Source organism: Lissotriton helveticus, chromosome 6, assembly GCF_964261635.1.
Source record: "Lissotriton helveticus chromosome 6, aLisHel1.1, whole genome shotgun sequence".
In the NCBI taxonomy this organism is placed as follows: domain Eukaryota; kingdom Metazoa; phylum Chordata; class Amphibia; order Caudata; family Salamandridae; genus Lissotriton; species Lissotriton helveticus.
The window spans coordinates 1,871,908,573-1,872,196,930 of NC_136067.1; positions in this window are offsets into that span (position 1 = coordinate 1,871,908,573).

Below are 288,358 nucleotides of genomic sequence, written 5' to 3' on the forward strand. Positions count from 1 at the left end.
CTTTTCCAGATCACTTTGCTGTCCTTCAACTTCAATAAAACAACTTGAAAGTTGTCAAAAAAGACTAACCAGACCTACCAGAGGCAGGCATGCATGTCATGATGAGGTCCTAAATCTTCTGGTGAGAGTAAGCAGCACTGGCTGCCACATTCCTGTAGTAAGTCAAAATTATGCTAGATCAGCTTATAGCCAATGTTATGTATAAATCCACAGCGTATATTATATTTAAGTTGAGTTTATTCACAAAAGAAGAAGCACTCTAGCATACATCCGGAGGCTCCAGTCGTTGGCAGTAACTGACCTCGGTAACAGTTTATACATGCATTATATTTAATACAAACAGTTATCTGTAGCGAGGCATGCATATTTAATTCATAACATGACACGTGAAGTATTCAAAAGGAAATACACGCGCGGGTCGCGCACAATGGGCATGTATTAGAATGGTGTAATGTGTGCGCGAGACATTGGAATGTAAACACAAGTGTGAGCGCGTGTATGGTTGTATATATAACACACCTTCCTCCCTTATAAAATGATGAAAAAGAAAAAAAAACAATAAAACACATAAAAACAATTTAACTTTTGCCAGATATGTAAGCAACAAAATCTGACAACCATTTGGGTTTTTTAGTTGTTCTTTTTGATACAGAGATATCATTTTGGGTATCATTTTTTTGAGTGTTGATGTCATTCATTTGACTATCAGGATCTGTAGTTGAATTTTGTTCAGTGTGATCACTGTTTGAACAACAAGGTGTGATATCTTCATTTGATTCTCTATCTAAAAATGACATATCAGGATGACTAGAATTTGGTTCTTTATGATAGATATCTTTATCTGCTTTGAGAATGGCAATTCTACTGAGATTCCAAACTTTATTGTCTGATAATCTCACTGAATTCTTTAGAAGTTCCGTTACTTCAAAAGGACCCATGAATGAGCTTTCTCCTTTTTTGACTTTCCATGGTTTTTTTACTTTTACTAACATACCAATTTCTACTATAGGGTCTATTTTTGAGCCAAATTTTCCATCAAAGTATTCCTTATTTGTACAATGAGTGCGAATGAGATTTTCTTTAACTACACTTAGATCAACTTTTGAAGAAGTAGAACTAATCAACCATGATGGATTTACAATAGTTCTGGGAATCCTTCCTCTCATTATTTCAAAAGGAGAATACCCAGTCATTGTATTTACATTTGTTCTGTACATCCATACTTTTTTAAATATTTCTATTTCCCATCTTTTTTCATCACCATTGGTAAATTGTATGGCACTCTTGAGGACCCTATTGAATCTCTCTATTGTACCATTTCCACTGGGATTATATAAGGAAGTGGTGGAATGAATAATCCCAAGTCTGGTAAAATAATCATTGGCTTTCTTAGAACAAAATTGTACACCATTATCAGAAATAATTCTGATTGGTAATCCTTCTTCAATGAAAACTCTATCTAGGAAACTTAATACAGAGTCAGTGTCTATTTTCTGAACAATTTTGATGATGGGCCATTTTGAAAAAATGTCAATTGCTGCAATGACGTATTTGGATTCCTGACCAATGGGACCCATGATGTCTATAGCAATAGTTTCCCATGGATTGTTTGGAATGTTGTGTGTACTCATATTAGGTTTAAGAGTCACTAATGATTTATCAGAATTTGCGCACACAATACAATTTCTGATCAATCGTTCAACGAACATGTCCATACCTGGCCACCAAAATAAATTTTTAACTTGTTGTTTGGTTCTGACCATACCACTATGTCCTTCGTGGCTTTGTAACACTATATCTTTTCTTATACCTATGGGTGGAATAATGCGCTCCCCTCTTTTAATGATGTCTTTACAACATGAAAGTTCTGTTCTTACTTCCCAGAAGCTTTTTAAATTAGAATCTAAACACTTCTTATCAGGCCAATCAGTGTTGACGTATGTAGCTACATGCTTCAAAACTCTATCTTCTTCAAATTTCTTTTTCCACAGAGATTGATCAATTGAAATGGGACCTTCATCATGAATTAAAGCAATCTGGAAATCATCCCATTCATTATGTAAATCTTCTTGTATGGGTAGGGGCATTCTAGACAAGAAATCTGCTGAAACATTTTCCTTACCAGGTACATATTGTATATCATAAATGAAGTCTTGTAAACGCATGGACATGCGTGCAATGCGAGCTGAGGCTCTCAACATACCTTCTGTAGTGAGAAGTTTTACTAAAGGTTTGTGATCACTCCTTAGAACACATTCTTTACCCCAAACAAAAACTCTGAAATGTTCTAAGGCCCAGATACATGCTAATGTTTCTCTTTCTATTGTGGAATATTTTTCCTCAGCTGGTGTAAGTGCTCTGGAAGCATGTGCAATGACAACCTCTTTTCCTTTTTCAGTTTTCTGAGTAAACACAGCACCTAAACCTTTTGAGCTGGCATCAGTAGTAATGATATTTTGTAGAGAAGGATCAAAGCAGGAAAGTGCATTAGCGGAACAAATAGCATTTTTTACATCACAAAACTCTTTTTCGCATTCATTTGTCCAGTCAAAAGTAACTCTGTTTTTGATTAATTGTCTAATATTATACGTTCTACATGAAAATTCAGGGACATACCTGGCGTAGAATTCGACTAAACCTAAAAAAGATCTTACATCATCTTTAGACTGAGGATGAGGAGCGGATTCAATAGCTTCTAAAAGTGAAGGCTTTGGTTTGATACCATCTTCACATAGTTCGTGGCCTAAGTAATTTACAGAATGAACACCAAATTTACATTTCTCATGTTTGATGGTAAGACCATGCGTATTGAGTGCACCCAAAACTTCTTCTAAAGCAGCGATGTGTTTATCTTTGTCATCATTGAACACCAAGATATCATCTTGAAAACAGATGGTATTCTTGCAATCCTTCAAAATGTCTTGCATAACTCTCTGAAATATTGCTGCTGCAGATGCTAAACCAAATGGCATTCTGTTGAATCTGAAGCATCCAAAAGGTGTAATAAATGCAGTCAGGTCTTTACTTTTATCCTTTAACTCAACCTGATGATACGCTGCTGATAAATCAATTGTTGAAAAAAACTTTGATCCTCCCACAACAGACAACATTTCTGAAATGCGGGGAAGTGGAAATTGATCAACAATAATATTATTGTTGAGGTGGCGAAGGTCAATGCAAAATCTTACCTTGCCATTGGTTCGTCTGGCAACAACTATGGGCGAAACCCATTCAGATGATTCTATCTTCTCTATTATGCCTGCTTTGACTAGGATGTCTAATTCACTTTTAACTTCATCTCTAACGGCAAACGGAATATTCCTGGCTTTGTGTATTTTTGGACAAGCATTTCCTTTTAAGCGGATTTCGTGTTTAAAGTTATTTAACTTCCCAATGTCTTTTGAAAAAACTTTTGGAAACTTATTTAACATTAAAGAAGATATTCCATTTTGTTCATCAATCAACATGACGGGGTTGGGGCTATTAGGATCAAGTACAATGTCGAGTTTACCACAATCAAACCAGCTAAGAACTGAAGGACCCTTTTTTGAAACATATAATTTTGCAATGCATTTCCTATTCTTAAATCTGAAAACTAAAGTTCTGAAACCTAAAATGTCTATTCTCCCTCCAGAATATCCTTCAGGATTGATGTCACTTTTCTCTAAGTGATTACTTAATCTCGGTACAAACAGTTTTTTCCAAACTGATTCACATACAATAGAATAGGGTGAACCAGAATCAGCATACATGTTGATCTTTACTCCTCCAATAATCATATCACACAATGGCTTTTTCTTAATGGTTGTGTCACTTACATTTAAGATTGTGGACTCCTTTATGTTTAGTACATAAGAACAGTTGTTGGAATCATTTGTAAAATTTTCATCATCACTATTGTCACTCAATTCAATACATTTCACTTTTTGGTTGGTTTTGTTTCTTCTGCATGCAGAGGTAAAGTGTCCTATTAAACCACAGTTTGTACATTTTTGTTTTAAACCTGGACAATTTTTGCTATTTGCTAAATGTGATTTGCTGTTGCATCTATAACATTTTAAGTTATTTTTAAAATCTTCAGAATTTCCTTTGGAGGAAATTGTTTGTTTCTTTTTAGAGAAATCTTTATTTTTGTTATCATATTTATGATTGATTTTGGAAACAATTTCTCTACTAATGGAAACGTCCTTATGTTTAACCTGTTGTGCACTCCTACAAGAAAGTTCAGCTTTTCTAACAATGGATATTATGAAATCTAAATTTTCATCACCGTTTATCCACAATCTTTCTTGTATTGTGTCATTACTGGAATGCATAACCACTTGATCTCTGATGAGATCTTCTTGTAAGTTACCAAATTTACAATCTAATGCTAATGTTTTAAGAGAAGAAACAAAATTATCAACAGATTCTTCTTTTAACTGTTTTCTCTGAAAGAATTTATACCTCGAAATCCCTATGCATACTTTAGGGGAGCAGTATTTATCAAAGTCATATATAGCTTTATCAAAAATATTCATATCACCGCTTGCTTGTGAAGTAGGTAATTGATTGAAGGCTTTTAATCCTTCTGGTCCCAAGCAGTGTAAGAAGATGCCTTTCTTTTCTGGGGCCTTCATTTTTCCATTGGTATCTAATGTCTCAATATAATTTAAAAAATAAGCTTTCCATTCGATCCAGGGCATACAAGGAGAGCTACCAGCTGTCCAATAACTTTGTGGTGGTGATAGCGTGTAACCTTGAGCACACATACTGGTGAGAATTCAATTTAAGTTATGTAAAGTATTTATAAAATATACTTATTGCAATTAAATTAATTAATGTTTGTTTTCTAATAAAAATAAAATCAAATAATAAGAGTTACTTGTAAGTAGAAGAGTTAATCCAACGATGTAGTAAATAAATGAAAGTTTTCCTGTTTCAGAATATGTAGTTTCCCAATTGTGTCATGGATTTCAGTCTTTTTATCTGTGACTGGAGAATCGTCGTTGAAATCTGTGTAAATGGTGAAAACGAAGTCACCTCTTTAGTGTTCGTCAAACTGACGGTGAGTAGCGTCTTGAAAGGAAGTGTAGTTCTCACTTCCGCCTGCTCCGCTGTTCAAACGCAGGGCGGATGAGAAACTTCCCTCGGCGCTGGGAGAAAGCCGCCGCGCTGACGCTCCGTTATAAGTAAGAAGTATTAAAACGGTATTCCAGACCAGGGGTTGAATGTTTCTGTTGTAGATGTCAGGAATAGCTTTCGTTGTGAAGGAGATGGTCCGACGACCATTTAAAATGAAAGTGATTTTCAATTCCAAGATCGGTCGTGAAATGCTCAGAAATGCTTCTTCCGAAGGGTTTAAAATGCTCCGTCCATCGTCGCCAATTTGTTATGTATAAATCCACAGCGTATATTATATTTAAGTTGAGTTTATTCACAAAAGAAGAAGCACTCTAGCATACATCCGGAGGCTCCAGTCGTTGGCAGTAACTGACCTCGGTAACAGTTTATACATGCATTATATTTAATACAAACAGTTATCTGTAGCGAGGCATGCATATTTAATTCATAACATGACACGTGAAGTATTCAAAAGGAAATACACGCGCGGGTCGCGCACAATGGGCATGTATTAGAATGGTGTAATGTGTGCGCGAGACATTGGAATGTAAACACAAGTGTGAGCGCGTGTATGGTTGTATATATAACAGCCAAGCATAGTACCCAATCTTCAAAGCTACCCAAACGAATGAAATACCTGCAGTGTCGAAGAATCATAGGCGTTCGAAGTTAGGGTGCTGAGGGCACCTCTGCACCCCAAATATAACCATGTTTTGGTTCAGAGGGTGAATGAGCAATAAAGATGTCTTTAGATTTTTGTTTATCTTGTAACATTTGCTGTGCGTTCAAAGACAAAGGTCAAATGTTATGCTATACCTTCTCGCAAAATGCTGTTTATTCGTAAAGTGGTGTTTAGTTTTATTTCTCTGAAAGGATGTTGTAAACGTGACTTATGTGACAATCGTGCTGGGTACAGGAAGTGACTGTAGAATGTCAGTTGTCTCCAACACACAACATTTAAATACCTGTACACGAAATGTACATTTAAAAAAAAACAACAGCAAATTGGAGAGAACAAATGAAGCACATTGTCTTTAGTGTGATGGAAATATAAAGGTTTAAAACAAATCAAGATACTTTATTTGGTGATGCACAAATAATAAATATTGGTTGAAACCCGAGTTTCACACATTATCGTTTGTGTGCTATAAAGTGTTATTAGTAAAACGGCATGTCTATGCAAATTTAGTGGCTATTTCAATGGTAAATGTGCTGTCTGTGACTGACAGTGTACAACCAGAACATTGCTCCAAAATGCACCACCAGCTACATACCAAGACCCTACCAATCTCCTGCGGGAATGGCATGGTACATTTGTTACACTTGTTTTTTGGTTACGCTTGGATTTTTCACATTTGCTATTGTATTGTATTGTAATTGCATTTATATAGCTCTTACTGCCCCTGACGAGGCGTCAAAGCGCTTTTTCGGCGAGTAGCACGCTACTCCGGGAATTAATCCGTTAGCCACTCAATATTATAATGCATGCGTCACCACATTAGCCAAAGGTTATTTTTGTAGTTCACAAAGCATAATAATTATTACTCTTTAGATTACCTAGGATTTTGCATTTTAACACATACAGAAAATAGAGGAAAAGGAAACAATCACTTGAAAATACAATGATTATAAGTTATCAATTTAGATTTTAGAGGGGCACTGACCAGAAATGTCTGTAGAACCTTGTCCCAGAAGCAAAACTTTGATTATCATTAATGATATATCTGTGTTAAGTGTCAGGCAACGACATATGCAGAGATTCAATTGTATATAATTTTTTAGTAATTGTGTTTTGTATTGGAACCATCATTTGTTTATTATTAGTATGCTTATTTAAGTGCAAGTAGCACTAGCATGTGTCTGGGCACACAGGTGAACCAATAGCAATGAAATCATTGGAGGAACAGGTAGGTGGGGCTGGATAAAGAACACACTAGGCACCCATGAATTTGCTATTAATCATCAAACAGCTATATAGTGAGAATTATGGTGTGGGATTTGTGTTGTCCCCAAACTTTTTGCCTTCACCCTCCGGTTTTCCGGACCCGTTTCTGTCGAATTTCAAGACTCTGCATACTTTTAAGTTGCTAAGCAGTGCTAAAGTGCTCATGCTGGCTCCTTTTAAACATGGTAAACTTGGTTTACAAGATACAAAACATTATGGGAGGTCTCAGGGAATTATTTAAAGACCCGCAAGGTGTATATCCCCTATCGAACATACGAGTAACACAAAACACCTTGGGTCTGAACAACTAGGTGAAACGTGAGAGGTGGAAAAAATGAACATATGTCCACAGGTAAAGGTACCAGCCACCTCAGTTAGAGAGGAGAAAGTCTCTTGTCAGTACCCATCATTCACAGTTTGTGAGATTTCATCATTTGGGACTGGCCTCCTCTCGCTCAGACATTCAGTCTTGATGATTGACTGAGATATCTTGAGCTAGTTGAAGGACTAGAGGATGGCTGTTGACTCAACAGAGTCTACCAAAAAGCCCATAGGCACAAATTCATGCTATGTGAAGAGGGTCCCTAACAAAGAAATCAAAAATGTGCAGCGCTAAATTATACGAACAAAGGGGACTCAATTCCCATTTTATTCTTAGAGAGCCCTTGTCTTATTTAAAAAGCAGTCTATTAACACTCGAAGTTGTCAAATGTTAAACAGTGTTGTAGGTTGACATGTTTCTGCCCTCACAAGGATCTAAACGTATCAGGGCATTCATCAGGACCAGAAAGGCAATAATTTAAAGAGCTGCTGCCAATAACAAAATTTGTGAAAAATTACAATACAGGGAAAGTTGTCAAAAGTAACAATTCTTATACTCCACCCGTAATATCCAATCTAAGTAGTAGTAGAGGAGATTATCGGTTACCCATAGTGATTGGGTGTCGCCCTCACCTCAACCTGGTAATTACTCAGCGAAGGGGGCCCCGCTCTGTCCGTCGGTACCCCGGGCGACTGTTGAGTAATGACCGGACCTGTGGACAAATTTTCATTTTTTCCACCTGTCACGTTTCACCTAGTTGTTCAGACCCATGGTGTTTTGTGTTACTCGTAAACTTGGTTTACACCCAATTGGCACATGGAATTTAATTGTAAGTCCCTAGGAAAGTGGTACAGCATGTGCCCAAAGGCTGTAAATTAAATGCTACTAGTAGGTCTGCAGCACTAATTGTGCCACCCACTTAGGTATCTTTTTTAATATGTCTCAGGCCTGCCATTTCAGTCTGTGGGTGCAGTTTAAACTGCCATTTTGAAATGGCGAAATAAACCTTTCACCTGGGGTAAATCTCCTTTTTTTAATACATATAAGTCACCCCTAGGGTAGGCCATAAACAGCCCACAGGGCAGGGTGCAGTGTATTTAAAATGTTGGACATGTACTTTTAAGTTTTACAAGGTCCTGGTAGTGGTAAACTCATAAATTCGTTTTTCACTACTGTGAGGCCTACCTCTTCCACAGGATTACGTTTGTTTGACTTATTACATTTAATAATTGATAACTTTCAATTGGGAACAGATAGGAATGTTGAATTTGATGTCTACAAATTGTATTTTTAAGCCCTTCTTAATAGTAAAGTCGCATTTTAAGTCACAATTCTAAAAATGCTACTTTTATAAATTTGGCGTTTTCTTGTCCTAACCATTTGATGTCTACGGCCTGTATCCTGGGTCACAGGACTAGCCGTAGCTTGCAGTTGGTCTTTCCGAGTTGCCCCAGACAATTCGTCAAAGGAGCACAGGTGTTGGCAGGACTGGCCATCTCTGACTTGATGAGGAATAGGAGCTGTGAACTATCACACATGCACATCACAAATACTCTAATTGAGCACACTCACAAAAGGTTCGACAATAGTCTATTGTGATTCCAGACAAATTGGAGCCAGGGCAGGGAGGCAGGAAATTCCAAGCACCTCTGGTGGTGGAAACCTTGAAAACGTTCTTCTACTTCAAAGTGGGTACCAAATATAAATGTTGGACCCTCAGACCCAATTCTTCAGGGCACATCTGGACCTGTGGGAGACTCAGATGAAGGACTGCTGTGCTTCTTTGCTGTAAGAAGGACTGTCCCTCTGCTTCCCTGCTGCCTGAGTGAATGATTGGACCTGCATTTTGAATCAAGGACCACCGGAATGACTCCAATGGCCAATTGTCTGGCCTCCTAATCAGAGCCTCAGAGATTGAACAGGCTCCAACAACCTTGAACCCAGCACCTGGACTCTGCCAGCTGTGAGTCCTGTCCTCCCCAAGAGATGCCATCCGGTCCTGGACTCGTGGAAGTGGGCATGAAGGTGCTCTTCCAGCGCATCTATAGTCACAGTATAACCAACACAGCACTAGGCATCACCTCGCAAGAGTCTGCATTGGAACTGCTGTGCCACACATCCCTGGCACAGGTCTTCACATCGCAGCCCACCGGCCACAGCCCCTCAGAACTGCTGCTGCACAACACATCTCCACAAAGAACATTGCATTGCCACTGCAGCTCCTTGGAATCCTCACTGTGGAACACATGTCCATGCATTGAACAACGCATCACCACCACAATTCTGTCAGAACAGCCACTGCGTGACGCATCTCCATGCAAGGACCTCGTTACACATCGTCAACTCTGGACTTCACATCATTCCAAAACCAGGAATTAAGGAACTTTTATTCAGTAGGCCTAATTTGGTCCATGTAGCTGGCGCTTACTCCATCACGGTCAGCCTGAACTTAAGACTTTGTCCCGGTCCTGCGCGACCAGATAACCACAGTTGGCACTATGTGCTTCTAGGCACTGTTTTTACCTAAAAGTTTGATATTGCATGTCTCCAGTTCTAATGATTCGATTTTTGTAGTTTTAGTCTAAAATAATTTATTAAACTTTACTCTAGTTTTCTAAATTGATGTGGGATTTTGTTTTGTGTTGTGTTTTCACTTTATAACTGTTCGAAGTGCTGCATAAATACTTTACACATTTCCTTCAAATTAAGCCACAACTCCTTTTGTGCCACACAATAGAAGGTTAAGCACAGTTTAATATGTGGATTGTGTGTGTTTCACCCAATCAGGGATTATGTTTTTTGTTTCAGTAGTGTTCCACCACCCTCATCCAGTAACCCAGTTTCCAACACATGGCAGTCACATATCACCATATCAAAGATCTTCCGTCAGAGAATATAGTAGTAAAATACATTTACTACTGCTGGGACAAAACCCTTTAATGCAATAGCATAGGCACACCCAACTGCAGTGATCCTTCACTCACAAACTATAGTTGCTTTTTTATTGAAAGTGAAAATACATACATAATTAGAAAGTTGTTAAAATTCTTATCATGTCTCAAAATCAATCTTTTAATCAAGGGAAATATGAAAAACTTACTATAATCACAGTAGCTGATTGTTCTTTTGTCCCTTAATAGACAATCTGTTCTTGCCCAGTCATTCAGGGGTCCCCAAATCTCTAAAATCTTCTCTGCCTGAATGTCCCTTTCAGCCTGAAGGTTTGTGTCTCCAATTGGTAATTATCAAAATATTTTGTCCACCATTCCCAAATGGTCTGAGGATTTAATTTAGCCAAATCATAGCAATATATAATCACCAGTAAATGATACATATTTAGGAGGGTTTATTTTACAATATTAGCATATTGTACTAAATCCTGTGAATTGTTTGCTGCAAGGATAATTGACAATTTTGATTTCATCCTGACACCAGTGATAGCTCAGATATAAAAGGCTCGTCAGAAATGTTGGCAATGGGGCACCTGTGATAGCTGAACCTAGAAACACCAGTTTCAAGAATAGGGGTAGGAGGCAACCCCTATGGCTGCAAGTCGAGAACTGGTCAGGATGTTGGCAGTGGCAACCGGTGAGGGCTGGTAAGGAGGCACCAGCTTCACTGGCTGTGTGCCTACCAAGAAACATCATCAGGGCATATGGGCTGCTAGCAGAAGATGTGATGGCTGTCTGTGAGTGAACAAAAGAACCATGAGGCTGGCTCGGGTGTGACATGGATAGTCAGCAGCAATGAGGCACCAGCAGCGGTTAAAACAGTTGATGATAAGATCAAGAAGACCCAGGTGGACCAGCAGCAAGTTCTGGGCGAGAAGGTAATAGCAGCCAGCCCGGGGTGGGCCCAGATACTGGCAGCAGCCACAAGTGAGCAATGGCTCATTCAAAGGGTCCACTCTTAGCTGTTGCTCTCGCTTTGCTAGGGAGTGGCTTTCAGGACTCACATGGAGGAAAAGGGAACAGCAGGTGTGAGGTGGAATTAAAACAAACAAAACAAATTAAAAATAGACATACATTCCCACGAAATACCAAACTGCCCTGTGTATGATGTGCAGAGCTTACATTAAGCCAGTTGTAGGGCTTCCATGCTCTGAATGCCACCCCAAACATGTGCACATAAAAGGTGTCACTTCAGCCCAGCCCTCTCCTTCCAACGGGCCCCCTTTTCCTTAAGTGGGAACAGTGTGTGAACACTCATATAGCTTTAAAATCCAGGGAAATGTGGTAATGGCGCTTGTTCACACTGTTATAGGCTCCACACTTTGCAGAGTAATGGGTTGCAGACAATGCATTGGAGCCAGTGTGCTAGAACAAGGTATACTAAGACAGATGATGAGCCAAAGTGACGACCATATACAGAATTAGTACCTGGTGCTCATTTTCGCAGATTTACCCAAACATAAAGCTGTGAAGCTAGTTAAGTTTGAATAAGGCTACTCTGAGGTGTGAGTATATACAAGAAAGCTTTTTGGACGACGTAGGGTATAGTATGGTGCACTAGGGATAGTACACTCAAAATAGCGTTATTTAACACTTCACCAACTACTAGGGCATCGTCCCAACCCCAGATTAGACTACACAAATACAAAAAAAGAGCTGGGAGTGCTTGTTTATCTCAGAAACAATTAGATAATTTAATCTTCAAAAGAAACACAAGTAAATCAATGGTCCAAAAGTATGAATTGTAAACATATACACAATCAAAATTCTTGTTTTTCTTGATGTTCAGCAGCCGACGCGTTTCGTCCTATAGGCAGGACGTCATCAGGGCTCGTACTCTTATAATAAGGCTCCTCTGTTTTTATGTCTCAAAATTTTGAACCTTTGGTCTAGGCCGATGTGCTACAAGAGGTCAGATTCTTCATCTATGTACCGGTAATAATCATAAACTGATGAAACCCTAGATCAATGCTTCTCTCAAATCGATTTATCCTTTGTTCTTTAAATCGAGAGTCCTTTAAAAACTGATCTGCCAGTACCATTCATACCGCATTCCAATATAATGTAACCCAAAGAAGAAATGACATCTATTCTGCAGTGATCCTATCAATTCGTTCTGTAACGATCCATTCATTCACAACGTGACCTCCTGTTCCTCCACACCATCCGGGTACGATAAATCCCGAATCCAGGGAAATGTGGGTACGAAAAGGGATTTATCGTACCCGGATGGTGTGGAGGAACAGGAGGTCACGTTGTGAATGAATGGATCGTTACAGAACGAATTGATAGGATCACTGCAGAATAGATGTCATTTCTTCTTTGGGTTACATTATATTGGAATGCGGTATGAATGGTACTGGCAGATCAGTTTTTAAAGGACTCTCGATTTAAAGAACAAAGGATAAATCGATTTGAGAGAAGCATTGATCTAGGGTTTCATCAGTTTATGATTATTACCGGTACATAGATGAAGAATCTGACCTCTTGTAGCACATCGGCCTAGACCAAAGGTTCAAAATTTTGAGACATAAAAACAGAGGAGCCTTATTATAAGAGTACGAGCCCTGATGACGTCCTGCCTATAGGACGAAACGCGTCGGCTGCTGAACATCAAGAAAAACAAGAATTTTGATTGTGTATATGTTTACAATTCATACTTTTGGACCATTGATTTACTTGTGTTTCTTTTGAAGATTAAATTATCTAATTGTTTCTGAGATAAACAAGCACTCCCAGCTCTTTTTTTGTATTTCTGAGGTGTGAGTGTTTGGCAGCAGTGAATGACCGGCACTGGCATAGCCACATGATCTGGCTTTTGGCATTATCAATGCATGTTTTGTTTTGTCATGGTTTTTGTAAAACCTTGTTGTTTGGGCAGCTCTCGGGCCCTCACTAATATAAAATGAAAACATTAGCTAAAAGAAAAAATGTTTTTAGGGGCACAAAAAGCACACAGTCATAGTAGTACCTGTCACTGAAGTATAGTACCTGGAGGATGGATGTGCTCGTTGTGAAAGAGCAGAATGACGTCACTCACAGTGACGTCAGCACTGTGCCTAACATAAATGTGTGCACCACAGTCTGCAAAGAATTAAGTGCCTGTGCCACAATTCCCCAGCCAAAGATATCAGTGAAATATTTTCTCTGAACGTTTGAAAGTTTGGAGCTGGGTAAACATCCTGTAGGATATTTCTTAGTGGGCCACATATATGATGAATCCAATATACCATACCTAGAATTGTGGAGCGGGTGGTCTATCATTTCTACTTGACCAGGCCAGGCTGCAGCCACTGATTTCTAAATCACCCCACCCCCCCTCCCAGTTTGAATGTATGCTGTTGTCACATGGCTGTGGGGGTGGCTATCCACCAAGTGCGCATGGTATTGCCAAGCTACAAAGGGGATTAGGACACTTTTAAAATTGATCAAGTACAGTGAACTGTAGTGACATTGTTGTTAGGTACTAAATGTTGGCAGACCATTGAAATGGAGCTCGTGAACAATATTAACTCAGACACGGAATGTACACAATGCCTACATTGCTCCCAGGTGTTACATTAATTGATACAAATCAGCAACTTTTTTTTACAGCTGTGCATAAACTTTCTGTACGGTGACCATATTTGAATTCGTTACTGATAAAAAAAAACTCTGGAGAAATTTTAGTGCTTTATGTATAGTCTTGCTTACTGAAAACAACACGGGCTTCAATGGGAACAGATATGGGGTTATTTGGAGCTAACATCAAGCATTGCAAGTTTAACTCTGACCATTTAAACACAGCTAATACAAATGTTTTATACCATTAGGCCCTTGACAATGGCAAATTCAAATTCAGCAGCAGACACAAAACAGTGCACTGTGACTTTTACCCCTGATGTTTCTGAAAAGGCTGGTAAAAATTTCGGTATTCTAGACCTGCTTGTCCAACTTTAAATAACGTTTTCAAACATGTCTTCTTTGGTAAAGAAGAGCAAGAGGGTAGTCTTGGCCAATAATTCTGTAGGTCTCCAAGTTTCTTGACAATAAGAATGGAGACTGCCTTTTAAAGGTAGCCTTTGGTCATGGATGCAGCTATCGCAACATGACAAGGGTAGAAGAGGAGTTAACTCACACACTTCGATCACAGAGAGCATCACAACATTGACACTTCTTCCCAGCCGCAGTCCCTTAATGGCCTCTTGTTTGCACCTAGAGGGCTTGGAGATGGTGTAGAGGCTCAATGAAGCTAGAGCCTTCTTCACTTTCCATTCTTGCTGCTGCCTTCATTATCTCTGAGACCAGGGAAAACAAGGGCAGTGCCAAAGACTCTCAACTCCGACCCAGTGGTAGCAGCCCCCAACCCTGGCTATCCCTAACTGTTTTGTAGTTCCCACAAATCTGTAGGATCTGCACATTTGTTAGACAACATACACTTTTGTTGAGGTGCCTAGACTGATTCTGTACCGCTTTAGACTGATTCTGGGCACCCTGCAGGATATGTTAGCCTGGAGACCAGTATCTCAATGTCCAATGGTGATTTGAGACAGAAATCCAATGCCCATTCATGGCTGTCAAGAAGGCAGCGGGAATACAGGTTGTATGCAGTAAAGCCACACAGTCCAGAACTATACAAACCATTGCTCTATCAGTTCTCGAAGCTGAGGTGTGCATAAGAATGGTATCATGCGCTCACAGCATTCCAGTACAGTCAGAGCTGTCTCCATTCCGTTAGGAACTGGGACATCCATTGCGGAGTAAGACAATTAAAATCAGAATTCCCGCTATGAGTAGCAAGACAAGCAGGAGACCTCCAAAAACGTTTCCCAACACAGAGTGTCTGAAAAATGGTATAACTCCAAAAATCGTATGAAAGGTGCTAGCCAGTCCAGAGCCAACACATTCAGAAAAGTGCACTATTCCCTTCGTATCAGACATATTAAAGATACAGTGGACTATCTCCCCAAAATGCAGTGAGAAGTTAGCATGAAATAGCATCTGTATCTCAGACGAGGACCTCTCAACCTGGAGCTCAAACGTCTCTCTGGCGGTTGTTAAGGCCACATCCTTTTGAAAAAGCATTGCTTTCATTTTGCTCAGAGAATCAAAGAATATGTTTGAAACATTTATCGAAGGCCATAGCGTTGCCTCCCTAACTGTGCGGGCAGGTGAAAACAGTACTTGTGTGCAACAAGTAACTATGGAATTAACCGTCACCAGATACGCGATGCCTGGTTCGATTCCGCAACAGCCTTGATCGTTCAGCATCAAGTAACTTCCATTAGAGAGCAGCCTGGCTGATCACGGCACCCGAAGAACCCTTCAGATAACAGGACACATTCACAACAGAAGCATTACAAGCACCATGAAGTGAAATGTCCTTGTATACTAAGGACCCGCTCAAAGCAGTCTGGCAGTCTGAACCACTTAGAAAGACTTCCATGACCCCATTCCTGCATCTAAACCTGAAAGGCAATTACCAGTATCCACACACATAATCTTCCCCTAGTGCTTCAAATCTGCTAACTTGGTGGTATTGTAGACAATTATGGAATTGGAAAGTCGTGACCCGGAGGGCAATGTAACCATGGATTATCCAGTCTGTGGAGCGAGTCTTAGCCATGATGAAAGGTAATTTATCTAATTTTTCAATGTGAAACATGGTATACTTTGCATCTCTTCGTACCATCAATATCTATCTTTCTGTTAGGTCATTGCAGAAAACAGATTGGTGCTGTTGATATAACATCACAGCAAATGGTCAGAAATAATGTTTGAAGTGTCCAGCTTAATAACACAATGGGCCGCAGTTGTGATTGTCATGCTGTAAAATATACATATCCTGCTGTATTATATCAATTGCAGAAGATACTATGTTATCCAGTGAATATATTATGGAGGATAATGTGGTCATACCATTGTGAACCACATCCAAATACTTTTCTAAATTAACCCTATCAATCTTGTGAAGTCTCTCAGCAGCTTCCTGTTGAGAAACCTTCCACTGCTCATTTTATATTGCATACAAAAAGCGCTTTTGACGTGGATTCCGGGGACCTAACAAGAAATTCCTGAGATCCATGTCATTAGAAAGAAGGGATCAAGTGTTTTTTCACCTGAGAAAGTGTTGAGGTTTTTAGGCAATCAAGGCACAACTTCCCAACAATATATGATGTCACCACCCGAGTGTTCAGATCGTAGATATCACTGGTTAGGCCTATTTATTTTAAACCCTTTGGCATTGCCCAGGAATCTAGACTGACACGCGTTAGTGTCCATAGGCCAAATCAACCATTTCTTCCATGATATCCTTACGGGATCTTGTTGGCGCTATATAAAACCTTATAAATAAATAAATAAATACATTGGGGTCTAATGATTTGTAAGAGCCATTGCGCAGCATGGAATCAAGTGTATCCTCACTCTGTTGTGTGAACTGCTATAAAACTCACAAAGAAGTCCGTCTGTTATATTTGATAAAAGAAGACAAGAATGTCAAAATGTGAAAATGTGACAGGACTGGGGAGAAGATCCTTTTGGGACAAGAGCTCTCACTTACCTGAGGGTGACATGCTTCATCATTTGGGTTCCCTCCTCACACCCGGACTGCAAGGTCCATGTTGTAGGCCAAATGGAGAGGAGCTGAGGTGTTTTTTGATGAGTGATAGTATTCAGGTAAATGAGGGACAGAGTGCAAAAAGTCATACAATAGTGATTAAAACTACATCCAGGGTACCTAATGAACTTTATTCTGTGGTGCGCTGGGGAAAGGGTTAAAAAAGGACTGGGGTTATGAAAAAAGTATATATAACCCTTTTCAATGGTCATAGGTCAACATGTTTCTGCTTTTAGTGGTCCCCAAACAGGGATCCTAGACATTCATCTGGTCCAAACAGTGATGTTCTTATAGTCACTCTGTATATATGTGAAAGAAAAAAGATATCTAAATCAAATTATATACTGCCAATCAAGATGGCCAGACCGGCAATGGCCCATGTATACTCAGAGTCCACAGTTGTTCGGAAAGTAATGACAAACAAACAAGGAAAAGTGAGTGGTGTCACATTTCACAAAAAATTGTTGTAGGTTTATAGTGGCAATGCGGTAGCACACTGTATGCATTATATTGGTCGGACAAAGGCACTCCGTAAATCATAACTAGGTTGTTAGCATTATTTATCTTACCTAGTTTAGTGGATGCTGTTGTCCACCTTCATGCCACTGGATACATCCAGAGACACCCACCTACACAGCAAAAAAACTAAAAACAAAAACAACACATAGGACCATGGAAGAGTAACTTCCCTATTTGAATGTCAAAGGGTAAAAATTGTCTGATGAAGTTCTTCTGTGCTGGGCAACAGTCATATATTCTGACTTTGTTAATATACTCAAATGTATTCAAGGAAAACCATACTTTTTTCATAGTGGTATGCGAAAAACATACAAGCGTATCTATGTGATCAGTGGCCCAAACAAGTGATGTTGTATGAATAAGATTAAAGCAAATTTAAGTTATTCACTGCCCTCACTCCTGAAATGGAGGTGTTCTGAAAAGCAGCCTGAAGCTGCGACGGTGCCCTCACTCGTGTGAAATGCTGCCAGGTTTCAAAGCGTGCAATTGTGGTAACTCAATTGTGGTAACTCGCGTAATGTTCAAGTCTTTTATCTTGGCTGTTCCAAGACATGAAGTTTGTTGCACTGTTTTACTCAGGAAAATTATTTGATGCAGTATTTTGTCTCTCAGACAGCTGGGAAAGAAAGGAAGCAGAATATATCAGCTTGGTGTTTGTTAGCATATTTTCTTTGCAGATGTAGGTGCAAGCCTATAATAATAAGAGGCTGGGTCTGATGTGCCAAAATCAGAAAAATAGACAAACTTCTATGCAAATGTCTTTGAACTACCTTATGGTGGTGTTGGGCAGTATTCCTATTAATTATAAACAACATGTGGGATACTTGCTTAATGTAAAAAGTGGTGACCATAATGTTGTAAGAAGAACATATCACCGTAATTATATGTACCATCATACAACTCATCCCAAGAAAACACAGTTGACTGCTCGAGATCTTCTAGCATATTATGGACTGTATCAATATCCCAATAATCAGATAAAGTACTAGAGTTGATGATATAATGTAATGAAATTTTAAACAAATATGGTATTTGTAAATGCTCAGTAGGACCATACACATCAGATGATACCCTCTCCCACACTATTCTTTCCGGAGCTGGAACTACTGTAATGTTCACCAGGGACGGTCCCTTTATTCACGGTGTGATGATGGATTTGGTTTCAATACCAAGTTCACAAGTTATACTGCAGAGTGTTCTTGGAGATAATGTCTGTTCAAAAGCAGGAAAAAGACAGCCACCAAACTAATCCAGATGACCAGAAATAGTAATCCGATTGGAATCCAGAGGTGTAACCAAAGAGTAACAAACTATATTTTTTCAGCCAAAAATAGAGAGCACACATTCGTAGCTTGAAAGAAAGAGGCGACGGCGATAGTATTTCAGGTTCAGTTGAATCCGATGAAAAGTCATCATAGTCCACGAAATAGCCTGATGCCTTTTGGACTATTTTTGGCAGCTCAGCAGGTTTTGAAGAACTGGGAGACAACTCCCTCTGTGGCATATTCACGTTCATGTCGTAAGATTTTCGAATTGAAATTTGTATTTATGTACTAGTTGACTGTACAGTTGTAGTTGTTTCAACAGGAAGGAAAAATACTTTATTGTTGTTTACTGTTTTTCATTGGAGAGGGAAATCTTCTTTAGTTATTAAAGCTTCCATCTGAACTTCCTGAATAGTAGCAAGAGGAGTACAGTGGCTACCCACGAGTCCAGGTGTCCTGCTGTTGAGAATCGGCCACAAACTGTGGTGTGATCAGATCAATGGAGACAGACCTTTTGTCTTGTTGGACAGAAGAAGTACAGTTCTGGTAACTTTGACAGCTAAGATGTCCCATATTTTTTTTGTCAACATTGTAATCCCTGACCAAAACCCTAATCTTCGGGACCCAGCTGGGTCTTGCCGGTACAACCTTCACTTCTCAAGTTTATTTTTATTTATTTATGTCAGTTTTATATAGCGCTGGCTAGACCCGGAGGTATCAGAGCGCTTTACATGAGGTTCCATATTGTTACGAAGATACATCAGTTACAAATTACATCTGTTGCAAGCATTTAAAGAACATAGAAGACAAGATAAAAGAAGTGTGGAAGGGTATGGTAAAAGGGTAGGAGGGAGATATAGCAGAGAGACAAAGGAAAGTCTTCCCAAAGTCTGGCTGGGTAGAAGACGGCCGGGGGGGGGGGTAGTCCACAGTCCATCTCCTCTGTAGCTATCAAGGTAGCTCCACTGGGCATCAGTCAAAAAGCTCTGGAAGTGGAAGTGGTGGTGCATTTACTTGGACACTGATTTGTGTTACCTGGAATTCCTTTAGTTCCTGTAAAAGAGCCATTGATGTCAAATTATGTTTTTTGCTGCCACTGTGCCACCAGTGTCGAGGTCTAGGACCCACATTCGTCCCCCAAACAGGATTTCATATGGAGTGCTACCACCCAAGGACTTTGTTGACACGTTATTGAGTGCCCTTTGGACCCCATATAGGTGATCAACCCAACTGCGACCTGAACCTGGTACCCTTGCTGATAAGGGTTACTTTAAGTCCTGTTTTTTCCTCTCAAACAACTGAATTTCCCTTAGGATATTAGGGGGAGGAGTACAGCAAGGCCACACCCAAATTTCCCATGGCTTCTCTGTAAGCCCGAGAGCTATACGTCTGACCCTGGTCGAAATGTAGTGTGTGTATATCCTGATAAAGATTGACATATCCTTGATAACAGTTCGGGTGTCAGCTGACAGCTGTGGCCATACCCAGAGGAATCTGGAGCATGAATCTACTGCCACCAAGATGTCCTTGTAAGCCACCACAGATTGTAAGGGGCCACAGTGATCCAAATAGACACAGGCCAAAGGCTTGTTAGAAATCAAAAGAGGTGTCTGTGGTGGGCATACTAGGGTGAAGCCCTTCATCTGCTGGCAGATGTCACATTTGAGGACAAAGTGCTTGGTCAATTTAGTAAGACCTGGCCACCAATAGCGCTGCTTCAGTAATGAAACTGAAGCAGTCCAGTCCAACATGTGTGTGTTGCACTCAGAGCCTCATATACAGCTAATATTAACCTTATTCTGCGATCAGTGTTTGGTATAACTCTATCCTCTGCTCCTGGAATCTGAGCATATGATATGTTCTGTGCCTCTAACTTGCAGGAGCACTTGAGTGGAAAGCCTTTCGGCAGGTGTGTGTCGTCGCGAGCAGCATTGACAGCGACCATGATGTGTCTGTCTAATTACCAGAACGAGTGATTGCAGCAATAGCAGCAGTGCGAGCTGTTGCCTCAGTGGCTTCATCAGCCATGGAATTCCCTGCAATGTGAATGCCAACACGTTGATGACTCAATGCATGAATAACATGAGCCTGTGGCAAGCATTCTTTCAGCTTTACCACCTGTTCCCAAAGCATCTTGTGCTTGATTGTGCAACCCTTGAAATCTCAAAATCTATTCTGGCCCTAGTAGTGAAGGTATTCATTATGTAACTGGACACAGTAATACTAATCACACACTATACATGTGGGGAATCCATTTGTAAGGCCAGTATCAGGGCTTTGAGTTCTGCCACCTGCGTTTTACATTCCCCCAGGGACCACGTGTGTGTTTATTCAGGACGGAACTTGCCATCATACATGCGCCCCTTTACAATTGCCCATGCCGCAGAATATATATGTCTTGTCCATACGGCAGGTTGATCAGACCTATCGATGTATTTGATGTAATCATATCTATCTAGAGGTATTATTTCATTCAGCAGAGGATATTCTTGTTCAGAATGCAAAAATTCTTGTGTTTGTAATTTAGAATCAAATCTGTAGTGTACAACTGTTGTAGTCAGAGAGTTAGCCCATTGTATTCATTGTGGATGTAATGATATGGCATTTGGAACACTCGCTTTGGTAACAGCCTCTATGGTCGGTACCAAGGTTATGACAATTATGCGTTTACCCTGAGCTAGTGCTCGATCTCTTTGACTGGGTGTGAGTGTTTGATTGGTTCAGATGCTCCGTCCATCACCACCCCCTTTTGTACCGCTTTGGCCGCCATAAGTGTGGGAGGGTATGCTCAGACGTGAGCCCCTTGCTCACTTTGCCACTGGATTCAAGCAAGCCAGGCTGAAGACAGCTGGAATGCCAGAAACCGGTCCTCGGAAGCTTTTTTCCGGTCCAGGGAAGGCATGGCTTGGCAGTTCGAGCTGGACTGTTCCCATGAGGCACAGGGTCAGACTGATTTGCATATAGCCATGTCTGAACTGGGGTGGCAGAGTGGGCTAAAGAACGGTGATGGATCAAACCCAGATCTTTTGACTGGGTGTGAGTGTTTGATTGGTTCAGATGCTCCGTCCATCACCACCCCCTTTTGTACCGCTTTGGCCACCATAAGTGTGGCAGGGTATGCTCAGACGTGAGTCCCTTGCTCACTTTGCCACTGGATTCAAGCAAGCCGGGCTGAAGACGGCTGGAATGCCAGAAACCGGTCCTCGGAAGCTTGTTTCCAGGCCAGGGAAGGCATGGCTTGGCAGTTCGGGCTGGACTGTTCCCATGAGGCACAGGGTCAGACTGATTTGCATATAGCCATGTCTGAACTGGGGTGGCAGAGTGGGCTAAAGAACGGTGATGGATCAAACCCAGATCTTTTGACTGGGTGTGAGTGTTTGATTGGTTCAGATGCTCCGTCCATCACCACCCCCTTTTGTACCGCTTTGGCCGCCATAAGTGTGGCAGGGTATGCTCAGACGTGAGTCCCTTGCTCACTTTGCCACTGGATTCAAGCAAGCCGGGCTGAAGAAGGCTGGAATGCCAGAAACCGGTCCTCGGAAGCTTGTTTCCGGTCCAGGGAAGGCATGGCTTGGCAGTTCGGGCTGGACTGTTCCCATGAGGCACAGGGTCAGACTGATTTGCATATGGCCATGTCTGAACTGGGGTGGCAGAGTGGGCTAAAGAACGGTGATGGATCAAACCCAGATCTTTTGACTGGGTGTGAGTGTTTGATTGGTTCAGATGCTCCGTCCATCACCACCCCCTTTTGTACCGCTTTGGCCGCCATAAGTGTGGCAGGGTATGCTCAGTAAGCCTGGGCGTCCGAATCGGCTACGCCCACGGAGTAGGCGTAGTGTTGCCTCCTACGCATTTTGCGTAGACAGCGTAGCCGGCAACACTACGCCCACTCCGTGTGCGTAGCCGAGTCGGCCGCCACCCGCCTCCCACCCGCCCTCCCCTACATACATTATTTAAGCAAACTACCCTTAATAAAACAATTTTAAAGCACTTACCGTGTCCGGGGCTCGTCCGGGGCTCCCTCTTGGAATAGCGTCCCTTCCTAGATACCAATGCGCATGCGCGGCCGCCCGCGCATGCGCATTGGTATCCATGACGACGCGATTCCAAGAGGGAGCCCCGGACGAGCCCCGGACACGGTAAGTGCTTTAAAATTGTTTTATTAAGGTTGGTTTGCTTAAATAATGTATGTAGAGGAGAGCGGGAGGGAGGTGCGTAGTGGGGCTACGCGGAGTGCGGGAGTGGGCGTAGCTTCTCGCCCACTCCGCGTAGCTCCGCGGAGCCCCACTACGCCCACTACACCCAGGGTTAATGCTCAGACGTGAGTCCCTTGCTCACTTTGCCACTGGATTCAAGCAAGCCGGGCTGAAGAAGGCTGGAATGCCAGAAACCGGTCCTCGGAAGCTTGTTTCCGGTCCAGGGAAGGCATGGCTTGGCAGTTCGGGCTGGACTGTTCCCATGAGGCACAGGGTCAGATTGATTTGCATATAGCCATGTCTGAACTGGGGTGGCAGAGTGGGCTAAAGAACGGTGATGGATCAAACCCAGATCTTTTGACTGGGTGTGAGTGTTTGATTGGTTCAGATGCTCCGTCCATCACCACCCCATTTTGTACCGCTTTGGCCGCCATAAGTGTGGCAGGGTATGCTCAGACGTGAGTCCCTTGCTCACTTTGCCACTGGATTCAAGCAAGCCGGGCTGAAGACAGCTGGAATGCCAGAAACCGGTGCCTCGGAAGCTTGTTTCCGGTCCAGGGAAGGCATGGCTTGGCAGGTCGGGCTGGACTGTTCCCATGAGGCACAGGGTCAGATTGATTTGCATATAGCCATGTCTGATCTGGGGTGGCAGAGTGTGCTAAAGAACGGTGATGGATCAACCCCAGATCTTTTGACTGGGTGTGAGTGTTTGATTGGTTCAGATGCTCCGTCCATCACCGCCCCCTTTTGTACAGATCTCTTACTACAGCAGTCTGTACCGCTGTATTTTTCCTGTAGGTGCAAAATGCATTTCAGCGATTATGTACAAATGTGATTTGTATGCAATGGGTATTGTATCACCTTTGTTGAATGTGATGTATGTATACCCGGTACATCCAGCAACTACCCGGGTCACCAGGTTGGTCGTGTTTACTTGTGTGTGTAAATGTTTGGAAGCTATCATATCAGCTTGTACAGAACGTAAAATGTTTGTATATTCCTGTGTCCAATGTGTTATTAAAAAGTCTAATCAAATCGTAGAATGGTTTTAACCGTTTCTGTGTAATCCAAAATGTATGTTCTGCAAAAAAATGAAAAATCCCAAAATGGATTGTAGTTCAGAGTCGTTGGAGATTGGAGCAATGCACATTTTTTTTAAAAATGTCTCACCAGGCTCTTGACTTCACTTGACACCTCATATCCTAAAAATAAGACATTGAGATGTGCAATTTTCTATTTTTTTAAATTAAATGTATAGCCCTAGAGAGCAAACACTAGAATTATGAGATCTACTTTGTCCAAGTGTTCCATTAATTGATCATCCATCAGGCATATATCATTGACAATGCCTCTTCATCAAAATATTGAAGTAACTCTGTCACTCTGACTGAAAACAGACCAGGACTACTTTTATACCCTTGAAGCAAACAACAAAATTGCCTATGTGAACCTAGCTCTGAAAATGCTGTCAAATACAGACTTTCAGGCACTATGATCTGGCAGAAAAATGCATTTGAGATATCTAGCATTGTTTTGTATTTCTTCCTCACAATGTTATTCATAGTGCTGCACTTTGTGCATTTTGTACAACGAATGTGTGAGTAGATGTGTTCAAATGTCTGTGGTCTAATACTAGATAGTATGATTTATCTGGTTTCATTATAGGAAACGGGGTGTTATTCATTGATGAGGTGCAATTTTCTATAATACCCGGGTATTCAAGTTGTTCTATGATTTCCCTAACTTGTTTTTTAGCTTCATGCTTTATTGGGTGCTGTCTCTGGGGTTGAGGAGTTGATTTTAATGGGATCTCATTATAAAGGTGACTCATCATCCCACCCAACATGATTTCGGCATAGTGCAGGAGCTATAGTTAACACCCACTCCTTGACATAAGAATGTTTAACCGATTCCGGAACAAGGTTGGAGGAAGCTGGTAAAATTACTGTTTCCCTGTTTGGGCAGTCCATTACAAACTCAAGTGGCCAGTCTTTTTCAGCCAAAAGAATATCATAACCATATGTCATGTTCTCCCAAAAGAGAGCCTTGATGTTCCTGGGGATGTTCCCCTCCAACTGGAGTGTTATTTTGTATATGAAGTAGGGGACACTTATCCTAGAATCAGGTGTTTCCACAGTGATATGCTCAGTCAGTGCTACTGCAGCCAGATAATCCATCAGGTTTCAGTGAGCTATAATGACATGTGCTGTGCTGTCCAGCATTGTCACTGCCCTTTCCCATTCAGAAGCAGAGCCCCCAGCAGCCTGGGCATGCCTTATTTTAAGCCCAGCACCTTTCTTCTTTTTTAATTGAGGTTTAGTATTCTTTGGTTTGTCTTCTTTTTTAATTATGTAGTCTGATGAGCGTTGTTATTCCATCTTCGGTTTCACCTGCTCTTCTGATCTGTGCTCTGCCCATCCACCTCTCTCCGAAAGTGTAGTGGGTGACTCCTGAAAGGAACAAGAGGAATGTGTATCAGTATCCTGATACCTGTCAGGCTTTCTAATGTTATCACGGTTTCTAAAATTATATTTTGTCTCTGTAGTTTTCTGTTGAGGACACCCACCCTGTGACTGTGTCTTGTTTTAATTTTTTTGTTTATTGTCCCATTTCGTCTTTGAAGAATTGAATGCTTGATTAGAGTTATCCATCTCAGGATTACCATTATTTTGTGATTTTACAGATCTGGCTCCCAAATTATCTCTACCTAGCATAGCATAGGTTTTCTTCGATAATTTTCGGCAATTCCTGCTCATTCTGTGCAGGATTGAATTCCCTCAGGCGTTGGTGTATGGCCAATGCTGCTGCAAATTCCCTCAGGTGTTGGTGTATGGCCAATGCTGCTGCCTCCTCTTTCATGTTTCTCAACATAATGGCTGATATGGCGGCAAAATTGCCCATCCATTTAATTTGCAAGTCCAGGGCAGGTGTTGCCCCATACTGGTTCTGTACCTGTTTCAGGCAAGACAGCCAGTGAAGGGGTACCATGTGTTCTGGTGTAAATGTCAGTGAAGACTGTACACCAATTTGCGCAGTATTCCACCGGGGAAGCCATCCCCATAGGCAAGGTAATAGTCGGTATTCTGTGCTTTTCCTGTGGGCCTGTGTGGGGAAAAACTGCTTCAGGCTGGCTTGTTTTTGTGCTATCAAGAACAGAATTTGCTCCCAACTAGTGGGAATCTTTCCCATAATGGCATTCAGTGTTTGTGGGCTGATACCAGTGGTAGCCAATTGTGGTTGTGCAGCCTGAATAGTCCATGCAGGATTAACTGTGAGTGTTCGCTTTATGATCGGTGTAGGATTTCTGTACATTTTTACTAAATCTCTGTATAGCGTATGCATTTTTTGCTGCAGTTAAATTAGCTGTGTAAGAATGCGGTGTTTATGCAGCTAAGACTGGCCATGTCACTCCTTCTTTACTGAGGGGATCAAGTCTTACATTTTCTTTAGTATGTGGGAGGGTACCTTTAAACCAATTTATATGCTCTTGTTAAGAGAGAGGAATCTCTAGTTCTTCATATGGAGTCTATTCCTCTGGTGTTTCATTCTCAGGGTCGGTATGAAACATTTGTGTACAAGCATTTGCAGCTGGGAATTTAACGCATAAATAGAATACCTCTGTCCTGAATGCGTAGTGTGCCTCAACCACAAAGATAACGTCTCCACCCTTAGCCGCAAGACCATAATTTAGTCATTTAAGGGTAACTGCATGTCTGCTATATTTAATTCCCCTAAACGTTTTCTCCATTTGCCAACACTATTTTGAAGAAAAAGGAAATTAGTAAATGAATTTATGGAGATACTGTATACATAATGTGGGTAGTTTTATCCCACAAGCTTGAATAAACTACAGCCAATACATAGGTTATACCTACTCAGCTGAGGCGGATTTCCCTACCACCATGGACATCTCCGGTTTGAAGGTGAATAGGAGTCTCTGAGAAGGCACGATTGAACTACTCAGGTTCATCCATAAAATATGAACCCAAACAACGTTGTCTGTGCCTTGTCATGTAGTTCCAAATAATCAGTAGGATCGGCGCACTGGGACAGCATAAATGTTGGGCAAAGTGCCTAGACTGATCCCGGACACTCTTGCAGGATATGTTGGGCTAGAGACCAGCTAGCTCACAGTGCCACCACCAGCCCCCTAACCTGAACAGGGAGCGAATGGTTTCTGGCAACCTCTGAACATGACAACCCTTACCTCTCAGTTTTTTGTGGTGACAGATTAAGAACATTTTTGCTCAGTCACTTGTACTTACTTGTTCTCAGAGAAATATACAGAGAATACACAGTGAGAGGTTTTCAATATATTTATTGAACCAACATTACTCTTGTATAGAATACATGTGCTGTGATAATCAGTAGACAGAAGCAAATGAAAGTGATTAATAGCACCAAAAGAGTAAATAGCAGATATAGTTCCACCATGGTGCTAAAACAGTGTATAAATGCAGGCATAAAATACAAGGTAGTAATCAGGCGTGCTCCTACTATGCAAACCCTGTAAGTGTGTCTAAAGTGTATGTGGGTGTAGAGCAAGAATTCTCCAACGGGATGATCCAACACAATTATCTGGCAGGAGAGAATGTAGGACCCAGTTCTGGTCACAAACTGGACAGCTGTCATGGAGATGTCAGGTAGCTGTCCTGCAAAGCCACAGCATACAGGGACCCTTGGTGTCAGCTGAAGTGCTTTCTCACCTAATCCTCTGAGGCTTATTATTTATAATAAAAAGAATCCATGCAATGTATGTATATATTAGCAATGTCATGTATATCTAGATAGCCCTACCACCCCTTAGGTGAAGATAAAATGACATTTGTACATTGTGCGTAAAGGTCTTGCACTCTGTGTTCGAGGCATCATGATAATGTTGTGTGAAGCCAGATGTGTAAACAGAACTCGTTTCAGAGAAACTAATCCAACACGCACATATGTGCAAAAGGTCACAGAAATAATGTTATTGTTCAGATAAGAGGACAATGTAAGAAAATGTGCTGCAGCAACAAATGGTGGACGGAATGCTCAATGAATCAAACATTCACCTCCAGTCAAGAGATCTGGGTTAAATCCATCGTTCCTTTGCTCACTACACCACCCCCAGATGGGTATGACTAGTCGTGGGTCCCTTGCTCAGTGTACCACTGGATTCAAGCTAGCCTGGCTGATGAGGGGTGTTACCCCAGAACCGGTCCCAGGATGCTTGTTTCCGGTACAGGGAAGACCCAGCTTGCCAGTTCAGGCCGGATTGTTCCTATGGATGGCAGGGTCAAGACTGATTTGCATATGGCTGGGTTTAAACTGGAATTTCAAGGGTAGCAAAACACGGATGGATTTAGGCCCAGATCTCTGTACTGGGGTGAATGTTTGACATTTTTCAGTATTCTGTCCATCAATTGTTCTTTTTGCATTTGTCACCCTGAATGTGACGGGTATGCCCAGAGGTGACTCCCGAGCTTATGCCAATGGAGTCAAGCCACCCTTGCTGACGTGGGGTGAAACCCTGAAATGGGTCCCAGGATGCTTGTTTACAGTCCAGGGAGGACCTGGGCTGGCAGTTGGAGCTGGACTATTCCCATGGGAAGCAAGGTCAAGACTGATTTGCATATGGCTGGGTTTAAACTGGAATGGCATGGGGAGCAAAAAATGATGGATCTTGGCTGAGATCTCTGTAATTGGGTGAATGTTTGTCATTGTTTGGCATTCTGTCCATCAATTGTTCGTATGCATTTGTCACTCCGAGTGGGATGGGTATTCCCAGACCTGGCTCCCGTGCTCTCCATGCCACTGGAGTTGAGCTAACCTGCCTGATGATGGGTGAAACCCCAGAACCCATCCCTGGATACTTGTTTTGGGTCCAAGGAGGGCCTAGACTGGCAGTTTGGGCTGGACTGTTACCATGGGGAGCATGGTCCAGACTGATTTGCATATGGCTGGGTTTGAACTGGAATGGCATAGGATGCAAATTTAGGCTGAAATGTTTGGATTGGGGTGAATGTTTGACATTGTTCAGCATTCTGTCCACCAATTGTTCTTTTTGCATATGTCACGCCAAGTGGTACAGATAAGCCCATGCGTGGGCCCATTATCTCCCAGCTACTGGAGTCAAGGTAGCCTGGCTGATGATGAGGGGTGAAACCTTGAAACTGGTCCCAGGATGCTTGTTTCTGGTGCAGGGAGGACCTAGCTTGGCAGTTCGGGCTGGACTGTTCCCATGGGGAGCAGGGTCAAGACTGATTTGCAAATGGCTGGGTTTAAACTCGAATGGCATGGGGAGCAAAAAAAACGATTGATTTAGGCCCTGATCTTTGTATTGGGGTAAATATTAGACATTGTTCAGCATTCCGTCCATCAATTGTTCTTTTTGTAAATGTAAGAAAATGTGCAGCCTTTTTTTACATGGACTTAACTTGGCACAAAACATGGCAGGCTAAAACCTGATTATTTTGTACACTGTTTAAGAACTTGCGGCTGCTGTTCATAAAGGAATGAATGGTCCACGTTTCAGGCAAAAGACAAACGTATTTCAGAGACAAATGATCTTCTTGTCAGAGAGATGAATGTTCAGGTGGATTTGCGGTTTCCTCATATATTAGATCATTTCCTTCTTAATGGGTTTACGGTAGTGATTTGTCGGGCAGTGTCCAGGTCACGGTTGCCACGGGAGCCAGGACAAACATTAGCTGTGCAGGGCTATGGCTTTTTGTGAATTCTGGCCTTTCACATGGTTTTCAATGATTTTTGCACATTATTTCTTTTTCTTGGAATTTTGAATCATGTGCCCTGCTAGATACATCCACTACCCCCCTGAAGTGAACATCACTTGTTGCAAAACATGTTCGGCTTTCTCTCAACATTACAATAAACTATTTTACATGTATCATCATTTTCTATCTCTACACTTGCAACACATTTCAGCCAATTATTACAGTAGATTTCTTATATCCTTTGTTTTAATATTGCTTAAGCGCGATTACATTTCAAAATATACACTCCAAAGCTACATTAGACCAGTAAGTTAGAATGCCAAAACACTAGCCCATCTGACGCTTTCTTGAGAAGTCTTTCACAACGTGTCCATTTTTTAATTCTATTTTTTCTTGATCTGTCAGCTTCTTAGTTTACTGTATACGTTTTCATTCATTTGTCTCTGTCTGTTGTTCTGCTTACCAAATCATATCTCCCCTTACATTAGTATGTGTGGGTGAGTATATTTGTGTCAGTGAATCTGAACATTTGTTTATCGTTTTCATGTTTTTTCCTTCCTGTATATGTCTATGTTTGCAGTGTAACCTCACGCTTTCCTGAGTTGTCTTTCTCAATGTGTTAATGTTATCCTATCTCTCTGTTTGTGTGTCATCCTCTTTGTTTGCTGTATACACATTCTCTCACTTATCTTTGTCTGTTTTTCTTCTCATCAGGACGTGTCTCTCTTTATTTCTGTATGTGTAGTTTAGTTTATTTAAATCTGTCAGTGAATCTTATCATTTGTTGATCTTTATTCCTTTTTTTGCCTTCCTGTAAATGTTAAAGTTTGTCAGTATAATGGTGAGGAATAAGACCCATCATACCTGTAGACAGACAGCACATAACATACATCCTCCTCAGACATTATCTTTTCAGAAGGAAAGTGGGTCAGGGATGGAAATTATGGAGAACAGAAGGATGGCCGCTATCAAGGTATACCAAATTGTTTGGATTGCAAGCCCACTGGAGTAATGGCTTCGGTTGTGACTTGAGAGGCTAGTCACTTCTGGGCTATGACAGGCAAATGCATTATAAAAGATCAACATGCCTTTGGTCGCCCACATGGCAAGGGGTTGCTTATTTGCATTGTTTGCTGCCACTCGTTCGGAGCATGCTCTTTTTTGTTCCTGCAACTTCTTTTGTTTGGCAATCCTCTCAGGAGGGCCAAACAAAAAAGCATTCTCTTTTTCCTCAGTTCTCTGTGCTTCATCCTCACAGCTTACTGCTTGTATTCCGGGCCGGACTGGGAACAACAACTGGCCATGGCAAAGGGTCGGTTTTCGGCCGCTTTTTGGTACAGGGCCGATTTTGCATCTATGCGGTAAAAACGGCCCTGCAACAAAAACGGCCCCCCGGGGCCCAAAACCGGCACCCACCGGTGCGGCGCACCGGGGGATTGCCCGATGCCCGCTACGGCCAGTCCGGCCCTGCTTGTATTTCTCATGTTCCTTCAGACTGTGGATTATTTGCATGTCTTCCATGCGTTTGTCATACCTGGGATTGTAAATTGAAACTGATAAGCACTGGTCACTTTTTGTTTGTATTGAGTGTATGGATATTCCAGGCTGGTCCCTACTATTTTGCATTAGTGTTAAGATCCAAGAACAACTGGGACAGGTGCGGCTCCTCCGTAATGGTGGAGGAGTGTCGCTCCACTGCCATCAGACGATAAATAAAACGATAATAAAACATTGTTATTATTGTTTTCTTTATCTCTGAGTATGTGCGCTGCCTATGTGGGAGTGGAAGGGGCAGGCCGGGCCATGGCATGGAGGAGGAGTGGTAGGTGCACTTATAAGTGCGCATGTCAGTTTGGCCACCCTAGTTAGGCCGGCCAATCTGACATGCTAACTCATGTTTCTCCAACCCAGCTGTGCTCACAGCCTGGTGAGAGCTATACCTTAGGCGCAAGTGCACTGTCTGAGCAGCAGACAAGGCCACTCAGACCAATCCTGGCGCTCCTCTCATCGCATGAGAGCAGCGCCTGGATTAGGTGGGGGCTTGTGCTTTCAGGCCCATCCACTTCCAGAGTAGGAGAGGAGCAGGAGCAACGAGGCGGCTGCAGCAGAAGTGGAGTGGAACGGCAGGTAAATGATTTGTATTTATTTTTTATTTCCCAACCCCTCCAACCCCACCCATACCACCCTACCAGCTTGATTGCCAACAGCTGCCACAGGACTGGAAGTTTGGACGCTCGGCTAGGAGAAGCTTCTTTTTGTACTCTGGCACCTCAACAGAATTCAGTCTTTCGTCTCCCCAATTTTCCCGTCACCAGTTTTCCCACAATGAACCCAGATGCAAATCCCCTGTGAGCAATGGCACAGACTCAAGACTAAATGCAAGTAGATTTAGATAGTTCTCATCAAGCATGGGTATTTCTCGTCAGTTTAGATTCTCAATGTAAGCCTATTTTATCAATAGGGACCGGTCGTTCCAACACAAAAGGGTCTCAGTCGACATTTCGATGTAGCACAAATAGAACTGGAAATGGAGCCCTTCTGGCAGAATCAGTTAGGAGGCTCTGCCCGTGTTTAGCTGTTTCTGATAAGTATTTAGTGATCCTTTATCTTTTCAATCATTTTACCCAAGTGCCATCAACATTACCTTTCCAGACCCAACATTTTCTAAATAAATCTTTGAAGGTGACGTTTCTTTTATGATATCAACAAAAGAATTCATGCCCTGCATACCCCATTCAAACTGAGTCAAAGCCCCTGACTTTCAGACCAAAATCCATTTCTATCTCAATTTAGCCATATACTGGTAAGTGCTGGACAACCAAGGCATCCAACATTGGTACCCTGACTTTGAGACGAAAAAATAATGAATTACCAGCATCCAGAAGTTATTTCCAGCAATTGGTAGTGGATCCCTCTTCGGCTGAAGGAGAGGTTTAATCCAGGATGCTTTAGCTTCAGTGGTAAATAGACCTATGGCCACTGCTACATGTATTTATCATACTTTATAACACAACACACAGCAGCAACATTGTAGGATGCAACAGCAAGACTGTAGGACGCAACAGCATCAGCTGGGCCAGTTTACTCCATGGAGATACTCATGCAAATCAGTGCAATTCAAAAGAAACGCACGGCAGGGGAGAAGGAATTAGACAGTGGAGAATGATCTCATTTTGACCTCCTGTTACACCTATACCCGGTGACCTACGTATCTTTACACTGAAGTGCAAGGTGTAATCAATGTTTTCAAATGCAAAATGGCAACTATACTTTTTCATGCACCCTATAGAGTGAAGGAATGTAGCTACTCTTGCCATCTCAGTAAAGTGCTCTTACAACCTTTTGGATTATTGTTGGTGCGAAATCAAGCAAAATAAATAAATACAAATGTATGTGTCTGTCTGTTGTGATGTCTCACACCAACATTCCACCCAGAATCCTCACACTGGCTGAGCAGCTTGGAGCCAACATAACAGAGGAGATGCATGAATGTTTAAGCAAGATATAATACGGTTTCTGTTAGTCCGTCTATCTAGCCGTTGTTTGGTTGTTAGTCCAGTTGGTCTATCTGTCTATGAACTCCGTCCAAAACATGTGACTATTACTATGTCCCATATTCGAATGGGGGTGGTAATTAGCAAATCACTGTTAAAACAATTATTTTTTTCTGCTATTTACCAGGCTCCTAGTAAAGCTGAGACATTGTGTCCTAGTTGCACAGCAACTAAATAAATACCTGAAATGATGTCCTATTTGTCCAGTGGGTGAATGAATAGCCACTTCCCTTCAAATTGTTTGATAAGAGTATTGAATGTATTTGTTGTGCCTCATGATGGCTGAAAGAGTAGTTACCCGTTTACTTTATGTCCTATCACAGACCTTTCCAATTATTCAATATATGTAATGCTAATTGCCCTACGGTTCTTACATTGGACATGCATTACCATGCGTTTACCACTACCCCAATCTCACTACCCTGAAACACTTTGCCATTAGAAGTGCTATGGATAGACTTTATTGCATTCCCACTGTGAACAATGTATACTTCTTTGTCTATAATTACCCTTCTCCAGAAGCATTGAAGTTTGATAACTATTACTGCCCTGGCTATGATTTTGCTTGACAACAATTTGTGCATTGAGAAAGTGCCTAAATGGGTGGAAATGTGTTGACCGTTTAACTGAAAACAAAACTTTCTTCGCAACCTAATAAACATATAGCTACGTATAGAATTGCAGATGAGTAATTATGGGGAGGTTTTTCACAGAGGGGTTTGGCGTGAAATCAAATAGTAAACAAGAGTGGAGTTCAAGTTGTCCATTATGTCATTGAGGACCCCTAGGTGAAAAACATCAGTTCACTTTTTACCCACATAGCTTTTTGTTATGTATGGCACACCAACTCATTTGCCCATGCATTCAACTGCAAAGCAGGGGAAGAGGAGTAATGTGGGAGCCATACATAACACAGCCTCTCCTCCTAGTTCATAATATAAGAATTATTTTTCCTTGCTACCCTCTCCCTCCCAAAGCTATGCTAAAGCCAGCACCACACTGACAGGTTCGCAGAGAGCCCTGACAGAGCAGCTGGAAATTCCTTAATGATGCAGCAACAGTGGGAGACATCTTTTGTTTCCCACTGTTCCTACATCATAGCAGTGAATAACCAATTTAGAATCAAGTATTCTTGATAGAAGTTATCAATGAGAAACAAAAATACCAGTGTAATTATTATATATAAATTGAGGGACTATAGTAATCTAGAATAGATTACACATTTTCTTTAAAGGCACTAACCATTGCATACTTAACATTTAATTACTGTGCCGTCCCTATACTCTATAACTATGATACGTGTGTTCTAATAGAGCTGCACTGTACCCGTTATAAGCCTTCTCGTTCAACAGAATGAAGTGCTGTCAGATTTATGCACCAGCTGCCATCTATTAAAACCTTAGTGGCTCTGTTGACAAGTAGGTCGCTCACCTTAAGTATTAACTTGTACCAGCTGCATGCAATCTAAAATTGTTCTATTTCTTTATTATCAATTGTGGCCCTACGAACACAGTAGGCCTGTAATCATTTTAATGGGACCATTTTCAATAAATCTCCCAAGTGCCCCCTTGTTCCATTGGTTAGCCAGTCATTTTAACCCTGAATTCCCTTGTTGTGTTCTGTTCCCAGTCCCCTTCATGTCCATCAGTTGTAAATGTATGGATGCTGTTAGAAATGGGAGTCTCTAGTTGGCAGAGGTAGGTACCGTTGTCCAAGTAGGGACCCTTCTTCCTAGTCAGAGTAAGGGGGATACACTTCTAAAATAAGTAGCTTGGCACAAGCAGACAGGCTTATCTCAGAGGCATAAAACATTTGTGCACATATACAGTAATGTAGTGAAAACACTACAAATGGACCCCACACCAGTTTAGAAAAATAAGTAATCTTTATCTAAACCAAACAAGACCAAGACAACAAAAATACACAGTACAGTAATCACAATATGACTTTCAAAAAGGTAGAAACAGTTCTGTTCAAAGCAAATTGTAGATGCAAAACTTTTCACACATAGTACCTTGGATGCATCACATGCACAAACAAAAAAGGGGCACAAAGAAGGTGATGCATTGGTTCCTTACACACAGGGGAGGTGATGCGTTGGTTCCTTACTGCTGTGAAGGGGAGGTGATGCGTCAGTTCCTTACCAGAGAGGAGGAGATGCGTCGGTTTCTTATTGCGTGAGAAGGTCATGCGTTGGTTTCTTACTGCGTCCCCCAGTGATGCAACAGACCTACTAAGGGACCAGCTCAAGCAGATAGGGACCAGCACGCGAAGGCAGGCTGTGCTTGCATGCTTGAACCCTGAGAACACAAAACTGAATTGTAGATACGTCAAGTTTTTGACTACTATAGAGCAAAGACTACCAAATCTACAACTTGCAGCAACCACTGGTTCTGGAACCTAACGGACGAACTTTGGGCTACAAATGCCGAGCCCGCCCCGGCTCAGGGAACACTGCTAGATAACTACCCTCGGTCTCTCACCGTATGGTCTTCGGTAAGGACGATTACACAGACTACCCTTTTACCACATTTTAAGAAATTGTTTTAAATGTAACGATTGTACTGGTTTTAATTAACTATACATCATAAAATTTACTTACTTACTTACTTACTTACAATATGACTTTTCAAAAGGTAGAAACAGTTCTGTTCAAAGCAAATTGTAGATGCAACACTTTTCACACATAGTACCTTGGATGCATCACATGCACAAACCAAAAAGGGGCACAAAGAAGGTGATGCATTGGTTCCTTACACACAGGGGAGGTGATGCGTTGGTTCCTTACTGCTGTGCAGGGGAGGTGATGCGTCAGTTCCTTACCAGAGAGGAGGAGATGTGTCTGTTTCTTATTGTGTGAGAAGGTCATGCGTTGGTTTCTTACTGCGTCCCCCAGCGATGCAACAGACCTGGTGACTCGATGCGATGCGTGACTTTTCAGGATGATGCGATGGTTCTTGCAGCCGCACAGCAGGGCCTGCGTCGGAATCGGTGCCGTGATCTCGGCCTTCGTGGATCGGTGCACTCACTGCAGCGATTTCTCAAGCCAAAGGCAGGCGCTATGTTGGTTTCTTCGGCGATGCGTCGGAAACAGGTGCGGATGCATCGCGTTTCTCTTAGTTGCATCGCTTTTCCAGGTCCCACCAGCAGAAACAACCTCAAGGGGCCCAGAACAGCAGCAGGCACCTCCTGGCAGGCCAGAACTCCCAGCAAGGAAGTTTAGGGGAGCTGGGGGTGAAGTCTTTACATCCAAGAGATTTAAAAAAACAGGAGGCAAGCTCTACTTTAAGCCCTTGGAGACCCAAGTCCTAGGCAGAAACAGCCACTGCAGGCGAACCCCAGACAGCACACAGCAAAGGGGCAGTACTTCTCCTCAGTTTCTCCAGCTCTTCTCCAGCTCTTCTCCTTGGCAAAGGTTCCCCTTGAATCCCAGAAGTAATCTTTGAAGTCTTTTCTATACCTGAGACTTCCAACAGGAAGTAAGCTCTACCTTACGCAGGATGATGAAAGCACAGTCCAGTCCTTTCCCTACCCAAGACAGAAGCAACCACTCCAGGCCATCCCCAACAGCACAGGGGCAGTACTCCTCTTCCAGGTTTCCCGGTCCTTCTTCCTAGCAGGTTCCTTAGTTCAGAACGGATCTAAAGTTCAGGGGTCTGGGTTCCACTTTTTATAGAACAAATTCCTTTGTTCTCTGGTAGCAGAAAAGCTCTTTGCCTAGCCAAAAGCAGTTCTGTCCTCTATGGTGCATCTGCCCAGCAGGAGGTGGAAACAGCATTGTCCAAGGTAGACCAGGCCCAATCAAGTGTTAAAGAAATCTCCTTCCCCTACTCTAATTACAGGCCAGGTCTATTCAGCCTGCCCTGACTCATGCAGGAAAGGCAGGACACACATCAACCTCCCCCGTGGCCTTCTGAGATAATACACATCCCCAGCGCCTGTCATTCAAAAGCCAGACAGTCAATCCCCAAACCAGCAGAGGCACACAGGATGGCTAAGCAAGAAAATACCCACTTTCTAAATGTGGTATTTTCAAACACACAGTATAAAAATCATCTTTACTAAAAGACACATTTTTATGGTCTGAGTTCAGACATACTAAACTCCTCCTTTTTATCTTGTCCCAATGGGAAGTCATATTTATAAGATGTTATAAATCAACTCCCATTCTATCCTATGGGACAGATAGCCTTTCAATAGTGAAAAACAAAATTGGCAGTTTTTCACTATCAGGACAAGCCCCACACATCAGGACATGTCCTAGCTTTCACAAACACTGCACACTGCCCACAGGGGCTACCTTTGGCCTATATTAGGGGTGTCTTACATGTAAGAAAAGGGAAGGTTAGGGACTGGCAAGTGGGTGCACTTGCCAGTTCACCATGGCAGTACCAAACTCAGCACAAACACTGCTGTGGCAGGGCTGAGTGACATTTACAGGCTGATCATGTTCGTGGCACAATCCGTGCTGCAAGCCCACTAGCAGCATTTGGTTTACAGGCACTGGTCACCCACAGTGCACTGTACTAGGGACTTAACAGTAAACCAAATAAGCCAATCATGGAAACACCAATCCATAATAATAATTTACACAGAGAGCATACGCACTTTGGCACTTATCAGCAGTGGTAAAGTGCCCAGAGTTATAAAACTAACAGAAACAGGTCAGAAACAGGAGGCCAAAAAGCAAAAAGTCTGGGGATAAACCAGCTGAAAAAGCCAGGTCTAACAGACACCATTAGGAGTTGCTAGTGGTCACAGCTGCAACCACTGCCTTGCCTCTTGCAACCGCTGAAACTGCCTTTGTGACCCTTTGCCTTCGAAGTGTCAAAATCAGTAGCAGGAACACAGAGGCAGCAGACGTTTGTTGGGGTTCAACTTCCATTATTTTCTATCAATGTTTTATTACCCTAATAGTGAATTATACATTATTCACTATTAGTATAATAAAGAATGCAGTACAATTAACTGAAATATGGCCCTCACTGGCAGCTAAAATAAGTAAACAATGCGTGTGTTTGTGTAATCATGTGAGGGTGAGTGAAAGTAAAGGTCAATTGACATGTGAAGTCACTTCCGCTACCCATGTGATTTTGGTGAATTTGCCTTAAGTTGTCACGGGCTGCTGCATGCATCACGTCACTATTTTCTACTGTTCTGTGATGGAACCTGCGGCAGCAATGATCTCAGAGCGCGCGCTCTTAATAAGCATCCCATTTCATTTGGAATCAACTAAAGCAAGTAATCGCAGCAACTTAGAGGTGAAACGGGGAAAGAGGCCCCTGATGCAGGGCTGTTCCGAGCCAGAACAGTAGTGCCAATTATGATTTCAGTGTCTTTTATACGTTGCCTTGCAAAGACGCCATGCGGCAATTTTCTGTGTGATTTACTGGTGTTTTTGGACATACAACGATAACTAACGCTCGCAGTAAATCACTTTCTGTTGTTTGTCCAATCAATCTGCCGTAGTTGTCTTCCCCGGTCCCAGGCGAGATGCTTGTGGCGCCCTTTAAGAATCGCACACTCCAATCTTGCTGTTTTTGTGCCTGGGAAGAGGGAAGGGAATCGAGGTTAAGCAAGCAGTTCTGGGCGGACTGTCCACTTAGATGGATCAAACCTGCCATGTGAAATCCTTTACTGAGAGTTTGGAGACAAACTGGCAAGTGAGTTAACCAACTAAAACACTACAAGGCATGGGAGCAAAATATGATCCTTTGCACTGCCCTGAGCTAACAGAATCAGCTGGGGGTGGTGGCGTTATAGGTCTTAAAATGACCTTGCTTTATTATGTCTCCTCAAAGAGTGGTACACGGTGGAGTTTTTCGCATTAAAACATTTTTCAATGAAAGCCTTATTAAGAATGTTTCTCTTGGGCTGCTAAAGGGAACTACTAGCCCCATTGGAATTAAGAGATATGCTAGATTACGTCATGTTCGTTGTATGTCACCTGGATTTTGCGGATGCTGGAAGCAGCTGAGATGTCTGGGTGAAATGTAATTTGTGAAACTGCAATGTTTAGCACGTCACTGCATTTTAGGTAGGTTTATGCAATAACATACACCTGCAGGGCCGGAATGGCCATGTCGGGTATCAGGCGTTTCCCCAGGAGCTGGAAGCGTAAAGGGTTGGCTTTGTTACTGGGCACCGTTTTTTTCATAGTGCTGCAATATCGGCCCCCAAGTAACAAAAGCAGCAGTGCACATTTGTGCACCCCCCACTGCTAAAATTACCAGGGCTGCTTTGGGTTCCCAGTCCGGCCCTGTACACCTGCATATATACACCCACAAAGGAATAAGGGATTACCGGCGGGATCAGTTGCGGTATTCCCAATTCCGTCAATGATCCCTAATTTCTGAAAATATCCTTGTCGGGCCAGGAACGTCTCCTGCATGGCAAAAGCTTTTTTAACCCATGTGCAGCGCCACCAAACTCCATGTGATATCAGGGCCCAGATTTACTATGCACCTGCGTTTACATTGCATCAAATGAGTAGATACAAAACAATGCAAGTGCTGAAGTGACATCTACAAAGCTACACAAAGCAAGATTTGCATGGTATTGCGTCACGTTTCAGCTGCAGAATAGTGCAACACAGCACCTTGCACTACTTTTGCAACAGAGAGGCATTACATGGTTAGAGCATGGCCATGCATCTACCCATAATTTTTACACAAACCCAGATTCCACTAAAGGCAGTAAACCTGTGTTTGCACTAAGGGTTACGCCTACCTGAGAGAGGTGTACGCCCACCTGAGAGAGGTGTAACAAAGAGAAGTATCTGCGGCACACAAAAGAGGATTATCCCTTCCTGCAGAGGAACCATCCTGACTGTAATGCAGGAACCTTGGCACTATGGCGCAAGTGTACCTGCATTAGCCCTATGGAGACCAAGGTGGTAATATCCTGTGTGCATGTTGAGGTTGCGTTGTGTAAAACGTGCCTGGTAGTAAGACTCCATGTGGATGTGAGTGTAAGGTTGCTGAGGCAGCAAGATCCATTTTAGATTGGCCTAGTTTTACATGGAATAAGATGGAGGTTAAAGTACAGCCTCTCCAGACAGCAGAAGCATTCCTGAGCTAAAGGATGTAACCCTGAACACCGGACTGTGGGTGGACTGCAGCAGGGCTACATTTAGAAATTCTGTGGTAACCTTTTTAGCACTGGATTGCTGATTAGTCTTGTGTGAGCACTGCCATTTGTGTTAAAGGTGAGGGAATTAAGAGAGTCAGAAGATTCTGTTGTTAGAAGGATGTAACCTTCTAGGTACGGCTCGACTTTTTGTCTCTCACTGAGTGCTACTTCAGGAAGGCTGTTGAGAGCCTGGTGCAGAGGTTTCACAGACCATTGCACTGAGGTGTGGGTACTCCCGTGTAGGACAAGCGTCATCACTACCTGCTATGAGAGCTATCACATTTTACAAAGCCTGTGTCTGCACTGCAGAAAGAACATACAATATAGAATGGAACATCTCAAAAGTAGTTCCTGGGCATGGAGTGGGCTTGCCATCCCCTCTCTTTGAAGTGAGTATAAAAGTGCGACCCAAACCACCCCAGTTGGTTTCAATTCAAAGTTCTTTAAGACCAAGGAAAGGAGTGCTCCTTAGAGTACTCAAAGAAATGTTGAGGACCATGTCTTGTGTCTGTCAGATAGTCAGTCTCCCAGAGGTGAGGGGACGTTGCCTGAAGATTGTGCATCTTGAAGGATGAGCTGTGGGAAATCCTGTGACTTGGGAGTTTACTTGACCTGCTGAGAAAGTGGAAAACAGTGTCTGACTTCACTGGAGCAGACTGCTTGGGAAAGGAGAAGCAAAACTGCCAAGCCTGGAAGTGAGTTACAGCAAAGAAATTATGGACGGAATGCTGACAATGCAAACATTCTCCCCCAGTCAAAAGATCTGGGTTAAATCCATTTTTCTTTTGCCCACTACGACACCCCAGTTCGGACCCAGCCATTTGCAAATCAGTCTTGACCCTGTGGCCCATGGGAAATGAGGCAGACCAGAAGAGTAGACTGTTTGAAAGAGAGTAAATGGAGTTAACCTGAATGTGCCTGAATGTCACCCGGCCTCCCCAAATGTTTTTGTGTTTAAGCAACATGAGATGAAACAGTGCATCCACCTCCATAGAGTGCCCACTGCAGCAATCGCCACCAGGGAAGCACAATGGAATTCAGGAGTGCCTGTATTTGCCTTTTTGGAGACGACTCTGCTGCCCTGCACTAGGCACAAAGAGAAAACAGTGTTGTCTGGATTATTCACTGTACTGGTGAGTGAGTGTGCTTGTTTGTGTCATTTGTGGCCTGCATATTTGTAAATAAGCCAAGCAAGTGCCCAACATCTCAGGATAAATATGCCTGAACATTGACTTTGAACTTACTACATGCTTATGTGAGATCCATGCTTTACAAATAGACCTGCTTAAAGAGAACTGTGCAGTAAAGGAAATACAGACTGACCTACTAGTCACAGAAACTAGGGAACGCACTGATATTGAGTCCACACACAATGTGTAATCTAGTCTACTGGTTTCTGTGTAGATAATCCCAGTAGCAAGCATAATATGTAAACTGTGGTAATTAACAATTCCTGCATGTAGTATCTCATTTTGTTGTGATTAAAGTATTTCTCATTTTACTAAAGAAAAGCTCTGGGCTGGAACATTATTGTGCCTGTTGTTTGACTGTAGAGTTCTAACTTCTCCCCACACTACCTCCCTGAGATGCCTTTGACTGCTCACCCTTGCTATCCTAATAGTCAAGTGGGGAAAGAGTGTACTTGGCCCAGTTTGCAAAGCCATGGTATAATGGACACCAGGTCTGTGGAGGCATATTTCCCCAACCACCACAGTGGTGGCCCAGAAGCACCTGCTTTCCCTGTGGCCCCCTGAACGAGGTCTGACAGTTCTCATGGTGAACCTTATAATCCTCTGTAATTACTTCTTCACCCAAATATACTGATATTGAAACACATAATTGTCCTAACTTCCTTACTTTAGGCTCAGCTTGGATTTGGTTCCCTCTCATGATATCTGGTGGCTTGCATGTGGACAGATATGATGTGGTTGACGTAAGATGGTAATAGGCGATCATCAAAACAATTTAACTGGTTAAGCAAGGATATCATGTCAGTAATTTCAGTAATCATGACTGGAAAAGCCATTGTTAAAACACTCTGAGACTGTCTAAAGGCTTCTGCTGAAACGTCCGGGATGTCAATAGCTGAGCACAATAGTTGCACCTTCTTCTCTCTGTAAAGCTGCCAAAAGTAAGGGTGAATTCCAACAGCAATTGTCTTGCTTAATACTAGGCGTGGGCGTAACTTGTGTAATTTCATGTACCGCAATCATGTGGAATTACCTAAGAATCCAGCAAGATTACGCTTGAACTAAGCAATAAGAGTCATTCTGCTTTTTGCGCTATTTCTTAGTGCAAAAGTGCCCCTTGCGTCGGAAATGGACTGAAGATGCATTTTGTGCTAAGAAATAGCACTGAAGGCAAGAGAACACAAATAGAGAGAATGACCAGCCACTCATGATCACTAAATGTGCTCTTGGGGTAGGATTTTTCCTCAAATGATTCTTAATTATGTAAGGAGGAGTAATTGCATAATTGCCAGTAACTCCACATCAAAGAGTAGTGCGGAATTACTAAAATACTCTAATTACTCTAGCTTAGGCAAAATTCTGCCTAGGCCTACTTAATACTTAGGAATAACACATGGAAACCAGAGGTGTCTATTTGAATGGTGTAGTGGCAAGGGCCAAAAACCCAGGTGACCCCCCTTGCAAAACCAGGTCGTTTTGTGATAGGCAATTGTGATGTTGCCTCAATACGTTTTGGGCCCTTGCCTGTCACGGCTACTTGGGCCTCCTACACGAGTGAGGCACATTTTTATCGGGAGACCTGGGGGAATGCTGGGAGGTAGGACATTTGGTTCAACTCGATGATGCCACAACTTTCCCACACAAAAATGTGTGAAAAAAGTGATTTTTTCAGCTAAATATGCGGTTTGTAGGGGATTCTGGGTAAGAAAACATAGGGGGATCCACGCAAGCCATACCTCCCTGGAATCCCCGGGGTCTAGTATTTAGAAAAGTTCGTGTTTGATAGGTTTCCCTAGATGGCCGCCGAGCACGGGCCAAAAACCCAGGTGACCCCCCCCTAGCAAATCCAGGTTGTTTTGTGATAGGCAATTTTGATGTTGCGTCAATATGTTTTGGGCCCTTGCCTGTCGCGTGTACTTGGGCCTCCTACACGAGTGAGGCACCATTTTTATTGGGAGACCCGGGGGAACGCTGGGTGATAAGAAATTTGTGTCAGCCTGGTGATGCCACAACTTTCCCACAGGAAAATGTGTGAAAAAAGTGATTTTTTCCAGCTAAATTTGAGGTTTACAGGGAATTTTGGGTAAGAAAACGTTGAGGGATCCACGCAAGCTATACCTCCTTGGAATTGCTGGGGTGTCTAGTTTTCATAAATGTGTGGGTTTGGTAGGTTTCCCTCGATGGCCACCGAGCGCGGGGCCAAAAACCCAGGTGACCCCCCTTGAAAAACCAGGTAGTTTTGTGATAGGTAATTGTGATGTTGCCTCAATATGTTTTGGGCCCTTGCCTGTCACAGGTACTTGGGCCTCCTACATGAGTGAGGGACCATTTTTATTGAGAGACCCGGGGGTATGTTGGGTGGTAGGAAATGTGTGTCATCCCGGTGATGCCACAACATTCCCACACAAAAATGTGTGAAAAAAGTGATTTTTTCAGATAAATTTGAGGTTTGCAGGGGATTTTGGGTAAGAAAACTTTAGGGGATCCATGCAAGCTATACCTCCCTAGAATCCTCCGGGTGTCTAGTTTTCAGAAATGTGTAGGTTTGGTAGGTTTCCCTTGATGGCCACCGAGCACGGGGCCAAAAACCCAGGTGACCCCCCTTGCAAAACCAGGTCGTTTTGTGATAGGCAATTGTGATGTTGCCTCAATACGTTTTGGGACCTTGCCTGTCGCGGGTACTTGGGCCTCCTACATGAGTGAGGTACCACCTTTTATAGGGAGACCCAGGGGAATGCTGGGTGGTAGGAAATTTGTATCAGCCTGGTGATGCCATAACTTTCCCACACAAAAATGTGTGGAAAAAGTGATTTTTTTCAGCTAAATTTGAGTTTTGCAAGGGATTTTGGGTAAGAAAACATTGGGGGATCCACGCAAGCCATACCTCCCTAGAATCCCCTGGGTACCTAGTTTTCAAAACTGTTTAGGTTTGCTAGGTTTTCTTAGGTGCTGGTAGAGCTAGGGTTCACTAGGCCTACCCACACAAGTGAGGTACCATTTTTCTCGGAAGACTTTAGGGAATGCAGGGTGGGTAGAATTTTGTGTATCCACGCAGATTCCAGAACTTCTCTCCCAGAAATGTGAGGAAAATGTCGTTTTTTAAATGTTTTTTTAGGTTTGCAAGGGATTCTGGGTAACAGAAACTGGTGAGATCCAGTCAAGTCACCCCATCCTGGATTTCCCTGGGTGTCTAGCTTTCAGAAATGTATAGGTATGCTAGGTTTCCCTAGGAGCTAGGGTTAAACAACTACAGCTAGGCACTTTGCAAAAAAAGGGTCATTTTTCACTGTGAAAATGTGGTGTTTCCACGTTGCGTTTTGGGCCATTTCCTGTTGCAGGCACTAGGCCTACCCACACAAGTGAGGTACCATTTCTCTCGGAAGACTTTGGGAAATGCGGGGTCGGTGGAATTTTGTGGATCCACGCAGATTCCAGTGCTTTCCACCACAGAAATGTGAAGAAAATGTGTTTTTTCGGACAATTTTTTATGTTTGCAAGGGAATCTGGGTAACAGAACCTGGTGAGAGCCAGTTGTCAAGTCACCCCATCCTGGATTCCCCTGAGTGTCTAGTTTTCAAAAATGTATAGGTTTGCTAGGGTTCCCTAGGTGCAGGCAGAGCTAGGGTTAAAAAACTACAGCTAGGCACTTTGCAAAAAAAGGGTCATTTTTCATCGTGAAAATGTGGTGTGTCCACATTGTGTTTTGAGCCATTTCCTGTCATGGGCACAAGGCCTACCCACACAAGTGTGGTACCATTTTTATCGGGAGACTTAGGGAAACACAGAATTGTAGAACAACTGTTATTACCTATTGACTTTCGATGCATTTCTACCTTCCAAATGAAAGACAATGTGTAAAAAAGAAGTCATTTTGAAAAAAGACCTATAATTCTCATGCTAGTATGGGTACTCCGAATTTCGGAAATGTGCAAATATCTACTGTTTCTAAACTCTATATTTTGTTTCCATTTCAGAAATACAAAGGTGTCTTTCTTACCGATTTTTCCATGTATACATTTTCCCAAACTAATTGCTATATATCCAGTCCATAATAAAAAAACATTGCATGACGCTGCTAAGTTATTGGCTCTGAGTTCGTAGGGTTCTTGGTGAACCTACAAGTCCTATATATTCCCACAAACAGAACCGTCTAACAAATGTAATGGTATATTGCTTTCAAACAGCTGTCATAATTAGAAGAAGTTACAGGTGAAAACGTTGACGCAAAAGGCTGTTTTTTTCAACGAATTTTCAATTTTTCCTATATTTAGTTTCTATTGTTAGTTTCTATGAAGAAACCTTGAAGGATCTACACAAACGATCCCTTGATGAATTCAGAATTGTGTCTACTTTTCTAAAATGTATAGGCTTCCAGGCTCCATTATTGCATTCATACCCATTTCTACCATTAACTGGAAGGAGTTTGAAAGCTCAAAAAGTAGCAAAAATAGGCTATGTCTGAGAAAAATGCCAAAACTGTGTAAAAAAAGTTGGATTTCTGACAAAAGTCTGCTTGTCCCTGAAAGGTGGGAAGATGGTGATGTCAGAACCACAACCTCTTTTTTGATACCTTTTGCAGGGGAAAAAACAGACGCTTTCATCTGGAGCCCTTTTTCCCATTTTTCCAAAAACCAAACACAATGTAGCTGTATTTTGGCTAATTTCTGGGTCCCCTCCAAGGGAATCCATAATCCCTGGGTACCTTTAGAATCCCCATAATGATGGGAAAAATGGATGCAAATTTGGCGTGGATGCCTTATGTGGTCACAAGGTTACAGGGGTCTAAGCGCGAACTACCCCAAATAGCCCAAAAAAGGCTTAGCACGGAGGGGGAAGGCCTAGCAGCGAAGGGGTTAACTTAAGAGGCAATGTATAAAGTACTTGTGCAAAACTTATTAAAGTAAAACAGAACAAAACACCACCCAAAATAATCCACACATGGTTAGAAACATAGAGCCTGATTTATTGAACAAAACAAGACCAATATAACCAAAATCCAATAGATAGAACCAGAGTTATGAATTTTTGAAGGTTAAATCCAAAAACAGTGCTTATAAGTCAACAGCGTCAATAGGTAACTTGCAGGTGCTGTGTACTGGGTGAAATCTATATTGTCAAGCCAACTGCAATTGAGCGTTGGTCGGATTCAATAGCCAGCTATGCCCCGCTTAAACAGTACCTTAGTATGGCGCAAGCATCTAGGACTCCCAGAGTTGTTTCTGAGTCACAGAGTCGGGTCGGTGAGTCTGGAGTGAACACAGGTCATCCATTTCCTGTGCAGGCTCCAGACACACAACAGGGGCGTATGCAACTCTTTGTGTGGGGACAGGCACAGCCCTCTTTAGATGCGAGTGCCAACTCCCCCTACCATCTAGCTCAGGAAGGCCCATCAGCCTGGTGATGGCCAACAGGATGTGAATGATACACTGTGGTAATGTGCTTTTGTTGTCTGCCTATTATGCACCTTATGTCATTTGTATTAATATGTATTACTTTGCTCTTTGTTTGTGTCTACTTAATTCTCTGCTTCTGCAGTGTTCCATTTAGAATGTATATTGTTGATTTGTGAGAAGGTTGGTGACAGTTGGGAGAAGTCTCTACAAGCTGGTGGCTGGGTTTTCTTTGGATTCAATAAGCCTATGTTTTCATCCATTTAACTCTCTGGATTGATCGGGAACAAGGATACTTCACACAAAACTCCCATTGTGTGTGACTGTCTAGAGGGACTGCACAAAGCCCAGCTGTCACCCACCACAGATGTGAATTGGAGGCAGGCAGAGGTTCACAGTGCTTAAGACCAGAAAAATGCAAATTTTCTAAAAGTGTCCTTTTTAATGTTGTAATCATAAAACCAACTTTACCATTAAAGAGGATTTATCTGCCACTACAGGCCCATAGGTTCCAAACATAATAATAATCCTATGGCTTCTTAATCAGGAATTACCCAGTGTTAACCCATGAGAGGGACAGGCCTCACAGTGGTGAAAAAAAATGAATTTGGGAGTTTTTAACTACCAGGACATGTAAAACCAAATATTATATGTCTTCGCTTTTACTTACAAAGCACCCTGCCCTGTGGGCTACATAGGGCCTACCATAGGGGTGACATATATGTAATAAAAGGGGAGTTTAAGGCTTGGCAAGGGGTTTAAATCCCTAGTTGGCATGGCAGTGAAACTGCACATACAGGCTCTGCAGTGGCAGGCCTGAGAAATGTTTGAGGGTTACTTCTGTGGGTGGCACAGTAGGTGCTGCAGGCCCATTAGTAACATATCATTTACAGGCCCTGGGCCTATATTGTGCACTTTACTAGGGGGTCTTATCACTAAATTAAATATGGCAATTGTGGATACACCAATGTAACCATGTTTTAGGGGGGTGAGCACATGCACTTTAACACTGCTGAGCAGTGGTAAGGTACCAAGAGTCCTAAGGCAAACAAAACTGAAATGCAAAAAGTGAGAGAAAGCTGGCAGAAAGTGTACGGGAAGACCACCCTAAGGCTGACAGGTCTAACACCTGCCCCCCCCCCCCCCAGCTGAAAGTGGGGAGAGCTCCACAGCCTCCTGAGAGATCTCATCACTAAGGCCGAAGAATCTAGAGAGATAATCAACATTGGTGTGATCTGACCCAGGTCTGTGTATCACCATAAAGTCCATTCACTGTGGGGAGATGGACCACCCCAATAATTATGGATTCTCAGCCCTCATTTGCATTAGCCACCTGAGGTGCCTGTGGTCGGTCTAAGTCCAAAAGTGAGTCCCAAACAGGTATGGTCTCAGCTACTTCAGAGCCCAGACCACAGCAAAAGCTTCCCACTCAATAGCACTCCACCTCCCTTCCCGGTGTAGTAACCTCCTGGAGATGAAGGCTACAGCTTGGTCCAGGCCCTCCTCATTAAGCTGTGACAGTACTGCGCCACACATGGCTTGCTTCAGGTAGTCAAATGCTCTTGAGCATGCCTGTGTCCAAATCACATTTCTGAGTTGTTTCTTTGATGTCAGTTCAGTCAAGGGAGCCACAATGGAGCTATACCCTTTGACAAACCTCCTGTAGTAACCGGTAAGGCCTAAAAAGGCTCTCACCTCTGCCTGAGTTTATGGGTTCTATATTGGTCTCGAGGCTTTGCACCTTAGACCCTCCCACAAGGTGACCCATGTATACCACTGTCTTTTGCCTATCTGGCATTTGCTTGCCTTGGTACTCAGACCTTCATCCTGCAGGGCATAAAGCACTTTCTGGTGGTGAAAGAGATGGTCCTTCCAGCTGCTGCTGAAGACAGCTATGTCATCCAGGTATGCAGTGCTGACGGCTTCCATCCCCACAGGACATGGTTTACCAACCTCTCAAAGGTGGAAGGAGCATTTTTGAGCCCAATGGGCATTACTCTGAACTGTTAGTGCCCCTCTGGGGCAGAGAAGGGTGACCTCTTCTTTGTTCCTTCAGTTAGGGTGATCTGCCAGTATCCTGATGTGATGTCAAAAGTACTCAGGAATTGGTCAGCTGCTAATCTGTCAATCAGCTAATCTTCCGACTAATTGGATGAGCATCAGTTTTGGTGACTGAATTTAGCCCCCTACAGTCTACACAGAGCCTGAGTTCTGGTGTATTGCCCTTTGGGGCTGCTTGAGGTACCAGCCACACAGTGCTGCACCAGGGGATGCTGGAACGTGCAATCACCCCCAACTCCAGCATTTTGGAAAACCTCTTCCTTAAAGCTGGCCCTCACTTTGTTCTACAGCCAGTAGATTTCATTTTTGATAGGGAGCTGTCTCCTGTGTCAATGTCGTGGATACACAAGTGTGTAATCTCAGGAGTGAGGGAAAATAGAGAGGCAAGCTGTCCCAGTAACTGGTAACAGTCCCTATGCTGCTCAGAAGTCTTGGTAGGGGAAAAGTTTAAACCTTCCACTGACCCATTCTTCTCTTTGGAGGCTAAGAGGTCAGGGAGAGATTCACTCTCATCTTCCCCGTTCCATTTACCACCAACAGCTTGTTAACCTCAGACCTCTCATAATGGGGCTTGAGACGGCTGAGGTGGATAATCCTTAAGGGTTGTCCGGGGGTATTGCGGTCCACCAAGTAGGTGGCCTCCCCCTTTATCTCAACAATCTCGTGGGGTCCAGTCCAATGGTCTTGGAGGGTCCAAGGCTCCACAGGTTCAATGACCACACCTTCAGTCCAGGTTATAAGTCCGCAGGGGCTGCTGTCTAGTCCTGCCACTTATTTATCACTTCCGGGCTGGCCTCTGTTATCTTAACCAAGCTTTCACAACTTGGCCATCTAGCTCCGGAAGCAGCAGTGGGCAGTGAACTCCACTCCGCCAGTGGAGTTTTCGAAGTTTTTAGCACTTCGCACTTGGAGCGCAAGGTTTGGCAAAAACTCCGGCCCCCAACAGCGGAGCAGTGGGACAGGATTGTTCTTCACGCAGTGTGACATTCGCACTGCAGTTCTCCTGCTATCCTTGGAGTTGGCAGTTAGAAGTTCCTACAGCCAATCCAAGATGGAACATCAGATGCTTCTTCCCAGCGCAGTGTGCACTGTATACAGAGCAGTAGTCAGATGGCAGAGAGGAGGCTATTGTAAAACATCACCTACGTGGTAGCCTTTTAACCTCAATCATGCTAATAGCTATCAATTATCTGTCCATAAAAAAGTGGATGACAATACAGACCTTCCAGCTTTCATGTGGCATGACAGGGCTGATGGAAAGTGGATTTTGCAAGATCTAATCTCCACAACCTCCTCCCCGATTTGCAAAGTGAAAGACGACTGCCAAATAGTACCCGGTATTCCAGACGCATTTTTAACTCAATTGCGCCATCTACTGGCAACATGTAGTACTAGTGTAGTCAATATTTTACGAGTAAGCAAGGACTGCAGCAATTCATTGAAGGTTGACACTACTATAAGCTTGGTTCAAGTTACTCTGTCAGGGCACGGAACTCCGCAGAATTTCAGAATTTTTCAGTAACTCAGTGGAATTCTACATAGTAAAACTCTGTGAGTTCTGCCCAGGCCTAGATGTAGTTCACCACATCCTGGGGAGGTTTCCTAGGAGATTGCTCCCACTCTTGCTTTACCAGGCTGAGAGGTCCTCTGGCAGGGTGGCTGTACAGATGTTCAAAGGGGTTAAACCCAACTCACTTCTGGGGTACCTCACTGTAAGTAGAAAGCAGGCATGGCAGCAAGATGTCCCACGTATGCCTTAGAACCTCAGGCAGGCTCCTAATCATGCCTTTTAGGGTCTTATTGAACATCTCAACGTGCCCATTGGTTTGTGGATGATGTAGAGTGGAGAACGTATAATTAACCCCACACCCCTTCCACATTGACTGCATGTATGCCGACATAAAGTTGGTGCCCCTGTCAGACACCACCTCTTCAGGAAACCAACTCTGGTGAAAGGGACCTAGCCACTGTGGGTGCAGTGGTAGTCCTTAGTGGTATAGGTAGTGGTATAGACACTGGGTACCTAGTGGTGTGATTCACCAGAACCAGGATTTACCTGTAACCTGAAGTAGTCTGGGGATCCATAGGCCCTACAATGTTGATGCCCACCCTCTCAAAGGGTGTGCCAATGACAGGTGAGGGAGAGAGGGGAGCCTTTAGCTTTAGTCCTCTCTTCCCACTGGCATGGCAGGTAAGACATGTCCTACAGAATGCAATCTAAGATCTACTCATCCGGGGTCAGTAAAAGTGGGGGACAAGCCATGCAAAGGTCTTATGCTGGCCCAGATGTCTTGCCATGGGAATTTCATGAGCCAGCCTCACTAGGAAGGAATGGTAGAATTGAGGGACCACCAGGGCCCTTATCATCCCATGCACCAGTTCATTAGAAACCAAAGTTTTGCTCACCAAAAGTGGAAGGAAACAAAAGACTCTTCATAGCAGACGCATCATATGAAAGCAGGTGCCAGTGGTATCTTACCAGTCATACTGGCACCAGTGTCCCCCTGATCCACCACATCTCGCTCATTGATGGTAACCCACTGCCTATACTTGGTAGCATTGGGTGGCACAAGGGTCTTTGGGACCATCTCCAAATCACCGAGGGACACTAGGGTCACCCTGCTAGTCTCCCCCACAACTAGCTGAGACAAACTCCTCCTCAAGCACTACACTAGGTACACCTGGTGTCACCTCCAGTGAGAGGCTATGCTCTCTTAGTGCATTCGGGAACTCCCTTTACATGCCCATATTCAAAGCACTCATAGCACTTAGGGGGTTTGTAGTGACTCTTGTCTCAGAAGCTCTTTTTTTTGGTGGGCATATTGGGAATGTGACCCTTTCCCCATAGAATTGTTTTGGGGGTCTTGAGAAATCTCCTTCTATTAATCACCCCTACCTTCTTCTGGTGGGAACCCTGACAAACCTTTTGGGAGTCAACCCCCGATACCTTCATACTGGACACTCTGATGCTGACCCAGAGGTCAACCTTCTCAGTAAGCTTCCTGGAAACAGTCAGCTTGATTTCTGCTAGCCACTATGTGCTGGCACAGCTCGGGAAAACAGATATCCATCATGTGCGCTCTCAAAATTAGATTGTAAAGCCTAGTGAAATCATCTACCTTACTGCCACTCATACAGCCTTTTAGTGTCTTGCTGGAGTAGTCCAGGAAATCTACCCAGGTATGTGAAGGGAGTTTGAGGGTATTCCTTAACGTTTGCCTATATCTTTCAGGATTTAACCTACATTTCTTGACTGAAATGGCCAAAGGCACAGTCGGTGAGTGAGGTTCTTTTAAAAGAACCTAAGGGTTCCTTTTTTCAGAAGGACTAAGGGACAAAGAACACCTAATGTGGAGTTGGTACTGGGTTCATTCTTCATGTTTTGAAATAATCAGTACAGGCAAGACATATGAACTTCCCCTTCTCTCTCAATTTGTTTCACTGATCACGAGCATAGCCGTGACCAATTAAATTCTTACTCATGTGCACCAGTTGAAAGCATGGAGTATCCATCCACCTAGAACCTCTAAGAACTGAACCCTATACGCGGATCTCTCTAGAATAACCAAAATCAAATATGCTAGCTATGAATTGCCTGTAGACCTTTGACAGTTTTAATTAGTAGCAACGTCGAAATCAATGTTCTTAATTTGCACTAATATTCCCAAATGATCACATCATATGATTTATATATAATACATTGCTAATGCTGAATATCTGCTGAGACATTTTTCTCATTTACGAGGGAGAATCCAAAGTGCACTGAGTAATACACATAAAAGTATCTTAACAAACAAGATATATGCACTGTGTAATAAGTTCAAATGACTTCACTCTCGAGTAATGGTATTTACCTACTAGTCCCATTTTAGTTTTATCTTTTTCCAACTAGGACGGTGCTCTCATGTTCTAAAATTAAATCTCTAGCGAAAGTTATCTGGAATTTCTCAGCCATTTGTAAAAAGGGTTTAGTTTATTTTCTTCATCATGGGTCATGCCTGAAGAATCTGAAGGAATTCCGCCTGGAAACTAATAATCAGTGGAAACTGGCAGCCCAACCTAATTTGTATTGCTCTTCCAGATAGAAATTCCTTCTGTCTGAGACCTGCGTTTCAGAAAAGATTATTATCACTCTGCACAGACCACACCAGTGAACAGTGACCGCAGGCTGTATTTGAGCTTAAGCGGCATCCGTAGATGGATTTTTCAAACAGTGCTCAGTGTATCCAAAGAACAAGATGTCCGACCCTGCTTGGAGGGATAACGTCATTTTCGACCAGGGTCATATAAAAACTTGGAATGAACGGTACATGTTGAAGTCATAACTAGAGGGCATGCCAGGCTTTCCTGGCCAATAGGAATCTCTTAATAAAAATGTGACCTGCTACCTTCTAGCAAGGTGTTTGTTAGGAAGTGACATTAAGGTTTACATTTACAAAGTGCTCAGCATGTACAAGTTAAGCTGCAACAGGCAGAGTGCAGCTTGTTAATGATCCTTTGCAAATGCCGGAGTACCACTTCTCTACCACCAACCACCAGTCGAGTAAAACGCTGTTTCCCTCCAGCCACACACTACAGCACTCCTCATCGACTAGAGGCCAGATGTAGGTGGCCCAATACCGGTCTGTAACGGCCGAAATTACCGAATTTCGGTCGTTACCGACCGGTATTGGGCATTTGGGATGTAGGTGGCCTAAATTGCAAATTTGGTAATTTACCGATTCGGTATTTTAAATAATCGGTAAATTACCGATTCCTTAAAATACCGAATCGTAAATTACCGAATTCGCAATGTAGGGAGCACTCAAATGAATTCTATTCCCATTTTAGGATTCGTTATTTACCACCAACTATAAGTAGGTGGTACATAAGGAATACCTTTGAAAATGCAAATCTGTGCATTTTCAACTGTGCCATGTGACAGACATACATGCCCTTAGAGCATGTATGTGTGACACATCTGCACACAAGCAAGATTCAGGGGTGCAACAGGGTGTCAAAGTGACACCCTGGCACTCTTGAATGTGTCCCCCATTTTACCGAATCGGTATTTGCCGATTTGGTAATTGCCATTCATTCCTATGGGCCTCCAGGCCCATAGGAATGAATGGCAATTACCGAATCGGTAAATACCGATTCGGTAACTACCGAATCTTACCGATTTGGTAATTTTTACCGATTTATTTGCTTCATAGCATTTACCGATTTTAAAATACCGTATAGGTAAAATTCAGTGTTTTAGAATCGGTAAATGTACTTTACCTATATCTGGCCCCTAGATGCCTAAAAAACTACTGAGGCAGCCACTGGTGTGTAACATCACAAACAGACATTTTCGTACCTCCCACCCAAAACAACTCATCCTCAACTGATCTATTCTCACAGGAACCACCTTTGGTGTTGCGTCATGACAGCTTGTTCCGCTGCGTCGGGTGGCACTGTCTATTTATTTATATAGCACCTGAATCACCCCCGCAGGGGCATCTCTGCGCTTGCGGACGTATGAGAAAGTGCAGATACTATATGAAGCATCTAAAACAAGAATGTTTTCAGGGACTTTCCAAAGTGAAGATGGTCCGTGCACTGCCTCAGCATAATAGAGAGCGAATCATAGGAGTTAGTCGTCCATGTTGTGTGTCTTTGCAGGGCGTGTCCATGAAGTCATCTGTATTGAAGGTGTCACATTGACAGACTGTCCTCAGAGAGAACTGAATCTTGAGCAAGTAATGGAGCAAAGTGTCGAAACTGCAGTGCTTGAGGTCATGGTGGGAGGACTTCCCTCCAGCAGTGGGCAGCAGCCCGGGGATTGCAACACCACAGCGAAGCACCTCACCATATTCAGCTAGAATAGTCGTTGGTTGTATTAGATGGCCTGGTCCTAATACTTAATTTGTCAAAGAATAATTGCCGGTGCCCAGTGCCTGCAGCTGGTGCAATTAACTATTTGTGCACCGAACACCAAGGCTGCATAGTCTTAACCTACTACCAGACACTCCCTGCCCCTTTATCTCAAGCAGTTTCCTACTTTCTTCTTTTCTTACAGTTTTTCGGTCATGCAGACCTCTTTTTGTTTTCTTTAGTCGCAATACAGTATTACGTTATTTGAACATGGGGAAGTGAGTGCTTCTTTTCATAAGGGAAGGTTCAATACTGATATGTATTCCATATGCTGCAGCTGATGAACTGATTACATTAAGATTCATTCAGAGCACAGACTTAATTTGCAAAACATATAAGGTAGTTAGTGATATATCTAGAAATGTTTTAACTCAAGAATTCCCTTGCACCTATAAGAGAGATTACATTTGAGTTTCAGCTCCAGGAAGTCACAGAGGTTCAATCTCCTAGATTCAGAAATCCTGATACTAACATAAGGTATGGTATATGTCATGATAAGGTTAGTGTATTGAAACTTCAAAGGTAAAATACTTAAAGAAATATTTTTCCTTTTAGATATCAGTGCTTCTGCAGTGAAGAGACCCAGTGTCTCAAGTTCTTTCTTATCTCGCTCCCTTACTTACAGCTCTACTGCTGACCATCATATTGCTCTTCATCATCAGCATTTGGTTTATTGAAGTGATGAGACTGACATAGATCTGTTAGATATGGATTACGAAGTACAAATAAAGCAATATATGTGCAGGTTTGTCCACGGTAGGGAATTTGACTTTTTCTTTAATTTGAACTAGGCCTGGGTGGAGTATGCAGAGATTTACTCTACAAAATCTGCAAAATGCCGGAAAAACTCTGCAGCACTCTGCGAGTCTGTTAAGTTGCACTGCTCACACTGATTTTTAGCACCAGAAGTTTGTCCCGTGCTGTAAAATCAGCACGAACGTCACTAGGCGTCGTGCCAAATGGTGCAGCTGCTTTCTGCCGGCGAGTAGACATTCTACTCGAGCAGCAGCTTCCTCAACGCGAGTTAAGGGTATCTCGCCGGGAGGATGTCTTGTGCTCAATCTTTTCTCGCAAGCTCTTGCCAACTTAATGGTGGCGAGCCGCTCAAAAGGAAAAACTCAGCTCTGCGTGACTTCATGGAGTTTTGGGGAATTCTGCACAGAGCGTGAAGATTGCAAAACTCCACGAACTCCACCAACGGAGCGGAGCGGAGCGGAATTCTTCGCCCACTCCTTCTTAGAACACAAATAACTCAGTAGCACTGTCTGAACTCCAGGGCCTCAAAAGGCCTCAAAACAGGTAGATCATGGTCAGCTTAATGGAACTTAATTTCACTTTTTTATAATTTTTCCTAATTCTGACTTTGCTGTTGAGTCTCGAAACCATTATTTTCCATTGTTATTGTTAATGTGATGACCATTAACTTTTAGAGTATCAGTTTACTATTTATTTTTCACTGATGAGGCTTTTGATTTTTTTTATCATTTCCTTTAACTTGAGTGACTCACTTTTTAACGATTATTTTTTCTGCTTATGAACTTCAATATATTTTTGATTCACTTTGAATATGATGTGCCGATATTGGTTTAATTTTTATTTTTGCTATAACCTTAGATCCTTTACCTCAATGTAATTTAATTCGAAGACTATTTCTCAGATATTTTACATCACTGGAGAGATCAAAGTTCCTGACCAATGATAGGTATTACAGTGTTGTTTAATGATCTCTATTTTCTGGGACAATTTCTACTGACAAGGGATCGCCAGTACGTTTAAATGCATATGCACCCCCCTTCAATCACCTGCCTGTGGTTCTCAAAGCTTTCCAAAAGTCTTTCCCCAAAGGAACTCTTACAGATGAGAGGAACAATATGGGAACTTACTTGATAATTCAGGCGCCCTATGACTCCAACCCCAACCTGAAAGAGAGAAAAGTGATGCCAAAAAAAGGAAAGGCAAACAGAAGAGGGGAAAACACAGAAGCAAAATAAGGATTTCCAGATGGGATGAGCCAGGGGAAAAGCTCCATCAGGAGCGAAGCAGATAAACCACCATGTTTCTCAGCAGAAGAGCGCCTTTACCCAGGAGCCTGGGACCGTTGGAAAGATAGTGGTCAGAGGAAGCAGCAGAGTGAGAGGAGACCTCAAGCAGAGCTGCTGGTTCTCCTCACTGCTACACTATGTGGACTGGAGAGGTGTCAGGCCCCTGCAACGCTCCCGGAGGAGTGTGGCTTACCTAAGTGGGTGCAAAGTTGCGGGGCTGTCAATGAGATGGGGAAGGGAAGACCAGTAGGAGGGTGTCTGATCGTGCTGGACAGGGACAAAGTCACAAGTTCAGGCCGACCACCATGGAAAGCAGGATGGGCACAGGACTAAGTTGAGCCTACTGAGGATTGTACTTTATGTCCTTGGTGCCTAGTCTGCACAGCGTTTGTCTGGATTGCTGCGATGCGAGATTTTGAGTCGAGTTGTGTTGTGTTTCACTGGTTCAGATGCGGAGCCGCAAGGTGCTGCAAGGTGAGGTGCTGCACCAAGTTGCATTGCACGGCATCAGTTTTAATGAGGTGAGACTTTGCTGGGCTTTGTATCGCTTGGTGTCAATTCCAATGCGGCTAGCAGCTCTGTGTCGAGGCTTTGCATTGCTTTGTGATGCATTTGGTGGAACCTACAGTCAGGCCAGGAGGATCTCTCTCTGATACCAGCTACGGGCCCGGACCTGGGGAGGCACCACTTGGGGATCAGGAACTCGCAGCAGCAGAAGTGAGCAGGGCTCAGGCAGATCCAGTTGCAGGTCCAGGCAGGTCAAGTACAGCAGTTCAGCTGTGCTGCTCTCTGGAGCTTTTTATATCCCTGTAGCTCAGAACAGGAGGTCAGTCAGCTGACTCTTTGTGTCACTTTAGGGCGCCTGGGATAAACGGAGCAGGTTCAGTCTTCCTTCTCAGCAAGCAAGGCAGGCCCCAGACCGCAGCGTAGTCTTTCTGTCAGCAGGAAAGTTTTTCTACTGTAGTATCCACAGTTCCAGGAGAGTACTGAATAGTGGGTCTGCGGATCCTAGTTTTATACCTTGTGCCAGCCTTGCCAGCTTTGAAGTGGAAGAAGCATCTGGAGTTCCCCCGCCCCACAGAAGTCTCTAGAATTTCCTGCCTCCCTGCCCTTGTCGCAAGATGTCTGGTGACACAAAAAGCTAGTGTGCAGAACTTTGTGGGTGAAAATGAGCAGGAGGGTGAGGACAATAAGTTTGTGGATGACCCAGAAGAGAGGGCCAAGGCCATCAACAGGAAAGCCGCAAGGTGAGAAACTAATATCCCTAATTAAATTCAAGAACCAATTATGGTTTAGTTTAGAGATGGAGAAACTTTAAGAAGGGGAATACCTCAGAAACCACTTACGAGAGAGTGAGAGTGTGTTTTGGGGCATACAAAAAGGGAGTGAATGATCTGAGAGACGGAAAAGAAACACAGGATGTCCTAAAGGGGATAAAACAGAATGGTTAATAAGAAGTATCTGTGGGAATAGGAAGCTGACCACTTACCTGTACCCAGGGTTTTAAGTGGGTCAGGTCCTGTTGGTGCTCTGCATTGCAGTTCTAATAATCAAGTGCTGAGATGAGTTCTTATCGAGCTCTTCATTTTTGTCCTTAACTTCATAGTGAAAAAAAATCTTACGTTAGCAGCAGTAACAAACATCACTGGCCTCCAATATATAGTTATTTCATAACACTTTTCATCTCTTCTCTTTTCATCTCATCTCATAATTTCATAATTTAAACATTTTTAATATTATATACAACAAAGTCATTGTTGTTACTTATTTACCTTATGCAACTAAGAACCATTTCCAAAGTCTTGGCTTGTTTTAAGTGTAATGTTAGTTGTTGTATTATATATCTGGATGCAATAACAGAAAGAGGCAGCAAAATACCCATCAGGCAGCCCCCTTTACTAAGCTCAGGTTTTTGGCTTATGTGTTTAAGCCACACCCCTTTGAGAGACCTCCTAGTTGTTTCATCCCACTCTTATGTGCCTGTTCTTTTCACAAGAGTCTCCTGCCCGACAACACCTGTGCCTGTGAAGAGAAGCAGAAAACACAGTCAAGTATCTGTGAAACAGAGGGGCATATTTACTAGAAACTGGCATAGCACGGTGTTATGCCAAAATTGGTATTTTTCAAGAATGTGGCACATCTCTGCGTTTCCCCTAGGAGCGGCGCTCAAGAAGCTGCCTAGGGCCAGTGCAGGCACCCTTACATCATGTTGCAAGGGTGCCTGTGCTGCAGGGATGATTGCTTATTTGCCGGCAGGGACCATTCCTGCACATAAATAATCTTTCCAGGTGATTTGCTGTTTCTGTGTACACATGGAAAGAGCAAAATAGGAGGAGAAATTAAACATTTCCCCTGGTATCGCCTGCTTAAGAGCAGGTATTCTTTGGCGATATTTTTGGCGCTGACCCATACCTTATAAATATAGGGCAGCAATGGGTGTTGCAGCAGAACGCCCACTGCAACACCCATTGCACGTCCCTTTCATGCTAAGTACTGCATGAAGATGGGCCACTATTTACAAAGCGACATGAAGCCACGTTAAGTGGCTTAACGCTGCCTTGCAAATAAGGTGACGGACTTAACGCCACCAAAACATCAGAAAAAGTGACATTCTGGTTGCGTTAACTCCTTGTAAATATGCCCCAGAGTGTGAGGGATTCACAAAGTGACTTAATCAAACTGCATTAAATAAGCAACTTTAGATAGAATAAACGGAAATCAAGGTAAAACGGTACACCCTTCTCTGGACTGTGTATTGGTAATTCTTGTCAACATCATTCCTTAAACAAAACTAAAATGATTTCGCTGGAGAGTGGATAAGAGGTGAAACTCTTGGACCCTGGAACACTTGCTGCAGGTCGCTATACCTAGTAAAATAAGCTGAACTGCTGCTGCAACCATGAGGTGGAAGCCTGACAGGTTTAACCTAGAGTCTCCAACCGGTGTGTAGGGGTGGCCAGATTCCAGTCTACGTCACCCCTCTGACTTACATTACACAAATACTTGTTTAACACCTCGCACTCTGCTGGTGATTCAGGCCTGTTTAACAAATTCCTTTTCAATGAACATCGTTTACCAAATTCATAAAGATCTAATTATACTTTATCATCGATATGATGAAGTACTCTTGTATATTTGCATGCCTAAAGTTTGGAAAGAGATATTTCAAATTTTAGATTGCGATGACCGACTGCTGTATTTTGTTTCTCCTTTAACGCAAATGAATTACTGAAGTTTCCAAATTTAAGAGCCTGTCACTTTTCCTGACTCGTCATTCTGGCACAAAGCAATTAAACAAGAGACTGCCATGAAAATGGGAACACATGGAAACCATATTTTGGGTGCACTTGGGCCAGATGGCAGGATGGTCAGGGCCAGTTTCAAATAGTAGTTGCTGATATTGAACGATGGAGTAAAATGTGACAATTCCAGTGTCTACTCGTTGGCCTGTGCTCTGCACTATGGTCCATCACTATTGTGCTCAGAGGTGTGGTGATCGATCTCTTGGGGATGGGTGTGTGCCTCCTTACCTGGAAAGGCAAAAGGAACAAATGATGGATAGAATGCTGAACAATGCAAACATTCACCTCCAGTCGCAAAGATTTGGGTTTAATCCATAGTTCTTTTGCACACCACGCCACCCCAGTTGGGACTCAGTCATATGCAAATCAGACTTGACCGTGCTCCTCATGAGAACAGTCCAGCCCGAATTGTCAAGCCATGTCCTCCTTTGACCGGAAGCTTGCATCCTGGGACCGGTTTCGGGGCATTACCCCTCATCAGCCAGGCTAGCTTGAATCCAGTGGCGCAGTCAGCACGGGACCCAGTGGCGGTCGGTGCAGGAAAGAGTGGTAGGCGGGGGCAGTGCAGGGGGGGGGGAAGTGACAGACGATGGACTAGGTAAAATGAATAAATAAATAAAACCACTTACCTTGCGCTCGTCACATTGCCGACTCTGGGATGCGGCGAACGCAAGGTAAGTGGTTTTATTTATTTAGGTATTTTATTTAACCTATTATTTCTTCTGTCACTCCCACCCCTTCCCGCCTCACCACACTTACCTGCTCCAGCTGCCACTGATGGAGTCTACATCTGGGCATACCCTTCTGTTAGAACTGGGGGTCTCTAGTTGGCAGAGGTAGGTACCACTGTCCAAATAGGGACCCTTGCTACTAGTAAGGGTAAGGAGGAAACACTCTTAGATAACCCCTGCTCACACCCCTGGTAGCTTGGCATGAGCAGTCAGGCTTATCAAAGGCAATGTGTAAAGTATTTGTACCAACACTCACAGTAACACAGTGAAAACACCACAAACTGACTCCACAACAGTTTAGAAAAATAAAGGTATTTAATCTAAACTACACAAGACCAAAACGACAAAAATCCAACATACACAGTTCAAGAATATGGTTTCAAAAGATTTCTTAAGGTTGTGTTAAAATAATCCACAGTTGCGTCATGTTTTAGCCAACAGTACCTTTATTTGCGACAAAAGTTCCAAGCAAAAGCTGTAGCGGTGAAAAGCAAGCGATGCGTCACTTCGGAGACCGTCGGGAGGCGATGCCACAGGCCGCTGGACGCAGCAGGCGTGTTGCGGTGACTCTGGTCTGTATGGGGAGGAATGCAATACCTTGCGTGGATTCCGGTGCACATGTTTCGGTGGAAGCGGCTCCCAAAAGGTACGATGCGACGATCTTCGGGGCGGCGACGATCTTCAGTGCGACGACGATGTGCGGCTCAGCGTCGATCTTCTCCTCTCGCAGCCCCTCGATGTGATGGCTCTGCGACGACTCTCGCAGCGGCTTGATGCGGTCCGCAAGCAAGCGGTGCGACGATCTCACCCAGTGACAACAGGCTCTGCGACGATACTCGCAGCGATGGTAATCTTCCCGCACCGGACTGGTGCGTCCCGCAAACGAAGGATGCGATGACTCTGGCAGTGGCAACAGGCGCTGCGACAATCTCGGTCTTTGTAGCGGCGGGAATTTCCTCGCACTGACGGGGATGCTCTCTGCAAGCGAGCAATGCTTTAAAACTTGCAGAAAGTCTTTCAAATCTTGGTTTCCAGCTTCCCAACACAGGTACAACTTCCAGAGGCACCACAACTGGCCCAAGCACTCTAGGAAGGACAGAACTCTCTCAGCAGAGTTTAGGGAAGCTGGGGGTGAAGTCCTTTTGTTCCTGGGACTTCTTAACAGGGAGCCAGCTCTTCTTCAGGCCCTTGGAGATTCCTTCAAACAAGGGGACAGAGCACAAAGCAAAGTCCTTCCCCTCTCCTTGGCAGAAAAGCCACTGCAGGTCAGTCCAGCAAATCAACAGCAGGACAGTCTTCCTTCTTCAGTTTTCCAGCTTTCTCCTTGGCAGAGGTTCATTCTTGATTCCAGGATGATCTAATCTTCTGTAGTCAGGGGTCCTGTACTTATACCCCTAAAAGTCTTTGTTCCCTTTGTGCAGGAGGGCTCTGAGCCCGGTCTGAACCAGTTCTGGGTGTTCCCTGAGCCCTTTGTTCTCCTGGCTTCTCTTTTCCTTTCAGAGAGAGGGTCAGGGTCGTCAGCCGCCCAGCAGGAGGTGGAGCCAGCATTGTGGGAGGCAGGCACAGCCCTATTCAGGCCCAGGTGCTATACCCTCCCACCACTCAAGATGCAGATGCAGTCATTCAGCCTAGGGCTGACCCAGCCATCCTCCTGGGGGCTCCCCAGCCCCTGTCACTCTCAAACCAGACAGTCAATTCACAAACAGGCCAAGGCACACAGAACGGTCAGACAAGAGAACAGCAGCTTTCTAAATTCTGAGTTCAGGGATACCAGACTTTTATGTCCTACCTTGTTCCTATGGGAAGATATGCTGGTAGGCACTGTAGCCAGCATTCCCCATGATAGCCTATGGGGAAGGTAGCCTTACAATAGTGAAAAACGAAAATGGCTGTCATTCACTACCAGAGCATGTCACCTGCACTAGTACATGCTCTACCTTTCACATACACTGCACCCTGCCCAAGGGGGTACCTTGGGCCTTCCAAAGGGGTGACCAATGTGCACAGAAAGGTAAGGGTTAGGCCTGGTCAGTCGGGACACTGACCAGGAGGACATGGCAGTTCACAGACTACACACAGGCACTGCGGGGGCAGTCCTGAGACACCATTTTAGGGCTACTCATGTGGGTGGCACAATCAGTGCTGCAGGCCCACTAGTAGCATTTGGATAACCAGCCCTGGCAAACTCAGTGTACTTTACTAGGGACTTCTTGGTGATACAAATATGCCAATCATGGATAACCAATTACAATAACAATTTACACAGGGAGCACTTGCACTTTGACACTGAACAGCAGTGGCAAAGTGCCCAAAGTATCTAAACCAGCAAAAACAAAATCCAGCACAGCGTCAAAAAAAATACAGGAGGTAGAGGCAAAAAGATAGGGGGAAACCACGCCAAGGATGCCAGGTCTAACACCTTCCCACAAAGGCAATAGGAACACATGATGGACGACATTTTGTTGATGAAGCATTACCCCATTAACCTGAGGTAGCTCCTCGATATGATTATAGGTCCAGCTGCACAACTACAGTTACTTATTTAACACAGAAAATGTATTCTGCACCAGTTCACAGACCACAGCCTTCCTGGGCTTCTCATCTGCCACAGTCTTGTGCATTTTAGACGTCTCTCTCAAGAAAACTTCCCTCGCCAGGACAGAACTGAAGCTGGCTCTCATGCATAATGCTCCCCATTCGGGTTTGCAGTATACAAGAAAGTGATGGATTGAATTCTTGAATGAATCTCAGCCACTGGTAACTACTCTGGCTATATCCCAATCCATCGTTTTTTGCACACCATGTCACCTCAATTTGGGCCCAGCTATATGCAAATCAGTCTTGACCCTGCTCCAATCGGAACAGTCTTACCTGAACTGCCAGGTCAGGGCGTCCCTGAACCGGAACACCAGCAACCCAGGACCCGTTTCACCCTAGTTATGGGCTCACAGCTTTCCTGGGCTTCTCATCTGCCACCGTCTTTTACATCTTAAAAGTCTCTCTCAAGAAGTGTGCCCTCACCATGAAAAAGCTGAACCTGTCTCTCATGGAAAATCCTCCCCCTTCGTGCCTGGTCTGACTGATTGGCTCCTGGCTTTTTGGATCTAAGAAACAACATGTTTTAAAAACATAGGGCTTGACAATGTGTACTTTAGGTCGGATGGAATAATAGTTACTGTATTCGATGACATCTGACACTTGGATGGTTTGTATTTATTAAGTGCAATAATTATTGCCTATATGAGTTTTGCCCTCAAAATGGGCCAAAACATGCATTTTGGTGATTACTAAAACAAAATCCAAAAGCTCAAGTCTTTTCAAAGTCCTTTGCACTTTTTATATTATAGCAGGCTTGATCTGCTGAAATGTAACAAGGGGTTTATATCACCAGTTGTGTGCTTGTAAAAGAGATACCTATGCAAACAGGGGCTTGTGCAGGGATTGCAATTTACTGGGGCACTTATAGTCAGACCCATAGTGTATTAAAAATAAGTATATACATTTATAAAACTATCTTGAGCCCTACATCTTATCATTTTCATGAAAGGTTTCTCAATGTTTTCAGATTTTTAAGTGCAATTCCTAGAAGTTGCTTGTTAGCGGAGTTGAAACAACAGGGTTGCTTTCCTCTGTGTGAAATTCTCTCCTCTGTGGGAAACTTCACAATATCCAGTTTACTGAATTGTTCTACATTCCTTCCACTCACTGAACATTCAAACAACTGTCACCATAGATGTCCTTCAGTCTCATGAACCTGTGTGATAATTCACAGGGACATCAGTATTATATATGTTGAATGAGTCTGCTCTTTCCCATTTGTTAAAAACACGGTCACATTTTGCCATGCTCATGTGAGCATTGCTACATCACATAATGAGATCTAGTCTAAACATTCCAAATCTTTTCAAGCAGTTTTTTTAAATGTTTGTGTCTTGCTAACATTTTTCTGTCTTTCACAAACTCTTGATATCTTCTGCCTTCCTGACATGTTCAATGAGTTTTAGTTTCTTAAAAGTTTGCTTTTATCTAGTGTGCACTCCAAGATTGTTACTTTACTAATAACTTGTTTTTATGCAGTACGCACAGTCATTAATTGTCAGTTTTATGTTTCAGACTGGCGCTGAGTCCTTTAGATGTTGACCTTTTCTTCCCACAATATCAAGGCCATAGGAAGAGATGAAATCTTCCAGGTCCTGGTCTTTGGTGTGATGGAGCACTGGGCTCTAAAACGTAATGTTTTAGTCAAGTCATCAAAGATTTTTTCCCCATTGGTCGTAAGGATCTTTATTAGGTGACATGAGACATTGAAAGAGAGTGATAATCAACAATACATTTCTAACCTGTGAAGCCAGTGCGACTCCTCAATAAGGACCAGGAATGACTGAATATAGTTAAACGGCTGTATTTTAGATTACCAATCAATCCAGTATATATGCTGACCAGAAATAAGCTCAGTAAGTGTAGCAATACAAAAGGTAAGCTGACGTATATCAGCAGGTTAAGACACAACAAAATAATATATTGAATTGCAACCATCACAATTGTATAAATATAGATTAAAGCAAACAGATGTTCCATAACAAACTCCGAAATGCGAAGTTTCTCTCTTCTGACATAGAACAAATATAAGGTCTTCTAGCAAATGTCTCTAAATCGGGAGAATAGGCCAAGAAGAGGTAGGTGTCAGCATGATCAGACTTCAGTAGAAGTCCAAAAAAAGAGAAATACGTGTTTAGCATAAGGCGGTACACATGCAAGAATAAGACAATCATAGAGGTATGAGAACACCAAAATAAAAGTAACAAGAAATTCTGAACATTCTTATCTCTCTCATACCACCAGGGATCAATTAGTTCACTACTTGAGTGTATCTGTAACATTATTTCAGATTCACATTGCATCAAACTACAGCTTCAGTTCTCAACCTTGAACTTCTTGCAAGCCTGGTGCATGTGAACAGAAGGCATCTTTCGACCATTGTTTTTTCATGTTTACTGCCACGTTTCCCTTCAGGCCTCTCTATCAGCCATCTACTACAGACAATATAACTTTCCCTAGCTAATGAATATCACGATAAACCTGCAAGGGAAAGAGAAAACATGATGGCAAAGCAAAAGTATTTCAACTGTGGCCTGTTGTTAGGCTAACTTTAGTCAAGCATTTAATGTACATTTTTGAACTGGGATTCCTAGTTGGCTTAGGTATGCACCAAGGCCAGGCAGGATCAACCACTCTAGTCAGGGTAAGATAAGTACACACTAAAAGATAGCCTGTGCACACCTTCTAGTAGCTTGGCACAGAGCAGTCAGGCTTATCTAAAGAGGAAATGTGGAAAGTATTTATGCAACACACACATAGTAACAAAATAAATACACCGGAAAAGACTCCACACATGTTTAGTAAAACAGATGATTATATTCTGAACAAAACAAGACCAAAATGACAAACATCCAATGTATAGAAGTTGAATTATTTAATTTCAAGAGAATAATATTTAAAAATAGCACTTAGAAGCAATTAGCGCCAGCTGCCTACAGGACCCATGTAGGCCCCGGTGAACACAGTTCAACTGCGGGATGCGTCAGGAGATGTGTCGATGTTGATCCAGCAGGTTGAGGATGCATGAATTCTTCTCCACTCAGGGATGGCTATGCATCGGCTCTGAAGGGGAGACGCTGGGCCAAGATGCATTGGTTCCATGGAGCAATGCACCGGGTTTCTCCCCTCATTCAAGGGATATGTCGATCTCTCCGAGCTGCTGCGATGGCAATGCACAGTTCCGATGAGTTGGGCTCTTGTGGCGCTGCGTTGGTTCCAAGAGTGAAGCGCCAATGTTAATCCCACAACCGGGTCGACGCATAGGCTCTGCTACATGCAGACAGGAGACGAGTCGATGTCCATGTGCAAGTATCTAGGACCACTTCCGGTGAACCAGGCACAGGAGCTGGGGTAGAGGCTGAAATCTCTGACACTCAAACAACAGGAGGCAGGCCAATAATCTCTTGTAGCACAGTTGGAGAAAAGGATGAGTCGAGCTCTCCTTCAGAAAAGTCAGAGAGCAGCAGGCAGGATGGCCACAAACAGAAAAGCAGGTCAGTAGTGTCTGATTTTAGGGATCAGAGACGCAGTACTTTTACACAAAAGTGCCTCTGAAGTTCACAAGTATCCTTTCAATCCAGCCCTGTCTGCCAGAGTGTCTCTGGGGCTAAATCAACCCTTTTTGTGAGGACAGGACACTACCTATTCAGTGAAGTGTTAGCCCCTCCCTTCCATCCTGCCCAGACAGAGCCATCAGAATGCAGATGCATGTAGATGGGTACTCAGACACGTCTTGCCTTCCTGTGTTTGTGGCTGTCTAGATGGAATGCACAAAGTGTAGCTGTTGCCCACCTAAGACGTGAATTGGAAACAGGCTGACAGGCACACAGAGCATTAAGTGCAGAGAAAGTCCACTTTCTAAAAGTGGCATTTCCAAAACAGGACTGTTAAATCCAACTTCACCAGTAAAGAGGATTTATCATCACCATTCCAAATTATATAAAACATGCACTGGCTACTCTTCTCTGATCAGGTATTACAGCTTAACAGTCTATTGAGGAATTCCCAGTGTTAACCTATGGGAGGGGTGGGCCTCACAGTAGTGAAAAATGAATGTAGCTGTTTACCACTACCAGGACATGCAAAACATAAAAGTACATAGCCTACCTTTTACTTACACAGCACCCTGCCCTTAGGGCTACGTAGGGCCTATCTTATGTGTGAGAAAAGGAGAATTTCAGGCTTGATAAGTAGTTTTAAATTCCAAGTCAAAGTGGCAGTAAATAAAACACACAAGCACTGCGTTGCAGGCTTGAGACAGGTTTGAAAGGCTACTTCCAGGGGTGGGACAATCAGTGCTGCAAACCCACTAGTAGCATTTAACTCACAGCCCCTGGGTACATGGTATACCACTTTACAAGGGACCTATTGGAAAATGAAATATGCCGGTCATGTATACACCAATTGCACACATTTAGAGAAGGTGCACATGCACTTTAGCACTGGTCAGCGGTGGTAAAGTGGTCAGAGTCCTAGGGCCAAGAAAAAGATTTAGCCTAAAATGTGGAGGCAAAAAGCAAAAGGTTTGGGGGAATACCACCCTAAGGATGACCGGTCTAACAGTGCACTTTGAATACATGGTTATACATGGACGTGTAGCTTTAAGAATAAATGTACAATGTAATTACAAAGAATACATGTTTACATGTGCAAATATAACTTTCAAAATAAATGCAATATAACTTGAAGTCCCAGTGTCAAACATGAATAAGAAATACATGCTTTCAGGTTTAAATTGAACATTAGTGCATACATGTCTAAATCTCTAGTCCCTACTGTGACTACATTTCAGTAATGTGTTTAAATGATTCACACACCTTAATAAGGTTAATGCAGACAGTGGGTGTAATTTCAAGTGCACATATATAATTTTCACTTTCATGACGTGTGAAGGTGGAGTCTAAATTACGCTGCTCCAGTTGCTTACCATAGATGACTAGGATCAGGTGTGGCATTTATTCTATGAACAGGTAATATGGCTGCCAGAATTTGGTGTTCTCTGGAAACGTCCGAAACCCTGTGTGTATCTTATGAGAATACCAACCTCACTATGCATGGCAGCTTGGGAATTGAAGTCCCAACTGCGACCGGAAACCCTTGTGCACCTTCTAAGGTCCAATGGTCATAAGGGTAGTTACCCTCCTCCAAATCCGCACTGTTTTTACCCATAATCCTCTAAAGAGTCCTCATATCTATTATGAAGAAAATCTTTATTTGGTTTTTTACAGCCATAAAATGTAACACTTTAAAATTTACTACAAGGTATATTGAAAAACAATTTCACAATAAAATATATATCATTAAATCTTAATAAATACAAAAGGAAAAAATGATTCCACTCATCTAGTAACCGTATTCACGATAAAGTGCATCATGGTGTCTGGATAAATACGAGATTGTACAATTCATTAGTACCGTATTTCCTGATTCAATGTCCGCTTTTTTTTAAAGTGAGTCAATCATGTTTAAAAGCTTTACCCCTCTACAGATTAAGATATTTGATGACCCCCCTGCCCAACAGGTAATGGTCTGCCTGCAGGTACGTATATTAAGTTCTGTTAAGATGGTTTTTAAGAGCATTTTTCTTGCTTCACCAACTGCTGGACAGACACACATCATGTGACAAAGGGACTCCTTGTGATATCCACATAATCTGCAAGTTGCATTATCGTATTTCACTTTCCAGCTTGGTTGCAAATCCTTTGTTTCGTATACCCCAAACCGATACAGCATAAACTTCTTTTTCAGGAATAAATTAAAATGAGCTGCTAGATAGGCTTGAAGTTTTAAATTTACATATGAATTTATCACTGTCCAGGAATGTCACCTTTTTACCATAGTGTTTTTGTCTTCCAAAAAAGATAGTTGTTTTGCGGAGCCATTGCACACTTTGTTGAACGCCACCTTCTCCATCTTGCTATCCCATGCCTCTTGAATGCCCAGTTCTTCGAGAGCTATTCTTAGGTATTCACCCCATGAACCCGGGATTTTTTCATCAAACTGGGCCTTTATTACTAACCAGTATAGATTATTCAGGGGCCGTGTTCCGAAGAGCGACATTTCCAACATAATTTCACAAAGACAGATTGCCTCTGGAATTTCTGATTTTGGAGTCCAAATTCCAGGCGAATCTGTGCTGGTGACGCTGCTCTTGGGAGATGAAAGACAGCTTTGTACACTTTTGTTTGTAATTCGTTTAAAATTCCGGATTCCCGACCATGCCATATTTCAAGTCCGTAAGCCAATGCAGGAAGTAATTGCGCTGCCATTGTTTTTAAAAGATGACTGTAAGATGGGCACCTCAATTTTAATTGGAGCTGTTTATAGGCACAAATTAAAGTTTGGTTTTTGCTCTTATTGGACTTTTTTGATCTTTGAAGGACATGCAGCGCCCTAAATTGATACCCAGATAGTTATAGCTACCAACTTCCTCTATTTCTTTACAATTGGCGAACCACTTGAATTTTCTTTTAGGGCTTGGGCCGACTAAATGCACCACCTTAGTTTTTTTCCTGTTTAGCTCCAGCCCCTGTTGGTCTAGGTAGATAATCAGATGGTCGATGACTCTTTGCAAACCAATAGGGGTTTGGCTTAAGACCACTATATCATCTGCATATTGCAGATACTTTATGTGATTCTCTGCCAATTTCGGAGCATGGCCATTTACTTTTGACAAGTGCTTATCTAGGTCTGCAAGGTACAAATTAAATAGGCCTGGGGCCAGGACACACCCCTGTTTCAGCCCATTTGTTATATTTATCTTGGCTGATGCTATGCTACCATCTCCCAGCTTCACCCGGGCCCAGGTTTCACTATGGAGGGATATTATAGAGTTTATTAGTTGTTGCGGTATCCCCCATCCTTTCAATTTTGACCATAGTCGTTCTCGTGAAACCCTGTCAAAAGCCGATTCTAAATCTATATAACATACAAATAGACCCAATTTCCTTAAAATTGCTTTCTCTGTAAGGAGTGCAATCGCTAACAGGCTGACAAATGTGTTTGATATTTGGGATTTAAACCTTTCCCCTCCATCCAGTCCTGTAGATGTAATAATAAGCATGAGGCATAAAGTTTTGCGTCAACATCCGTTAAAGCAATGAGCCTATAATTACTAGGCTCATTGCGATTACTGTTTTTATATATAGGATATCTATTATGGTGCCTTCGTTTATAAAATGAGCATTAATGGGTCTAAAAATAAGAGAGTGATGGACATTTTTGTATAAGTATCTGAGAGCTCTTCATAATAGTTGAACTCTTCTGTTTGAGGTCTGTGTACAATTTGCAGGTTAGAGCCTAACTGTCCTGCAGGGTTGGCTCAGTCTTCCATCTTTCAGAAGTAGAAACAAGCATATAATTGAGTTGTGTAGCAGTTACTTCAGTATTTACACCTTAAATGGGCAAACGTAGTGCAAAAGTTGTGTAAAACTTATATTATGAATCTCTACAGTAGAGCGTGATTTTGTTGCGGTCATGGTGCCGTGTGTTTGACTCACATTTCGATGACTTTCTCTTTTTCAAAATATTCAACTAACGTGTTTCTGAAAGCGCAGAGCTTTAATGACATATGAAGCCCATTTATAAAGGAACCTTATTCAAGTATAATTCATATTTGTGTTTGTGAAGACCTCACTCCGTTTACTGCTGTTATGTGTTGCGAAAAAGTACAACTCCTCAGGGTTGTTAATACATGATGTAGCCGTAAATCAACCCCAGGACATGTGAAAATAATTAGCCGTGATCGTGTTTGTTAGACCTGTCTGCTTCTGGGAAGACTCTAACCACCATGATTTATTTTTGTCCCCCTTAGCCTCCCAGACTTTCTATTTTTATTTTTACATATGTCCATCAGGAATTTTTTTAATGCTGTCAGGAGGCTAGGTGCTCCTTGGCGATGACGCCATTTTTCCCTCATAACCTGTGAGGCCTAGTCAGCCCCCTTGAAAATCTAGGGATCTCAAGAAACCTAAGATGGTGTCCACCAACTGCCATAACGGACACCACTGGAGGACAGGTCCATAGGTTAACATTAGGGAACTTTCTAGAATACCCTAGAGAATTCTGCAGGTCTCAGGCCACCCTATATAAGGCCAGTGACCAGCAGCCATTTTGTGCTGACCCCAGAGTAGAGGAGTGAGGCAGTGGTGAGAGGAGGTGGACACACTGAGAGCAGCTAGTTGTCATTTGAGGCTGACAGTTACTTCAGAGGATTGTTCCCCCTTTAGCCCTTGACCGATCCCTCTCTCAAGACAACAGTTATTGACCAAGAAAACAAGCTTCGTGAGAAGAAAAACCCTTCTGGATCAGCATTCCTGTAGAAACTGACAGGATCTGCTTTCTGAAACTCAGTCTTATATGCCCTGCCCAGCGCTGCACCTACCAGGGTAGCGAGTCATTTGTGGTCCCCTTGGAGCGCCTTGAGGTGGTTGGGGAACTGTGGAGCCTGGAGCACCTGGAGGAGCGAGTGCCCGATCTGTGAGGTACTTCTTCTGGAGCCGGGGGAGGAAAGCAGCAGCGTGTGAGGAGCGGCGCAGTGTGGTCCGTCTGCGGGACCCCGGGGGCACCAGGCGCGTCAGGAGAAGCGAGGAAACGCTTCCGCGCAAGCCAGTAGCGCGACCGCTTCTTTCAGCAGGAGGGGCCTAGGGTCGAGCAGGCCCAGGGGTGCAGTGTTCCCTGCGTGACGAGGTCCGGGGAGGAACACGCAGGCGCCGACGAGCAGCGCGACCTGAGAGGTGGAGCCATTGCGAGGAACGCGCATGCCCCAGAGATCAGCGCGTCCATCGGGTTGCCTGAGGTGGCGCCAGACGACTTTCCGGAGCGCCGCGTTGACAGCGGAACCCCCTACTTGTGAGCGCTTGCTGGAGGAACTAGCGCTTGGGCAACCGACCGCCCATCTAACCCCTGGTGATCCGCAGACGCAGGAAATCACCGCGTTAAGCCTGAAACGAGGCCCCCTAGCCAGCGCTGACAGGAGAACGCGCGCTTGGGCTGAGGAGGCCGGCAAGGCTCTTCCCACGTCAGTGCAGGGAAGCAGCTGATCGGGGGAGCTTGAGAGGCGGGTACCAGCTGAAGGCCTATGGACTGTGGCATATCTGCCACCCAGACAGTAAGGAGAGTGGGAGTGTGAAGAGGGAAGTGTTGGGTAAAAAGGGATAAAAGGTTGACAGCTATTTTAAACAGGTCCATAAGCAGAGAAAAGGGCCTTGACCTTTCTACTTCCCTGGAGATTCATTCTGTGACAAAGGAGAGAAGGGGTTAGGCAACGTAACCCTAGATATGTTAACATAACCAATGAATTGGTAGGCTGTAGTAAAGAGTTATTGATGTCATTGTGTATTAATGCAAAATACCCCTGTAGAGTGTGAAGTCTAGGAGCTTCAATTAATTATCCAAGAAGTTCTTTGAATGTACTGCTGAATTCTGATAAAAGTATATGATTTACTGCTTTTTCCACAGCTGGAGGAGTGAAAACTATTTTCTCTAGTAAAAGTGCAATGTTTATTCCTAAAAGCAATTGATGTGATAACCTGTATGCTTTCAAATCCAAAGAGCCATATTATTTTTATAAAAGGTAACGGTATTTTTGCAAACAAAGGTGTTGTGTCTTTATTTTAGTGGTTCATCAATGTGTCACTGTGGGTAAGCTGTGTAAGTACTTAGCCAACGCCTGGAGTTAGCTGTAGACCACTACTGTGCCAAGCTACCATATGTAGGCTTGGGTAATCTAGGTCCAACATAATTGGTGTTTCAGCGGTGGGATCACGGATTTGTACTTACACTCACTTATTAGTAACACAGTGACAACCACGAGACCCCACCTGGAGTTTTCTCCCTGCGGCCCTCCTAATTTATATTTTTGATTTTTCTAAATTTACTTCTGGTGGTGGGTGGAGGTTAACCTCAAGTCACTTCGTGGGTTTCTCCTGTGAGTAATTTTATACCATGGCAAAGCTGGAGGTGAATCTTAAAGAGTTGGAAGCCAATACTGTGGCCCAACTCAGGGATTGGTGTCAGCAGAACGGGGTATTTTTCAATAAAGGTGCCAAGAAAGGAGAGTTGCTGACAAGCATAAGGGCATGGTTAGAAGCTCGCCTAAGGGAGGAACCAGAAATGGAAGTGGGTGATGGGGACACTGTTACTGAGGCTGCATTGCTGAACCAAATGGGGAGAGGGAATCTTCTGACAGGTCCCAGGTTACCTTCAAGGGCAAGCAGCAGTGTTTCAGACAGGGGCTTAACCGAAGCCGAGCTGGAAGATAGGAGGGAGGAGAGGAGGTTGAAAATAGAACTAGCCAGGATGGACATGGAAAGGGAGGATAGGAGGTTGGCACATGAGCGAACCATCAAAGAGATGGATTTACAAGCCCTAAACCGAGGATCCCCCAAATCAGAGAATGGTGGCAGCGATACCCAGACCAACATCAAAGAACCTAGACCGTACCTACCAAAAGATATTATGGCTTGTTATGTACCCAGTGACGACATTGCTAAATGGCTAGCCGCCTACGAGGTCTCGCTAAGGGCCCATGGGATTCTGGAAGTCCACTGGGGAGGTGGGTTATACAAATACATGCCCCCCACTGGCAGGGATACTTTGTTGGCTCTTGACCAGAGTGAACAGACCTACTATCCGGCTATGAAATCAGCGCTGCTCAAGAAGTTTGGGTTGACCCCTGAGAAATATAGGCAAAAGTTCCGGGGCAGCTACAAGCTGGGCACGCAAAACTGGGTAGATTTCTTGGACTACTCCAGGAAGGCCCTGGAGGGTTGGGTAAGAGGCAGCGATGTAGGGGACTATGAGGGACTATATGACCTCATACTCAAGGAACACCTACTCGAGAAGTGTCTTCCCGAGCTAAGACAGCATCTGGTGGACAGCAAGCTGACCAGCCCCAGGAAGCTTGCTGAGGAGGCGGACATCTGGGTTAGTACCCGGGTGTCGACTAAGGGGACTGGAGGGAATTCCCAGAAGCAAGGACAGGGCGCCCCCCAGAGGAAAGAGGGAGGGGAAACTAAGAGGGAGTTCTCAAAAGGGCCACAAAATACTTCGCAAGGAAGGGGCAGAGGATTCATCCCCAAGAGTAACCCCCCTCGCAACCCTACCCCTGGCCAAAGCCAGCAGCCAAGGGTTGTTCATTGTTTTGAGTGTGGTGGTGTGGGACACTATAAAGGAGATGTGAGGTGCCCAAAAAGACCACCCCCTCCCACTGGAGGAAAAGCCCCGGGAATCACTAGTGTAGTGCTCGGGGAGGAGATACCTTTGGTTAATGGAGGGGAGCGGGCGGGTGTCACCTTAGTGTCCCTGGGAGACAAAGAGATGGTTCCCAAGACCCAGCTGCCCTCTAATACTACTAAGTATGAGCAGTGGGTCACCATCAATGGCCGAAGAGGGGAGGCTCTGAGAGACACAGGAGCCAGCATGACTATGGTAAGGAGTCAGCTGGTGTCTCCAGAGCAGGTCATCCCAGATGTACTCCATCCCGCCGTAATGGCTGACGGCAGATTGGGCCACTATCCTGTGGCTCAGGTTCCCTTTGAGTGGGGAGGGGTTGCAGGTCCACTTCGAGTTGCCGTAAGCCCTGCCGTGCCTGTTGACTGCCTGTTAGGGAATGATATGGAGCACAATGCTTGGAGGAGGGTGGAGTACCAGACTCACTCTGAGATGCTGGGACCCCCTGACTGGACTTGTGTCAGCACAAGGTCCGCGACTGCCCGAAGGGGGAGTTCATTGACGCTGGAGCCTGGAACAATGGCCCAGCCGGCTGCCAGAGAGGAGAAGGACAGGAGGCCGGAGGACCCTGCCTCGACATCTCCACCTCGTGAGACAACTGGACCACCTGCGGAGGTGGATCTGGAGTCCACCGGGGAGAATGTTGCTTCCCTGGAAAACCTACCCATCCCCACTGAATGGCATGTGGAGGGAGGTCCTTCCCGGGAAGAGTTCTGCAAAGCTCAGAAAGAGTGTCCTACTCTCGAGGGGCTGCGGCAACAGGCCAACGCCCAGGCAGCGGGAAACATTGAGGGGAGCTACCAGATTTACTGGGAGGATGGACTCCTCTACAGTGAGCCCAAGACACCTGGCCACGGTTCAGCCAGAGCCTTGGTGGTCCCTCAATGCTTTAGAGCCTTTCTACTGGAACTGGCTCATGAGATACCATTGGCAGGACACCTAGGACAGGACAAGACCTTTGCCCGGCTTGTCCCCCATTTCTACTGGCCTCGAATGAAAGTGGCGTCGGATACATATTGTCGGACGTGTGTGTCTTGCCAAGCCAGTGGGAAAACTGGGGTGAAGCTAAAAGCTCCCCTGGAACCACTACCCGTCGTTAGCACCCCCTTTGAGAGGGTGGGCATCGACATTGTAGGGCCATTGGATCCACCAACTTCAGCTGGACATCGGTTCATACTGGTTTTGGTGGATCATGCCACCCGGTACCCAGAGGCAATACCTCTGAGGACCATCACTGCACCTGCAGTGGCAAGGGCCCTGATGGGGATTTTCACCAGAGTGGGTTTCCCCAAGGAGGTCATTTCCGACAGGGGGACTAACTTCCTTTCAGCATACATGCGGGCCATGTGGAAGGAGTGCGGTGTTACCTATCGGTTTACTACTCCCTATCACCCACAAACCAATGGTCTTGTGGAAAGGTTTAACAAAACCTTGAAAGGTATGATACGGAGTCTTCCTGAGAGCCTACGAAAGAAATGGGACATCCTCCTACCCTGTCTCTTGTTTTCCTACAGGGAAGTGCCACAGAAGGGAGTGGGCTTCAGCCCCTTCGAACTTTTGTATGGGCACCCTGTAAGGGGACCTCTCAGCCTGGTGAAAGACGGATGGGAACAGACTCCCAGGAAGCTTCCCCAGGACGTGGTGAGCTACATGCTGGCCTTCCGGAGCCAAATGGCTAAGTTGTGGAAGCAGGCTTCAGACAACTTGGAGGCCAGCCAAACAGTTATGAAAGAGTGGTATGACCACAACGCTCACCCAGTGGAACTGGAGCCTGGACAGAAAGTGTGGGTAATGGAACCTGGAGAGCTGAATGCCCTCCAGGACCGTTGGACAGGCCCCTTTGAGGTTTTAGAGAAAAAGGGGAAGTCTACCTATTTGGTGGATCTTAAGACCCCAAGGCAGCCCCTCAGGGTGCTGCATGCCAATCGTCTCAAGCCACATCATGAGAGGCCCGAGGTTGTCTTAATGCTGGTGACCGATGGAGCAGAGGAAGAAGAAAGTGAACCTCTCCCTGATCTTCTCTCGTACAAAGAAAAAGATGGATCAGTGGAGGGAGTGATTCTCTCGCCATCCCTGACTTCTGAACAGCAAAGTGATTGCCGCCAGATCCTGGAGCAATTTTCTCCCCTGTTCTCCCTTGTCCCAGGTAGGACCCACCTGTGTACCCATGACGTGGACACAGGAGACAGCCCACCTGTGAAATCTAAAATCTACCGGCTGTCGGACAAGGTGAAGGCCAACATCAAAAGTGAAGTCGCCAAGATGCTGGAGCTAGGGGTGATTGAACCTTCTGGTAGCCCTTGGTCTAGCCCGGTGGTTTTGGTACCAAAAGCTGCCCCACCAGGCACCACACCTGAATTGAGATTCTGTGTGGACTACCGAGGCTTGAACTCAGTGACTAAAACTGATGCACATCCTATCCCACGGGCGGATGAGCTTATTGACCGGCTGGGAGCTGCCCAATACTTAAGTACCTTTGACCTAACTTCAGGATACTGGCAGATTTCCCTTACTGAGGAGGCGAAGGAAAGGTCAGCCTTCTCTACACCTGAGGGACACTACCAATTTCGTGTGATGCCCTTTGGGCTCAAGAATGCCCCTGCCACTTTTCAGAGGCTGGTGAACAGGGTCCTTTCGGGAATGGAAGCTTTTTCTGCTGCATACCTGGACGACATTGCTGTCTTCAGCAGCAGCTGGGAGGACCATTTGCAGCACCTGCAAGCTGTTCTTCATGCCCTGCAACAGGCTGGCTTGACCATCAAGGCCAGCAAGTGTCAGATCGGACAAGGGTCGGTGGTGTACCTAGGTCACTTGGTGGGCAGAGGGACGGTGCAGCCCCTCCAGGCAAAGATTGAGGCTATCATCGCCTGGGAGCCCCCCAAGACTCAAACAGAGGTCCGAGCCTTCCTGGGCCTCACTGGATATTACCGTCGCTTCGTGAAGGGGTATGGCACTATTGTGGCCCCTCTCACTGAGCTTACTTCCAAGAAGCAACCCCGACGGGTAGTCTGGACGGAGGCTTGCCAGCGAGCCTTCCTGACCTTGAAACAAGCATTGTGTTCCGCTCCCATTCTCAAGGCCCCTAATTTTGCTAGAGAATTCATTGTCCAAACAGATGCGTCAGAACATGGCATTGGGGCAGTGTTATCGCAGCTAAATGATGAGGGCTTGGATCAACCCGTGGTCTTCCTGTCCAGGAGACTACTCCCCAGGGAAAGGAGGTGGAGTACAATTGAGAGAGAAGCCTTTGCGGTGGTTTGGGCTCTGAAGAAGCTGCGACCATACCTGTTTGGTTCGCACTTCCTAGTTCAGACTGACCATCGCCCCCTTCGTTGGCTGATGCAAATGAAGGGGGAGAATCCCAAGTTGCTAAGGTGGTCCATCTCCCTACAGGGAATGGACTTCAGGGTGGAACATCGACCTGGGGCAGACCATGCCAATGCTGACGGTCTATCCAGGTATTTCCGCCTTAGTGATGAGGACTCCCAAGGGGTTGGGTAGTTCTCCCCACTTTCAGCTGGGGGGGACGCGTGTTAGACCTGTCTGCTTCTGGGAAGACTCTAACCACCATGATTTATTTTTGTCCCCCTTAGCCTCCCAGACTTTCTATTTTTATTTTTACATATGTCCATCAGGAATTTTTTTAATGCTGTCAGGAGGCTAGGTGCTCCTTGGCGATGACGCCATTTTTCTCTCATAACCTGTGAGGCCTAGTCAGCCCCCTTGAAAATCTAGGGATCTCAAGAAACCTAAGATGGTGTCCACCAACTGCCATAACGGACACCACTGGAGGACAGGTCCATAGGTTAACATTAGGGAACTTTCTAGAATACCCTAGAGAATTCTGCAGGTCTCAGGCCACCCTATATAAGGCCAGTGACCAGCAGCCATTTTGTGCTGACCCCAGAGTAGAGGAGTGAGGCAGTGGTGAGAGGAGGTGGACACACTGAGAGCAGCTAGTTGTCATTTGAGGCTGACAGTTACTTCAGAGGATTGTTCCCCCTTTAGCCCTTGACCGATCCCTCTCTCAAGACAACAGTTATTGACCAAGAAAACAAGCTTCGTGAGAAGAAAAACCCTTCTGGATCAGCATTCCTGTAGAAACTGACAGGATCTGCTTTCTGAAACTCAGTCTTATATGCCCTGCCCAGCGCTGCACCTACCAGGGTAGCGAGTCATTTGTGGTCCCCTTGGAGCGCCTTGAGGTGGTTGGGGAACTGTGGAGCCTGGAGCACCTGGAGGAGCGAGTGCCCGATCTGTGAGGTACTTCTTCTGGAGCCGGGGGAGGAAAGCAGCAGCGTGTGAGGAGCGGCGCAGTGTGGTCCGTCTGCGGGACCCCGGGGGCACCAGGCGCGTCAGGAGAAGCGAGGAAACGCTTCCGCGCAAGCCAGTAGCGCGACCGCTTCTTTCAGCAGGAGGGGCCTAGGGTCGAGCAGGCCCAGGGGTGCAGTGTTCCCTGCGTGACGAGGTCCGGGGAGGAACACGCAGGCGCCGACGAGCAGCGCGACCTGAGAGGTGGAGCCATTGCGAGGAACGCGCATGCCCCAGAGATCAGCGCGTCCATCGGGTTGCCTGAGGTGGCGCCAGACGACTTTCCGGAGCGCCGCGTTGACAGCGGAACCCCCTACTTGTGAGCGCTTGCTGGAGGAACTAGCGCTTGGGCAACCGACCGCCCATCTAACCCCTGGTGATCCGCAGACGCAGGAAATCACCGCGTTAAGCCTGAAACGAGGCCCCCTAGCCAGCGCTGACAGGAGAACGCGCGCTTGGGCTGAGGAGGCCGGCAAGGCTCTTCCCACGTCAGTGCAGGGAAGCAGCTGATCGGGGGAGCTTGAGAGGCGGGTACCAGCTGAAGGCCTATGGACTGTGGCATATCTGCCACCCAGACAGTAAGGAGAGTGGGAGTGTGAAGAGGGAAGTGTTGGGTAAAAAGGGATAAAAGGTTGACAGCTATTTTAAACAGGTCCATAAGCAGAGAAAAGGGCCTTGACCTTTCTACTTCCCTGGAGATTCATTCTGTGACAAAGGAGAGAAGGGGTTAGGCAACGTAACCCTAGATATGTTAACATAACCAATGAATTGGTAGGCTGTAGTAAAGAGTTATTGATGTCATTGTGTATTAATGCAAAATACCCCTGTAGAGTGTGAAGTCTAGGAGCTTCAATTAATTATCCAAGAAGTTCTTTGAATGTACTGCTGAATTCTGATAAAAGTATATGATTTACTGCTTTTTCCACAGCTGGAGGAGTGAAAACTATTTTCTCTAGTAAAAGTGCAATGTTTATTCCTAAAAGCAATTGATGTGATAACCTGTATGCTTTCAAATCCAAAGAGCCATATTATTTTTATAAAAGGTAACGGTATTTTTGCAAACAAAGGTGTTGTGTCTTTATTTTAGTGGTTCATCAATGTGTCACTGTGGGTAAGCTGTGTAAGTACTTAGCCAACGCCTGGAGTTAGCTGTAGACCACTACTGTGCCAAGCTACCATATGTAGGCTTGGGTAATCTAGGTCCAACAGTGTTCATTGTTAAAATGCACAGTCGTGTTACTTGTCAAAATTGTGTTCAGAAATTACGAACAAGTGGCTGAACAACATGCTGGCTGAAGAGATGACGTCATGTGCTGCGAAGCAAACAGAATATCTTTTAGTGGCTTTTTGATATGTGGCTGTTGAAACTTTTATAAACTTTCCCTAGATCTGCTAGAGGCATTAGTGTACTAAACCGTATCCCTGCATACACACAAACAGTAATTACAAACACACATGTAATGAGAACATCATATTCTCGCTAATGCTTAATCCGCTTTAGCAGAAGGCAGAGAGGCGAAAATGTAATGTGTCCCTAATTCATTTCTGAAGTAAAGAGACAAACTGTTTTTTTGTGCATTATTAGGTCGTTCTAGATAATTGTATAGCAAACGTAAATAAGGATGTTCATTTCTTATTTAAGGGCACGATGCGAGCTGTGTACATTCTCCTCTCTTCTTGTTATTGTTAGCAGCCATGTAACCGTTAGCATAGACACACAAAAACATCCTATACGTCCAAAAGACTCCAATACACACAACACTCATATAAAAAAAACTACAAACTGCAATTCCTACGAGACCTAAAATGTCAATAGCCCATCACAGCTTCAATGTACATATAAACATTAGAGATTACATGAGAGCTGCCAATTCTTTCTGCAAGGAACAACTGCAGTGCTGCATAATTACATCAAGGATCATTCTTGCTTTTGATATGAAACTGAACGAAAACATCATGCTAAATATAGAGGGGCCGATTCCGATTTCGGTCGGAAGGGCTCCGTTCCGACCGAACCGGAATGTGTGGGCCGGATTCCTTTCCGACCAAGCCATTCTGATGGGCTCGGTCGGAAAGGAATCCGACTTGGATTTCCGGATTGCGGACGACAGGCTCGGAGTACAGTAGAGCAAGGATGAATTCAGTTTCCATTTGCTGGAATCTCTTAGAAGATAGGAGTTCCAATCTGCCTCACTGTTCTTATTGCCTGAGAGAAGAATTGTCAATACTAAAAATTGGTGAGTCAGACAGTAGTGCCTATGGCACTTCTCTATAGCACTTCTTTCTGGAATGGTTTCCGAAGTCTGCCTTGAACATATGCAACTCTTCATATTTATGGAGTCTATTCAGACAAACGGGTCAATGGAATCTCAAAGCAGGGAGAAGGAAAGCTGGAACTTTGATGACTCGGTACCTGCTTCAGGGGTTTTGTGGCACCTTTCTTTGGAATTGGAAGCCAAGAGCTTACATTATCCTCACCCAAGGCATCCAAATCTATACCACCACCGGTTGACTGGATAGAAACTACACTAGCTGACCTCTGCCCTATCACCTTCCTCTTCCTCCTGTGGGACAGTAGGCCTTCTGTCCAAGTATATCCTCTTCAGGTTTTCCAGAGCACCTGGTTTAGACTTTCGTTTATTGCCCCTACGAGGATTTTTTTCAGACTTTCCAGTAGGCAACTGGGTGAAAGAAAAAGAAAGGAATGATAAGAAAGTTTACATTATTGGGCCAAAGAAGCAGAGAAGGTATTTAGACATAATTGTTTAGTATTTGGTCTAAAGCTGAACGATCAGAGCCAATCACAAATTCAGCAGCATTTTCGGCGGGCAAATCGACGGAATGTGTGAGGGATTACCATGTGACATTGTGTTTGTAGTAATCACGTATTTTGGTAGTACCACTTAAAGTCCCCAAGTGAGTTAATATAATTATCTCTCTGTTTTATATATATATATATATATATATATATGACTTGCCACAGAAAGAACTGTCTAAAGAAGGGGAGCACCCTTTGGTGAGGTAAAAAAGCTGGTACAGGTCAAGTAACCACTGGTCCTGCAGCCAAAACAGTATTTCAATACATTTGTACATTCCTGGTTTCTATTAATCAGGGTGTCTCAATGTTGAGCAGTGGGGCGCTGTGGAACGGGTTAGTGTGGAATAAGAGGAGAGAATTCCCAAGGCCTCTCACAAAAGGTTGGGTTATCTGTAATAAAGGCAGGCAAAAGAGGGACAGTTATCTTCTCTTTGGGTGTGGAGAAAGAGGTCAGAGAGTGGAAAGAAGGAGGTGACCTAGGAACCTTGGGATGTGGCTCCCCTAGGCCCAAGCATCACTCTCAGTGCACTAGCAAATGGAGTTTACTGGGATGGTGCGGGTGAACCAAGTTAGATCCTGGGTGGACCAACACAAGCTTCTGCAGAGACACACTACTGGTGAGGATAGACGTCCTTAACCCCTTGCATGAGGAGAAGTTAAAAGGTCATAACAGAAAGACCTGAACAGTGGGGACAAAATAACTGAAATAACATTTGTGGCACCCTTGACCTAGGTTTTGTGTGGCTCCTAATGAGTCCACAAAATCCTACAAGGACAATTCTGCAGAAAAACATGTAATAATAATCAAAGTAATAATGCAATAGAAAAAAGTGTACTTGAAATGGCTGGCAAGCGGCAAAGAAGAGGTGGTTCTTATCTTATCTCTGATGTTCATGTGTACATCCCATCAAAGCTGTGATTTACCAATAACCTGTTAGGTCTCATGTGGCTTGTAGCTTTTTCTTATGTGTTATGGGTATTGTAGTAATTTGGAACTAAAAAAAATAATCTATGTGTTTATCATTCTGTTCCATGGTTGTTAATAATAAAATGCAGAGAAGAGAATATATAATCCGAAGCCTACACTCTTTTCATAGAGTTATAAGACCCCAGGGTAAAATGGTAGATTTTATTTGTAGTTTACTAACAAGTCAAACACCACATTTGTCATTGGTATTCGCAGAAAAAGGGAAGAACGTCCATAGAGTTTATATAAGAAGTAATTAGCTGTTGTTGTATCATAGAAGAACATAACATGTTAGTGTATTCCATGCTATGTTTCGTTATGTTATATTGTGCTATACTACGTAATGTTATGTTAGCCTCTTCTTTGTTATGTTATGCTATATTATTCTATGGTACATTATGCCATGTTCTACTATGTTATGGTTTAATTTGTCAAGTTATGGTCTCATTATTGTTAAGTTATGTTATGTGGTATGGTTTTTGCATAGTGTGCCACCACTGTTACTACTGGTTTATAAAGGTTTTACCTGGATAGGGTACGCCCAAGATAGGTTAAAATACTCTTGGGTGTAAGGTGTAGCACCAGAGCTGTCCATTGCCAAGTTCTTTGTTTTTGATTGATCCTTATTTTAAGTTTGCATGTTGGCAGATAACAGCTTACCAACTCATTGGCTATAAGGATTGTTGTTGACATCGGGTTGACATCGGGTGAGACTCCATTAAAGTCAGTGGGTTCACTAAGATGACCTGGAGGATGTTATACCTTTAAAGGAAGTGGTGCCATTGATTTATTCAGTAATGTCATTGCATTAAAATTTGTTGTCCAGTGAGTTGACCAGGAAAGTGACTCCATTGCAGTGAGTGGGGTAATTGAAAGGACATTTACTCCATTATTGACAGTGGGGTCTGTCATTTCACATGTAAAGTGGATCCATTACCCCTTGCATGATGATGACGGCCCCCATCCGTCATGCACTATGGCGCTCGTGTGCTGATGACGGCTGGGGGCCGTCATAAACCCGCCCACTCGCGAATTAGACGCACAGGCGCAGAATTGCGGCAGCATTCAAGGGGTTAATGTAAGTGGGACCGGTGGGTTGAGCTGAAATATGATTCCAGTAAATTACAAAAAACACTCTTTCTGGACCAAGATCTAGCTTATTGCCAAATTTGATGTAATTCTGTTCATCCTGTAGTCGTGGTCAACATTTGGATTACATGCTGAAATTGTAAATCTCAGGTTGGTAATCTTGCCCACATGCTCTTCCAATGCCCTATCTTACAAACATATTGGGATAAGATCTACGAATGAATAAACAATACTTTCAACATTGTCCCCTCATGAAAATTTTCCCATATTCTTCTAGGTGGTCTGGACCCTAAGATCAAAGATGTGAATGACCGATGATTATTAGATCTCATGCTTACTTTAGCCGGTAAAATTGTTTTGAATAAGTGGAAAAATTCCAAAAAAAGTCTCCTTTAGGATGTGGCAAGAATGGTTAACCTTCCTCAGAGGAGCTGACAACGGTGCACTTCACGCCTCTCCCGGGCGCAAGTCACACAGGAAGCTTTGGAAATCCCTTGACGCCTTTTTCTTATCATACGACCACCGTGAGAATTGTCTCACACTTTCCATAAGGCAATGCATACCGAACGCCATATCAACTGTACATCATCTGTAATGAATTCTATAATGTATTCTATTTTTACTTCTGTGTAACTGTACTTACAAAACACCCCTGTACTGTATTGTATTTTACACTAATATTCAGCTTGTTTGCCCACCTGTGGTGTACAGTCATAATATCGAGTCATTTATTTCGACTGGACAGAATATCGAGTAAAAAATATAGAATGGACATAATATCGACTAGACATAATATAGACAACAAAAATATCGACTAGAGAAAATTAATATCGAATAGAATGGACATAATATCGAATCAAAAATATAGAATGGACATAATATCGACTAGACATAATATAGACAACAAAAATATCGAATTTAAGGTAAGTTAATAATTTTTATTTTTTGTGTAATATAAGTCTGTAGCGGGTTGTGGGTTTATAGGGGAATAGGGTGGGAAGTAATTTAATTCTAATTAATTAAATATGTTAATTTATTTATTAATATCTATTTAGAATTAATTGTTAATTAATTATTATTTGGTAATTAATTAAAATATAATTGGTAATTAATTATAATTGATTAATTGATAAATATTTTAATTTTAGTAATTTATTTTCTGTAGCGGGTTGTGGGTTTATAGGGGAATAGGGTGGGAAGTAATTTAATTATAATTAATTAAATATGTTAATTTATGTATTGATATTTATTTAGAATTAATTGTTAATTAATTATTAATTGGTAATTAATTAAAATATAATTGGTAATTAATTATAATTGATTAATTGATAAATATTTTAATTTTAGTAATTTATTTTCTGTAGCGGGTTGTGGGTTTATAGGGGAATAGGGTGGGAAGTAATTTAATTATAATTAATTAAATATGTTAATTTATGTATTGATATTTATTTAGAATTAATTGTTAATTAATTATTAATTGGTAATTAATTAAAATATAATTGGTAATTAATTATAATTGATTAATTGATATATATTTTAATTTTAGTAATTTATTTTCTGTAGCGGGTTGTGGGTTTATAGGGGAATAGGGTGGGAAGTAATTTAATTATAATTAATTAAATATGTTAATTTATTTATTGATATTTATTTAGAATTAATTGTTAATTAATTATTAATTGGTAATTAATTAAAATATAATTGGTAATTAATTATAATTGATTAATTGATAAATATTTTAATTTTAGTAATTTATTTTCTGTTGCGGGTTGTGTGTTTATAGGGGAATAGGGTGGGAAGTAATTTAATTATAATTTATTAAATATGTTAATTTATTTATTGATATTTATTTAGAATTAATTGTTAATTAATTATTAATTGGTTATTAATTAAAATATAATTGGTAATTGAAAATAATTTATTAATTTTTAAATTGTAAATTAATTTATTGTTAATAGGTAATTAATTAGTATGAGTAGGCAATTTTTATAATTAAATATTTTTATTTTGTTTTTATAAATAAATATTTAATATTTTTATACACTTTTTTAATATTTTAATTATTTGTAATTGGTATTACTATTTATGTTATTTATATATATTTGTGAAGTATTTACTTTCCCTACTATTGCACTCTCTGAAGTTGGAATAGTAATTTTAACCCCTACGCTATCCAACACTTTCCCTACTGTTGCACCCACTGGAGTGGGTATGCAACGTTTACAACGCTACTTTTACTATGCACTACCATTACAACAAAACTTTTAAATTGCAAAAAATTTTACAACGCATACATTTACAAAGCATGTTTTTAAAACGCAGATACTGTTATAATGCATACTATTACAATGTAAGTATTAGTAAGTATATAATTATTTTTAAAATGTTATATGTTTGGGATTTTGGGTAAAGGGGTATTTTTAGGGTTCAGGGTCAGTTTTCAGTTTTTGGGTAAAGGGGTATTTTTAGGGTTCAGGGTCAGTTTTCAGTTTTTGGGTAAAGGGGTATTTTTAGGGTTCAGGGTCAGTTTTCAGTTTTTAGGTAAAGGGGTATTTTTAGGGTTCAGGGTCAGTTTTCAGTTTTTGGGTAAAGGGGTATTTTTAGGGTTCAGGGTCAGTTTTCAGTTTTTAGGTAAAGGGGTATTTTTAGGGTTCTGGGTCAGTTTTCAGTTTTTGGGTAAAGGGGTATTTTTAGGGTTCAGGGTCAGTTTTCAGTTTTTGGGGTAAAGGGGTATTTTTAGGGTCCAGGGTCAGTTTTCAGTTTTTGGGTAAAGGGGTATTTTTAGGGTTCAGGGTCAGTTTTCAGTTTTTGGGTAAAGGGGTATTTTTAGGGTTCAGGGTCAGTTTTCAGTTTTTAGGTAAAGGGGTATTTTTAGGGTTCAGGGTCAGTTTTCAGTTTTTGGGGTAAAGGGGTATTTTTAGGGTTCAGGGTCAGTTTTCAGTTTTTGGGGTAAAGGGGTATTTTTAGGGATGAGGGTCAGTTTTCAGTTTTTAGGTAAAGGGGTATTTTTAGGGTTCAGGGTCAGTTTTCAGTTTATGGGTAAAGGGGTATTTTTAGGGTTCAGGGTCAGTTTTCAGTTTTTGGGTAAAGGGGTATTTTTAGGGTTCAGGGTCAGTTTTCAGTTTATGGGTAAAGGGGTATTTTTAGGGTTCAGGGTCAGTTTTGGGTTTTTGGGGTACAGGGGTACTTTGTAAAAATAAAGTAAAATTACATTTAAATTAAATTTATTTAATAAAATTAAATTATATTAAATTATATTTTTTATTAATTTATATTCAAAAAATTATTATATACTTACCAATACTTACGTTGTAATGGTATGCGTTGTACAGGTATATGCGTTGTAAAATCTTGCGTTGTAAATGTATGCGTTGTAAAAGTTTTTGCGTTGTAAAAGTTTTGTTGTAATGGTAGGCGTTGTAAAAGTATGCGTTGTAACGTCATACATCCCTGGAGTGGGAATAGTAATTTTAACCTCTACGCTATCCAGCGCTTTCCCTACTGTTGCACCCACTGGAGTGGGAGTAGTAAATTTGACCTCTACGCTATCCAACACTTTTGCTAATGTTGAACTCACTATAGTTGTAACAATAAATTTTAAACATTTTCTAAAATGTTATATATGTTTATTTAATAATATGTTTATATATATATATATATATATATATATATATATATATATATATATATATTACCTACTGGCGGTCGCCAGTAGGTATATATAGTTAGGATTTTTTCTCTATGGGTTTTTTGAAAATTCTATGTCTAATAACTTTGGCGTTTGTGGACGGAATCGGCTGAAATTTTCAGGAAAATGGCACATTTTGTTTCTGAGCAGCCCTTGAAAATTTGGGGGGGGTTCGTCCAGTGGGGGCCGAGAAAAAAGGGGGGTCCCAAAACGTGTTTTTAACATTGAGTTTTCCATAGGGCGGTTGGCCTCACTTTTAGCCCGAACGGCTGAATGGATTTGCACGAAACTTGGCAAAATTGTAGGGACTGGTAGCCCGATGTGCCTTTTGTAGGTCTCAATATATGTGCTCCAGTGGATTTTGAGAAATTAACGTTTAAAAAAAGATATATATCTGTAACAGCGGACCGGTTAGCGCTCTGGTTCGCGGACTTTTCGCGCAACGGAGCTTTGTGAAGCGAAGCTGATTGGTTCTCCGGCGTCTGTCAACATTCCAAACAGTCCGTAGCGGCCGCCATCTTGTCTCTCGGTAGGATCGAGAGACAAGAGGAGGTCAAAACAAAGGGGGAAATAACTATAAGGGGGCATAGTAGATCCTCGCTGACCCCCTAGGTTTGATGTGGAGGTTTTAAAAGGGCCCCGCGGGGCAAAAAAAAAAAAAAAAAATAATAATTGAACGGCTGAATGGATTTGCACGAAACTTGGCAAAATATTAGGGACTGGTAGCCCGATGTGCCTTTGCTAGGTCTCAATATATGTGCTCCAGTGGATTTTGAGAAATTAACGTTCAAAAAAAGATATATATCTGTAACAGCGCTCCGCTTCGCGTAACGGAGGTTTGCGAAGCTGATTGGTCATTCTGTCACTGGGCTATAGTTGGGCTACATCTGGCTGATATTTGGGCTACATTTGTTTTTTTGTGTGTCTGGCGGCCATCTTTGGGCTACATTGGGCTACATTGGGCTTCATTGGGCTACATTCGGCTAATTAGCAAATAGCTCATCGCAAACTAGGAATGGTAAAGAATCGCTATTTATTCCTTAAAGTTCGCTATTTAGGAAATGCAAATAACTTTGATGATACATATGGCGGTTCATCTCTAACAAGATAAGAAGCATAGGGATAGATTTATGATGACTGGCGCATCACCAGGGATGTGTTAGTCATTCTGTGCCGCTGTTCCGTCACCTATGGTGTGCTGCATTTACAATGCGGCGCATCATGGGGCAAAAACAGCACAGATGCGTGATGTATCTGTGCCGTAAAGGTGGCGCATTGCTGGAGTTGTATCGCAAGTGTGATGAAGCTCCAGCAAGGGTCGGGGGTGCCCCTGTCGCAGGGTTTCTGTTTTCACACAGAACTGTGGACAGAGGATTGGAACCTCGGCGAATTAGGGTGTCCCAAAACTCACGTTAGTAATCAAAAACTATTTAGCAAGCTAGGTACAGTGTCACATTGGATATAACAAACTCTCAATGTTTAGACAATCCAGAATATGAACTTATAGTACCTCAGGATACGTGGAACTCATGAACAGTCGGTCGTTATATATTTCTTAGAAACCAGAACATGGAGTTAAGAAGAACACATGTGTATTTGAAATGTTTATTTACTAATGCCGTCTTCTCAGGCGTAGTACCTTAGATAATAAAAGTACACATATTATCAGTAGCAAAATTACCAGCATAGTTACTAGTACATAAAAAGTGAATGGTGATAGTATGTTAACATGCTGTAAATGAATAAGAGTTAGCAACACTTATAAGCAGCCGCGGGCCGTGGAGGGAGTTACGGTGAGGCAGGGAGGCGGGGAGGGGGAGAAGCAGGGTGGAGAATACAAGTACACATATTATCAGTAGCAAAATTACCAGCATAGTTACTAGTACATAAAAAGCGAATGGTGACAGTATGTTAACATGCTGTAAATGAATAAGAGTTAGCAACACTTATAAGCAGCCGCGGGCCGTGGAGGGAGTTACGGTGGGGCAGGGAGGCGGGGAGGGGGAGGGGCAAGGTAGAGAGGGCTCCACCCTGCTTCTCCCCCTCCCCGCCTCCCTGCCCCATCGTAACTCCCTCCACGGCCCGCGGCTGCTTATATCTCACCCTCCCTAATACACATATTATATTATTTGCTAAGAAGGTCTCTTTGTGTTGGTTTAGGGCGTGTCCATACTTTAGTGTCTTAGATTTGAAGGAATCACATCAGCATACACCAGCTCTCTCTTCATGTGAACCGCATCAACTGTTGTGTATGTGTGTTCGGCAAAGCAATATAAAACCCGCCTCATGCCCAGAATTGGCAGAAGTTGCACTTATGTTATGAGTATGAAGTCGTGGAGATCAGACCTCATAACAATTCTGTATCGTGTTGTTCTTGAAACTTTAGCACTCGCTGTACAGATATAGTTTAACAAGTAAAGCAGATAGTAGACCAATAACATATTATTCTCATGTAAACCACGATGAACTACTAGGTGGAAAGCTAAAGCAACAACTAAGTGTCGTGTGCAGAAGTTGCAAAAAAGGAAAAATGGCGTTTAAACCGGTAATGAGCCCATGCTAACTTAACACGGTGTAAAGATATCCAGGACCTAGATGACACCTCCTCATGATCCGGAAACGAACTGAATAAGATAATAGAAGTGCCATCTCATGAGAGCAGATTGCAAGTTTATATGTGGACGGTCCGCAAGGTAAAGCATTAAAAACTAGGAAAATTCAATGCTAAAGAAAAATAAAACAGCCAAGTACTTTATCGAGTCTTAAGCCAATAGGCAAGGTAAATAATAAAAACTTGACAAATAAGTCAATGAATTGTCAATGAAATGCTAGTACTCAGCATATCAAACATGAAAAAGGTCTATGACATAACTGTGTATGCAAAATAAGCTGCAACAGCCTCCAATAGGAAGTCACCGTCTTCATCCGAAAACAGTTCAGCCATCCAATTTAAAAGCGGAAAAGAACATACGTGCTCTCCCAGCACCGGATCCTCTATCACCATCAGAGGACAGCTCGGTGGGTTTTCAAGAAAGCTGTGTTCCAAGAAAGACTGTGCTGCCGCCAGTAAATTCCAGGGACCAAGTAGTCCATGCATCAATGCCACAGCCATAATCCTTTCGCCAGGACAAATCAACTCGTGAGTAATGATAGGAGTCATCAGCTGATTAAAGTCGACGTCAGGAGAAACCGGTCCGCAGAGACACAAATCAATGGCCCAATCGAAATCACAGGTCAGGCAGTGAAATACAGGCTGGACACAGGTGAAGTAGGAGAACCGAAAAGATAATCCATATGCCGTGCTTAATATCGCCAACGGCATTGTGCCATAATATTCTAGCATGCGATTGCGGAACAGTGTCAGCAGCTGCAGGGTCGGAGGTTGCATAGGAGGGACATCCATATTTAAAAATGTAAAAAAGCACAAGAGCGTCCGCTGGTAATGCAAGTAAAAATGCAATCCACGAACCAGAGTGGAGAAAATGGAATGAAAGGGAGCAGGGATGACTCCAAAGATTTTCTCAAATGAAGTCACGAGACCACTGGTAACAACTTTAAAAAAGTGTGCCAGGGATTTTGTGGAGGATGCGTTAAAGATAGTCGGAAACATGTTGCTGAAATTGAAAGGCAAACCTGTGTACGGGTGTTCGCTATGTGAAGTACGAAAGTTTCACGGGCCGAACTCAAGGCCACCTCTCTCTGAGACAAAAGAGCTCTTATTCTTGTCATGCCGTTGAAACGTGTCCCAAGGTTGGTATTTGTGGCCAGATTGAAAACTCCCTATGTTCATGTGTGGGAGGAAATAGAACATTTCTGCAGCAAATAACCCGTTCACTTACTGTTACGATAAAAGGAATACTTTTTAATTAACTCAGAACAATCTTCATTATTGAGCATCAAATAACTACCATTTTCCAACAACTTGAACGTGGGGATGATAGCAGGAACTGGCGTGCCTTGCAACACGCAAGCCATATTTGGTCGGTGTTTGTTGCATGAATCGTGTAACTGTATGTGCCTACACATTAGTGAATGATCTGGCGTCTCAGTGCATTCCTCTCCATTCAGATAAACTTCTTGATCATTTTTGAAACATCTGTATGTGTATGGAAGCGACCAGACCTCATGAACAAAAGCACTACCTAAAGGTTCATAAAGACCTATTGGTATATATTTCATACAATTTGAAAACTTATATAAAGCAAAAGGCAGCGTTATTAAACCGTGGATAAGGCATGTTGCCAAAAAACCCGCAATCCTCTGCTGATGATGTCACTGAGCATGTCATGAATGATGTAATATGTGACATCATCAGTAGTGGATTATGGGTAATAGTATCTCTAGTTTACTCCCCTATAGCTGTCTTTCTTTTAACATAAGTGTGTGTTTCCTTCCCTTATACTTACTGTTTTTGGTTCGCTTCCAGTTCGCGTACCAGCGAGCGAACTAGGAAGCGAACTAAGAGAAATAGAGGTTGGCACAGTTCCAAATATTGTACCAATTTTTTAATAACGGGGAGGTAGTTCTGAAAAGAACTTTTTTTTTTATTTTTCTGAACATTTTTTTACTGTTTTTGAATTTTTCGGAACAGTTTTATATTTTTTTGGGTTTTTCTTGGAGGGGGCAATGAAAACGATTCATTGTAAAGGGCTCAACAGGAGCAACAAAACAAAAAAAAGAAGTATTTATTATTTTGGGCGTTTCGGACAAACTTGCATATGATAGTCAATAGCTCTGTTGATCAGAGTGATGCTTCTTTCTCCGTAGGAAATGAATCCATCGCAAAATACGCAGGTGTGTTTTACTTCACCAAATCTCATTTGTATATTTGGCACCATCTCCCTGCCCTCTGGTCCCGTTACTTCCGGTACAACAGATCTTCTGGCCATAATAGGGAGATTATCTAGGTCGTTCCGAAACTGTGCAGCACTGTAGTTGTTAGGATGCCACCTAGTCATATGGCGATGCATTGTGTAGTTTCCGAAACTGTATTTTTTGTCGGTCCCTCTGGACAGTCTATCTTGACATATAAGGCAAGTTACGTATCTTGCATTTACTTTTTTCTGACCTTTGGGAATTTTAAAAAATTGCCAAATGAAGTTTTCTTTCCGGTGAGACGTCTTGGGCTGCTCAGGCAAAAACTGCCTCTCTTCGTGCTCGTCCTCCTGTTCCTCTTCTTCTTCTTCTTGTTGAATTACAACTTGAGCAGGTGGTCCACTCTTCCTTGGATGTGGTGGAGGTGGTGGGGAAGCACCAGCTGAAGCTACTAAAGAAGCCATTGCTCAGTGATCACAAAGGGTCTTTCTCTCACAATGATGAAAGTCAGAGTGAGGAAAGAAGGAGGGATTTTCATCATTTGGGAAAAACAAGAGTTCTCAACCAATCAAAAGTGTTCATTTTAGATTATATGACCTAGTCTTACATCATTAGGAAACCAAAAGTGAAATGAACCAATGAAAAGTGTTATTACCAAGTCACATGACTTGCTGTGTTTACGTTAAGCGCTTTGCAGGGCCTCCCGGTTTGCTTCCAGAAACCTGCGCTTTGGCACTCGCTTCGCGTACCAGTTTGCTAACGTAGCACGTCATATGACGTATCAAGCGACAACGTGGAACGTCATGCGGACGGGAGGCGTCACGATGTTGTTTTCTAACGCGGCACTTGCGGTAAAGAAACGTTTACCGGCTCGCGGTCTATTTCGCGGCATCAAGGTCAGCTAACGGGAAGCTTCCCGATTCGCGAAGCGGGAACGAAGAAAAAAAAATATTTAAAAAAAAAATTATTCATAAACATATAAAATATATTTTTGGATTTAAAGAAGAATACATTTTACAGCTACAGATATTAGCTGTTAAAAAACCAATGAAATTCACAGAAAAAACCATAGGTTATAGACCATATATAGTTAGGAATTAGCATTTACAAAACCTTGAAAATTCACTGAAAAAACCATAGGTTATAGACCATATATAGTTAGGAAATAGCATTTAGAAAACCTTATTTTACTCACACAAAACCATTGAAATTCCATATATAGTTAGTTGCACTAACTATATATCGCGCACCTGCAATCCACTGCTGATGATGTCACATATTACATCATTCATGACATGGTCAGTGACATCACTGATGACATCACTGATGACATCTCAAATGACATCACTGATGACATCACTGATGACAACATCCAGTGACTGTATGCTTCTGTAAAGTTAAAATATGTCTTACATATTGAAGAATGAGTGGATGTATAAGTGTCTGGATGAAGGATTTAGTAGGTGCATGACTGACTGTATAAGTGAGTGATTAAATGTGTCTCACTGAGTGCATGGGTTAGTGACTAAACTGTTTTAAATTGTGCATCATTGTGTCTGTTGTTTTGTAATCTGATGCATGTGTTGATCATTAGCTATATGACTAACTATATGGGTTATTGATTAGTTGCCCAAGTATTTGTATGGGAGACTGAGTGTGTGTGTGGGTGTCTGGGAGGTGTATGACTCTGTGCATAGATGTGTGAGCAGTTGATTCACTAGATGTATGGGTTCAAAAGTGCATGTGGAAACATCTGTATGGGCGGTTGACTGTGTGCATGAGTGTATTGGTGAGTGAATGGATATCTCAGTGCTACATGTCAAAGTAAGTACATATGTAAAACACAGTACATGTGATAGTTGACATATATAAATAACTGTGCATAAGAGCCAGTGAATGTGTGAGTGGCTGTATGGATTATTGTGAACTTGTATCAGGGATTGTATAACAGAGTAAATATGTGTTATTATATGTTCCAATAAGTAAGGTGTGTATAACTATATAGTTGAGGAAATCGAGGTGTGATTGATTCTTTGCAAGACTGACTAGGTGTGTGAGTAACTCCATGGATGAGTGACAGTCTGTGAGTGTCTGTTTACACTGAGTGTATCTAAGGTTATATTAGAGTCTGAAGAGGTTCATTGTATCATCACATGAATGATGTCATCAGTGATGTGATCAGTAATGTCAAATGAGATGTCATCAGTGATGTCATCAGTGATGTCATTTGAGATGTCATCAGTGATGTCATCAGTGATGTCACTGACCATGTCATGAATGATGTAATATGTGACATCATCAGCAGTGGATTGCAGGTGCGCGATATATAGTTAGTGCAACTAACTATATATGGAATTTCAATGGTTTTGTGTGAGTAAAATAAGGTTTTCTAAATGCTATTTCCTAACTATATATGGTCTATAACCTATGGTTTTTTCAGTGAATTTTCAAGGTTTTGTAAATGCTAATTCCTAACTATATATGGTCTATAACCTATGGTTTTTTCTGTGAATATATATATATATATATATATATATATATATATGTGTGTGTGTGTGTGTAATTTTTGGTGATATAATTTTTTTAATTATATAAATTATTTATTAAAATTACATTTTTTTATTAATTATTTCTAAGTTTATATTAAATATATTTATTACTATATTAGTTTTAACTTAATTTTAAGACATTTTTAAAAAAATCGCTATTTTGACAGTCTATATTTTTGTAAGTCGATATTTTGGAGTCGATATTTTGGTACTTACCTGTTTGAAGATAGGGAGTCGATATTTTGTCAATCGATATTTTTGACTCGATATTTGTGTATCTCGATATTTGTGTCGTCGATATTATGTCAGTGATCCCCCACCTGTATGTCACTACAGCTTCACTGTGAGTCCTACCGTAAGGCACTTGAGTAATCTGTTGTTTGTGTATTTCTATTTCTATTTACTTTGCATTTCTTATTGTTTATATCATTATCGGTGTGTTTTCCTATTGTTTATATAATTATCATGGTGTTTATTTACTTATTTGTTCATCATTTGGCAATTCAATAAAAATTACTTGAATTAAAAAACATTTGCATGGCGAGGGCGCTAGGTGGCGCATCTGCGGAATGGTGATGCTTAGCGAGGCTCCCGCGGTCCGGTAGATTATAATTCATTTATCCTGTCAGTACAGCACTGAAATGTACTAGAATTGGTGGGCGAAGCTGGCAGAACTGCAGTGGTTGCCAATGATGAGGAGTTGAAGTGAGGTGATCGCGACTGAAGCTCTGCTCTGCGGCTGGGACTGCGGCCGCGGTGATAACCTTCAGGCTGCCTGGAACCAAGCACGTGAGGAGGCGGCTACGAGAGCACCGGGGTGACCACGTAGTGTGCAGGCCGCAAAAAGTCCGGCGGAGCCCACAGCGTGATCCAGACCGTGCACGGTGGCGGAGCGGCACGGATCTGGAAACGGGACCCTGTCCTGGCCTGTCAGATGTCTGGTGCCTAACATCTGAGGTGAGGCGAATGAGCATTGCAACCTCGGCGGGGGACAGGGCGCAACAGCGGCGGCCATACTGCCACTGTAATTGTGGAGCTCCATAGGCGGAACATTCTCAATGTGGGCTGTGACTTTGATTGCCACCACAGCCCATTGACAAGGATATGGTGATAACAGAGTGTGCTGGGCTGAGTGCGGACCCTGAATCGAATGCTTGCCGATAGCCCTTTCCCTACACCACAAGGGTGCACTTCAGGGCGGCCATGTTGCAGGAGTAGAGAGGCTCGGATGTGCGGAGGCTAAAGGAATTGATCCCTGCGCTAGGAGGGATTGGCGATATTAGAAGGAGCTGGGGGTGCTCAAGGCTACACTGGAGCTATTTCAGAACCGCTTATCTCTGCGGCAGGTAGAGCTGTGCATTTGGGCTCCGGACGGCCTGCGGCGACAAGAGGCCTGCACACCCGTAAATGCTTATTTGAAGGCAGCAGGGCGGTTGATATCCTGGCTGCCATTTCAGGACAATCACGCGGACCCAACAGGAAACGCACCCAATTGTACTCACCCGCACGGACGGAGTGCCAGCCTCAGAGACCGGTGGCTAGGCACGACTGACACTATTCCTATTTGTGACCCCTCGCTTGGCGGGGTTGGATGAGATGTAGGGAGGGTGCCACGCTACCGGCAGTAACAAAGCTCCAGAGATTGGGCCGAGGCGTTTGAAAACATTTCTTCGCCGGAGTGCGGTACATACCCCAGCAGTTGCTGTGCGTTCCATGTTCAGTATAAGCAGCTGCCTGCTCCGGATATTTGGTTGCGCTGTTGGTGCATATTTTTCAACAAAAGGGAGGGGTGTTAAGGTAAGGGCAATCACCACTCCTACTGAGTGGTCGGTCCAGCCACAGTGGTGCCCTCAACAAGCAAGTGAATACAAGGATTGCTAGGCTGTTCCTAATTATTTATTCAGGGAGGAACGTGTCGCTGTAGTGTGTCGGATGTCGTAGGGTCTCAAGGAGTCCTACCATTGGGCATCCATTTTGTTGGATGTAATGCCCTCACACATCCTTTCAGGTGTCATGCTTCATCATCTGGGCTGCTCCTCCTTGGGTCGGCGGTGCAATACCCAATGGGTGTCACCTCAAAGAGGGGCTCTTTGGCGGAGATCTTCTGTCCAACTTCCGTTAAGATGAAGTGCGGGTGTGGGGCCAGGAAAGCGTAGACGTGTAAATGTGAGTTTAAAATAAAGCTAGGGGTGCCATGAAGGAATTTATTCTGGGGGTCCCCTGCTCTAAATAAAATAAACCTGAAAGGTACTCCCTGTAATGTTATGCTTCCAGTAGCGAGTTCCGTTCCACTTGGTGTTTATTACTAGGTCGACATGTTTCTCGCTTATGTCAATTTAACTAGCGATTCTTCAGGACCAAAAGTATATATAAAGCAAATATCTAGAGTAATGACTGTCTATGTGAAAGTGTTATCACTAGTGTCTATTTCAAGTGTACAGACTAGTGGAGATTCTAACAGAAAAAAGTATTCCCTGTAATTATACCTGCGTTGAGCTGCATCTACCTGGTTAGGGAGAAAAAAGGAGCAAATCATAACAGGTAGACAATAAAACATCCGGTGACTGCGGGTAGAACTACTACAAGAAGTAGGATTTCAGAAAATGTGCCAAAAACTTAACATAGTTACATGGGGAGACTTGTTTATTAGAGGTGAATTCCGCTCTTCAGAATGTTTCTTTGGCGAATACGCCCCTAACCCTCTAGAGGTTTTTTACTATATACGACTGAGAGAAAGTATGAAGATTCTACTCCCAGAGTACCCGAAGGAGCCGATCTGCGTTGCCCCCTTAAGTGCTGTTTTATGCAACACTGATGGCGCACACCTGGTCTCACACATTTATGGTAGTCTTCGCACCCATACCCAGGAAGTGACAGGCACGGGTAGGGGTCACTGGAATGAGGATCTTGAAAGGGAGGTGATAGATGAGCAATGGGAATATTGCTTTGGTGTTACGGGGAACTTAACATCCAGCTGTCGATTCAAAATCATTCACTATAAGTTCCTGCATAGAATATACTACACCCTTCACCCCTGCACGTAAATACAGTTTTCACCTAGCTGACAGGGACTGTCGTGAGCGCTGTAGGCAACCTGGAGCTGGCTTCTTGCACCTTGCGTGGGAATGCCCTAAGTGGGACAGTACTGGGAACAGGTGCACAGTGCACTAGAACTAATGCTTAATACTAGTATTGCCAAAGACCCACTGATATTATTATTAGGCTACACGGCACAGATGCCGAAAAGCAGCAGGAAATTCTTGGATGTGTCGTTACTGTTGGCCAAACGACGTCTCGCCTGTAGATGGGGGAGAGGACATGCTCCTAAATTCAAGGAATGGGTTCAGGATATGGTATACTGCCAAGAACAAAGTAGGATATATGCAGAAACTCATCCCATGACCTCTAGGCCGAAAGATATCTGGGGCCCATTACAGACCTACATGATACAACAGGGGACAACGTCAGTAGAAGTTCACACCCCTGTAACGAGAGGGCAAGAGGAGGCTACTGAGGGCAATATCTCCTGTTAAAGATACCATGGGTGGACATTACTGTACTAATAAAAGGCTACGGACATAGCACGGAAAAGGGGTAACATCCACATGATACGTTATGCTATGACTAAATTATGTTGGCTATGGTATTGTTGAGAGATGGTGTTTCTTCTGTCTACATCACCCCGAAGAATGTGTTTCTATCTATATAATATGTCTTTGTGGGCATTACATTTGTATTACCCGTAACACACTGGCTACTGACCCATTTGCTGTAACTCAATCTCGTGCTGGACGACTTGTACGAATGTATGGTATTTATACATTTCTAAATATAAAGTTTAAAAAAAAAAAAATTAGCATGGCAGAATTGCCTTTTGAGACCCCCCGCCCCTTTTTCTTGGCCCCTGCTTGAAGAATCACCCGAAAACTTTCCAGACAGTAGCTGAAGTGATTGGTGTACTACTTTTGTCAATTCAGTGATTGTCAAACGGCAGCAAAGTTATTAGCAAACAAAAAATGCTTTGTCTATAGAATCTAGGTCCTTACTAGAGCTATCTACTGGCAAGTGCCAGTAGGTTTTACTTATATATATATATATATATATATATATATATATATATATATATATAAAGCGTGATCTGCGAATCAGACTCTACCATTTTGCCAAATTTCTTGTAATTCCGTTCTGCCGTTCAGGCTGTAGCCGTGTCTAAACGTCCTATGGAAAATAACATGGGGAAAACACGTTTTGGGACCCCCCTTTTTTCTCAGACCCCACTTGACGAATCCCCGCAAAACTTTCAGGGAAAGAGCGGAGCGGAGCGGGCCATCTTCTATGAGAAATTCGCGAAGATTCGTCCACCGGCGCCAAAGATATTCCCAATAGAATGTTGCAGATTTCCTATGGAAACTAGGTCCTAACTTTATCTATATATATATACAGTGAATACATTTGTGTTTCTATGTATGAATTAAGTATGACTACATTCACATCAAATACATATAACAACGTTTAAAATGAGTGATATAATTGATCAAATGGTCATAGAAAAGGTAAGTATAGCCTAGGTTAGTTAAAATAATGTTGTTTTGTACACCACTATAGGACGTCGAGTACATGGAAAGCTACATGACTGAAGCTTTGAATAATTGAGTTCAGAGTGAGGCATTACAACGCTAAATTGCATTAGTTGGAAATATATTCTGAAGACAGAAAACACTTTAACTAGTAACGGCATCCAGAGTAATTCAGACAAATACTGCTTTCAACTTTAAACTCAAGCTCCTCTGTTAAAAACATTGTGCTCAGAGCAAGAACATTCTGCCAGGTTAGTTTAGAACTCTGATTTAAGCTTGAGTTTCAGGTAGGTTAAGCCAAAACATGTTTTACACCTAAGCACAGTTCACATGTTTCACTCCTTTTCTGATGATTGATTCATTCGAACTCACCCCTAGTACACTGTGAACAAGACACATCTTTGGAAATCCAGTAAAGCTGACGTGAGGTGTTTTTATATTCTGATGGATTAACCAGAAAGTCGTGCTAAGAGGAATTAGCACTTGGCTTTGTTAACAGTAATTGGTAAATTATGTTAAATGTCAACAACCTTGAAATCTGTGATGTATTATATGTAAGAATATCCTGCTAAGGCTTTCAATTGCGTCATAGTTTTATAGAACAATCACTAATTTCTCTGTGGATGTTTTACTTCATAATTGCTAGCCTTATTGGAGGAACCAAGGCCTTTGGTGAGTATTTGTAATGTGCAAATGAGTTAAATAGGCCACGAACATTGCAATTCTTTGAAGAGCAACTATCCATTTTACCACAGTAAAACTACAGCTCACTGAGACCAACATTCACAGAGTGAAAATGGCCTTTGTGCTTCTGATAGAGGCCCTCCCTATCATTCTTTCTGCAGGGTCACACCCAAACTTTTTGCCTTTCCCTTCTTTTTTGCTGAATTAATTTTGTTGGCTTTAGGACCATGTGCACTTTACCACTGCTAACCAGTGCTAAAGAAACATGGCAAATGTGGCTTACACCTGCTTTGCATGTTTAATTTACTTCCAAGTCCCTACTAAAGTGGTATACAAGATACCCAGGGCTGGCACCAGGTATGAAACTAGGATCCCCAGCCCCCTCGTCAGTACTCTCCTGGACCTTGGGATACAGCAGAAGAGGGACTGCTCTTCTGCTTAGGGCCTGTCCTGCTGTCTGAGAAGGAAGGCTGGACCTGCAACCTTCATCCCAGACTACCTTGGTGACTCTAAAGGCTAGTTAGCTGGCCTCCTGTTCTGAGTTACAGGTCATTCTGCAACTGGCCAGTTGAACTGCTGCACTGGACCTCCTGCTGAACCTGCCTGAGCACTGCAGGCCTCTGCTGGAGTGAGTTCCTGATCGCCAAGAGTTGCCTCCCGGGTCCTAAACCCTTGGTATGGCATCAGGTGAGCTTCTCCTGGAGAAAGGAGAAATACTGAAGTTTTGGGCTCTACACAACTGTGAACAAGCCTGTTTATGCCAAGATCTTGCTGCCTGCGCTGACCACCAATACGAAGCTTCAGTGAGCTTGACTCTTTGTGTTTCAGTGACTGCCTGTGACTACGGGCAACACGACATCTTTCCTTCGCTCTACAACATCAACAGCCCTCGGTGACCGTCAGTGAGAATCTCTAGAAAAGACTGTTTGCGACGCCTGACAGGATCTTCGCACTACAGCGACGGCTGTTCATAATGCCTGGCCTGCCCTTTGCACTACAACAATGATCATCCACAACACTCTCCCTGCTCCTCGCTGCCTCCTCCAACGAGAACAGGACTCTTTGTGCTGAACTTTGAGAAGGTAATTTTTTCAGTGGATCTAACCTGATTTTTGTTTCCGGATCGGCCTAAACTTGTGACTTTCACCTGGTCTCTCACAACCATATAACAGCTTGTGGCACTTTGTGATTTGAGGCATTCTACTTACCTTGAATATTTGAAAGTGCATATCTCCAGTTCTACTGACTGGATTTTTGTCATGTTGGTGTCAAATCATTTAGTAACTTTTACTCTATATTTCTAAATTGATGTGGGATTTTTCTTGTGTTGTGTTTTTACTTTACTACTGTTTGAGGGTTGCATGAATACTTTACACATTGAATTTAAGTTAAGCCTGACTACTTTTGTGCCAAGCTACCAGCGGATTAAGCACAGGTTAATTTAGAGACTCTTTGTGGTTCATCCTGACAAGGATTATGGCTGTTTCTAGTGAAGGGCTCACACCCTCCTCAACCAACAACCCAATGTCTCACAATCGGCATCCCATTTCAGTTATTTATCTTTTATGTATAGATTTGCTCACTTTTCTATTTCTGTATACATACATCTCTTCATTTAAACTGGTTGCTTTGTCTCAGCAGAAATGTGCACTTATTTGACTTATGTGCGTGCATGGGAGACCACACTATCCTTTTGATGATTCACAGCATTGGTTTCCTCTTTGCGCTGCAGTATAAGTTTGCGCTCACTGGAATTGTACGTTGGCTTTTGATAATAAAGCTCTAGTTGTCCCTTGAGGCTGTTATTCTTTAAAGATCACTTTTCCTGTAGGAAATGGAATATCACTTCACGTCCAGAAAAAAACTAAACAAATTCTATTGGCTGTTTATTCAATGCTGTTGAACTGATTCTACTCTACCATATGATAGATACGTGGATCAGGCATATGGTGATATTAGCCTTAAGCTCCTGTTTTTCCACATCGAAAGGAAATTGTCATCTACATACAGTTCAAATGGTACTGTCCTAACAACAGCACCACTAGGCAAATGTAACCATTTAAAGGCGGGCATGACAGGCATGTTCCTTTTGCCTCTCCACATTATATAGGATGTATGACATTACAACGCATGCTTTTACCACGCATGCCTTTACAACGCTGTGTTTACAACGCATGCCTTTACAATGCATAGTGCTTTGGGGCGCTGTATAGTGAATAGTTAAATTTACAATTCCAACTCCAGTCCCCGTGGATAGTAGGGAAGGTGTTGGATAGTAAATTAAACCTATTCCCTATCCTAGAGCGCCCCCCAGCGCAATGTGTTGTAATGGTTTGCGTTGTAAAAGTTGCGTTGTAAAGGCACTGCGTGGTAAAAGTTGCGTTGTAAAGGATGTTTCCCCATTATATATTATGGGCTTATGATTCTACTGACCGAAGCAATACTTGCATGAGTTAAGGAGGACCAGGAGCCCCTCCACTCAAGGGAGGTGCAAACACTCCCAGACTGTCCAGCAGTGTGATGTGGCCTGGAGTCACAGGCTGGGGTAATGGGACAACAAGACTGCTTTATTGTCTCCATTTAGTGAAAGAAGGAGCTCCGGTCTGATGTTAACCCGTTTACCGCGGTGGACATTTCGCTGTGGTGCGGGCGTTCTACAGAGTGAGCAGGGCTGCGTCGGCCAACGGTCGTTCGCAGCACCCGCGAGGTAGAGCTTGCGTCGGCCGTTGGCCGATGCGAGCACAGAAAGGGTTAATCATGACAGACTCACCATCCTTGGATGGTCTGAACCATGGCTTATATCACGAAAGAAGCGATTCAATTCCACATACCCTCTGTTATTAAACGTTTGATGGAAGAGGGACAGTTGGAGAGTGCCTTGTTTTTGGCAGTAGTAGTAGTAATATACTAGTGGTTACTATAGTAGTAGCTATTCTATGTACTTTTGTGTAAACTTTCAACAATAAAGTGTACTACGACTACTTCTAAGACTTGTAGTGGTGTGGTATTTTTCAGGTGGGAAGTGCTGATGTGTTTTTAGAGGGTGGAACATTGCTTTGTGGAAGGGAGGCATGTTTTGATATTGGTGCTGAGTGAGGGGGGACTGCTTCACGCACAGGACATAAAGTGGCATATTATCAAGAAGGGCGTTAAAACTATCACCGCTTTAGCGACAGGAAACTGCCGCTAAAGCGGCAATACTGGGCTTGATAATATGCCCTTGTGAATTCCCATAGAAGCCCATGTTCTGGTGTGAACATGGGCTTGTATTGGAATTCTCAAGGGATTATATTATCAAGCCCATTATCGCCGCTTTAGCGGCAGTTTCCTGCCGCTAAAGCGGCGATCATTTTAACGCCTTTCTTGATAATATGCCCCGGAGTCTTTCCACATGCAAGCTGTATGGTGTTATTTTAAGAACCAGACTTCCAGGGGTTCAAATATGGCGAATGCAGACTGCAGCAGAGACAACGTGATATTGTATTGTAATGTGGCCTTTGCGGTAAGTGATGCTTGTATTGAATGAAGTTTGAAAACAAGCGTAAAACATGTTGCAACAAACATGTGGCTGCCTTAAGAATTTGTTGGCGAGGATAGGTGTGAGAACATACACTTTCACCCAAGCAGATGCCTGCTTATCTCCTTTGTGAAGCTATATCTCAGACATTACTCTTTTTCCCCCGAAAATTAAAGGTTTTCGTCAATTTTTCTTTTCCTTGCAGGAATCACATTCCAGAACGTGGCTAAATGAAGGGGGAAAATCCATATTAATGCTAGACGTTTGGAGGAAAGAGATGGTTTGAGTGTTAGCTAGAAATATGTGTTGTCAAAGATGGAGTCAGGAATTGTGGTTATTATGAGCTCGGAAGGCATCACGAGGTTCCTCGCGGTGATGTCTGGTTGCAAAGGCACGCGCTTTAGTGCTCCAGTGTCAGACAACTTCTGGGATGTGTTCAGCATTATCTTTGTTTTGTTAGGAACCTCACTTGTGCATTTTGCATAATTGGCCTTTTTGACTCTGTGTCTTTTGAGTTGAGAACCCTTTCTTTCTTTCTTACAGTCATTATGGTTTCTTCACTCCTCACCTTGCACCACTGATGTTCCATCTATATACCTTTTCACCTTAGCCTGGCCAGCGTAATGATGCACCACTTGATCAATTTGATTTCCACCTTTGTCTTTCATGTCATAAGTGCAGCCAGATGGACACTTGAGCTCAGTATTTTGTCACAAAGTTGATTCACCAAGAAATCAGAGCTGACGGCATTCAAGGTTAATTCGAATTACTATATATCCTATCGGCAACTATTTTTGCTTATATGTTTGAAGTGCCTAACTGGGACCCATGTGTAACTCGTGCTCCAGAGATCTAGGCGGTAGAGCAAACCTGAGATGAGGAGAGAGGTAAGCGAATAGTCGAACAAGTTTATGATTCCACCAACTTGCTAAACTAGTCACCTAGCGTACAAGCCCCTTACCATGTATGATGGATATTTTTATAACAACATATAGGTGCGGAGGGAGTGAGCCTCCAGGGGGTCCTTAGAGAAAGCACAGCTCATCTACACTGACAGAATATCTCGATCAATCAATCAATCAATCAATCTGGTGTTTGTATAGCACGGATACTCAGTTGTGAGGGTCTCAAGGTGCTGTGGGGGGAGGCTGCTGGTCGGTCTAGGTGTGGAGGTTCAGTCGAAGAGTCGGGTCTTGAGTTCCTTCCTGAAGTATCTAACTATGTAATTTTACGGTTCAAATGAACTCACAAATGTATATTTTTTGGTCATCACATCTAGTTTTGACAAAATGGAAATAGCAATGAGAACAGGAATGGCACTACCAGATACAAAGTCATGCATTTATGGGGGAAATTGAAAACTACATTGCTACCCGTCACATCAAAAACTATTATTTACCTATGATACATCAATGAAGTATAACTATTTGTAACTGGCCCCATACAGTTTCAGAATAACTTTGATTAATCCATTGAACCATCAAGTTTAAACCTATGCACTCGCACAGAGACAGTTAACACACTACTATCAGCATTAATGAAAATAAATGAAAGACAAATATAGAAAGTACAATCATTCAAAACGCAGCCCACCCCAGCTACCTACCTAAAGAAAGCAATATTTTCGAACTGAAAAAGCTCTGAAACAGCACACACATAAAATAGTAAACATTAGCAAAAACCCAAATTCTCGCCTTTATAACTATTGCCTTTATCAATGTTTTTAGCCATGTTGCACCATAGTTACGCTGCCATGCAGTGTGGCTGAAAGTTTAACAAAAAGCACTATGACGACACAACTGTTCTACTAAAACCAAGCTATACCTGACTGTTGAACCCTAATAAGGACAAAATCAGTATTGGGCTGCTTTTGTTCCGGTACCGGGACGGCGAAGCCTGCCCGTTTGGTCTGGACTATTCCCATTGGCGCAGGATCAAGAATGATTTACAAATGGCCGGTCCAAACCTAAGTGGCATGGTGTGCAAAATATCTATAGACAGGGATGCAGCCCGAGAAATTCCCTGAGGCTGAAATCTATTCAAGCATTTCATCAATTTTTATTATAGAATTTATGATTATGGTAGAGAGCATTACATCATGCTTAAAAAGGAGATACAACACAACAGTCCCTTGCACACCCTGACAGTAAACATTATGTATCATTGACAATAATAAAACACACTCTTGTTCCTCCGTTGAATGAGTCACCTCAGTTTAATCTTGAGATCCTCAGCCAACATGTGTTTCGTCACGCTTAATTGTTGTGCGCAGCGACTTCTTCAGGGCTCTAATCTCTTTGTATGGATCCTCAGTTCCAGTTGTATTTCCGACCCGGAATCGGTTCTAGTACTCCAGTGATATTTGCACAGTAAAGGGCAACAGTGATTGCTGTGTCCAAAGTGCAGTCGCGCACACACAGGGACACAGACTCAGGATATAGCTGGTACCAAAAATAATACTTTTATTTGATTTGAAGGGTGCTGCCTCTATATATATATATATATATATATATATATATATACATATATATTCACTGAAAAAACCATAGGTTTCACACCAGTTATAGTTAGCTGAACATTTTACTCATACACAACCACTGAAATTCCCACGTTATAGTTAGTTGGACTCACTATAACTTGCGCGCCGGCAATCCACTGATGATGATGACACATATTACATCATTCATGACATGGTCAGTGACATCACTGATGACATCACTGATGACATCTCAAATGACATCACTGATGACATCACTGATGATATCTCAAATGACATCACTGATGACATCATCCAGTGTCTGTGTGTTTCTTTAAAGTTTAAATATGTTTTACATATTGAAGAATGAGTAGATGTATAAGTGTCTGGATGAAGGATTTAGTAGGTGCGTGACTGACTGTATGAGTGAGTGATTAAATGTGTCTTACTGAATGCATGGGTTAGTGACTAAACTGTCTGAATGTGTGCATCATTATGTCTGTTGTTGTGTAAGCTGCTGCATGTGTTGATCAGTAGCTATATGAGTGGCTATATGAGTTATTGATTGGTTGCCCAAGTATTTGTTTGTGAGATTGCGTGTGTGTGTGTGGGTGGTTAGAAGGTGTATGACTGTGCATACATGTGTGAGCATTTGATTCACTTGGTGTATGGGTTCAAGAGTGCATGTGAAAACAACTGTATGGGCGGTTGACTGTGCATGGGTGTGTTGGTGAGTGAATGGATATCTCAGTGCTACATGTCCAAGTAAGTACATATGTAAAATACAGTGCATATGAGAGTTGGCATGTATAAATGACTATACATGAGAGCCTGCGATTGCATAAGTGACTGTATGGATCAATGTGTACTTGTATCAGTGATTGTAAAAGAGAGTAAGTATGTGTTAGTCTATGTTTGAATAAGTAAGGTTTTGTGTTTATAACTGTATAGATGAGGAAATGGGAGTGTGATTGATTCTTTGCATGACTGACTAGGTGTGTGAGTAACTCCATGGATGCTTGGCTGTGTGTGAGTGTCTGTACAGGTGTATGAGTGCATATGATAGTGTTGTATTGATGAGTGACTGTATGTATGAGTGAGTGTATGGGTGAATGAGTGGATGTGTGTGTAGACTTAGGAATCAGTGAGTGTGTATGTAGTAACTGGTATTGGTGTGTCAATGGTTTCAGGAATGGTAGTCTGTATTCAACACTGGATGTATCAAAGGTTAGATTAGAGTGTGAGGAGGTGCATCATATTATCACATGGATGATGTCATCAGTGATGTCATTTGAAATGGCATCAGTGATGTCATCAGTGATGTCATTTGAGATGTCATCAGTGATGTCATCAGTGATGTCACTGACCATGTCATGAATGATGTAATATGTGACATCATCAGCAGTGGAATGCGGGCGCTCAAGTTATAGTGAGTCCAACTAACTATAACGTGGGAATTCCAATGGTTTTGTATCAGTAAAATGTTCAGCTAACTATAACTGGTGTGAAACCTGTGGTTTTTTCAGTGAATTTCAAAGGTTTTTTAAATGCTAATTCCTAACTATTACGAGTGTTAAACCTATGGTTTTTTCAGTGAATTTCAAAGGTGTTTTAAAAGCTAATTCCTTACTATAACGAGTTTGTAACATACGATTTTTAAAGTGAATTATTAAGTTTTTTTAATAGCTGTTTTTTATAACTATTAATTATTATATATTTTTAAAAAATATTTAAATAATGTATATTTTTCTAAAATTAATTTTTCAATTAATTTTTCCTGTGTTTTTTAAAAAATAATTTTACCTCGGAGCGCTCTGGGTACGCGCACCCGTAAACGCACCCGTAAACGTAGCGTAAGCGCTATTCCCGCGTGCGAAAAAAAATATAAGTATGTATTTAAAGTAAATAATAATGCAAGACATTCAGTGGCATACTTATAAAAGTAGTATTTTTGATTTTAAATAACTGTATTTTAACTTTAAACGCATTTCCGAAAATCTAGCAAAACGTCATTCAGACGCGCCGCGTAAGCGCCCCCGGAAGCGCCTACGTATGTGACACGTAAGCGCACCCGGAAGCGCTCCGGAGCGCATAGCGTAAGCGCGTCAAGTCATGTTACCTTAAAATAACACTTTTCATTGGTTGTTAACAGTTTTTTTACAACTAATGAAAACCCCACCCATTTCCTTCACTACCTCTTTCACTTTGGAGAGAGCAAGACCTGTTCCCTGTTTCTCCTCTTGAATTCTTTGAAAAGAATGGCTGGAAGACACCAAGCAGCAGAGACTCTGATGAGTTTTTACATGAGGACCCTCCTCAGCCAAAAATGAAGGAGCACTTCATCTGGAAGTTTTTCACCATTCCAGAAGGTGAGAAAAAAGTCAATGCACCAAAGATGGAATGCAAAATATGTCACACAATTCTATCACGTGGTAACTCAAGAAATAAATACAGTTTTGGCAACGCCACTATGATTCGACATGTACAAAGTAGGCAACCCCCGAACTATGCCCGGGAGAGTGTCAGGGACCTGGCACGGAATCCCCCAAGAGATGGCGGCAGTACCTCGACTGGTGGTCTAACACCTTCTGGAAGTCAAGCTGGAAGATTAATACCTGTTGTGCAGCAGGACTTTGCAGATCTGAAATTTGTCTGCAAGTACTGTGATGAATTGCTTTGTTATGGGGAGCAAAGCATAGAATTAATTATTAGGAAGAAAAAGGATCACCGCTATGCCCCTCATCCCTAATTTTTCCCTTTTTTTGCTCCTGTTGAGCAATTTTCCATTCCCTAGTTTTGTTTTTGCTCTGTAAAAAAAACAAAAAAATATAAAAACGTTCAGAAAATTTACAAAAAAAATTAAAAACAAAAAAAGAGTTCTTTTCAGAATTACCTCCAATTCTCCAAAAAGACCTATATTCCTTACATATTGTGTCGTTCTTTTTTTCAACGAATGTGTACTGCATAATTGTTTGGATCAAATGACTAAATGAAGGGGAGAAAGTGAATCATGGAACAAATGAAAGAAGGGGAGTGAGTAAAGGTGAGTTGATGACAGTGAGGAATACAAGGTGAGTGAGGGTGAGTGAAGGGGGAGTGAGAGAGTGAGGGGATGGAGAGAGTGAGGGTAAGACAGAGGGAGTGAGGGAAGGGGAGTGAAGAAGTGAAAGGACAGAGAGAGTGAGAGAAGGAGTGAGTGAAGTGGAGTAAGGTGAGTAAGGTAAGGGGAATTACTGATGGAGCAAAAGATAGAAAGAAGGGGAAGGGGACTGAAGTCGAGTGACTGAGAGCTGGTAAGTGGTGGAGGGAGAGAGCGGAAGGGGAGTGAAGGAATGGGGAATGAGAGGTAGTGAGGGAAGTGGAGTAAGGAAACGGGGGTGAAGGAGAGTGAGAGAAGGGCAGTGATGGTGAGTAAAGAGGGGTGATAGAGGGTGGATAAAGGCAAGTGAGCATGGGACAAGGGGAGCGAGGGAGTGAGGAGACAGAGGGACTGAAGGAAAGAGTAAGAGAAGGGGACTGAGTGAGGGAGCATAGAAAGGTAAGTGAGGGAGTGTAGGAGAGTTATAGGGAGTGAGCGTGATGGAAGAGGAGTGACAGAGTGAGGGGACGGAGGTAGTAAAGCTAAGAGAGGGGGAGTGAGGTAAGGAGAATGAGGATGTGACAGGACATAGGGAGTGAGAGAAAGAGTGAGTAAAGTGGAGTAAGGTGAGTGAGGGAAGGGGAATGAGTGAGTGAGCAAAGGAAGAGAATAGAGGGGAAGAGGACTGAAGCATAGGTACTGAGAGAAGGTGAGTGGGGGATGAAAGTAAAGTGAAAGGGAGAGAAAGATAGGGAATGAGGGATAGTGAGGGAACCAGACTAAGAAAACGGTGGTAAAAGAACGGCAGAGAGTATGAGTAAAGAGGGATGAAAGAGGGTGGATAAAAGTGAGTGAGGGTAAGGCAAGGGGAGTGAGGAAGTGAGGGGATAGAGGTAGTGAAGGAAAGAGTGACAGAAAGGGACTGAGTGAGGGAGCAAAGAAAGATAAGTGAGGGGTGTGGCTGAGTTGTAGGAAGTGAGCGTGACAGAAGAGGAGTGAGAGACTAAGAGGACGGAGAGAATGGGGGTAAGAGAGAGAGAGTGAGGGAAGGGGAGTGAGGAAGTAAGAGGACAGAGGGAGTGAGAGAAGGAGTTAGTGAAGTGGAGTAAGGAGAGTAAGGTAAGGGAAAAGAGTGAAGGAGCGAAGGAAGGAAAGAGAGAGGAAGGAAAGTAAAGCAGGAGGTCTGAAAGAAGGTGAGTGTGGGAGGGGAGTGAGGGAAAGGGGAGTAAACATGGGGATTGAGAATAAGTGAGGGAAGCGCAGTAAGGGAACGGGGGTGTGGGTGGGTGAGAGAAGAGTAGTGAGGTTAAGGAAAAGTGTGATGAGAAAGTAAATTTTGTATGTCAAACTTACTTTATAAGTAATGTAAACTTAATTACATATTTTTACTAAATTTAATATCTGTGGAAGAGAAAAAAAAAGTAAGTTATAATATTTACAATATATATTTCACAATACAAGAGACAAGGCAGGCGATTAAAAGTCATAAAAGGGTAGTAATAGATAAAGTAGGAGTGAAGGGCACAGAAAGGAAAACAAAGGAATGGTGAAGGTTAGAGAGAGTGAAAAAGAAATAGAGGGAGAGCAAATTACTAAGAGGATAATCAGATGGATACATTCAGTAACAGAGAGGAAGAGAAGGAGAGAGAAATGAAGTAAAGGTGACTAAGATACTATAGGAATGTGAGTTAGGAAAACTAAAGGAAGAAAGGGGACTAAGGAAAGGGGAGTGAGTGACAGGGAAGGAGGAGTGAGTGAGGGTGGATTCATGACAATGAGGGATGGAAGGTGATTGAGGGTGAATGTAGGGGCGTAAGACAGTGAGGGACAATGGGAGTGAGGGTAACAGAGAGGGAGTGAGGGAAGAGGAGTGAGAATATGAGAGAATAGAGGGAGTGAGAGAAGGAGTGAGTAAAGGGGAGTAAGGTGAGTGAGGGAAGGGGAATGACTGAGGGAGCAAAGGAAGGAAAGAAGGGGAATGGGAGTGAAGCAAAGGGACTGGGAAAAGGTGAGTGCATGAGGAGAGAAAGGGGAAGAGGAGTTAAGGATGGGGAATGAGGATAAGTGAGGAAACCGGAGTAAGGGAACAGGACTAAAGGAGGGTGATAGAAGGGCAGTGATGTTGAGGAAAGAGGGATGATAGAGGGTGGATAAAGGCGAGTGAGTGTAAGACAAGGGGACTGAAGGAATGAGGACATAGAGGTAGTGAAGGAAAGAGTGAGAGAAAAGGACTGAATAAGAGAGCAAAGAAAGGTATGTGAAAGAGTGTGGGTGAGTTATAGGGAGTGAGCGTGACAGAAGAGGAGTGAGAAACTGAAGGGACGGAGAGAGTAAGGCTAAGAGAAAAGGAGTGAGGGAAGGGGAGTGACAAAGTAAGAGGACAGAGGGAGTGAGAGAAGGAGTTAGTGAAGTGGAGTAAGGTGAGTAAAGGAAGGGAAAAGAGTGAAGGAGCAAAGGAAGGGAAGAGAGAGGAAGGGAAGTAAAACAGGAGGTCTGAAAGAAGGTGAGTGTGGGAAGGGAGTGAGGGAAAGGGGAGTAAACATGCGGATTGAGAATAAGTGAGGGAAGCGCAGTAAAGGAACATGGGTGTGGGTGGGTGAGAGAAGAGTAGTGAGGATAAGGAAAAGAGTGATGAGAAAGTAAATTTTGCATGTCAAACTTACCCCATAAATAATGTAAACTTAATTACATATTTTTACTAAATGTATTATCTGTGGAAGAGAAAAAAAAGTAAGTTATAATATTTACAATATATATTTCACAATACAAGAGACAAGGCAGGAGATTAAAAGTCATAAAAGGGTAGTAAGAGATAAAGTAGGAGTGAAGGACACAGAAAGGGAAACAAAGGAATGGTGAAGGTTAGAGAGAGTGAAAAAGAAATAGAGGGAGAGCAAAGTACTAAGAGGATAATGAGATGGTACATTCAGTGACAGAGAGGAAGAGAAGGAGAGATAAATGAAGTGAAGGTGACTAAAGGAATGTGAGTTAGGACAACTAAAGGAAGAAAGGGGAGTAAGGAAAGGGGAGTGAGTGACAGGGAAGGAGGAGTGAGTGAGGGTGGATTCATGACAATGAGGGATGGAAGGTGAGCGAGGGTGAATGTAGGGGTGTAAGACAGTGAGGGGACAATGGGAGTGAGGGTAACAGAGAGGGAGTTAGGGAAGAGGAGTGAGAATATGAGAGAACAGAGGGAGTGAGAGAAGAAGTGAGTAAAGAGGAGTAAGGTGAGTGAGGGAAGGGGAATGACTGAGGGAGCAAAGGAAGTAAAGAAGGGGAAGGGGAGTGAAGCAGAGGGACTGTGAAAAGGTGACTGCGGGAGCAGAGTGAGGGGAAGGGCAGTTTAGGATGGGGAATGAGGATACGTGAGGGAAGTGGAGTAACGGAACGGCGGTGAGGGAGGATGAGAGAAGGGCATTGAGGGTGAGTTAAGAGGGGTGATAGAGGGTGGAAAAAGGTGAGTGAGCATGAGACAAGGGGAGTATAATATATATTTCATAATACAAAAAACAAAATAACTTGTACAACATGTTATATGGTTTATTTTTGCTGTTCTCAGAATATATTGAATTTCACTTAAAACAGTGAGTTCAATACTACTCATCATATGACAGCGGGCAAAAAAAACACAATCAAAAAGATTGTGTTTAAAAAACCCATACAACGTTTCAATAAATAATGTAAAATTTAGAAAAAACATATCTTAACTCACTTTTGATCCACGTACTTTTCCACGAGGCCAAATAGTATATGGAAAGTCCTTTCTTTGGAAATTACTCAATAGTATTCTTAAACTTCCATTAACCCGAGTTTCTGAAAGAAAAGCTTCAACATCTTTTACATCATGAAACAATAGTTATATTTCCACCTCTGACTCACTCATGATTAACATTTCCTATAATACTGATATCACTTACTATGTCATACACTTACACTACCTCTATGACAACTACAAGTTTTTTAATATCTTAATCAATCTCACTTACAAAGTAATTTTGAACAGCAGACTAAGTTTTATTAACTGCTCCAATCTTCATAGGCCAATTACCTTTCCTAAAATTTCGGTTGTAAGAATACTAGGTAAGAATTTGGTAAGTCAAAAGGCAAACGTTGTTTGAAAGTCAATTGAGTATCATTACAATTAGTCCAGCCTTTTTGACATTTTAAATAACCTGTGTAATGTCCTGATGTTGTCGAAGGACCATCATGGAAAGTAATTGCTGCCGTTGCAGGGTTCGTCCTGAAATTGATAATTGAGAAGCCACAACATTTTTAATTAAAGTTGTCAATTTAGTTCCATCAGGTCTACATCATTGGAACATTAAAATTACATACTGTCCATATCTTTGTATAAATAATGTTGATAGCATTGCAGATTTATATTGAGTACAGACCATGTTTTGATTTGCTTCTCTAACTAGATTATTAAAAGACACTGATTTGCAGTCTGGTAAAGTCAAATATATAAATCTTTCAGTGTCAATTGTAGTAGTACTTGAAAAGGAGCAATTGTCGCAGTTATGCTGCCATTTATAAGAAACGCCAAAAAGATTTTCTACATCTACACCTTCATCTTGCAATACAACAAGCATATACATTAGAAATTCCTGACAATCTTGCTGAATATTCTGTGAAAATTGATTTAGACCAGAACATATGTCTAAAACATTTCGAATTTCAGAAACACTTTGTATGTTTGTTCTATCACTGCTAAATTTTTCAAACACAGAATGCAACAAACAACAAAATCTTTGAACACGATTTTCAACAATCTGTTCTTGTACAGTTTGGAGAAAAAAAAACATTAACCACTACATTAGCATAGCAGTTGACACCAGAACTGTTTTCAAACTGAAATCCAACATCTTTAACTGAATCCTTTTCCTTTCTGCTTACAATTACTGGTTCATCTACTTTTTTTCTTTTTGCTACAACTTCACTACAATTTTTCTCATTTCTTCTTTTTCGGCCTACTACACGCTTTTCAAATAGAGGATATTGAGGTAAATTTGGAGCATACTCTCTTCTTAACCTATTATATTCTTTTACACAATTTAGATCTGCACTAATCTTTGTCTCATCAAAATCAATTAAGTACAATCCAGATAAAGTTCTGACTCGAGATAAAGCAACATATACCATACCCTCCTTGAACACAGAACTTCCAATATTTACCAAAGCACTATCTACACTTAAACCTAGAGATTTATGAATAGTCACTGCATATGCCAAAGAAACAGGAAACTGTTTTCGGCGGACATATAAATCTTTCACAAGCAAAAATCGAGCAGAACAACGACTGATTCGTTGTACTTCTTCAATGCCATCAAAATAAGAAATTCAATTCCATCTCTATTTCGGTAATTCACAAAATCAAGAACATGACCCATTGCTCCATTTACTAAACCTCTTTCCACATGTAAATTACGTCGTAAAATTATACGACAATTTAAAGATGCATACAGAGTCTTTTCCAAACCAGCAGTTTTAGATATTGTCTTCTCTAAAGAATCCAATTTTGATTTCAACTTTTCTGACAAAATAATAGTTGCTCCTTCATGCTCTATTTTATCAATAGCTTCCAGTTTCACAATCTCTTGATTTTCTAACTTTAACATTTTGTTGTTGAAGTTTGAACATTCTTGCAGAGTAGGCATCAAGCATATGACAGATTTGTTTTCAGGAATTTTCTTAAAAATATTCTCTGGGAGAATGTTTTCGTTTGGAAACAAATTTGAAATTAATCGTGCATGTAAAGCTTCATTGTCAAGCTCACTTACTTTTCCAATTCTTATATCTTGTAGAATATTTTTATAATCTTCATCCTTTGCCTGTCGCATATTTTGAAGCAGTTCTGCATATTTGAAATTTAACCATATGTTAACATTTCCAATGCTTCCTAGGCACTTCCTGGTATCTTCATGTGTAAGCATTTTAAACACTGGTTGTCCTTTCACTGGAGTTAGCTGCAGTAGATCTCCAAAAACAATGATGTGTTTGCCTCCAAATAACACATCATACTCTGTTTTAAGAATTTCTTGCATTCTTAAATGCACAAAAGCAAGCATTACATTTGATACCATGCCTACCTCATCAATGATAAGAAGTTTCATTTTCGTTAGGACTCTTGAAACTTCAGAACAAGCTTCTCCAGATAGCTTGTGGTATTGTAATTTATTATCATGCTCTACTGGCAGCATCAATAAGCGATGTAAAGTAATCCCTTTAAAGTTATGTGCTGCCAAAACAGTTGGAGCGGTAACAACACAAGACAGCGATTACTCCGTTGTTTTCTGTAGATAAGTTGCAATTGCTTTAATCAGAAAACTTTTTCCAGTTCCTGCTTCTCCACTCACGTACAGTCGGACAGGTATAAATGATGTACATGAGCACTCTTTTTTCTCATGAGATAAACCATGCTCAATCCGTTCTGTGACTTCGTCATATATTTGTCTCTGCTCAACGTTTAGTTCTTTTTCCAAATCTTCTAAGTTAACTACATCCTCCTGAGCTTGTTCCATGGCTCTTTCCACTTCATTCATGGCAGTGGCAGCTTCATTTTGGATAATTGGTCCTCCTAGTGGATCCTGATTCAATGAAGCAGAACTCTGACTGTCATGAGAACTGTCTCTAGCAATCTCTGCTGCAATTGTAGCTTCTTGCTGTATTTCCTCGTTCAACATTTGCAGATAATTTGAAAAAACAGGCCATTCTATGGTATACTTGGTTGCATTGAATGAATCTTCATAACTGAGAAAATCTCCAAGTAGTTCCTCTTCTGTACGCCATGGCTTAAAGAGTTGCAAAAGAGCTAAATAGTAATATTCCCTTTTGTCTGGAGATTCACAACTCAATTTTCGATGATTAATCAAATGGCCTTTTCTTTGTTTCACCAGATAGCCTTCACATCCAATTACAGCATATACACCTTTATTGATATCTTCTGTGATGTTCCTCTTAAAAGTATAGGTTTGCAGAACTTCATAGAGACAAACGTTCTCAAGATGACTACTTTTATTTAGATAGTATGTATCCAACATGCTTGTCTTCAAAATATCTGTACTGTTTGGTTCTTTCTCCGCCAAATACTCTACTTCTTGTACAGATTTCAAAACTCGGTTTCGTCTTGCAGCAAGACCTAGACTCACCCAAATGATTGTTCTAGATTTGGCATATAGATTTGCTGATGATAACCGATCAGAACATTCATATGCTCCAATTTCTCGATGCGACAACATCTTCCGACTGTAATTGTATAATTTCTTACTTAGACTCTTTTCATGTGAAATTTCCTCCCACATTTCCTTCAGTTCCGTCTTTTCTGATTTTGTGATGTAAGACGTCACATAGCGAGCCACAGAAGAAGAGAAGTGTGGCTCAATGGTTAGAGCGGCAGACCCTGATGCAGAGGTCTAGCCCAGGACCAGGGTTCAACTCCCCGCCTCGGCGGGTCTTGGGCTCAAAATTCCACGGACCTGATAATTCTCGCCTCGGTGCCTATTCCAATCATGGAGTCCCACTCTGCAACTCTGGGCAATAGCTTGCTTAATCTCCACAACGGCCCCCACAACGCTAAGGATGCCTGGCCTTCACCTTGGGGGTGCCCAGGAGTGGACACCTCACAGGGAAAGCCAGGATGGGTTCCACTTCGGTATTCGTACAAGCGCCTTGAGACCCTTGCGGGTGAGTAGTGCGCTATACAAATATCAATTTACAATTTTACAATTTACAATTTACAATAGAGTTGTCAGCAACATATTGAATATCCATGTTAGCATTCCACATGGACAAAATGACAGGGTTGTAGTCATTTATGTATTTGGACTCTTCATTTCTTCTTAGGTTGTATGTATTGTTCGGTGATTTTGAGGTGAGACACAAGCACAGAGTGTCCTCTAAGCTAAGAGAGGCAAACTGTCAGCAGACACAGATGACATTATTGAAAATGTTGAAAATATAATTTCTTCTTTCACACAGACACTCAGTGTGATCCTTGACCAAAATTTAAAAGCCAGACATTTTACCAGAAAACATTTACCAGAGTGACATGAGACACAGGCACAGAGTACCCTTTAAGCTAAGAGAGGCAAACTGTCAGCAAACACAGGTGACATCATTGAAAAATGTGAAAATATAATTCCTTTTTTCACACAGACACTCGGTGTGATCCATGACCAAAATTTAAAAGCCAGACATTTTACCAGAAAACATTTACCACAGTGACATGAGACACAGGCACAGAGTACCCTTTAAGTTAAGAGAGGCAAACTGTCAGCAGACACAGGTGACAATATTGAAAAATGTGAAAATATAATTCCTTATTTCACACAGACACTCAGTGTGATCCTTGACCAAAATTTAAAAGCCAGACATTTTACCAGAAAACATTTACCACAGTGACATGAGACACAGGCACAGAGTACCCTTTAATCTAAGAGAGGCAAACTGTCAGCAGATACAGGTGACATTATTGAAAAATGTGAATATATAATTCCTTATTTCACACAGACACTCAGTGTGATCCTTGACCAAAATTTAAAAGCCACACATTTTACCAGAAAACATTTACCAGAGTGACATGAGACACAGGCACAGAGTACCCTTTAAGCTAAGAGAGGCAAACTGTCAGCAGACACAGGTAACATCATTTACCAATGTGAAAATATAATTTCTTCTTTCACACATATACTCAGTGTGATCCTTGTCCATAATTTTAAAGGCAGACATTTTACCAAAAACATTTTCCATAGTAAATCGTTTTTGACACAGAGCACAGCCCTTTTAAATGACCACTACATAACAAGGCAGGAACCTACCGTATTTTCCGGCGTATAAGACGACTTTTTAACCCTTTAAAATGTTCCCGAAAGTCGGGGGTCGTCTTATACGCCGGGTGCCAAATTTTACGGTATTTATTCAAGCGTTTTTATATAGAGCGGACTTTACCCGAAGGTGTCAGACCGCTTCACAATAGGAAATGGTGCATTACAGGAGGAAAAAGTGACATGTGTGCAGGTTATAAAAGCGTATAAAGTACAAGTAGAGATATAATATTGCAATAAATGGAGGACACTCAAACACAAGAACTAATGTTACGTAGGCAATGGTGGCACTGTGCAAGTATCAAAAGCAAACAAAAAGTAAGAGGTAGCAAACAGAACAAATGGCGCCGTGAATCCAACCTAGACTGCAGCTGCACACGCGCCTCCAACCGCTTGCGATGCATACTTCCCCAATTAAGTGCTGGCTCTTGCTACTTCCTGAGGTGGCCACCCTCAGGATAGTAAGAGAGGAGGCGACTTTGATGGGGAGAGTATTCGGAATTGCCTTGGGGCTGTTTTTCATTGGTTCCATCTAAACAGCCTTAAGTGCAATTCCGACAAGTCCGAAGTACTTTTCTTTGGGTGCGATACAGAGCCTGATTGGCAGACCTGGTGGCCACTGGATATGTTCCCTCCGTCCTGCTCCTCTCAGGTTGCTAAGAATCTGGGGGTGAAGATGGATAACAGGCTTACCTTGAAATCCCAGATCTTGGGGGTGTCGGGCATTTGCTTTGGCATCCTTAGGATGTTGCGGAGGTTCCTTCCTCTGTTATCTGTGGAACATAGGACGCTGACAGTCCAGGCTCTGATTGGGTCCAGGTTGGATTATTCCAACGTCCTTTACCTGGGCCTTCCAGAGTACTTGCTGCAGCGGCTTCAAGTGGTACAGAACGCCGCTGCCAGGGCAATCTTTGGCCTTAGTAGGCGCTCCAGGGCCTCGGGCTTGCTGGCAACTTTACATTGGCTTCCTATCCGCAAGAGGATCGCCTTTAAGGCGCTGACCTTGGCCTACAAAGCTCTTCACAAGGAGGGAGCCAAGTACCTCCAAAAGAGGCTGGTCTTTTATCATCCGGCCAGGTCTCTGAGGTCGGAAGCCCTGCATCTTGCTGTTGTCCCCCGGGTAAAGAAAGCGCGCCTCGGAGGCCGCTCTTTTGGACTGTTGGCATCCCAGTTATGGAACTCTTTACCACTGGCCCTGCGGGGAGCCACTAGCCTACTGGCCTTTAGGAAAGGCCTTAAAACTTGGCTTTTCACTCAGTAGCCGGTTTTTCTGTGAATTCTTTGGCCCACTTTTCTGTTAGTTTTTTTATCTGGTGTTATGTTAGTATGTTGCAGTTTTGTCTCTTTCTCCAATAAAGCGCCGGGACACTCTTTTTGAGTAGCCGTGCGCTATAGAAATAAACAATTAACATAACATAACATAACACATAGTGGTTTGCTTTTGCGACTCCCGGCAAGCAAAAACAAACATAACTCCGCTTTTAAACCTTGCCAGACCTAAGATCTGTTGTTCAAAGAAGGAAAGAATCATGATCCCAATCCTTGAATTACTCACTAGATCCAGTGTATCAAAACATTTTGACCTTGGTGTCTTGTTCTGGCTAAGTGCGACACTACTATTGTGCACCAAGACCTTTATGCCTGCAAGACAATGGCCACTATGTCATACAGATTGGGGAACAAATGAAAAAGTGACCATACTCCGGTTGGTTAGGCATATTATGGCGCCGTGACCCAACACTGAGCCGCAAAACGTTACCAGTACCGTACGGTACATTACATGAGGCAAAAGTGACAATTGAACAAATGGCGCCGTAGAGGTATAATATTGCAATAAATCGAGGGCACTCAAACACAAGAACAAACGTTACGTAGGCAATGGTGGCACTGTGCAAGTATCGAAAGCAAACAAAAAGTAAGAGGTAGCAAACAGAACAAATGGCGCCGTGAATCCTATCTAGACTGCAGCTGCACACGCGCCTCCAACCGCTTGCGATGCATACTTCCCCAATTAAGGCAGACGAGGCAGCAGGACGTTCGAAAACATAACGGGCAGCGCTGAAGCACCTAAGATGTCGGCCCCCACTGTGTTGCGCGTCTGACACACGCTCCTCCACATGTGCTGATCTGGCGTCTCTCTCTCCTTCCATAAATCTCACGTTCATCGGACGGAGAGGAGCGTCAGTACCACATGATCTCCTCAGTCCATGGCCTTATAAAGGGGACTGCAGGATGTAAATGGCTATGCAGGACTGCGTTGGACGGCGTTGGAAGTGGGGGTAGTCTTATACGGCGAGTATAGCACAAAACCTACATTTTATCAAGAAAAGTAGGGTGTCGTCTTATACGCCAGAAAATACGGTAACTCATTTCCAAAATACATTTCCAATATGCACCTTTAAATTTTTTACCAGCATTACCAAAAAAACATGACACACAATGCAAGAATAAAGATGCACAATATGCTTCTTAATCTTCCCCATAGTGCATACAGCAGTCTACCTTTATTAAATGAATCATTACTCACCTTTAAAAATGCTTTAGAAGATTTAGAACAGTGTCAGTCACACACACCAGATTTTATTAAGCAGAATCTCTGAAATGCTCCTCCAACACTACAACCACAAATGGCCCTGATTCCCTGTAATCCTTCACATATATCCCTGGACTTAACCAATAACAATTCTTCCCACACTATTTCAAAAACAAACTGACATTTTAATTTCAACACTTTCAAACTCACATAATATTCACCCATCCCCCCGTGCTCATTCACCCTGTTACCATGGTAACTCCCACCTAACTCAGCACACAGTTGAAAAGTTCATCATACTATGTGGCAAATGAATCTAGCAAGGGTGTTTGACCTCTCAATGTACTAGCTAATCATGTGCAATGTTTCTTTCAATGACTTTTTCTCAACCATTAGAATTCCTTCCTTGAAAAAACAAAAGCATGCACCCTAATTTTCAGTGGAGAATTTTAAAAATCACCAATCATTTCTTCTCTTTCAAGGGCACTGAATCTCAACCACTTTTTTTTTAATTAAGTCCTACTTTCAAACTGCCATTTCATTTCCACAACTCATCTGAATACAACCACATCTACCTTGAAGATGCCAAAAGTCTGGATTGTGGGTCATAGCTTTGTTCACTGGAGTGAAAAATATGCAAGTAACAGAGGTATTTCCAACCTTGATTTACCAAATGTGGACATTATGTGGATTGGCCAGAGAGGATTGAGATGTCACCAATTGATACCATTGGTAAAATCCTTTATGCATCTACCACACCCTGACCTCATAATTGTGCACTGTGGTGGAAATGACCTGGGCACTTTGACTGGGGTAGGTCTGGAAATGCTTTTAAAGGACATCTTTGGGCAATTGATGACACTTTTTCCAAAAACTGCCTTTGTATATTCTAATATATGCCAAAGGCAAAAATGGAACTGGTACAACCAATTTTGTCCACAAATTGAGAAAGCAAGGAAACATGTGAATAAATCTGTTTCTGCTTTCGTCAGAGACTATGGTAAGGGTTCCATTTACCACAACAACTTGCGTAACAACATGCAAAGCATCTATAGGAGAGATGGTGTACATTTTACAGATGAGGGGAATAGAGTCTTCCTTTTTGAATTTTAGACTCTGCATCGGTACCTACTTGTAGGTACAAAGAACACCCACATAACACAACAGCTCTTTTCAGAGCTACCCTACCTCTAAGCACTCTAAATTCTTATTTTGCTCTAATTTTTTACTCTGTTTTTCCCCGTGGTGCGCTCAGGATACGGGTACCGGGAAGCGTACATGGGAACGCACCCAGCGCTTACCCCGCGAAAATTTCAAAAAATTGTTTTAACTTTTTTTGCCCTTCAGGGTCTTTCTAGGCCCCCCTCAGGAAACCTAGGGGGTCAGGGGATGTATACCCTGCCCCCTTTTAAACATTTCTCCCTTTTTTTAACACCTCTTGTGTCTCGATTCTACCGAGACACAAGATGGCGGACTCTCCGGACTGTTTGGAATGTTGACAGACATCCGAGAGCCAATAAACTTTCCGCTTGCGCACTCCTGTGGCGTGCCGGGTGCGCTCCTCGGTACGCGTACCGGTAAGCGCTCGAAGCGCGCTTAATGATATATATGTGTTTTTGAAGTTGCTTTTCATAAAAAACACTGGAGCAATTTTAAACAAATATGGAAAAGGACCTACTACCTACCAGTCCCTACCATTTTGCCAAGTTTGGTGTAATTCTGTTCAGCCATTCAGGCTATAGCCGTGTATAAATATCCTATGGAAAATTGCATGGGGAAAACACATTTGAAAGTGTTGAAATTTAGAACCAATTAAAATGTTACTTTGGTTTTGTATTTGTGTGTGATGAAGTTTGATTGGTTATGTATATATCTAAAATGAGAGGAAAACACAGCCATTTTGTGATACTACTGTCTGAGGTACATTTGTGAGGAATTTTTGGTGCTTAATTTCTGGTGTTTGATTTACACAGTACTAACGCTTCTCCTACTTTCAAAAAGGTGAGTTGTTAATTTGTAAGGGGACTATGTTGTACACTTTAAGATAATTTGAAAAATGTGTTCTGTTAGTTATTTACAGTCCTTCTGTTATAGTTATGGATTAAGATAGGCTTCATCACATTCAGTGCTTTATATTTCTAGTTCCTGCCTGATTCTATACACTGCCCAATTAATTTTAAAGAACTAAATACTTGATAAAGTTAGTTTTATATTATGTATTACTATAAACGATAAATGAAAGTGATTATTTTTTTCTGCAATTTACAGCAAGAAATTTCAAAATAAAATGGATCACATTGATGAGACCGTGGAAATTTCTTTTGAATTATCCACTACATTTATTGAAATTGACAGCACCAATAATGAAATATTTTCACAAGGAGGAGATGACTTGAATGATTTTTTTGATCAATCTCTTGACGGCGAATTTATCGAATGTTTGGAGACCATAGATTTACAAGAATCATCATTGCAGACTTTTCATGAGGAGATTCCTGATGATATGATTGAAGATGAAATTCCTGATGAGGACACGTTATTAGTTTTTTAAATTATGAAAATTCAGAAGAATACATTTATATTTAGAAATTAAAAATTGTTTGAGACCTTATTCATTTTTATTTTTAATTTATGAGGTTGTAGCGAAGTGATTGTAGTATAAAATGAGACTATAAATGAGTCGTCCACTTCCGAACGACTTTTGGCCTACATCTATTCCTGGCACGGTAGAGGCTGCTGAGTAGGCTCGTAATCTGGGAGTTCTGTTTGAATCCAACTTGCAGCTTGATGCTTCTGTGAACAGAACTATAGCGGCGTGTATGGGCTTACTTCGTGCCCTACGCAAGATATTACCGCTTCTTCCTAAAGAGGCAAGGACAGAAGTAGTGCGCAGCTCTATTCTTAGTCGTTTAGATTACTGCAATGCACTACTTCTGGGGGCCCCAAAAACCTTAATCTTAAAACTTCAGAGGATCCAAAATATGGCGGCTAAATTGGCCCTATCTCGCCCTCGCTCTGCTTCCTCCTCCAGAGCACTGGCCGATCTTCATTGGCTACCTGTCCAGCAGAGAATCTCATTCAAGGCAGCATGTCTTGTTTTTAAGGCCCTGCATGGACAGGGGCCGATACCGATCCAAAATCTCTTCTCCTGGTACTGTGCTACCAGATCTTTAAGATCCTCCTCCGCGTTTCGAGTGACGGTCCCGAGGATCAATAGAGTGAGGATGGGGGGCCTTGCGTTCAGTTTCACGGCCGCTACTCTTTGGAACACCGTCCCGCTGACGTTGAGGAGCATACAAGATTTTATTTCTTTCAAAAGGGACCTTAAGACCTTCTTGTTCCCGAGAATAATGTAATGGTAGTCCTGCCTGTAGCACAGATGTAGTCTCAGCGCCAGGATACCCTTTGGGTGGCAGCCGCGCTTAACAAATACATAAATACATACATTATAGTATAGAGTGCAACATTTTTATGTTACATAGTAAGTTTACTCATATTTACTTCCCTTCTCCCACTATATTATCTCCAATGTGTATTTGACATCTCTTCTTCATCTCCGGCCTCCTTTCACTGTCTGTCTCTGATGCAGCCTATCGCCGCCATTTTGTGTCGTTACAGAAGAGAGTGAAATATAATAGTTCAGAACGTGAAAAGGGGGCAGGGTAGAGTGCCCCTGACCCCCTAGGCCTTCTCAGGCGGTCCCAAAAGGATCTGTTCCTGCTTTCCTGAGAGACTATGGTATGAGTTCCATATACCACAATAACTTGCATTACAACATGCAAGATATCTACAGAGGAGACGGTGTACATTTCTCAGATGAGCAGAACAGAGTCTTTCTCTTGAATTTTAGACTCTGAATCGGTACCTACTTATAAGTACCTAAATCACCCACATAACACAACAGCTCATTTTAGAGCTATCCTACCTCTAAGCACTCCAAATTCTTATTTTACACTATTTTCTAACACTGTTTTTCCATGTGCTACGCTCAGGGCACGCGTACCGGCAAGCGTACATGAGAACGCACCCAGCGCTTACCCCGCGAAAATTTCAACAAAAAAAATAGGTTTTTTTGCCCTTCAGGGTCCTTCTAGGCCCCCCTCAGAAGACCTAGGGGGTCAAGGGGGGTCTACTCTGCCCCCTTTTAATCATTTTCCCCTTTTTATTTTCGCCTCTTGTGTCTCGATTCTACCGAGACACAAGATGGCGGTCTCTCCGGACTGTTTAAAATGTTAACAGACACCCAAGAGCCAATCAGCTTTCTGCTCGCGCACTCCCGTAGTGCGCCGGGTGCGCTCCCCGGTACGCGTACCTGTAAGCGCTTGAAGCGCGCATATGGATATATACATTTTTTCACCAAATATAGAAAAGGCACTTCTGCGTACCAGTCCCTACAATTTTGCAAAGTTTGGTGTAATTCCGTTCAGCGATTCGGGCTGTAGCCTTGTCTATTCGTGCTATGGAAATTAACATGGGGAAAACACGTTTTGGGACCCCCCTTTTTTCTCGGCCCCCACTTCACGAATCCCCCCGAAACATTCAGGGAAGGAGCGCAGCGGAGATGGCCTAAATTTTGGAAAATTGCACGCAAATTCCTCTACCGGCGCCAAAGTTATTCCCAATAGAATGTTGCGAATTTCCTATGGTAGCCAGGTCCTAACTATAACTACCTACTGACGACCGCCAGTAGGTAATATATATATATATATATATATCTTTTTTTTTACTTTGTGACTTCCTAATTGGCTCAATACATAGTTTAAGAATTACAAATTTCTAAGGTTTTATACTTAATCAGAACCAAGGGAGCAGTGAGAAGTTTATATCACACACGCCCCATGTCAGACAACAAGATCAGCTGGTGGCCACAACCTTATTGGAATGACTTCTGTCGAGTGTTTTATGAGAAATGCTAAGTGAATTTAAAGCTGAACTCGGAGCTCTTTCGGGTGAGATCAGCGTGACTTGATATTGATTCTGATGAAGTGGGCTGGGATTGCTGTAAATCGTTTCCTGTAGTCATCGTATGTACTAGAAAAATAAGTTGTTAAGTTATTTCATTCTCGTATTAAAACCTCCTTTCTACAGTGATGAACCCAAGGACACATCCCAAGGTCACATTGCTTAAAGAATGCAGCCACTCAGGCCTATATGCACTACACAAGGCCCCTAGCCTTGCTCTCATTTTCCCAAGATATGCATATTTTTGGGAAATTAATAAGTGTGAGATAAAATATTATTCGCTGGTTAACATTAAAAATAAATTGCAGATGTTTTTTGTACGTACTCAAAGCTGTGTTCCTTGAGTACTGTTGCCTCCTCCCTTGCAATCACAGGTCGGCTCTAATGCAAGTGGTGAGGGGGGGGCTGGGCTCTGCAGTCAAACATGGCTACAGCCCCTTGTATTACTACTCCCGCAGAAGCCTTGAGCGACTTCCCGCCCATTTATTTATACTCTTGGCTGCGCCCGGCCGGGAGGTATGTGCTCACGTCACCAGGTGGCAACGTGGCAACGGCCAGAGTGGTTCACCACACCTCTCCCCACGTTAGTGGGCAGGTATGACCACATTGCACTGAAACTGTCACAACCATGTCATTTCCACAATAAGAGTAAATCAAACCAACAAGAAACTGTGTGTCCTCCCTTTGTCTCCCTCCCTTTGTCTGAGACAACCCTACCAAAGTCATGGAGTCGAGTGTTGTGCCTCCAGTGGAGGGATGGTTGGAAAAACACACTTTTACCCTGCTTCCCTTCTCAGCCTGTCCATCAGGTAACTCTCCCAGTCCTTGTGGGCCCCTCTTGTCGGACACAATAGCATCCAGGCATAGCAGATTGAATAACTCACAGGTCCTTGTATAACAATCAGCTTGGTATTCTTCCTCAGACACGTTGCTGAGCTGTCGGTCCACTCACAGGTGAAACTCTCTTGAAACAGGAGGCATTACGAGTGACCACCTCTCGCCCATGAGCAGCAGTGACCATGGTGTCCTTCCGTTCCATGACTCGCCGCTGTCCTCTCTTAAAGGGGGTCCTGAATTTCCACCCAGGGCCCCCGTCTCTTAGTACAACTGTGTCCCCAACTTGCATCATGCGATCTCTAGCTTACTGGGCTTTGTTGGATTAGTCATTGGCGGGTTTTCTTTTGTCTTGTATGGCTGCATCATCCATGGGCTCAGGTTTCCACCCTGGCACACATTGTATGCTGTCTCTCACCAGTCGCCCAAACAGTAACGCCACAGTCGACCTGGGTGTAGTGGTATGTGACGTGTTACAGTAGTTCCTCAGAAACCAATGAAAACAGCGATCTAGTTTTCCTGCTCGGACACTCCAATTCGGAGAGCTTTGTTCATGGTTCTCATGAATCACTTCGCATCCCCATTTGCCAGGGGCCACTGGGGTTTTATTCGCCGATGAGTCACCCCAGGGACTGAAGATACTCTACAAATTCCTGCCTTTGGAATGGGGCCCCATTGTCCATCATGATGATGTGTGGTAGCCCAAATATGGCAAATACCTTTTCAGCATGGGCCAGATGGCGGAAAAAGTGGTAGATGTGACTGGTATTTTAAGCACCTGTCTATAATCACCACCATCTCCTGGCCATCTGGGAAGCTGGTAAAGTCCATGCTCAGTATACTCCACAGAAAAGTGCTGACTTCTTAAGTCTGGATCGATGCCTAGTGATCTGACACAGGTGGCACGCCCTAACTTTGTCTCCACCATCGTTTTATGCAAGGGAACCACACCTTTTCACTGAGTCTTGCTTTCATCTCCACCCTTCCTTGGTGGCATTGTTGAGCCAGGGGCACAGTCCTTTCCCAGAGGGTTTTGAGTACAATTGATGCGTTGCCTCTTCATGACGATGTCCGCTGCGGAAGTGCTGAGATCATCCTTCACCCTCCAGAGCTAAAACATTATGGCCCGGTCCCCCGGGCTCCAGTGCTTGGCTCTCTCTAGAAATGTTTTCCATTGATATCTCTCAAGGGCCTGGGTTACGCCTCCCCGATCTCTTCAATGGATAGGGACTTTGAGCAGACGGATCTCAGGGCCATCTTAATAAACCCTTCTGCCGCATCAGCATCTTGGTCCTTTACCGGTTGCCCGGATGGGGGATGCCTGGAGAGGTAATCCACCAGGTTGACCACACTGGACTGATAGATCACACTAGAGTCATTAGCTTGCAAGTGTACTGCCCACCACTTGATTTGCGGGCGTGGGTTCCCCGATGTTCCCGCAAACAGGGCCACTAAAGGCTTTTCATCAGTTACAATGTAGTATTCCCCCTCACACAGGTATAGATGAAAGTGCTTGGACTCCCACCGGATAGCAAGGGCTTCCTGTTCAATTTGGGCATATATGGTCTTGGTCACTTTCAGCAACTGGCTGGCATATGCAAAAGGAACCCACTTCCCTGTGGCCTGTTCTTGTGTAAGTACCACCCCGAGGCCTAATGGACTGGCACACACCAATAACTCAGTGGGGTGTTGTGGGTCAAAATAGAACATGGTGGCATCTCTGAACAGCGCTTTCATTAACTCTTCAGAAGCCTTTCTCGCCCTTTCATTCCATGTACATACTGACTTCGCCTTCATTAGCGCCCTTAGAGGCTCTGAGATGGTCAACAGGTTTGGAGGAAACCTCCCACAGTTTGTCGTCATACCAAGGAAGCTCTCCACCTCCGTTATTGTCTGAAGTCTGGGGGCGTTTTGAATGGCACCCGCTTTGTGAGGATCCACTTGCAGCCCTTCGAATGAAAAGACATAGCCGAAAAACTCAATGGTGGACTCAAAAAATGAACATTTGCTTTTGTGGAAGGTCAGTCTGAGTTCGGCTAGCCTCTGGAGGGTCGCCCTGATGGGTGCGATGCTCTGCAAAGGTCGGGAAATAGATTAGAAAATCATTGCTTATGTTGACGACTCCCTCCAGCCCAAACAGCGCCTCGCTGATGGCATTTACATTTTTTATGCCACTGATGAAATATCAAAGTTAAGGCATAGATACCTCTGCAGCCTGATGTGTGCAGAGAAGGTTGTAACATACTTACTCTCCAGGTCGAGCCCCAGCTGGTGGTACCTGGTGTTCAGGTCAATCTTCGAAAACCAACGGGCACAACTGAGATCTGCGATGATGTCGGCCATGGTGGGTGTTATATGGTGCTCCCGCTGGATTACCTTTTTGGGGAGGCTCATGTCAACACACAGCCAGGTGGCCCCTGGTTGCTTTGTCTTGGGTGTGACCACTAGAGCTGAGAGCCACAGGATAGACCCCAATATCATCTCAGTGACTCCTTGTTTCACTAGCTTGTTTAGCTCAGCTTCCTTTAGTTGGCGGAGGTGGAATGGTGCTCCCCTGTGCCGCATGGCAGTCTGGTCAATGTGGAGCGTAACTTTGGTGCCCTTTAGGCACTGCAGGCCATGAAACAGCTGCTGGAAGTCCTTCAGGATGTCGTGGCTTGTGCCTCGTGGATGCTGCTCGCAAATTACACCAACTCCAGTTCTTCTGCTGACTGGCAGCCTAGCAGGGATCCACTCTCTTCTTTGGTTGCATGGAACTGGTAAACAACGTTTATGATGAAACTTTTTCCCCGCATGTAATCACAACGCGGTCGTTACAACAACAGCGTTGTGATTCTGCATACCATTACTCCGCCAGTCGGAACAACGACGAGGGGGGAGGTGTTAGATTTAAAATCCAACACCTTCCCTAGTGTCCGCACAGACTGGAGTTGGAATAGTAAATTATACTATTCCAACATCCAGCGTCCCACCTCCGCAAGTCACTGTTCCGACTTGCGGAGTAATGGAAAGCGGAATCACAACACAGTCATTGTAACAACCGCGTTGTGAATCCCTGCGAGGAAAAAGACTGCGGGACAAAGACATATATTCCATGGAACTTCATCATTCTCCAGACTGCCCATTATTCACTTTCAATAGGAATGCGCCAACAGCGCCATTAGCTGCTGTCCTCCATAGTTACCCAACTAGGTGCGAGTGATGGCAGGGGTGTTAGTGATAAGTACTGCTGCCTATCCATTACATTAACAGACGCCCCTGTGTCTATCAGAGAGCTGACTTTACACCCTGCGATGATGATGCTGCATATGGGTGGATGTTATTGGTGAAGGGGTTGGGCCCTCTTACCGATGACTAGGTAGGGCCTATTAAATTCAAAACAACAAAATACCTAGCTGTCACTTGGATTGCTGCTTTCTACTTAAACAGACTCAGGCCATTCTATCATTTAAATGGTCTGTAGTATTTATTTATTTATCATTTTATCAATGGGTGGAGGGTGCATGTTTTTCTGTGCACCACCCCCGTATGAGATCATGAATGCTTCTTCGACATCACTTGCAAAGTCCTCATCTGGCATGTGGGGTGGCGGGTGTCCCTGGCTGATCCTCCAGCAATAGCTGTATCACTGCGGACGTAGTCTTGGAACCACCCAGCATTCTCCTACCCCACTGCTGGCAGACCATGGCAAAGTGGTTCGGCTTGCCGTCAGCAGGTCACATGTCAGAGGTGTGCTGATCGTGGCTGCAGTTGTTGCATTTGGTTGGTGCTGGCACAGGCAGTTTCTGTGCCTGAGGTCACCTCTGGCACTGAAAAACTGCATCAACCACCTCCTTCTTGACTTTTAGGGTCTTGCCCACCATCGGGGTGCAGAGTACTGGGCCAGCACATATCCAATTGCATCCACCTGACTGTTGGATAGTACGTGGGAGTGGGCCAGTTTCAAAATGTCCTCCAGCTTGATCACCAGTTGGGAAAGAATGAGGCGGCATAGTACAGCTCAATGGCACCCCTAGTTGAGCTGCGCAAGAACCTCCTTGTCATGGTCGTCATCAATACAGGTGCTAGCCAGGGCCCTGAGGCATGAGTGGAACCCATCAATAGTTTTATCTTCTCGCTGGCGGGCCCGGTGTAGCTTGAAGCATTCACAGTCGGGGTTAAGTTGGGTATCAAAGTAGGTATTTAGCGCTGCCACAACTGCATCATAATCCTGATCATCACCCATGTTCAAGAGATTCTGAAGTGGAGGAGCAGAGACCTTTTCACTGCTCTGCTGGTCTCAGCTGGTCTTGCCTGTGGCATAAAAGTAGTTATTGAGTCTACCGACCCACATCTTCCACTGTGGCACCACCAGGCCGGATTAAATAGTTCCCTGAATTATTACAGCATTAAGTGAAGTAAAAAGTACCCTTCACAAGGAATTGTGGAGGAAATTATTGAAAGTGAATTATTTTGCTAGTGCACTCCATCTGCTCCAAGTAACCCAGCTACTCATGAAAAATATAGAATGCATAGTTTAATGGATCGATTAAGACTTTCAGTTTGGCCATTTGTTTGATGGTGGTAGCTGATGGTAGCTCTATTCATGAGTTCCTTCCAAAATCTGTATTGAACAGTGCATTTAATCAGTGAAAGTTATTTCCAGATATCCATGTTAATGATAAACCTGATCCACAAATATACCTATATATCTGCTAGTTCTACTGTTTTATACAATTATTTGAGAGGTCTAAAGTGCACTACCTTTGTGAAATAGTCTGTGAATATTAAGAGAGTTGGAAAGCCATGGTGGTTGATGGCGTGTAGGCATTGGCTGTCACTGTTTTATATGGGGGACATAATAAAACCTGTCTTAAGTGCACACCAAACATTTGGGAATCATTATATTTAGTGGAATGATGAATCTGTGGCGACCAAAAGCACCTGGTTATTAAGTCCTGCATTCTTCTTTGCCTTGGATGTTTCGCTGCCAGAGTATCATGACACCACTGAAAGACTTGTTTTTCTGATGTATAACATCCCATTTTCTATTCTGTCTTCTTGTGGTTACTGATTGATTTGTTGTTGTTTATTGATGTTTTGAGTGCAAAGCTAAGCAAAATATGTGTTTGGTGATTCAAAAGGCGATGGCCATGACAATATATTTAGGAAAATGTAATGAAATGGACTCCATAGTCTCACCTTCCCTAAAATGGTGAGAAAGGAAGTCTTCATCTATGAGCTAAAACTGAATCTGTTTGACAGCTCACTGTAGCTATCATTACGTGCAGATTTTCTACATAAATCGCCTAAGAACAATGTAGTACCATCTAAGGACTGTTTACACATGTAGATGGAGATTCTGATCCATGTGTGAACCCCTGTTTGGCCAGTGATAATCATTTTGAGTCTTGCACAGCTCCTAACATTAGCTTATTACTAGGTATAATAAATAAAGCACATAAGTTCACCCAGGTCAATTTTGGCAGATCCAAGTGATCTGGGGAAAGATCTTGTGATGACAAACACATACGGTATTCAGGGGCACATGCATCAACAGGCCGATTTGCAGAATCTGAGCTTTTGTGAATGGAAAAAGGCCTTTTCCTAAGCATGTAGGTTTTGGCATTCGCAATTTAGGGAATTGCAATTTTCTTTGATTACTAAATTGCGAATGCATTTAGGGAATCGCAACTTGCGATTGATCTTTAGTATGAGAGCTGTTAAAGTCCCCTTAGAGAATCACCAAGGACATAACATACTTTATTTCCTCCTTCAAATCTTGAAAGAATGCTGAAGTATCCCTGGATTCCACGATAGTCCTAGTGGGAGTGACATCTATTTTTCTTGATGTACTAACAGCTGTAGAAGGTAATCATGATATCTGATTTTTGCAGGCAACAAGAAAATCCTCTCCTCGTGGACAGTGAAAAAATCTTCTTGGATGATTGTTCTTGGTTGGGCATTAGCTTGTAAAGGATTCTCAGATGGTTTCTCAGATGGTTTCTAAACATGGAAAAGGCAAGTAGGAAAAGAGTAGGAAACACATTCAAAATTAGAGTACACTGTACATTGCACTGAACTCCTCTACTAAGAGTCAGCTCTAACCCGTACATTAATTCTCACTAGGGTGAACAACTGAAAAAAGGAAATAAAAACATGTGTAGCAATGCTTAGACAATATTCTTTACATTATTGTGTTCAAATCATGGCTTACCAATATCTTGGCACTAGGATTCTGTCTCAAGCACAGAAATCCAGTCCAAAGTCCAAGTCTACAAGACAACAAAACAGATCAGTAGAAGCTGGTAACAAGCTTCAGTTAAGCAAGTGAATGATGTAGAAGGGAGCAACGTTAGCTAAAGGGTAAATGGTTAGTAGAGTCTTAAATGTTGGGAACTGGTAAGTAAAACAAAAGAAAGGAGAAGGATCACAAAACCGCAATGCAACCTACATTGGGGCTCATCTATATTTGTATATATCTAAAATCTGGACTACTGAACTGTCAACTGCACTAGTCTCCCTAAGAAACTGATTGTCAAACTTTAAAACCCACAGAAATAGGTAGCTAGACTGTGACTTAACCGTAACAAATATGACCAAATCAAGCCCACACTAAATGCTCATAACTGGCTTCTAGTGGTGTTATAATTTGACGGCGATCAGGGTTAGCATTTAGCTGAAGCCATCTTGTTTTCGGTAGCCATTTTGTTTGCCACATGCTCACCATGTGCTCTGTCCTTCCTTGCTATTGTTTGCTCTTGTGCTTTACTTATGGACAGACTATATTTAGGCTCTGCTACGCTGCACTTGCGCAGAAGACACTGTAACTGTTCGCATATGTTTTAGTCTGTAACTGTAAGGGTATTTGTACCATAATTAGTATACTGCTAAGCTCCTCCCTTCTGTTGACTGTGCATTTCTGTATGACCTTTTATATATGTAAGCTCTTCTCATCTGTACTTGTACCGCCTTCTTTTGAGCCCCTGTGTGGGTATAAAAGGTCCATATTCCTTCTATTCAGTGTGCTACTTCATACACTACCAAAGGGTGCTGTGTGATGGTGGTTCCACCTCATGAGGTTTAATAAAGAGCTTTGTTTTAAATTTCAGTTTCCGTGCCAACTTCTATTCGATTGGTCTGAGGACTTGTGCAGAGAAGGGTGAACCCCTAGCACTGGTAGGCCTAGCTGAGGCTCACCACGACAAATTGGCACCCAACCAGTGGGGCTCATCGGCGACTCGGATGCCCGAAGGAGTTGTCAAAACGAAGGATTGGAATCTTGCTACGGACGATCGATGCCTTTGGACACCCGTGTCTTGGCACCCATGGCATTTTTCCTCTCTTTCTGATCTGACCCTGCAGGTGGTGCCGGTCCTCGACTGAGATCTCTTCTGTTGATTCGCCGTGCAGTGACCATTTGGTCGATTCAAGAACTTGGCAGTTGGAATCTGGACATTTGGGATTGGTAAGGTCGTTGATGCGACGCTTGCTGTTTGGTTTGGAATTTGTATTGGCCAATTTTGGACTTTGGATTTAGTAATATATAAATTGCAATTTATATAGGCAGGTAATGAGGAGATTTTTCTCAACTCTGTATAAGATTTGAACGGCACAACGTGATTTAAGTGCTACTTTGCGTATAATACTGAATATTTTGCACTATTTTTGGCATGCCTGGTTTTAGCACACTTTGTAGAATGTGTTGCTTTTGTAGTGTTATCAATTTGAGACTTGATGAAGTACAACCGCCCCCCCACGGAGGGGACACCTATTAGGGATATGTATGTTAAGCATGATATTTCTTCTATTATGTACAGCACGTTATGGAATAAATATACTAGTAAGGATCCTGAGTTACGTTGGCCTATGCATAGATCATTTGATTTACGAAAGATTCAGTATGTGGAACAATGTATGTTTAAGCGAAAGACTAGGCACTAGTAGGCAGGATATGTTTGATTGTGCACGAATCTGGGAGAAAGAAGTACGCGAACGAATCAAGCGAGAGTAAGCCTTGATCGAAAAAGAACAGTGAAAAAATATTCATGCGAAAGCATTAGAATTGAAGAATAAAGAAATAAAAAAAATGAAAAAGAGAGAAGATAGGGAGCGTGAGTTGCAGGTAACTGGCCAATACACTGTTTGGTGACCCCTTTATCCTATCCTTAACAAACCACTAGATGATTCCTTTTTACCTGATCGTTCTCAACCTCCGCATACTTTTCCTTCTGCTCCTCATGATTTAGATGGGGACTCTTCTGCAGAGCAAGAGAAGGTAAGGGAAACTCATTCCATGTTGATTGTGCGGCTTACCTTAGATCCGTTGCTCGCAAAGCCCTTCGTAGTACTATGCCTGCTTCAGAAATTGTAGATGACGTACAAAATCGTCAAAATAGAGAGCAATTATATTTTACTGAAGAATTTGCCACAGAGATAATTGAAAGGTTTCAGAAATATTCTGAGGAATTAGAACCTAGCGATATAGCTGCAGATTCTAAACAATTGCGTGATGGTCTTTTTCTCCCCTCTAAAGTGCCTGACTTAATCAGATGTTTGGTTAAACTACGCAATGAAGCAGCCAGTTTGCGGGAAGAGAAAAAGGGAGCAGCCGCAGCTGTACAAACATCTCAGACTGGTGTGACACAGGCCTCTACCTCTGAAATAGATCAAAATATGGTTGTTCATGCGAAACCCATGCGGGAAGCTGCACCGTTGTATGTCCCTCCTAGAGGTACGGGAACGAGTGATAGTAGTGATTCCCCTGATGCAAAGGGTTATTTTATTTATAATTGGGTTTACACTCCTTGGAATAGAGCGGATGTTATGGCCCTTAAAACTGCATTGCCCGATCCGCGGAAAAATCCAGCCGCATTTTATGAGGAAGTTGAGGGAGCTATTAGTTCTTGTACTATGACTTTGCCTGATATTGATATGTTTTTTAGATTGATATTACCCCCTGATATGTGGAGAACTATTCGTAAAGTTGATGATCGTGCGACTTTTGGAGCGATATGGAAAGATTTAGAAGAATGGGACCAAGAAGGGGAGCCCGCACGGAAACCATGTCAGTAGCTATATTAGATAAGTTAAAAACGATTATTCCTCCTAAAAAGATAGATCGGACTGTACTAGCATCTTGCAAGCAAAAGATGGATGAATCGGTTTCTGACTTCTTCACACGTTTTGAGGAGGCATTCCATGACTTTAGTGGCTAGTCATTGACAGATGGGCAGGCATCTGTTTGTTTATAAATACATCGCAAACCTGTTGTCAGAAATAGCTAGTTGCCTAAAGGCCAGTCAGAGTTCATGGACTACTACTTCTCCGGTTTCTCTTTCGACTATGGCTCAGTATTATGAACGACAGGAATTGGAAGCCAAGGGTAGTGAGAATAAGAAAACTAAAGACTTAAAAACAAAGGTTATGTTAGCTCAGGCTTATGGTCCGCCTTCTAAAGGTAGTGACAGAGGTGGACGTGCGTCTTATGGTCCGTCTTTTCCTCCTTATGCTCGTCCGACTTTGTCTCCTGACCAGTGTGCGTACTGTAGGAAATCTGGACATTGGATTGCTGATTATCCGGAATTGCGTGCTCAGCAGTGTCCGTGGGGATGGGGTCAGATGAGAAATCGTTCAGGATATTCAGGGCCTAGAGGAAACACTTCCGATCGTGCTAGATTTGATACTAATACACGTGTACAGAATGGGTTCAATGCTTTCGATAGACGAAACCAATATCAAATGTCTGATTATGCGCCATCTGATTTGAAAGATTCTGCTTATGCATAGGATTGCCTGGGATGGCGTAAGGAATCAGTTGAAGTTCCAGAAGATCAGAAAAGTCCCTATGTTACAGCACATGTTTTGGGTTCTACTGATCAGTTTTTGGTTGACTTAGGAGCTACTCGTAGCACCTTATCTAAACAATTGGTTACAAGGGCTTCCCTGTCTGGCTTAACCATTACATCGATAGGTTTCGATGGAACACCTTCCCTAAGCCCACTGTCACAACCACTTGCATTTCATATTGACAAATTTACTGCTCCATGTCCGTTTTTGCTTTCTCCAAACACACCAGATAATATTGTGGGTCTTGATATGCTCAAGTATTTTAGGGCTATGATACAATGTACTCCAGAATGTGTGCGTGTTATTCTGAAGGATCTTATCTTCCTAAAGAGGACATTGCATTAGCTTCACTTCCTAGTACTTTGTGGGCTACTTCAGACACCGATGGAGGACAAATGGTTATTCCACCAGTACATATTAGTGCCAAGGAAGGCGCTTCATTGCCACACTTGCCTCAATACAAAATTTCTCAAGAAGGCGAAGAGGCTCTTGTATGCATTGTTCATGATCTAATTGAAGTGGGGGTTGTGGAAGAAGTTCATTACAATGGGGCCGATTATGATATCGGTTTTCCCGCATCCTCCGGGCCGGCGGAAGCCACCGCCGGCCCGGAGGATGCGGGAAAACCGCTGCGGACTGAAAAAAGACCCCCCACCAGATTAGGATGGCTGGGGGATCTTTTTTCCGTCCTCAGCTTTTCCGCCGCGGTCGCCTCCCGTCTGCGGCGGAAAAGCACTAACATGGCTGGCGGTGTCTATCAGACACCGCCAGCCATATTAGGATAATTTCAAAAAGGGGGTGGTGATGGACAGAGTATCTGAGTTAATCAGAACACTCCTACCCAGTCAACAGATCAGGGCTTGATCCATCACCGTTTTTTAGCTCACTGCACCATCCCAGTTCAGAACCTGGCTATATGCAAATTAGTCTGTCCCTGGCCCAGTGCATCATGGGAACAGGGCAGACCAAACTACCAAGCCAATTCTTCACTGGAAAGGAAACAAGCTTCCGGGGACCGGTTTCTGGCATTACAGCCATCTTCGGCCCGGCTTGCTTGAATCCTGATGGTGCAGTGAGCAAGGGACTCATGTCTGAGCATACCCTTCCACACTCATGGCGGCCAAAATAATTTCAAAAAGGGGGTGGTGATGGACAGAGTATCTGAGTTAATCAGAACACTCCTACCCAGTCAACAGATCAGGGCTTGATCCATCACCGTTTTTTAGCTCACTGCACCATCCCAGTTCAGAACCTGCCTATATGCAAATTAGTCTGTCCCTGGCCCAGTGCATCATGGGAACATGGCAGACCAAACTACCAAGCCAATTCTTCACTGGAAAGGAAACAAGCTTCCGGGGACCGGTTTCTGGCATTACAGCCGTCTTCGGCCCGGCTTGCTTGAATCCTGATGGTGCAGTGAGCAAGGGACTCATGTCTGAGCATACCCTTCCACATTCATGGTGACCAAAATAATTTCAAAAAGGGGGTGGTGATGGACAGAGTATCTGAGTTAATCAGAACACTCCTACCCATTCAACAGATCAGGGCTTGATCCATCACTGTTTTTTAGCTCACTGCACCATCCCAGTTCAGAACCTGGCTATATGCAAATTAGTCTGTCCCTGGCCCAGTGCATCATGGGAACAGGGCAGACCAAACTACCAAGCCAATTCTTCACTGGAAAGGAAACAAGCTTCCGGGGACCGGTTTCTGGCATTACAGCCGTCTTCGGCCCGGCTTGCTTGAATCCTGATGGTGCAGTGAGCAAGGGACTCATGTCTGAGCATACACTTCCACACTCATGGTGGCCAAAATAATTTCAAAAAGGGGGTGGTGATGGACAGAGTATCTGAGTTAATCAGAACACTCCTACCCAGTCAACAGATCAGGGCTTGATCCATCACCGTTTTTTAGCTCACTGCACCATCCCAGTTCAGAACCTGGCTATATGCAAATTAGTCTGTCCCAGGCCCAGTGCATCATGGGAACAGGGCAGACCAAACTACCAAGCCAATTCTTCACTGGAAAGGAAACAAGCTTCCGGGGACTGGTTTCTGGCATTACAGCCATCTTCGGCCCGGCTTGCTTGAATCCTGATGGTGCAGTGAGCAAGGGACTCATGTCTGAGCATACCCTTCCACACTCATGGTGGCCAAAATAATTTCAAAAAGGGGGTGGTGATGGACAGAGTATCTGAGTTAATCAGAACACTCCTACCCAGTCAACAGATCAGGGCTTGATCCATCACCGTTTTTTAGCTCACTGCACCATCCCAGTTCTGAACCTGGCTATATGCAAATTAGTCTGTCCCTGGCCCAGTGCATCATGTGAACAGGGCAGACCAAACAACCAAGCCAATTCTTCACTGGAAAGGAAACAAGCTTCCGGGGACCGGTTTCTGGCATTACAGCCGTCTTCGGCCCGGCTTGCTTGAATCCTGATGGTGCAGTGAGCAAGGGACTCATGTCTGAGCATACCCTTCCACACTCATGGTGGCCAAAGTAATTTCAAAAAGGGGGTGGTGATGGACAGAGTATCTGAGTTAATCAGAACACTCCTACCCAGTCAACAGATCAGGGCTTGATCCATCACTGTTTTTTAGCTCACTGCACCATCCCAGTTCAGAACCTGGCTATATGCAAATTAGTCTGTCCCTGGCCCAGTGCATCATGGGAACAGGGCAGACCAAACTACCAAGCCAATTCTTCACTGGAAAGGAAACAAGCTTCCGGGGACCAGTTTCTGGCATTACAGCCGTCTTCGGCCCGGCTTGCTTGAATCCTGATGGTGCAGTGAGCAAGGGACTCATGTCTGAGCATACCCTTCCACACTCATGGTGGCCAAAATAATTTCAAAAAGGGGGTGGTGATGGACAGAGTATCTGAGTTAATCAGAACACTCCTACCCAGTCAACAGATCAGGGCTTGATCCATCACCGTTTTTTAGCTCACTGCACCATCCCAGTTCAGAACCTGGCTATATGCAAATTAGTCTGTCCCTGGCCCAGTGCATCATGGGAACAGGGCAGACCAAACTACCAAGCCAATTCTTCACTGGAAAGGAAACAAGCTTCCGGGGACCGGTTTCTGGAATTACAGCTGTCTTCGGCCCGGCTTGCTTGAATCCTGATGGTGCAGTGAGCAAGGGACTCATGTCTGAGCATACCCTTCCACACTCATGGTGGCCAAAATAATTTCAAAAAGGGGGGTGGTGATGGACAGAGTATCTGAGTTAATCAGAACACTCCTACCCAGTCAACAGATCAGGGCTTGATCCATCATCGTTTTTTAGCTCACTGCACCATCCCAGTTCAGAACCTGGCTATATGCAAATTAGTCTGTCCCTGGCCCAGTGCATCATGGGAACAGGGCAGACCAGGTATGAGTGTTCTGTTTAACTCAGATGCTCTGTCCATCACCACCCCCTTTTCTGAGCCATATTAGGATGTCTGGAGTACTATGCCTTTACACGGCGGCATATCCGCCATGCAAAGGCATACGGATTTTTGTTTGGGGGCCTGTTGCGGGCCCCCAGTGGTGAAGGGGGGGGGGTGCACTGTACCCCCCTGCATTTGCGTGCACAAAGCGGCAGGCACCGCGCGGTGCCTGCCACTTTGTGCATGCAAATGCACAACTTTCATTTTTAACATTGCGGCGGGTGCTGCTTCAAGCAGCACCCGCCGCAATGTTAAAAATACAGGATGTGACCGCCAGGGTGGCGGTCACATCCTAATTTGCACGGAGGGACCGCCGCTGCCCCTGCGGACGGTCCCTCCTACTCTGGGGTGGCAGACGGACTCAGGTCCGTCCACCATCATAATCGGCCCCAATATTTGCAACAGTCCTATTCTTCCTATTTTGAAAAAAGATACTGATACTAGGATTAACAGATTTATTATTGATTTGTGAGAAGTGAATAAGATTGTAGTGCTGCAGTATCCAGTGGTTTCTGACATCACAACAGTCCTTTCTTTGGTTCCTCCAACAGCGACTACTTTCACTGTCATCGATCTCAAAAATGCTTTTGTTTCGATTCCTATTCATCCTGATAGCCGATATTTGTTCGGCTACACTTTGAATAATCGATCATACAGATTTTGTAGAATTCCTCAAGGGTATACTGAGAGTCCTAGTATTTACTGCCAAGCATTGAAAAGACATTTTGATTGTTTCGTTCTGCCTGAAGGAGTGTCTCTCGTACAATATGTCGATGACATCTTGTTGGCAGCCGATACGCCTGAACAGTGCGAAAAATTGACTTTGTCTTTGCTTTCCTTTCTTGCATTACAAAATCACAAAGTGTCACGGAAGAAATTACAATATTGCAGACCGAAGGTTACCTACTTAGGTCACCTTCTGTCTAAGGAGGGGCGTGTACTTACACCAGATCGCATTCAAGCAATTTTAGACACACCAGTGCCTTCTACCCAGAAAGATGTGCGTGCATTCATTGGTCTTATTTCTTTTTTAGGCAATGGATATTGGGTTTTTCACACATTGGTAAACCCTTTTAGCACCTTTGACCAAAGACACTCCAATGCCCCTTCCGTGGACGATTGAATGCAAGAATGCTTTTCAGCAGTTACGTCAAGCTCTTTGTTCGGCACCAGTGTTAGGAACTCCAGATTACACGAAGGCTTTTACACTCTATGTACACGAGAAAGATGGGTGTGCATTTCCAGTTTTAATACAGGGACATGGTGATAAACAGCATCCCTGTGCGTATTTTTCAGCTGTTCTTGATCCTTTTGCTCGTGCATTGTCTGGGGGCTTCCGTTCGGTTGCAGCAACAGCCGTGTCTATACGTCAGAGTGAAGGAATACTTTTGTCACATAAAGTGTTGGTGCTAGTACCCATGCAGTTAGATGCCTTTTTGAACCAGACCAAAACGCAACACTTGACTAGTGCCCGTTTGACAGGATACGAATTGACACTCTTGGCCCCTGATATTACCTTGAAGAGATGTGCTACTCTGAACCCAGCTACTTTGTTACCATTTCCAGTGACTCAGTCTCAGTCTCAGTCACAGGAGTCTCATGATTGTATATTCCTTACTGAGGAACAGACAAAGGGTCGAGTTGATGTACAAGATACGCCCCTTTCCAATGTAAACGGAGAACTATGGGTTGATGGGTCTTGTTTGAAGTTACCAGATGGTACGATCTCAGCTGCATATGCAATTACGACACTTCAGACCGTAGTGGAGATCGCTCGTATACCACAGAAGTCAGCACAAGCAGCTGAGCTAATAGCTTTGACACAAGCGTGTGAACTTAGCACTGACTTGTGTGTGAATATCTATATGGATAGCTGCTATGCTTTTGGAGTGGCCCATGATTTTGGCCTACTTTGGAAGGACAGAGGCTTTCTTACATCCCACAGGATGCACATAATGCACGGAGAACTAGTGCATAATCTTTTGACTGCACTAACATATTCGAAGAAAATAACTATTGTTAAGTGTAGCGCACAAAAGAAGGTGACTGACAAGACAGGACAAGGCAATGCCTTTGCAGATCACAATGGTTCATATGGCACATGGGCCTACACATGTTGGAGCCTCCGCAAGAACGAAATTGCTTGCGCAAGTTTGGGAGCATCCAGAAATTGCCGGCACAGCTAAAAAGATGGTACAGTCCTGTTTGATTTGTTTTCAGTATAATCCTGATAAAGGGACACAGGCTCCTAAAGGAGGGTTTGCTACACTAGCTGCACCTTTTGAAGTGTTGCAAATGGATTATATCCAACTTGAACGTTGCAATAACTTGAAGTATGTTCTAGTGGTAGTATGTGCCTTTCGTAAATGGATAGAGGCATATTCTACGAAGGATAATACGGCTCTCACTACAGCAAAGGTGCTTTTAAAAGGAGTTCTTCCCTAGATTTGGTGTTTGCAAACTTTTATGGAGTGACAATGGACCTCATTTTATTGGGCAAGTTTTTGAGTATGTCCTGAAAGGATTAGGGATCAAACAGGAGTTCCATGCAGTCTTCCACCCACAATCAGCAGGACTAGTGGAAAGATATAACGCTACTTTGAAGCTGAAACTAGCAAAAATACAGACTTCCATGTCTTTGAAATGGCATGATGTGTTGCCCTTAGCATTGTTATCCATTAGATCAGTGCCACATTCACGATCTGGGCTTACACCATATGAGGTGGTATTTGGGAGACCGATGAATATTTGGGGAGTTGCTAAGCCACACCCCATACATGATGTACCTTGCGTTCTGACGAGTGACTACTTGGGACGGTTAACTGACAGTTTGATTCCTATTCATCAACAGGTTCAAGAAGCTATTCCTGACAGATCCACAGGTGAGGCCCACAAACTCTGGCCTGGTGACTATGTAATGGTGAAAATCTTCGAGAGGTCGAGCAGCTTGGAGCCCAGGTGGCGAGGACCGGAGCAACAGCTCCTAGCCACGAGGACAGCGGTTCGAGTGACGAACAGAAAGAACTGGGTTCATAGCACTTATTGCAAGCGAGTGTTACCTACCTTGGTGGAGCCTGCTGTGCTGACTGACCATCGAATATTCTGAATATAGAAAGGCCAAGCCATATCACCTGACGAATCTGAGGAAGTCTTCCCGGACCACACGATTCCTGGAGTATCCCGGTACCAACTGAGACAACGGAAAGAGCCTGCATTATTGAAAAAGACTGGTTGAGCTACCGTTCTGGGTTTGTGAAAAGGAGAAGCCGATGTGGCAAGGGGGGGGAATCAGTCCTACATAGTGACACCCGTCTTGACCCTCGGCGAAGAAATCAATGGCTGCCCAGGACTTTAGAGCTCCAACGATTGATTTGACATCAAAGTGACCATGTCTGCAAAGAGATCAACTGTTGCTAAGATCTGCAATAAGAAGACCATTTGTGCTGTAGGATTTGTTGTTGCTATGGTAGCTGTAGCAGTGACAACCTGGTTTGTTGAGAAAGTGGCTCCTGCTCGGCAGCTGCTGATCGCTACTACTCCAGTACCAGCTGAACATCATTACTTTACGCTTCCTTATCATGAGAAAAAGCATCAACAATCCTACTTGAATAAAACGTTAATTCAGATGTTGCATCATACGCACAATGCTACAAATACTACTGACTGTTGTGTGGGATGATACCTGCTCACCAGTAGAAGGGAGGAACACCTTTCATTCCGCTCCCTTTCTCGCATAATGGTTCTTGCCAAGCTTGGTTTGTGCTTTTGTTTGCCTCTGAAAAAGCTAACATTAATTATCAACTCAATAAAGTGTGTTAGCCAGATGAAGATGGTTATCCTAGAGCTGAAGGGACTAAATGGGAATGGGAAGAATATCGACCTGACAATATTTCTACACCGTATGTTTTTACAAATACGAGAACTATTAAAAACAATGGACCATTTGTGATTTCTGTTACTAGAGCTAAAGCAGACTTATGTTTAGGTAGTATTGGGAGAATTCCAGTAGGAAGTAGTGAGTGTACTGTGGTTCTGACTATTGAAGGTGCTAACAACAGTATTTTCATATCGTCACATAATACCTATTTTGAATGTGGTAACAAAGGATATTACCAACTACCTGTTGGATTGTCTGGAGTATGCTATGTGTCCTTTCTACTGCACCCTGTGTTTCTGGCACCTGCATCATATCACAAAGATTTTAAACTGTACAATGACATTTCCAGGAACAGATATAAGAGGAATACAAATATTGAGGAAGTGGACCAGACTGACACCACTTTGCAACAATATGTGGATTTCAATTTGGGCTTGTTTTTCTTTGTGGGTGCTGCACTAAAAAGCAGAAAGATAAGACGATTGACTTGTGTTTTAGAAGCTGTTACCAATCAGACAGCTATGGCACTTGGGAACATTACAGAGGAACTGCACGTTGCGAGGATTGTATCACTCCAAAATCGTATGGTTTTAGATGTGATTTTAGCTGATCGAGGAGGTGCATGTCGCATCATCGGTAGTAGTTGCTGTTTTACATTCCTGATCACTTGCCCTCAGTGTTTGATGCAATCTCTAAACTGCATAAGATTGCTGCAGAAATTCACCCAGAGACTGGCACTTGGACTTTTTCTAGCTGGTTTTGGTCATTGATTGTCGCTTGGGACTGGAAGTTATTGGCCATCCTATGTTTAATATCAGTGATACTATTTACATGCTGTGTATGTATACAATATGGTCCAATGTTTTGCTGCGTTTGCATCGCTGCCTGTATACCTACCAAGTGAAATGTTGCAGAAATAAAGGCCCAACAGATGTTGAATAAAGAGATTACAGAAATAATGTTAATAAATGTACAGGGTGCGTATCTAGATTACCCCAAATGAATGAATGTCTTCAGCTAATGCTAAAAGGGTCATATGTTGTAATTTGACGGCGATCGGGGTAAGCATTTAGCTGAAGCCATCTTGTTTTTGGTAGCCATTTTGTTTGCCACGTGCTCACCATGTGCTCTGTCCTTTCTTGCTATCGTTTCCTCTTGTGCTTTGCTTATGGACAGACTATATTTAGGCTCTGCTCGATGCACTTGCGCAGAAGACACTGTAACTGTTCGCATATGTTTTAGTCTGTAACTATCAGGGTATTTTTACTGTAATTAGTATACTGCTAAGCTCCTCCCTTCTGTTGACAGTTCATTTCTGTATGCCCTTTTATTTATGTGAGCTCTTCTCTTCTGTACCTGTACCACCTTCTTTTGAGCCCCTGTGTGGGTATAATACACTACCGAAGGGTGTTGGTGATGGTGGTTCCACCTCATGAGGTTTAATAAAGAGCTTTGTTTTATATTCCAGTTTCCATGCCAACTTCTATTCTATTGGTCTGAGGACTTGTGCAGAGAATGGTGAACCCCTAGCACTGGTAGGCCTAGCTGAGGCTCACCACGACAGTGGGAGCCATTATGAAAATTCACATTTATATGCAACATTCATAGAAGACCCAGAATAACTGTTGAAATTAGCAGAGCTGTACACTCCAGTCTGAAATCTTTTGTTAATGTCTACCCACCTGGTCTACAATCATTGAAGAATATTCAACTTGGAGGTAGATCTCTGGGAGGACAGGATCCCAAATATGGCCTAATCAGTGCCCGTCCGCTGTTCCCGATGTGATTGAGGTACCATTTTGTTCTGTTTAACTTTTAGTGCCATGTATACATAAAGTATGTGTGACTGACAAGAAACTTGCCCAGCAGGCCAAAACAATATTGCAAAGATTTATTTTCTATAGTTAAGTTTCTTTTATTTTGCCAAGTCTTCTTTCCTCAGTTATGTTTTCTTTTGTTTTTACTCATGGTCATTGTTCTTAAAAGAGGAAGATTATCTTATTGCAAAGTTACATTGTTTCTTTCTTATGTGTAATTTCTGAATTGATGCTTTAACACATAATCGTGCAGTGCACCCCAATCCAGCCCACTGCAATCTGCCCCATTCCAATCCATGCCAATCCACCCCAAACCAATCCATCAGACTCAATCAAATCCATCCCATCCCAGACCAATCCAATCCACTCTACTCCAATCCAATCCACCCCACTCCAATCCAAAATACTCACCCCAATCCAATCCACTCCAATTCACTACATTCTAATTATCCAAACCCACCTCACTACAATCTGCCCCACTCAAATTCTTACACACTCTATTCCAAAATATTCTGCCCCACTCCAGTCCAAAACAATCTGTCCCACTCTAATCTGCCCCACTCCAATCCAAAACAATTTGCCCCACTCCAATCTAGGCCAATCTGCCTCACTTCTGTCTGTCCCACTCCAATCTGCCCATTCCAATCCAAAAGAGTCTGCCCCACTCTATTCTGTTCCACTTCAATCCAAAACAATCTGCCCTGCTACAATCTTCCCCACTCTAATCCAAACCATTTTGCCCCACTCCAATCCAAAACAATCTGCCCTCATATCTGCCCCACTCCAATCTTCCCCAGTCCAATCTGCTCCACACCGAGCTGTTCTCCTCCCTTTGCATCCGCTCCTCTCCCCTCCAGTCCACTCCAGTCAACCTCACCCCGTCCACCCACGCCATTCCAATTCACCCCACTTCAATCCACCACAATCCTCCTCACTCCAATCAAATCCACATGACACCAATCCAATCCAAATCAGCCCAATCCAATCTACCCCACTCCCATCATATCCACCTCACCTCACCCCAATCCAATCCACTCTATCCAACACAATCTGTCCCACTCAAGTCCAAAACAATCTGCCCGCTCCAATCCGCCCCCTCCAATCCAAACCAATATGCCCCACTCCAATCACAAAAAATGTGCCCCACTCCAATCAGCCTCACACCAACCCAAAACAGTCTACCCCACTCCAATCAGCCCTAATCCAAAACAATCTTCCCACGCCAGTCCAAAACAATCTGCCCTACTCCACTCCCCACCCCAATCCAGTTCACCCCACCCCTATCCAATCTACCTCCATCCAATCCACTACAATCCAATCCACCATTCCAATCCAATCCACCTCACTACATTCCAATCCACCCCACTTTAATCCAGTCATCTCCAATACAATCCATCTCACCCTATGCCAATCCATTCCATTCCACCCCACTCCATATCATTCCACCTCACTCCAGTCCACCCCACCCCACCCCACTCCACTCCACCCAACTCGACTCCAATCTACCCCACTCCAGCCCACCCCACCCCACCCCACTCCTCTCCAAAGCACCCCACCCCAATCCAATCCACCCACCCAATATCAATCCACCCCACTCCAATCTAATCCACCCCATCCAGCTACCCCACTCTAATCCACCCCACTCCAGTCCAGCCCAATCCACCCTACTCTATCCCAATTCATCCCACTCTACCCAATCCAATCCACCCATCCCAGTTCAGTCCACCCCACTCAATCCAATCCATCCAGCCCACCACACTCCAGTCCACCCCACTCCAATCCATCCCATTCCATCCCATTCCAATCCAATCCATTCTCCTGCAGTCCAGTCCAATCCACCCCATCCACTCCACTCTAATTCACCCCACTCCAAGCTACCCTACTCTAATCCAATCCAATCCACCCCTATCCATTCAAATCCACCTCACCCCAGACCAATCTAATCCATCTCAGTCCAATCCACCCCAATATGGTCCACCTCACCCCATTTCAATTCACCCCTCTCCAATGCAATCTACCCCATCCAGTCTATCATCTCAACTGCAATCCACCCCAATCCACTCAATCCAACCCACTCTACCCCACTCAACCTCTATCTACTCCAATCCAATCTACCCCACTACCTCAAACCACACAAAACCACTCCACCCTATTTCCCCCACTCCACTTTATGACACTCCACTCTACAGCACTTCCCCATGACACTGACTCTATGACACTGTACTCTACGTCACTCTCTGACACAGAACCACTGTACGACACTCTACTGCAACAAATCCAGTCTATAACACTCTACTACCCCCACTCCACTCTAGGACACTGCATGTCACTAACATGTAGCCATGCTGAACAGCAGCCAGACTGGTTGGTGTACATCATGGCAAAAACACATTCACAAAGTCATTAGCTCTTGTATAGGCAAGACCTATTGGCCTTGCCAATGCTTGTTTATTTTAATGGGCATCCAGCGCAAGTCTGAACTTGATACAACCAAAAATTATGCACTGAGGCATGAGCTGTAGCATCTTTCCCTTTGGAAATGTACTTATACTACTTCAAGTCGCAAATGCAACTCTTCTTTCATCACATGAAATCATTCTATTTGATGGGTTTCTATCCATTTAATTCAGCTTTCTATTAAGGTGTCATAACACAGAGGAATAAACTCAATCTGCTCAAAGGCACTAGATTTGAGGATTATCAATGCCATGCTGTGCATAATTCTGGGTTTATATGTTTAGCATTTAACAAATTCGCTTATGACAATGTAATTTATAGTGGAGGCTCTCAGGTGTTTTTTGGAAATTGGGGATTTTGAATTGAAACATTGAAAACAAATGCCTACAGAAAGGTATGGATATTATTGGGTAATAGAGTTCACATTTTTAAGATCTGTGAGTGGCATATCATTTAATCAAATACATGTGTTACCAAACTTGCACCTGTAAAAATGTGAACCACAAAGTGCAATTTGCAGCTGCTTTTTTAGGGTCAAAGCATACAGGGAAAAACAGACATTTGGTCAAAGTTATACAAAAACAGAGAAATCTCTCCAGTCTTTCCATTCATCAAAGTGAGTTTAAACAAACAAAAGTGCCATTGTGCTATTCTAACCCATTAATAATGGACTTTGTGACTGGGACCTTTTGACTTGCAAAATACTGCCAGGTGTTAGGGATCAAAGCAGTGAGATGCAATAATCAACATTGGCCTTTGCCAGTGCATGGCTTGTGGAAATGGAGTAATCATAAATGACACCTGATCCTAAGTAAATCTCGTTTCTGTTGGCCCAGGAATTATGTCTTTACGTGGACAATTTTGTACACACAGAATGTTGGGATAGTTAGTATGGTTTCAATAAAGTGCTATTTCTGTGTGTGCTGGCAAGCACGTACATTTTTAAATGGCCCGTTTCACACAGTTTTAACTATGAGTATTTGTGCATTACCCCTGTCTTAGTTGTGAATTGCACCTGAATATCCAGGCCTGAGTCTCGAAATATTTTCATATCATTCGTACGGTAGTCTGTTCTTGGATCAGCAAGTGCATTTTAATAAACTATGTAGTAAATATGTACTATATGAAAGGTTTACATTTTCATAATGCATACAGTGTAGGCGTACTCGAAATAAAAAACACAGGCACAATATTAGGGTCACAAATATTTTATATCTGAGAAAAGATTTTTATGCTGAAGAATCAATACAGCAACACTGTAAATCCCAAATAGTGAATGCACTAGAATTTGTTTTTTATCTTGCTTATCATACCATAGCATCACAATCTTAGACTTCACTTCTCTCCATGTGGAAGGTTGTAACTTTAAAAGGACAGTTTAAAATAGCACATTGTCCTGCTCAGCTATGTGGCAGCAATACCCCAAAGAGTAATCACATTATTCATGGGGAAATTTGGAATAGATAGTGCAAAATAAAGCGTTAGTTATGGCCGGTACCTAAACCCTAACATTCTTCAGTTCACTAATAGCCACCAAGTTATGCAATGGCGGTCAATTTAGCGACTTCTGCTGGGGCAAATTATTATTTCACACACCCCTATTGAATATGTTTCCCATGTGTTAGCATATGTTCTCTGAACTTATATCAGATTTTTAAACACTAGTGTGCTGGAGTGGTAATCACTGTGAAAGTGGAGAAGTGTGGCTCACTGGTTAGAGCAGGCAGACCCTGAAGCAGAGGTCAGACCCGGGACCAGGGTTCAATTCCCGACGCGGCAGGGTCTTGAGCTCAAATGTCCATGGACTCGATAATTCTCGCTTCGGTGCCAGACCTAATCATGGGTTCACACTCTGCAACTCTGGGCATTAAGCTTGCTTAATCTCCACAACGGCCCCCCTGCGGCGGGATGCCTGGCTTTCACCTTGGGGATGCCCTGTAGGGGCTATCTCACAGGGAAAAGCCAGGACGGGTTCCCAAGGCAAGCACGGAGATACCCCTTCGGGGGTCGATTCAGGCGCTATATAAGAAACATAATAAAGACACTTGGGGCATATTAATAAGCCCCTTCAATCACCGGAGCGTCCCTTTTTCTGTCGCTCCGGTGGCATAGTGCCATTGCACATATTTACAAGGTGGGGCTAAGCTACTTAATGTGGCTTAACGCCACCTTGTAAATTTGCCCCTTTCTGCTGCTGTCCTTTGAGGCAAAGGGGCATTCAATGGTTGTTGCAGTGGGGTTTCCACTGCAACACGCATTGCTTTTTGACGCTTACCCATATTTAGAAGGCAGCGCCAAACACTAACACCACAGTATACCTAGTCTTAGAAGACAGTTTTTTCTCTTTCTGTGTGTGCTGCATTCTACTGCACACATAGAATGAGCAAATCGCCATTGTTGATTGTTTATGTGTAGGAAGGTGTCCCTTCTTGCACATAAATAATCGCCCCTGCTGCGCAATCACTTTTGCAACATGGCGGCAGGGTGCCTGCGCTAGCGCTAGCAGCTTTTGTAGTGCCAGCGCTAGGGGATACACAGGGTTGTGCCGTATTCTTGTGAATACGGCGCATCTCTGCGTTCTAAAAATGTCAGAGTGAGGCATTGCCAAATTCGGCATAACACCGCGCTCTGAATGTTTTTTGTAAATATGCCCCTAGAATGGAGTACATAGACATGGAGAGCTGTGATGTAAAAACTAAGGGGCCGATTATGATTGCGGATAATCCGCATCCTCCGGGCCGGCGGAAGCCACCGCCGGCCCGGAGGATGCGGATTAACCGCTGCGGACTGGAAAAAGACCCCCCGTCAGATTAGGATGGCTGGGGGACCTTTTTTCCGTCCGCTGCTTTTCCTCCGCGGTCGCCTTCCGACCGCAGCGGAAAAGCTCTAACATGGCTGGCGGCGGTCCTATGCCTTTCCACGGCGGCATTTCCGCCGTGGAAAGGCATATGGTCTTTGGGCCCCCAGGGGTGAAGGGGGGCTGGGGGGTGCACATTGGGTGGTACCTATGGTACCCCCAGCCTTCGCGTGCACGAAGCGGCAGGCACCACGCGGTGCCCACCGCTTCGTGCATGCAAAGGTCAACATGCACTGTTTAACCTTGCGGCGGGTGCTGCTTCAAGCAGCACCCGCCGCAATGTTAAACATGCAGGTTGTGACCGCCAGGGTGGCGGTCACATCCTAATTTGCACGGAGGGACCGCCGCTGCCCCTGCGGACGGTCCCTCCACCTCTGGGGTGGCGGACAGACGCAGGTCCGTCCGCCATCCTAATAGGGCCCTTAATATACATCAAGTCTTGGGATGAGAGTATCACTTGTTTATTTTCAGGGATGTTCTGGGGTGCCATCTCCTCTGAAAATGCAGGGAGATCATCTCCTTTGTTATGAGTTATTGTAAGTGTTGTTCACAAATTGGTGAGCCCACCTGCATCATCCTTTGGTGGATTGTAACTGTCACTCATGCGGTATAGAATTGTTTATGTTCACCTGCATACAATCATTTAACCGGAATAGTAGTTATGAGTCTGTATAGTGAGTCTATTTTTTCCCTTTCGAGCTGGTGGATCTCTGAATGGTAATGTAGTAAGTTCCGCTGCCTCTGTAGGTTTAGTAGAGGGGCGGCTTAGGTGCTCCGCTGATATCTGCAGATTTGGTTCATGTAAGCTATGACAGTTGCCCAGAAATGTGCATGGGCTACTCTCTGAGTAGTAGGGTGCTTACATTTTCAAAGTCAACATCTGTGGACTGGTGGACTGGTGGTCACAGAGAAGTGCCAGAATGTGAAGGGAACACTTCAGTGACAGAATTCAGATGGAACTTTATATCATGGGTACCATGATGTCAAAGTCAGTTTTGAAAATCAATTGTGAGTATATTATTTTTCTCTTTTATTAATATTATCAAAGTTTAGAATATCTATTACATTAATAGCACACATTTTAATATTGATTTAGGTATATTATGTTAATAATGTTTAATTTAATTTACAACTTTTAAATTTGTTTTCTTTTTTTTTTCTTTTATAAGAGTGTCTTAAAAGTTTTTAGGTCATTTTTTAAACATATTCTTTTAATTACATTTGTACTTGTATTGGTTTTAGAGTTCTTGGGTTTATGGAGGTTTTTTAGTGGATAGTGTTTAAAATTAATGTTTCAAATGTATTTAATATCTATTAAAAACATTGCATTTTTTATATCCTTTTAGGATATTGGATTATTAGTTGAGCTGGGTGAAAGACCCACTCAAATAATAAACACAGTCTTTGTCAAGGTGAACCATAAAGGTCACTAAATTAACCTATACTTAACCCTCAGGTTGCATGGCACAAAAGCATTCTGGCTTAGTTTAGAGGCAATATGTAAAGTATTTATGCAGTACTCAAAAAAAATCCTAATCTAGAACAATAGATTGAATTTGAATAAATAATTACACCAAAACAACACAAATCCAACAAGTAGAGACAAAGATATGAGTGTTTAAAGATTTAAGCAAGAATAGTGTCAAAGAGCACAAAGCGCCTCTCGCGGTTATCTGATCATGCTAGAATGGGGAAGGTCACAAGTTTAGGCCGACCATGATGGATTGTAAGTCAGATACAGGGACCGGGTTGGTCACACTGAAGAGTTACCTTCTCAAGTTCACGCGATGGGTTCCGTTCTCATTGGCGGAAGCCGCGAGGAGGAGGCTGTTGGAGTGCGGACTAGCTCGGGCGTTGCGAATGCTGTTGTACAGTGAATAGCTGGTCCTCTGCTGGAGCCCTGCGTTGAAGACCCTCCCAGACTGTTGCTTTCAATGTGAAGAGCAGGTCTCTGGAATCTCGTGTTGGCAGTCCTCACTGTCGGTGTGAGCAGCAGGCCCAGCTGGAGCTTATGCTGGTTGTCTTTACGAACCTTGATTCTCAGCATGAAGAGGTCATTTTGCGGTCACGAGGAGTCCAAAACCTTGGTATCTTCAGGAGGAGTTCACATCGATGCCAGCGAAGGGTCCAGGACATAGAGGGCATATCATGGGGATCAGGATTTATTCCACCAGTGGTCAGCAACAGGGCTCAATCAGGACCAGGCAGCTCCAGTTGGTGTCTGTCAGCTAGGAAGTAGCAGCAAAGTCTCTGGCATCTCGTTGTGTCGCTGAAACTTACACAGCCAACTGATCCATGAAGTAATTTTGGGTAGCTTGGGTTCAAGGCAAGCAATCTTCCTTCTTGAGTCAACACAGGATAGTCTTTTCCTCAGACAAGAGGGCAGTCCTTCTTCTGAATTTTCCACAGGTCCAGAAATGTTCTGATGAGATATTCTGATGATCCCATTTTTATAACTGGTGGTGGCCTTTGTATAGGGGAATTCCCTGACCCACTCCCAAAACAGGTTCTGATCAGTTCTTCCCCTTCCTCTGCTCACTCCAAAGTGTCTAGGGTAACAAAGGTAAGGGCTGGCCTGGTGTCATGTTCCATTTTGAGTGCTGGAGGTTGAGCCCTTTGAAGTGTAATCAGTGCAGGAAACAGCTCCTCCCTAGCCATCCTGTCCGATAGACCCTCTCCAGTCACACCTAGGCTTCCATTGTCTCACTTCCTGTAATATTATACAATCTACAACGGCTGAGCTGTTCATAGTCGTGACTCAGAACACTGGCAGAAAGGCACCTTTGGTTTAGGCAGAAAAAATGCCAACTTTCTAAAAGTTATTACCTGCAACAGGGACAGCACTACTCCCCAGAACCTGGGGCAGCTGAACAATATAATAGCAACAGTGGTTCAGGGAAAAATTTACATAGAAGAAATTCTGTTTACCTACATAAAGAAATGTACATAATATATCAATAAAGGATATTCACAGACAAAGATTTTTCTTGAAAATTACATTGTGTTATTGAAATAACATTGTAAAATATGAAAAACATCACTATGAAGACCATAATGTGACATAGTGCTCATGTGGTTGCACATAATGAACATACAAGAAACACAAGTTACAGTGTATACAACGAAACACAACGGTAGAGGAATAGTAAAGAAAGAAAATTGTCTGATATATCACAAGATCAACAATCCAGAGGCTGTGACCTCTTTAGTTGCCAAAGAGTACGTCAACGGCATTTCGACCTATGCACTTAGAGGGTCATCATCAGGACAAAAGATAAACATTTTGAAGGCAACCATTAGAAAAGAATCAATGATGAATGAATTAATCACGTCAGAGGTATCCAGGGATTCAACTAAAGAAAGAGCCTTGCCAAAATGATACAGCTCAAAAGACTACATCCAAAAAAACATGTTGGAAAGGAGTGCAGTGATTCACAATGGAAATTAACTGAAAGTAGGAAAAAGTTTCCATAGCAGATCGAGGTACTCTGATGGACGAAGAGTCCTTGGATACCATCTGACGTGACTAATTCATTCATTATACTTAGGTCCATCTTTGGCTGGACTATATCTTTGTGCCGTTTTTATGAACCTTAACAAAAATTTCCATAAAAGTGTCATAGTGAGTCTTTTTGCTCATAGAACATTTCAGGATGATCTGTTAAGTGGGGCAAAGAAAACGGGGGGCCATAAAAAGGTGTATTTCCCATGTTAATTACCGTAGGCTCTTTAGACACGACTGCAGCCCAAACCTCTGAACATAAATACACAACATTTGGCAGAAAGGTAGATTTGGTTACACAGATCACGTTTTCAGTTATTTGGTGTAAATCCATTCAGTAGTTGTTGAGAAATTTAAGAGAATCAAGATAGTAATATTTGTGGCTGTGACTAATTTCTGAATAATAACTAGCTCATGCAGGGAAATACAGAGCTCTGTTTGGCTGCCAAAACTTCAACCAGCCATCTTGGGACTCGACTTCAGCCGAATCCCCCCAAAAAAACATAAAAAAGAAGAAAATAAGGCAAGGTAGGAAGACCCTAACCCCCTAAACATAGTCATGGGGGACCCCGACAGGGCAAAAAAGCGTCTTTTTTTTAAAATGTGACTGCAACTTCGAGAACTTCACCAAAAAACCCCCCAAAACAAGCACTACTTATTGGGGGATAAGATCCTCTTGGATGCTTAGGGTCCTTGGGCGACAAGAACCGCTCCTGTTACCACCAGTAAGTCAAACACAGCAGGTCTGCTGAGACCTAGTCGGAGGCCCTGCCCCCTTTCTCAATCACCCTGCAAACTTGCCTCCTGGTGCACTACTGGGTGGGAAATGAAGTTCCTTTGGCTTCTGTGGATCATTGGGGGCCAAGAACCCCTATTGTTACCACTAGTGAGTCCCACACATAGGACTGCTGAGACCTCATCAGAGTCCCCGCCCCCTTTCTCAACCACTCTGCAAACAGGAATCCTAGTGCACTACTCAGGGGATAAAGTCTTCTTGGATGCTGAGAATCGTTGGGGGTCTAGAACCCTTATTGTTACCACCAGTAAGTCCCACACATTGGGAATTTGACATGTCTTCAGTGATGACACTGACCATGTCATGAGTGATGTATTATGTGAGGTCATAAGCAATGCACTGCGGGGTCATAAGTTATAGTTAGCTCAGGTAACTGTAACTGCTGAATTTCGACGGTTTTGTATGAGTGAAATCTAAGTGTAACTATAACGTCCAAGTAACCTTTGCTTTTTTCAGTGCATATATGTGTGTGTATATATATATATATATATATATATATATATATATATATATATATATATATATCTCGCTCCACGGCCAAAGAGTTGACCAGACATGCACACACAGTAGATTAAATCTCCTTCGATTTATTGCACAAATGGACAAACGCGTTTCAGCTTCTGCCTTCGTCAGTGTCAACTGACGTCGGTGAGGCGGAAGTTGATAAAGGCAAATACAAAACATAAATGACAGACTTAAAGTCCAAACCATAAGCGCCATCCTGTAGTGGCTAAATCATAATACAACAAAATTAATTGAATCAATGTGCAATACAAATATCTCCATGCTAATGTACGTGAGTACTCGAGGTTGTTATCATCATTTAAACGTATTGTGGTCGTATCATTCAGCCCTGATGGGCAATTACCAATCGTGATTATTAATCACCTCGAATAGTACTATAGACCACATATCGCATTCGGGTATATATTTAAATTCATATGCACATAAATACTGTTTTCGACATAACTAGTGTTGGGGATTAAGAGATCCAATGTGCACTCTTGTACACCATATCAATCAAGCCCCAAATGGGCTAGTAGGAAAGACTTAAAACACCAATGTTATTACATTAAATCGATCCCTGCAACTTACAAGTTACTTAGTGATCGAAACGGATCCCATCCCTAGTCGTACAGTACAGCTAAGTTAGTGGTGAACTATTAAAGTTGCTCATGGTGCTTTCCCTGACACTGTTGCTGCTCGTAGTTAAAAATGAGAAGTGGATTTATAAGTGAGATATAAGTTCCTCCCCCGCATTAAGCCCTTTAGGTGCTTTTGTCTGCAGTTCGATTATATATCTGGTTTCCAGACGTCTTAGTCTTTTCTTGTAGTCTCCCCCCCTGATGTCAGGTGGGATGCAATCCAGACAGAAGAAGGATAAAAGATTTCGTCGCTATTATGACGGGCCACAGTATAATTCTCATCCTTGTTCATAATGGCCCGTTGGTGTTCCAACACTCGTTTCTTTACTGCATTCCCTGTGCTGCCTACATAGCGGTAGCCGCATGGGCATTCCAGACAGTATACTACCCAGGTCGTCAAACAGGTCATAAATTTAGAGATCTTGGTCTTCGAAGCTCTATTTGGTACCTGATAGGAACGAATTCTCCTGCTGGAACTACAGGCCTTGCATTTGCCGCAAGGATACGACCCATGCATGGCATATAGTCCCTTTCTTGGTTTCTCTTTGGCCAGATGACTTTGCACCAATCTGTCTTTCAGAGATCTTGTTTTCCTAAAGGTAATTGTAGGATGATCTGAGAGTCCTTTACCTATAACTGAATCTGACTTCAGAATGCTCCAGTTCCTCAGCATTATTGCCCTCACCTTATTCGCTGCCACTGAATAGTTGGTGATCATTCTCACAATGCCTGTTCCTTGTTTTTTTGTTTGATTATTCTTCTCTGTTAGTAGTGTCTGTCTGTCTGTCATGTCTACCTTACTTTTAGCTTGTTGAAGTACCTTTAGAGGATAGCCGCGTGATTTAAAGCGATTGATGCTTTTTGCGGCTGCTTCCTCAAAGTCCTTCTTCATCGAACTGTTCCTTTTGATTCTTAATAGTTCCCCATAGGGGATACTATTAACAAGAGTTTGGGGGTGGCTACTGCGTCCATGAAGGACAGAATTACCTGCCGTATTTTTCCTATACAGGGCAGTTTGAATTTCCCCTGTGTCCACGAACACTCTAAGGTCAAGGAAACTCACTTCCTTCCTGCTCATTTTATAGGTGAAGGTTAGGTTTAGATCATTATCATTCAGACTGGCAATATAGTTCTCAGCTGAGGATTCCGATCCCTTCCAGATGATAAAGAGATCATCTATATATCTCCTCCAACATACCACCCTGTCCACCCATTCTGCCTTGTCGTCGGCCCAGGCCACCTGCTTCTCCCACCAGCCCACGAATCAATTCACGTAGCTGGGGGCGATGCAGGTGCCCATCGCCGTCCCCCTGATCTGCCTGTATCGCTGGTCTTCGAACACAAAAATGTTATTATTTAAACAAAATGAAATGAATTCAATAATCATTCTGCTGTGTTCCAGATATCTGGCTGATCTGAGGTTAAGAAAGGTTTCCACTGCCTTAAGGCCATCCAAGTGCCTTATGCTGGTATATAGGCTGGAAATGTCGAGAGTTATCATGATGAAATTCAGGAAAAGGGATCTGCACCGCCCGACAGGGTCGTCAATACCAAACCGTTCTGGAAAACGAGCATGGACACTGAAGCTCGATGAACAACGGACGGAGGTAGAAGACTTCACAACACCTGATTGATAACGGGGCACGAGCAAAGTAGAAAGCACATCGTATCTAATACCAATAAATGTTTAGCGATACAGCACGCCGGGAGGTGGCAATTGGCTTATTTAGATCGCGTCCTGAAACGCCAACACAGGACGCAACCCAGACACCTGATGCTGCTCGAGTTAACGTGAAAAATAAATACCAACAACTAGAGAGAACCTACGAAAGAGAAACAAGGAAGTGGTGGGAGGCCACTTCCCTGCAACATTATGTAGAAGTAAACAGGGTACCTCGTGTCCTCCGAATCTACACGATTCCGGCATACGAAAATCCACACCCGGAATTATTAAGAGAGTTGGCGGAGTACACGGCACATTCATCGGAAGGGATGCTAAGACTCTTGATTAAATTTGCCTGGATAGATCGAGAGCAGGCTCTTAAAGATATTGAAGCACTAGAGAAGGAAATCTTGGAATTGGTTGACCAAGAGCAGTTGGATAATGAAAAAGAATCCATGAAAAAATGGCTCATTATTTATTTAAAAAAGAATACAACAAAGGAAACAACAAAAGTTTGAACGGGATGCTCAAGATTATGAGCAAGGGAGAATACTGACTTTTGCAAAAAAGTACGATGCACCCCGGCGGAATCTGAGATCAAGGAACCAGAAGCCAGCAGAGTCTAGAGATACCTCCGAGTCAGAAGTTACTAGCGCTGAGCAGTCTGAAGATGAAAATGTAAGCGCAAAGAAAACAGATATATCTAAACCAAAAGCAAAATCTTCTTTTCAGGAGGAATTCGATCTCATCCGCCAATCGTGACTGAGGGGCGGGAAAGGCCGCCCTCCGGAGCAATCTACGAGCGCAAGCACAAGCGCATCACGAGAAGAGGGGGGAGGAAACAGAGCAAACGGAACCAGACAATTGAGGAATCGGCAAGCCAGAACCAAGAAGAATTAAAGGAGGACTTGACGATAATAAATCTCTCTAAAAGATCCATGTCCCTTACAGAACAAAGTGTACTAAAATTAGGATTGACATTCTGCCCTACGAGTTGCTACGAATATACGCAAACCCGTATCGATTTATTTCTATTTATTCGGAAACTTAAATTGTGGAAATTCTTTAAACAAAAAGCAATGATGGAACATATACCAACTGCCAGCATTGAAAGACAACCGAATTCACAGGAGCCGTCTGACATTAACATCAGGGAATTGGAACTTTTGGCTACATTAGAGGAACTACGAGAGGAAAGTAGTACCCAACAGTCTCCCCTGATGAGTGACATCGGTAGAGCAGAATCCATTGGAATTTCACAAATTGGAGAAAGAAGTGTCTTCAAACTGCCATCACGGTTCTGCCCACAAAGCCCGACAGACGCCATTGACATTTTTTCCGAAACAGTGACCCGTGAGTTACAAAGGCTATCACGGGAAGAACAAAATTCCAGGGACAAAACAAAATGGAACATATCTTCTAATCAACGACAAGCTATTCATAGCCTCGAGAATGATGACTCTATCATAATAAAGCCGTCTGACAAAGGCGGAAACGTTGTGATACAGAGCCGCATAAACTACTCTAAAGAAGCACTTAGTCAACTACATGATCAGGACAACTACCTACCTACCACGGAAGAAGAATATCAACGCAGCATACGTGAATACCATACCATGACCGACCATTGGTATGGCAAAGGGATTCTATCCAGAGAGGAATATCTATTCTTACAAAACAAAGAACCAAAGATGCCCAGCTTTTACCACCTACCTAAGGTCCACAAGGACTCCACTCGACCACCAGGGAGACCGATCGTATCGTCCATTGGAGGACTAACGGAAAATATGTCTAAATTTGTTGACTTTTTTCTGGCACCTTGGGTAACTCAGTTAAGTTCCTATACAAGAGACACAAAGGACTTTCTGAAGCAGATACAGGGTGTGACCTGGGAGAATGACTTCATCATGATAACTCTCAGCATTTCCAGCCTATATACCAGCATAAGGCACTTGGATGGCCTTAAGGCAGTGGAAAACTTTCTTAACCTCAGATCAGCCAGATATCTGGAACACAGCAGAATGATTATTGAATTCATTTCATTTTGTTTAAATAATAACATTTTTGTGTTCGAAGACCAGCGATACAGGCAGATCAGGGGGACTGCGATGGGCATCTGCTTCGCCCTCAGCTACGCGAATTGATTTGTGGGCTGGTGGGAGAAGCAGGTGGCCTGGGCCGACGACAAGGCAGAATGGGTGGATAGGGTGGTATGTTGGAGGAGATATATAGATGATCTCTTTCTCATCTGGAAGGGATCGGAATCCTCAGCTGAGAACTATATTGCCAGTCTGAATGATAATGATCTAAACCTAACCTTCACCTTTGAAATGAGCAGGAGGGAAGTGAGTTTCCTTGACCATAGAGTCTTCAGGGACACAGGGGAAATTCAAACTGCCCTGTATAGGAAAAATACGGCAGGTAATTCTGTCCTTCATGGACGCAGTAGCCACCCCCAAACTCTTGTTAATAGTATCCCCTATGGGGAACTATTAAGAATCAAAAGGAACAGTTCGATGAAGAAGGACTTTGAGGAAGCAGCCGCAAAAAGCATCAATCACTTTAAATCACGCGGCTATCCTCTAAAGGTACTTCAACAAGCTAAAAGTAAGGTAGACATGACAGACAGACAGACACTACTAACAGAGAAGAATAATCAAACAAAAAAACAAGGAACAGGCATTGTGAGAATGATCACCAACTATTCGGTGGCAGCGAATAAGGTGAGGGCAATAATGCTGAGGAACTGGAGCATTCTGAAGTCATATTCAGTTATAGGTAAAGAACTCTCAGATCATCCTACAATTACCTTTAGGAAAACAAGATCTCTGAAAGACAGATTGGTGCAAAGTCATCTGGCCAAAGAGAAACCAAGAAAGGGACTACATGCCATGCATGGGTCGTATCCTTGCTGCGAATGCAAGGCCTGTAGTTCCAGCAGGAGATTTCTTTCCTATCAGGTACCAGATAGAGCTTCGAAGACCAAGATCTCTAAATTTATGAGCTGTTCCACGACCTGGGTAGTATACTGTCTGGAATGCCCATGTGGCTACCGCTATGTAGGCAGCACAGGGAATGCAGTAAAGAAAAGAGTGTTGGAACACCACGGGCCATTATGAACAAGGATGAGAATTATCCTGTGGCCCGTCACTATGCTGCCCATCATAATAGCGACAGAAATCTTTTATCCTTCTTCTGTCTGGATTGCATCCCACCTGACATCAGGGGGGGAGACTACAAGAAAAGACTAAGACGTCTGGAATCCATATATATAATCGAACAGCAGACAAAAGCACCTAAAGGGCTTAATGCGGGGGAGGAACTTATATCTCACTTATAAATCCACTTCTCATTTTAACTACAAGCAGCAACAGTGTCAGGGAAAGCACCATGAGCAACTTTAATAGTTCACCACTAACTTAGCTGTACTGTACGACTAGGGATGGGATCCGTTTTGATCACTAAGTAACTAGTAAGTTGCAGGGATCGATTTAATGTAATACCACTGGTGTTTTAATTCTTTCGTACTAGCCCATTTGGGGCTTGATTGATATGGTGTACAAGAGTGCACATTGGATCTCTTAATCCCCAACACTAGTTATGTCGAAAACAGTATTTATGTGCATATTAATTTAAATATATACGAGAATGCGATATGTGGTCTATAGTGCTATTCGAGGTGATTAATAATCACGGTTGGTAATTGCCCATCCAGGGCTGAATGATACGACCACAATATGTTTAAATGATTATAACAACCTCGAGTACTCACGTACATTAGCATGGAGATATTTGTATTGCACATTGATTCAATTGATTTTGTTGTATTATGATTTAGCCACTACAAGATGGCGCTTATGGTTTGGACTTTAAGTCCGTCATTTATGTTTTGTATTTGCCTTTATCAACTTCCGCCTCACCGACGTCAGTTGACACTGACGAAGGCAGAAGCTGAAACGCGTTTGTCCATTTGTGCAATAAATCGAAGGAGATTTAATCTACTGTGTGTGCTGGTCTGGTCAACTCTTTGGCCGTGGAGCGAGATATCTTAGCGGGACGCCACCGCTAGACCGAGTACCCGCACGGATTGAGTGCGGATTCCACGGTGCGAAAACTTGGAGCTGTGATATATATATATATTGGTTCAGATGCTCCGTCCATCACCACCCCCTTTTGTACCGCTTTGTTCGCCATAAGTTGGCAGGGTATGCTCAGACGTGAGTCCCTTGCTCACTTTGCCAATGGATTCAAGCAAGCCTGGCTGAAGACGGCTGAAATGCCAGAAACCGGTCCTAGGAGGCTTGTTTCCGGTCCAGGGAAGGCATGGCTTGGCTGTTCGGGCTGGACTGTTCCCATGAGGCACAGGGTCAGACTGATTTGCATATGACCATGTTTGAACTGGGGTGGCAGAGTGGGCTAAAGAACAGTGATGGATTAAACCTAGATCTTTTGACTGGGTGTGACTGTTTGATTGGTTCAGATGCTCCGTCCATCACCATCCACATTTTGTACCGTATTTATAAATTTAAACTATGTAATCCAATAGTACATAAAGAAAAGCTAAATGTTCCTATATTTTACCCCTTCTTAAGCATCAATTTCTATTTAACTACAAACAGTTACATTTCCATCAAGGAATGGGACAAGAAAGAAACAGAAGCAGAGATGCTATCTCATCACAAATGAGAAACAAAAGTGGCAACATTTCTCAGAAATTGGTGAAAAAGAAAAAAGCTGCTGCAAAAAAGGAGAGGTTGTGGCCTAATGGCTAGAGCGTCCGACTTCGAGGCTGGGGAACCAGGTTTGATTCTCAGTGGGGACGCTCAACATCCTGGGCAAATCACTTAATCTCCCTGTGCCTAACAAAATGAATATGTCCGTCTGTTTCACAACTGGTGCTCATGGAAAGCGCTCTGATAACTTCAGGTCAAGTACCCCCTATATAAAACTCCCCCACAAAAAAACTATTGCAGTGTTTGCAGTATTCAGCAGGAATCAACCAATATTTTGAGACCTTTTCTTCATACGTTTCCAAGCGGAAGTCTAAAACAGAAAATTCTGGCTTTGCGAGGATTAGATCCATGCAAAGTAAGGAAGTATACCAATTTTCAGGGACACTCACTAGCATGTCTATCAAAGAAAGTGTGCCAAAGCAGCTCACAGCATTTCAGAATGTTAGTTGTACACTACTCGGAAATGCAAATTTTGTTTAGGAGACTTTACTATGTGAAAGTTCCTGCCTTACGTTAAGGAGAAATGGATAGAGCAGCTCTTCTACATGGTACAGTAGCTGAGGTACAAAAATTTGTGATGATGTTCAGTTTAGTTTCTTTGGTCCTGAAGAGGAGTAAAGGAAAAATGAGGATTTGGTATCTGCAGCTGTAGCAGAGCAGGACACAGGTATTACTGTTGATAACTTTCAAGAAGAGATTAGAAAGTTTAGCACACCATGTTCAGAGAAACCAAACTGTGTTTGTATATGTTGTCGGCCCACTCAGTACAAAACTCAAACTCGTTATGTATTGTGACAGAGATAAGTGGCAAGAATTTGAAGATTATTTATTTGTAGACGAATGCTTTGATTGTTCCACACAACAAATTATATGTAAGTACTGTTGTAATAAGTTGGAGGACAATAAAATGGCAGCTAGAGCAGTCCACAAACAGAATTATTTCCTATACCTCAAGAACTAAAAGGTTTAAGTGTGTATGGATCAATTTTCCTTCAATGTATACATCCATTCCAAGCTGTAGTCCATATGGAGCCAAACACAGGGAAGTTACCTCCAACTGAGCTCAAGAAAGGTCTTAAAGGTGGAGTTGTGTACTTGCCATTAGAAACACGCAGAATAGTGAAACTGTAGGGATGCAGAGATTTTGAGGAAGAGCTTATTATTCTAGTCAATGGTGTCCCTACCAAGAGTAAAGAAATATGGCTGGAGTTAGTGGAGGTTAGAAAAAGTGACAAAAGAAACATTAAATAATATATATTATAAAAATGCAGATGCTCTTCAAGACATAACACATATGAAGGGTGACATGTTACCATCAAGAGGTCAGATTGAAAAGGTGGATCGATCCTGATCAGAAGAAATTTATGAACACTACAGTATCCACCCTCTGCATTCTCAAGAGACTATTGGTGATGCTATTGATCTCTTTCAATTGAAAGAAGAAAGAGGAGCCCCCTTGAGTGTGATGGAGAAAAGTTTAGAATCTTGCTGGTTTCCACATCTCTTTCCCACAAGAGTGGGTGGTAAGTTGATGAGCAGCCTGTACAGATACCAGCAGCTGAGTACAGATCAACTAGACTATACTCAGAGGGTCCTAGATTTTGCCTGTGTATTCCCTATGTATTTCACCTTTTGTTTGAGAGCGACTTGTCAGGCCTATTGTATGCAGTAAACCACATTCTCAAGACAGGAGTAAATCTGCAAAATATCACAGCAAGGGAATTTGTTGACAAAGTTCAAGGAAAAGATGAAAACCTGGAATACAACTTGATTAATTTGATCATGTACCAACGTTGCACCTATGAATAATGGTATCATCATCATGGTAAGCTGAAATGCATGTTGAGAGACCGAGGAGCACCTAGTTGATTTCTAACACTCAGTTGTGCTGAGTGTTCATGGGATGACCCGCTTCAATTCTTGCAAGAAGCAAACTCAAAAATAAAAGACATCAATCTGAAGATACCATGAGAACTTTGCTCTCTGCACCCTACAAACAATTGCAGATATTTTAACCACAGTTTCCAAGCGATGATGGCTTTAATCTGCAACAAAATGAATCCTACTCTTGGCCAAGTAACTGATTTCTTTTGGTGCACAAAGTACCAAGCTAGAGGCGCTCCATATATTCATATGCTGTTATGAGTAAAAGATGCCCCGAAATTTGTAACAGACACTGATGAGTCTGTCTTGTCTTTCATGGCATATGTGACATGAGCCATCCCAAAAGACATTGGTGATAAGGACTTGAGACAAGTCCCTCTAATGATGTCTGACTGGGTGAGGCACAGGCTATATACTTTTGAAATCACGTATGTACGAGTTCAAACTCATAGATGAGGGAAGTACTGTTGTCGAAATAAAAAGGTACCAGGTGAATTTTACACAAGAGGTCGTTTTGGATTCCCACGACCTGTAATCTCAGAAGTCAACAGCTTTTTATCTGCAGTCAGACATACCCTTGATAGAGCGCGCAGGTCACCCGACCAATTATTTTACCATATACGTACCGGGAAACTTCAATTTACCATATTCATTAATCGGTCGACCATACACACTACTACAAGTAACCCTTGTTCCTTCCTATTTATTTCCAGTGTACCCGACTTACCATTCCACCGTTACGGGTACCTAAGATCACAATGGATCAGGGAGCTAGCTGTAAAAGAAAGGCAGACACCAAAATACTTATACTTTATATATTCTATGTGTACTTTATAATAACCACAAACTCAAGAAGTTTCGAAAACCTTTATCTAAAATTCATCAAGCTCAGAAAACATGAGGTTTACAACAAGCAAGCAATCGATAACCAGAATTACAAAGAGCACGTATCCATAAAGGAAGTAAATAAAACCAACCATTTGTGAATCTAAAGGGAGGTAAAAACAGGGAACATACTAGGCAGCAGTTTCAGAATTTAGACTTAGTATGGAGAGACTAAAAGACAGGGAGAATAAAGAGCATACTAGAATTTCACAGTGAAATATTTCCCCATAAAGGGGAACTATAGGTAAAATGCAAATAGACCATACTAATAAACCGGTGCAATTACTTGAATCGACTACAAGGAACATCTATGTATCATGAACTGAAAAGAAATGTACTAAGGATGGATAAGAAAATGGAACATGCTAGAATAACGACAATTTTAGGTATGACTTGTTCATTTAGAGATGCGAAAAGCATGGAAAACCAATTTTGCAAGAGAATGACTTTATTAAAGCAAAAGAAAGGAAAATATAGAAGGTGCAGAGTAGATTTTCAGCACTATATTTACCTAGAATGGTGTGAAGACCAACCCTGGCCACAGGTCAGTTAAGGACAGGAGGAACCCCAAGGAAGGACAGTCGCCAGAAGGACAGCATGGACGGTAAGGACACCCCAGGACAGGACAGAAAATCCAGACTAGGATCAGGACAGGACCACCAAGGCACGACCAGCACCCGCAGTTTGGAAGCAACGCCTGCGCTCCACCCTCTCTGCAGCTATCAGTCAGAACCCCGATTGGGTAATCGAACTCCCCAGCAAAGTGCTCCGCCAGCACTTAAGGTTTCTGAACAAAACCCTTGAGTCTATGGAAATTTTGGACAGAGTGCTCCGCAGCCCTCTGTATTAAGTCACCTATTGAGTGCGTTGGGTCAGTGACAGGTCAGCTATTCGGACAAGTCGGACAATTTCTCTAGCTAAACCTAGGCTAGTTATACTGTTTTCGGGTCAGTGTACCACCCCCCAAATGTTGCAAGTGTAAGAATCCCCAGTTTCGATTGGTCCCCAAGTAGGATAGGTCAACAAACCAATCATATTTCATTTCTACAAGCCTGCATTTACATGATCTGGGACCGCCTATTGAATTTGGGGTTCCCATGACCTAACATTCTTATTACAATAGTACATCTATGAATTGTGATACATTGAAAGCGATTCAGCTTCTTCTGCTAGGCGAAGGTGCATCTTCCCAGGCGCATCTTGGCTGGGACTTCGGGTTGGCAGAATTTCAATGCCACCGGCAGAGGACTGTCATGCGCAGAAGGGCTGTTCAATATGGAATCACGAGAGCTCCTCAGACCCCCAAGAATGAGATACATGGAAAGAAAGCGAAAACAATTTAGAAATACAGGAAAAAATTAATACACTGTATAACATGAATATCTACTCTATACCCCTTACTTTATAATAACTATAGCATTAATGTTAGAGGCACACGAAACAGTAGCGCAAAAGCAGCTGCGCAAGCTTCGGCATGTGAGAACACAAAGCGGCCATCTTAATGCTAGTGCGCAAGTGCAAAAGATTCCCACCAGAACTGCGAGTACGTCACGTCACGTGAGTGTGACCGACGCATGCGCAGAAGAAACCCCGCCAAACAGCGGCCATTTTTAATGACAAGCATTGTTAAGGTTAATACACACATAAGCAAGCATCTCTCGGATACCCCAAATGTCAGAATAAAGGGGAAATTAGTAAGACGAACAGGTTGAGTTAATGTATTATAATTATTCGAGGTTCATGATTACGAGCAAGTCGCGTAACGTGCGAATCCTTGCTCCATCAATCCCCTCTTTGATGATATTTACTATCATCACAAAACAATAGAACCAGATGCCAACTTAAATTTTTCCCAATTCAATCTCCTCCAACATTCGGTTCAACTTTTCTTTGGTCTCTTTGTTAGGGTGAGAATTTTTCACCCTTTTATAAATCTGATTAATCAGTTCCTCCAATTCAAGCTCATCCACACTCCGTTTCATGCCTCTCCTGTTCACAGTATATTTCTTTTGGTGTTTGCGACATTTGCAACAGACAAATATGAGGAATATGACAAAACCTATTCCAGCAATTGGCATCAGTACCTTATACAACAACCCTTTACCTAAATTGGAAAACCAATGACCTACAGAGGTGAGACCATCAGTAAGTCTCTTCCAGGCACTATCAACTTCCAGTGGTTTGAGTTCTTTTTCCAAATTCGTAATGTTCCTCACATACCCTTTGAGTTCAACACTTTTGTCTGGTATGTAAGTGCAACAATGGTGCGCGTTCAACATTCTACAGACTCCGCCCTCTTTTGCTAATAAGGTATCAAGGGCAAGTCGGTTCTGCAAAACCATAGATCTGATCGCAACCATTTCGGTATTGATCATCAGAAATCCGCTTGCCGTGTCAGTTGATAACCGATCCACTACTGTAGACAATTTGCAAATTCTGTGTGTGTTCAGAACCACTCCCACTGAAGGTATCAATGCACTAAATATACTACCCCTTATTTCCCCTATACTTTCTCTTCTACTACGTATTAAACCGTTAGTGCTTTCACTGCTTCCAGCAATTTCATTCACGTGGTATATTTTAGGGAAGACAATTCCAAAATAGCAGCTTCCATACCAGTGATCTGGCAATTTGAAATAAGCCGTGTTTCCACATATATAGTAAATTCCGGGAAACACAGGTTCTGACCCATTTTGAAACCCCAACCTCCAATTACCTTGTAATTGTGTTCACATTGACTGGAACCAATGAAAATGTTATTATAATAACTAGTCTTTTCTCGGTGAAGACAAAGTTTCCCTTTTCTTTCGAAATCCAGCAACAAAGCAGGATTAGCCCCACCATTTGAGGTGCTTCCCATGTTTTCAGCCCATTTAGGAATTCTCTGTCTTTTATCATTCGCCTTTCTTTGGAAACTTTCCATTCTTTTCTCTGCCATGTTTAGAAACATTTTCTCTTGTTCATGTAATGAACAGGTCAAGTTATCTCTATGTGCTTCACCTAAATCTATGGTACCTATAGTCAGAAAATATTCTCCCATATAACGTGTGACATCACTTTTTGTATGTACAGGGTTCAGATTGCCACGTATAGGAAGTTCAGAAAATATCACGTCTGAGTTAGAGTAATAGTACTGTAACGGTCCTCTCTTATAGAATAAGCTAGCTAAAATGCTAAAAGAAATTCCATATGTTAGTGGCAAGTGATGGTAAGTCACTCCCTCAGCTACAGAAGTAGGTAGCTTCATGCAAACATAACAGTCTTCTATTTCCATAGCTTCTACATAATGCACTAAGAGGTTTGCAAATACGTTTAAATGAGTCCTGTTCTTAATTCCATGATAATGTAGTCCTTCCTCATCTGGTGCTTCTAAGTCCATTTTTGTTTGTTTAACGCTAAGTGCTTTCTCACGTCCATCTACACTTTGTGGTGTCAGTCCGTCAGTGCCTTTTGTCACAGTCTTTGTAGTGTCACTATCAGGACTTTTACTCATCATATAAGGAATAGTAATTGTTAGTCCTATCCAAAATATTAACACTAAGGCTACACTACATACACATACCTTGTAGCATGTTTTACAACAATTACCTCTAGGTCTTCCATTCACATTTGAATCAGACATTTTTGCTCAAAAGAAGCTTTCCAACCCCTCTTTGTAACTTTACACAGGTTGCTTACACAGGGCAACTTCAGGTTGGTTCTTCTTCTTCGGTAGACTGGTCAGCAGTCAGTTCTTCATCACTTTCGTCACTTGTATCAAGATCCTCAAATTCCTCCAACACCAGGAAAGTCCATTCAGGATCCTGATACTTTTCGTTCAGTCTTTTTATTCGGGCACTTCTTCGCTTAGTGACTCCTCCAGGTAGCTCTGTTTTACTGGAAGCTTGTTTCCTTTGCTCAAGCTTCTCTTCTACTGTTCTCAGTCTCAGTCTTTTGATGTACCTTGGTTCTGTATTTTTCTTTTTGAGCCTTTTAACTGGCACTGTTGTTGGGCTTTCTTCCAATGCTCTTTTGTTTTCGTTCTGTTGTGGCACTTCTGTTTCTGTTTCCTTTTCTCCTTCCATCTGACTAGTCCCAGGTCTTATTTCAGTTTCTTCCGCCTGGTTGCTAAGCTGGCCTTGTTCAGGTGTATACTGAATTTGACTTTTTGATGTTTTGCTTCCTGTATCCTGAACACATTAGTCTATTTCTATCTGATCCTGTTCAAGCACTTCGAACCTTTGATTTTCTTCCGCTTGAACTTTTGCCCTAATTCCTGTCTGTCCCTTTTCAATCTCAGGAGTTCTTGGAGGTGTGTCAATAACTTGTTCTGTCCCTATTTGACCTTCCTCCTCATCAGATTTGACATGGATTTCGATGATCTGATTGTCTCCTTCTATTCCTGTCTCCTCCTCACTCTCCCACTCCCTGTCTTGGTATGTCTGGCTCCTGGTTCTTATTGGATCAACGGTCAGGTCGATTACTGGGATCCATTCATCTTGACTGGTGCTCGGTTGTTCATCATCAGCTACGTCAGGACCAACATCTGGAGAGCCCTCAGCTGGACAACCTTCAGCGTCAGTTCTCTCTTCTTCGGTTACCTTCTTCGTATGACTGGCATGGATCCACTTTGGTACTCCTGCACACTTCACCGCTGTCGTGGTAACCAGGATCACCTGTCTTGGCTTTCCCCACTTCGGTGCAAGACAACTCAATCGAGTACGCTTCTTAAGTACCACCCAGTCACCTGGAATCAGATTATGGACTGGAGTTGCTGGCCTGGCGACGGCGTCTTCCCCAATCTGGCGAGAGATAGAACGCACTTGGTCACCCAGTTGCTTGCAGTACTCTAGTACCAAATCATCAGAAATGCTTATCAGTTTGTGTCCTGGTACCCATGCTTGTCTCATTACTCTTCCCATCAGGATCTCATGGGGACTCAGGCCTGTGTTTCGGTCTGGAATACTTCTGATTTCCATCAATACAAGAGGTAAAGCTTCTATCCAGTTCATGCCAGAAGATTCACACATCTTTCCTAGTCTCGACTTGATAGTGCCATTCAGTTGTTCCACCACTCCAGAAGCCTCTGGACGGTATGCACAGTGCAGTTTTTGAGTAATTTTGAATGCTTCACAGATTTGATCGATTATTTCATTCTGAAAATGCCCACCTCTGTCTGATTCAATGGTGACTGGAACCCCGTACCTAGGTATCAGTTCTCTTGGTAACAATTTGGCTACAGTGATGGCATCATTGTTCTTGGCTGGGTAAGCCTCTACCCATTTGGAAAACAGGCAAACAATGACAAGGACATACCTCATTCCTCTACAAGGGGGTAACTGAATGAAATCAATTTGTAATCTTATAAAAGGGCCTTCTGCCTTTCCAATTTTTCCCAGGGCAACTACTGTTCTCTTCCTGGCATTGTACTGCTGACATGTTAAGCACCTCTGGCAGAGTCTCTCCGCTATCTTCCTAAATTTCGAATTGAACCATGTCTGTTGAAAGACACCAACCATGGCATCCCTACCAATGTGTGTGTGTCCGTGTATTAGCCTGGCCATAGGAGTAAGCAAGCTGTCAGGCAATACAGGCATACCATCAGGGCATACAATGACACCATCTTCACTCCTCTGGTGACACACAAACTTCCTCCACCTTCTCCTTTCCTTCAGTGCTGCTGCATCCTGTAACTCTCTCAACTCTTCCCACGTATGTACACTTTCAAACACCATAAGTTGGCAGCTGTTTCCGCTCCCTCCCAATTTGATATTGACTGACATTTGATGTCTTGCACAATGCTGGGCTAGTTGATCAGCATAATTATTACCTACTGTCACATTGTCATCGCCAGGTTGGTGAGCAGCACACTTGACCACTGCCAATTCTTTTGGTAACTGGATTGCTTCCAGTAATTCCTGTACCACTTTTCCATTTCTGATAGGAGTACCTGAAGAAGTCAGGAACTCTCTTTGCAGCCACAATTGACCGAAGTCATGCACAACCCCGTAACCATACTGACTGTCAGTGTATATGGTTACTCTTTTATTTTTCCCTACTTTACAGGCTCTTGCCAATGCAATCAATTCGGCTACTTGTGCAGACTTTACTCCAAATAGATAGGATGCTTCTACAGCACGTGATACTGTGACTACAGCATAGGCAGCACTTAGGCCTCCATTCTCGTGTCTCAGACATGAGCCAGCTACAAACAGTTCGTAATCTTCCACTGGTAGGGGCATTTCCTTGATATCTGGGCGTGGTTTGGTACTAAACTCAGTCAGGTCAATGCAGTCATGCTCGACCTCCCCCTGTACTTCTGCAATCAGTGACTCAGGAAATAGGGTTGCTGGATTCAATATGTTACACCGCGAAATGGTTACATTTGCTGCACCCACAAGAATCCTCTCATATTTAGTCAGCCGACTAGGTGTGAGATACTGAGTTTTAGTTCTGGTCAGTAAGAATACAACTGCATGTGGAACATACACAGTTACAGGATGTCCCATAATGATGGATTCACTCTGTTCAAGACTCATGCAAGTTGCAGCTACTGCTTTCAGACATCCAGGTAATCCAGCAGCCACTGGATCCAAAGTAGCAGAAAAATATGCTACTGGACGTCTAGTCAAGCCATGTTCCTGAGATAGGACTGACAGTGCACAATTATCTCGTGTATCACAAAATAGTGCAAATTCCTTTGAATAATCAGGCATCCCTAAAGCAGGGGCTGTACATAGACATTCTCGTAATTTTGTGAATGCTGTCATGCTTTCTTCATCCCATTCTACTGGGTCCTTTGCTCCTTTCCTTGTCATTTTTATCAATGGCTTTGCTAGGACTGCAAATACCACAATCCACTGTCTGCAGTATCCTACAACCCCAAGGAACATTCTGATCTCTTTCTGAGTGTTGGGTAATTGCATGTTTCGAATTATCCTAATTCTCTCTGAAGTAACTCTCCTGATATCTTTCTCTATCTGGTGCCCCAGATATTTTACTGAAGAGGTACAGAACTGTAGTTTGTCAGGTGATACTTTGTGTCCTCCTTCACCTAATTGGTTTAGTAAGGCAATGGTGTCAACAACACAGTCTTTCTGACTTTTAGACGCCACCAAGAGGTCGTCTATATATTGCACCAAAACTGATTTTCCAGGTAAGACTAAGGATTCAAGGCACTTTTTCAGAATCTGATTAAAGATTGAGGGTCTTTCTGTATACCCCTGAGGGACGCGATTCCAAACGAACACGTGACTGTCGAATTCAAATGAGAAAAGAAATTTGCTATCTGGGGGCAATGGGATTGAAAAGAATGCATGACATAAGTCAATTACGGTGAACCATTCAGCATCCCATGGAATCTGATATAAAATCACTGCTGGATTCGGAACAATAGGACAGCAAGGAACAGCAATTTTGTTTACCTTTCTCAGGTCCTGCACTACCCTGTACTTACCACTAGGTTTCTTGATGCCAATTATCGGGGAATTACAAGGACTGCTCAACACTTCTTGTATGATGTTTGCATCTGACAATCTTTTTATTTCAATGGCAACTCCTGCTTTCACTTCTGCACTCATTTTGTATGGTTTAGTATTTGGGTAAACTGCATCTTCTTTTATGGCTATTTTAATTGGGTCAACATTTGCCATTAGTCCTACATCTTTTCCAGTGAAATCCCATACTTCTGGTTTCACTGCCTGCTGAAGTTCTTCAGGTAAGTCTTTTACCGTCAGTCTTTTAATTTCCGAGTCAGGTCTTATTAGCATTAATTTGTATATTCCATCTTCGTCTGGGGTTTGTATCTCGACGCCCTTTGGTGTGCAAAAGATGGTGCAGTTCATTTTACACAACAAATCACGTCCCAATAAGGTTACAGGACTGGTATCACAGACAACAAATCTATGCATTTCTTTGAAATTCCCTATTGTAATCTCCATGGGCTCAGTAACTGGGGTACTAATCATTGATTAGATACACCCACTACTTGGATTGCTTCTCCCGAGAGGGGTAGGTTTGGAACGTCTGCTGTTCTTACAGTAGAACGGGTAGCACCAGTGTCCAACAGAAAGGTGACATCATTGCCTTCAACCTTTCCTTCAATGTATGGCCCTGACTGGTCTACCGGCAAGGAGGCGCCAAGTACGCACTCCCTGTCCTCCCCCCTCAGGCACCATCAGTAAGGTTCATCACAGAGGAAAGTGTCATTCGACAAAAATTGCGAAGTTGCTGCATTTCTATCCTCCTTTCCTCCCCAAATTTCTATGTCTTCACCCTGCTGTGCTTTTCCCTTAAAATTCGGTCTAGGTGCTCGGGGCAACTGATTCGCTTTTACCTGTTGCTGGGTCTTTCTTGGCTTTTCATTCTGCGTCTGCGGATTCAAATCATTAGTTTGGGGGTTACTATTCTGTGCGTATGGACACTCATCTCTCCAGTGCCCTGTCTGTCCGCACCCGTGACAGGGAAACTTCTTTTTGGCTTCCTCTCTGCTCATTTTTACTTTGGGCTTCCCTCCACCCCCAGAACCTTGGTTTTGGGCAGTACTATTCATTTTACCTAACTGCTTTTCTTGTTGTTCCGCTAATTTTACTTGTGCCCACATGACCTTTTCCTTTAAGGCCTTTCGTTTGTCAGCCATCTCATCCTCACAGTACTTCGCATACCGTAAAACCTCATCTCTTTTCTTAGACTGCCAACAGATTTTATTGTCTTTGATCCACTGACATATTTCAGGTCTTAAACCATTTACAAACCTGTAAATGAAATGGGTCATGTCCTTCATCTCGATGTTATCTATACCGCTGTACGTTTTGAACACCTGCAACAGTCTCTCATAATAGGAATGCACAGTCTCATCCCTATCCTGGGTAGTTCTATCTATTCGGGTCCAATCAGTCTCTTTTGCAGGCACCTTCCCTTTTAGATGTAACATTACTTGCTGGTATTTTTTCATTACCTCATCAGAAGGAGCTCCTGTAACAGGATCCCTCGCGTATTCCTCACTAGGCCAACCAATCGCAATTTTACATTCTGTCCACAAGTCTACAGCAACTACGATATCGAAAAACCCATCCAGATCTTCCCACAGGCACTTTTGTACCTTCACAAACCTTTCTACCTGCCTGTACCAATCCACTGGTTTCTCTCGTAGTTTTGGAAAATCATTGGTAAATGACACAATATCCTGTCGGGACCATGGAACATGTACATATTTCCCACCTGGCACTTCTCGCATAGGATATCATTTCTCTGCCTTGTCTGCTTCTTTTAAGTCGAACTCAGAAGCCATCTGTTTTGACGTGATTTCCTCCTTTTTCTTTGCCCACCTGGCTTTCCACTTTTCTAGTTCTCCCCATTTTTGCAACAGATTCACTAATTCTCTGATCTGTACCTTCTTCCCTGATACATTCATGTTTTCCAGATCTTTGTCTGAGAACTCTGCTCTGTAGGGTTTCTGCAATGATTTAGATTTCCCAATATCAATTCCCATACTAGCCGCGGTGTCCACTAACTTCTCATGGAACACCCTAGTATTACGAGTGATGCTCTTACAGATAAACAGCAACTCTTCTTCAGAGAAAGTATTTAGTCTGTCTAACCCCACATTTCCAGCCATCAGTTCTTCCAATTCTATTCTTAACTTGTAAATATCTAATGGTTTTGACGGGGAATTTGGTTTCTCTAGTTCTCGACTCCATCTCTCGATCTCTTCAGGAGTTACTACAGTGGCACGTTTAGTACCAGAAGCTGACTCAATCTGCACTTCTCCTGAACTGAAAGGAGGGTTCCTTCTCTGTGAACCCCTTTCCAGCTCCCTTATCGGCAAATCCATCAAGGAAATTACAGATTCGCATTCGCTTGCCTGATCATCTACAATTAAAGGCTCTTTTCTTGGCTGTACAATAGCCGGGGTAATAATCGGTGTCTTGGGACATCCCTGTTTATCCCCATACAGAGGAACGACAGGTCCAATAGTTACTGGGATGGTCAGGGCTTCAGGACTGGTATTTAGCTGGGAGATTTTCTGAATTATTTCTGTTCTCTGTTTAATTAATGCCTCTTGCTCTCCCTCCTGTAATATTCTTTCCAGGCTTACTTCAGGTATTATTTGCGGTGTCAGGGTTGGGGCAGTGGGATGCGTCATACTTGGTCCCTCACCATAATTAGGTTTCCTGTGCCAAAGGGTCTCGGCATCTCCTGATAAGGAGGTATTTGACAGCTGTCTCTTACATTTACAGGTCTAGGCACCTCCTGGTAAGGAGGTTTCAGGCAAGCATCCCCTACACTAGAGGATCGGGATCCTTCATTATAAGGAGGTGGATTTTTCATGGACAAGTCATCCAACAAATCGTCATCTGAATCCCCACTGTTCACCCAACGTTTAGTCTTTTCTGTCTTTTTCCCTCCCACAGGTTCTTCTAGTGCCATCATAGGGTACGTTCCTTCTACTATCATATTCTGCCTCCACTGTTTCATTCTTTTCTCTCGGGTTTCAGGTTTTACTTTAGGATACCATTTGTTTAACCCTTTATCCATTCGGGGCTTGTGTCTCTCAAAAGCCTCTATTTCCCATTCCTCTAAAGCTTCATACTGTGTCAGCCTGGGTCTGGGATGCAACTCATTAATTCGGGTTCTCAGATTGAATAGAATTCTGCCATTAAATGTACCGTCTAACGGAAATGCTAAAATTCCGTCATTTTTGGTATATTCCACCCAATTTTCCAACCATACACAAGAGTGATACCCTTTATCAAACATCATGAAAGATGCGGGGGTATTAGGTGGCGGGATGACAACACCTTCTCTAGTTTTGATAGGCTTGTCTTTTTTGAAATAATTCTTCACTTTGTCTAAAGTCATTTTCCTCTTGTTTCCGTACATAATGTCGTATCTATTACTTTTCCACTTATCTTTTCCAAACCCTAGATATCTTGGATCAGGTCTAGTTTCCGGAGTATACGTATGCCACATATATAACTTTCCGCAAGCGATTCTGTTTAAAAAATCACTCCCAATCCAAATGCGTCTTTTATTTTCGTGCAACCAATCAAATGCGCGATTTCAAATAACCTCGACCAATGGGTGCGCGGCCTTTTCGCGAGACAGGTTCTCACGCTTCGGCACTGACCCCTCCTTTACAATTCTAGCTCCGTTACACACCCGCTGTCTCTACCAATCCCAGCGCGGCACAGAGTGACGTCAGAGCAGCTCCGCAACTGACTCCCTCCTTCACAAGGTAACGGAAACTTTTATTTCTTTCTTAAAGTTCAAGTGCTTTAATTAATTTACAACGTAAAACATTCGCCACTGTACTCGAGTGTCTAGAAAGAAAGATTTGTTTTACTGCAAGTAAACCTCTTCTGTCTACTTTTCAAATACTACAAGTAGATCTCTTCTGCCTACCCTTCACTCAAGCATTAGAGAACCTGCTACTTCTTCGACTCATCCATTCTTTCCGGGATATATACTAAGTCTAAAGTTTCACTAGCGAACTCTTTTGCTAACAATCAAGCTTAGACGAACCTGCTACTCCTTCCGTGTGACCCTTACTAGGTTATCTCACAATAGAAGTTTTGCCAGCGAACTCGTTGCTACCATTTATTCAATCATACATTCAGAAAACCTTAATTAGTGCTTCCAGTTCTACCTAACCTGCACCAATTTTCCTCTAGCCAGTGACCTCACCACGGCGTGGATTCTCCTCACCACCCGTTATTCAATTCCCCGGGGATTCCAGACAAACATATAACATTCACTTAACAGGTAATATTAGTACATTTATCAATATATCAGCAAGAAAAACAATTTAAACATTTCATAATTTTTAAAGCAAAAACATTTCACGTGATTGATCAATCTAGCAGCAATAAAATGTTCACAGTTTAGCAGCAAAAAAATCAGCATCCGACCTACCTATCTTAACTAGTCCTACCTAACTTTAACTAGTCCCTAACCATAGCTCTGCTACCAGAAAATTATTGATAGAGCGCGCAGGTCACCCGACCAATTATTTTACCATATACGTACCGGGAAATTTCAATTTACCATATTCATTAATCGGGCGACCATACACACTACTACCAGTAACCATTGTTCCTTCCTATTTATTTCCAGTGTACCCGACTTACCATTCCACCGTTACGGGTACCTAAGATCACAATGGATTAGGGAGCTAGCTGTAAAAGAAAGGCAGACACCAAAATACTTATACTTTATATATTCTATTTGTACTTTATAATAACCACAAACTCAAGAAGTTTCGAAAACCTTTATCTAAAATTCATCAAGCTCAGAAAACATGAGGTTTACAACGAGCAAGCAATCGATAACCAGAATTACAAAGAGCACGTATCCATAAAGGAAGTAAATAAAACCAACCATTTGTGAATCTAAAGGGAGGTAAGAACAGGGAACATACTAGGTAGCAGTTTCAGAATTTAGACTTAGTATGGAGAGACTAAAAGACGGGGAGAATAAAGAGCATACTAGAATTTCACAGTGAAATATTTCCCCATAAAGAGGAACTATAGGTAAAATGCAAATAGACCATACTAATAAACCGGTGCAATTACTTGAATCGACTACAAGGAACATCTATGTATCATGAACTGAAAAGAAATGTACTAAGGATGGGTAAGAAAATGGAACATGCTAGAATAACGACAATTTTAGGTATGACTTGTTCATTTAGAAATGCGAAATGCATGGAAAATCAATTTGGCAAGAGTATGACTTTATTAAAGCAAAAGAAAGGAAAATATAGAAGGTGCAGAGTAGATTTTCAGCACTATATTTACCTAGAATGGTGTGAAGACCAACCCTGGCCACAGGTCAGTTAAGGACAGGAGGAACCACAAGGAAGGACAGTCGCCAGAAGGACAGCATGGACGGTAAGGACAAGCCCAGGACAGGACAGGAAACCCAGACTAGGATCAGGACAGGACCACCAAGGCACGACCAGCACCCGCAGTGTGGAAGCCTGCGCTCCACCCTCTCTGCAGCTATCAGTCAGAACCCCGATTGGGTAATCGAACTCCCCACAAAGTGCTCCGCCAGCACTTAAGGTTTCTCAACAAATCCCTTGAGTCTATAGAAATTTCGGACAGAGTGCTCCGCAGCCCTCTGTATTAAGTCACATATTGAGTGCGTTGGCTCAGTGACAGGTCAGCAATTCGGACAAGTCGGACAATTTCTCTAGCTAAACCTAGGCTAGTTATACTGTTTTCGGGTCAGTGTACCACCCCCCAAATGTTGCAAGTGTAAGAATCCCCAGTTTCGATTGGTCCCCAAGTAGGATAGATCAACACACCAATCATATTTCATTTCTACAAGCCTGCATTTACATGATCTGGGACCGCCTATTGAATTTGGGGTTCCCATGACCTAACATTCTTATTACAATAGTACATCTATGAATTGTGATACATTGAAAGCGATTCAGCTTCTTCTGCTAGGCGAAGGTGCATCTTCCCAGGCGCATCTTGGCTGGAACTTCGGGTTGGCAGAATTTCAATGCCACCGGCAGAGGACTGTCATGCGCAGAAGGGCTGTTCAATATGGAATCACGAGAGCTCCTCAGACCCCCAAGAATGAGATACATGGAAAGAAAGCGAAAACAATTTAGAAATACAGGAAAAAATTAATACACTGTATACCATGAATATCTACTCTATACCCCTTACTTTATAATAACTATAGCATTAATGTTAGAGGCACACGAAACAGTAGCGCAAAAGCAGCAGCGCAAGCTTTGGCATGTGAGAACACAAAGCGGCCATCTTAATGCTAGTGCGCAAGTGCAAAAGATTCCCACCAGAACTGCGAGTACGTCACGTCACGTGAGTGTGGCCGACGCATGCGCAGAAGAAACCCCGCCAAACAGCGGCCATTTTTAATGACAAGCGTTGTTAAGGTTAATACACACATAAGCAAGCATCTCTCGGATACCCCAAATGTCAGAATAAAGGGGAAATTAGTAAGACGAACAGGTTGAGTTAATGTATTATAATTATTCGAGGTTCATGATTACGAGCAAGTCGCGTAACGTGCGAATCCTTGCTCCATCACCCTGACATGGATATCACCCAAAATTATACAACCTGAGAAGAACAGACACCTCTAAGTATCTCAGTGACTACAACCCTGTGATTCTGAAAATGTGGAATGCAAATATGGATCTACAATTTGTTGAGACAGCTCCATCGCTGTTGCTCTCTTTATCATTTCATATATAACAAATCAGAGAAGACAGAAATGAAAGAGATGTGGAAGGAGATTTCTGCAGGAAAGAGTTTTACCAAGTAATTGTACAGTTTCAGTTTGAGAATGCTTACCCACAGAGAACTAGGATCCTATGAATGTTCAGACAGATTCAGCTCGGCTTGTTTGTTCTCCAAGTCAAGAGGAATTGTGTGGGTAAGCCTGGGCCATGCAAGCAGTCGAAATAGAGTATTAAATTATTTCCCAGAAATACAGTACCTTGCATACTTTGATCCTGAAAATAGAGACATTCTGAAAACAAACATGCTGGTAACATAGTACCAAAGAAGGAGTCCTCCTCTTCAAAACATGTCTCTCTATGAAGTTCTGCAGCACTATCCATATAGAAGTAATCTAACTGAAAACATAGAAGAAGGAAGATATGCAGTACTTGGACGTGATGGTTATTTGGTAAGACACAACAAAGGGAATCTAATTAACCACCAAAAGTTTAGTTGCCAAACCCCATGTTCAAGCCATGGCGTGTTGAGTCAGATTTGCTTGGGCACTATGACTGATATGAATACTCTTTCAACACTGTGAAAGACAGCATTGAGTGTTCCATCTTGTCAACCTACTTGCAAATGTCGAAAGATGGGATTGAACAGGAAGAAACCATTCCTGCTGAGATAGCCAAGCAGAGTTCACAAAGCAGCCAAAGTTCTGCACCAGCGAGTCAAGAAGGTCTTGGAGAAACAATTATTCAAAATGAAGCTCTAGCTATGAATGAGGTGAAGACTGCAATGCAGCAAGCAAAACAGGAAACTGTGGATCTCCAACACTTTGTAGAATAACTGAACAATTAACAAAAATACCTTTATAACAAAGTTAAAGATGAAAAAGAGCATAGATTTCTCCCCGAGAAGAAACAATGTGAATGTTCTTCATATAAACAAATATTACTATACATCAGTGGTCATACTGGCACTAGAAAACATTTACTAATTAAAGTTCTCACTGGTGTTAGAGCGCAAATTCGCTCTTCCATATGTAGGGGTGCATTATAATCATGGGTAGTTCACACCTACATATAATCCTTTATTGTATTAACTTTGTCCATTAGTACGTGAACTGTAATAATGTGAATGGTGATGTGCTAGAGATATTTTCAATGTAAATGTTAAGAACTACGTGTGTTTAGCTGAAACATTAACGTGCAGAATTCATACATGCCGCTGACTAGTTCTAAGACAAATTAATGTGCTTATGTAACTTGTTAACTTAGATGGGCTCAGTAAATAATGTTCGACTAAGGCAATCTAATGCTAGGTAGGACGCCTCTGGAAAGAGTCAGTACTTTTGACTACCTAGGCATCCGTCTCTCGGGCAAAATGTATTTATTTATGAGTTTTATATAGCGCTGGCCAGACCCAAAGGTATCCAAGCGCTTTACAACATTTGTCAAGTGACTGTTGAGTATACACAGAATTGTAACAGTAAACACAGCATATGTCACTAGCATTCAAATGCAGAGAAGTAGTAGTAGTAGTCATTGTCGAAGGGGGGGAAGGGTGTGGTTCAAGGGGAGTGGGCTTGACGGAATTCGTTCTTATCCAAGTGATTGGATCTTCAGTAAGGTGCGGTTCCGTTGTGTGGGTCCGTTGTCACGCTCTGATCGCTTGATTGAGGAAGAGCACTTTGAGCTGGCTTTTGAATTTTTTAAAGGAAGAGTTAGTCCTGATGTGTACTGGGATGGCATTCCACATTGTGGGTGCATTTCCAGAGAAAGAGCGAGATAAGGTTTTATGTTTGCGGGTTTTCCGGGGGATAAGTAGAAGAGCGTTGGTGCTCCTGAGATTTCTTGTCTGCCCTGCTTTCTTGAGTTTGGCAGCTAGATAGGAGGGTTTACCAGTGTGCAGAGCTTTGTGAGTGAGACAAGCAGTCCTGAAGTTATCGCACATTTCTATGGGGAGCCAATTTAGCTCTTTGAGAGTGGGGAGATGTGTTTGAATTTCTTTACTCCGGTCACCATTCTAGCTGCTGCATTTAGGGTTGATCTGAGAGGAGCAAGGTGGGGTTTTGCCGTGCCTATGAGGGTGGCATTTCGGTAGTCTAATCTGGACAGCACAAGGGATTGCGTGGCTTGCTTAAGGTCTTCTGGAGGGATGAAGGGTTTTATTTTTGTTCAGTAGTTTTAAGTTGAAGAAAGCACATCTTGCGGTGTTCTTGATGTGTTTGACCATGTCAAGGTTAGGGTCTAAGGTGATTCCCAGTGATTTCACATAGTCTGCTGGGATGAGAATGCATTTAAGAGCATCAATAGACTGTATCCATTCCATGATTTGGGGGGACTACTCTTTGTTGGCTATGAGGAGGATTTCCGCTTTGTCTTGGTTGAGTTTCAGATTGTTTTGGGACAGCCATTTTTGGACTTCTATTAAGGTGTCATTGAGTTTTTGTATGTCTGCTGTGGTTGAGGTTTCGAGGTAGATCTGGGTGACATCTGCATAAAGGTGATAGGGTATGTTGGCTTTTTTGAGGATGGTGGTGAGTGGCTCCATGTAAATGTTGAACAGTGCAGGAGAGAGATCTGATCCTTGGGGAACGCCTATGTTTATGGGGTGTAGGTCAGACATGACGTTTCTGATTTTTATTCTTTGGGAGCAGTTTTGCAGGAAGGAGGTGAACCATTGTAAGACCACCCCTTCTGCTCCTACCCTTTCTCGGATTACGTTGATGAGTAGTTTATGGTCAACCGCGTCGAAGGCCGCTGAAAGGTCCAGGAGTATAAGTAGGCAGCAGCGGTCCTTGTAAAGTGATTTGTGGACGTCATTCATGACATTAAAGGTGCTGTCTCTGTGCTGCATCCTTTTCTAAAGCCTGATTGGGGAGGTTCGAGGAGGTCGTTGTTGTCCATGTGATGGGTGAGTTGATGGAGAACACATTGTTCTAGTATTTTGGCTAAGGAAGGGAGATTGGAGATATTCCTGAAGTTGTTGAGATCGTTTGGGTCAGCGCCTACTTTTTTTCAGTACGGGTGTTACTTGACCGATTTTGAGGCAGTCAGGCATGATTCCAGTTTTCATGGAGCTGTTTATAATCTTTGACCAGAGTGGGGCAAGGGAGAATTTGAGTTTTTTAGCCAGTTGGGCAGGGAGGGGGTCTTCAACGTATGGAGAGGGTTTGGATCCGGAGGTTAATTCAATAATTTCAGCTTCAATGATGGGTTCGAAGGTTTTCCAGTTGTTTGTGGATTGACTGAGTGGGCTCATGTCTTCTCTATCGAGGGGCGGACCATCATTGGGGGGTTGGAGGCGATCCTCTAGAGAGAGCTCGATCATTAATATTTTTTCATCAAAGGAATTGGCAAATTTGTCACATAGGTCTTTGGAGGACGGAATTGTAGATGGAGGTGGTTTGGATGTTTGCTGCCTAATGATATTGAAGAGTTCTTTGGGGCGATTTTTAGCATTATTTAGAGCACCGCAGAAAAAGGTTGATTTTTCATTTTTGATGTGCTTTTTATAATTGCTCCGTTCCTTTTTGAGTTGATCAAGGTGGGTGTCGAAGAGTTGTTACGCCAAAGTCTTTCTGCGACTCTTAGTTTTCTTCTTTCCGAGTTTAGTTCAGTGTTGAACCACAATCTAGATGGAATGTTCTTGATTTTGTTTTGTTTCAAGGGAGCTATTTGGTCCAACATGGCAGTCATAGATGCCTTGTACTGTGAGGTGTGTTCTGTTGTGGACCTGTCGCATGCGAAGGAGGGGAGTGTGTTTAACCTTTCTTCTAGTTCTTCGAGGGGGATCTGGCTCAGGTTTCTCGTCCAGTGAAAGTGTTCATTAGTGTGAGGTCCTCGCTGGGTCTTTTGATTAATATGGAAAGGAATGATATGGTGGTCTGACCAATCAACAATGAGGGTACCGTCAATGGTGAGTGAGTGTTTGTGCGCTATGATGGCGTCTAAGATTGAGCCTTTGTTGTGTGTTTGTTCAGTGCAGTGTTGGGTCAGATTGTTATTGTGAAGGAGCTCATTTGAAGTTTGTATCAGCGGGTTGTTTACCTCATTTCAGTAAAGGTTTAGGTCTCCAAGAATTAGGTTATTCGCTTCTGCGAGTGAGCAGAGTGTTATTAGGTGGGCAAGATGTTCTCCAAATGCAGGGGTGTTGCCTGGTGGATGGTAGAGGAGGTGGCAGTGAAGTGTTTTGTTTTCTGCTGTCTTGATGGTGGCAGTTAGGTATTCCAATGAGTTGTATTTGAAGGAGTCTATTTCTGTTATAGAGATGTTACTTTTATGTATGATTGTGGGCTTCCCTCTTCGCTGGTTCTTTCTGTCTTTGTTAACGATTGAGAACCCTGGGGGGACAAGCATATAGAAGATGGGCGGTGAGGATTCGTTCAACCAGGTTTCTGTGATGAACTTAATGTCAATGTTGTGGGTTAGGATTATTTCTGCCAGTTCTGTTGCATGTTTGTTTGCAGATCTGCAGTTAGTGAGCATGCATTTGGTCATCCCCTCGTTGTTGAGTTTCTCATTAGGGGGAGCCATGGGAATATTGGTGAGATGAGCTGGAGGTCTCATCATTCGTGTGGTGGAATGGTCTCTACTGAATCCAGTGATTACTTGGATCACGGAGCTGGTGGCGACAGTAGGAGTTGCTTTATAGGATTCTGCAAGATCACTTGCCTCTTTCATGAACATTACAGCGCAAGTTTCTTTTGGATCTGTGCGGCTGGTTCCTGAGGGAGGTTGTTTTCCAATTGAGTCGTTGGGCTTTGTAATGGTATGTGTGTTTTTTGTGGGTGCCTGTGTGTGTGAGGGGTGGGTGTTGGGGAGTGTGAGTGGTGTGGTTAGATAGGATTTTATTGATGTCCTGTTTTATTATTTCTAGCTGGTATTCCAGCCGTGTCAATCTATGGGCTGTATTCATGTCAGGAGGTGTGGGAGAGTTAGTTCAAGTTGTGTCTAGATCATGGTCAACTTATGGATGGGGGTTGCTTGACTGTGTACCGGGATGGGGAGATCTTATCTGTGTGGGTGTGGCTTCTTGTGCTTCTGATATCTATGAGGTTCTTGGGGGAGGGCGTGGGGGTGAGTTGTGGCAGATTATTTCGGGAATTTTGTGTCGGCTTCAATGGGTTTAGTGCAGGTAGGGAGTTTGAAGCTGTTGTCTGGGGGCCGGTTTACTTGGTTATTAGCTGGGTGTAGTGTTGAGTGGGGGAGAGGGGTAGAGGGGGAGGCTGGAAGAGGACTGAAGTGTATCATCTTGGATGGGCCTTGTGTTTGACGTGGCTAATAGGGATGAGTTGTGTGGGTTGGGGGGGAGTTGGAGGGGATGGTGGGGCTGGTGTGGGATCGGTTGGTGGGTTGGGTTTGGATCGAAGGATTGTTTTGATAGATTGCCTGGGGTGGTTGGCTCGAGGGTAGGATTACCGTTGATTGGGAGTGTGGTAAGTGAGTGAAGGCGATGTGCAGAGTGGGGAAGAGGAAGTCAAATGCGTCCAGGTTGCCATTGTTGGCTTCGATCAGGATAGTGCCATTTCTGTATATGGTCGCAAAAGTGTTGCCATTTCGTGTCAGGTGGTTGGATATTAGGAATGTTAGTGTCCAGCTGAGCGGAGTGCTGGTAGTTTTGAAGATGTGGAGGTGGGATCTGAGAATGGAGCTCCATCCAGCTGGATTTTGGGTGTGGAAAATGAGGTCCATTTTCTGCATGCCTTAAGAGGCGCAGTGGTATATGTCTGCAAATAGTGTTTCTTCGTACTGTCTTATCAGCCTGTGTAAAATTTCTTTTAGCTTTTGACAAAATGACATGGAAGCCCTGCCTGACCAAGCTGCTATTGGGGCATAATCGAGTTACGGGACCTCATGCAGCAGACCCATAGCTGCTGCCCAGGTCTATGACTCGAAAGCAATCAGCACAGCTCTGTATGGTGCAGGGCTGTGGGGATTTGAGAAGATACATGAGCTCAGTTGATCTGAGCATACATTTCTCAGGAACCTGGTGATGCTGCCTCAAAGTACCCCTCTTTACCCCCTAATGCTCGATATGGGCAGGCGCTCTATCGGAGATATAGCGAGGATCCGCCCGTTGCTTTTCTGGGCACGCATTAAGAGGTCACCGGAGCTTCGGCCTTATGCAGAAGCCCTATCAGAGGTCATCCATTTAGACACACATAACAGGGTAGGGTGTATCAGAAATGTTAAGAAACTGGTGTAAGATGTATGGCTGCAGGCCCTTTGGGATAACTAAGATCCACTCCTGTCCTGAAAAGAGGTAGTAAAGCAACAGTACTGGGAATGGGTCAAGCACAAAGAACTTTCTAAACCCAACTAGGGGAAACTGACAACAGAATTTTATTTTCCCAAACAGGCCAGGCTACTAGATCCCTACTTAGACTTAATCCAGGCCACCCAGGATAGGTTGCTATATATCCAATTTAGGTTTGGCACTCTCCCTGTGGGCGAGGTAACAGCTAAGTGGCATCCAAATGTTTCAAGTCTGAGTATCTGTCCAGGATGCAAGGCACCAGCGGAGTCCATTGCCCATGCATTGTTTGCATGTCCAGCATATGCGTACCCTAGATCCAAATGGCTAAAACTGCTCTGCTGACAATTGGGCATAAGGAACCACTGGCGAAGCCTTACCTATCTTAAAATTGGACTCTAGACCACTCTTTGTCTGTGGAGTGGCAAACTTCCTAAGCCACATGTGGGGAATCAGGAGGAAGGCACTATTGGAAGAACCCCGTGGGTAAATATCAGGCCGACTCACGGACCAAGGTTTCCGTTGGATTACCAGCTTCCCATCCTATGCAGCTCCCCCATTAGAGGGCCCAAAAGTCAAACAAAATAACATGGCAGTACGGCGCGCAAAGTAGGATTATGCATTGTCATTGTTTTAACATTCTGATGGACTCTTTTATTTTCATCGAGGCCGTTTTAAGTACATTTTATCTTTTGAATTAACTAGTTTGCTGTTTTTAACATTTTTGTTTTTATCGTTGTTTTAATTGTTAGATATGTTTTATTTTTAAACCACATGATTTTTATTATTGCTTGCAAAAAATGAGTCTGGATGGCGAACTGCTTTTCAACTGGTTCTTGATGATAGAGCATGGCACATTTTCACTAGCCTATACGCTGAATAGTCCTTCAGCTGAGGTGTTTTTCATAGTTGCATCCTGAGTCTCAAATCACTGTACACTGTCCTCTATGGGGTCCCAATATAGGAAGAAAATGCCAAATAACATTGTTGCGAAGGAAGAACTTGCAAGTTCATTGTAATGCCTGTTGTATGTAGAACTCATTCTATTTTTTTCATCTGTATTTGAAACAATTTTTTAGCTTTTATGACATGTATCGAAATAAAGCTTATACAACAACAACAATGTTCATTGTATATGTGTAATTTCATGAGGCTTTCTGCTATTTCCTATGTTGACCGACTTCTGTAGGCCTGAATTGTATTTTTCACCTGGAAGCTCTCCCATTAGACTTAATAGTGAATTTCATGACCTTGTTAGATTTGTTCTTTCTCTCGTTTTTGTTGCAGGTGGAGAATTGAAACTGAATCTGCCAGTCAATACTCTAGACATCTGGTTGAGATAGAGGACTTTGATGTGCCTGATTCCACTTTTGTTTGGGTGAGAAAGGCCAGTATTAAGATTTAAACATTTAGGGTTGCGATAGATGGATGGTGAGAACATTTGTGCAATAGGATTTAGATTTATGGTAGTTTGGAAGAGAACTTTGTAAGTGTATGCTAGCTGGTGGCATGCTCTTTTGTGCTTTGATAAGGTTATTTTATAAGAATGTCTGTTTCACATGAACTACCATAAGCACTCCAATGGATTTCTTTACAATAGATGTTCCGTGGCTTTCTAATTGGAGAAATTCATAGGTCGCCAGTATGCACTTGTATGTAGCATCGACCCAGTTCTCTTATTTACATTTGTGACATAAGTGCACCACCTCTTCCAGAGATCAAACTTCTCAAAGCTGTTCTCGTTCAGGTTTTCATTCCCTCCCCCTTCTGAGGAAGATGTCTATTTCTTACGAATTCCAGAATGAATTCCTTCTTAAATTTAAAACCATCTCTGTGTATGATCCGATATGTCAGCAATTTCCAAAGTGCAACTGTCCTGCTTTTCTTGAATAATGTATGTGCAGAGGTTAATCAATTTGTCTTAATTGACTGACAGCATCAAAGGAAGTCATCTGTTTGTATTCTTCTAAATTAATGTTCATACGAGTGCATTAAATTTAGTGCTGCAGTAGCTGAATTATTTTTTCTTTAACACTTTTAAGGGTGGAAAGTCGTGGCTGCAGACTTCCTTGCCCTCAAATACCCCCTGCCTGGAAGCTTGCCCTGGTGCCTCAGATTTATCTTTTTAGTTTGTCTGTTTTTGGAAGCAGGTTTCTTAAGGACTCCTCCAGTTGCAGTTCTTTTTAATTTTTTTAGTGCTGGGCCAGCGCTTTCACAAGGCGAAATAAAGCAGCAGCCATTGGGAGCCACCACTAGGTGGCCCGAATTACAGGAAAGACTTCAAAAAGTTTTTTCTGCGATATGGGAACTGCTTTAACCTTAATATTAAAATTAAAATTTCCTGGATTGCCGAATCATCCTCACACTGTTCTGTTTGAGTGCATTTTCTGGCATAACAAAGGATTTGAACAAACTTCACAGTTAATCATCATTTGTTAGCCTTTACTCTTTTTTTCCACAGGCACATTCAAAGTAGGCAGCCCTTACAAATGAATGTAACTTATTTAGCGCATGGCTGCTTCAATGTATGCGTCCTAGCGCTGCAAATGGGCCAATTTATGTCAGGTGTCTGCAGGCACAGAGCTGTTTTGTGTGCATTGGGTCACTGATGGCCCTTGGCTCCTGATCTTACAACATTGAACCCACATCCTCAACAATGAGCTCTTTCAAGAAGATTAGCTTGAGGTTGGGTTAGAAAGAGGGAAATGTAAATCTCATTTGCTTCTGCTATTGCCTACAAGCATACAGTATTGACATTAACTCATCTTGAAAGAGTAGATAAGTGATTCATAGTAACTCGCATTTCTCAATGTGCAGTGTGGCAACCCAACTGGGTTTTATTAACGGGGGTAGTAGGAGCCCATGGCAGACCCTTTTTGAGGTTTTTTTGCCCTCTCTCCGTCCCCCGCTTTTGGTGCTTTAATTGCAGCTTTTACCTCTTATTTTGTAACAGTGTACTTCAATCTGAATCTGTTTTTTGTATCTTAGGTTCCCTTTTAAATTTCTGATGTCCGTTTTTATTTTGTTGACCTATCACTTTTGAATCCTGTACGCCACCCATGCACATCGTTAAACACCTCTTTAACTTTTGCTTATCTTTTCTGTTTGAGCGTTCTTAGCTATGTGCAATATTTCAATGTAATATTGTGGTCACGTTGCTCAGTCAGTCAGGTTATCTGATGTATTAGCCATCATGTTTTGTCTTGTACTTCAAAAGTCGCTTTTAGTACTTTCAAATATTCCTTAATATATAATAACTTTAAATTTTAATGTGTGTTTTTAGTTATGTGCAATATTTTTATGTACTTTTATGGTCTATTGTTTTTAAGACCGAATAAACGTTTTTGATTGATTGATTGAACTCACATTTCACAAACAACGCAATATTTTTCCAGCCACTGAAAATACACTCAGAAGTAATTGAAGACATTGGCAAGTAAACTTAATGTTTTATTTAGGAAGGATAATGAGTAATTTAAAGTTGATGCTTTTCAACTGCAAGAATGTTCTGCATGAAGTATGGAAAAGTGACTTTCTATACGCTTTTATAGAGAACCAAAGACCCAGATTGCACCAGAATGGTTCTAAAATAGAAACAATTTAGGTAGATTAGTATTCCGACGTCTGGTTGCAAAAAACTGTAGTGTTAATTCGAAAAAAGGTGCTATTTCCCACCATATCATACTCTTTTAAAGTGTGTTATTTATCTCCATTTCATTTTGTTGAGGTCAAAGCTGTTTTGCAACAGAAAGTATATTTTTTTCTATGCTGTGTTCCAATATTAATTTTGCTGTCCAGAACATCCCTGACTGCCAAAACAGAGAAAGACAAAATACAAACATTAATTTTTGCTGCCTCAAAACAGCACTGATTGCCAAAAAAATAGAGTAAAAAAGCACAAGCTAAAGATATGCGATATGGCACTAGAGTCCTCAGTTTATTTTTACAGCAGTCAGTGCTGTAGTGTATGCAGCAAAACTATTTTAAAATTATGTGTATCTAAAAAAACACACACATCAATTTTCCTTGCTGTCTTGCAGCAAGAGAGCACGCTGTATGTCACTATATTGTCAGTCAGTCTGTAAAACTTTATTCGATTTTACCAAAGAAAATCGTAAAAGTAAGCATACAGATAAACATATGGTAAAAACGTAAATAAGCGACACAGAATAAAAATACCATCACTAAATAATACAGCGAATTCTCAACAATTTCGATCTCAGAACACACTAGAGGAACTAGGATAAAAAGAAACATATGTCACTATAGCGCTGGGATGCTCCCGGGTTACTATGCGCTCTACAAAACCCACATTCATTCATTCATTCATTCATATTGAAGCCAACAATATTGAATAAAGAAATCTCTTCCACTAACTGCATTACTCACTGTCAAAAACCCTTTTAGAGGGGTCAATATGGAGTTTCAGTGCCTAACCGTGAGTGTTGTGGTATTTTACTCCTGTTGTCCTGGGGCCCAATTTACTATGGGCTTGAGTAACCGGGGCCAAGTGCTATCCATTCAGCACTTGACTTTCAGTGATAGCATGAAGCAGTCCTGGCACAAGAGGGGTCACTGGCATGGTGTCCAAGCAAGGTTGGATGCATTGGGCCACAACAGTCCAAGTTGCCCCCCCCCTGACATATGGGGTTCGGGGACACAGGCAATATCATTGACAGGCTCAGTGGTAATGAGCGATGACCCCAACACATTCAGTAGTAATGGGTGATGGCCCCATCAGTCCGAATTGCCTCCCTCTGGCATACAGGAGTCTTGGACATGGGCCACCACCCCAAAGGTGTCTGCTGCACCGGGCAACAGCTTGCAGTTTCACTGTAGCCCAAGTCAGCTCTCTAGCAACACTGGTCCTGACTGGATCAGGCACCTCACACTCTGCTCTGCTCACCAAGATCCACTCGCTAAGGTCCCTGTTGGGCCTTGCTTCCTCCTGTCTCTTTCCTTTCTGCACACTCACTCTGCTGATCATGCATTACCCCAGGGGCTAACTGAACCCCTCTCACAGTGTCATCCTTAATGTCAACATGCAACAAGTCAGGAAGAGGTTTGCTGTATTTCTCATTCGTCTCTGCTATAGCCATGACTTTCAATGTGTAATCTTTTCAGAGGTAAGGCAACAGTTAGTTCACATGGTACCTGTGTCCATCAAGTAGTTAATTTCAGAAGTCCTCTACCTTGTATGGCCCACAAGATTTGTACTTCAAAGCCGTGAAATAGTCTTCAGCAACAACACCTCCTGACCTTTCTGATACCGGTCAGTGTAGCTTTCTTGTCATACCAGTTCTTCATAAGCACTTGGCTTGCCTGAAGGTTTTTCTTTGCCTGAGACCAAATGCATACCCCACCACATCCTTTTGTGGAGACTCCCAGCTTCCTTCCCACTTTTCTCTGACTAGAGTGGATGTACTCCAAACTGGGTGTCCATACAGAAGTTCAACCCCATCTGTGGAATCTATCTGTAGCTGACTAACAAGCATGGCAGGAGAAGATCCTACTTCCTCCTTAGGTTCTCTGGCAGATTTCACATCATGCTCTTGAGCGGCTTGTTGAACCACGCTGTAGAAAAGGCAGGGCCGAATTCGACCAAGAACCCTTCAGTATTTGCCCGGCGTTAGCCGCCTCTCATACCATTCAATATTACCAAACAAAGAGGCAGGCGCTGGAGACAGAAGGCAGGAAACAGGAGTTTATTCCGACGAAGCAGAACACGTCAAATCAGACAACAGGGTATCTTCTCGAGGTGCTCTAAACGCATCCTTGAGGCCTGGCCTCTTATACACAGGTTTATTGCTTTATTACATGAAACACATTCTTGTCAATACTTTGATGTACGGAAAGACATCCTCGGAATCCCCGCTTCACCCCCGTTCCCACACATATTTACAGTAGAGTTCCCACCTCAACCTCAGCATGTGGTGGTTGTCGCGCAGCTGGACATTCCGCTGGGAACGGGAAAGTGAGCGATCGGTCGGATCTGGAGGTGTGAGGGTATTGATTAACCACCGCTCCTTTTATGTGAGGCGAGGTCCTACTGTAGGGGGCAATAAACTGCATCTGTCGGGCTAGGTGATGGCCTGGGATCAGGCTGGACAATCGGGCAGGGGGGAAGAGGTTATCAAAAGGGCCTGTTCTTTGAATGAGATGAAAGAGCGAGGGGGTTCAGCACAGGATGTGGCTCGGAGACAGGGTCGCGCTAGAGGTGCGCTTATGGCCCAAGCAGGAGAAACCGGGGGCTGTCGGGGCGCGGGGGAATGCTTGCGAGGCTGGGGAGTGAGGGGGAGAGACGCACAGGCTATTGGCAGTGGGCAGAGAGGTCGTGACACAGAAAATGGCTGCCACCTACGTTCGCGATGGGGCCTAAAAGGGACAAGATGGCGTGGCTACTGTTTCACGATTGTCGCTTTACTTTCAACAGTGGCTGTGGTGAACATAAATGAACGCCGCTTATGTATACCGATTTTAGTCATTTTCCACAGTCCCCAGTTTTTATCATAAGTTAGTTAATTTCTGTTCATGTCTGAGGTAAGGACGTACAAGCTGACATCTAGTTATACTAATAAGGGAAGCATGTGGCTGGGCTGTCTATTGAGGTCTTTGGTAGCCCATATGCATTACGGGCAGATGGAAATAATCCTGCTATCAATGTTGACAGAATCGTACATAACCACATGTAGTCAATGCGATAGGCGAGGAGGCAGTGCATACAAAATTACATTTAGCTGTGTCATATGTTAGACCTTGGAGACGGGGACATTATTAAGACGATGTAGGAAATTCATTCGAATACAAACATGATGTCATAAGTTCTGGAAGCTTGGAAGTGCCGATTTCATCACGCTAGGCATCAGAGGCACTTGTGTTCAATAGTGCTCGAATTCATGCTGTGTTTAATCTATTTTTAAAATTTCCTGTTTTTGTCACCAATCATTTTAAAACTCACTCGAAATCCACTGTAATTCCATGCTTCTAATAGATGTTGTCTAGATTAACTTGCACGTAACATTTACCAGCGCTACCACCATATACCCAGCTGACATCTTGGGTGGGAGGTAGACACTTGTGGCGCCGCCATTTGCCGAGCGCTCTAGTGCTCAGGCCGGCGCACGAGGGGTGCATAAAAGAGAGCTTTCCAGGTCGGGATCGCCCTTGGAAGTGCCGATTTCATCACGCTAGGCATCAGAGGCACTTGTGTTCAATAGTGCTCGAATTCATGCTGTGTTTAATCTATTTTTAAAATTTCCTGTTTTTGTCACCAATCATTTTAAAACTCACTCGAAATCCACTGTAATTCCATGCTTCTAATAGATGTTGTCTAGATTAACTTGCACGTAACATTTACCAGCGCTACCACCATATACCCAGCTGACATCTTGGGTGGGAGGTAGACACTTGTGGCGCCGCCATTTGCCGAGCGCTCTAGTGCTCAGGCCGGCGCACGAGGGGTGCATAAAAAGCTGCCATGAACACGCGCAGCGGTAACGCGCAGCGGGAGCGCCGTAGTCGAGCCGGAGTCGAGCCAGAGTCCGGCCCGTCTGCGCCCGTCCGCGCCTCGGACGGGCCAACGGCGAGGTTTACTGTTCCAACAGCCACACGTAAGATCTACACAAGACAGGAGCTACTTTCCCTACATAATGCGCCTGTATGTGATAGACATAAATTAGATCCCTCTATGTGGTCTGGCCCTGCCATCTGTCAGCACTGTGGTAATACTTTCACCTGGATACAAACTTCTAATATGACTCCTAGAGTGAAATTCCTATCCGGAGGCCTAATAAACGCTAGATCAATGCCTAAACATGCTCAGGATATATATGATCTTATACTTGAGGAAAAATTGGATCTACTATGCATTACTGAGACATGGCTGAAACTAGGCTGCACCCCAGATGTGGTACAAGCTCTGCCTCCGGGTTATACCATTCTTAGGAAAGATAGAGGAGAAGATAAACGGGGAGGGGGAGTGGCTGTCATCTACAGGGACACTCTTTCATGCTCAGTGTTAGAGCTACAAGATCTTAAAGAAGCTGAAGGAATGGGTTTTTGCATAAAAATTAATGACACCTTCACTTTTGCTGGTGCAGTAATTTATAGACCACCAGGATCTTGTAAAGCTTTCTTAGAAACAATAGGAGGAGCACTCAGTCCTTTGGTACTAAAGTACTCTAACTTCACGGTCATGGGGGATGTAAATATTCATTTAGAAAATAGATCAGATAACGCTGCTGTATCATTTAGGGAGACCATGGAAGTTCTTGGCTTAGTGATCAATGGTAACCAGTCCACTCACGATGCAGGACACATGCTTGACTGTATCGCGACTAACATAAGCACCTTAAGATGTGAACAACCTAAACCTCAGGTATGGACAGATCACGCGCTTATACCGTTTACTCTAACGCTTGAACATAACAAGAAATGTCAAAATTATAATCAGCAATTTCAGTCCACCCATGAAGAATGGAAGGAACTAATAGCACACCCAGACCTCACTAGATGGGCAATGGAATGTAGACCTAATAAGATAGGATCTCTGAATACGGACCCTAATACGTTCAAGGAATGGATGAACGTACTAAAAAGAATGGGGGGGCAGGGAAACAAGAGGAAGACCAAAGGCAAAAAAAAGAAGCAGTCAGCCCCATGGTTTAACCAAGACCTTAAAACAAGACAAGGAGAACTACGCAGAGCAGAGCGCAGATGGCGTAAGAACTACTGCATGTTAGAACGCACTAAATATAACGCTACCAGGAAAAAATACCATGAACATATTAAGTTGGCAAAAAAAACCTATTACTGTAAGGCAGTCGAGGCTGCAAATAATAAACAGAAAACCATCTTCAACATCGTTAGGGGTTTTAATAAACCTGACTTCTTAACACAAGAAATCCCGCCCTCAGAGACTCTGTGCGAGGCCATTGCCGACTACTTTGAAGCTAAAGTACAAGGCCTGACCAGGGACTTCGTAATCCCTAACCAGATTAGTGATGAAGCTAATGGAAAGAAGAGACTGGTAGAGAAACAATTGACGAGCTTCCAACCTGTCAGCTTAGAGGAATCTCGACAGACTATTCTCCGCACCAAATCGGGTTCTCCATTTGATCCCTGCCCTATTAAACTTCTGCACCTTATTGTGGAGGTCGCTAACCCTGTCATTAATGACATTGTAAACAACTCCCTGGCCACAGCCAATGTCCCCTCAGAGTGGAAAATAGCGGCAGTGAGACCCCTTCAAAAGAAACAGCTCCCTGACCCTTCCACATTATCTAATTTGCGTCCCATTTCTCTACTTCCTGCTCTTTGCAAAATCACTGAATCCATGGTCAATCAACAACTGACCAGATTCTTAGAAGAGAGTGAAGCATGGCATCCCAACCAGGCAGGTTTTAGAGCACAGCATTCAACGGAGTCTGCCCTTTTGTATACTGCAGATACCATCCGCACAGCCCTAGACCAAGGGAAGAAGGCCGTCCTGATTTTACTAGACCTATCGGCGGCCTTCGATACGGTCTCACATATCATTCTGATAGACCGTCTGAAATCCTTTGGCATCACTGGCGTGGCGCTTGAATGGCTCAAGAACTTCCTGAGTGGAAGGAGACAAGTAGTGACGTTAGGAGAATTTCAATCTAGGGAGAGAAGACTCACGACAGGAGTACCCCAGGGCTCTAGTCTTAGCCCGACATTGTTTAATGTCTACACCGCACCCCTAATTAGCCTGATTGCTTCGTTTGGCATAGAAGCCATAGCCTATGCCGACGACACGCAATTGATCCTGACCATGGACAAAGACAACCAAGACTGGGAAGAGAATCTCAAAGGCTGCCTTACGGCGACCTTTGATTGGATGCGAACTAATCATTTGAAATGTAACACCGGGAAGACGGAGATAATACCGATGGGCTCAAACAACGAATTCATACCCAGACTGTGGTGGCCGGAGAAAGCAGAAATTCCACCTAATACTGCCAACACGGCCCGCAACCTGGGAGTGACTTTTGATAGTAATCTGTCCTTTAAACAGCAGGCACTGAAAGTGGCAGGTACATGCTTTGGTGTTATAAAGAGTCTGAGAAAGTTCTTCGATCTCCTTCCCTTGGAAGCCAGGAAAACAGTGGTGGTCGCACTGGTTACATCTCATCTAGATTACTGTAACGGACTATATGCAGGCACCAACAAGGAGGTCACCCACAGGCTCCAAATGGTCCAGAATTCGGCGGCTAAACTCATATTAAAGTGGCCCAGAAGATCATCAGCGACAGAAGCCCTTAAAACTCTACACTGGCTACCTATCATTAAAAGAACTCTATTCAAAATATTGCTCATCACCTTCAGAGCATTTCATCAACGTGGACCACTGTATCTGCGGAAAAAATTCACCAGATATCACCCAACTCGAATTCTCCGCTCGTCCAATGCCAATCTTCTGGCAGTTCAACCATTCAGGCTTAAGACTCGTGGAGGCAAATCCTTTGCGATATTAGGTGCAAAAGCATGGAACACCCTTCCTCCCCGCATAAGAGCGCTGGACAAAGAAACTGAATTCAGGAAGCAACTAAAAACCTGGATCTTCACTCTTCCAGACACTATCGCCAGATCCCTAGTGTAAGGTTCCTATCTTATCAGCTACACAAGTGGGCGCCAAGATGCTCTTTGGAGCGATAGTTGCGCGGTACAAATAAATCTTTACATTACATTACATACAAAAATGTTCTGGCAGAATAAGGGCTATTATCACTTGAGGTCTGGACTCCATGGGGATCGAAACTAGACAGTATGCTCATGTGCATAACTGGTGTTCTACAATCATCATGATACAGAGTTAACGCTTTCTTAGTTATCCATGTACAGTTGAAAGTGACCGATGTAAGGTTTCGAAAACTCAATTGGGTGATAACCAATCCAAGTGGTTGGGAGAGGAATTCAACTTAACACAAGGGACAGTCAAGGGGTGGCAATGTTCAAAAAGGGTTCGTCTTTCCAGTGTCTTTTTACAGCGAGCCATCACTGGTAGGCTCTCATTGTTTTTCTTCTTTCGTTGGTACTGTTGAGCACCGGCGGTGGAGCTATGCGTCCAGCTCTACTTCAGATCTCGCGTTGCAGGGTGTGGCCAGTCTTTGCTCTTGGACCACAGTCCTGTGTTTGTCCTGTTCCCTAACTAATCTATCATAGGTACCTTAGGCGGGGTACCCGCATTCCGTTCTTCCTTGATGACAAACCCTATTCTATCTTTTGTGCTGTCTTTCTTCTCAGAGTCAAGTTCAAAAATTCCATATAAAAAAAGGAGGTGGGGGTGATGGGGGCGTGCTTTGGGAGGCTGAGGGAAGAGAGGGTGGAGTGGGATCAGATCTGAAACGGACCAAGGAGGGCAGAAATTTGAAGCAAGTGGGCCCATCAATCGGGCACAATGGGCTGGGATTTTCGGTACGAGCTCATCAACGTGCAGGGGCTTCTGGGCGGCCCTTCTTTCCTTCACTTTCCACGCTGAGAACGGTGCCTTGTCCCGCAACTCTTTGCTCCGTGGCTCCACCTTGGTCGAGGTCATAGATATTCCCCGATCTGCAGCCAGGCTGTGCGTCACATCCGGCCCCTCTCCTCCGACGACTGCACGTTATCCTTAAATGAGTATAAAAAAACAGTTTTTAGAGAATTGGCAGGGGAAGACGTTTACACACTTTAATTTCTCTTCCAACCCCAAGTAGTTGGGGAAACGTTCATTGGTCACGATAGGGTGGATGCTTAGTAATCCTTACATCGGTGTATTTTGTTAACTCATGCATCATTGCTGTAGCGCAGGTCGGCAAGCATTTTTTCTATTTTCAAACATCCTGTCTGTCTGGTTTTCTACTCCTGTTATATTTGCGAACGTGGCAAGAAGTCTGATATCTAAAAATTACATGGTTTATCGAATTCAAACCGGCTCCTTCAGTAGAGACTCGCGTTTGTCTAAAACAAATCCTGTTGAGCTATATGTTTCTTCAAGGTCTGTTAATTTATAAAAAGTGTGAAATGCTATTATCATGGGCTTATAGCTACAGTCTTTAAGATTTTCTGGGACGGCTGGTACAGAACTGGGACCATTCTGGAGAAACGGGGACGTACCGGACATTCTATTTTTGTGCAATGGGCGGTGGAAATCCGAACGATGAGGGTGGTGTTACCAAAGTACTTAAAACAAAAGCCACTGACATATAGTTCCCTTTTAAGGGTCAGATTAGGGGACATCAGTCGTCTTACCTGTCCTTTCTTTCTCAGCCAATTAAGTTCCATCATTTTACAGAAAGGAGAGGTAGTAATATGGCTAAATATGATAGTTTTGTTTCTGTCAATTTGTTCAAACACTGTCGTGTCTAAAGCCAATTTTACCTGTACCGGCGAGGTACAGTGTCGTCATCATTTTTTATTTTTTTTCACAAGGGAGCAAGGGAGCCCTCAGAGGGAGAGAGCGTCGTGTGTACCAAATAGGCTATTAGTACACGTACAACATAAAAAGAGAGAGAGAGAGAGACGTGTATAATAATAGGCTATTCAGTGCACACACATATAGATCAGTACGGGTCAGTTCTACGTATAAAACACAAGCTGAGGGAAAACATAAATTCATAGTTTACGTATACACAAATACCAGATAGGGTGCAACAGTACATACATCAAGTACGAAAACTTAAGATAAAACAGAGGGCTATTTTTGGCGAAAGAGCCTTTTCATGCGTGTTGCATATTTTCAGTACTCCATTTAATTCATTTGGGGGTCGAGCTCTTCGTTCTCCTTCCTTCCTAATAGCAGACAATTTCTGTTGGTAACCTCGCTTCAATAAATACTTACTCCTTTTAATTGGTCGGACACTGGTCCAGTCGTGTTTATACTCACGGTGGGGTCTTCCAACATCTAACAAATGACGATCCAAGTTGAGGTAAAGGAGGGGTGTCTGTCGGACGTGCGATGGTGCAATTCTGACTTTTCTATGAGGGTGGAAGAAGAGGGGGTAAATCTAAAACATGACAATATCCCTAATTTCTGGGCTGAGGGGGATTTGGGATGAACCCCAACCCGGGGTACTCTTGACTTCTCTTATTTAGTCAGCATGTAAATTGACTCACTGGTGCGCATTATTCTGGGTGTACATTTGGGATATCGGTTCGGGTCCGAGGTACTACAATAACCCTTCAAGTTTCTGGTGTAGGCCACTCTCCCATTCACTAGCTCCAGAGAGGGAGAGAGTCGTTCCTAGGTAAGGTAAGTGCTATATTCCTTTTCGTCCTTCACATGCAGGTACCATGTTCGGGCTTATTTTTCTTATTCCATTAACCGCTCGATCAACGCCTCAATCATACAAAAAGCATTATTTTATTGACCCAGACGTGCGCCACACATACACATTCATACCGTACAAATCAGGGCCCATGCGCACATTCATACCATACAATTTTTCATGCTCCCAGAGATAGCTCCTACATATAATGTACCGTCTCACGGAGCTAGCCTATTTTCCTTGCGCGGAACACGGTGCGGTTTTAGGACTTCTCCATACTTCAGCTGAAATTCCGATGTAACCTGCAAAAAGAAAAAGAAAAAGGGTGGGGGTGCAGCGTTCGAAGCACATCAGCGCGCATAAACACGAAAATGTTTTTACCTACCACATACTCGACTCATCTCTCTGGGCTGCAGTCCCTTATGTCTCGGCATTGAAGCCCAGAGGAGCTGGTAGTGCGGCAAAGATAACCAATGGTAGTCTGTTCATTACATAGATCGCCCGAGGGCGGTAGTACAGACCGCGTGTAGGAGAGGGTCAAAGGCCAGGGGTATTCAGTATAAGGTGGGGGATGACGGATTCATGTTTTCATTCGCGGGAAAGAAAAGGTTTACGGTGGTATAGGGTCGTTCCTGTTCGCAGAGCATGGTATTTTAAAAACAACCCTATCAATCTAAATGACTGTTACGATGCTAGCTCCATATATTTTTCCTTTAAAACCTTGGTTGTAAAAATGTCAGTATTCAAATACGGGCCTCCAGCCATACAGGCCGGCCACGGGGCAGACGGGAAACACATGAGGTAAGGAGATATTACACTGTAGTACAGGAGTACGTAACGAGCGAGCCATTTAATTGGAAAAACTAAACGTGACAAACGGTTGCAGGATCAGTGAAGGTTGATTTTATAATTGAAAGTAAAACAGGATCAGTTACAATAAAATCGTTCATACATATACCATGGGCGAGTATCATGAGTAACATTTACTTTGGAGCTTTAATAATACAAAAATGACAAAAAAACACATCGATAGGGTTGTTCGCATGTTCAGTCCGCACCCTTTCCCGCCCGCCACGTGTACCAAGACCGCATACATATCCCATAACATCAAGGTTTAGGCAACTAGAACGTCATAAGGAATTGCGAGTCCCGCCCATACTGGCGCCATTTTGGTCGAGGCCGGGCGGGCCCAGAGCATAGTCCAAATGCCTCTAATAACAAGTGGTCGGACCAGAATCCCTTTCGGTAGTTCAAAAGATTCCGTAAATGCCAGCAGAGAGGACAGGCGGTGTGGACTGCAATTTAAAAGCGAGGAAGGCAAAATCTTCCCTACCGGGCCACGCTGAGGTCCCACCGGAGCTGATCGAGTGTCTCTTGGTAATTCAGACAAAAGCTGGCGTCATCATGAGAGCACCATCCTCTCGCGGCCACGTCGCGGCCACTCCGGAGAGCGGGACAGCAGGTGTATCCCTCCACAGATACATTGAATCAGTCTTTCCTTCGACACCAGATGTGGATAAGGTGGTGGTCGCCCGGGGCAGTGGCATATCCATGGGGGATAGTCGAGCAACAGTGGCGGTAGCCCCCACCGGAAGCCCGCGGGAGTCGAGGGCCAACGACTCTCGTAGAATCTTTAAAGCTTGGACAATGTCTTCAAGAGTGTGGCTCATGCCCGAGCAGGCAAGCATTCGAGTTCCAGAGTAGTCCAGAGCCGTTCTAATGGACCAGGCCCAAATTCGGGGTGTCAGCCGCCATTTTGAGCGTTCCGCAGCAGCAGCCGCTCTTCACCCCGGCCACCGGAGCGGGTCCCCCGGCCATGCAACCGAGTGGAACGCCGATGGCAGTCCTGGTGCAACAGTCCGGCAGGTGAAACGCTAATGGTTGTCCTGCTGCAGCTGGCCGGCGAGTGAAACGCTAAGGGTCGCCCTGCTGCAGCTGGGGAACCTCCTCCTGGGGAGGTGGGGGAGGCCCGTTCGCGTCGCCTCCCCCCAGGGCACCCCACGCCATCTCTTGGCGCAGCATTATAGGATGGCTGGACCAGGCAACAAAAGGGGGGAGCCATCAGCAAGGCATCCCCCGCACACAACTTGCTGGACATCACCTCTGGATGGTCCGGGGACAGGTCTTGGCGCGTTGGGTAGCCTCCGGCCTATTCGCACAACGGGCCGCCACCGACGCTACCTCGCCGGTTGACGGCTTTTGTAGACTTTTTTATAGCGCAAAGCCTACTAAAAAGTAGCTCAAAGTAGCCCAACAGGAACAGCGTCAAGCAGACGGCAAAATGCATTTGGGTTTGTTGTTGCAGCCGTCTGCCATGTAAATAGTTGTTTAATAAAAAGTTTTAACATGTTACTTTGCTGGAGTGTTGTATGTATTTATAATATTTGCATTGGGTTTGTCGTTATTTGGGCGGGGTGGGCGGTGGAGCCGAGCTGACTTGCAGCCATCATGGCGTCGAGCTCGATTCTTCTCACTAGTTTCATATTTCTCATGAGGGGTTGTTCCTAATGTTTCTATTTTAGCGAGGTCAAAAAAAGAGATCCCATCAGTGGCCTACTGATTTTGCTCGATTCCTTTTGTTTTTCCTAACGATTTTTATGTTATTGTTTGCTAGCACGATACAGCGGCTAATCCGCATTTTTTTTTTTTATATTTATGTCCTTATTATTGGGGCGTCTTCCGGTGGAGCCGGATGATCTACCTCTAATAAACGGTCCGGGCTGAACCAACTACCAATCAAACGGGGCAAAGACAGGCATGACGGGTTACAAAGGGGACAAAAGTCTGCACTACCTATCCTTCACTATCCGCAAAGACTAAACAGAGTATTGCGACCCTGTGCTTACTTGTGAATAGAGAATAACCCAAAGAGAACCAATTCCAAACGATCAATGTTCGGATAAACAATCAATCAAATGACGGATAAAAATAGGCACGACGGATTACAATGGGGGCAAAAGCCTGCGTTACCTATCCTTCACTATTCACAAGGACTAAACAGAGTATTGCGACTCTGTGCTTATTTGTAAATAGAGAATGATCCAAAGAGAACCAATTCCGAACGGTCAATGTTCGGTCAAACAATTAATCAAATGAGGGATAAAAATAGGCACGACGGATTACAATGGGGGCAAAAGCCTGCGTTACCTATCCTTCACTATCTGCAAAGACTAAACAGAGTATTGCGACTCTGTGCTTGTTGGCAAATAGAGAATGATCCAAAGAGAACCAATTCCAAAACAGTAAATGCTTGGATAACAATCAATCAAATGGAGAGGGAAGTAGGCACGACGGATTACAATGGGGGCAAAGGCCTGCGTTACCTACCCTTCACTATCTGTAAAGACTAAACAGAGTATGGCGACTCTGTGCTTGTTTGCAAATAGAGAATCTCTCAGAAACAATCAAATGAGTAATACTAGTATTTTCAAACAATCAAACAATCAATTCGCAATTCGTCGTGTTTACACGACCTTACCCGGACCGCATGGACAGTTTCTCGTCTTCCGCTTCCAGCGCCTGATCGTCCTCTATTCTCCGTAATTGCTGTGGCACTCCTGATGGTTCCCAGTCAGGACCGTAGATCACTCGAGAGAGGTCTGCTCAGAACCAGTGAAGTTCGGATGATCGGCTGCCAGACGAGGGTCTATCGGGCAGGTGCACTTCCCGATCGTTGCAGTCATTCACTCTGTCGTTGGGACCTCTCTCACTGGATCCACGCATCGCTGATGGGCCCCACGTTTGGGACGCCAATTGTAGAAAAGGTAGGGCCGAATTCGACCAAGAACCCTTCAGTATTTGCCCGGCGTTAGCCGCCTCTCATACCATTCAATATTACCAAACAAAGAGGCAGGCGCTGGAGACAGAAGGCAGGAAACAGGAGTTTATTCCGACGGAGCAGAACACGTCAAATCAGACAACAGGGTATCTTCTCGAGGTGCTCTAAACGCATCCTTGAGGCCTGGCCTCTTATACACAGGTTTATTGCTTTATTACATGAAACACATTCTTGTCAATACTTTGATGTACGGAAAGACATCCTCGGAATCCCCGCTTCACCCCCGTTCCCACACATATTTACAGTAGAGTTCCCACCTCAACCTCAGCATGTGGTGGTTGTCGCGCAGCTGGACATTCCGCTGGGAACGGGAAAGTGAGCGATCGGTCGGATCTGGAGGTGTGAGGGTATTGATTAACCACCGCTCCTTTGATGTGAGGCGAGGTCCTACTGTAGGGGGCAATAAACTGCATCTGTCGGGCTAGGTGATGGCCTGGGATCAGGCTGGACAATCGGGCAGGGGGGAAGAGGTTATCAAAAGGGCCTGTTCTTTGAATGAGATGAAAGAGCGAGGGGGTTCAGCACAGGATGTGGCTCGGAGACAGGGTCGCGCTAGAGGTGCGCTTATGGCCCAAGCAGGAGAAACCGGGGGCTGTCGGGGCACGGGGGAATGCTTGCGAGGCGGGGGAGTGAGGGGGAGAGACGCGCAGGCTATTGGCAGTGGGCAGAGAGGTCGTGACACACAAAATGGCTGCCACCTACGTTCGCGATGGGGCCTAAAAGGGACAAGATGGCGTGGCTACTGTTTCACGATTGTCGCTTTACTTTCAACAGTGGCTGTGGTGAACATAAATGAACGCCGCTTATGTATACCGATTTTAGTCATTTTCCACAACGCCACCAAATAATTGGCTTGTGGGTGGTGCAACATGTAGAAGTGGTAAGTTACAACAGATTGCTTCAAAATCTCACCCATGTATGGGGGGATAAAAATATTTCCCCAGTCAGAGATCACATTCATGGAATTCTGAGCCTAGAAAACATCCCCTTTGCATCTGTGCTCCTCTTTGGTACTGCCTCTGGATACCTGGTGGCATAATCCACCGCAACCAAGATATAGTTGTTGCCTAACTGTGAGCGGGGGTCAAATGGACTTACAATATCTATTCCCACCCATTCAGATGGAACACCCACAACTGGTGGAGGCAATAACTGTGCCTTAATCCTCCCTTTTAACTTACTGTTCACTTGGTAAGTGGGATAGGTTCTACAGAACCTCTCTATGTCTTAGCACATCCATGGTCAGTAGAACAGAGAATTCTACCTATCCTGGGATTTTCTAATGCTCAAGGTGACTGCTGTAGAGATTTCCATGTGAATAAATACTCTGGAAGCATTCAAAGTAGATCCTTATCTTTATTGCCAACCTGCAGGACATCAACATGACTCTCCAGGAGATCATAACTTCTGCCTTAAACATGTTATACCCTGTATAGTTCACACACTCCTTGTGGTTTACCTATCTTCCTGCTGCTCAGCCAGTGTGTGTGTTTTCAGTAGAATGTTGGGAATGCAGTGATGCATGGAATGTTGGGTATCTGTGTGAGTGAGGAATGACAGTTGGAGATGGGCTGAGCAGCAGGCAGGCTGCTCCTGGTGGGGTTTGCTGTCACCTGAAACTATGGGCATGTTTACTGGCTATTATGAGCTCTTTTCTCATTAAGCTACAGAATAAAGGTATTTGTGAACCTTGCTTGGCTACCAGTGTCTACTTGTGCCACAGGGTACAACATATTTTGGCGATGAGAGAGAGTTGGAGACGTTCCCACTTGCCTACTTATCTCCACTACTTGTCAAAGAAGCGGAAGATGACATCTTTAATGAGTCCAGAAGGTGAGAAGGAGCCAGAAGTATTACTAGCGCAGACAACTAAGAAACAACATTACATCAGGCTTACAAGAGGCAATGCGGCAAGCATCAAAAGAGGATTAATTGCCACAAAAGAATTTGGTACAGCATACTCAGCAACCCCACCAGTGTCTTGTACAACAGACAGCCCCAACGAAAGCATGCTGTACCGTGTGTTTGCCACAAGATCTGCACAATCAAGAAAAGAGTGTAAACTTATTTAAATTGTGCTGGTATGCTGCACATGTGATGATCTGTCCTGCACAGAGTCGGGAGGACTTTTGGGAGGAGTTTTCACATGCTCATAGCAACTACAATACGAGGAGTGATCCCTACGCATTAGGTCATGAACAACCGGACCCCAAAAAGGAGACAATCAGCTGTGAACGTTATTTATGCTGAATCTGCGATCGAAGGAGATCTGTGGACATTCCTCAGAGTCTTGCAGGTGAGTCCATCTGCCAACAACATCATTTTCTCTGGCTGTGACTGGCAGAGTGGTGCCAGTTGGTGGTAGATGTTTGGCGTATCTCACCGCTAGTACTGTAAAGGGCGAAGTCAGGTGAGACTGATTTATTTTATTTTGGTAATTGACTGTTAAATCTACTCTGAGACGTGAAAACAGCGGTGCTTCTCAACCGCCTATTTCTTTTTTAAATGCAAACATAGCACGAGCTATGTACAGAGCGTGAAATCTTACATTCATGAAGACGCGCGCTGCTTCGTGTGGTGTTCTGTGACGTCCTCCGGAGTCTTCACTACCTGTTAATGGACGCTTGGCACACAGAGCGTGCCGTGAGCCACCCAGCATGGCGTGAGAAGGCATGCCACCATCTTGGGGCTGGCAAGAGATTTTGTAATTGATGGTTTTGAGCCTGCCTGCCAGCCTGTCAATTTGCAAACCACGTTTATTTACGTGCGGGTTGTTTTATTAATGTTTTGTGGAGCACGAAGATTGACAAGATTGTCGCATTTTGGAGAATGAGTTTGCTGCTGCTTCATGATTAGCGTTATGTCCCGGTGAACGGTTAGGTATCTAACAGTGGACTGAGGATGCTGTTTGTACACCTGCGGTGAGTGGAAGTTTTTTTACATAAACTACCATCCGGTGACAAGATCTCTCCATTGACTATCTTCCGGTGCCATGTTCCATGTATCTGGACATTAAGAATGAGTATTCTTATTCAATAACCATATTTGAGATTGCCAAATCTCAATTTTGCGACTTATGGCAGCATCGGGTCTTTAAAACAAGAAAAGTGACTTGTTTTTTCTTGATGGAGTTTCTCTTCTTTTTAATTTGCTCACAGGCGCACATTATTGGACTTACTTGTATTATGGACACATCTTCCATGGGCTTTCTCAGACAAGACTAATTTTTGTAGGGTGGTGTGCACAAGTTGGGTGTGTACACACAGCTCGGGTGAGAGATCGCTCACCGGTGTAGTCTTTAGTTTTACTTTTTTCCTACAGAAATGTTTTTGCTTTGCTTGTACAATGTGTATGTATTGTTCAGTAACCATTCTTGAGGGATTTAGGTTTACAGTTTACATGTGCCAGCTTCCACAGTTTGGGTTTTCTTTCCTAAAGGACGTCCTGATCTAGTTTGTTTAAGTGGGTAGCTGCACTACATTTTTCCCTTACATTAGGGATGGCATTGGTTTGGGAATTATTTCCTTTCGCATTAAACGTCACACGCGGCCCCTTCGTAGGGGTGGGTAATATGAGTTTTCTCTCATTAAGCGTTACACGCAGCCTCTACAAAGAGGTGAGTTCAATGGTATGGTTCCCATTCACAGTTTTTAGTTTTGTTCTATTTGGTAACCCTGGTTTATTGGGTCTACACCAATAACATAACATTTAACCATTATATTGGGTTGGTTTTAGTTCATGGGTACGATTCAAATTGACAGATCATTGATTGGCAACCCTCCCACGGGGTATGTTTATGGGGTTTCATCCAATTTACATAAGATGTGACCCTTTCACTGGGTTGACTTTAGTTTATGGGCATGGTTCTCCTACACAGGGTGTATTGTCAAGGTTTATAGTCCCATATACGCGGTTAAAGTCTCAGACTCTTACAGGAGGGAGGGCTTTATGGGTCTCTGTCCCAAGTGTTTGTACCTCAAATGAGGTGCGAAAGATTGTTTTTTAGCTCCATTCTTCACTGCGTACGTAGTTTCCTTATGTGAGCAATGTTTTTTTATTCATTTGTTCCCTTGTAGTAGGGATTGAAGTTGCAGGGTGTGTTTTTGCCATTTGCAATTCACAAAGAAGTTTTTCCCATTTTATTTATTGGGAGAGGATGGATTATTTTACTCTATTTATTGGTTGTGAGCTATCCATTCTTTCCATTTTAAATGGCTCTTACCTTTTGTGATGTAAAAAGGATACCAATGAAAGCAAGTGAATACAACAAGTGAATACACAATGAAACATCCTACCATATACTACAACGGCCAGGGGCACTTCACGGGCCAGTGACAACAGCAAGTTCCCATGCACCAATGAAGCCACTAGCCTCTTGCTAGTACCCGGCTCAAGATTCACAGAATCACTACAAACATGCTCTCTTCCAAACCAACATAATAAATCCCGACCACTCCTTTACTGACCTGTTTGTGGGCTTCCTTTCGAAGACCCAAAAGAGTAGAACACTCTTCTGTACCTTGCAGAAATCATCTCAGGTTAGCCATGCAGCAACTACCAAGCCTTACAGCTCTTCAAGCGTCCCAGACTCTAGCACACTGTCTGATTCTAGAACCTCATCTTCCTCTTCCTCTGGAGCAGAAGTGATGACTTCCACAGCCTGTGCCTTCCAAGAGTCTGCCTTTTCTCGCAAACTACCTTGTTCTGGTCCCTGCAAATTGGTAATGGTCACAATCTCCTTCTGAGACTGCAGTGCAGCCTGTGCTCCGATCAACACAGCTGACATTGTTCAAGTCATAAAGGTTTCTAGTCCTAGCATCAAGCCAAGGGCAATCTGTTTATTGCCCAAGAGACAACCAGAACCATGCTTCTTTCTCAACTCTACATCTACCATGGCTGTATTGCCATTTATTTCTATCCCAACTCAGGCAAGCAGGTATTCCATGTCCTCACCACTGACTGCTAATCTGCATCATTGGCACCAGGGAGAATTATTTCCCTGGGTTTGAGATACTTCCTCTGAAACATTGTCCTGAAAGCTCAAGTATCTTTCAGAGCAGTCATCTGCCTCCCATTGCTACTGACTTCCTGCTCGAAGTCCATTGTGTTAAAATGAATGTGCTTTTGAGCACCTTGGTCCCTCTCCCAAATGTCCACAGACCCTAGATTGAGCATAGCAGGGTCCTCTCAGGCCCCTTCAGCCTTGTGTAAAAAGCTAGCTATCATGAGTGTTGAATGTACAAGGTCTTTCACCTGAGAAGTAAGTATGGGCGAATTTTGCGGATCTGCGGTCCGCGAATTTGCGGATTTTCCCGCGAACTCACGGATTTTTCTGCCATTTGCACTGGAGTACTTTCTACTGGCTAATCCAGTAAGTGCTACCTTGTTGGGTAAATGTATAGTGCTGTTCTACACTACAGCTGCGTAAAGTGCCAGAAGAGTTGTCTCCGGTGACCATGTGTGTGTTACTATGCCATCGCGCCGAGGGGCGCAGGGGTCCCTTCAGTGAGCTGTCCATCCTAGTGGGTAAATGGCGGGAAGACAGTGCACACCGCTAGTGTGTGGGCGGGGCCAAACGGGGGGGCTTCTATGCGAGTTCACATGCCTCTTGTGTGTAAGGAAGGTCAGAGACCGATCAGAGCAGCAGATGGGGAGAAAGAAACTCCTGGACACAGGAACTGCACGGGGATTGCGCTTGTGAAAGTGAAGGATGCAGAGGCCTCTATCCAGCATCACAGCTAATTTTCGACGGTAGATATGGGGAGAAAGCACAGCTGCCCAGCGCCATGGTCCCTTGAGTGAGCTGTCCATCATAGTGGGTAAGGGCGGGAAAACGGTGCACACCACTAGTGTGTGGACGGGGCTTCTATGCGAGTTCACATGCCTCTTGTGTGTAAAAAAGGTCAGAGACCGATCAGAGCAGAAGATGAGGAGAAAGAAGCTCCTGGGCACAGGAACTGCACTGGGATTGCGCTCGTGAAAGTGAAGGATGCAGAGGCCTCTATCCAGCATCACAGCTAATTTTCGACGGTAGATATGGGGAGAAAGCACACCTGCCCAGCGCCGGGGTCCCTTGAGTGAGCTGTCCATCATAGTGGGTCAGAGCAGGAAAACTGTGCACACCACTAGTGTGTGGGCGGGGCTTCTATGCAAGTTCACATGCCTCTTGTGTGTAAAAAAGGTCAGAGACCAATCAGAGCAGCAGATGAGGAGAAAGAAGCTCCTGGACACAGGAACTGCACGGGGATTGCGCTCGTGACAGTGAAGGATACAGAGGCCTCTATTCAGCATCACAGCTAATTTTCGATGGTAGATATGGGGAGAAAGCACACCTGCCCAGTGCCGGGGTCCCTTGAGTGAACTGTCCATCATAGTGGGTCAGGGCGGGAAAGCGGTGCACACCACTAGAGTGTGGGCGGGGCTTCTATGCGAGTTAACATGCCTCTTGTGTGTAATAAAGGTCAGAGACCGATCAGAGCAGCAGATGAGAAGAAAGAAGCTCCTGGACACAGGAACTGCACAGGGATTGCGCTTGTGGAAGTGAAGGATGCAGAGGCCTCTATCCAGCATCACAGCTAATTTTCGATGGTAGATATGGGGAGAAAGCACACCTGCCCAGCGCCGGGGTCCCTTGAGTGAGCTGTCCATCATAGTGGGTCAGGGCGGGAAAATGGTGCACACCACTAGTGTGTGGGCGGGGCTTCTATGCGAGTTCACATGCCTCTTGTGTGTAAAAAAGGTCAGAGAACGATCAGAGCAGCAGATGAGGAGAAAGAAGCTCCTGGACACAGGAACTGCACGGGGATTGCGCTCATGAAAGTGAAGGATGCAGAGGCCTCTATCCAGCATCACAGCTAATTTTCGACAGTAATATGGGGAGAAAGCACACCTGCCTAGCCTCGACAAAGCTCACGATTGTTTTTGGGCTGATGAATGCGTTACTGAATTTGAGCTTCAACTCGGGCACCTGCTTAGTTGTAACTATTCTCTGACCCTGCCTCTGGCACCCGGCTGTTTAGGGTCAGGGCAGGGTCAGAGAATAGTTGCAAGTAAGTAACTTCAACTCTGGCAGCTTGCCGGCACCATTTGTAACTATTCTCTGACCCTGCCTCTGGCGCCCGGCTGTTTAGGGACAGAGAATAGTTGCAACAAGTAAGCAACTGGAACTCTGGCAGCTTGCCGGCGCCATTACCTGCCTTAACTCTGTAGGAGCATCCTGCCAGAATGTAAATCTGCCCGAGAGCGGATTTGCTGATTTTTCGGCAATTTCGCGAGATTCGCGGATCGCGAAATTGACGAAAATCCCCAAATTCCGTGAGCGGAACGGATTTTGCGCCCACACTTACTGAGAAGCTCTACTAAAGTGTCCCTCCTGGTAACACTTATAATAGGTCACCATCTTGGAGTTGGAAGAACCTTTCTGTTTTTTCCTTTCTAGATGCTCCTTACCAGTCTGTGGAGAGTTCCTCATTCTTTTAGGCTTAGAACCCTGCTGCTCCAGGCACTGGTGAAACCTTTTAGCTAATCAGTTATCATCCAATACTGTTATTTTCTCTGGATCCTACTCACAGGTCTAACAGGTTGAACCCAAGTGGGGTAAAGCACTCTTCCTTGAGTCACTTTGTTGCCATCAACTGGTTAAGAGAATAAGAATCTCTGAACTCAATCACTCTCACCCACTTATTCCAGTCGTGCAATACACCATTAATCCAGGTTTGAAACCGAACACCATCCGCCTCAGTTTCTCTTTCTCAAAATCTCTAGCCTTCTCATCCTGCTCAGCTTCAGCTTTCTGGAGAGCCATCTACAAAGTCAGAGTCTCTACTAGATTTAACCCACCCATGGGATTTACTACTGGAATTAGTGATAGTGGTATCCTAGAAATTAGAGGTGACTTGAATATTGGGGACACACATGGTGTGTGTCTGGGATAAATTAGCGCTAAGCGGACATAAGAGCCTGGCTCTAGAGCACCCTCCTCCTGGGTTCCTAACAGGGTTTCCTTCCCAGAGTTTAGCACAGCCTCCTCCCTTTCGCACAGTATCTCAAACCGGTGCCTTCTGAAATCAAAAAGGACCTCTCTGTCCCTGCTTCTGGGAGCCCTCTATCCTTTGTACCTACAAAGATCCTTCAGCTATGTATAGACATGGTGCTAGGTCTAATCCCGACTCTGTGGTCTTCATTATTTAGAGTTGACTTATTGTGTCAACCTGTGTAAATTGGAAATTGCCTCCACAGTACTTGCGCACACGACACCTAAACATTCAACATACCACTGCTTGCCACGAATTGTCAAGACCCCTTTGAGGTTGCCAAGGGGCAAGCAGGGCTTACTGGCCCTAACCGTGTACATTGTGGCCTTTTACTCCTACTGTTCTTGGCCACAAGTTACTATGGGCTCTGAGTAACTGGACCAAAAACTACCCCTTCAGCACTTGACTTTCAGTGGTAGCGCAGGTCAAGTAGTCCAAGGATCTTCAGTGGGAGTCAAGTGCAAGGTATGTGTAAGCCCATAACTCAAAATATGTACAGTGACTCCAATAATATCAGTGTCCAATTCCATACTTTCTTTGGGTAGGAAAAGCAGTATTGACAGGCCTAGATCATGGCACACATGCATGATCTGTGTTTGCCCATAAGAAAATATGTAGTAGGGATCCATTTATCCTTGCAGTTGGAGCAATCAGGGCAGGGGTGCATGCCTGTCATCGTGCAGTATACTTTTCCATCCCCAAACCTACCATTGTCAAGTTAGGTATGTTTTTACTGTTCTAACCCCCACCTTTTGGCTGGATCTAAACTGGAATGGTGTGGCATGCAAAAGAACTATGGATTTAACCCAGATCTGTGACTGGAGGTGAATGTTCGATTGATTCAGCATTCAGTCCATCATCTGTTGCTTTTGCAGTAACCCCCACCTATTTACCCTTATATTGTAGTAGGCGATATACAAGGTCAATATTTTTGTCATGCGATGATATAGGGACTCCCACCATCAAAAAGCAGTAACCACTGCTGAATGTAATGGAGCAAACCAAATTTGGGTTAAGTAAGGTACAAAATTGTGATTTTGGGGCAAATTATCACGGCATTTGTACCTCGTATATTTCAGCACCTGGTTGCCTGACAAAAGAAAGATTACCAAAGGAGACTTAACCCTTTGGATGTGCGTGAAATGTTCCAGCAGTGCGGGAACATTTCACACATGCGCAATTCGGATGGCTCCGGGCCGACCGACGCCCACGCCACCCATTGCGTCGGACGGCTGGGAGCCGCCTGACACATCCAAAGGGTTAAAATAGCACACTTAGTGACCATAAAAAGTAATACATGGGAACAAAAGATATTTACAGGAAAATACACCTTGAAGAGTACTTACAAAGCCTGGTCTGGGGCAGCAAAGAGCTAAAAAGGTGTATTGCTGACTTAATACTCCATATATCAAGTAGTGGCAAAGCCAATCAAGAAAGCACGTTGTGGGACCAACACAGTAATTCGTGAAACCTGTGAAAATTATGTATTTTCAGTAAACAATCTCTTATTCTTTATTAATAAATCTTTTGGTTTATGGGATGTGATGCAAGCATCTGGCCAGATTCAGTCGAAAGGAGAATATCTCTATTAATATCTACTGTAAACAAAAGAATAACAATAAGAATGCTAAAGTCTAACTTACATCAAAAGTGTCAACAATGTCATGATTAGTTCTTTGTGTGACTACTTCATTTCTGCGGTGGGTGCCCTTCAACTTTCAACGCTTATTTAATGCCAGGGTCGAAACAGTCAGAGTGAGGTTATTTGCCATTGGCCCTCAGCACAAATAGTAGTTGAGGGCTAGATTTGACAAGTTCTAACAAACGCTTTGTTGGTGTATGCATACAGGAACACACGAGACTGGCGTGCATAGACACATAGGGGCATATTTATGAGGGCCTTGCGTGATGCGAGCCCCATGCAACATGGTACATGCACAATGCAAAGCTCCAAGTCATATTTAGTAAGCCCCACAAAGCCCTTTGCGTGGCTTCGAATGGCTTCATAAATATGGAGTAATGCAACACAGCACAAATCGCTGCATTTTATTACTCTGCTCAAGGGAGGCATCCCATGGCTGTTGTGGTGGGTGTTCCCACACAAATCCCATTGTTTTTTATACATTCCTAGGTTTACCAAACCTGTTAAACTTGGGAATGGCCCAAAAAGATATGCCTCCCCAGGTGAGGCTTAACGAGGAGAAATATATTTTATTTCTCCTCTTCTTTTTCTCCTCTTTCTATGTGTGCTACATTCTGCAGCACACACGCAGAGGCCCAGTTAACTCCAACCCTAGCATGGAGCTCCCCCAACACAGGCAAACCTTGGACTCTTCTGAAACTGGAGTCCAGCAGCCTGGTGCTCCACCAGCTGTTATGGCTAGCTCCTAGAGCATGGCATACTGGGGGCCACCTTTGTTGGACCACTGAAATGACGTTACGCCATTGTAATTTTGCAGTGCGGACCCAGGAAGTGATGACTTCCCCTTCCCCTCTGACTGCGGTGATTGGGAACCCAGATTTCCCACCGGCTTGATGAATGTAGGATCTCATGCATGGGCGGGAGCAGAGACCCTCTGCTTGAGACAATTGTATGATAACGGTGCCCCGAATTCTAGTGATCAATGTGCCAATTATTTTTTGCTTCATCCAAGGGAATTATACATGGTGAAACAGCCCCTCCACTGGGCTTGTAGACAAGAAGTTCAGGCCCTGGGGACAAAGGAAACCACAAAAGATATGTTCACTTATGGGGACAACGAAGATGTTGTCAAGGCTCTGCAAGTCATTCGATAAGCCCCCCTCTCTCAGAGCATGCATGCACCAGAAAATGGTCTGAGGACCGAGAACTTGACCTGACTGTGTCGGATTGGACCCTAATTTGGAGGGGAGCAGCAAAACCTTTTATAAGTTTACTATATAGAGCCAGTGCCTTCAAAGTCATACTTAGGTGATACATGACCCCGGGCAGCCTCAAGGAGATTAACGCCAGCTCAGAATCTTGTTGAAGGGAATGTGGTGGGATTGCCCCCTGATTCTTAAGTTTTGGTCCTAAGGTGCTAGAGGCAATTAAGGATGTAACTAACGTCACAGTACTAGATGACAGTCCAGGCAGTTCTCTTGGGTTGAACGGGCGATGAGGGTTACTGTCCCCTGTCCTCCTTCTCCAGCTGACTACTGACTCATTTCCTCTTGGCGGCCTGACTAGTGGTTACCCAAAGAAGGAAGGGCCCGTCCCTGCTGACAGTTGATCTCTGGTGGGCCAAATTGTGGACGATCAACGCAATGGAAAAGCGTACTGACACCCTTAGGGATTCATTCCTGACCTATGATAGGGTATGGACCCCCTTTCGTACTTATGTTAAGAGTGGCACTCATGCACCTCGTCTTCCCAATTTGGTATGCACGGCGGAGATCTTTGACTGACCCTCCTTGGGCAGCTCTGGTCTCCGGGAGGCTAGGGGAGTTCCCACTCCAGTGTTGGGTAGATTGAAGATTGAGATTGGTTAATGTGGCTACTATGTCCCAGAAGATCAGGAGTCTGTAGCCATCTGCAGAGATGATCTATATTATATTATGCAGCTTTACCTGCAACTGAATATAATTGTAAGAGCTGTGAGCCGGTGATGACCTGTGTGAGCTTGTTAAAACTTTAAATAAAGTTGTTAACCACTCGTTATCTACACCTTCCGAGCCACTAAAGAAGATATTGTCTAATTCAGAGATAATACAATTCTGGAAGCAATCTTCAACCTTTCCTTTCTCAACCATGCTACTTTCCAGGTTCTATTATCTGTCCCTACTCAACCCTTCAGACTCTCCTTTCTTCTCTCTTGCCAGCCTGATTCCCCTGAGGTTTCATGTGTACATTTCTTTTTAATCTTTGCATTTATTACAGTAACAATGCAGCAGAACATGCGTGCCTGGAAGAACGTTTGCGTACGAAACATACACAAACCTGAAAGCCATGTGTGCTTTTGAACATACATATGTTTCTTGAAATGAAATGACAGATCCAATTCCTGTTCCCTGGATACCAGGGATGAACTATTTTAATATCTTTGTACGAGGTCGTGGCCGTGTCCCAGAATAACCTTTTCTGGTTCTTACCTACGGTACTACCTGAGCCAGTTCCTTGAGTAATACTAGTGGGTAGTTCTGGCCTGGAGAAAGCTTTAGCTTTCTTATAAGCCTCTTGTAATCTGAATAATTCCTCCCAAAAAAATATACATGTATACATGAACATAGTGGCTTTGCATCCAATGCTACCTTTTAGATCTGACCAAGAGATAGCTTTACCTTTTTTTTTAGACTCTCTTCTAATATAAATAATTAATACATAAAAAACACATACCTGCACATCCATTGATTCGTTTTGTATCAACACTCTGCACCATTGTTCTTTTCAGTTTTATTGAAAGTTTCCACTTCAATACCAAATGATATGGGACAATATGTTAGCCCACTTAGCCATTGGCTTACTAGCACTGTGAGTGAAGGCAAGCCTGCTCACATGGGCACATCCGCCGAAAGAAAAGTGCACATGGTTGCCATGGCTGGTGGCTTACCTTGACAGTGCTTTTTCCTTACAATTCGTTATTCTTTTTTTTATTGTTTATAGTCATCTGTGTGTGTTTAAACTGTGCCTTCGCCTTAAAGTAATTCAAAGCCAATAGGAGCTTTTCTTTACTCCAATATGAGACATAATTTCTTGGGATATACAATAAAACTAACTAGGAATGTACACAATTTCTAAATACACCTACCAGCTTGGAATTACCTATACTGTTTTATCAAAGCTATATGCTGTGTTTATTTTCTTTTGTAAAAATTTTTTAATTATCTTGCACGCATATAGCTTCCATGTTTAGGTGGTGGCACGTTTTATTTTAGTCTTTTTTTTACTTTTGCGGCATATGCTGTAGTAGAAGAAGTAAAAAATAACCATTGAATCACATTTGTGATGCAGCGGCAGCGTAATCAATGCAGAAAATTTACAACGTAACGCATCTAGGGAGATGCATCATGTTGTACAGCCCTGAGTAACATAATACCTGCGTCAGGTATAATGTATGCGTGGGAATGCCCATGTAAAAAGCCATGTAGTACTGACGCTGTGAAATTTGCATTTCACTGCATCACTCTATGCCTTCACTGCGTCAAAATCCCAACGCTTGCTCAGACCAGGCATAAGAAATGACGCAGGGCTTTTTGAATGGGACTTACCTATCTGTTGTGGTGCATCGCGTCACTTTCATAAGCAACTCCAGCAATGCATCCCTTTTGGGCCAACAGATGCGTCAGAATTTCTGACGCATCTATTAAGATTTGCGCCATGGAGCACTGTATTGTAAATACAGTGCATCCATGTTGGCGCAAGGACATTTGGCGCTGAGGCAAGGAAACTGACACATCTATGCAGATGCGTCAGTTTCTTGTAAATCTGCCCCAAAATGAACAAAATATCACAGCGCTTTAACGTATGCTGTTTGGCACTAAAAATAACTTTAGTCCTTATTAATGAATGCTGCTTATTGGACTGTCGCGAAAATCGGCCATGCGATAAGCAAATCCTTAGCTTGGTCATGATGTGAAATATTTGTCATTTTTTTCTCTTCCAGGTATTGCTGGAAAGTTCCTTCATCTACCAATTAAAAGTATATGTAAGGCACATGCCACTTGTTCTGTTTATTTGCTTTTTTACTCACCCTGTATTTATTTTAGTATTCCTGTTAAATGATATCGTACACTTTTGTAACAGGCATACAAACTTAAAACATGATAGTTTTGCCATTGCAGGGGTCGCGAGTTGCTAACATAGCTCCTTGTTCAGTACATGTTTGATTGTGGTTTGTTTCTTTAAAATAGAAAATAGAGTGCTTTCATTCTATAATGAATGTAGGCCTTTGACGCAGGCCCTCATAGACAAGCCATGATCCCCAGCTTGTCAGGGGTCCATGACATCACATGATAGATACAAGAACGGGTTTCTGTGGCACAACCTTCTCTTCTCGGTTGTAGCTTCACTCAACTTCCACATTACAGAAGGGACTTTCAAACAGTGTTTGCTTTCACTAGGTAATTGCACAGCATGACCTCATGCAATGTAATGGCCATTGCACGGTCTGTATGTGTGCTAAGATAATATTGTAAACATACCTTAACAAAACGGCATTACCAGCTGCAGAATGGGTTCAAAGGATGTCTACATCATGTGCAATCACACAAAATAGATTCCATTCCCTGCTTCACTCCTATTTCTGCAGGAGACTTACAAGATGCTAGGAAAGACCTATAGAAGTGCAGTATAGCCTGTCGAAATATAAATACCTCTGCTCTTTGTCTTTAATGTATGGACTCAGACTTTCACCAATGTGTTTATGTTGTCAACATGCAGCCACACAGGTTGGGGACTGATTGACAAAATGGAAAATCCTTCCAGCCGCATAATACTGCCCATTCCAGAAGGGAAAATACTGATTGCGGGTGAAAACCGTTCCCACAGACAACTCCTGGAATACTACTATATTATTGCCAATGGTACATTTACAACTAGTGGTAAATGTGTTACTTCGCAGCACTTACCAAGAGACTTTTTTATTTATCGCCGAAAATTAGATTATATTTCAGATGGTATTTATTAGTTTAAAAAACCTTAACTGGTTGCTTCTTCGTTAAATGTAGCCTGGGTCTGGAACCTACACAAGAAGGAACGTCAAGTGAGTTGTTTTTCTGTAGGGCTCCAATCACTAGCCCCACAATACACAGGGCATATGTTTCACTTTTTGTGACATTCCCTGGGCAATAGGGGCCTTGCCTTATTTACAAGACAGAGTTAAGTCACTTAAAGTGCCTTAACGCTGCCTTGTACATAAGGCACATAAGTTTACATGGTTACATAGGGCTCCCTTTCACACTATGTACACCGCAACACCCATTGTATTTGAAGCTGACCCCTACATAGGAGGCAGCGCCAAAATTAAGACCAGGAAAATCCTGGTCTTAAGTTGGCAAAAGGAGGAGAAATGCATTATTTCGCCTCGTTTTGCTGTTTCCATGTGTGCTGCCTAGTGCAGCTCACATGGAAGAAGCAAAATGCCATGGTTTGTTTATGTACAGGAAGGTGTCCCTTCCTGTACATAAACAAATCTTTTAAAAAAATTCCATTTTGTAACTTTCATGTGTGCTGCATGAAGCAGCACACATGAAAGTTACAAAATGGAATTTTAGGTTTGTTTATGTGCAGAAAGGGACACCTTCCTACACATAACCAATCCTCCACTGCACACAGACACCCTAGCACCAGTGCAACTTAGCGCCATCGCAGGGGGAAACACAAGGCTGCACCACATTCTTGTAAATATGGTGCAGCCGTGCGTTTCTGAGGTGGCGGAGCGTGTAGGAGGCTAACGACATGCTCTGCCACTTCATTGTACAAATCCCCCACAGTTTTTACATAAGGATATTTGTTATCACAGACATACATTTATTGCCCGTGGTAAGAAACATTTTGTTGTCTTAGCGATTAGAAATCCGAAAAAAAGGTTTTCAACAATACTGAAACAGTGATAATTACCATAAGAAGTATTTATCACCCACGGTAAAGTCGTGTGACTGATAGTAACACGGATGCAAATACCGCCAACCTTTACACCGAGGTAAATGGTAAGCCGTGGGCAGTGGTCATTTGCTACTAAACTGATTTCTTCAGGAAGAGATCCGCAAGCTGTCAAGACATATTGTAGAGACGTGCACATCGCCACAGAGTGTTGCACTGCACTGGGTCCATCTGTAAGCAAAAGTTCATAACACTGCACCAGGAACCACTGACTCACCTTTCACAAGGTACCATTCTGGGAACTAGGCATCTAATAGAACGGAAGGACAAGAAACATTGATTCCCTATGTGCAACTCATCTACGAGGATATTCCACATTCTCCTTTGCCACGTAGAGGTCAATATATAATGTTGGGCTCTAACTAAAAACATCTCTGCTTATCAAGAACCTTTGCCCTTGGTACCCGTGAAGCATGTAGTATTACTTGCTGGGTGATTGATCTCACTCGGTATTCTTGATGACAGGGTATCTGTGGACACAAGTTAGTTCCATTGAACTGATTCCATTTTCCTAGAAGGAGAGTGTTCCTCTCCTTCTCCCATTCATCAACTCGAAAAAGTTGAGCGCCAACCCTTCAAACGAAGTTATCTCCAGTGAGACACTTCAGGATATATCCAACATCCACCAGAGAGCCAAGGAAGCACTCTGAGACAAGAGACCAGTTCCGACTGCTCTCTGGAAATGAGTTCCTTCTGTGAATATGAACTAACCATAAGCAAGCTTGAACCTGTGGTATGAGGCTGGCAGAGATGAATGAAAATGAAGGTATGGAGAAGCCATACTGTAAAGGTAGAGATGAGTGATTGCTTTGTTGTTGCAGTCCAGTGACCTTTTAGTGGACTGCTCCATTCCCTGGAAGCTCTGCCTAGTAGCTGTTGCCCCCGTCGCTGCTGCTGACCCTCTGGTCAGGAGTAAAAGGCAACTCCTCCACCCGCAGGCTCCTGCCTGCGCCTCATCCCTGGTGGTCTAGTAATAGAGCGTCACTGCTCTGTTGCTAGGCTGCCCTTCTGTCTTTCTTATTTCTTCTTCTTTCTGCCTTTTAATGTCCCTTTTCGCACATGTTCTTTTCTTTCTTTCTTTTGCTTCACCACCCTTGCCACTGTGATCCCCAGCAGCCTTCCCCCCTCCAGTGACTCTTTCCGCTCTATGCGTTTCCTGCCTTCCAGCTGTCCATCCCCCATCGCACACTGCCTAATGACGGCCGCTGCATTGAAGGTGCATTCCACTGACCTTACTAGTGGACTGATCCCTTCCCTGCACAGCTCCGCCTGGTACTTGCTGGCTCCTTTGCTGCCACTGACCCTCTGGTCAGGAGTTCGAGGCCCTCCTCCACCCACAGGCCCCCGCCTATGCCTCATCCGTGGTGGTCTAATGGTAGAGCATCACAGCTCTGCTGCTAGGCTGCCCTTCTGTCTCTCTTTTTCTGCTTTTTCTTCTTCTTTTTGCCTTTTTTCTGTTATTGACTTTGTTCTGCTTTTTGCCTTTTTATGTTCCTTTTTGCACTTTTTATTTTCCTTCGTTCGTTTGCTTCGCCGCCCTTGCTGCTGCGATCTCCTGTGACCCCGCCCCCTCCAGTTACTCTTTCCTGTTCCCCGCATTTCCTGCTTCCCAGCTGTCCAGCCCCCTACACACTACTCCTGGTCGCCTGCGGCACTGGGAACCCCCTCATCCCCACGGACCACGCACATAACCTCAGCATCATACTGGACTCCTCACTCACAATGAACCACCAGATCAATGCCATATCCTCATCTTGCTTCCACACGCTCCACATGCTTCGATAGACATTCAGATGTATCCCCACAGAATCCAGAATGACATCACATATGTACTCATCAACAGCACACACAACTACGGCAACGCACTCTATGCCGGTGCCAACCAGAAACTACTTCGAAAACTACACAACGTTCAAAACGCTGCAGCTAAACTGGTCATCAACATCCCCCACAGCAGCCACATCACCGAACATCTTAGAGAACTCCACTGGCTCCCAGTCAACAAAAGAGTCATCTTCAGCTCCTCCCTCCATGCATACAATGCTCTCCACGACGCAGGACCAGCATATCTGAACCACTGCCTCTTATTCCATGTACCTGCCAGACACCTTTGTTCCACCTACCTAGCCCTGGACACAGTCGACATGGATCCACATGACCAAAACCAGAGGAGGATCTGTCTCCCACCTCGCTAGCAAGACCTGGAGCACCCTGTCTCTTCAACTCAGGCAATCCCCCTTGCTGACCAAATTCAGGAAAGATCTCAAGACCTGGCTCTTCGATTAAACCCCTGTGCAAAGACGGATAAACAGCCCCATCCACCCCCCCCAGCGCCTTGCCTTGAGACTCTTATGGATGAGTGGCTGGGCTATCTAAACCCCAGATTAATTGATTGATTGATTGTTTAATGGAACAGTAATACATTATCACACACTGAAATATACAGTTCTAGTCTTTCTTCTGGCTTCCATTGTGTCTGTCCAAAATTGATTGAAATGCTACCAATCTCGCCATGAAAATCATAGCCAAGCATTACATATAGTAGAATTTGGTGCAGCAGAGCAGGCAGGGAGCTGTAGAGAAAGTGTGGCACATTGCCATCTTTATACTCTGAATAGGAAGAATCCAATTTGTATGTTATTTCTTACGGCATCCTAATGAGGAGCTGGCATTTTGTCGACCAATGCACAATTCCTACAGATTTCCCAGCCTGTAAACCACCATTTTTCACATGTCTGTAGGCATTTTCACCACAGATATATCTATGATGTTTTTAAATTTAAGGTCATAATTTACAGCTTGCATGTTGGTAAATCACCAAATTATAGCAAAGGAAAATTAACCTTGTTTGAAGTTCTTTCCCAGGTGTCAGAGGTCTCTCCCAAAAAGTGGCAAAATCTACTGCCAGAAAAGCAAGTTGGTGGGGAAAATCTTAATGAAAACTCTGTCAGCTCCAGCATTTTCCATCATGTGCGGACACTGACAATCTAACTCCAGAATAAAGGTAAATTGTCAAAGCCTGCTTTACTAGCTTACCTAATGTGCTAGTGGAAAGGATACCAAGAGCATCTTTTCTTTAAAAGCTGCCCTTTTTCCCTGGTGGTTCTTCTTGGAGATAACTGTGCCAGACTTGGTGATACAGGAGTTTCCAGACCATTCAGAATTATGAGTGCTGCCGGAACTCTACCAGTCTTGTGAATTTAACCAAAAGACTTCTCAAGGTTTTGAAGCTTGAATGGTCTGTTAAGTCCCCTTCTAGATAGCCTAAAGAAAGGGTGACTACTTCCAGTAAATTTGGTAGAGCACAGCACAGAATAGTATATACGTTAAAAGGTGTCAAGTGTCTTCTTAACGGAGCCTCAGATAGGAGGAAGAACTCTCAAAGAGGAAGAGGCCTCCTTGGCAATCTAGGGAATCTTGATTGAAGATGAAGTTTAGGAATGAAGAGAGCAGCATTGCAATAAACCAAGTCTATATCCAGGTGTAGAATCCAATAGAATTTTCAATCTGCAAGGAGCCAAAATCAGCGACCACAATGGAAGCAAGGTACAAAGAAAGCACTGAAAACAAGGGAATAAATGATTTTCAATTCAGTGTTCATGTAGGCCTGTCATCTTATACATGCTTTTAACAGTTAATGTCATCACAGGAAGGGGGTGTGGAATAGTTTAGAAATAATCCACTTGTCCAAGGGACAAAATACTTCAGAAATGTACATGTCCTGTAAAGAAATCCACTTGTCCCACATGCTCTGTAAACCAATCATATGAGTAGAACACAATAAAATATTTTTATTTACTAATAATGAAACTGGCCAAAATGATTTGCAACAATGCAAAAGTAGAACAATATTTTATACTGGAAAAATTGTGCTACTGTTATTCACTCAATAAGTAATATGACTCAACACAAAAAGCTATAGAATAATTAACTTCAGGTGGTGTACTTTGATCAGCCCATAAAGCAAGCTGCATCTCCTCTACATGAGAAGGAGCTTCAGTAATAATTATTAAGAATGATTGTGTCAATCAGTTATGACAGAGGGGGGCTCGCAAGGCTATTCACATCCTGTCGCACTACTAAAATGCAGAAAAGCAAAGGATGGTTTGATAATTGAGCATCCCGTAAATCATGTGTGCAGGAACACTTGAAATGTATTTTCTTTAAAATAACCTAAGCTTCGACAATGGGTGTGAATGAATTTAAATGACACAGAAGTAAGAGTTTTTCAGATTAAGATTAGAAATCCTATTCTAGGCAAGTACTATTTGCCCTTTTCTTTAGATAATACTTTGCCACCACCAACATTCTCAAATTGTATCACATTGGACTGTCACATGGTTATGGCTGCAGTGTTATCTTCAATTACAGTGCTTAAGTTGTACAAAAAGTAATACTGGGGCCTTCTCGGGATGCCACTTCAGCTTGCACCACCAATTGCTCCTGCCAGCACTACCAATGACAGTACCAGCACAACTACTAACCATCACACTCCTCCAAGAATGACAATTCCGACTATGCCAGGCACCCAGAGTTATAAGAATGGCTTGGGAGGCAGGTATTAATCATTTTCAATGCATATTGAATTGATAAACAACTGTTGTTGTGCTTGTCTCTAAATTAGACAAAAGGTGCCACTTTCTCAAATAAAGCAATGGTTTCAAATCAAGTTCACCACTCAATCTATGTCTATCAGAAGATGGAGCACTACCCACACATCACAATGGAAGATATGATTGAGCAGCTGGCAGGGGGAAAACGCCATCTGCAGTTATTAGTCGAACATCAGACCCAAGCCGCACAGCAGGAGAGAGTAGAGCTACACACAGCCCTTAAGACTCAGGCCTCCATAATAACCAATACGTACAGGACACTGCTATACAATGTCTGGCAGACTCTATAGCAAGCACCAAAGTCCACCCAAACATTCCCAGTTCTGTGTTAGACTGTTGCCAAGTATACTTAGCATACGCCAAATAAAAATTGGTTAAGATTGTAAGCCTTGTAGTGGTAACTGCTCCATCCTCCTGTTACACTTGGCAAACCTCATTGTGAAAACATTTCGATCACAGCAGTGGCTGTTGCTTTAGTATTTATATTCCTGAAAGTTTGTTAGAGGTTTGCCCTTTTTGCAGGATAACCACTGATTTGTGTTAGTTCTTTTGCTGAAGTATGTTTGTGAAGAGTGCATAAAGCTAGAGAGTAACAGAGAGCTGAACAAAGGCAAGAGACTTATGTTACAATTCAAGATTGTTTACAGTGAAACAAGATGTTCATAGTTTGTGAATCATGTCACTTGCAAGAAATGTACACATGCATCATTTTATTCAGGTGGATATTTATATGTGCTAGTATGCAAAACAAGAGAGGTCCATTTATGTATAAAATATTTTTTTCCTTTGGCAATCATCTTCACACTACACTCCAATAACTAAGACAGCATTCTCTCCACTACACCACCTTAGAAAAGCACTTACCTCTACCTTTGACTTAGGTGTATTTGCAATCACTTTAAAGGATGGAAATTACCTCCAAGTGGTACATAAATCCCCTCAAACGTGTGACATTGTGGTTGTTCATCCAATTTGCAGGTGGGCCCACCAGCACGTGGATGCTCTCTCAGGTCATGCTATAAAAATACAGATAGATAGATAAACAGCAAAATGTGCTCCCATACTAAATTTAAGAATATGGAAATTTCTACCCCGGTGAATAAACGCCAGCATAACTAATGTCCTTTGCAGTGTTAATATGCCTCTCATTTCCTTGTATCAAAACTGAATTTAACTGCCCGAAATATTATGAAAATTGGGTTCGATTTTAAAAGCAACACGTGTGCTGTTGCTACCAGTGTATACGTGAGAGTGCGCAGAGCATAATGTAAATCTCTCATCTGATAGACCAATTCAAGTTGATTGAGACACCAAGGGAGTCAGCAATAATAAAACAATGTAATCTTCGTGCAGCCCATTTGGCCACACAATAAAGACCAGGAATCGATGATTGAAGATAAGGAATTTTATTTGCAATTAATAGTCAGTCCAATACATATTCATGTCAGGAGAATATTAAAAAGATACAAGATTACAGGTGGCAAGCTGAAATATCGCAATCTGTTCAATCTCAGTAGGATAAGATACAAATTAATCACAGCCACAACACTAAAGAAACTGAGAATTATAAAAATGTGTTCTGTAAAGAAACTCCGATTCTCTCTCCTAAACATGGATACATTCTAAAATCATCTAATCAAGGTTCTACATTTAGAATAAAGATGGTTAATAGAGTAGGGTGTCAAGGAAATTCGGAAATGTGAGAAGGTGCCAGCATTCTCCAGTAGAGGTCTTCCAGATTTGGAATAAGCGTTTAGCATGAAACTTCACACTTGCAAGAATAAAGGAAGCAGAGAGGTTTGTACTCCTCAAAGTTTAAGAAAATCTGCTCTGACTCCTAACAGTGTCAACATTAATTAAAACAAACAGAAACTTCAGCACCAGTTGTATCTCTTTCCACCCCACCAGGAACCAATCATTTCACTTCTCGTGGTGTGCACTTGCACATCTGAGTTTTCCATATCACAGTACTTGGACAGTTACAGAAATCTTGATACGCATTGAATAGGAGCCGTGATATGCTCATTAGGTCTTCACTTTGCTTGCCAAGATTCCTCTTCTCAGACATTACTATCAATAACCTAATACATACAACAATACTCCTTTCTCCGGCTAACGAAACCTTAAGAACGCATTTGCAAAAGAAAGAACATGCTGATCAAGCAAAGTACATTTCAAAATCAAGGTCCTTAGTCAAGCTTACTTTAACTAAACATGTAGGGGATGATTACTATTTTAGGCAGAGACACTGTTGCAGGCCTGAAACCGGAACTACAATGCGACCGCATTATGGTGCGGTTGCATACTCCCATTTCTCAATGGGAGCTTGTGCTGAGGCTTTAAACCTCCCGTAGCACAAGCTCCCATAGAGAAATGGGAGCCTGTGTAAATCCCTACATTGTGTGGCAGGCACCCCATGTGTGCCTGCCACACATGGCAGGGATTTACAGGGGGACCTCATAGGTGCCCCCCCCCCGGTTCCCAACCACAGGGTCAGGGAGAAGGGGGCCCTGCTAGGGTCCACCAAAGGCACTTTACGGCAGCCAATCCATGTTGGAAAGGCCGACATGGATTTGCACTCGGAAAGTCCCATCATAATCCCGAAGGCAGAAATGCCTCCCTCACTGGATTATGCAGCCCTTCCGACTGGCTGACGGGCTCCTGGAGCCTGGTGGAAGTCAGCCGGATTGACTGGCCAGTTTGTATTCCGACTGTCGTAATTGAAATACGCCGGTCGGAAGTCAAACCAGGGATGTTGATCGGAAAGCCTCCGACCAACGGTAGGAGGTTTTCCGCTGGACATCCGAATTAGCCCCTTAATGTGCATTTCAAATATATGATTATACATGCACATATATAACTTACAGAATAAATGCAAACGTGAAATAAAGACTGCATATCTTATGCAAATATAACTTGAAATATAAAATGTGAATAATGAATAGATGTAAGCATTTTAAATGAACAATAGTGCACACGTTTATAAAGCTTCAGCTTCTCAGCCGTTACATTTCATTAGTGAACTCAAATTTTCACACACTTTAATATTTTTAAGGCACACAGTAAATATAATGTCCAATATGAATGCGAAATTGCGCATTGATAACGTGTAAAGGATGGAGTCTAAATTGCGCTACTCCAATGTAAAAGGCAGCAATATTGTCCATACATTTCACTTTAGCCACTTGTGCCTATACAACGTCCTTCTTGCACAACCTCCCTCCTCTTCAGTCTTGCTTGGTAGAAGACTATGGGGCAGATTTACAAGGAACTGACGCATCTGCATAGATGCATCAGTTTCCTTACGCCTGCGTCAAATGTCCTTGCATCACCATGGATACGCTGTATTTACAATACATGCTCCATCGCAAGGATTAACAGATGCGTCAAAAATACTGATGCATTGCTGGAGTTGCTCATGAAAGTGACACAACTCCAACAATGTGCTACAACAAATAGGTGAGTCCCATACAGAAAGCCATGCGTCATTCCTTACACCTGGTCCGAGCAGGCGTAGGGATTTTGGCGCAAGTGATGCAATGGCGGCGCAAGGAGGTGCAAGGTGCTCGTAATGCTGCCCCTCAGGCTGCAAAACTGCTCATGCTCTGCCACAAACCTCTTACCAATTGCAAGAAAGATGTGAACGTTTAGAACTGTGTGAATGCGTAACTAGCTCTCAGAGGCCTACTGTCTTCACATATAGTTAGTTACTTTATATTACAGGGTGTGTCCCTGAAATTCATTAGAGACGTGAATGTTTTTTTTAACTTTCATATATCTTTGCTGATGCTGGCTTTGACTCCTAACATAGAGGGAAGACCATTTCTGAGACTAAACGCCATATGTGGAAGACAGACAGTGCAGGTCGCTGTCCAGAAAAAAACCCATTTCAGTTAAAGACAGAGATGACATATTGAAGACAAGGTGCTCTGGAAATAAGGCATACTGCCTGCCTCTGAGGTCATGGTTTCAAACTATTTTATGAGCCTGCTCTGACACCTGTCTCTTTATACCCAAGGTGGATAATAGGATACTAGAGCGCCAGGAAATGACACATCTGTGAGGGGTTATGGGAGCATATGTGCTTATAACTGGAGGAAGGCCGAGGTAAGAGGCACACCAGATAATGGTAGGTGTCAAGAATCTCGCCTTTTGTGTCAAATATTCAAGTAAGGGGGATTTACGCTTGTGTGGAAAATAGAATTAATAAGGCAGGAGGGGGGTGCCAGGCTTCACTGTACGGCCAGCTGCAGTGGGATGCACACATCTGTACCGGTAGCAGGCCCTGGTCTGTAGGCCAGATGGCGAGGGACGCATCATTTTAGTGTGTTTTAAATGCACATCGCGAGCAAGAAATACGGTACTCAGATACCTTTTAGCGTTGAGGTTCTCAACAAAAATATTGCACTCACAAAATTTCTGAAATAAAGATAAAGAATAAACATTAGCGTTAAGGAGGCAGGAACCAGAATCAGAAAACAAGCATTTTCTGTAATATAGGAGAAAACCTGTTCCCACAGAATAAATAAAGAAAACCTAGAGGTGACAGTTCGAAATAAATATTGGTGCTTAATTGATGACCTAATGCCACTCTCTTTTCATTCCCCGCAGCCCTCAGCAACACTTTATACCACACAACGTAATCACTTATTTTTGTACTATGTCAGTCATCTATTCCTGTAAATTTCCCCCCATAGTTGAATAGAATTCACAAGAAAAAGCTGGAATACTTTGTTTTGGCCTGGTAGTAGGAACACTTGCTTCTAAGGAGGACCATTAGATTGCAATACCTGGGCAAACACCTGTTTGCACAGGGATCACAGTCAAATGTGGTGCAATGTTTATCAAAAATCATAACAGATGCAATATAGTTGCCATCTTCATTAAGGTACGACAGATCAACCCTTCCTGAATTTAACATGTAGGAATGATAATGACATTACTAGAGCGTGTGCCCACCTCAGAAGAGGTGTTCCAGTGCTAGTAGCAGACCAACGAGGAGTTGTCCAGTATTGGTAAAGCACGAACAATTACCCGAAGGTGTCGGGGCACTGGGGGCCACCGGGAAGATTAAGCGAGCTATTGCCCAGAGTCACATGGTGCTGGGCTGGTCTGCCGCAGGCACCGAGGATCGAACCGTGAGCCCCTGGGTTCCGGAGCCAGCCGCCCTGGCCGCTGTGCCACACCTCTTCCACTTCAAGCTGACCCTTATGACTGGGTGAAGAGCCAGGTTTTTAACGCCTTCCTAAATTCTGGTTCAGTTTCAATCAGGTGGATATGGGCCAGCAGAGTGTTCCACAATTTTTCTGTTTTCACTGCAAATGATCTGCTACATTGCCGGGCCCTAGAAAAGTGTGGACCTCGCAAGATTCTGAGGTGGTTAGGTCTCAGGGCCCGTGCCTTATGATATAACTGCAACCTTTGCCTGGGATAGCCAGGTCCCAGGTCTCCGGTGGCTCTAAAGGCCAAGATCAATGACTGGAACTCAATCCTCCTGGTAACCAGAAGCCAGTGGAGCTGTTCCAGGCGGGAGGAGATATTATGTCGAAGGGGTACCTGCCGAATAAGTCTAGCCGCAGCATTCTGAATTATCTGAAGACTGCAGACATGGTTTGCAGGCAACCCCAAGTACAAGCTGTTAGTAGTCCAGCTGTGAGGTCACCAGAACGTGAACTGTAATCTTCCAGAATCCCTCTGGCAGAAACCGTATGAATTTCCTAATAGATCTTGATTTCCAAAAGCACATGGAAGAAACGTGACGCACCAGCTTCTTAAAATAAAGGTCTTTGTTCAGTCTGATTCCCTGGTTTCTAGCTGAATCCACCGGAGTTGGTGGTGGATTCAGCTCTCTAGGCCACCAGAAGTTTGATGATGGAGGTGATGCCTGACTGAAGAACTAGACTTCCGTCTTCTCTACATTAAGTTTAAGGTAATTCTCATATATCCATACTGAGATGTTTTTCAGGCATTCCTTGAAATTATGAAAAGTCGCAGATGATTGTTCTTTAAAAGAGAACACCAGCTGCGTGTCATCAGCATAGGAAACCACCTTCACGCCCCTAGACTCAACAAGAGCAGCAAGTGGTGCGAGGTAGATATTGAACAGCAGTGGGCTCAGTGCAGAACCCTGAGGCACCCCGCAGGCTAGAGGTTTTTGAGAGGAGAGAAAAAGGCACAGAAACACATGCTGCGAGCAATTCTCCAGGAACGACTGCAGCCAGGACAAAGCTTTTCCCCGCACTCCCGCTTGAGTCAGTCTCCTGAGCAGAGTCCGGTGTGCGACCGTGTTGAATGCTGCTGACAGGTCTAGCAACACCAACATTACCGAAGCACCCCAGTCCACAGATTCTGGCACAGATTCAGAAACTTCTTTTTTTTAAAAATATTTTTAATTTTTATCCCAGATAATTCAGTGATTAACAAGGCACTTCATCAGACAAAATGTAGCTATGATTGTAAAAAAGCAGTAAAAGCAGTAGAAAGATATAAGAGAGGTATAAAAACTTGGTGATCTAAAAGTACAATGCAATACACCACATTCAGGTTAATAGAGAATAACTGTAATACAAATTTCATGGTACGGCCCCAATTCATTAAGCCATGAAATCCTAAAAATGAATTAAAAAGAGTTAAAAAGATGTCATAATTAGTTAGTTCATATTGATATATAGAAAAAGAAAAAGGGGATATATAGGTTATAATATATACAGATTTTACTACAGGTATCGCCCTTAACTACTATTAAATAACTTGCTGCAGGGGGGCACAGGTGCACACAAAGCTCTGCTATCCATCGAGAGTCCAGGTTAACAAGGGAGCCCAGATCTTACTGCCTTGTTTCCTAGAACTCTTCCCCTTACCGTTTTATAGAGATATTTCCTGATTATAGACAGTGAATAGCGGAGAAAGCCAGGCAGAATAGGAAGGAGGGACTGAATCGTTCCACTTGGTTGCAACCCACGCCTTGAGACCCTCACAGGTATGTAGCGCGCTTTACAAATGGATTGATTGATTGAAGAGAGGGATTTTGTCTGTAGAGAAAGCTTCAGACCTAAACTGTTTAATAGTTTCTTTAACTAGAATATACTTAAAGTAAGACCCAGCATCTATTCCATAGTGCTCCTGTAGCTCATCAAATTAAGCCACTCTGTGAGAAAGATATCTCCTATTTTGCTTATGCCAGCTTGCTCCCACTGCCTTCCCATCCTATCATAAAAAGAGGCTGGAAAAACTGGTGATCGTCACGTGGGTATATATTGGTGGCACCTTGGTAGTTTCAGCAGTTTGCCAACTTTATGCCATACATTCCAGGCTGCTTTAAGGGGCTTAAAACATGTTTTCTTATAATAGTTGGCCTCCAGCTGTCATAAAGGCACCCCATGCAGCTCTTCCAACGGCCAGTTCATATATAGAGGGGGAGCATCTGCTTCCTGTGTTTCTATATTTCCCTTATCTGATATAAGCAAGATTCCTTTTTGTTGGAGCAGTGTGGCCCAGTAGTAATAGACTAAATTCGGAACCGCCCAGTCCCCTCGTTCCTGAGGGAGATTTAGGAACTTTAGTGACCGTCTAACTTTCTTATATTGCCATAGAAAATTTGAGAACAATGCATCAAATTTCTTAGCTTTGACCTCGAGGGGATGGAACAAAATAAATAAAGTACCTTTGGGAACGTAACCATTTTAAGGATGTTACACCTCCCTAATATTGAAAGGTGCAAGTTATCAATTCGTCTTAAATCTTTGCTGATTTTGTTTATCAAAGAATCCAAATTTATTTGCCAGAATGAATCCACGTTTGGGGTTACCCTGGGCCCACGATATGTGGCCATTTCAGTCCTATGAGGATCCTGAAAAATGATATTCTTGGTACAGACAATCTAGGTCTACTCTATGTTTAGGCAATACCCAACATGCCGGCCAAATTTCTTGGCCAAAACTTCTACTTGTTCAATCGCACTCTTTGGATCAGAAGTCACTATGGGTCTGTCATCAGCATATGCCAACTCTTTCGTATCATGGCCCCTGACCAAAACTGGCTTAATTATCTGGTTTGAAAGAACTGCCTTAATAAGCGGATCGATATAAAGAGCAAAGAGAATCTGGGAGCAGAGACACCCCTGTCTCGTCCCTCTAGGGACCTCTATCCTTTTGGATTCCCTGCCTATCAATTGGTATTCTGGCATAGGGATGACATAACATAACATAACATTGCTTTGATGGCTGTAATCGATCGTGGCCGAAGCCATTCTGCCTTACAAGTTCCCACAGATAATCCCACTAGACTCGTCAAATGCTTTTTGTGCATCGAGAAGAATTAGGGCCATCTGTTCCCCTGAGACGGAGACTATATCAAACAGTACAATGTCTTGCCTAATATGATCCATAGTCCTTCTTCCGGGTATAAAGCCATGCTGCCAAGGGCTGAACAACCGGTATACGATTTTTTCTAATCGAACCGCAAAGATTTTGGAATAAAGTTTTGCGTCCGAGTTTATATGGGAGATAGGACGGTACAACGCTGGGTCCTCTGGGGATTTGCCTTTCGGCAACATCAAAGAGCCCGGTCTCCGTGCTATACCCAGCTCTGAAACTTGACTGTAAGTCATGTAAGAGGCTGTTAGTTTCTAGAAAGGTAGCCGATTGCTTCTGCACTGCCTTATTCAGAATTTTTGCTGGAGCTGGCAGCAATGACATAGGTCTAAAATTACAAGACTTAGGGCCCGATGTAGGTCGCCAAATACCGGTCGGTAACAGCCGATTTCGGCCGTTACCGACTGGTATTTGGGATTTGACATGTAGGTGGCCTGAATTGTACCAATTCGGTAAATTTACCGATTCGGTAAAATACAGAATCGGTAAAGTTGCCGAATTGGTAAATCCAGATGTAGTTGGCAATTTATACAGTTGCACATTCCATTACCGATTCATAATTTACCACCAAATAATATTTGGTGGTAAATTATGAATTACTGTGTACATGCACATCTGTGCATGTAGACCGGTGCCATGTGGCACACATAGTGTGTCATATAGCACACAAGCCAGAATCTGGGGTGCAACAGGGTGTCAAAGTGACACCCTGTCCCCCTTGTAAATTCGGTAATTTTACCGAATCGGTATTTACCGATTCGGTAATTGCCATTGATTCCAATGGGCCTCAAGGCCCATAGGACTCAATGGCAATTACCGAATCTGTAAATACCGATTCGGTAATTACCGATTTTTAACGATTTGGTAATTGAATCGGTAAAAATACCTACATCCCGATTGCCAGTTCTTAAATACCATTTCGGTATGATTTGGTATTTAAGAATTGGTAATCTGGGATTAACTACTTAGGGCCCTTTGTATCTATCAGGACAAGAGGATTATAGTGTGGTAAGCACCAAAATGCACATATTATTCCCCAAAATGTCAGACTACGCGAAAATTTGATAAGTTACAAACTTTGGTGTCAGATTTTATTGGGTGCAATAATTCTCACATCCAACACAAGAGACTTGAAAGCAGAATTTAAATATAGAGATTATCATCCAGAGACAGACAAACCAAGGTGTAGCCATATTTTGCTGAGGCATTATTGGTAAACAGATGCCTTTGCTTTAGAATCTACAAATTCACTATACAGCTCTGATGAGGGACCTGAAAAAGCATGGCGCCTTGAACACAGTGCCTCCTCTGCCCTCTTCCTTTAGTGAGGCCACTTTTTGTATGTGAGAGTAGCACACAGTCCACTGTGCACCACCTGAAAGGAATGCTCTTGACTCTGGAAGACAAGAGGAAAGCAGAGTGAGTCTTCCAGAATGATCCAACATGAGCCAACAGATGACTAGTGAAAAGGTATATGTTTCTACCACATGGGTAGGCAGAAAACTGAGCACGTGAGTCTGTAAAGGGAAGGCTTTGTTTGGATCAAAGAACTGTAACAGGGAAAGACGCCATAACTGGATCTCTCTAGACCAATGGCACACCAAAACAAGTGACGTTGTCAGACATGCCAGGCAGGTCCTGGTCAGAAAAATAAGAACAGTGGCCAGACACTTCTATCAAAGAGGAACAACCCCCTTAGGATTACCAAGTAAAATATGGTGCTGGACCCTGAGCATTCCGCTATTGTGGAAATGAGGTTACGGGTACCCAGACACCAAGATTCTGGGGTATCTTAAGCAGGGCCGGACTGGCTACCGGGCAGTTTGGAATGCTGCTGAGCTGGGAGGTGATTTCGTTCATGGAGACCAGCGTGTGCTAAAAGAAATTCGTTTTGCATTAATTATTTCGAAGCACAGGCAGGTCTCCATGAACGAAATCATCCCCCACTGCTGTGAAATCAGCCCCCAGCTCGACAGCATTCCAAACTGCCCGGTAGTCAGTCCGGCCCTGATCTTAAGGGAGTCACTGAGATCCCACCTCTTGTAAGTTTCAGCTCTAAGAGTAAGCATTCTTTCAACATTTAATTTCATTCTTTGTGAAGCATAAACCAAAAGATCTTCCATCTCTGGGTGTCCTTTTGAATTGGTCTTAGTCAGTAGTCACTTTAAGATCAAAAGTAAATATTGCATAGTGGAATAAAGTGTGGAATTTTTCTTTAGATAAATTAAGGCTGTGGATAAAAAACAGTTGTGCAACTGATACAAACTCTGGGGCTCCCCAGAGCTGCAGGGGTCAGATTCGTAACCCTCTGATGCAAGGACTTACTTCAAGGTATCAACAACAATTAGAAAGCCAGTTGGGCTGCAGCCCTGACAGTAACCCGGTCAGGCATTGATTTCTGGTTGCTATCAGTCCCTCTAGATGAGTTCAGGGAAACAGTGCTAATTCGAGAAATCTATAGTCTAGTACATATATTTGTATGATAACCACAGAAAATGCCAAAATAAAACAAGATAGTGAGTTTCTAACAACCTAACATCTTAATTCCATTCCTAAGTGTTTAAGCTAAACCTTAGCTAAATAAAGCATTGCATAGCAACCCCTGCCTTGTGAGATTCCTAGGATGGATCACACAACTAACCTTTGAATAGCTGGCTGCAGCAGTTCTTTATCAGAACTCTGCTGCAGATGCAGGATATGTGCTCTAGGAGCTACAGAATAACAAAAGAATCTCTGTGAAAAAAATAGTAACCCACTGACCTATGCACATAAAATACTGTTTTTTAAAATGCATGGCACATATTCTTTGCAGCAGGCATATTAACTCTCTGTGCTACATTAGAGAAGTCAAAGCTGCCACTGGACAAAACTCATCTCTCTCCAGCAGGTACATTAATCACTGGAGTTATCTTGACACTTTTATTGTTGCTGGAAAACTGCTAATTCTACAAGGAACTTTGCAGTGCTTTTAAAACTGCTGCCTTCGAACCCCCTGGGAATGTGTCACGGACCCCTGGGGGTCCCGGTCCCCAGTTCCCCAGTTGGGAAACACTGCTCTAGGTGAAGAAAACCTTTAACACGGCTTTTGGAATCAACTCTCTGAGAGCAAGAGGCTTAGACATCTGGCAAGACCTCTGGCGATACTTCTGGTGAAAAGTCTTCTCCTAATCAGTGGTCAAATCCTGGAGTTTTTAAATCATTTGAGCGCTGACTTTATCTCATATTTACATAATAAAACAGGTTTTGGAGACACTAAGCCTAAACTAACACGGTGCAAAAAGCTTCAGCTCGATCCACATGTTGACATTAAGCATCCATCTTTGTAAACAATCGGCTTACACTGCAAGGGGATTACTATGTCAGCATTTTGTGTGAGGTCAAAGAATTTCACACTTTCTATTAAAGATGAAGAAAAGCTGACAGCAAGCACGGGATGAAAGCAGACTAACAGAATTAGCCTTGTCGGTGTTTACAACAAAACAGGGTTACTTTTTAAACAGTTCTCTTTGTGTAATTGGTAACCAATGAAGTCTCCATAAAATGGGTGAGTCATGCAATAGTCCTGCTGAGGTTTTGCTGAGGTTTGATAATCTTTCAGCAGCTTCTTCAGTAGTCCCACTTAATGCCCTATGTAATATTTTTCTCCTGACCTTACAATGAATCTAACAAGGATTATCATGGCACGCTCTTGCTAGTGAATTCATATTGTGAAATTGGCTGTATGAAAAAGGTATATTACAGACCTGGCCGATCAGCTAAAGGATGAACTGGCAAGTGGCCAGGTCGACAACAAACCGTGGGTTTCTCCAAAACAGTACACTATTGGTCACAGATAGAACCATACAACAGCTACCCAAGGTCTGATTTTGCTCATCATTTACTGGCTTTGTCAAGCCCTATGGCTAACTTGGAAAGCTTGCCAAACTTAAAAGGAGGTTTAAACAATTCATAAGACGAGAAGAGGGTGAAAGCCTAATGCCACAATTACAAAACAGTACATCGGGCTAATATAAATTGAGCATTAGAACTTTAGAATAAGCATCATCGCAATAGACATGGCCGTATGATAATGTGAGAGCTAGGACAGTAGGAAGGAGTGAGGTCACAGTGCATGGATGAGAGAGGGAGGTTATGTCCTATAGCAAGAATAGGAGTGACATCACAAATATGATAGTCGGTGACAGCCTCTGGCCTGTCTCTTGTGAAAGACGTGAAGAATCACTTTAGCAATTACCTTGCCTCCCTCTTCATGCACTGGTCTTCGACAAGGGAACAGAACAATGAGGAGGAGTGTGGGAAATCAATTGAGTGGTGGAAAAGATCACACAAAGTCTCATATAACCACTGGAGAAGGCCAGACTCAGGCTGAGCGGACGAGGGTCTGTGGACATGACCTGGTCTTTGCCAAGTAGGAAGTAGGAGGATGTAACTCCGGTTGAGCAAAGTTACCTTTGCAATGATTAATTATAAAAAAAAATGCAGGCATGGTACGGGCATAACATTCTCAGGCTGGTGTGTAGGTCACAAGTTTAGTTTGGCAAATGCAGACTGTAGGGAAAGCTTGCATCTTTTACCTAAGTTCGTAATATTTTTATGCGGTCCTTCTGAAAGAAACGTTTTCATTGGATCTCTTTTTAGCCTGGGCAATTTTCATGAGACTTTTCAGTTCATTGAATCTCTTAAATTTCATGCACTGACGCCCTCAAGACACGTGGTCCACATTAACTGCTTTCTAACTCAAGACCCTCAACATTGGGTACCAGAAATGTGCTCCTCTAGCTGCAAGAAGAGGAGATTTTATCAAATGGAAGCAACAGGATGCTCCAAGTGGTGCTCTAAGTAACTTGCCGCACAAGGATTCCAAAGCTTCTGCATGCCGGTGTTTCAGGATAAGCCTTGCCCATCTGAGAGGGTGGAGACATCAGGGTAGTGCCACTAAACTAGCTGCGTCCTGACCTTGGAAAACATGACAGGAAACAGTTATTCAGGTTGTGTGTCAGAATACTGTTAGCAGAAATTTAGTTTGAAAGAAATATTGTGTCCTAAATTATTTACAAAAATGATGTTAAATTAGCAGTAGATTTTCTTCTGTTAACTTCAATGGGGTGATATTTTTGTAAACAATATTTAGGACACGGTATTTTACATATGATATTCTAGTCTGGGACTTCCTGCATATACTGTGTAGCTGTAAAGCTCTAAACAATGAGCGAAGCCTTTTATTAAGACCACTCTGGAACCAAAGAGGGATACGAACACGCAGGGAAGCACTAATAGCCAGCTTTGAGGGAAACGACACTCCGCTAGCCTGTAGGCTGGTTCGATTAATGAATATAGCAAAAAACAGGTTAAATGTAAATACTAAGTGACAACTCGATCATAGAGGCTACAATCAAAAGATAGAATTAGCTGCACAACCTTAAATTCTCAAGCTCCGTCCAAAGTTTTACATGCAGACTATTTGTACCACTAGAGCAAACTTGTTACTTGCTTTAAGGTAGATAGAGCGGAGCCAGACAACTGTTAATTCAGAACGTTCAGCTTCTTTTATTGCATTTAAACCTCGCACAGAACTGGAATTTATATGTATTTTAACGACTTTTAATCCCGTCTATTCGTAATTCATGTGTATTTTCAACATAGACTGTTTTGAATGTAGTTTTCCTACTGCAAAGATTTTAATTAATCATGCAATGAATAATTTTGTACCCTTCGTTTTTGTAGTCCCATGCCCTAGAGCAGTATGCAGATGCAGAGATGTGCAATGCTGTACACGCCCATAGTGTGCGCACAATGTGACATTCCCTCCTCCCCAAATTCCTTCACCTTACCACCCGCTACGCCCAATAACTCTCGGAATCAGGGTCGGTTGTCCACGGCGTAGCATTTTTATTCACATTCCGCTAGTCGATTTACCACAGACCATTAAGAAAGAAAGACCTGCTTCTTATATATAAGAATTATTCACAGCATCACACTTAGCTGCATCACATGTCAACGGCAGTAAGGAAATTAGGTACCAGATCACACTTTAATTTGACTGTACACAGCTTGGCTGTACATTTAAACATTACACTTTAACTTGTAGATTCCGCCGTACACTAGAACTTGGACATACATTTGAACTTGGCCGTCTCGGCCACCAATGTCCCACTGTGCTGCGCACATTGCGCCGTCAGGCCCCAACGCGCTACAGCCAACCGTTACTTGACATCCAGGGCACCGCATACCGCACCAGCCCACCAGGGTACCTGAACACAGGCCACCTCGCCAAGATACTACTGAGTCCATATGTTGTGGGTTAGGGCAGTAGAGTCCGGGACCACCGTCAGGTCGGTCCCTCCTCCCCGCCGACCCACTACACACGTGGAATCTACCCCCTCCTGGGGTCCATGGAATGGTTACACCTCCATTGTTGTGCATCCGTCTTTGTTGTTGACTGTCAGCGCTCCACCTCCGTGAAGCCACGCTCTTCTGCCGGGTGGGTGGGTGGTCGACGACGCTCCTGAATCTCAGGCTGCAGCCTAAGGGGACAAAGAGAATGAAACGCCCCAGGGCACAGCCTTAAATACTGGCTACGTTTCGCTTCTCATAGGTTTTGTTTTTCACGATACCTCACGTCACGAAGACATCACCACCACCCCCTTCTTTTTGCACTGGGGCCCGGAGGAGGAGGCTCAGCCCCGTGGCGCAACTAAGGGCGCCCCTCCCCTAGACGTGGGGGGCGCCTGTTCATAGTGTGCGCACAACGTGACATTCCCTCCTCCCCAAATTCCTTCACCTTACCACCCGCTATGCCCAATAACTCTCGGAATCAGGGTCGGTTGTCCACGGCGTAGCCTTTTTATTCACATTACGTTAGTCGATTTACCACAGACCATTACCAAAGAAAGATCTTCTTCTCGTATATAAGAATTATTCACAGCATCACACTTAGCTGCATCACATGTCAACGGCAGTAAGCCCAATTTCTCGGAGACAGGTCCTTAGTTCTTACCCTCCTGCAGCTGCAGAGTTCCTGTCACTCTCAAGAGTGCATGGAGGGCCCACCTTACCTTGAGGCAGTATGGGGACTGATGTTCCTAGTCCACATTACAATTAGATCAGTACTTGATGACATATCTTGTCTTATGTTGTAAAGCCACTCATGCACACAGGGAACAACAATTCCTAAACTTCCATTTTAAGAAGCCCTATGCAGTTATCAGGCTTGCCTATGTGAAGAATTTGTCTGCATGAACGTTGTCCTTAGATAACTTGATCTTTTTCTGCTGTGGGGGCTGTGGAAAAAGAATTTCGTACTAACCGTTCCCAATATTTATCTATACACCCTGCAGAGAATCATTCTTGAACACCCTAAGCTAAACACATAACATGGATGAAAGTTTGTACTTTTGATAGGACGTGCATTTTGTTTCTAATAAAACACGAGGACAGAGCAAGAATGTAAATAAATAATTGAAGGGCTCTCAAACCCTCTAGCAATACTCGCAGAGCGCTGCATGGTGCCAGAGGGAGTCTCAAACCGCAGCGCTGCATGTGAATGATTATGTCATGGCATTTGACTTTAATTACCAGACTCCTTCCAAAGGCGTGACTCATATGTGTTTATTGGTTAACCACTAACGCTTATACTACAAGAGCTTCACAGAAAGTGTTTCTTTTTTCTCATACTTGTTAAACTGCAGCTCCTGAACACAAATGTAATAATGTCTTGTGAAATATATTGTGAGTTTTGATCATTATTACATCGATTTAGGCCTACTTAAAACTGTTTATGTGCGTGCCGAGAGAAATCGTTTTTGACTTGATGAGGGAGTGTCCCTGGTAGTACAGTGTTGCTCTGAGAAAACGTCTCAATGCGTTTTACTTCACCCAGCTGCGACAGTGAATCTTCCCGGCTGTGTAAGTCTTAGGGCCTGGTTACGAGTTGGTTGGTATATTCCAAAACCGTGTTTAAAGTTCGGAAACTCCTGTTTACGCACGGGTCGTAATTACGAGTTGTAAGGTTTTTATTTTTTAACACATCCAATAATTCTTGGATGCTGAAATACCTCAACCTTAGCTAAATTTCAGCATGAGAAAACAGCGGAAAAGTAACGAGGGGGAAAGCACAGGGGGCAGATTTACAAGCCTCTTGCGCCACTTTTGCATCACTTTTCCCATGTTAAAAGTGATGCAAAAGTGGTGCAAAGGGCTTGTAAATCTGCTTCAGGGTATTTACTGTATCATGTAGATCATGGTGGCCGAAAAATAAAAATACGCATGTTATTCCCCATAAATTCACGATAGTTGTTACTAATAGCCGCCATTAAATAATGCACCCAGTAGTATCTTTATTTATCAGGTGCGATAAATGACACCTAAACTCGTGATCAGGGCGTAACTAGAAAATGCATTGCACTAATACAGTGGTGGCTGGTGGCTGGTGACTAGCACAGATCTCTGGCTGTTTTAGGAAGATTCTGGGGGAAGATGGGGCGAGATAGGGGGTTCTTTCATGAGAAAACATTTAAAAATACAGGGCAAAGTAGTGCATTTTACTGCATGTTTTCGGCGCCTCGTCAGGGGTAGTAAACGCTATATAAATACTATTACAAAACAATACAATACAGAATGCGGATACACATCCTTGTGTTTAAAATGCAAGTCTCCGAGAAAATGATGTCCTGTGGCGCAGGGCTGTGATGCTTTAGAAGTGTGGGCAATGAGTTCTAGTCAGGACCCAGTGCTTGCTTTTAGTGCATGAGTCCTCTGGCTTGGCAATTATTTTTAAACAGGAGAAATAGAGCAATAGATTAGGAATGTGGCTCCCTTAAACTATAAGTCCTGAAATGAATGAATGTGTGACTTTTTCCAGTTTACAATCCGACCAATACTTTGCTTGCATTTCATGACCTTAGGTAGAACAGATGCAGAAATTAGCCAATCGTCTAAATATAGAAAAAAAAACATACATTCTTGCTGGAACAGCTTGCACCAATATCTTAGTGAACACCCTTGGTGACGCTGACAGGCCAAGGGGCAAGATTCGAAACTGATCACAGATTCCACTCAGGTGCAGAACAGAAATATATATGGAAGCCTTCATCGCTCAGATCGAGTGGAGCTAGGAAATACCCTGTGGGAATCATCGGAATGATTGATTTTACATATACCATTAGTAAAATACTATAAGTCAAAAATGTGTTATGAATTTTAGGTTTATAACCGGTAGGAATTCTTATGATGGACTGTAGATCCTTAAATAGGGTCAAAGAGCAACTCTGCTTTTGTTCTTCCCTTGTCATATATAATGAATTGTCCTTTTCTTCTGAAGATCTTCCATCACATGTTGGAGGGCATCTGCTTTCTTTTGCTCCTTTGGGAATAGCATCTTCTGAAGCCAGGGAAGAAGAACCCGGTATGATTATATGCAAAAAGGTGGCAATGGGCACAGATGGGAACAGTGACGCAAAACTATCCAATTGGTATTTGTTTTACGGTTGTATGACAGTACAACGCGGGCTATTACCACGCGTGCCATTACAACGCTGTTTTTACAACGCAAGTCATTACAACGACTTGCGCTGTAAGCGCTGGATAGTGGAATAGTTTAATTTTCTATTCCAAATCCAGCCCACGTTACAGTAGGGAAGGTGTTGGAATAGAAAATTAAACTATTCCTTGTCGAACAGCGCCCTCCAGCGCATGTCGTTGAAACGACTTGCGTTGTAAAAGAAGCATAGTAATGGCAGCGTGTGGTAATGCACGCGTTGTAAAGGCTGTTCCCCTGTTTTACAGGGACCTTTGAAACCCTGCGCGATCAGCATTTTTCTATTCTATGGACATGAGAAATTCCATGGCTTTGTTCAAAGGTAAACTGCCCACTGTATCTATTTGACATTACAGAATGAAACTTCCAATACTGTGGCTTGTCCTTCAAAGCACATTTAGCTTCTGATATGGGCTATTACTTATTAACAATAATAATAATAACAATAATAACTTTAAACCATTTGTATAGCGCACCACTGATTACAGGAGCTTCCCTGTGCTCAGTTTGAATCAGAGTCAAATTTATTGGAAAAGAAAAATTTTCAATTCCTTCCTAAACTCTGCGCCTTCCTTAAAGCTAAAGGGAGGCTATTTCACAGCTTTGAACCAATTAAAGCAAATTATCCGCCTCCCAGTCTAGCTTTATGTATTCTTGGACCTTATAGAAGCAGATGGCGATTGGACCAAAGGGTTCTCTCTTGATAATAGGGCTTAAGTCTATTCCTTAGTCAGGTCAGTTTGATAAAAAGCTCTGTACGCAAGGTCTAAAGCCTTAAATTCAATCTATTTTGCCACCAGAAGTCAATTGGGGACTAAAGTACTTCAGCCAACTACACTGTTTCAGCCAACCGAGGGCTGTGCACATATTTCATTTTCAGTAATCCATCTGTGCCATCTTCAATATCTCCTTCTTAGGTCTCTGCGGCTTCAAATATGTTTGGAGATCCTGTAGAGAAGCACACACTGTCCCATCAATTATGCTTTGCTGCCCTTCTCTGGATACTGTGACAAATACATATATGGCATCAAATTCCTGTACCCTTTCATGCCTTGCTTCTAAATCCTCTTTATTGTGCTTTGTTTCTTCGAAGCACTTTGTGTTCCATGGTCAATGTGAGAAGTTGGCCTGGTAGGGGATGTTTCCAATTCTGGAACCACCTACTACCTGACCAAACAATCCCTTATGGTGTCTGGTTGTAAGTCAACCTTATTAGACAAGCTATCCTAGGGGTAGCATGGACTAAGCAGCCTAAAGGCTTAACTTAAGAGGTCGTGTTAAGCGAGCTGTTTTACCACATACAATCCTGTAATACCAAATGAAAGGACACCACACAAGTATATATTATAAAAATATATGTGTTTATTACTAAAAACAATCCCCAGTATTCTTTATGAATAAAGGGGCACAAGCGTTAAATCAAAAGCACTGTTTAAACATACAAGTTGCACAATTATGGATGAGGGCGGGTGGCCACTCAAACCATATACTAAACAAGTGGTATAAGAGAGGCCACTCGAACAGTGGTTAGGCCTAGGGCCTAGGGAATCGCTGGGAGCAGTCAGGACAAGCAATGCTGAAGTCGGGAATGGCCCTCGGGATTCGGGAGATGTGCGGAAAGCGCACGCATGCACCAATGTTAACCAATGGTGCGTAAAAGTCATAGAGTTAAAGTTTAAGGACACTTCCGCTGGACCTAGAGGAACAAAACTTAACACACAGACCCTAGAGATGTGCACCAGTGTGGGAACACCGGCGGAGCAAAGTTACCTCACCCACAGGAAGTGGGTGCACAGGGTCGAAGTGGCGTCGGGTTTTGACACGCAGGCTCTTGGTGCTTGAAGCTGAAAGGGCTGCAGGCGGGTTAAAGATGAAGTGTCCGGTGGAGTCCAAGGGTGGACTCAAGTTGTAGAGTACCTGAAAGCAGAGGGGACAGAGTCTGGGTCACTCAGCAGTGACCAGGGTGGAACCAGGACGGAACCAGGCAATGTCGGGCGCAATCAGGTGGTCGTCGAGGAGCTTCTCTCCGCTGTCACGTGGGCTCTGGGGCATCTGCGACGTCCAGGAGCAGGTCACGATCTGTCCCACGCAGGCTCTCACCGTCGGTGCAGTCGGCTTCAAGTTTGGAGCAAACAAGCCTTGGCAAGAGCAATCCACGCGGGATCGGAAGATTGCTTCTCACTCGGACCAGGAAGGTCAGAGTCGGGGCTCCTTTTCAGGGGAGCTGGTGTGGATCTGGAGCAACCAGATTCACGAGTCTTCTTAGTTAGTTCGTCAGCACAGGGACCACTAGCCAGCTGGCAAGTGACCGGGCCAACGCGTTGAGCCAAATAGAGCCAAAGGGCCCCACGCAGCACTCGTCGAGTGTGGAGGGCTGAACTTCGGCTCAGGAGCAGCTCAGGGTGGGGGCTTCTCAAACCCCGGTGCACAGCTTCGAGGGTCACTCGTGGGCTGCACGGTCAGCGTCTCGTGGTCAATTCAAGATGGCGTGCCCCACGCTTCCGGTCGCCTCCACGGGTCTCAGCTCTGCAGGGACTGTGGATCGGGCTGTTGGAAGGCAGGCAAGCTTGATCTCGTTGATCTCAGTCGCTCGAGTTCCGGTGGGAACTGCAACTAAGTAGACGTCGAGGGCTGGATGGTGCCTGCTGCTGCAGGGTGGTCACTCCTTGACCACAAGGGAGATTCTTCGGGCTTCCACGATGAGATGGAGGGCGAAGGGTCCAGAATTGCGTTTCAAATGTTTCTTCCAGGAAATCTGATGTGCATTGGCACTGCTCCCACTCTTATTCCAATCTGGGGGGCGTGATTACCTGCTAGGTCCCTCCCTATGGGTGGGACCCAGGAAGGGGGTGGATACACCCCTTTCCTTTGATCCAGGCTGCCCTGGCACGAGGGCTGGAGTGCCCCAGAACCGGTTTGGCCGGATTATGCAAGGGGCAGCCTTGTGCGCCCCAGGCAGTGTCTGGTTTCTTTCAAACCTCCCTGCTACAATCCACTATCTCCTGTCTGGAGGGTGGTGACACCCTCCTGTGACAGGAAACCCTTTGTCCAGGCCCCATCTGCTGAGTTTCGGTCAACTGCAGGGGTCCAGACATTTGTCTGTGGCAGAGGCATCCATTTTGTGGATCTTAAGGTCTTTGGAGAAATTAACCGCATTTAGTAAAGGAACATGTCTTACCCCTCTAGAGGGGTGGAATGCCATCCCCGTCGCCAGAACTGGCGAGGGGATGGTATTCCAAATCGTATGACACCTTACACGACATGTTTTGATAAAGCCAAACCAAAGTTGCTATATAACCGCGAGGATTATAAGGCACTTAAGAGTATATGGTATGGCATTATCCTGAAACAGCTTAGGGAGTTGTTCCCGACAGCTGCAGACAGGCTCAGCTCATGCTAGAGCTCCATCTCACATAAAACCACGCACCCTGCCTCCAGGATTGATGAGGCCTTCCATAGGAGTGGCTCACAGGTTTATATGTGTCCAGATATAGGTTTAGATATAGGTATACTATATCTAAGCAAGGGGTGATTACACCACCTTACCCCAGCTGAGTGATCAGCCAGTTGTGTCAATTTAAGAACCAGCCAGGGGTGGCAAAAGATATGCTGCAGCCCCTGGTAGGCCTTGGTGGCCCCTATGCCCTGGGCACCTATAGTGCATTAGACAGGGGCTGACAAGGAGTCCATTTCCAATTGTGGTATGTACCTAGGGTACATGGAATCCATTTTACAGAGAGAGCAGATGGCCTGGGGCCCTGATTAGCAGGGAACCAGGTCAACTAAGTCAAAAAACCAGCTAAACACAGGCAAAAAATCTGGGGTAACCATAGTCAGGTAGCCACCTTCCTACATAACCCCCCCCAAACGAAAGGAGATAAGGCTATCCTTGGCCAGGTAAGCCTATATTGCCTGAGTGGCCATATAAGGAAGTACCTGCACTAGCATGGGTACCCCCTGTCTCATGGTCCACTAAGCAGTCCCTCACCCTTTGGGTATTAGAGGGTCTCCACCATAGGGAATCACTACCTTGGGTGTGTTTATGCAAAGTTAAAGGCTGGTTGGGATATGGAGTATTGAAGTGAGGCTCTACTAAGTTAGGGCTTGGCTTCCTCCAATTATCTTCCACCATGTGTGCCTTCCTTTCTTTAACTGAGTTGCACTGTGCTCTCAGGGTCAACCTCTGGCTACCTAAAGCTGGAGGCTGGGTCCCTCTGTTTGGCTTGCTGGAGGGACAGTTCAGGTTTGGGCCCTTTGGGTCCCAGGTTTGGCTGTGCCCAACAGAATCCATCTGTGGGAGGTCCCTAACTGTTTTTAAGGGGGCTCCCTCAGGAGTATTTAAAGTTTTCACCTTACTAGGGCTACTAGTTTTGGTGCACCTAATCTTTTGATGGGGGTGCTTTATTTGACAGGGGTCCCTCTGGGTCTCACTGTCCTTCTTGTCCTCTGCAGCCCTGGGCTGGCTAAGGCAAGGGAGAGAGGGGCAGGTTACCTGCTCCAGACTGGGTCCCACCTGAGAAGGGTCCACCGCCATCAGAGGCTCTGTCAGGCCAGGCCTAACAACCTCTGGGGCAGTTCCTTCATCAGGGGTAAGATCAGTTCCCTGAGGAGGCTGATCCTGTCCTAAAGTCTGGTGAGGGGGAGATTTCTCTTCCTCCTCCATGCTCTCAGTTTGTGTGGAGTTATCCATCATTTCAGGCTTCACAACACACATATCAGTTTGAGTTTGGGCTGTGGCCATCACAGCCCCACCAACCTTTTCAGGAGGAGACTCAGTTTGGGTTTCTGCTGTTATCATAACAGCTTTGCTATTCTGTTCAGGAAGAGCTTTTGCTAAAGATGGGGCAGAGAGTTTCTCAGCCCTACCAACCTTTTCAGGAAGGACATCTTGAATTGGGGCTGTAGCCATTACAGCCCCACTAACCTTTCCATTGGAATTCACCATTCTAGAATGGGTTTCCTGTTCAACCTCAGCCCAGGCTGAGATCTCTAAATCATTACCAAGTAGGCAGTCTACAGGCAAGTTTGGTGACACTGCCACTCTCTTTGGGCCAATGACACCTCCCCAGCTGAGACTTACTACTGCCATGGGATGATTTGTTTGGATTCCATCAATGTTTGTAACCTGGTATGTGGCACCAGGTAAAAGTTGCTTAGAGGGGACTAGGCCATCAGCCACCATGGTGATGCTAGCCCCTGTGTCTCTAAAAGCTTCAACTTTCAAACCATTGATGATGGGTTCTTGTCTATACTTGCTCAAAGTATTTGGGCAAGCAGAGAAGTTGGCAAACCCCATGCCAGTCTCATATACAAGATCATTGGGTGATGGGGACCTGGATAGGCCAGGGTCCCCCGGAGCTCCAACAGTAAACCCACCCAGATTCCTGGGTGTGCTTCCACTTCCTGGGGGATTACTGCTGACAGTAACAGGAGGTGTTGAAGCTGGCTTTGGAGGTATATTTTCTTTATTGTTATTCTTGGGACAACAGTTGTCTGTTTTGTAATGCCCCACCTGTTTACAGGCATAACAATAAGGCTTTTTCTCAGTTGAAGAAGTGTCTTGGGACCCACCCCCATCCTTGGAGTTTTGGGGCCCTGGGGAAGTCTTTTCTTTATTTTTATCCCCACCCTTATCTTGAGGCTTGGTAGACTCCTTCTTCTGGTTACTGTCCTGATTCTTAGGCCTAATCCTGGTTCTGACCCATTTGTCTGCCTTCTTTCCCAATTCTTGGGGAGAGGTCAGATCAGAGTCCACCAGGTGCTGGTGTAAGAGCTGGTTCTGACAATTACTTAGGATCTGCTCCCTCATAATCAAATTATACAATCCTGTGAAGTCATGTACTTTGCTGCCATGTAGCCAACCCTCCAGAGCCTTAGTTGCACAATCAACAAAATCAGTCCAGTCCTGAGTCTGTGTCTTCTGGGTGTCTCTGAACTTCAACCTGTACTGTTCAGTGGTTAAGCCAAACCCATCTATCAGAACACTCTTCAGGACTTTGTAATTGTTTGCATCCTCATGTCTGACAGTGAGGAGCTTATCTCTCCCTTTCTCTGAAAAGGAGTACCATAAGATTGCTGCCCACTGTTCCTCAGGAACCTGCTGTACCATGCAGGCTCTCTCAAGAGCAGTTATCCACTTGTGGATGTCATCCCCTTCCTTGTAGGGGGGCACAATCTTTGTCAGGTTTCTACTATCATAGGACCTGGGTTTCTCTTTAGGAATATTGCTGCCACCAGTGGCATCTAAGCCACACAATTTTTGCTCTCTTGCCAAGGCAAGTCTAGCTTGAGCCAAGGCTACCTCCTCCCTCTCTATCTGGAGTTTGACAGCCCTCATTCTGGCCCTATGCTCTAGTTTTTGAGAAGCACTCATGCCTCTCTGTGATTCTCTGGAGGCACTAGAAACATGAGAGTCCCCTGAGGGAGATCTCACTCTTCTGTTGCCTGGGAGAATAACATGTTGGGTTCTGGGGAGGTGCTGGCCCTCTCCATTCCCCAGTAGGTCCAAGTTGGCCTGGCTAAGCCTGGCAACTGGAACCTGGCTACCCTGATCCTGAACTTCTAAGTCCTCAACATCTGAGTCCTCATCTAAGTCATCATCATCCTCCTCCTCCTGAGGGGGATCAGTTTCAGGGGGGTACCCTCCATTTCCTGTGTCTAGGGAAGCTGCCTTTGCCTTCTCTAAGTCATCCTGTTCTAGGATTTCTACCAGAATTTGGCAGGTGGGGCTTCTGCCCCTTTTTAACCCTCTTGCTTTGCACAAGGCAATCAAGTCTCTACGGGTTAACTTGTCATATCCAAAAGTTGCTTGGGTAGGGTCAACTGTCACAGGATTAGACCCTGAGGCTTTTCCTGTGTCAGACATGGTTACTAGTGAGGTGTAAGTGGTGCACTTACCTACACTAAGTGTTTTCCTACTGTACCTTGCTAGTTAGTTGTAGTCAGGGTGTGCTAATCCCTTCAACCTACAACTACTAAGTTCAGTAGAACTTAATATGCTAAGCTTTTGATTTATATGTACCTAGAGGTACTTGATGTGATCTTTCAATTTGATATAAAGATTGCAATGGTAAAACAACAGCAAGCTCAAATCCGCACCGCTGCTCACCAATGTGAGAAGTTGGCCTGGTAGGGGATGTTTCCAATTCTGGAACCACCTACTACCTGACCAAACAATCCCTTATGGTGTCTGGTTGTAAGTCAACCTTATTAGACAAGCTATCCTAGGGGTAGCATGGACTAAGCAGCCTAAAGGCTTAACTTAAGAGGTCGTGTTAAGCGAGCTGTTTTACCACATACAATCCTGTAATACCAAATGAAAGGACACCACACAAGTATATATTATAAAAATATATGTGTTTATTACTAAAAACAATCCCCAGTATTCTTTATGAATAAAGGGGCACAAGCGTTAAATCAAAAGCACTGTTTAAACATACAAGTTGCACAATTATGGATGAGGGCGGGTGGCCACTCAAACCATATACTAAACAAGTGGTATAAGAGAGGCCACTCAAACAGTGGTTAGGCCTAGGGCCTAGGGAATCGCTGGGAGCAGTCAGGACAAGCAATGCTGAAGTCGGGAATGGCCCTCGGGATTCGGGAGATGTGCGGAAAGCGCACGCATGCACCAATGTTAACCAATGGTGCGTAAAAGTCATAGAGTTAAAGTTTAAGGACACTTCCGCTGGACCTAGAGGAACAAAACTTAACACACAGACCCTAGAGATGTGCACCAGTGTGGGAACACCGGCGGAGCAAAGTTACCTCACCCACAGGAAGTGGGTGCACAGGGTCGAAGTGGCGTCGGGTTTTGACACGCAGGCTCTTGGTGCTTGAAGCTGAAAGGGCTGCAGGCGGGTTAAAGATGAAGTGTCCGGTGGAGTCCAAGGGTGGACTCAAGTTGTAGAGTACCTGAAAGCAGAGGGGACAGAGTCTGGGTCACTCAGCAGTGACCAGGGTGGAACCAGGACGGAACCAGGCAATGTCGGGCGCAATCAGGTGGTCGTCGAGGAGCTTCTCTCCGCTGTCACGTGGGCTCTGGGGCATCTGCGACGTCCAGGAGCAGGTCACGATCTGTCCCACGCAGGCTCTCACCGTTGGTGCAGTCGGCTTCAAGTTTGGAGCAAACAAGCCTTGGCAAGAGCAATCCACGCGGGATCGGAAGATTGCTTCTCACTCGGACCAGGAAGGTCAGAGTCGGGGCTCCTTTTCAGGGGAGCTGGTGTGGATCTGGAGCAACCAGATTCACGAGTCTTCTTAGTTAGTTCGTCGGCACAGGGACCACTAGCCAGCTGGCAAGTGACCGGGCCAACGCGTTGAGCCAAATAGAGCCAAAGGGCCCCACACAGCACTCATCGAGTGTGGAGGGCTGAACTTCGGCTCAGGAGCAGCTCAGGGTGGGGGCTTCTCAAACCCCGGTGCACAGCTTCGAGGGTCACTCGTGGGCTGCACGGTCAGCGTCTCGTGGTCAATTCAAGATGGCGTGCCCCATGCTTCCGGTCGCCTCCACGGGTCTCAGCTCTGCAGGGACTGTGGATCGGGCTGTTGGAAGGCAGGCAAGCTTGATCTCGTTGATCTCAGTCGCTCGAGTTCCGGCGGGAACTGCAACTAAGTAGACGTCAAGGGCTGGATGGTGCCTGCTGCTGCAGGGTGGTCACTCCTTGACCACAAAGGAGATTCTTCGGGCTTCCACGATGAGATGGAGGGCGAAGGGTCCAGAATTGCGTTTCAAATGTTTCTTCCAGGAAATCTGATGTGCATTGGCACTGCTCCCACTCTTATTCCAATCTGGGGGGCGTGATTACCTGCTAGGTCCCTCCCTATGGGTGGGACCCAGGAAGGGGGTGGATACACCCCTTTCCTTTGATCCAGGCCGCCCTGGCACGAGGGCTGGAGTGCCCCAGAACCGGTTTGGCCGGATTATGCAAGGGGCAGCCTTGTGCGCCCCAGGCAGTGTCTGGTTTCTTTCAAACCTCCCTGCTACAATCCACTATCTCCTGTCTGGAGGGTGGTGACACCCTCCTGTGACAGGAAACCCTTTGTCCAGGCCCCATCTGCTGAGTTTCGGTCAACTGCAGGGGTCCAGACATTTGTCTGTGGCAGAGGCATCCATTTTGTGGATCTTAAGGTCTTTGGAGAAATTAACCGCATTTAGTAAAGGAACATGTCTTACCCCTCTAGAGGGGTGGAATGCCATCCCCGTCGCCAGAACTGGCGAGGGGATGGTATTCCAAATCGTATGACACCTTACACGACATGTTTTGATAAAGCCAAACCAAAGTTGCTATATAACCGCGAGGATTATAAGGCACTTAAGAGTATATGGTATGGCATTATCCTGAAACAGCTTAGGGAGTTGTTCCCGACAGCTGCAGACAGGCTCAGCTCATGCTAGAGCTCCATCTCACATAAAACCACGCACCCTGCCTCCAGGATTGATGAGGCCTTCCATAGGAGTGGCTCACAGGTTTATATGTGTCCAGATATAGGTTTAGATATAGGTATACTATATCTAAGTGTGGTAAATAAATAAATAATACCTCTATTTTTGAATGGATAAATGAATAACAGATAGCTCAATAAATAAGAGTCAAGATTCGAGGTAGTAGGAGTTTGCAGGTTTATTACAGCATAAAGGACAGGAACAGGACAACCTGCATAGGAATAGGATGGCAGGGCCCGGCAGGGGGGCCGGATTGGACTAGCGTGGCCCGGCAGCTGCCGGGGCTGGATCTGGGATGAGCGCGCTCTGGGGAAAGGACTGGCGTAACATTTAATAACAATACACAGACATATATAGAAAAACAGTTGCATTACAGTACATACGATAGGCGGAGCAGTGGGTGTGGTCAATAGCAGTCGCGAAAGATAAGGGTGAAAGTGGGTGTAACAGGGCGTATACATAGACATGTGATGCAAACGTAACAGAATATGTCATGAATGGGGCGGAGACATGGAGGGGGCTACCTAAGGAGCCGGGACCTCTAACCTAATGGTGCGCGCAAACTGGCAATGACGTGTTACTAGGAGAAGCTGGGGGCTACGAACTCTGTGCTAGGAGCAGAGACTGAAGTCTGGAGAGTCAGGGCGACATGTACCTAAACAGTATCTAGTATCTGATGTTTAGAGAACATGTTGATATAAACTAAGAGTCAGGAGGGGAGAGGCGAACAGACTCTAAGACTGGAGCATGCATTATTCTACATGTAGTGCGTGATGAAGAATATTAAATGACCATTAATACAGTATTTCTCTTACATGGAGACGTAGAGGCTAGACAATGACGGAAACTATTGATGCGGTTCAGTAGCTTAGGAATGCAGAGAAGGAGGGCTGGACTGATAACTAGAATCATAACATACTCTTGGCAGACTCAGAGGCAGAGCCAGGCTGAGCCGGGCACTGTGAGGCAGGAAGTAAGTGAAGGGTCAGGGATACAGGTGGGGGCTGTATCGCTCCTCAGCGAGGGCTCAGGAGACAGAAGCTGAATCTGGTGTCCAGGCCCTTTTGAGGCCTAGAAACGGGGACTTTATAATGAAATAACGTGCACACTGGGAAACGTGGCAACGTAACTTTACATAGGCCTGGTATTCGTAGTATTCACGAGAACTGGAAACTGGCATACTAGAGATGGACACAACTATGATTGCGTCTTTAATCGAACATGGGGAATACATATGCATATTAATCATGCGCAGATAACATATGATGGAGGACGCGTAGGGACACAGAACATGGCAAAATTTACTTTTCCACATTCCCTCCTTGTCACTACGTTTCCATCAGGAAACATCAATATTCATGATACCATCTATCATTTCATGCAGTATCATTTGCTCGTCTCGAATTGTCTTGGAACGGGATTTAGAACGGGGCTTGGGACTAGGAATACAAGAGGTAGCACAAATGCCGCAAATCGCAGGGCCACATTGTATACAGAGGCAGCAGCTGAATATGATCGCTACTGCAATACCTAGAAAGGACAAGACTTTCCATCCCCAGGCGGAAATTATATTCCAGAACCAACCGGACCATGTCCAGGTGCCTGGATCTTGGTGTAACAGATGGGCAATTTTATGGAGTCTGGTTATAGCTGAATAAACAGACGGCGCGTTATTTGGAATGAAAATGCAGCAACTAGATCCGATGACTCTACATGCCCCGCCCCTATCGGCCAATATGACGTCAAGGACGAGACGATTTTGCAAAACGACAAATCTCATAGCAGATTGCTCTTCGGTTAAGTTACCTAGAGCAGAGGCAGTCTCATTTACTACAGCTTCAAGGGTTCTTGTTAACCTACGAATTAGCTTGCTATTCTGGATAGGGCCTATAAAAAAGAAGAAACCTCTATTGAAATCTGTATACTGTTCTAGAGCAGTTTCAGTATAATCGACAATTGGGGACTCGATCTCCCTTCTATGTCTAATGTGTACTAGATGTGTATTTCTATGATAATCAGGTGGGGCTAGGAAAACTGGTGGCAGTAGGAAGGCAATGTAACAGGTTCCCTCCCAATCGAGGGGCAGACGAACATATGCGGTTTGGCCACAAATAAAATAAGAATGACGTGAAGCTTTGAAAATAGATTTCCCACTGTCACTATACTTGACAATAGTAGTACAATCACTATGTCCTACATGTACGGAACCATTATTTCGGACACATAATTCGCCTTTGACTGGTAGTACTGAGATAGCAGGTAAGTCTGGAGTAGTATCAGACTGGACATTCAGGACCATGAAATTCGAAGAATAATTTCCTAAATTGTAAACTTCGTTTTCTAGATCTAACCCTGTTCTGTGGGGAAGACCTTGCTTGTCTGGGAAACATGTACTGTTAAGAAAAGACATATCTGTTGAGGATGACGTTAACGTGGACCATGCTCCACACGAACCATTATGTGAAAATGGATAAGGAAAGAGTGGCAGAACTCCCTTCGGTGTCTGGAAAGGGGGGAGTCGACCACACACCCAACAATTAGTGGCATTGCTGGTCTGGTGTGAGTAATGTAACATGCGGATAAAGGAATTGTTACGCATAGCGAGTCAGTAAGAGAGTTCATGAGGAGGCAGATCACTAAACGTGTGCTCTACTGTAACATTAGAGGACTTATTTACATGAGAAACTGGAAAATACAAGTAAAATGCATAACTGGTGCAGGAAATCATAATGCTGAGAAATAATATGAAACTTAGAAAAATGATACATCGGATTGAGTTTTGACTAACTCTCTCACTATGGGGGTCTATTTTATACATGTCAGAAACCGGTCTAACCGTTTCACCTAGGGGAGGACTTAGACAATCAAACTGGCTGACTTATTTTACTAGACCTTAGCTTTTTCTTATACTCCTGTTGCGGAGTTGTCTCTAACAGGGAGGGTTCAGTAACATTGTCTTTTGCGGGACAGTCCTTAAGAATAGTACTTTGGCAGTCCTTTAAATCCTCGGAAATGTTCTTTGAAACTGGTTTCAATCCATAAAATTTCTTGATATGCGATAGATGCACCCAGCCTTTGCGTCCCTCCAACTTCACGGCTGTACGGGTGGCCAGGAGGACCTGTCGGGGCTCCTTCCAGCGAGGCTCCAGCGGACTTGAACGATCGAAATTTCGCACTAGGACCATGGATCCGGGAACGATTTCATGCCGTGCCACCTCGGTATTGTCTGGAAACGCGGCAGCAACCTGTGAACGACAAGAGTTGAGGGCAGACATCAAGGAAGCTAGGTAATCTGTCAGCATATTACTTGAAACATCGGTAATACTTCGGGGTCTAGGAGTACCCCACATGTTAGGGGGGCGGCCGAAAACGACCTCATACGGGGACAGACCTGATCTGGAATGTGCGACCATGCGCATATAGAACAAAGCGACTGGCAGAGCTACTAGCCAGTCTACACCTTTCTCTTGACAAACTTTTTCAATTCGAATCTTCAGGGTCTGATTATGTCTCTCTACGAGACCAGCTGCTTCAGGATGGCGTACACAATGGAACTTCCACTGGTACCCTAACAACAGGGAAACATGTTTCATCAACTCGGATGAGAATGGCTGGCCGTTGTCAGAATATACGACTCTAGGGAGTCCATAACGGGGGAAGAACTCACGAACCAACTGCTTGGCAGTGGTCGCGGCTGTGTAATCTGGGACTGGATATGCTTCTGTCCACCTGGACAAAGCGCATACCACTACAAGAACATACTTGAAACCTCGACATCGCTCCATCTGAATATAATCCATCTGGAGGACTTCAAAAGGGTGGTCAGGGGGCTGGAATCCACCTTGTTCCACCGGGACACTTTTACCTGGATTAAACTGACAACATATCATACAGGTACGGACTTTCTGCTTGGCTGCAGCTCGTAAATGCTTGTTGAACCAAATGTTCTGGATACTGTCTAACATAGCTTTTTCTCCTAAATGTGCTGGACTATGTGCGGTATTAATAATGACTTGAACCATAGAGTCGGGGAGAAACCATGTGGCTCTACCCTTCGTTAACCATCCCTGATCTGTCTGGACCCCTCCTTGTTCGGACCATTTCTTGATTTCATCGGGAGTAGCATGTAACTGGATATCTATGACATCTTGAGTGGGGTCCTTAACTGTCATACATGTAGTCGGATCTGGAGTGTGTGTCGGTGTCTTATTAACTGGAATGTCTAGAGCCTGTGCTGTAAGCTTGGCTGTGCGATCTGCTAGATCATTACCCTGGGAAATAGTGTCAGTAACTTTCGTATGTGCTTTGCATTTCATGATAGCAATGGATGTCGGTAAGTGTATGGCATCTAACTGAGCTTGAATAAGGAGACCATGCTGAATCTTGGTTCCGTGAGAAGTCATGAAACCTCTCTCCTGCCAGAGCACTCCGAAGTCGTGTACGACTCCAAATGCGTAACGTGAATCTGTGTAAACATTAACTTTCAGGTTCTTAGCGTGTATGCAGGCTTGAGTCAGAGCAACTAGCTCTGCTGCTTGAGCAGACAGGGTGTCAATACGGTGTGTTTCAATAACTTCAGTGTCAGTAGTCACTGCATACGCGGCTACTAGTTCTCCTGTACTTGTTCTCATGCATGAACCATCCACATAAAGTGTCAGGTCGGGATCTGGTAATGGAATATCTGTCAGATCTTGTCTTGGCTTTGTCATAATGTTAACTACTTCCACACAGTCGTGTGTGGCAGAATTCGAATTAGCTGATGGTAACAGTGTAGCAGGATTTAGAACGTTGCAGCGTCTGATTTCTATGTGTGGCTGGAACAGTGTCAATTCATAACCTGTTAAACGTGCAATTGTCAAGTGTTGAGTTTGTGTTCGGTTTAAAAGAACTTCCACGGAGTGTGGAACTTGTACTGTCAGGGAGTGTCCTAAGACTATGGAATCACTTTGTCTGATAGCTAGTGCTGTGGCTGCAACTGACTTGAGGCACGCAGGCAGAGCCTGGGCTACAGGATCTAATGTGCTCGAAAAATAAGCACAGGGCTTGTATTGTCCTGCTTGATCTTGTGTGAGAACAGATAATGCTGTACCTTCGCGTTCAGTGACGAAAAGTGTAAAAGGCTTACTGTAGTTCGGTGTTGCTAGAACTGGAGCTTGACATAGGGCTTTCTTTAATTCATTAAAACTAAGTGTATGTTCAGATGTCCAAGGGAGGACAGTCGATACCGCTGCCTCCTGTGTCGTTAACTGTATCAGTGGCTTGGCTAGAAATGCATACTGAGGAATCCATTGTCTGCAATAAGAAGTAAGGCCGATAAAAGCACGTACCTCCTTCTGGGTCCTTGGCTGAGGAAGACTCGCTATTAACTGGATACGATCTGGTGTCAACTGCCTACCCCTCTTGGACAGTAAGTGTCCTAAGTAGACCACTTGCTGGACACAGAATTGAAGCTTAGAAGGGGACACCTTGTGCCCCATCTCGGCTAGGAAATACAAGACTGTAAGTGAGGCTTGCTCGCAATCACGTTCAGAACGGGCTGTGATCAGTAGATCATCGACATACTGGAGCAGGGCAGTGTCAGTTGGCATGTGAATATTGTCTAGTTGTCTCTTGAGTGCTTGACTGTAAATACTAGGACTTTCTGTGAAACCTTGAGGAGCGCGTGTGAACATATAGCTCCTTCCATTTAAACAAAATCCGAAAAGAAACTGGCTGTCTGGATGAATGGGGACACTGAAAAACGCGTTCTTGAGATCTATGACAGTGAAAAATGAAGCTTCGGAATCAATGGCTGTCAATAGGGAAGAGATATCTGGGACAACTGGGTACTGGGGAATAATACATTTGTTAAGTTCTCGAAGGTCAATCACTAATCGATATACTGGGGGTGCATTTGGATCAGTACGTTTCATAACAGGAATGATCGGAGAATTACATACATTGGAGTCAGTTTCTACCACTACTCCTTGAGTCATGAGCTCGTCAATAATTTTGGATAAGGCTGCTACAGCCTCAGGTGGCAATCTGTACTGTCTGATTCGTGGCAGGACTACACCTGGCTTGAGAGTCACACGATGGGGTGTGATTTGCATATAACCAACATCAGTTGGACCTTGCGCCCATAGATGCTGCGGGACATTGGACAATCTCGGATCAAAATCTCGTAACACATAGTGACCCTTGAAGTCACGTAGGAACAATCGTATTCCCTCTGGGGAACAGCATATAACTGCACCTAATTCTTTCAGTGTTTTAATGCCTAATAGATTTTCTGGACATGACTTCGTAAGTAACAGATCAGTAGTGCGGACAATGGACCTACTTCTAGAGTAACTGGCTTTGATATTTCATTTACGATAGGTTTTCCTGAAAATCCAAGGGAAATATTTCTAGAGCCTGAGAGCGGAGCCCCTGGAACTTCGGCGTGACTTATAGTGGTCCTACTTGCCCCTGTATCAATCAGAAACTTTCTGTCTTTCCCTAGTACTTGACTATGAACATAGGGACCCTCTTGATCTACAGGTATCTCGATGAGAGGCAAGCCTACCTCCCTCTCTAGGCTGTTTCATGAGTACGGCTGATACTCTGGATACTCGGACTGTGCATACTGGTACATCTGCTGTGTAACATGCTGTGTTGCAGCAATAGGCTGCGGTACAGTAACTGTCTGTTGTGTATTCTGTGGCTGAGAAGTCTGTGAAACTTGTTCTTGTCTGGGCGGACGTGGTCTTTCTTTAGTCTTACCGGTAGCTATGTTGTGTTTCAGAACTGCACACTCGTTTATAAAATGACCTGGCTGTTTACAATAATTGCAGTTTCCTTTAACGGGAGCTGCAGGATGACTGGCTTGATTCGGACCCCTCTTCTGACTGTCTTGAGGAACAGATTGTGCCACTAGTACTTTCATTTTCGTGTCTTTCATACGTTTTCTCTCGTGTTCTTGCTCTTCTCTGATTCTATTCTGGTGATATTGAAGCATCTGTAACATCTGGGACGGGGTATTAGCTTGCCAGGTACTTTCGACTTTCAAAACTCGATTCTTAACTTGTGGACTTGAATTCTCGACTAATTTAGTAACAAAAAGATGAGGGTATGATTCACTACTTGTCTTGAGGCCACTGTTTATAATAAAACATTTTTCAAATCTAGAGTAAAAATCACTAGTGTCTTCGTCTTGCTTCTGTTTACAGGCTGAGATTGCATCCCAGTCTTCCTTTTTAGTTGCTAATAATCTGGGTAAAACTTGTATTAATAATTCTGGTAATTCTTTACATTTATCTCCAAGACCGGTACCTGGTACTCGTGCCTTGTCTTCAGCTTCTAGAACTGCCCAATCGATCTTTTTCTCTCCCACCTCCCATTCTTTTTCCTTGAGTTTCTCATATACCCCTGCGGGCAACAGGACCTTTAACATTTTAATGATATCTGGATACGTGTATTCTCCCATACGGAGCATGTCCTTTAATTCTCGGTGGAACCCTGCTGGATCTTTATCATGACAGGGAATTAACTTTTTCATCTCTAAGAGTTCCATCTTTGTGATAGGGGTGTAAACAAACACTCGTTGCATTTCACCACCCTCTGTCTTAACTGGATGTACTTCTCGTAACGGATTCTGTCTGTCTATGTAAAAGGGTTTACTTTCTGGGGGTGAGACATGAACAAAATGCGGGTTCAAAAACATACTATATTTGTGGCGCTGTTCTAGAATGACACTAATTAAATCGGTACCTAAACCTTTCCATTTATACTGGAGTAACTCGTTCAGGACATCGTGTAACGGACCTGGATCAGAATGTTGACCCTCATACAGTGTAATGAGGTGCTGGATCATATACATACCCGCCAGTCGTTGCTCGGCTGGGGGCATTTTCAGAAACATTTGTGCCACTATTTCGTCTGGAAAAGTGGTAGAATCAGTAATCCATCGGACTGCTGATCGGACTAGTTCTTGTTCATGCATAGTACTTAATTCACTGTAACCGATTCGTGATTTCAGAATGTGATCGGTAGCTTGAAATACTTGTTCTAGAGAACCTTGTTCTGGTGCTGGATGATGTAAAACTGACTTGTGTTCTAGGCGCAAATGGCGATCTGGAAATCTAGATTTTCCTACATACGCTATTCTAGTGGGATTCTCGACCTCTACCTCTTCTGTAGAAGAGTCATTTTCTTTCTCGCTTACTCGTGTTTCTTTACGTTGTTCGTGTAACCTTATTATTTCCTTACGAATTTTCTTGTACATACTCTCTATACTACCGATAGTCTTATGCTTACCCTCGGCTATATTATCACTCCACTTTGTCAGGACTTTCATTTCGGCTTGATCTTTGGTCGGATAATCTTGTTCTCGCATTAAACAATTAATCAGAAACTTTAATAGCATGAGCTGGACTTCAACTTTTCTTTGGCACATGACGTCACTAATACTTTCTGGATCATTCCCTGTACGGATGAAACGATATATTCTGTCTAGATCTTCTTTCATATCTGGTAGGGTGACTAGATACTCGGTCACCTTTCTCACGCGTAATGAATATAAAACCATATTATCCTCGCCTGGGACTGGATCATAGCCACATTCGTTAAGGGCTTTTCTTATTTCTGCAACAGACTGATACCTGGGCGTACGCTGTGACGCTTGTGCATGTAGTTCGGCTAACGTTAAACGCTTGTGTGGCGGCGGGGTCTGAGGAGGACCTCCTCCTGCGGCCCCTAAACTAGAGTCGTCTACTGATGCTCTTCGTCCTGGCAGAGTGGGAAATGGAAATGCAGGCTGGACTTGTATGGCGGGCTGGACCGGGGGTACCGTAACAGGTACTCCGGTGTCTGGAGGAGCGGGAAGTGCCTGATTTACAGGGACTGGCGGAGCGGGATTTGCATATTCTGGGACTGTGTCGTCCAAATAGGACGAAATGAATATATCAGCTGCGGTCGGTTTGTGACGTAGCTTGGTCGGAACTAAGGGTGGCGGAAAATTACTGGATGCCTCCGGGGTCGCTTTTGGCAAGCCCTCGGCAAGAAGAGGATACATACCCTTGATGAGGGCATTCCTCTGTCTGTCTGACTGTTCTGTTTTAACTCGTTCACCTATCTCGATTAATTCCCTCTCTTGGGCTCGTTCTAAGGATTCTCTACTTAATTCAGACTTTATGATTTCTTTTTCGGTTCTTTTATGAGATTCTTTGCGCCATAACTCGATGGCATCTTTCTGTGACTGTCTGGCTTTCTTTTTCCATAATGCTTCTTCTACTCGCATGATGCACTCGGCATTCCATGTACCTGATACGGGCCATCTATACTTTTCCTCCAACTGTTTGGTATACTCTACCCATAAATCTAGATACAATATGGCGCTTATGCCATGCTTCTGATACATGAAATGACCTGGACTGTCCCTAGGCGGAACAGGAACTGCTTCTTCTAGCAGACCCTTTCTAGTTTTTAACTGACGTAATCTCGAAAAGAGGGACATTGCAAACTTGAATCTGAACACAATACAATACACGAGGAACAATAACAATTGAGAAAACAATTCAGGCATACCACGACATTGAAAATACATTGAATGACATTATGAAGCAACAGTTCGGACAGAATACTACCTGGAACACTGAGAACAGAAACACATGAATTTCTCGAGAACGGAACAGGCTAGAATTACTGGATGCGCTGCTGAAACAGCACGGAACATACCGGTCCCATAAAGGGACGCATCAAGACCCGTATCCACCTAGGTGAACACTTCGTTTCAGATCTGCGTACCCAGACCCATCGGACCAGAGACAATTTAGATTGACCCTGTCTAGATACTACCCCAGCAACGGTACTCACCGGGCAGCAAGAACGGAAGGCCTTGGACTGGACTGGACTGCTTCGACGCCGGACGGACGAACTTCGGACTTCTGTTACGGGTGGGCCTCCGGATACCTCGGACCTTGGACTCTCGGCTTGGGCTCTGGTCGGGACTCGCCGCGTTCCTCCACCGCCTCGTCTGGATGCTGGACCGCCACCTCCGTCTCCTCCGTAGGCCTGAGGGATACTTGAAGCAGAAATATCTGCACGTGCACGGTATAGTTCCGTCACGGCTGCAGAGGGTCAGGGGGCACGCGTGGCTTCACCGGCGCGTGGGGAAAGGGCAAGTCCCTGTTCGGGCGCCATTATGTGGTAAATAAATAAATAATACCTCTATTTTTGAATGGATAAATGAATAACAGATATCTCAATAAATAAGAGTCAAGATTCGAGGTAGTAGGAGTTTGCAGGTTTATTACAGCATAAAGGACAGGAACAGGACAACCTGCATAGGAATAGGATGGCAGGGCCCGGCAGGGGGGCCGGATTGGACTAGCGTGGCCCGGCAGCTGCCGGGGCTGGATCTGGGATGAGCGCGCTCTGGGGAAAGGACTGGCATAACATTTAATAACAATACACAGACATATATAGAAAAACAGTTGCATTACAGTACATACGATAGGCGGAGCAGTGGGTGTGGTCAATAGCAGTCGCGAAAGATAAGGGTGAAAGTGGGTGTAACAGGGCGTATACATAGACATGTGATGCAAACGTAACAGAATATGTCATGAATGGGGCGGAGACATGGAGGGGGCTACCTAAGGAGCCGGGACCTCTAACCTAATGGTGCGCGCAAACTGGCAATGACGTGTTACTAGGAGAAGCTGGGGGCTACGAACTCTGTGCTAGGATCAGAGACTGAAGTCTGGAGAGTCAGGGCGACATGTACCTAAACAGTATCTAGTATCTGATGTTTAGAGAACATGTTGATATAAACTAAGAGTCAGGAGGGGAGAGGCGAACAGACTCTAAGACTGGAGCATGCATTATTCTACATGTAGTGCGTGATGAAGAATATTAAATGACCATTAATACAGTATTTCTCTTACATGGAGACGTAGAGGCTAGACAATGACGGAAACTATTGATGCGGTTCAGTAGCTTAGGAATGCAGAGAAGGAGGGCTGGACTGATAACTAGAATCATAACATACTCTTGGCAGACTCAGAGGCAGAGCCAGGCTGAGCCGGGCACTGTGAGGCAGGAAGTAAGTGAAGGGTCAGGGATACAGGTGGGGGCTGTATCGCTCCTCAGCGAGGGCTCAGGAGACAGAAGCTGAATCTGGTGTCCAGGCCCTTTTGAGGCCTAGAAACGGGGACTTTATAATGAAATAACGTGCACACTGGGAAACGTGGCAACGTAACTTTACATAGGCCTGGTATTCGTAGTATTCACGAGAACTGGAAACTGGCATACTAGAGATGGACACAACTATGATTGCGTCTTTAATCGAACATGGGGAATACATATGCATATTAATCATGCGCAGATAACATATGATGGAGGACGCGTAGGGACACAGAACATGGCAAAATTTACTTTTCCACATAAGCAAGGGGTGATTACACCACCTTACCCCAGCTGAGTGATCAGCCAGTTGTGTCAATTTAAGAACCAGCCAGGGGTGGCAAAAGATATGCTGCAGCCCCTGGTAGGCCTTGGTGGCCCCTATGCCCTGGGCACCTATAGTGCATTATACAGGGGCTGACAAGGAGTCCATTTCCAATTGTGGTATGTACCTAGGGTACATGGAATCCATTTTACAGAGAGAGCAGATGGCCTGGGGCCCTGATTAGCAGGGAACCAGGTCAACTAAGTCAAAAAACCAGCTAAACACAGGCAAAAAATCTGGGGTAACCATAGTCAGGTAGCCACCTTCCTACAGTCAACAAGAATTTGCATAGCCAATAGGTCCCGGTAATTGCCTTTGTCAATGGTAGTGTATTTTAGCACTCTGCCTAGAGTGCCTGGAGCGTATTTGGCATCAAAGGTCTGTACCCTTTCATGCCTTGCTTCTAAATCCTCTTTATTGTGCTTTGCTTCTTCATAGCACTTTGTGTTCCATGGTCAACAAGAATTGGCATAGCCAATAGGTCCCGGTAATTGCCTTTGTCAATGGTAGTGTATTTTAGCACTCTGCCTGGAGCACCCGGAGCATATTTGGCATCAAAGTCACGTTCCCCTTCATGCCTTGCTTCTAAATCCTCTTTATTGTGCTTTGTTTCTTAGAAGCCCTTTGTGTTCCATGGTCAACAAGAATTGGCATACCCAATAGATCCCGGCAAGTCCCTTTGTCAATGGTAGTGTATTTTAGCACTCTGCCTGGAGCATCCATTTGCAGCCGAAACTAAATCACAGGCCAAAGCACCACAGCATCAAAGAGTCTATCTGTATGAGAAGAAAGGGGAAAGGAGTAGGAGGGTGAAGAGGGAAAACTGAAAGAAGTGGGAAAAGAGAGGAGAAGGGTGGAAAAAAAGTGATGGGATGAGAAAAAAAAGTAAAGCCAGGGAAGAGTTATAGTTGATGATTATGAGGGAGAGTAGGGGTTGAATAGGCCCACAAATGAAAGAAGAAACAGTGTAGAAATGAGTTGAGGGGAGAGGAAAAGATAAGGTGAGAGATGGGTAGCAAAAGATAAGAAGAGGAGAATGGAGAGTGAAGGGTTGGAATAAGAAGAAGATAAGTAAAAGCGGTGAAGAAAGAGGGGAGGAAGGGGAGATGGGTGGAGAGAGGTAAATAGCGGGTAGAGGAGAGAAGAAGCAAGAGCAAAAAACTGAAGAGGAAGTGAGAGAAAAGAGGGGGGAGACATGAGGAGACACAAAAGTGAGAGAGGAGAAAAGGGGGAAGTATAGAGGGAGAGAGGAGCGGAAAGGGAAGCAGCGGAAAGCAGTGTGGCGTAGAGGGCAGATGGAGAAGACAAAATGAAGGGGGAAGTTGATACAGTAAATGGGAGATAGAGGAGATGAGAAGGGAGGGGAATGAGAGGAAAGTACAGTTGAGAAAGGACCGAGGGCAGCTGAGTTTGTGAGTGAGGAATGTTGAAGCAGAGAAGGAGTTTGATGGAGAGCAGAGGTTCGAAGAGGAAATGGGAGAAGTGGAGAAGATAGAGTAGGAAAGGAGGGAAGTAGGCTGACTGGGTGGTGAGAGAAGGGATTGATGAGTGGAGCGATCCAATTCCATTTAGTTGTATATTGTATTGTTGTGATTTTGTGTTTAACAAAAAAGTGTAGTGAACTTACGTATGAAGTGTAGTGAATTTATGTATGAATTTTAATTCTTTTTCTCATGAGAAAGTCTGTAGTAGAAGGAAAATAAGAAAACGTGTCATGCAATGAATCATGTCAAATGATATAATCATGTAAATGTTTTTGGGGATCTCTCCACATGGGATTAAGTTCATTGATGAATATATACCGGTTAAGCGGGAAGTGTTATTACTGTTTGCTATTTGTTTCTCCCCCTTTACTGAACCTCAAGTTATATGTCTGTGGGGTACCCTTTTATTAGAGAGAAATAGCAGAGGTGGTCAATAAAGAAGAACTTCCATCACTACTAGCGGGCAAATCATACATTTCCTTAAAGTGATTTATCAATTTTCCTTGAGCGATATGAGTATATTTCCATTATTTCCTGCAAAATTTGGGTAATTAGAATCTACCATAATATAGAACTATCTCTGTAAGTGCTGGTCTCTGATAACCAGTCCCATGCTTACTCTCTCAAGAGAAAAGTGGGGGGTGGCATGAGAATGGGGTGGGTCATGAATTCCGCTGCACCGGCAGAGTTCGCAGAGTTCCGCAAAGCAGCGTGGAGCGTGGTTATTCCTCTTACGCAGTATGCGCATGAGTGAGAAAAATAATACGCTAGACCACCTACCTGCGAGATTTTTCAATGAAGATGGTCACGATAGGTCACTACTGCTAGCGTTGAGAAACCTGCCACTTGCATTGAGGAAGCTGTAGCTCGGGTAGAACATCTACTTGAGTGGCAGAAAGAAGCAGTGCCCTCTTGTGCTGCTCATGGTGTTCTTCGTACTGAATTTACAGTGGGGCATAAACTCCAGGTGCTAAAAATAAGCGTGAGCAGTGCAACTTACTGCAATCCGCGAAAAACTCCGCCTAGGCCCAGGCACGAGGAGACAGAAAAGTGATTGCTTCTTTATATTTCCGCCCACAGGCCACTACCACACACTTTTTCCTACGAATGGACCAGAAAGCCTTCTGCAGCTCCCTAGGTGCTCTTGAGCAATTACTGTTGAACCATCTACAAGAGCCATCCTAGTTGGACAAACATGGTTACGTTAGCTCCCCGTTAATCTTTTCACAGATATTAGATAAGGTCAAGGTCACAACTGCAATGTCTGAACTACTCTCAGCCAGCCAGACCTTGAAATATTAGTTTGTACTAGCAACATGTTTAAGGTAGAAAACCTCGGAGATTCCTTTATCCACTTTAGTCTTTAGTCTCCAACCTTTATCCTTTGGGATACCTCTCGACATACACTGAGGGACTTAGAGAGTGTCCCATAAGCTCAACAGGGATGGTTGGGGTAGCACGAGTGAGCAATGAATATGCAGGGAGAGAGGGGATAATGCCCTAAGTGTTCACTGTAGTGTTGACACTACAGTCTACACTGAGGAGAGCCCAAATTGTGCACTGCATGTACCATGATGCAAGGGAGAAAACTTTTCTGGGCTATGATGTACTGTCTGCTCGCACCCTTTTGCATGCCCAAACTGTTTTACACGACCTCCTCCACCATTTATCACACATACCTAATGTTTCTTTTATTTTAAATTGCAGTCCGGCCCATTGATTACACTTTATTTTGCCCCACCCGGAGATTACAGTTTGAGCCGGAGAATACTATTGTCCTAGCCGGAGAGTACAGTCCGGGTGCGGAGAGTACGGTCCGGGTGTGGAAATTCCGGCCTGAATGCAGATGTAAAGTTAGGAGTCGTAAGTGCATTCTGTCACCAGCTGGAGTCCACAGAGATGTGTTCTTCCAAAGATCACGGTTTTGGTCTTGTTGGTGGTTCGGTTTAGGTAGTTGGTCTTCATCCAGTAGGCAATTTTAGCCACGGGGGCATTGAACTTGATCCGGGCACAGGGCATCTTGTCCGTGAGGGAGACAATGAGTTGAATGTAATCCATGGAGGAGAGGATGTTGATTTCATGTGAGTGGATAATGCTGGCAAGAGGGATCATGTATGCATTTAAGTAGGTCGGGCACAGGGAGGATCCTTGTGGAACTCTGAAGATGAGGTCGCGAGCATCTGAGATGTATGGTGGCAGGTTGACAGACTGGGTCCTTCCAGTCAGGAAGGAGCAGATCCATTGTAGTGTGTGTCCTTGGATTCCAATGTCATGTAGGCATTGCATAAGGATGGAGTGGGAGACTGTATCAAATACTGCAGAGAGGCCCAGGAAAATGAGGGCAGCTGTGTCTCCACCATCAAGAGTCATACGGATGTCATCCATGGCAGCAATGAGAGCAGTTCCTGTGTCTCGAGTGGTGTTTAGCAGTTGGTGGTTGACCAGGTATTCAGTGAGGTCTCTGTTAATGATTTTCTTCACGACCTTGGCCAGGACTGGTATCAGGGCGATCAGTCTGTAGTTGGCAACAGTTGAAGGGTCCACAGAAAGTATCTTCAGCAATAGGAGAACAGTTGTGTGTTTCCAAGTATCTCAAAAGGTCGTGGAAAAGGTGGAGGCATGCACAATGACTGTGAGCATGGTGCTCATGGGTTACAGTCTTCCGGAGTACACTTCGTGGGGCATGGGGTCCGATGGGGCACTGAGTGGATGGACTTCTTGGTGATGGCAATGTCTTCTAGGTGACGGCAGGCCATGTGGTTACCATTGGTTAGTTGGATAAGATCGGGAGGCGTTTGGTGAGGTCTGTCTGGTCTGGTTGTGGGATGAAGTTGCTTTTTGACAAAGATAAAATCTTTGACCAGGACGATCCTGCTTGGTGTATCCAACCCCTGCTCCATTATGGTCAGCCTCAAATTGCGACTAGCTCCTAGTCTTCCGCAATCATTGACTATCACTGGTGCTATTTCTACTTAAAACTTTTTAAAATCATATCTCTATTCTTCTTATTGGATTTATGTCATTATAGTGTAATTTTGTTTATTGAAATTTTTGAGTCATTTCATGTCTTAAATTTTACTCTATACATTTTACTCAATTATTCTAAGCCAATTTTGCATTTTTACTTTATTACTGTTTCGGTATTGCATAAATACTTCACACATTTCACTAAATTAGGCATTTCTTACACTCAAGAATAGCAATAAAAAAACATTTAGAAAGAAAGAGTAGATAATAGTAAGTTGTAGAGACAAAGCAGATGCCCTGGTTACAAAAAAACAAAATATTAATTCAAGCTATATGGCAGGGTTACTTGGAATAGCTAGTAAAGGTAGGTTGTATCTCAAGACTTTGTTGGGTGCTGTGTTTCTACTATGCAGGTAAAAGGGAAAGGAGACATATGTGCAGTCGTTAATTGTGCTCAACATACATAATGTACCTAAAACTCTTTATCCATCTTGTGAAAAAATGTTTGCCTTCAGGTGGCACTGTGTTGATTTAATACAAATATATTTAACTTTGACCTGAATATAACTCATTCGTGTTAGCAAACAGTAATTACTACAGATGCTGTAGAGCTGACACTTCCACATCAGACTGCCTAAGCAACTATGGCTGTTACGCCTAAAGGGGGAGGTTGCATCACAGAAAGACTTGCAAAGTCCCTTTTGTAACACAGAATGCATGGACACCCTTTCACTGGGTGTGTTTTCAAATAATAAGTGTTCTCCAATTTGCCTGGGTGCTGGCCACATGCAAATGAGTGTGACCCATTGATTTTTGCACATGTTTTGAACAAATGTACACAAGCAAGTCGGCCCTGGAGCACATACAAAATGTCAGCCACCTAAGCTGTTGAAGGCGGTGCGCTATTCCCTTCTCTGTGTGTTGGCTTTCTCTATTGCTTGGAGCATGGGGGATCCTAGTCCCACTGCTAGGATTTCCTACACTGGGATGTCAGACCTGGCACTCTTTTAGATGTATGTCAAGGGTGCATAAGCAGTTTAGGAAGCTGTTAGTTGTTTTTAACGGCACCGGATATGCCATTACTCCCTTATAAACTTTTGTCTGCCTGCCTTATCTTGTCAGCACCGATTATTACAGAGAAGGCTGCTCCCTAAATATGCTTGATGCACTAAAGGACTTTCATTTATGATGATCTTATATTTCAAGAAAAATATGTTGCTAGATCGGTGCTGTGCTGTTGAAAGACTCTGGTCATGAAGGAAGATGAAGAAACATCACTTTTCAATCCGGTGGCACTTTATTTCCCTCAAAACATCGTAGTTGCCAACATAACTTTTTTAGCAGTGGCGGCTGCTGCGGAACGGAGTGGTAGGCAGGGTGGGAATGGATTAAAAAGTAAACGTACCTTCTCCGCTGCACCGCCTCTCCCGCCACCGCAAGTCTCTTCTCTGTCCTGGAAGGAAGGTCTGCTGGAAGCACCAGACGCACCCAGACTTTTGGACTCTCCCAGCCAATCACGACGCTGCAGGAGCAGCATCGTGATTGGTCTGAGCGACCTGTTTGGACGCTCAGGCCGTGCCTGGAAGCCTGTGCATTTTCTTCTCTGGGCTGTGCAACACAGCCCAATAGAGAACATGCCAAGTATGCATGCCGGTTTGGTCGGCCCGAGAGGGCCGGCCAAACCGTCATGTGCACTTAAAGGAGTGCAAACCACTCCTCCCCTGGTCAGGCGTTTGAGCCCAGCACGCCCGACTCCCACATATAAAAATAAAATGATAATAACATCCTGTTATTATCATTTTTTTTTTTTTGTACTGCTGAAATAACAGTGGGGCGACTCTCCTCTGCCTTTACAGAGGAGCTGCCACTGCTTTTTAGGTCGAGCATAGCGCAACACACATGCGCTACCCTGCTCGACTTTTAGTAATGGGCTTGAGAAAGTTCACTGCACGCTTGTGCGTATGGTGATGTTTTTCTCACAGGTTATTTGACTTTGCGTGCGTCTTTCTAAGAAAGACAGCACACAATTGGGCAAAGGCGGGTGCATGTCCCACCTTTGCTCTGCCCACGGCCTATTGCTTGCGGCTACCCGCACAGGCCATTTCTGTTTTCAATTATCGTGCCCAGACACGGGCGTGATAATTGAAAACAGATCGCTCGTTGTGGCGTGCGCACCTCTCGCGTGCTTGTTTCCTGAGCTAATCAGCCCCTGGTGCCTCTGCTCAGAGCGAGGCGCGCTGGGCACCCCTGCATCTCGGGCAGTACCGTGCTGTGTTCAATAGAATTCTTAGAACATTTAATTAGAATAATTAATTCATCATATCTGTAATTTTGTTAGGTGTCCACTTTAGTTCTTCAAAATCCTGCACTAATGTATGCGTCGTGTAATTATGCTTCTTCAGTGCACATGCCATCGTTAATTTATGCAAAAACCTATGAGGTATCAGTCAGTTTCCCGTTCAAGTGTCCTCTGGCTCCCACAGGCCTCTGAGTATTCGTGGAGGAAGCAAAGCCGTCCGCATCTGTTTAAGTAGAACCTACATTTCCACTGGTCACTCGGGTGAGCAAGGGGTGGGGTGGGGGCTGCACCCCTTGCATCACTTCCCTGTCCTCGGATCCTTGGTACCTGGTTTCGAGGCTGAGGCAGCTAACTGCAGACTGCAGAGAACAACTTCATTTGCATACGAAGCAATAGGACCAATCCTCCTGTGGTGTATAAAGGTTTTACTTCCTCCGCCTTTGTGAATAATGTTGGGACCATACTTGACAAAGCGAAGTACAGTGCCCACACTAAAGCACAGGTGTCACTTTGCATCCAAACCTGGCTCAAAGTTCTGTATTTTTCCCTGTTTCAAACACACCAAATCGGAATGAACGACTTTGACCTTCCAGTCTGGATTACAGGCACCACGCTTTACTGATTGCTTCCGCTTTGACAGTTTCCTTTTGGAAAATGACCACTGAGGGAAGCGGAAATGACAATCAATACACCGCAAAGAATTCGACTGACTGATTGTGCTCAGATGATATCAAAACTGACAGGTTCTAAGAGCTTTAACTAACAGAGCGGCGACTAACAGACACTAGTCTTTCCCCTCGGGATCCTTTCAAACCCTAAAGGGAGTTCAGCTGCCTTAAGGGGTGGAATCAATTTTCATTTTCTCAGCAAAAAACTGTGTTATACTAGCCAATCATTCTTCTTGGTGACGTGTCATATTATTTGTAACAGGTTTTGTATCGGCAGGTATTTTTAATGGCATTGCTTTTTCATCACTTTTGTAAGATTTAGAATCAATACAAGCCTTCCAAAATCTATGCGCATAAAATAAGCCCATCCTCCATAACAGTGCCATAAAAGTATGCATTTTACAAGCACTGCAAATGCACACAGAAATAAAAGCCTCACGTTCATGAATAAATTACTACGAACTACCATATTTCATTGTACTTATTCAGGTAAATAGTATCGTAAAAAAAAAATCCCGAAATATGTGCGGGCTGAATTTCTCGTAATGTACTGAGAAGTGCGGAGAAAATCTGGTGCTAGTTTATGTCCAGTTAGCTGCTCACCCTAAACATCCTAGCATAAGAAGGAAGCACTCCTTTAAAGTCTAACTGCTCACCCCTCTACAGGTAGGGACCCCACTCCTCAACACAGGCAGGAAACACCACTTAAAAGTCTATCTGTTCCCCCAGCACACCCCAGCACGGGTTGTGCTCTGCCCCTATGTTACGCAGATTTTTAACCACCACCACCATGTCCACCACCACCACATCCACCACCACCAGATCCACCACCACGTCCAGCACCACCACCACCACATCCACCACGTCCGCCATGACCACGTCCACCACCACCCCATCCACCACCACATCCACAACCACGTCCACCACCACCAGGTCCACCCCACCACCATGTCCACCACCACCATGTCCACCACCACCGCGTCCACCACGTCCACCACCACCATGTCCACCATCACCACCACATCCACCACCACCATGTCCACCATGTCCACCATCACCACAACCCGTGACAGGTAAAGTGTCACTGGAGGGGAGGGGTAATAGGAGTGTCAACCCCACCTGTACATGGGACATTTAAGGATGCATTAGGTGCGAAAAGACAGGAATATGGGCTAGAAGTATTACACCAGACCCAAGATACATTTTGAAGAGGCGCAATGTCACAGGGGCTCCTGTAAAATCACTCACAGCATCTCTACCTCACAGTGGCATACCTGCACGAGCCACTCACTCAAAACAAGCGTTGGCATAGCCAATAGGTCTTGCCTTTGGGAGCTTATAAGTGTTTAGCCATGCAACACTTGATGTTGTTGCACCAAGAATATTTTCTGGATAACTAAACACTTATAAGGTCCCAAAGGCGAGACCTATTGGCAATGCTTGTTAGATATGATGTACGAGTTTATTGGGCAAAATACATAAAGAATATGAGGACTCTATGAACTGTCGTTATTTGCCTGCAGTTTATATTCAATGAAAATGTTAAGCAAATAAATGAAGCGGGATGGGCACTGTTGATGTGCTTGCCTGCATGCGAGGCGTTGAGACGGGCGAGTGTTATTGTTTATGTGATGCCCCTCCACCTGATTATGTGCCCTTATGCTAGCTTAGACCCGTGGTTAACACCTTCAGCAAATGGCATAGCTGAGTAAGAGTTTCAGTAATCTCTCTGCAAGAAAATATGGCGCATTCCAAAATTAAATTAAATATCAGTGCTGCATAGAATATCTCAGCCACTTTAGTCCCTAAACTAACTTTAATTTAAAATGACAGGTTTCTCAGCCAGTATAGTAAATAACTTTTTGGGGAGTGTCCTGATCTCGGGTGCTCTTTTAATGAGGTCGCCGGAGTCTTTTAAGTATTTCCTCTGGGCCCTGAAGTTGACTAGGTTTTCTTGACTCAGGAAGCGCCGAAAGGGTTAACTGTTCAGGATTCCGCTTCAAGATGTCATCACTTCTGTGACACGCTGCTCTGGCTTTGAGGATGTGCGATGGAAAGGCAGCTGGGTATACTATTTTCAGAATGACGAGCGGACTTCAAATCCATATGTGGGAAAGTGAACCGTAATCTACATCCAGCAAAAAGGACAGCGCTCTATGTCATGCTTTTAACATTTGATGAGCAGCATCATAATGTATGTCCCTGCCGGATATAAACTATTTATTGCTAGAGTAGCCCTTTCAGATTTATCTTCTGTCATACCTAACCCTCACTTCGGAGGTTACATCAACAGAAATCACAAAAAAGAAATGTCAATGAAACGTAAAATTAATGTGGGGAGCTTCGGCGGGGCTGCCAAAACAGCAGTGGTTTCTTAAAAACCTGTAAAGCTCGTGTGGATGGAAAGTTTAACTTGTTTTCCTGGAGGTTCTTTTTATTTATTGCTTGGTTCTCATACCGAAGAAAAACATACTCCCATGTGGAGGGGCTTCTGGGCACAGAACACTTATTTCTACGTGAACTTGTAAGCATGGTTGCGGCGTTGCTGGCCCTCTCGGGGATTGCGGAAATTCATTCAGCAAACCCCACAACAGAGTGCAAACAAGTGTCACGGCACCCCAGGGGGGGACTTAGCGCTGCCGCGATTAATCATTGTGGCACTTTATTTGGATAGCGCTGTCAGAAACCCACCTTCTGGAGACGAGGAGCTGGGAATACAACTGTTTCATTCAACAGCGGCTGCGAACGGGCCCCGCTCGACGGGCCTGGCAGGGTTGTAATCCTTCTCTCGCTCTGTAAATCACCAGGGCACTCACTATTAGCAGAACCTTTTAGGTTTTTAGTCAACAGCACTTCTGCGCCAAACTAATGCCAGCATTCACTAGAATTGTCTGTTATTGGTCCATTCTTTTTACCCAAAGACGCACATAAACACATACCTAATTTTCCCTCAACAGACTGCTGTTTACTATTTGTTTGGTAAGGCAATATTTCATCTAGGTGCATCGTGCGAAAACATTTCGCTGTCCCCTAATTTTTTTTGGGGTGCTTTTTGTCATTTTTTTTCTTCACTCTTTAAAACATATGCCTAAACTAACCCAATAGCTGAGCAGGGATTTATTCGAGAGGAGCACACATGCCCTTTTCGAGATTTCTGCTAGACTGTGGCACAGTGCCATTCCAGACCTGGAATTCTTACAGGACAGCAGAAGGGCTCCTCTTTCTACAGTACCTCTCCTGATTATCTCTGTGTCTAGAGGAGCCGGAATTGTGGTCGATTTATTTTGTGTACAAAACTAAAAGCCAGGGATAAAAGCGGCTGCACTCTAGGCGTTTATCTCACCCATGTGGGGCAGTTCAGGTTGTAACTGCAATCAGCTCCCCCTGGAGGATTGAAGATCCAGTTTAGGGTGATAGGTTGGCGTGGTGTGCCATCCTGTGAGAAGGATTTCTGCTAGGGCTTTGTTTTCCACTTGAGGTCGCAAAGCAGCAATGCTTTCCCCTGGAACTGTAAAATGGTTAATGAATACCCAGACGAAGTAGCATTTGTAATTGATAGCCTTTATTCCCGGAGCGCCGGGAGCTTTCGACTCTTACAACGGTCGGTGCCAACAACCTAAAATGGCCGCCTTCCGTTTCCTGTCACTCCCCTTTTTGTTCCGGGGACGGAACACTAGACCGCTACTACATATCTCCCCCCTTTATGCAATGATCAAACACTTAACAACAAAGTCCTTACTTCCGGTCCATATCATAGTCCTTGAACTTCTCGGGTACCTTTACTCTCCTTCCCACTCGGGTTCTCACGCTTTCTCTGCTTCTTTCCACTTCCGGCTCCTTACCAACCAACCTTGTTTCTGAGTCGCCCTTATCTTTGTCCATAACTTCTCCTTCGCTTTCTACCTTACGCCCGCTCCTCTCTCTTTCTCTTGTGTCCTCGACTCCTTCTCCTTCTTCTACTTGCTGCGTTCCTTCTTCAACGTTCTCTCCATTCCTTCCACAACGTTCTCTTTCCTCTTCTTCTCCTACTTGCTCTGCTCCTTCAATAGTCTCTTCTTCCCACTTCAAAATCTTGCTACATTTAGCCATCCGATCCATTGACCACACCTTGCCGTCACTTAGCAGGGCCGATCGGGCATAGGCCTCAACAACTTTCAAAGGTGGTGAAAACTTGCTTTCTCCCTTCCTCTTCAAGATGGCCAGTTTTACACGAACCCACTCACCCTTCTCCAAACCTGCTTCTTGGGTGTTCCGCCTCTTGTTGTAGTGGGCCGTGTATACCTCTGGTGCCTTTTCCAGATTTCTTCTGACCACCGCTGGTGACCACTTACTCTGCACCACTAATTTCCTCCATGCCATGTTATCTTTGGTGAAGGCCTCTCTTCCTCTCAACACTTTAAAAGGGCTGTATCCCGTGCTACCCGGGGTGATGCGGTAAGCCCAGATCATTTTCTCCAACTCCTTTTCCCAGTCTAAACCATCGTCTATGGCCGCTTGAATGGTGCCCATGATCACTCGATTGAAACGCTCCACCTGGCCATTTCCCGCAGGGTGGTAGATGGGCGTATGCTTCACCTCAATGCCATTCCTGTCCGTAAAGGCAGTCCATTTCGCCGAAGTGAATTGGGGTCCATTGTCGCATGTGATTATTTTTGGGATTCCCTCTCTGACAAACGTGGTTTGTAGGAAACGTACCACCGCTTCCGTGTCTACACGCTCCATAATCTCCATCTCCGGCCACTTGGAATACTTGTCGATGAGGACTACTGCATACTTCTGGGTCCCTTCTTTGTCTAGTATGGGGCCCATAATGTCCACTGACATCATTTGCCATGGCCCGTCAGGTACTGGGAACTTCCCCAACGGTGGTCTTATCATGCTCTGTGATTTGTCCGCCTTGGCGCATGACTCACATTGTCGCACATGTCGTTCAATCTGCATATCCATGGCGGGCCACCAGTACGCTTGTCTGGCTAGTGCTTTGGTTTTTGTGATGCCTTGGTGCCCCTCATGGAGTAGGGACATCAGATGGTCCATGATGCCTTGGGGTGGGACCACTTTATCTCCTCTGAGTAGGAACACTGGATTATCCGCCAGCGATAGTTCATCCCGTACTTCCCAGTACCTCTTCAGTTCTTCCTTAAGGTGTCTCTTTTCCGGCCACCCATGGACTACGTATCCTTTAACGGCTTACAAATCCACGTCCTCCCTGTATGCTTCTTCCCATTCTTGGGCACTTATCACCCCCTCCGTGTCTTGTATGGTGGCCACCACATATCCTTCCCAGGCCTGTTTTTCTCCGCTCTCTGCTGCATCCATGGCCGCAGCTCTGCTTAGAAAGTCTGCTACTTTGTTCTGCGGGCCCGGAATGTGTTCCACATCGTACACGAAGTCCAGCAGTCTGAGAGTCATCTTGGCAATTCTCGGAGTGGCATGATCATGGCCACTGGAGGTCAGTACACGGACCAAGGGTTTGTGGTCTGTTCTCACCAGGAATTTTGCTCCCCACAAGTACTGTCTAAATTTCTCCATCGCCCAGACCACCGCCAGCATTTCCTTCTCAATAACGCTGAATTTTTCTTCGTTGGGAGCCAGCGACCTCGAAGCGAAGCTGACGGTCGACGTTTCTCCCTTATCTGATTTCTGCGTTAGGACTGCTCCCAGGCCACGGTCACTGGCGTCCGTGGTGAGGATGGACTCTGCACTCGGGTCGAAACCTTTGAGGGGGATGGCAACACTCATCTCTAGTTTGAGGGCATCAAATTCCGCCTGTTCTTCTTGTCCCCACTTGAACATGTTCTTTTCCCTGAGCAGTCGGCGAATGAAGTGCGTCTTTGTGGCAAAGCGAGGAATGAATTTACTGTAATACTCGGCCATCCCGAGGAATGACCGAACATCTTCTTTCTTGCCAGGCGTGGGGGTCTCTAAGATGGCCTTCATGTTTGTCCTTTTCGGTTTGATGCCTTGTTTGCTCACTTCATGACCTAAGTACGTGACAGATTGCACTCCCAGCTTGCACTTTGACCACTCAGCTGTCAGGCCATTGTCCTGTAACTTCCGCAACACTTTGTGGAGTTTCTCGTTGTGGTCCTTCTTCAATCTGCCCATTACCAAGATGTCGTCTTGAAAGAACAACACGTCTTTCATGTCCTTTAGCAATCTGTGCATTAGTTTCTGGAAGACCGCCGCTGCCGATGCTAGGCCAAACGGCATCCTCACAAATTCGTAGCATCCGAAAGGTGTAATAAAGGACGTTAGATGGCTGCACGATGGGTGTAGTCTTACTTGATGGTATGCCGACGACAAATCCACTGTGGAGAACCATTTGACGTCTTTTGTCCTCGCCATCATCTCGTTGATGCGGGGCAGGGGAAATTTGTCGATGACAATGTTTTTGTTCAATTCCCTGAGATCAACACAGAGTCGTACTTTGCCATTTGGCTTCTGGGCCACCACCAAGGGTGAAAGCCACTCTGCACTCTCTATGGCTCTGATCACTCCTTCTTTTTCTAGCCTTTCTAGTTCAGTCTGCACAGCATCCCTACAGCGGAACGGGATGTTCCTCACCTTGTGCACTACAGGTTTCGCTCCGTCTTTAAGCTTTATGATATGGTTATATTTTCCTAGCTCGCCAATCTGGCCGTTGAATACCTTGGGGTATGCCTTCTGCCACACTCCAACATCTTCCACTTGATCCATGTCCATCAGTAGGATTTTTTCGATGCCTCCCGGGTTGAGTTGGATTCCCAGTGCACCTTGGTCCTTCCAACTCAGGACCGAGGGGCCCTTCTCTGCGACGTATAGCTTACAGCTGGCGTGGCGGCCTCTGAACTCGAAGAGGAGAGGGCAGTACCCCAACATGGGGATCTTTTGTCCTGTATATGTGACTGGTCTCAAATCCATCGGTTGAAGCGTCTCTTTGATCTTGGGCGTGAACTTTTCCTCCCAAACTTGTCTTTGTATGATGGATATGGGTGCCCCTCTGTCAGCAATCATCTCCATTGGTACTCCGCCGATGTGCATGTTCAGTCTGGGTCTATCTGTATCTGAACCATCCATTTCCAATACCTGGACATCTATGTATAGGAACTCCACCTCCTCCTCAGCGCCTTCCTGGTCGCTAACGTCTTCTTCACGTTCCTGGTCCATGTACCTCACCATCGCGTTTTTTGGTTTTCGGCGACACACCTTTTCGTAGTGTCCAAAAATGCTGCAGTATGAGCATTTCGCCCTGAACGCGGGGCACGCCTTGTCATTCCCTAGATGTGCAGTGCTACCACACCTGTAGCAGCTTGGCCTGCCTCCTTTGTTAGTCCTGTTGTCTTTCTGGTTTTTGTAGTTACTGTTGGATCTTCCACCTTCCTGATTCCTGTGCACGTCCTTTTGCCTCGGCCGTTCATTTCTCGACTGTGTCATTATCCTGCAGACAGTTTGCGACTCTCCTGCTTCCTTCTTGGCAGCTTGTGCGCAACGCCGTGACAATTCCGCCTTCTTGACCATCCCCCAAATTTCTTTGAGTGGGGCATCTCCATTTACCCACAACTTCTCCTGTATGTGGGAGCTGGGTGTGTGCATGATTATTTGGTCCCTGATTAGTTTGTCGTGCAACGTGCCAAATTTGCACGTGAGGGCTAATTTCCGTAAAGCTACGACATACTCGTCCACTGTCTCGCCGCTCTTCTGCTTCCTCTGAAAGAAATTGTACCTGTCGATAGCAACGCATACTACCAGCCTGTAGTGTGCATCTAGGTCAGCAATGGCGTGAGCGAACACGTCCATGTCCGTGGCAACCCTCTCACCTTTCACGATGGTGTCATATACTCTGATCCCCTCAGGACCTAAATTGTGCAACAGAATCTTCTTTTTTCTTTTGCTCAAGAACGGAGTATCACCTTCTTCTTCTAGTGCCTCTAGATAATTAAGGAAGTACCTCTTCCAGTCCTCCCATTTCATTTCCGGTTCGCCACCTTTCGTCAGAAACGGGACCAGTTGAGTGAGGGATGTAGACTGGGACGCCATGTTGGACGCGTTTCTCCTGTTTGGCGCTGTGTGGCTTGCCCTTCCTGGGGGACTCCCAGGCGTGTGCTGCCTGTCTGTGTCCTCTACACTGCGACCCTCGTCGCTCTCTTCCTCTTGCACTGTCCCTGTTAGACTGTATTGCTCTGTGTGGCTGTCTTCATTTAACTGGCGCGCCGAGCTTGTTGCTTCTGCCGACCTCTGCTGTTCCGCCAGGATGCCTGGCGCTATGCACTGCGGCGGGGATGGGTTGGTCCTTGCTGTGCCCCTGCTTGCTCCGCATGTGCTTTGCGTCGCCCAGCGCTGAGGTGTGCTGCCCCCAGGTCGTGATTATGCAGGAGGTATTTCTGGGTGTTTATTGTTTTTTTTTTCTCTGCCGCTTATGTATTTAGGGTCGGGTGCCTCCTTTTACCTTCTGGAACGCCTGCGTGTGTTTTGCGCTCTTTTGTCAGCCTCTTGACGGCTCCTCTGCCGCGCTCCGGTGTGTATCGGCTGTTTGCTCACGCCCGATGCGTGATGTAGCGTCGTCGGTAGTGTGCTTGTGGATTTATATCCCATCTATCGTCGCCATTGTAAAATGGTTAATGAATACCCAGACGAAGTAGCATTTGTAATTGATAGCCTTTATTCCCGGAGCGCCGGGAGCTTCCGACTCTTACAACGGTCGGCGCCAACAACCTAACATGGCCGCCTTCCGTTTCCTGTCACTCCCCTTCCTGTTCCGGGGACGGAACACTAGACCGCTACTACAGGAACCAAGGTCCATGGCCGGACTGGAAACCCAGAGCAACCCTGGCAATTTTTTAGGACCAGCCGACCCCGCCCCAGGAGGGGGGGCGGTGGTGCAAGTGTGAATCACTGCTGATTTTTTACTTGGGGCTGATATTGCTGGACAGCTCCAAAACTGGCCCCCAGAAACAAAAAAACAGCCCAAACAGTGGCAAAACCGGCCCCCACTCTTCCAGCCTCCCAGAAAAATGCCCGATGCTCGCTACGGCCAGTCAGGCCCAGCCAAGGTCATTCACTGGGAGGATTGTGCTGTGAGTACTGGGTCAGGCTCCACACACCACAGTGATTCGACATCCCATGGAAGGTAAATCTGTCTAGTACCCACGAATCGCTTCTCCCACCTCCCATTTGAGTCCTGTTTTGTCCACTGGTTTTCTCCAAAGAAAGGGCCTTGTAGTGTTGTTCACTACCCATTCAGCGGTAGGGGTGATCGTGCCATACCCCATCCGACATCCCCCAATTAGTTTAGCCCTCGTACTGTGCATGGCGGCAAATAAAAATTGTCAGGCGCGCCTGGTGAGCATTTGCATGCCAGAAACCAATGAGCATATTTACAAACCCCCAGCGCCACTAGAGCGTAATTTTTTTTATGCTCTGGTGGCGCTGTGTGCTAGCCCATATTTATAAGGCCATGCAAAGCCACTTTATTATAAACTAGCAGCCCGTCTCGACGTTGTCCGGGTATGAAATAGACTGAGTGTAATGTGATTATTTGGCAAGGTCAATTTATTTTAAAATCTCGCGGTAGACAACATTTTTTGTTTCATTAGAATAGGGACGGAGAAGGGCCAGCTGCAGCCCTGGTTGATGTTAGCAGGCGCGTGTAATTGGTGTAGTGTTCCGCTGCCTGAGCCCGGCTACAGCCCTGGTTGATGTTAGCAGGCGTGTGTAATGTCGTTGAATGAGAGAGTTATCAGCCGCGGGTAAATCCATTTAATGAGAGAGTTCAGTGACAGCGAGTAGGAGAGGCTGCAGTAATTGTCTCCGCAGACACGCTCATTTGTGTGTTCCCCCGCTTGAGGCCCAGATGCAGGCCTGTTTGATGTTAGCAGGCGCGTGCTCCCCCGCTTGAGGCCCAGCTGCAGCCCTGGTTGATGTTATCAGGCGCGTGTAATTAGTGTACTGATCCGCCGCCTGAGCCTGGCTAGAGCCCTGGTTGATGGTAGCAGGCACGTCTAATTTCGTTGAATGAGAGAGTTCAGTAACAGCGCGCAGGAGAGGCTGCAGTAATGTTACTTACCAGGCCTCCAGCTGAACGCGTTTGTCATGCCCCCAGCACATGGCCACAGCAGACGATCTTCTGATTAATGTACGACCCACATGGCATGAAGGGCGGAACGTAGCACACGCCCCCAGTGTTTCTCACGCCCCCAGCGTGCCCCTTGATGCGACGCAATTGCATTCACATGGCATGAAGGCCGGACACACGCCCCCAGCGTTTGTCACGCCCCCAGCATGCCCCTTGATGCTGCGCAGCAACGTAATTAGTGCTTGTATGTACGACTCACATGGCATGAAGGGCGGACACATGCCCCCAGTGTTTGTCACGCCCCCAGCACACGCCCACAGCCCACGATGTGATGGCTGTACCACACGCCCCCAGCGTTAGTCACGCCCCCAGCCCACACCCACAGCACAACGCAGACACGCCCACAAGGGGCTACTTTGCTGGCATGGTTCTTTTACCTTTTATATGTATATGGTGTCCTACGGTACAATTGTATGTCTTGCACTGTATGATTGTGATGAACACCATTGTTTCTTGAAAAGTTAATAAAAACAATTTATAAAAGCAATAAATAAATAAATCTATATGGTGGCCGCCTGCATAGCCTATGTCCTTCTGCTCCAACTGCCCTTTCCAACGCTGTATTGGGTGTTGTGATTGGTGCTGTGGTTACTGAGATTACCCGCCTCAAAGGTTTGGGCTCTCTCTTTATAATATTAGTATGGATGTGACTCTCTTTCACGCAGTACCCTGTATCAAAGTGGCGTGCCTTGGGTGGTGCTGTGCGTGTTCCCACACAACACCCATTGCTTTTTGACACAGCCCCAGATTTACAAGGATTCATAAATCTGACTCAGCGCCGTAAACTTTCAACGCCTTTTCAGCGCAGGCTTTAAAGTGGCGCACAAGGAGAAATACTTTTATTTCTCCTCGTTTTTTGCTAAATGCCATTAGTGATTGCTTTTGTGCAGGAAGATGTCCCTTCTTGAACAAACACAATCATTCCTGCAATGCAGGCACACTGATTGATTGAATTTGTACAAGAATGGGTGTTTCTGCCCACAATTCTGCTCAGAAGCCAGTGATCGGTGCAATTAAGTGTTACTGTGTCAAATACAAAGGCTGCACAGTCCTAAATACACTTCAAGCCTTTTAATTCACTAACAGACAGTCCCTGACCCTTTATCTTACTCTTGCAGTTCCCTGCTTTCTCCTTTTGTGATGGGTTTTCCATCTTTCCCTTCCTCCATCTTTCCCCTTTGTGTGCTTTCCCTCTCTGGTCTCAGTAAACACTTGATGTGGAAAAATATGTGCTGGTCCTCAAGAATGAGTGCCGGAGTTCCCCACTGGTAAAAAATGGCTCAAATTAGGCACTGGCACTCAGGCAATGCTACCAAGCCCCTCAATGTTTTTATACTATTGAAGTAGGAATGAGTAGGGAGCAGTGATCTGCCCAATAAAGCTGCTGCAAATCCTTCCATGCCTTTCGATAATCCTGGTATGGCCTCTTACCTCTGGTCTAAGGCACAGACGTCTCATTTTATCCCAAAGGCAAAAAGTAGGCTCTTAGGGGTTAAGGTGGGACAGTAGGTCGACCTGTCATGTCAGCAGGTGTTGAGGTCCTTCCTGAATTGCATCAGCAAGGGTGATTTCCTGAGGTGGATGGGCAGGGTGTTACATGACTTGGATATGAGGTAGAAGAAGGACATTCCTCCAGTTCTCGTCTTGCGGATTCATGAGATGGTAGCCAGGGAAAGCTGGGCGGAGCGGAGGTGTCTTCTCTCAATAGATGAATTATCCTTTATACCACAATATGGATTTATCGGGGGTAGATAATAGATATTAATATTCACAGACTTCTTCACACAGCACCATTACTGCATAGCATTGGTAATGTGGTGTTGGAAGGCCCTTCCTACTTACCCAGCGTGTTCTGAAAACTGTAGAAATGATTGTACCCATAAAACGTGCTATGATATAGAAATTTGGATACAATAGAACTTGTTAGAAATTGAGCTCTCTAGTTGGCAGTGGTAGGTACCTTTGTCCAAGTAGGGACCCTTTTTTCTTGTCAGGGTAAGGCGGATACACTTCTAAAATAACCCCTGCTCACCCCCTTGGTAGCTTGGCACAAGCAGACAGGCTGATCTCAGAGGTAGCATGTAAAGCATTTGGGAACACATACAGTAATACAGTGAAAACACTACAAAAGGACACCAAACCAGTTTAGAAAAATAAGTCATCTTTATCTATACCAAACAAGACCAAACAACAAAAATCCACACTACAGTAATAAAAATATGACTTTAAAATGGTAGAAATGGTTCAGTTCAAAGCAAATCACAGATGCAACACTTTCCACCCAAAGTACCTTGAATGCGTAGCGCACTCCAAACAAAAAGGGCCGCAGGGAAGGTGATGTGTCCATTCCTTACACTCAGGGAAGGTGATGCGTCGGTTTCTTGCTCTAGGAGATGTGATGCGTCGGTTCCTTACTGCTGCACAGGGAAGGTGATGCATCGGTTGCTTACCGGAGAGGAGATGATATGTCGGTTTCTTACTGTGTGGTAAGGTGATGCGTCAGTTTCTTACTGTGTCTTCCAACGATGAGACAGACCTGGAGCCTCAATGCAATGTGACTATCCGGGATGATGCATGGGTTCTTTGAGCCGCACAGCAGGGCTTGCATTGGAATTGGTGTGGTGATCTCGGACTTCAGAGTTCGGTGCACTCATTGTGGCGTGCAGCGATCTCTCGTGCCACGGGCAGGCGCTACGACGATTTCTTCAGCGATGTGCCAGAAACTGGTGTGAATGCGTCACGCTTCTTGTTGTTGCGTTGCTTTTCCAGCTCCCAACAGCCAGAACAACCTCCAGAGGCTCAGACAAGCTACAGGTACCTCTTGGCAGGTCAGAACTCCCAGCAAGGAAGTTCAGGGGAGCTGGGGTGAAGTATTTGTGTCCCTGAGACTTCAGAACAGGAGGCAAGCTCTAGTTCAAGCCCTTGGATATCTTCCTCAAGCAGGGGACACAGCAAACAGGAAAGTCCTTTTTCCCTTTCCTTGGTAGAAAGTAGCCCCTGCAGGCCAACCCCCAGACAGCAAATAGCACAGGAGCAGTCTTCCTCCTCAGTTTCTCCAGCTCTTCTCCTTGGTAGAGGTTCCTCTTGATTTCCCAGAAGGGATCTTTGAAGTCTTTTCTACAGGAGGCAAGCTCCACTTCAAGCCCTTGGAGAAAACTCTAACAGCCGGATGATGAAAGCACAGTCCAGTCTTTTCCCTACCCAAGACAGAAGCAGTCACTTCAGGTCAACCCCAACAGCACATAGCACAGAGGCAGTACTTCTCCTTCAGCTTTCCCGATTCTTCTTCCTGGCAGGTTCCTCAGTTCAGAGGTAATCTAAAATTCAGGGTCTGGGCCCCAATTTTTATAGCACAAATTCCTTTGTTCTCTGGTGGCAGAGAAGCTCTTTGCCCAGCCAAAACCAGTACTGTCCTCTCTGGAGCAGCTGCCCGGCTGGAGGTGGAGACAGCATTGTGTAAGGCAAACAGGGCCTATTCTGGTGCTAGTGAGAACTCCTCCCCCTACTCTGAATGTAGCCCAGGTCTATTCAGCCCAGCCCTGACTCATTCAGGAAAAGGCAGGACACACATCAACTCCCCGCCCCGGTGGGCATCTGAGAAAATGCACATCCCAAGACTCTGTCACTCCAAAGCCAGGCAGTAAATACACAAACCAGCAGAGGCACACAGGATGGCTAAGCAAGAAAATATTCACTTTCTAAAAGTGGTATTTTCTTTATTTTTCTTTTTTTTATTGGAAATCAGATAATACATATTTACATTATGCCATTATTCTTACATTTGTATAACATCTGTACCCTGTTCTCATTATTGAATTCCTTTGAGTTGACTTTACTATTTACATCTTTACATATTTACACCTATTTACACAACATTTTATTCTGCTATATTTTTCTTCCAAGTCATTAATGGAAAAGTAGTATTTTCAAACACACAATATAACAAGCATTGGCATAGCTAATAGGTCTCACCTTTGGGACCTTATAAGTGTTTAGCTTTGGCACTAGTGTGAGTGAGAGAGCGAGCATCACAACAGTACAGGCCAGCTCAGTCACGATGACTCCAGCCATACTATGCCCTTTACATGCAGCTGATGACTTTGATAATAGTTTGTAGGCCAGTGGCTATAATAAACTGGGCTCCACGTGTGCAGTTATTAGCTAACATGACCGAAAGAACCTCACGGAGAAACCAAACTGACACAATCTCAGCGGCTAGTAGAGTGAACATACAGGCCCTTGGTGTATGATGCTGTGTAACTCTGTCAGACATTTCCGTGCAGATGATTGCTTCTATGATGCTTCTATGATGCTGATCCGGAGTTTGTGTCATGTGCCCCATTCCACGGGTCACATTTGGGGGGGTTGAAACTCTCATGCTTATGTGGGGTGCGTGGTGGTGAATTTTGCGGCTCCCTCTTTCTTAATCACACTCGGTGAGTTTTACTCCTACTGGTGACCTAGAGAACAAGATGGAGGGACATTTGTTTCAGCCCTTGAGCACGAAAACGCACTGTGCTGTAGCAATAAATTAATATTTGTATTTGTCAACACACTTTGGGCCATGTGACATAAATAAACATACAGTGTAGAATGTCTGAAAAGTGGCGCACATAACAGTGAAGAAATGTGTGATAATATGTGGATACTTGTACTTTAGACTCAGTGCACAGCATCGCTGAGGTGTCTAAGGGCAGCTGAAATGAATGCTATAAATGTAGCCAAGTTGAGTGCAATTGTTTTTTTCTTTGCATGAATCTCCAGGCCTGTGTTTTAGCATGCAATTAAAAGTTGAGTTTGGAGGATCTAAGCTAGAGCAGTCCTGCATGTTTGCGGAAAGGAAGGCTCGCGCCCGAGAGCAAAACACAACTGACCGAGGGAATCACTCGAACGTGCGTGAACAGCTGTTCACAGCAAGGAAATAGAACGAGGAATGCAGCTGCCACCCTGCGCGCTGCTGCTCACTTCCGAGAGCAAAACACTGTGGGTGTGAACATTAAAAAAGAAGGTGGGACATGCGCCCACCTTTTACTATTTGCGTGCTTTCATTATTGAAAGACACACATAGAAGCCAATCCTATGTGTAGGAGGAGTCAGACCCAAATGGAGTAGTTTAGAGTACTTACAAGAAGTCTCGCAGAGCAGCACATGCACGCTGGCTCAGGCTCCACCTATAAATCATCTTTACTAAAAGATGCATTTTTATATTCTGAGTCCTGGTATACTGAACTATACTTTCCTATCTGGTCCGAATGGGAATTTATATTTATAAGATGTTATAACTAAACTCCCATTCTATCCGAGGGACAGATAGCCTTTCAATAATGAAAAACGAAATTGGCAGGATTTTACTATCAGGACATGCCACACACATCAGGACATGTCCTACCTTTCACATACATTGAACCCTGCCCACGGGGTACCCAGTGCCTACCTTAGGAGTGCTCATATGTTAAAAAAGGTAAAGGTAGGGCCTGGCAAGTAGGTGCACTTGCCAGGTTGACATGGCTGTACTGAACTGTATACAGACACTGCAGTGGCAGGTCTGAGTTACCTTTGAAAGCCTGCTTGTGTGGGTGGCACAATCAGTGCTGCAAGCCCTCTAGCAGAATTTGGGTTACAGGCCCTGGGCACCCACAGTGCACCGTATTAGGGACTTAACAGTAAACCAAATATGCCACTTGTTGAATCACCAATCCATCATAACAATTTATAGGGAGAGCATATGCACTTTAGCACTGATCAGCTGTGGTAAAGTGCCCAGAGTCATAAAACCAACAAAAATATGTCAGAAACAGCAGGCCCAAAAGCAAAACGTCTGGGGATAAACCCGCAGGAAAAGCCAGGTCTAACACAACCCCCTTTCAGCCTAATGCCAGGGTAGACTAAGCAATCCCTTGATGGACTTCCCTGGTTGAGGAGATAAAACCTAGGCCTGGCCCACACAGCGGGGGCATGTTCTGGCTCTACGCCTTGCTAAACCCAGTTGGATCTCTCTGTTCATACTGTCAGGGCCCACTAAGCTAACTCATGGGGAACCCTTCTCCTCACCTGTAGACACTCTTTGTGCAGCACCTAACCTTAGCTTGCTCACAGGTGTGTCCCAGCAGGTAGATATTACCCACAAGGCCAACACATTGGTGTGGCCCAGGCCACCCCCGGAGTGTGACTTCTGTCCCCCCCGGGGCCACTCTGTCCACCAGGACAGCAAGCCACGGTGGCCACTGACAGTTGTCAGTGATGAGGTCCATGCCTTATGCTTTTCAGGACACTCAAACCTCTGTGGTGTCAGAGAGTTGGGGGCAGTTGCCCGAGGTTCCTGGCACAATTTGTCCCCTTTCCCTCCTGTCAGGTTAGGGATGACATCCTGACACTGACCCACCAGCCTAGGGTCTGTACCCTGAGACTGGAAAGGGGACTGGGATGGGCTCTCCCACACCTGGTCCTCCTCCTTGAGGCTCTGTACCCCCCCACCTGGCTCCGTACCCACTTCCAGAACTGTCAGGGCACCTGTGGTAGGTGTCCTGCACAATTTAACAATCAGTTCAGGGGTTCTATCCTGCAACTTGGATCCCAGCCTAGGATCTGTACCCTTAGACTGGGCAGGAGTCAAGGATAAGGCTGCCCTCTTCCTGCCCCTCCTGGGGCCCTGCACCGTCCCACCTGGAGCAGTGCCTACAGAAGACGACCCAGTAGGTGCACTGTTAGCAGTCGCCCCTTCTTCCAGGTCAGGGGGGACACTCAGAACCTGGCCCTCCTACTCAGGGTCTGTACCCTTAGGCTGGACCTGTGCCTGGCAACCCAGGACCTCTGGAGGAGTACACCAACCCCTCCCCCATAGCGGAAAATACACTCCTCTGGAGTTGTGTAAGAGTCTGTCTGGTGCAGGTCTTCAGACTCCTGTCCACCTGACAGAGCATGAAGACCCCCACAGGCCAGAAGTGGCCTCACCAGGGCCAGTTCTGGGATGCTCCGACCTCAGAGCAGGCAACCCCTGACCCATTGGTCCTTCAACTGGGGACTAAACCTCCCCTCACCCCTATGTCTGGACTCATGCTCTCTCCAAACTAGATAGGTACTACCAGACACCAGAGCTGGTGGAATGCTGGTTACAGCAGTCTCCCCAGCTCAAGTGACACCTTGAGATCCCCCTCAGGTGATGGCATCCCGGTACAGACCAGGCCCCCCTCCTGGTCCTCCCCCATGGAACCAACCAGTCCTTGAAACTTTGTTTTGGGCACCTCTGGACAAAGCCCTCTCACATGTCCAGGGGAGTGGTTTTGATGCCCAAGGCTAACTCCAAAATAGGCTACCTGCTAGAACACCACAGTGTTGGTGATATTTTTGAAGCTGTCTTAATCATTATCATTATGGACAACACCACCAACAAAAGCCACTCTAAAAGTTAAAGGCAATGCATGCTGGCCAGCCAAACTCTCCATAGCTAAAATTGTAAACCTTAAGCACATATCAAGATTTACATCTACACTCTGCAGGCTCAAACAGAAATTCTAACAATTGATCAATCACACTTTTTGTGTGAATATTGTTAAACTGAATTGTTTTACAGTGAATGTAAATGTATTTAGTAATGAATAAGCAGCTACCACCCTTCCAAAAAGCAACTATCAACTCCAGTGTGGTAGCAAATTCAGTGGAGACTCATGCTAACTCTTCTCGAGTTTTTGACTGTGATCTAATAAGTGATCCCTCAAAAAGAGGTTAGAATAACATTTTAATGGGCACAGCAAGAGGGCTACATGGCCCACTAACATCACTGCGCCTAATTCAAACCTCACAGGGGAGGAACTTCTCTATGCCGGGATGAGGTTAAGTGCTAGTTTCATGCAGTGAAGATGTGTTGGGTACACTTATGGGACCTTTGACCTACATTTTTTTACGCTGCAGCATTCAGTTAAATATGAGTGCCTTCTAGATATTTCTGGTTTGTCTTCCTGAACTTTTCCAAAGTATTTTTAAAATGCTGAAGATTAAATTCTTTGCACTTATAAATAAAAGTGTTTTTAAAGATTCTCCTAGTCAAGTAGTTCCAGAGCCCTATGCACAAAAGAGTAGGTATAGTAGTAAACTGCAGTAGAACTTGAGCAGCAGAGCCTGTAGAGCTGTCGAGTATCTTGTACAGCATAGGGGTGTGCGAAGTTTCTATTATTCACGCAAAGGTTTGCATAGAATACAATTTTTGGGTTACGTGTAGTTTGAAGAGTTTGACACTTTAAATTCCCCTGGATTCGTTTTTGGCCACATATTTGCAACATTCACTGAATGGTAACTGGCGATGAAATCTATGTGCCGTTAAAACTGGTTTGCTTAACTGGGTAGATGTTGGTAATCTTTTGTTTCTTCAAAAACTTAAAAGGGTTCTGAAAGTCCTGAGTTTCATGTGAAAAACCCCATGCAGAAAAATGTGCAACCTAGGGTGCGTAATCATAGTATTCAGAGTACATCAAATTCATCTGAGGCAAAGGGCCTGATTACAACTTCAGAGGACAGGGTTACTCCTTCACAAATTACAATTCCATAACATTCTGTGTAACTTGTAATATGGTAGACGGGATATCCATTACATTTGTGACATCCATTACATTTGTGACATCCATTACATTTGTGACATCCATTACATTTGTGACAGAGCGTCCAATCCAATAAGATCGTAATCAGGCCCAACATTTGCAAATTCGCATCGGGTTGGTGTAATGGAGGATCTAAAATGAGACTATTCTGGCTTTCAGGAATTAAGGGGGAGATGGCAATAGATATTGACTTGGAAGTGAGCTGAAGATTCAGGGAGCACACAAAAAGAGCAAATGACTTCACAAACATGCTTCAGATGTGA